The sequence below is a fragment of the Strix aluco genome, chromosome 2 (genome assembly GCF_031877795.1).
Source record: "Strix aluco isolate bStrAlu1 chromosome 2, bStrAlu1.hap1, whole genome shotgun sequence".
Classification (NCBI taxonomy): domain Eukaryota; kingdom Metazoa; phylum Chordata; class Aves; order Strigiformes; family Strigidae; genus Strix; species Strix aluco.
Genome location: NC_133932.1, coordinates 66,378,266 through 66,583,849, shown reverse-complemented (window position 1 = coordinate 66,583,849; position 205,584 = coordinate 66,378,266). Strand labels below are relative to the sequence as shown.

The window sequence follows — 205,584 nt, the reverse complement described above, 5'->3', positions numbered from 1 at the left end:
TGCAGCCATTTTCTTCTGGCCGAGGAACACCCCACCCCTGTTTCGTGTGACTACAGAGCGGTTACACGCCTGATTCCGTCTCCCCGTGAGATCATCCCATTGCTCTCTGGAAGAAGGGAAGCCTCCGCCCCAGACACCTTCCACTGTCGTCACCCCGAGCGGGAGCGAGGGCACGTTCCACACACTGTGAGGGGTTGCACGTTCTCTAGGAGGACCACCAAAACGAGAGATGCACCAAGGCCGTGCAGCCGTGGTAACCTTGCCTTGCCTCCGGAGTTGAAAGGGAAGGGTGGTGTTCCCCTGCTCTTGCTGTCGGCCTCTGCCCTGCCTACGGGGTGTCCTGGAGGGCAGCGTTTGTCCATTTCTTTGATCCAGTTCAGCTGAGAACTATTCGCGTTGCTGCTGGTGTTCTCGGCAAACCCCATCTGAAGGATGGTGAGCTGCAGTAGTGCATGGCTGGAAGTCAGGGATGGAAGAACATCCCTGTTAAGTGCGATGATCTGTTTCACCAGCTTTTCTTGTGGAAGGGCCTCTTGAGGGACAGCAGCTCACAGATGCATCAGGTATACCCTGAGGAAGTGCTGAGGGTGTGGCCTGGAGGAAGAGCTTTCTGTGGTATGCGCTGAGAGAAGAAGGGCTTGGAAAGCCCTGAGAGCAGACACTACTGCTGCTGTCTGATTCTTCTAGTATCAGTACTCCTCTCAAGTCACCCAGCCCAGGAGACGTTGGCTTTCTTGTTAGCCATACTGGTGTAAGAGATGGGATTCAGTTTCTAAAATAATATGAATTGAAAGCAAGTGTTCTGCACATAGACCAAGTAATAGATGTGTTCCTTAATTCACATTATTGATGGGAAAGAAACCAAGATCTGAGAGGTGTAAAGGCTTCATGTACATATACAGATGTTAAAAAATGATGACTTTGGGAAAAAAACAGGGACTGCAGCCATGAGTGAGGCGTGATCTGAAAGCCTTGATGATAGAACAACTACTCACCAGATGACTAGATCACAGAGAAAGGTCTTCTTGCAAAATACGCAGCTAGAATTGTAAAGCAGATGGAAGAGGATGCCAGTGGGCTTCCTGCCTTGACCAGCGTATTTGAGGAAACAAAGTAGTCCTTGGAAGTTCTGGCCAATTTAGAATTTTCTAACAACTGCAGCAAGGACTTTAATTGTAAGATTCAGGAAGAAGATCGAAGGATTGTAAATTGCTGAGTAAGTAATCTGTATAGGTGTGCAGTAGGGCTAGCTGGAAAACTTGGGAAAGCATGGGCATGAACAAGAGCTTTCCACACTTGTGATACATAGAAGTAGTTGAATATCTTCAGTCAAACAATGTGAAACCTCAGTAGTTTAGAGAGGAAGACTCTGTGGGAGAAGAAGGTGCCTCATAAGTCTTATGGATTTCTATATAAATAGGTAGAAACATGGATTTTGGCAGCTGACTCGAACACTCAGTCTATGAGAAGACAGTTTACAGAGGAGCTGAGGATATACAGAACAGGCCTGCTTTGTCTGCTCCTCTCTCTTGCTGACCTGTAGAGAAATTATAGTTCCCTGTTCCTGTCAGAGGAGGAGGTTTGGTTCTGTGATGTTGAACCTTTGCAATAGATTGGGAAGGTGAAACTATGTCAGTGGTCTGCAGAGTGGAAAAGGCCCAGGTGGCTGTTTCTGGGTCTCTCTTAAAACTGCTAGAGAGACTAGGAGATATGGTTTGATACACTGTACACAAAACCATAGGATGATGTTCATCTAGCTCGGTGTCTTGTCCATGACTCCTAGCAGAAGCATCCAGCAGGTAAAGCACAGAGTGATGCTTTCCCATGTGTACACTTGGCTCCTGGCCACCTGCTCTTTAGGTACTTCCTGAGTCGAAGGTTGAATGTTCATTACTATGATTCCCAGGCCCAAGGAAATATTTTTCTTTGAGCTCTTCTTAAGTGCTCTATGAACCCATTTTTATTTTTGGCATGCATAAAACCCTGTGGCAATGAGTTCTGCAGTTTAAGAACCATGCTGTGCAAACCAGCACTTCCTTCTCCACTCTGTTCATTTTTCATCGTTCTGTGCATCTCTTAGCATGTCTTACTGTGGTTTTTTCCTCTCTCAGAACATGTCCCCTTCTCTGGTATCCTTGTTCTGTCGTCCTTGCTGCCCTTCTCTGTCTTTGCTACTTCTGCCATATCCTTTTTGAGAAGGGGAGACCAAACTTACATCCAGTGTTCAAGCGGCAAGTGTCCCATAGATTTATACACTGTTACAGTATGAGTCCTGGTTATTTCTCTTCTCCCTTTTCTTGTTTGCTCTTTTGAGCCATGAACCTGACACTATAAAAGAACCATCCTCGATGACTTCCTTAGCAGTAATAGATAGGTAGCACCCACCACTACAAAAGGGGAGGATTCCTTCCCCTTCCACCCCACCCTCATTGCAGTATTTTACTTTGCATTTATCAAATATTTGATATCACTGCCATTTAATTCAGTCATGCAATATTATGAAAATCCTCTGCAGCACTTTCCTGCCAGTTTTAGTTTTTACATTCCTGAATGATTTTTTTCTCACCAGGAAACTTAGCATCATCCACCCCTTTACATACACACAGGGGGGTTACTCCTCAGTCTCACCTTTGTGCACACAAGTTATTGTCATTGCTGTAGTTTCATGCAATCTTCTCAGTACAGAAATTGGACTTGGTTTTATAGTTTGTTGGATTATCTCCACTGCTTTTTTAAAGATGGGTATCAGACTTGCCACCTTTATTTCTTTGGTACCGAGACCATTTTGATCAGCAGGTTGCACATTGCAGTTCATAGTTTAGCATCTTCATCCTTCAGCTGATACCAGTCTCTTGGTGAATCTCATCTGATCCTGGTGATGAATAGTGACTCATTTTATGCATTTAATTTCACATCTCTTACTAACACTTCACTGTGAGATAGTTATTTTCACTCGTACCCTATCAGTAAAGGTTCTTGTCTGGGAACATCTCTCAGATCCCATGCAGAGATGCAAAGAATTAATTTAGCTTTTTTCCTAATCCTTCATTGAGGACTTTTGTATGTTGCACTCGTCTGTTGTCCTCAGACTGACCAGCAGATTTTCTGTTTCTGGTGTGCTGGCAAAAGTTGTATTTGGTCATCTGTGAGATGAAGTTTATGGTTAGAAATTATCATGCCTAAAATTGTGCCTTAAATTGAGGGACAGTTTGCTGGGTGCTAATCCAGTCAAATAGACCTGTAATGCTTCGGTCCAGGTGATCGTTTTTGTACAGCCTGCTCCTAATAACAAACTCTGCTGAAGACAGCAGAGCAAAAAGAAGAAACATGTTTAGAAACAGAAAGCTGCCTCTTCTTTTCCTATAAATTTCAGAAATCTAAGCCACTCTTGGGTAACGTACTTACTGATATAATGGATGTAGAATTGCAGAAATGGACTTCAGAGCAATAAAAAATTTCCCCAATGACTGAGATAGCAAAAAAATTGTGTGCCTCATACATGGCTAATGCAGCCATCTGAAATTATTTTATCCACATTAAAAGGTTTCTGGTCAGAGCAGGAAAGCTAACAGTTTAGAAGATGGAATACTTTATAGGAAGTGGGATGGGCCCAAGCATCAGTTGACAAAGGGAATTTTGAAGTCACAATGATTTTAGAACAGTTTGCTGTTTCAGGGTAGTAAAAATCTTAATCTAAGAAAAAGATGGGGGTAAAATACTCTTGGGGCAGGAAGTGTAGTAAATGTGCTGCAAAAGAGTTTCTGTAACACACAGAGTGCTGTATTTTGTGGGCACGTGTGTTGGCTATTCTTGGGCTCAAAACTTGTGTAATGAAGAAGCAAGAGTATGTGATACTGGTGCAGATGCAAATAAAATGAGTTCTCAGCCAGATTTTATTCTGAAATGGAACACATTGCACTTGAGAAGGAAGGTTGGGGCCCCAGGTACCTCACTGGGCCTGGAGGGGGGTGGATTCCGCAGGAGATACATGACTGCAGCACGTTCTCGTGGTGTAAAGAGAAGAGTTTTTTCTGCCTTTGCAGAACAGCGCCTCTGGGAGCAGGCTGAGCATAATCCATTTCTTTTAGATGGTTTATAGAATAGCTATTAAATGGTCAATAAAAGCATAAAATATACCTGTCATTCTTTATGTTTGGGTTTGAGTAAGAACCTCAGTAAAAATCATGCTCTGAGTTCCTAAAGAGGGATAAAAGGATTGAGGCTATACTTAAATTACTGACTCTCAGTCTCCTTGTCTCTGTCCTGTTGGCTCATAAATGCTAATACAGATGCAGAGATTCCAGACTAAAAATGACACAGACAATCTAGTTTGACAGGTAACCCTTTGCAAATACAAATAAACCTTTACAAAGAATTTGACTGTTAGTATGCAATTGTTTTAGTATTTAAATGAACATCAGCCTTTGATAAATTGTAATTGTTGCTGGAAAATTATATCCATGACCAAAGAAGCACATTCAGTTTGTTTAGATTTGATTTCCTGAGCTAAGAGAAAGGCCATGTAATTTAACTGTAGAAGTTGTTTTTTCTTCTTTTCTTATTAAAATTGATTATGTAATTGTTTGCTATTGTATTTTAGATGCCAGCCAAGGAACACAAACTGCATTGTAGGCGCTAGGAAAAAAACTGCTAATGAAGGATCAATAGAAGAAGACAGCATTTGGGAGGAGAAAGAAAAAGTGGCAAAGAAGATGTATTAAATTGACTTGCTCTGCAGCAAGTATTTGAGTTTCTTCTAGCAAAAAGGCTGAATACTTAGGAAGCAACTCCCACCAGCATATCTTTTATCCCACATTTCATTTGGGAAGGACACAGTGGGAAGGAATTAAAACACACCTTAAAGTCAAAGGGTACATTAAAGCACTTCCAGATTGTTCTGTTTATTCTCATGAGAATTCTCTCTTGTACACAGATTCCTTTCCATAATAATTTAAGTGACCCATCCCATCTGCAGTCTATTTTAAATAACAACATATGAGAAAGAGGAAGGAGTAGGTGCGTTTTGTACGCATCCCTTCATGTGTATCTTTCTAGTGACCACTGCATGTTTTTCTTCCTAGTTCATCTTTCCAATTCAAAACACAGGATAGGACCACCAATGCAGAAACAGATTTCATTATTCCAGGAGTAATCAACAATATTGGCATGCTAACAGTGCCTAAAAGCCTTCCTGAGTAACTGTATGAGAATGCATCTTCATTTATTAGCCAGACCTCAAAGATGCCAAGGGTTCTTGGATACAGCTTGAAGAGCACTTAAGAAACACCAAAAATACCATCTCACAAATGGCTTCGTAAGTGCTGAACACTGGGTGGCTTAGAAATAAACACATTTGTTGCTGAATTCTTTAACTGCTGTGAATTTTAGTGATACTTGTGCATTTTAATCCAGTTTTCAAATGGCAGGTACTCACACACGTAAATTGTTAGTCCACTCACTTGGTTTCTTGAGTGTTAGACAATTCCAGAAGAGATGGTGCTTTGGCCCCAATTAAAACAGTGAAACTCCAGCAGGGTCATACTGACACGTAAAAGCAGCATACAGTATGGCTATTTGCATATATATCTTTGTGTAGACCCTTCTTCTGACTAGGAAACCCTTCTCTGATAACTCAGAAACATCTTTTCCTCAAAAAATGATTTGAAGCAAAATGGTATTTTCATTTGTCCTTTTTTCTTACTGTTTAATCAGACAGGGATTTTTTTTTAATCCATCTGTAATTCTAAAATAGCTGAGCATGTGTTTTGTGTGAAAACATTCAGTATATGCATTGCTTAGGAGCTGTTCACTGTGAACTTTAATTTGAGCACTCAGCATTTTTAATTTGAGCTATGCAATTGCCCATCTGACTCAAATGGGACTATTTCCGTTCCCTGGCTCGATGACTTGATTTATGCTTTATGTTTCTGTTTTCATCCAAAATCAATTTCAGTTGAATCTTTACCTATGCAGATAAAATTGCAGGAGGAAGGACTTTATGCTTAAGCTACAAATTTGAAATCCACCTTCTGAAAGAGTATTCAATAATTCAGAGCTGATTAGAGAGCTCTTGTCCAGGAAGTGGAGGATTCAGATTCTCTTTCTTCCTCTGCTCATAGAGCTTTAAACTCCAGCCCAAGGCTGTGGCTGTTAGGAGCAGAGGGGAGCGTTCATCTCCTCTGCCTGAAGTTACTTTGCTTTGTTTGCAGAGATTCAAGATGCACTGCAAGGGAAAGTGAGTGAAAGCAAGGTCTGATGGTTTTAGTGAGAGTGTGCTTGGTGAGATGCAGGATGGTGGTCTGTGTTGTAGTTCTGCTCTGGGAACAAGGCAAACATGCTCAATGGCAATTGGGTATAAAAGCATGAAAATACGTGTGTAGGGACTGGAAATCTCTTGTCCCTCTTGCCCGTTTAAAATCCCAGCCGTTGAGAGAGTCACGTCTTCCCATTCTTTCCCTTTAGAAAGAAAATTTCAGAAATTTAGTAAGGAAGCTCTCTTTCTCTCATATGTATATAATTGTATATCTACGTACTTACGTATAAACATACACACTCATATTGAAATATTAAACCAAAAGTTTCTCCCTAGAAATCTATTTCAGATAGGAAAGAAGTAGGTTAGAGTATGTGATGATGATGTGACACTTTTCCACATGACATTTGACCAGAACAATGCTTGGAAAAGCTCATTTATAAATGTGCTTTTAGGACCTAATACAATCCTGTTGTGCAAGAAGGCAAAATGTCAGTAGTATTTTTAGGGGCATCACTGAGCATTGTGGTACAGTGATATATATATAGACCAGGCGAAGAGAGAACCTCAGATTGCGAAGATCCATTTATAAAAGTATCATTAAAAATATTTGACGGTTTTGTTTTCCTCCAGGAGTGGTGCAGCTCCACTCATTTGTCTGTATCTTGAGCTCTGCATCGTTCGTTTTCTCATGTTCCCATATGTTTCCAACACCCAGTGAGCTCTTCGCAGGGCTTTCTTTCCAAGTGCCTCCAAAGTTGCTCTTGTGCCTGACTCTTTCTTACCTTCTAAGTATGCTGCACGCCCTCAAAGTGTCTTATTATTCATCCCATCTCCTGTTTTATGCTGAAAGCTTTTAAATACATTTTAATGATGCATAACAGCAATATAATGAGCCTAATAGCATGCTATTGATTTTCATTTGAAACACTGACATTTGAACATTTCGATAGCCTTTTAACAGTGTGTATATTTAATGTGATTCAAACACAAGGAAAATGCAACACAATATCTACCTACTAAAAAAAATCCACAATCTCTATCTACTGAATGTCTCCCCCCGCTCCTGCAATCTGTTTGTTGCAATCAGCCGCATTAGATGTGTATCACTTTCAGTCTCTTAAAACAAGCAAGCCATAATCCTTGGTACAAGGAAATGAAAGGGAAAAACACAAAATCGCCGTATCCAGACACAGCTTTGCTTATCTGCTCTGGTCATGATTAAGGTATTAATGATCCACATTCAGTCAGTGCTGTCAGAGAATGCAATGTGTTAGCTCCATAGCGAAGAAAACTGCCCAAGGATGCCCTCTAGATAGGAGATAGCTGAGTTATGGACCCCTAACTCAGGCTAAGGGGGTGGACTAAGAAACACAAAAAGAAAAATGACATCAGCAAACATACAGATCAACATAAGATAAGAGCAGTTCCCTTCTGATGAATAACTCAGTGGCTACACCCCAGGGAGAGTTTTGGTTTTCAGGAGAGCTTTCTGAGAAGTCAATGAGCAAGATATGAAGCAGCCATACAGTGCCCTGACTAGCGTGTGTATGTGGCTACGTGGACATAAAACTAACAGCAGCGTTGCCAGACTGCACCAGCCATATATTTTCCTTATGTTATAAGTAAAGAAAGACCTTCTTTTTCCAGTGTTGTGACACATTTTTTCAGGGATTGTTTATAGCAAACGAATACAAGTTTACATCACGTATTAACCTTACCCTTCTGGCTTTTCACAGCATCACTCATACTCTTTACACATCAGTTATCTGTACAGCAACATAAATGTGCATGACACTATCAAGATATTAGGAAATACAGTTTCTGCCCTATGGGTTGATTGAACATAAGGTATTACAGACAGAGAGAGAAAAGCAAAGGACCAGGGAAACAAGGAAGACTTACGCTTTTGTAAGGTCTTCAGTTCACTTGCTTTCCCAATGTGCAGCTGTTGGTTTGTAACCACATCAACCAAGAGGATCATCTGACAAGTCATGACTCAGACTTTATTGCAGTTGAGTATAATTAGACAGGGTTTTTGCTGTTGAGCTTAAAAAAAAAAATCAGCTGCTTTGATTACCATTTTGTTCAGATGTTTTTCCAATTTGTGCTTTTCTTTCAAGATCATGATGCAAGTGAGGTCAGGAGTGAAATTTCTAAGAATATGTAAGCGATTTTGAAGTCTAAGATGCTTTTTGCATTAGTAGTAGTTCTCAGTGTGCAAGTTAGGCTGAAATTAAGATACACGATTCTCAGAGATTACCCAAGAAATTGAAAACTATTTAACAAATCAGGTACCTAAGACAGGCATAGGCACACATTTTGTGATTAAAATGTAAGTTCTATTTCTGCCCATATCAGAGACACTGACTTCTAACTAGCGACAGAGATGATCAAGAAGACCATCTTAATTTGGTTGACAAATTTGGAAATGGGAAACTGCTGAAAGCAGTAGAGCGGAGCATTGGTTTTAAACCAGTCTGAGAAGAGATCTCAAATGCATATATTTGAAGACAGAAGAAATGGCTGTTATCTTTTTATTTAAGATAGGTTACATGGATTGTCTCCTGGAAGTACCTAATTCCTTTGGCTGATGGTGAAGGGATTGTAGAATGATGAGCTCAGATGTCTCATTTTTGACCTCTAAGTTAGAACAGATCAATCCCATCCCCTGGGGAAGCAAGATCAAGTTTGAAGCTGAGTTGAGGCTAACTCCTGGGTAGAGCCCCAGTTATACCTGCAGGCAAGATATGTATTCCTTTCCTTATCTCCCAGTGGTGTGTTGTATCCCTTCTTCCCAGACTGTGACGGTCTTTCATATTTTAAACATAAGTTCTTCAGGACAGGGACTGCCTCTAGTGACAGTCCTTAGTACAGCTTTTTCTGGGACTGCAAAGTATCCCTGTAATGGAAGTTCTAGCATGTCTCAGAAAGGAGGGGCTTCTGTGCATAGGCCATTGAAGCAAAAACTAAAAGGTAGTGCAAAAGCAAAGGAGATGGGCAAGACAACCGCTTCTGTGCTGCTGACCTGCCATGAGGGAAGTCCCCCTTGGCTCCTGCTGTACAAACCGTTCTCTTTTTTTGATGTTATGTCGGCACTCGTATCTCACAACAATCAGAAGTTTCTAGAGGATGTGGAACTACTTTGTTCCCTGTTTGTTGACTGTAAAAGACCAAGTCCACAATGTAGTTCAGTGTCGTTAAATGAAACCGAAAGGTAGTAAATTCACATCTTGTAAACAAAAAGCATTTTATATACAACGTGCATAAAAATAACTTACTGTCAGGGACTATCACCAAGGCCAAGGTTTTAAGGAGGCATACGACATTTTCAAAGATAAAGAATATCTAGAGTTAATGCAGGAAAGGAGAAATTTAGAAGGCATATAAGTGCTTCTTCAGCTTACACAATCTATTAATGATGGATGAGACCTTTTGGGGGAGTATTTCCTCTGAAGTAGCTAGTCTTGGTCACCATCAGACAGGAATCTCTAGACCATAAATCTGATCAAATACAGCAATTTCCGTGTCCCTCACTTACACCTGAGAGAGTCTGCTGACTTCAAAGTGCACGAAGGGTTTGGTCTAAAGCACATCATCCATCACTGGTGCAGAAATAGAGCATTAATTGTGTGGTGGTGTGAAAAATTGCCCAACAGGCAGCTGTTTTGCAGGCCAATGATGTATACACATGGGTAACGTGCCATTGGTGTACAAGACCCTGCATTCGTTGCTGTGCTGTCATTTGCCTAAAAGAATCCCAGGTTTTGAAATTCATGCACCTCCTGCTTTTTCTTTTAATTCTTTGCTCAAAATCCAGTGCAAACTTCCTCTCTCATCCTGACTATTTATAAGTATACATAGAAACAAATGTTTTGTAAAGATGTGAGAGACATTCTGCTTTATTCCCAGGGGCAAATAAAGCCTTTTATTTTTAGCCCAGTTTCCTAAGGAAATGAGACTGATGCAATCACATTGTCTATTTGTCTGTCTATCAAATCAGCCCCCTTCCCCCCTTCCCTTCCCCCACCAACTTCTCACCAATAATCTTTTCCAGCAAAACAGAAGGGCAAAATTCTTTCAGAAGTGTTAAATGCACATAAGTTTTATGAACTTGGCTGAGCCAGAGGAGAGATCTCATCAGTTCCCTCACTGGAGCAGCAAGTACTGGTTGAATTCAGCGGGTAGGCAGCAACACGCTGGCAAGTCACCTTGTGCATCACTGTAACACTGCCATGGTGCATGTTGTCTCCTAAAGGTGGAAGAACATGAGGCGCTGGGGTGGCAGGTCAGAGGTCCTTCTGGAGGGGCACTCCTGTGTACTTGGCAGGATTTCAGAGGTGGGAAGAGAGAGGTGGCACAGGGGAAGGGAAAGAGTGGGGTTGTTGATGTGTGGGAAGCAGGGGTCAGAGCATGCTTGGGGTTTTGCTTTATATTCCAAAGGGACTGAATGTTATGGGGAGCTTCTCAGTGGTGGCTCAAGGAACATGGTGGAAAAGAAATGCAAAGCCAGTGCTAGAGAAGTGGTCATCACTGTCTTTGCCGTTACCTGACAAGTGTTTCCCAGGTAATTCCTGTAAAGGAAAATAATATACAATGAAGAAATAGGAACAGGCTTACATCTAACCAGCCAGTTGATAACCCCATTGCAAGTGCATGTGCTGCCTCAAGTGAAGGGTGCATGTATTTGCCCATGTATTAAGTTGTGGGCAGTCTCTGAGTTTTTCCAGTGTTACTGTTGGGAGACTTTTGCCTACCGGACGTACCAAGTATATTCAGACCAAGGCAGAAGCCCAGACTGTCCCTGGCTGCCTGACTGCCTGCCTGATCCACTGTAAGGTATGGTCCTGAGCAGCATGTTTCTGTGTTGGAGGGAAGTATGTAGCATAATTATTTATTTACTCTATCTGTGTTTGCAGTGATGTCTGAAAAATAGTCCAGATGCCTGGGAAATAGTCTGAAGATAAAGCTAAGATTGTAAGCCTGGTGAACATGAGTTCATATTTCCATTGTGACATATATATTATTTTGTATTTCGGCATCACAGCATTGTCCCCAGTGACCTGTATTTTAAGTCTAAGTGGTAATGGAAGTGTGTAAACACCCTGGAGATATGTAGCATGATGCCACATTATGGGAGAAGGGCACACAGGTAAAAGGAAAAGCAGTTTTGGTTTTCAGACAGCTTCTCCAACATAGTCAGACATCTGCTAATGCCTTCCTAACATCCTTATTGTGATGTCTGAGAATTTTTTTTTAATGGAGAAATTGGTAAGATCATTTAAGAGACTAAACTTCCTTCCTGCACTAATATGCAGGTCAGCAGATAATGTTTAAACATCTTTTTAGCAAAGAGATAAGGTCTCTTTTCACAGCTCTGGGAAGCAGCATTACCTGTTAGGGAATTCCAAGTTAGTAACATAAAAATGTATTTAAACCACTGTTGGTGACATGCCTTTTCTTCAGTTGCCCTACATCCTCACTAAACCTGAGCTTCTTGTTTCCCAGATTCTTTCAAGCTTAAATCTGAAGTATCTGAGTGTCTGGAAACTACTGTCTTGCAAGGGATTCAGAACAGGCTAATGGGTAGAGATGAGATAAAACAGATACCACAAAAGCAGTGACCCTGTTGTGATGAACAATGTAAATAAGAAAATTCTCTTCTCCCCTCCCCATTAACAAAAAAAGAAGAATACAGTTTTCTTCTTAGATAAGATGACAAGGCAGGAATCTGTTGGGAGTGTGGGGGTAGAGGAAGAAAGGTTCCCTGTTGTCCTCCAAGTGCTTTGTGATTTTGGACACAGATCCAAATTTTTTTAAATGTAGCTGGCCTTGGAGTCCATGGGGAAGGAAGAAGAGTCAAGAAGTACCTACAGCATGAAAGTCCTCCTGTCACATACACAAAGTGTGATGCACACAAGCGCACAAGCACGCTACTTGCAGTACAGAGATATGAGACCCTGTGGCGTCCCTGAGTTCTGTTGCTGTCCCTGCTTATCACAGAAGACTGGCATCCTTAACTGACACCCTCACAGAAGCTGTGAAGATGTAGAGTGCTGTGTTAACACAAATGGCACGGAGCACACTGGCATCCAAACAAATTTGAAGGCTGAGCCATTTTGCCTTCAGCAACTGAAACCATTCTGCAACTATTTAATATATAATTAAACCTTCTTTTCCCATCAGGTGATCTGACCTCAGCATATAACTTTGCATGCCAGGACAGAAGATGGTGAGGTGAGTCAAATAATGTAATAATGGGCAGAAACATTCTATTTGTAAGTGTATTATTGGAAATAAATGGAGTCCCTTCTCCAAAGGGGAAACCTTAGCTTTCCTCAGGATTCTTGTTTCATGCACTATGCATCCTCTGCTTGTGTCCATAAATGTTTTCCCATGATCAGCCACCATCTGCAGATCTATGTCCCTGACTGCCAATCATTCCTGCTTTTCTTGCAGAGATCACACCAAGGACAGACACATGCAGTCAGCGTAGTTGGAAAAGTGCACTCTCCCTCAGCCAGCTACTATTTCATGTGTATTAGCCACTGGAGCCTGTGGTTTGGCATCAGCAACCACAGCACAAGCATCTTAATATTACAGCATTAGAAGTTGTCTAATCAACGTGAAAATGGTTACCTAAGCCTGGCACAGCCATCTCCCGGCTAGTAGTGATGACCCATTCATGCACTGGCCCCCCTCCCTGGTTTGTTATAGCACTGTGGGTCACAGCAAGCTCTTCAGAGGGCTCCCTGGAGGCGGCTTTCACTATCCAGTAATCCGTAGCTGCTGCTCATCACCCCTACTCTAGATCTTGATGTAATTTCACAACCCTGTGGCACCAGAGACCTCAGATGATGCGGGCTGAGGCAAACAACAGCTGACTCCATTCTGCTACATCAGCAGCACCATTTCTTTGCAAGAAACTATCACTGTCAAGTAAGGGTTAAAAAAAAACACTGCTGAAATGCCCTTCATGGCCAGAGCCTTCTGTATGCATCCTTCTGAAATAACATCACAGTCCAAAACAGAAACAGCTCATTCATTGGTGCAGGATCCATGCCTGGGCAGCAGCTGGAGAGGACGCAAGGGAGAAAATGCTGAATCAGAAGTATTTTATTTTTGGTAGTTTAATAATGGACTAGGAATGTCTGTGAGCAGGAGTTAAGGAAAGACAATCATGTCTTTCTGCAGCACGCGGTGAAAAGGTTCCTTAGGTTGTTCATACCAGTGATGCTTTGAAGCCCTAGCCACCTTCCCAAAACTCCTCGCGTGGACTTGCGTATAGAACTGTGAATCAAATGTGTGCTTTCGGGCAAGTTTGATTTGTCTGGGTATCCACACCCACATACGTGAGCCAGGGTAAATCCTACAGTGAGAAGTGGGCAGAGATGTAACTTGCCAGAGCTGCGACTGTGTGGCAGAACTGAAAGCATCAGGTTTTCTGAGTCCTAGGGCTGCTTCTCAGCCAAAAAAGGGCAAAGCAGTAACACAACTAGCTTGATTTCAGTTCCTCCATTAGCTCACTGCTTTCTCCATGTAGGTATACAAAGTGCCTGTAGGGCTGTACGTGTTCCTGTATTTTTGTAGATATGTTCTTTGTCTTCAGAAGATGGCATGCCCCAGCAAGCTTCTCCGTTTACAACATCCTTCCTCTGGCCAGAAGGAGTTATTGCAGCTTCCACAGGCCATGCCAGGGCAGAGTAAACTTTATGTCACATTGACACAAGGTAGATGGGCTGAGAGCTACTATAGGATAGTTTAATAGCATGAAAATGCTTCTGAAAATGATTTTTTTAAGGTCCTGAGTCTTGCTGCTGGAGAACATAAGCACCTCTGAGACAAGCCACTGTCTTTCAGAAGACTTAATCTGTATCATGAATGGATCAACTCACATACACCTACCACTGTGAGTACATCCTTGTGAAAAAGGAGCACAGAAAAATGTCAATACTGTACTTAGATAAATGGTTTCATCAGGAAAAAGTGAGTTTGCTCAGTGTGGTTTATTTACAATCTGGACATTCAGAGCATTTCAAACATCTACTTGATCAACAAAGGAAGAAACCACTTCTGTGTTTACACAGTCTTGTACCAACGTCCCCATTCCCAGTAACTCTTAAACCTCTGGCTAATTTCAACCAAAGGAGAGAGAGGGGCAGAAGCCTGGAAGAGATGGAGCTGTACAAGCTTAATCAGCTGGAAGCTTGGTGGAAGAGAAGGGCTCTACTGTGGAGTCTGCCCTCATTTTTGCTCTTTAATCTCTCAAGTCTAACCAATTTTCGTGCTCTCACTTCTTGGCCACTCCGCAGCTGTGTTGGACCAGCCGGCCTCAGCATGGAGGGAGACTTGGGAGGGGGTCCTCAGCCTTGGGAGGGAGTCCCGGATCATGGTGGAAGAAGGGGAGACAGGAGGTATTGTGGGAAGGGGGGATTGAAGATGTAAAGGGAACGTGGGGTTCTGGAGAGGGGGTAGAGGGAGACTATTACAGTAAGGGAAGGCAGAGAGGAGAGCGGAGGCTGTTACAGGTTTTGCTGGTTCTGCTACCCACAAAATCCTCTTCTTTGACATGTGAAAGGAATGTGAAGGTACAAGACAACAGGAATTAATAAATAATCAGTAATACTTAGTGCTTTTCAGTTTCAAGTGTTTTATAAACATTAATGAACCTTCATGAGCTGTTGGAGAGATATTTAAGCTGTATTCCATTTTCATAGATAAGGAGATGAAAGCTCTGGCTGAAGTCCAAAGTTTTCAAAAGCAGAAACTACTTTTAAGAGCTCTCCTTGACACTCAGCACCAGAACTCCAAAGGGATTGATTTCACAGTTGCCATCATTGTCAACTATATGCTGATTACTTCTGCAAAGCTAGGTCTAAACCTGCACACTCAAAAGCAGCAATAGCTTCTGAAAATTCAGGCTCTGTTGGATTGCTGAGTTTTTCCAAAGTGTATAAGGAGGAGGCTGGTTTATGAGAGAAATAGATACGTAAAAACATTTTAATTTATTACTATTGCACCATGACAGCAGTGGAAACAAAGACTTTGTGGGCTTAAGACACTTATAAAAAGGGCAAAGTAAAACAAAGATTAAAAGAAAATACTTCCAAGTAAACCCATTCATCTGTGCAAATGGGAAGGGAAGCAAAGCATGTTTTCAAATCTTTCTACATCTCCCGTAAAGACTAGGCAGATGGTTTGGGTGCATTTCTGTAAGTGTGTGATGAATATTTTATTCCTGAAATGATGTGTATATAGTCACCAGCTTCACTGAAGTGAGGGAGAAACAATGCAGGAGTTCATTAGAAACTATGTGAATTGGCAGCCAGAAAAGAAAAAAGTAATATTTTTTTATAGCAGTATAATAAAAAAAGGAAGAGACGTTTATAGTTATTTTCTTTGGAACGATCCATTCCCAATTTTAATTATTCTGTGGCCATGTTTGTTTCAAAGACTAACGCCTTGTTTGCCTACCTGCAAAAACATGGGTGGTGAAAAAGCCTCCAAATTCTGTTGAAATGGCAGGTGTCACATTTAAATTAGCCAGCAGCCAAACCAGGAGGAAATCACAGAGCTTTCGCACAGCATATAGCAGGCAGGTAGAAGCAGAAATGCAGTACAGATCAAAGAGAGTAGGTTCAAACCCAGTCCTCGGCACGTGCATCATGGTTCCTACCCGGCAATATCAGTGATGTGCCAAGTACAGTCTCTGCATAACCTTGAGTGTCATAGTAGATCAGTGGGAAGATGTAAGAATAACAACAGAAATGCTCCTTTGGGGATCCCCAGTGCACAAAAATGAGTAAAAAATTTCCAGAAAAATATTACTTTAAAGGGTACCTCAAAGGCATTCACACATTTTAAAACTTGTCTCAAAGCGCTGACGCTTCTGTGACAATCAGGTTTGTGCTGTGACACAGTTTTGCCACTCTTGCAGCTGCAGCTCCCCGCAGATTGTTCAAAATCCTCAGGAGGTGAACAGAAATGGTGGTTCCTCCCTATGCCTTCTGTTGCACTGCCATATCCAGTCCCGGCACCACCAGCAGCCCTGGCAGACCAACACGCTCCCCCGACACTGCTCGGGTGGTAACATGGTGTTGAGCCCTATGGTGGGAGACGCCGACTCTCCACGGCTGCCAAACAGTCAGGCAGGATTCGCAAAAATGGAAAGCAGTAGAGTTTTATGCAGCTTCAAGCTGGTCGTAGGGTCCATGTGTGCGCAGGGTTATGAGAAATCCCATGGAACATGAGTACAGCATCAGAACCTCTGCGCATAGGCAGGATGGAGACGATAACTTTAAGGGAGATAATATACTTTCATGTGTTTCTGTTCTGCAACTCTTGTGTGCCTTGAGTCATCTCTGACTGAGAAAAAGGCATGGTTATTTAATGATTCCAAAAAGGTCTTACTGTCTACATGGATGGTATTCCAGGGGATGGTTGTTCAAAGGAAAAACAGGGTAAGAACCTAAAGGAAATCTTTAAAACAACAAGAACCTCTGGCTCCAAGCGCAGCAAAGCAAAATGGAAATTCTGCCAGCTTTCTAGGCCATACTTTTAGCTAAGGTAGATGGTACCCAGATCCAGCAAAAGACAGCTATAGTAGAAATACCACTGCCCATCTTCATCTGGAAGCAAAATCAGGCACTATAAACAATGCTGGCATACCTTTAGAGGTGGTTTGGGTTTTGGTTTTTTTTTCCCCAAATCACCTAACTATTGCTGAACTCCTGAAGTCTTTTTGATCTTGGAAGATGAATTAGTATGAGGATTTTGGATCAGGAAACAGCCCTGGAGGAAGCTGCTGCTAACACTGACCACTCCACTTCAGGCTTCCTTTGAGACTGCCTAGCACGAGTGAATGCCAGCAACTATGCTTTCAGTAGTGTGTTAGTGCAGCAATACCTTTTTCCTATCAAGGTCATTTGCTGTCGCTGTTGAAACACCACTGCTCTACAGATAATTGCAATTAGAAAATAGTCAGGTCGCAACCTCCATTTACAAAGTTTTGTGCTCTCTGCTCTGGGCTTTTCACCTTGTCACAGGTTATGGAGCCTTTGCACCTGTACTTCTGATTCTGCCACATTTGTTCTTCTGTTGTTCAAGATCTTGTATCACCAAGTTTAATTCATTACATTCCAAAATGTATCAAAACCACTGGCTGCTTGCTTCATTCTCATTAAAGAGTGCTAATGCATTTTAGGAGGCCAGTTTTTCCATTCCCACTACATTATAGCGACTACGCCATGCCAAAGATAAATGGTATTCTTGGAATGCAGTTTCTTATATAGGGCTGGACATTCTTCTCCTTTTGTACCATAAACATTTTAGAGTCTTATTTCAATGTCTGGGTAATACATAAAAACTGGGTAATATATAAAAGCTCTGAGAGGATGGGGTCTATCCATCGCTATGTCTCTGAGACGAGGGGTCAGGCCTCCTGGGTGGTATATGAGAAGTACCTTCTTCCCATCATACCAGAAGTAATCAACAGCATCTCCTCCTACAGCTTTCCAGTGTCATTACCAATGGGGCTGGGCAAGCTGTGATGAAGAGAGGTCTTCTGCACCTACTGACGGTGGAGAGGAAAGCAAGCATGGCTCAGCTCTGGCAGGGTGCAGAAGCATTATTAGGCACTGGTGGGGGGGTGTCAAGTGATTGGCAGGGCAAGTCATGGTCACACTCCTCTGCTGTCCTTTGCAGAAACAGTGGCCATGAAGCCCCTGTCTGGGTTTCCCCTCTATCACCTGCATGCTCTGCAGGGATTTGCTGTATGTGAGTATAGGGCTAAGGGACTGTTTGTCCCTCCAATGTTTTGGAGAACTGGAAGTTGAGTGAGACAAGAAAAAAGCTGGAGAATTACTGCCTTAAGCCACATGTATTTTAATTACACATCCTGAGAGGGGCTGTCTTAGGAAATATTTGTCAAACACCTTGAAATGTGATGGCCCTTCCAGTGTCACAGTAACTGTGCTGTTTCCAGATGAGGTTTGGCAGTCCTGAATTGCAGAAGTAGGTTTTGCAACTGGAAGCCAGGGAGTGATGCTGGAAGTAAAACAAGAAGTGGAATCAGCAGCACAAACATTTTGAACATTGCTGTCCTAAATAGTTCATCAAAAGACCTAATACTTGAATGAGTTCAGCCAGCTGAAATATAAAAATGCACATTATAATGCTGTTGACAGGGAAAAAGCTGTGAAATATTATTGCATAAAACTTTGAGTCAAGACCTCTAATGTGTTTTTACACCATTGCCTGTAGCTTAATTGCACTTGCTCCTGATAGTGTATTGTATCTTCTTATATCTTCATTATTACACAGGCATTAATTTAATCAGAGATAATAAATGAAACCTCTGGAATTAATTACAGGTTATAACAGTTTTGTTACTTTACTAGAACAGGTGGGAAGACAAAAACATGTGGACCCATAAACAACTGGCTTTTGCAATCTAGTCATTACAGGAGAAAGACGACAAAGATTAAATTACTTGGAAATGCAGCCAAGAATGCTCAGGCATTTCCACAGCAGTTCTTGGTGTGGAAGACCTTGACTACCTTTGCCATCTCCTGGATCCTTTCAAACCCAAATGCATCTTGTGTTTGAATCTATTTAAAAGATCTAAACTTAAGAATTGCTTTTACAGATTCCCGGGATCTGATATATCTGGCATAGTGTGGTTTCAATGGAGGCATGCTGCCAGGAGTTGGGAGCTGTGTGTGAATTACCGTGATTTCCCTTTGGGCCCTCTTGTTTCTGCCAAATTTGAAGTGGACTTTCTGCAAGTGAGAAGCAAACATGGCCCCTTTCCAACAGGACAATGTCTGGGAGGGTGTCTGATGTGAAAAACCTTGCAGAGAAGCCTTTCAAAGCATCTTTAAAAAATCCCCTCTTGTAGGGGATTTCTTGCAGTGAAGAAAGTCATTAGCTGGGCATAGGAGTCAGAGGGCATCTTCATTGACTAATCTTTCTGATCACAGAGTTACATTAGAAAGTAACTCCATTTTATATAAAATGATCCATCTTCTACTATTTCTAAAATGCCTCTAATCCCTTGGTACACCATTCAGCAGAGTAAAAAACTTCTTGGTCAGCAGGATTTGCTTAGTATTTAATCTAAACTTTCCTTTTTGGAAAAAAAAAAAGGTCTTACTGCTTTTCCTGCTTTTAGTGAATTGCTTTTTAAATGCAATAAATACATCATCTTTTCTGTGTTTAACACACTGATACTCAAGGCAGCTATTTTGTGCTACACTTCAGTTCTCACATTCAGCCAAGGTACACATATATCAGACCCATCAATATGAGCACACAAGTCAGCTTTAAACCCTTAAAAATTTCTGTTGTTCTTTTCTTAAACTGTCTCTGCTAGATCTACATCTTTCAAGCACTGAAGTACTCTGAAATTAATATGATGTATCAAGAATAGTCCCTTTGTACTTCTGTAGAGGAGGCCTGTTATCTACCTTGTCTGTGATGGGGATTTGTCTCCACAATGCAGGAAATATAATCCTATGTTACACGGAAAGTCTGGCAATCTTAGCAGTGGGGGATTTGGATCTTGAGGGTCCTTTCAAGGATGACCCTGTGCCTGGAGCAGTGTGCTGAGGACTTAAGGCTGCTGCTGGGTTCTGACCAAGTGTGTCACCACATCTGCTCCTTAGTTCGGCGTGGGTGGGAGATAAGGTCTTTTAAAAATCCAGTCACATATCAGTATGGAGAATCTGAAGACTTGTGGGTTCAGTTCTTCAGACAAATCCCTTCTCCGATGTGGGAGTGCTCAATGGTTTTCAACCAGAGGGCTGCAGGCTGCAGACCTCCACACAGGGGAGTGTCTTCAAGGGTACATAGCACTAAGAAAAGCAAATGTATTGATCCCTGCTGACAACTGGTCTACAGGAGGCTGAAGCCATAGTGGAAAACTTTTGGGGCTGCAAAAAGTAAAGGGTTGAAAACAGCAGCTGTTGATTAATCTCTGTGAGGCTATTTTCTGTCCCCTAGAAGTATGTTTTAGTTATTTTTCCTTAGATGTATTAGCCATCAGTTTGAATTTCCAATGTTGTATTTGCTAATGTGTATTGTTACCCTAGCACCCTACACGTTATTTCTCTGCACTCACTGCTGCCTCTAGTACATTCAAACTTCAGATCATCTGAAAGTTTCATCAACTGTGTCTTGGGAATTGAATTAGCTCACTGATTAAGGCTTTTTCCAACACTGATAAAGACACAAGGTAAAAACTCAAAACTGGAAACATGGAAATGATTGCACTGTGCACCTGCAGAACGCTAGCCAATTCCACCTAATTTGTTGCTATAAATATAAATAAATTAAGCTCCATCTTTAGGCTCTCATTTCACGATAAATGCAAATGAATCTCCCTACAGTCTCCTGCCTGAAAAATCAGTCTGTTTCTTTCCCCCAGCCCAGGACATGCATTTTCACCCTAGTTTTCCTACAGTCACAACATGACTAAAGAACTATCCAAAACACTTAAATAAATAAAAGTTATGTTTTGACTACTTTAGTTAATGCAATTCACTATGGGAGGTCTTGAGGGGGAGAGGGGGGTGAGCATGGACAACCTGTTTTGGTGGCAGCCCATACATATATCAGCTTCAACTATGCAACTGGAAGCCTGGGATCCTATCCTGGAGCATTGCAAGCGCTTGCAAGGCTGTTCAAGCATTGCCAGCCCCCTGCCGACGTAGGCTCCGAGGGTTTGGTACCCTCTGCAGAGGGCCAGACAGGCAGGAGGGCCAGACCACGGTGGCTGCCTGTTTCCTGCCCATGAGGCATCATTCATTTTATGCACGTGAGGAATCTGCCTTCCCTGAGCATTGCAGGGACATCAAGAGTAAAACTTATACGTGTTTGATGGATGAAAAAGATGAAGCCAGGTGAAGTTAAAGGGCATGCCTAGGGCTGGGAAAGCAATCAGTGACAAAGGCAAGAAGGGAAAACAAAGTTTTCACTGTGACTGTCCCCTGCGCCCTGTGCAGTCTGTACTCTGTCTCACTGATGCTCAGGATCTCTGCAGTTTATTCTGGGTATGACTGAATGCTGTGCTCTAACACAGTCTGAATGGCAGACCCCCTGCCTTGTGCTATTTCATACTGAAATCTAGGAAAGATATATAGCATCATAAATAACCCAAACACAGTCATTTCAGAGTGCATGTTAAGGGTGGCATAAGGCCAGAAACTTCATTTTCTTTCAGTTCTTTCCTTTCAAATATATCTTCATTTTTTCTAAAGCTATTTTTCTCCTACCTACTAACCTTAAGTACCTTCAAGCAATTGAATAAGATAGTCCTATCTTTTCTAGACTGTATCAGAGAACATATAAAAAGGTGTATAACTTCTCACAGCACCCTGGTTTTTGTTTAATAATCTACTAGATGCCTGTCCTCCCTGGTGTTATTTACCTCCACAGACACCAGCATTATACAACTATTGCCTCATGGGAGATTTCAGAAGATCCTCATATCATCCAAACCCTGTTCAAATACTGGCTGTGGAATAGCCAGTACATCACTGCAGGACTTTCTCCATAAACCTTTAGTTAGCTGTTGCCAAAGACTATCTAGTTAGCAGGTAGAGGCTGTGCCATTTGGTGATGAGACATGTACATGTGGGGTGTTTTTTCCTTTTTTGGTTAAATAATATAATAAGCATGTTCAACTTCTTCCTGCAAGCCTTTTTGACCTGGAGGTTATCGAGCGCCTGCTTTGGTGCCGAAGTGGCTGTGTTACCACTTCCTCATGCTTGCGGCTGCCTGTCTGTCCGAGATTAGGAGCAGTGCAGAAGAGCCAGGGGAAGGACACACGTGAACGGCCCTTAGCCGTGCCGCAGCCAACGCCAGGGACCCATCGAAATACCCAGCCTGGCAGCATGAGGGACGTGGTGCACACCAAACAGCTTTGTGCTCAAAGTGGCTCTGGCAGGTTCACGTGTCCTGCTGACTTCTGTGGGAAAGCTGATCCTGAAGGGGTGGGAGTGAGGGTGGTGGTATCCTAAAACTTGCGGGCATTTTGGCAGTAGGCATCTCTCTGCAGCCTCCTCAGGATGTCAGGGAATGCCGCGCACAGTGCCACGCTGAGAAAGAAGTATGCTCCTCCTTTCAGCAGATGTGTATTACATAGATATATATTACAAAGTGCTTTGTTTTACTCTGTTGTCCTGGATCAGTTTTCCCTCATGTCATCCATCCCCTTTTTCCCCCTCTGAAACCATTTCTCAGAGGTTCTTTGTTAATTACCTTCCACTGGTTCCAAGTGTTGGAAAAGCTGCTTATTTAAAAAGCATGAATGATCCTGTTTTGATTGAATGATTGTTGGGCCAACTCGGATGTGGTTACAAAGCCCATGACGCTGAAGGAACAGTGTTGGTGGGGTTCAACCAGAAGCGTGTCTCAAGATGTAATGAACAGAGGCAGGTGTGCACGACACCAGATCCTGAAACCAACTGCTTTACTCTCTCGCTAACTCTCAAGCTCAAAAGCACCTCAAAGGTCAGCAATCTGCTTGGTCCTCTTCTCAATTATGTCTCAGATCAGCCTGCCCAAAACCTGAGGTTGAATGTAAAAAAACCTCAAAAAAAAAAAAGAACAGAAATTAATATTCAAATATCTGAAAAAGGAGGAAATATTTGCCATCTCACTTTGCTAAGCATTTAGACTTTCAAGACTTACATGTCTTCAGGATTATTTTGGGGCAGAGGAAACCTCTGAGCTATTCTTATCCCACAAGAGCGTTTTAAATAAGTCCTTCTTACACTCCCATTAATTTTTAAATACATTGTTATGTGGATGTCCATCATCTCCTCCTTTTAACAGCTTTTATTTTTATATCAGATAAGTAGCATGCTCACAATGCTTGCTTGCTATTCTATGTATGGAAATGAAATCATTGCTTTACACTGAAGTTGTAAAGAGCGCGGATCACACAGTGTTTACTAGATTGCAGCCGAGTACAGGATTTTGCCTGCTAAATGTTCCCACTGGCGGCTGGAAACCGGTCCACATGGGCACCTTCCAAATCCCAGTTAATAATTACCGCTGGCCGTGCTAAGTAACGCACTGCAGCATCAGTGCCTTTCAAAGAGTTGGAAAGTTCACAACTCGCGTAACAATAGGCCAGGCTTGGTACAGTGAAGCCCGGGTCTTTTTCCCTAATCAAAATTCTCTACATAGACGGATCTTTGCCCAAATTATGAGTACATGATTTAACCCACAGTGACTGGGGTCTTTGATCCAAATGAAGCCTGCGTGAAGTTTAGCAGCCTGCTACTGCAGTGGTTATAAAGAAGTTATTGAATATTTGCTGTTAATCGGAAGCGGAAAGTGACTGAAAGTACAGTGGTCATGTTTTAATGGCAATCTGGGTTAAAGAAAAACATAAAATACAGTGTCAGAGGACTACCAGTGTAGAGGTGCTGTGGCAGTAACCATCTGTGCAGCTTCACAAACGATCCTACCAACAGCTCAACCACAAGAAGTGCCTCATTACTTCTTAAATGAGAACCCCCCCCCCCGCCCCCAACCTGTAAAACTATGATTCTGACTTTTCACTTGAAGCACTGGGATTCAAACATCAAAGTAAGCAGCCGCGGGCTCACACTTTAAGATGGGATCCAGAAGAAAACAGGAAAGCAGAGCTCGCGCCCCCCGCCCGCCGCCGAAGCCAGGGCCCCCGTTCCTTCCCGCCACCCCCTGCCGGCTCCCCGCGGCGGGGGCCGGGGGACACAGACCCACGGGTGGGGGTGTGCACCCGTGGGGCTACGTGCCGAGTCTGCTTGCACAGGCTGGGGAGACCTGGGGTACCCGCGGCAAGAAGGCGGGTGCGCAGCGGGTCCGGCACCGGGCTATGGTACGCCGGGCTGCAACGCCGGTGACGGGGGATACGCCGGGACCCGGGGGTGCCGTGGAAACCCTAATGTGCTGGGGGGGGGGGGGGGGGCTCGGGCCGCCACGAGACCCCCGAGAGGGAGAACCGGGAGCACCACCACCCCCCACGCCGTAACTGCTCGGCGGCGCGGAGCTCCTCGGATGGCGGCGGCCCCGCCGCACAAAGCCCCCGGCTCCGCGGGAAGGGCGGCCCGCACTCGGGCTCCGCCTTCGGCCCCTCCCCGGCGGCCGGGCCCGCGCGGAGGGAGCCGGGGCCGGGGCCGAGGCTGTCGCCGCTCAGCGCAGCGCAGCCCGCTGGGGGCGATGTGACCCGGGCCGCCGGAGTGCGGAGCGGTGCGGAGCGGCGGGCGAGCCCGGGGGGCAGGAGGGGGGAAAGAGAGGAAGAGGGAGACACTCCGAGCCGGGGAAAGATGTGGCTGAAGCCCGAGGAGGTGCTGCTGAAAAACGCCCTCAAGCTGTGGGTCACGCAGAAGAGCAGCGGCTACTTCATCCTGCAGCGGCGTCGGGGCCACGGAGACGGCGGCGGCCGCTTCACCGGTACCTGGTGGCGCGGGGGGCTCGGCTGGGCGCCGAACCGGGGCGGGGCGGGCCGGGCCGGGCGGCGGGTACCCCCCCCCCGCCCCCCCACCCCATCGTGCTGCCTGCGCTCTGCCCCGCGGGAACTTGGCCGCGCCGGCGGGACCCGCCAGTGGGGTGGGCTGCGGGAGGCGGGAGCGGCCTCTTTGTTCGGCCCGCGGCGGAGCCCCTCGCCGAGCCGGCTCGGCTCGGCACGGCTTGGCTCGGGGATAGCGCGGAGCGGAGCGGGCGGAGGTGCGGGGCGGGCGGGGGGCGCCGCCGTCCCGGGGCATCGCGGCTCCCCGCCGCGGGCGGTGCGGAGGCTGCCGCCGGCCGGGCCGTGGGGGCGGCCGCGGCTCCCCCCGAGTTGCCTCGGGAGCAGCTTCGTGCTTCTGTAGCCTTGAGCGCCGCTAAAGCCACTTTTGTTTTTATTTCCCCTCTCTCCCCTCCCGCTGTCTTTCTTAAACGTGACGAAGGGCAAACTCGGGGACCGTCAGCCGCGGCGCGGAGGAGCCGCGCCGGTGCCCGCGGCCGGCGGAGTTGGATGGGGAAGGGGGTCGGGGGGGGCCCGCTCCGAGCAGGGCCGGCTGTAGCCCCGGCGGAGACCGGGCGGAGCTCCCCGAGCTCGGCGGGGGCTGCTGGTGGCACCCCCATTGGGCTGTGCCCCCCCAAGACCGGCCGCGACCTGCGCTGAGCCCCCCCCCCCCCCCTTCTATAGTGGGAGCTATATAAATACGGCTAGGATTTATGACTCTTGGCCGGTACGTACATTACGGGGAGGGGGTCGCTAATTCAGTCTTGTGGAAGAGTGGATTCTGACTTATTTTTGCATTAATTATACTACGGCTTATGTGGGTGTAGATAAGGCACGTTGTAGCCATGTGGCACTGTAGCTACGTGCGGTGAAGGGTATATATGAGGAAGGATCTACACTCGCAACAGTATAGATCTGTGTCTAACTCCAGTGAGAGCATCGCGTGAGGCTGCGTTGACGTTGTAGAGTAACCGAGTAAGGAATTTGAGCCAAACTTTTGGTTCAGAAGATACCAGCAGCTGTATTCAAACACACAATACTTTGGAGAAGTAACACAGTTTAACAGTGTAATTCTTACTTAAAAGCAGATGAGGCTGTTTTGTACCTTTTAAAAATCAGAATTTTTAATGGTGACTTCTACATTTGAAAGTATGCTCAGGTATTTTCAAAGTCAGTATTTTCTATGTGGTTTAAGAAGCTACATTGTCACGTTTGTTATTGATTTATTAAAACCTTTTGCTCCTGAACCATTGACCCTTGCCACTTGATAATACTGCTTTTTGCATTATCTTTTTTTTAAATTAGGGCTTGTCCTAGCTGTGGGGTCATAAAGAGCACAAAACTTAATTGTGGCTTGGTAGATCCCGTGTTATCGATGTATTACTAATGAAATGCTAGCCCTGGTAAGGTTAATGGAAGTTTTGCCAGCTAATTAAACAAAAGTTTACCCTCATATTTTCCCCCGCCCCCTGTGTGGAAGTCACAGGCCACTCTTTTGTGATTGTAAGGACGATGTCGATTAATTTTCGGAGTTAAAAATAGCTGTTTGCAGCTGCTTGATTTAGGTCCAGGACAATCATGAGGTTCAGATCCACAAATATTAACTCCTCGTGCCTGAGCTTTCCACGGCAGAAATTTGCAAGCTTAAACCGAACAAGCTGCTTTTCTCTCTGGTTAAGTTTCAGGTGAATCATTTTGCTGAATCTACAGTGCACGGGCTTGCATAAATCTCTTTTGGCTGGCAAAGGAAAGCCGCTCCTGTCTCGGGCAATGTTTTCCAAGGGAACTGTAAATTCTGACAGTCTCTTAAACCATTTGGAAATGCCTGTATTAAAAGTGCTTAGAAATTAGACTCCTATAACCAAAAAGCAAGTGTAGGGGAGCATTAAGCATAGCTGGAGTTAGACAGATAGCTTAATTTTTTTCACAGTTTCTACTTGGGACAAGTGAAATGGAGACCTGTTCTGAGAAATACTTGGGCTTTGCTGGTAACTGCTTTTGGTGCAAAGCTTACCTCCTGGTTCTTGCTTTACATGACTAGAGAGACACTTTATTAGTACCTGCCTCTTCCAAACTGACAGATACAAAGGACCGTTAAGCACTGCCATATTTCAGAGTATGGTCTACCAAGCTGTAAGTTAGAAGATTTTGTTTGTTTTACTGTAGAAGCAAAACTTAAGTGAGAATGATATCTATATGTTTTCTTTTCCCTCTAGTAACTTGAGCCCTGGCCAATTGCAATTAAGTTTGATGGAAAGGTAGAAGTTTCAAAGATGTGAAGATCCTGTATGTGAAAGCCATGGTAAAAAAGAATCTCATAGCTCCTCTGGTGAGGAGGCTGCGTATCCTCAGGCTGTGTTAGACCCATGTGGGATCGGCAGGGCAAAACCCCCAGGAGATAGATTTCATAAGTAAAGAGTGTAGATGGGGCAGTGGACCACCCATGACATCATTTGCTTTAAACAGGGTGGAGGGGTGCAATGCCTGAGCTGTCCTTGTGCATGTTAATACAACATGGTATTTGCGCTTGAACCTATGTGAGGACATCTGTTTTATGGCCTTATTCTCGTATTTGCATGTCCTTTTTCTTCTAGGACACTTCTCCCTCCTTATCAGGGCATTTTATCCATTATGTAAGAGTAAGTTAGCACAGCTGGAGGGTATATTTTATGTGGATTTAATTCCTGAAGCATGGACTAGAGAAGACCTCTCGCACAAAAGTGCTTTTCTTCTGTACCTACGTTTCTTTCTTTGAGTACTGTGTTTCAGTCAGACTCTGAGAAGATGTTTGTAAGAGAGAGACTGTATTTACTACTGTTATTTAATTTGCGTCCTAGGGCAGTTACCAAATGCACAATGGACTTGTGAGCAGTGCCAGTACGATGGAGGCCGTGTTTAACTCTTCGTTACCTGACCAGTGTCATTCTGGTTTCTGTCTTCCTGAAGGATATACTTTTCAAGTAAATGTTTAACTTGCTACATTACCTGGATCTCTACATGAGAAGTCTGTTGGATCAGAGACTTAGGAAGGAAATAGCTAATTTTTAACCTAATTTTAAGTTAAGATTGTGAAAATTATTTAGATCGGTAATTTCTGTTAGTTCTTTGCCCGATTGGAGACCTCTTTGTAGGTTCCTACAAAAAGGCTTGTGATACAGCCATGATTAACAGGTCAAAGTTGGTTGGATTTGGTACTTGCTGATATCTTTGATTCTGAGGTTACATATTAATGGTGAGATTGAGATGCCATCAGTAGTTAAAAATACTGTCAAATCCCTTATGGTAGAATAGTGCAAGATGGTTTAACCTGTAAGTGAATCACTACTTTCATTTCTAGTAGGGGATGTTGAAAGATTCATTCACCTTCCTGTTTGATTAGATTAGTTTTGTGCATTTTGACAGCAAAACTGCTTGTTCTGGGAGGTGTTGGGAATGATTTCATCACGAGCACTGGACTGAGAGTAGTTTTTCACTCTTCCCAAGCACCTAACTTTGCAGTTGCTTTATGCAGTACTTCACATTGCACACTCTTAGTATATAAAAACCCACTTAGGATTCTTTTAAATACTTGTGAATTCTTGCTGTTATAAATAAGGTTAAATAAAACTTTAAAATGAACTCTTGTTTCAAGCAGCTTTTTGTCTTTACTTTTTGGGGTACAATGCTTCTTTAACTTCTTGCTCGAAGTAGATCAATAAAAGATGATGTTTTGTTCCTGTTTTACCTGTGTTTTTGATTTAGTTATGATACTTCCCCCTACTATTCTTCCAGCCTCCATTTTCAGCTCAAGGCACTTTTCAAGCTGGATGTGGTCTTACATTGTTTGCAACTCGCAGAGGATGAACATTCTGAAAAGAAATTAATTTCTCCTTCAGCTCATATAAACCTTTAGAATGCACAACTTTAAATATAAGATAATACATTGGCAAAAAGAAGCATCTTCTGTATGTGAATCTGAACCTTATTATTCCTTCAATAAAAATAAATGTGGTTGGCATGATAAATACACTTCCTTGAGCTATATGTCAGCAATTGTAGTAAACTCCCATCTTAGGATTTTATTTTTTTCTTTTAAATAAAATTCTTGCAGGGCAATAGCTTTCAGACTGATCTGTAGAGCACCTCTTGGTTGTGAATGGAGATCTGACTAGTTACCTAAGAGCTCTCTTCCTTATTTTCCCCTTGCCTGGATTTTAATTTTTTAATGCATACAGAAAAATGGCTATTGATAAGCTCTATGTAATTTTTCTGGAAATTAAAAAAGCAGATCTGCTGCTGCTCTTTCATATTCTCTAGTCCAAACAGTACTGCAATCATAGTAAATACATCAGCTTTTAATATCCCTGTGCATCTCCCAAGGTCCAGGTAAATAATTTCATACTCTATTTCAGAGAAAGACCGTGAGGGGACACAGAGGTTGAGGGTTCCCATGACGAAGATGGGGAATCCATCTAGATTGCTTCTGTTCATTACATTGTAGCAGGAGGGGGTCAAAAATATATGGAAGACTTGGATTTTTAGCAGAGAATGCAAATGGATGTCCTTGTAAACTTTTTTACTTTTTGAAGGGGTGAAAGGCAAAATGAGTAGCATATTAAAAGATCTGTCCCAATAGAGCCTTCAAAACAGCTTGCCTTTTCATCTTAAAGTATGTCCAAGATACCAAAACAAGTTATTGACAGATAAAGGCTCAATCTGAGCTCTACTTAAAAAAAAAAGGCACTTTTAAATGCAGCAGGTTGAGGAGAGGAAGATGTAACAATAGTGATGTTAATAAAGGATATCAGTAGTGCTTACTCTCTGTATTCACGGTTTTGTTTTCTTAACGAAGAGCTCTCTCTGAAGCCTTGCACAAGGAGAGGGGAAAATCCAAATACTTTACTGAAAGCTTGGCCTCTCGTCAAAATGTTATCTAGCCTTGCCCACAACTGGAATTCAGATCGACAGGTTTTTTTCCCGTTTTATTTTTTTTTTACTCCTTATTTTACTTAACATTTTTTAAGGAGAATGCATGCTTACAAGCTCTTTCCTAAGACTGTGGCTTCTCCTGGAGGCATGATCTGGAAAGAGGGGTAGAAGTGGGAGGGCCAGGTTCCTTCCTGCAAAGCCAGGCACCCCAATACCGGAGCCTCCTGAACTGTGTGTGCTGCTCTGGCTCCTGCTGTTTGCCTTTCTGGGGTGGCTTTCCTGCTCCTAAGGCACAGCAAGGGTGTATGGGTAAGGCAAAACACAGGTTCTTGTGTTGAAATGCTAATGTTGTGTTAAATACTAATATTAAAGGTGAGAATGTACCTGTGTGTGGAGAGGCAGGAGCTGGGTTGTGTCTGCTTAGAGACTGACCAACAGCCTGTGCAACACTAATCCAGTGAACAGCTATGATGGCTTTTTATTTTCCTATTGTGGAGGCCAAATGGTGCAGAAAAAGGCAGGAAAATCAGAATGGTTTGGGTTGGAAGGGACCTTCCAAAGATCATCTAGTCCAATGCCCACTGTCATGGGAAGGGACATTTTCACTAGGTCGGGTTGCTCAAAGCCCCATCCAGCCTGACCTTGAACACTGACTGCCAGGGCGGGGGCATCCACAACCTCTCTGGGCAACCTGTTCCAGTGTCTCACCACCCTCATAGGAAAAAACATCTTCCTTATGAAATAATTGAGCATGTCTGTGGTGGCAGAGTTTAAGTAACGCTAGATCAGTCCCTTCAGTGTTATTTACAGAAGCCACCAAAAATGAGAGACCTTTTTATATTGCCCCAAGTAGCGTCCTGTGTCTGGGTAATTTACAGGACTGCAGCAGCAGCCTATGTTCCACCTTCTTGTCCGTTTTCAGGTGGAAAACAATTTCAGGTATTTGCACTTGTAACGTGAGAATCAAAGCATTTGGCTCTGTGGCCTTCTCGGGGCTATAAAAATAGGCTTGGCCTGACCTGGACTGATGGCAGAGGACTGAGATAAGCAGCTGTGAGAATCCTGCCGAGGCAGCATGCTCGCCTGGGGAAACGGTTCATGGGGAAGCAGGGGCAAGGAGAAATTACCAGTGCCTCAGGGCTGTAGTGCCATTTCCACCATCCTGGGAGAGCAGGTGCACTGTTCGGCTCACTTCTCTTTCCCCGGTGTGGTCTTTCCCTCCCCATGTGGTGGTCCGATGCCAGAGCAAGATCTCAGCATCACACCCAGGGGTATGGGAGTCACAAGGACCATGGGACACCCGCCTCTGCAGTGAAATGGCTAAACTCCCCTTGTTTCTCATGTGCAATCTCCTGGAGCACTGACACTGGGCAATAATGATTAAACAATTTATTTCAATTTGTTTCTGCATGTTAGATTGAAAAAAAAAAAAAACCAACAGAAACCAATTTACCCTAGTGGCAGTGTTTGATCTCCCAAAGCCCATGTTGGATGTAATGTAAGGACTTGAATGTTGATATTTCCCTGGGTGAATAAGTGCTTGGAGCATTAGGTCTTTATGCTGAAATCTAACATTGTCTGTGCTTATCTTCAGTGTGGTGTGCCCTTATCATTACAAAGGAAACACAGCCTTCCTAAAGCCCTTGTAGGAGTCCTCTTTCATCCTTTTTCTTACGTACTTGCCCAAATAAGTTCTGCTTTTTTTTTTTTTTTTAGTGGGGGAAGCCTAATAAGAAATATTCTCTCATGGGTGCTGTATTGTATCTGAATCTGCTTATATCATTTTGCAGAATTCAGCGAAGACAGTGTGGCTGGTGTAAAGCCGAGACGTTGAGCTACTGTTGTTAGTGGCCTTACATAACTGATGGTGTTCTTATCCAGCAAAAACATGGATTTTAGGGAGGCCTGAAACAAAGTAACAACCTGTTAAACATCTGAGTTTTGAACTTTTAGAGAAATTGAATCAAGATGGCATGAAAGACCTAGAGACATCCCCAAACATTTATGGTGGGGGCCAGCACTGGCCAGCACTGGCCAGCACTAGCTTCATGCCCACTGTCCTGGGCTGTATCCTACCTTGGTGCAGATCAAAAGCCTCCACCCTAGCCTATAATGCCCAGTGCCTGTGGGATGAGCAGCAGTCTCTGGCTGGGCTGCAAGAGGTGAGGATGAAGACAGCGGTGGCCCTCAATGCATCTCAGCTCTGTGTCTCACCTTGGGCCAGCCACGGGGCTGTGATCACCAGTTAGGGCTCCTGTGTGGTGGGGTGGTTGAGGCCAGGTGGGAGCCAGCTTCATAACCCACCCCCCCCATCCCTCCCTCAGCAAGGACAGTGCTCCTAGGGAGAGCTGCTGAGATGCCTTGCAGAGCCAGGCGAGCAACTCCTGCTATTTGGTGCCATCCCGGGAGCACCCTTTTGGCAGGCTAATCTTATTCTGGTTGGTGTGAAAACCACCTTTCTGCTCCAGCTGGAGCACAAGGATGGTGGGGGGCCAGGGCACGGGGACATTGACGTGTCTGTCCCTGTGTTCTGCTGCCTGGTGGTGGGCTGCTCATTCAGCCAGTTTGCTTGCCTCCTCTAGCGCGGCTAATTGCTGCCCACCATGGCTATTGTGAAACTGTAATTGTTTGCAAATCATTGCGAGATGCAGGAAACTATGTGAAGAAGTGTAATTAGGATTCAGGGTATGGAGTGCTTCTCAGCCTCAAAGAGTCAAGATTAATTCTGCTTTATTGAAGCTGTTAGTTCAATTTCACTGTCCTAAAAAAACCCCAACTTTGTTTTTATGATCATCTGGATTGTTTGATTTACTCTTTTCTCCCAATTTGCATGCTTGAACAGCTTAGATAGAGTGCCTCTTGCAGCTATTAACTCTCCTTGTGAAGCTGCATCCGCTGGGAAGCAACCTGTACTGTTAGCTCCTTCCACTTCCCAGGAAGAGCTTTCTCCTTTCGGGCAAAGTATTGGTTTTGTCAGACTGCTGCTTTTGCTTCCTGGACCTGTTTTTCTTTCAGTCTCCAGCTTTCTGATGGAGGAGCAGAGGTAGCAAGCAGCAGTGAAAAGCTGTAGTGAGCTCCCAAGGATGAATTCAGAGGCATGCTTTATGCTTTGTGGCTTTGTGCCACAAGGATGCTGGGCTATGGCTGTAATCACAAATCACAAATCCTGAATCAGTTTGGTTGTTTTGTCTTACAAAAATAACCTAGTCTGATTGAAAAAAGGGCATGAGTGTTTAAAACAGGGCTTTGGCATGATACGGGTGAGCATAGCCACCAACTGCTCTTCTGCACAGCCCTGCAGAGCAGCCACCGAGCAGTGACTGCAGTCCCTAGAGACCTCACAGTGCCACCACTTCCCTGACTTTGGGAATGCCAGGTGCCTGCGGCCAAGAGCAGCCTCAGCTTTGGAGGAGCTGAGCATCTTGGCAAACTGGTTTGGGTCCAGGTACTGTGGTGGTCCTCTGCCTGTTTTCTCAGAAGGGCTTGATTTGGCAGTTATTGTTTAGGCAGGGCTTGTTGCACATCTGTCCAGCTGTGCTGGTCTCAGGTGCCATGGAAACCTAAAGTCTTTTTTATTTTTCCGAGTGGGCCAAGGAGAAGCGCAAGGACAGTTTTCTCTCTGCATCAAGCTTCTACAGTGGTCAGTTTGCTTGTACAGTGGCTAAAGCTGTTCCCCAGGATGCTGGAGACACCGATTGGACTGTCTTCTGTGTGACCCCTTTGGTTTCGAGAGAGGGGGGGTAAGCGCTTGATTTGGGAGGTTCGGGGCTGTGGCACATGGATGGGGTGAGGTGCCCATCTTGTGCACATCTGGCCTGCTGCTCCCCAGGTTTTAAAAGTGCCATCAGAATTTCTTATCAACTAATTGCAGATACCGCATGTTATTGCCTCTTTGAACTACATTGACCTTCACTCCCTGCTTTGTAATGAATTTATGAGTTTCCGTTAAACAAAAGATCCTGGCTGTAATGACCAGATGTCTTATTTAAAAACAAAGTAAAACTGTAAGGGTAATGTTGCTTAGTATTGTGGTACTGCAGTCTTCCTTGTCACTTAGTCTTAGATTTAACTCTCCTTTTTTTTTTTTTTTTTCTTCAAAAAAAAGCAATAGCAGCTTTGGCCTTTTGCTTTTTTGTTCTATTTTTTGAGGATTTTATTAATTTATTGGTCCCAGACTCCTAAATGATCAGTCTGAGTCCCTCTGCCTCGCAGCACAGCTTAGCTGCTGAAGTGACCACCCCATTTATGGGAAGGCATTTGAGTAGTTCTGAAAAATTTCCCTTTAAGGCCTTTAAAATATGATGGAGGTAAGCAGAAATCATCTTGCTCTATGTAGAGGGTGCCTTAATTCATGTGCTCTTGAGCCAGCATAATTGTTAGTGCCTTGGACTGTCTCTTGAGTATCGCCTAAAAGATGGAAATAATAGATAGTTTTTCAGTTCCATTTTTTAGTTTGAGTTCAGCTTTAATCACTCTCTGCCCAGTGTCTCAGAAGTTTGAAAGAATATTTGAAATACCACGTGGATAATCAACACCAATCCGGGAAAGGAGCCTGCATTCTTTAGTTTGAAAGGTACAGTATGTTTAGTAGAAGTTGGTGTTAAATTAACTTTCTGTAAACATGTTCCTTTTTCTAGATTAGTTATGAACATGACACAGTATAACTTGTAATGGGATCTTTTATCTTTCTGTGGGGGTATAAGGAACCATGTCTTTAAAGATGAAGAGTGGTGCACTTGTGATAGTTCATTTGAGAACCTGATCATTATAGCATATCCCTGACTTACTTTTTTTTCTGTGAAGAAATGCTCAACAAGTTTATTGTACATGATGTCCTGTTTGCATCCTCTTTGGTTACAAATTGACCTCTAAAGGGGAGACACTCCCTACCTGTTGCAGAATTTGAAATGGTTCCTTGCTAATTTTTATACTTCAGTTTATTTGCAGTATTGTGTCTGTAATATGCACGTACATTTGATAAAAATGGATCTGCAATTAGAAGTACAACAGTCTTGTTTTACTTGGAGGTATTCCAATTTCCAGTATTGAAGCGGTAAAATATGCACAAAAGTAGATGTTTCAGTGAAATAAAAACTGCCAAGTAAAGTGTGGGATTTGTAGCAAGTTTTCCAGATTTGTTTTATAGACTTACTTCTAAAAAAATACAGATAGGTGTTCCGTCTACCTGAAATCCAGCTTACAGCTAAAGTGATCAGATTTATTGAGGAGAAGCATATAATTTCAGTAAAGTGTGTCTTTTTCCACTTCTGTCCTCTCCTCCATATTTGTCAGAAGTATACATCACACCTGAAACTTGCATATGAATTTTAGCCTGGGAATATTCTTTCTGCATGAAGAAACTTGTACCTTTTGAGGAACCTGTGATGTTCTGTCAGCAGTCTTTAGCAGAAGGCTTTGCAAACTTACGTCTGCAGCTTTTCTTAGGGCAGTTACTGTACAGTTAACTGCTTTCCTGAAATACTTCTGCATCTCAGGAGGTCAAAAAGCGGACCAGAAGTTGGTGGAATGGCTTGTTAAAGGGAACAAAGTACTCTGAACTTTAAGTTCCTCCCAAAAATCTTGTCCCATATAGAGTAAAAAGAAAAAAACGGTGGGAATTGTGGGAAGGAAACCAGTGCAGCAGTTCTCTCTTTTCCCCAACTGCTTCTGTTTTCTTTTAATTTTGGACTGTCCTGTAGTATAAATGGTTTCACTGCTGCCTGTGAAATGAAAGAGGTCTGTTGCATCCTAGCTGAAGGCATGCTAATGCATCAACATGTGAGCCAGAGACCCTTTGTATAATTTATATGTACCCGAGAGCCAGAGACCCTTTTATTTTATAAGCAGACCCTATTTTACAAGAGACCCTTCCATGGAACAAGCTGTTAGGACATATTATTAGAAAGGTTCTTGCTCACAAGCTAGGTATTTTTCAAAGCATGTTTCAAAATCAGTGTACTGTGTAAAGTTTCTTGTTTGTTCAGGAATGTTTAGGTTGTTTACTTTTCAGTGCTTCAGTGAGAAGCATAACACAAGTGTTATGATTTGAAAGTTACCCCAAATGAGTATGAGGCAACTCACACTGGAAAAATTTTGCCTCTAATTGTAGTAATTTTCATGCTACTACAGTTTCAACTAAATTATATTAGACCTGCGTGTATTTATTAGTGTTGAATCCTTTTCATGCTTCTGCAAATGCAATTGTATTAATTCCCTTTTTCCTCCTCTGCCTCTGTCAGTCTCTCCTTTATTTTTTAGCACTTAAGCATCAACTTCATGTGCAGCTGAACCACTGCAGAAGTACAGGCACTAAACCGCAGTCATGGGGTCCTGCCAGACAAGGTTACTGCTCCATGTTTGGCAGGAGAAAACTAAAGAGAGGAATGGAGGGACTGCTGCACAGCCTGCAGTGATGGTGAACAGCCTTGCAGGGGGGTAGGGTGAGACCCAAACATGGGCACGGAACCCACACTTGATGCTTGCTCGGCTTTAGCAGTACTTGCTTTTATTTTTCCCCTGCTGCCCTTATGTCCCTTCTGGAGCAACCCCACCACAAACCCTTCTGGCAAAGGTGGGACAGGATGGGACCCCCTGTCAGCCACAGCGCTGGCTTGGAGTGATTTAGGTGTGAGGTTGCTGCGCCCTTTTGAAGCCCTTGTATGGGGGCCAGCCCACTTGGACTTTGTTCTGGCAGGTATCCTGAAGACCATGCTCTTTTTTTTCTTCTCTTCGATTTTTAGTTCTGGCTCCTCCTTGTCATCCTTAGTTAATATTTTAGCTATGGGTAGTTTAGACAAGGGAGATTATTTTTTCTTTGCACAGTTGAAGGAGGAAACTTTTTAATAGTTGGTAAGCAAAATGGAAATTGTAAGCAGAAGTAAACAGTGAGAAGAGGAATTGTTTTTTTCTGGTCAGTTATTCAGGAACAGAAAAAGGAATTCATTTTACACAGGCTAAGAAGTAAAACCAAAATTTTGCAGCTACTTTTCTGTTTTCATGCATGTTTTCATTATTTTTGGAAAAATATTTCACAAATCAGATGTTCATTAAGCATTTCATTGGGATTTTGATAGCACTCACTGCTGATTTTTTTCCATGACTTTAGTGAAAGGAAAAAGAAATCTTTCTCCTAGGTCTATAATCAGGCGAAAACATGCACAGAACTTCATAAGTTTCGTCTTATTTTTCTTGCAGTGTCTCAAGTCTTTTGAAATTGGAAAGTTAAACCCTATTTTTGTTCTCTGCATCATTTGATGCTATCTTACTGGCTTTAATCCAGCTGTTTTGAAGACTGCACATTGAAGTTGGTGCTCTGTTTTCTGTGAGCGCAGATAATTTGCTACCTTTTATACTTGAATGAATTTTTGTGTCTTTTTCTTGCAGTTACAGGAGAGCATTTAGCATTTTCTGATATTAATCGTGTTATTGGTCTCTGAGTCTCCATTTTAAATAGATGGGTGTAGTATCTGGACATGTATTTAGCTGAGAAGCAAACTGGTGCTGAATAGTATCTCACCGTACAGTTTTAAAACATCTTGTGTCCAACTTTTGTGGGTTTGAAAGCATCATCAACAGTGTGTGTGAATGCAAGGAGGAAGTACTTGATGTAATTGTCTTCACTCTTGGAAGGTTTTTGATGCTATTCCATGTGAGCTTCTTACACCTCCTAGACAGAAAGTGGTTACACTGCTGCTTTGTTGTGCCATACTCAAATTAATTAGCTGTGGTTTGTTGTCCAAGTGAGAAGGCATTTCAGGTGAGGACTTTGTAGGTTTCGTTTTATTGTTTGCATTAATCACTTAGGTGATGGGCTGGAGAATGCAATCATAAAAACTGCACATGGTGCCAAGGGGAGGCAGAACTTTTGGAGGCTGAGAATAGTTCCTTTTGTGTTGGATAAATGGTGAAGGAACAAAAATACAACAGTAAATATAGCATTTAGGTCTGGGAAATTAGATGTGTAAAAGGAAAATGTAGTATTGCAGAAAACTTCCTAGATGTTCTTGTGGCTTAAGCAAATTGAATATAAGCTGCTTCTGAATGGCTGTTTGTAGGTGACATAAACCAATTCTGAGTTACTTTAATATGCCAGTTTGCAACTCATGGCATTTTAATAACTTTTTCATGCATAGTATGGTCCTGCCTGCTGGGGGGAGGTTAATGGGGAAGGCCAGCAACTCCAGCTGGCCTCCAGACTGAAAAGACTTTTGCGGGGGCAGCAGTTGCTCCAGCTCTCCAAATGAGTTTGCCTGTATTTATGCCAAGTGCCAGTTTACAGTGGGTTACTGCTGCAAGCTCTCTTGCATACATTGGTGTGTACACAATGTACAGGAGGTGATTTTCCATGTTTCTTACGGCTGAGACCTTACTGGTAGTGAGCATCATGTCCAGTTTGGAGTGTTACACTTAAAGATAAGCTGGTGAGATTCCAGTTTAAACTCAAGAACAATGAGCTGTTTGAAAAGTATGACCCATAGGGACAAGATGAGGCAACTGGGGTTTCTTTAGAAAATAGAGAAATCATTAAAGGGTGGGCAACTATGGTGGTATTTTTTCTGTATGTCAAACATTAACATCAGAAATGCCTGTGGCCGATTACTCTTCATTTTCTGGGAAGGAGGATTAATTTCCAGCAAGAAAGTTTAAGATTGTGGTGGTTGGCTTGTTTGTTTGGGTTTATTTTTGCTGTGAGAATACTTAATGAAAATAGTGGCAGAGGCTAGCAGGGGAAGTTGTTGCATCTTGGTTGTGGGAGGCTTTGAAGAACAGGTTAGACAAACACCACTTATGGCATAGGTGTATTTATCCAGCTTCAGAGCGGGGCTGGAACAGTAACTTCTTAAGGTGCCCTCAGGTCTTTCTACTTCAATTCTGTGGTTATATACATATATATGAGGCAAAACCAGAAATGCAAAGAACTTGATATGCTTTTGATCTTCTAATCTGGTTTGCCTTTCACATTTCGAACATCTGTAAATCACAGCATAAAATAGGGGAAGAATTGTTATCATTACGTTCTGTATTTTAATTTTACGCCTTTAGATGTGAAAAGACTTGCAGGCTACAGGGGTGAAAGTTGGCACTAATTCTCCTTTCCCCTGCTTTTTCTTTGCAGGTCGCTTGGTTGGTGCCCTGGATGCCGTGTTAGACTCTAATGCACGTGTTGCTCCGTTTCGAATTTTACTCCAAGTTCCAGGCTCACAGGTTTACTCTGCCATTGCATGTGGTGAGTTATTGAACGGATCAGAAGTTTACTGGGCCGTAGCTATTGGTGAGTCACAGACGAAAAACCCCAAACTGATTCTGAGCATGGTCAGTGTCTGCATGTCCAAGAAGCTCAAGGTAACCCCAGCTAGTAGTGTGTGTGTGGAAAGCTATTGCCTATATCTTAACAACCAAATTAACGTCTGGTTAAAAACCCAGATAGGAAATATGAAAAAGTGTTAACTAGGAACATTAAGTGTCTATAGAAAGCTTGTTTAGCTGAGGGTGTTTTGCATTGATTTTCTGTCTTGCAAAGTAGTGTGGTTGTGTTCATATGCATATCTTTTCCTACAGTAGTAATAGCTCCTTACAGCAAGAAGCTACTTAGTCTAGGCTTTCACCAGTCTGGTCTTTCGCTTGCTTACTGTGAAATGTCTTACCACGCTTGGTTTTAATGAAATATAACTGGAACATTTGGAAGATGGTACATGATTTAGGAGGTAAAGTTGTCAGGGGAGAATGTCTAAGTGCCTGCTCTGTTGTGCACAAATCCCTTTTGCAGTGTTTCTACAACCCCTGAAGGTTGAGCTGATCTTCAGGAAAGTGATTATCAATGTGAATTGCAGCAACCTTGTCATGGCATAGTAAAGGCCATCTGAATGGACTTGTTCCATTCATCCTGTTCCTTCTTGGCCAGTCTGCAGGGCTGTTCTCATCCCTTCTGCTCCAGTCTATAAAATCCTAGCACTGAAATTTACAGCAGGTTTTCCTTTGGGAGTGGTTCAAAGCTGTGCCGGGGGAGATTTAGACTGGACATAAATAGAAGCATTTCTTTACTGAGAGGGTGGTCAAACCCTGGAACAGGCTTCCTAGAGAAGTGGTCGATGCCCCAAGCCTGTCAGTGTTCAAGAGCCATTTGGACAATGCCCTTAACAACATGCTTTAACTTTTGGTCAGCTCTGAAGTGGTCAGGCAGTTGAACTAGATAATCCTTGTAGATTATTCTATTCTATTCTATTCTATTCTATTCTATTCTATTCTATTCTATTCTATTCTATTCTTTCTTATACAGATCAAGCTGTGAAATAGTTAGCTAATATAAGTGTTAACAAGTTGTTCAAGGTGTTTGACAGAGTAGTCCTTTAAATGGAAGCAGGAATCTATGTATTCGCCCTCTTTCTCTGTACAAGCTCATTCAGCATTTCTTCCTTGGTTCAATAGAGATCCCTCTGCGTGTTCCCCATTAATAGCGGGAATTTTTCCCTCTGTCAGATGTGTGTGAAGAAGCTTGCATAAAGTCTATTTGTGCTATTTTTGTTGTGGCTAGGTTTTCATTTTGCAATTGCTCTATGCTTTATATCACTACCCCCTTCCTTTTTATATATAAATAATGCCATCTCATGGAGAAATTTAAGAGCTTCATGCTGACAGTTCTCTGATGAAGCCAGGTAGCTTTCACTGGAAAAGTAAGCTCAGTGTGCTGCCATGGGCTTCTTGATCATTTGAATATGTAATATCCCTTTCTGGGGCTGATCCTTGCCCTATCCACACTCTTACTGCCCACAGGTTGTGGGGTTTTTTTGTACTAAAGGAACTACAAATCAAAACTTGCCTGGTTGGGATGGTTAAGGATTTTGCTGAGATAAACTTACTTTATTATTGTTTCCTAAAATTCTCTTTGGCTCTTCTGAATGGATGGTCAGCCCAGAGAAAATGAGATTTATAGTAACAGAGCGGAAAGCAGAGGGCTCTGTTTTGTATGCTGCGTGGGTAGGACATACATGCTTGCCAGAGCTGCACAGAAATGAAGAACCATGGTAGCAGAAATTGTTTCTGAATGATATCGCTGCTGTGAAACCCTGATGTGAGCGTCCAGGGGAGAGCTGGTGCTGGCAATAGGAGTCAGAGGAACAGCATCACCTGACCCTTTTCTTAGAAAGCTGGAGGACTTTCCCCACGCAGAAAGCTGTCGCTGCTCACCCAGCTCTGTCCTGTCTGAGCGAGGTGCTTCGCGCAAATGCAACATTAAGAGTTTTGTTACTGGATTTGGGAGGAGCAGTGAGTCATTAAGGTTCCTGCTGTATAGCAAGGACAAGGAGCAGCTCCAGGAGCTCCTTCCAGTCTCCTGGTGTAACTTCGTTAGGGATAGCCATCATGTCATTAGGCAGTTAATTAAAAAGTCATTTTTTAATTGTATGTTGGCAGTCCTCTGTTCCAAGAACTGTAAGATGAAATGATAATATATGCATAAGGGTCAGATCTGTATTACAGACTTCTGCAAATCTCCAAGGGCTGCTAGGAAGTCTGCCCAGCACGGCTGTTCTGGCAGAGATGTTTTAATCCAGATGGTTAATCATGTTATACCAGTACAGGGAAAAAAAAAGGCTAACCTCAGCCCTAGTGTAGAGCCACTTACGATTTTCCTTTCAGAAGGCTTGTGGACAAAATGGAAACCCAAGTCCCAGTCAAGTGAGGTAGCTTTTGGGAGAGGGAGAACAAAGGGATTGGTGAGAAGTGGGTTTAAAAAAGGGATTATGAGGAGTGAGCTGTGGTTAGACTAAATATACAGTTGGCACAGGCATGTGAAGAAGGTGGGTGAAAGTTGGAATAAAATGCTGTGCAGAGCATCAGCACAGGAAGAGGAATAAGGAAGAGATTGGCAATGCTTGGGTCAAATCACAGGATGACTTTAAGCCATGAAGTGGCAATTAGAAATAAAGAAGGGATCTGAAAAGCTGAGGAGTTAGCTTGACCAAATGAAAGGGGCAAAGAGAACTTTCAGTATTTGAGCAGAATCCCTGAAGATACCTAAAGGCTGGCAGGAGAGATTGCAGTAGCCCCTGTGGGAGATAGCCAGTGCCAGGGCCCAGGCTCGGAGCAGTCCAAGCAGTGTAGGTGCTGCTGTGAAAAGGCATCTTGCTCACAGCTTATTTCACAAGAGGCAGTCCACCAGCTCTCCCATACAGTTGGTATCTTTTGGGTAGCTCAGAAATAAAAGTTCAACTCAGTATTTTCTTTGCACAGCCATTTCATTATACAATGACCGCATTTCTGATGTTCTTAACCATTGATATAATTTGTTTTCTTTACCTAGAGGGCGTTTAAGTGTCTCTTCTTTCATGATTTTTTTTTTTAATTTAACCTTGATTAATGATATTTATGAAGTTCCATCACAAGAACTTCCTGTCAAGGAAGTTAAATCTTGGAAAGTTTCCCTGCCAGTTGGCATTCTGCATGGAAAACAGAGGAGAGGAAAGTGGAAAATCCTTAGCTAAATTTATCATTTTTTTGTTGTGAGGCAACATGATGCATCTCTAATGTACACACAAATCAAATCTTGAGATAATGGGTCTTCTATTTGAGATTCACTTTATTATTATATTCATCTGTGATTTGTATGTCTACATCCAACTACTTCTCTCCTTTTTTCCACTAGCAAGCCATTAGGAAAAACAATTTTTGCTGCCTTTACATTTTTACCTATAATGTTTGATCACTGACCAGTAAGATCTGGAGGGGCCAGATTTTCCCCTGATCCCCTGTATGTTGCCTGTCTTGCTCTGACTTTTCTGTCATCGTGTGATGCAGCGACAGTTCAGTTTCAAGCAGAAAGAGCCAAAGCAAATAGGTGGTGACTGAAATATTATTTCTAGAGTTAGTGTGAACACATTACATTTAAAACAATAGCAGAAAAACCCTCAAATAAATCCTTAGAGAAGGAAGCCTTAAAGATTTGAAAATCTGTATTTGTCAAAGATTTTCTGTTCACTGTGTTTCTTCCCCAAACTGCAGAAGTGTGCTCTTGTAGACCTTTTAGGTGTTGCTGAACCAAACTGTTTTTATTTTTAGGTAGTTTAATTATTTAATAGAGAGCTTTTCAAATAGGATGCAGATTATGACCATGTGTATTCCTCTCAAAGGGTGTGCATGTGTGTGGGGGTGGTGTGTGTATGCATGTGCGTACTGAGGGAGGGAGAAAGGAAGATGAGGGACTTTTGAGAACAGGATGTAAATCAAAGGTTTCCAGAGGGTGGTTAGGGAATGTCATGTCAAAATAAGCTTCAGTCTAGCAGCTCAGGATGAAGTTTTGCTGTTTTTTCTGCTTTGACTTTTAATGCAGCATTTGGTGGCTGAAAGCATTTGAGAAGATAAAACTAAAAGCACTAAAACTAATTCTCTAAAACAATGAGATTTTTGTTTTTCTCTAACTATACTGCTACGAATGAGACCTTTTTGACCTGTTTGCTACCAAGAATTTTGAGGTTGAAAGTTCAGTTTTTCATAACGAATTTATGAAATAGTGCATTTTAGTACTTTTTTTCTTCTTTTCAGTTTTATTTTTGTAGTATGAGTTTCAATACACTACTTTTTGCTTTTCTAGGTGCCACTGCAGAGGAGATAAACCAGCACTGGGAATGGCTGGAACAAAATTTGCTCCATACTTTGTCTGTGTTTGACAATAAAGAAGATATTGTTAGTTTTGTCAAAGGGAAAGTGAAGGTAAGGAAACTGTCTTACTTTTACCCTTCCCTGCCTCATTACATGTGGTTTATTAGAAATAATGTTACAAAGTTGTTGTCATTTGTATTTGGTTTTGTCTATCTAAACATTATTTATTGGTTTTCTGTGTGGTACTTGCACCTGATGTGGTCAGCATCTGTGCATCTTTACTCACATTTCCTTGGAAACATCTCAAAACCAAAGTATCTAATTTAAACTTTATCCCACCTGTCCCTTTCCAGCTTCAATGTTCTTCTCTTCCCTGTGATGTGCAGCTGAGCTTTCTTCAGCATCTGCTTTCAGTTCTCCATCTCCACAGAACATTATGTTAAATACCTTCCCTTCCTATAGCTCAGCTTTTCCTCCTTAGTACATTTCTCCTCCTATCTCCCATGTTTTTCCTAACTTTAACCCATCAGTTTCTCCTGCCCATTTCCATACTCCTGTCCTTCTTGACGGGGCTCAGAGGTATCATCAAGTGGCCACAGGGTTGAGGAAATGAGCATCCTTTTGGAAGACTAAAGAATTTTAAAAGTGAGGGAATTTGGTGACTAAAGACCAGATTTAAAATAATAACGGCACGTGTGGTAAAACTTAGAAAGCCTTAGAAAGTCCTGAGCTCTGCTTCTAGTAAAATACGTGCTTCAAGAGTAACGTTGTGATGGCTGGCGGGTCTGTGGGTCTGCTGGTGACTATCTCAGGTCCTGCTGCAAGCTTTTTCTTGCTAAGAGTTTTAGTGAGGTGCTCTTCCCCCCATACCCCTTTTTTTGGTCTGGAAAATTTGTAGGAACTTACTGGTTTTGGTGGATTTCAGCCCTGCTATTGTGATCTCAGTGGGATGTGAAGTTGGGGAAGAAGGGGACGGAGGGGAGAAAATCACTATGTAAATCTTAGTTTTATCCTGCTTTCTTAAAAAAACCCCACTTTATCTAAGTGCACTGAAAGGCTCGAATACAATTACTGCTTGGTAATTGCAAATTATACCAGGTGCTGTAACATACAGATTATTTGAATGGTGCAATACATACTTAACTCATTTGTTCTAATACTGCATTAATTAAAAATACTTAATTATATTTCCATAGATGTTCTTGAAACCACGTTTTTAATGGTTCCAAGCATGTTACAAGTTAACTGACACATCTCACTGCATTGCCTCTTCATAGGAAAATACTACTGGTCCGTATACACAATTGTTACTCTACCTTTGCTCTGTATACACCAAACAACAGCAATCATAAGCAGTAGTGAAATTGTAAATATATGGTTTTGCCAGACTCATTGAAAAAATAGTAATAAAAAAAGCCCCCAGAAGTTTTGATTTGGAAGCATTCAAAATGTATGGAAGATGCAAACACCATAGAAAGTTCTCCATTTGTGAAAATTGCAAATCAATTTTAATTTCTATGTAAGAAAGGGTTGCATTATTAAGATTTGAATGGGTAGCTTGTAGCAACTTCCTCGAGTGTGAATGCCATCGCTTCGCCTGATGTATTATCTCATTATGGACTCAGGCGCTGATTGCGGAGGAAACAAGCAGTAAGCTCGCCGAGCAGGAGGAAGACCCTGAGAAGTTCCGAGAAGCCCTGGTGAAGTTTGAATCCAGATTTAATTTTCCTGAAGCAGAGAAGTTGATCACCTATTATTCCTGTTGCTGTTGGAAAGGAAAAGTTCCTCGGCAAGGCTGGCTTTATTTGAGCATAAATCATCTCTGTTTTTACTCCTTCTTCCTGGGCAAAGAATGTAAGTGTAAATGCATAAGAAATCTAATGCTGGAGAGAGATATAACTATATTAAAAGCAAGAATAGCTAGAATTTTAATGAAAAGCCTAGTTCACCTCTGAAGTTTAGTTTCCGATTTTTTGTTCTTCAGTTGAAAAATCCTGTTTAATGTAGTTTTCACTTCAGCCTTTATGTTTCAGTATGAATCCAGTAATAAAAATAAGACTATAAGAGCATGCAGACACAGCTGCTATCTGATTCTTTTTCTTGCCATAGTGAAGCAGCCTTAAAATGTAACCGACATCCTACAGATTCTGAAACAGACACTTTTAGTGCCTAAAACAGTGAGTAAAGATGGGTCCCTCCCAGAGGTGGGGAAGCAGAGTTGACGCTGCTGGGTAGCAAGGGAAGGGCTGGTGAGGCCAAGGGATGCTGGAGTCCAGCTACCTGCCTGGAAATAGCCCAGGAAACATAACAGGGCTGTGCCCTGGAGAACCAGGTGAAAAATTGGAGGTTTTAAGTGAAAGCAACAGCAATTTAGGGATATCTTCGTGTTTCTGAATAGCAGTGCAGGAGGGTCATGAGAAGTACATCTCAGGGTTTTTAGACCTTCAGACAGTTCAGTGACTTGTAAGACTTTGGTCATGGTGTTCCTCTACAGAGGAAGGGTCATGTGATTATGAAAAGCCTGTCAGAATAGATATTGGAAGGTAAAAATGAATGTAATAGACATTAGATGGTGAAAATCGATGTAGCTATTTAAAGTCTGTAGCATTTCTCATTTTAGTAGGATTGTGCATGAACTGGCAACATTTTAAGTCCTGTTTAATCTGCTGGAACTTCAGCAGAGACAGTAATATAAACCTGTACTGCTGTAAATATAGCAATTGTCAGTTATAACAATTAGGAAAAATTTACCATTTACTGTCTGGATTTAATATTGGGATGGCTAGTCAAATAAAATTGTAGATTTAAAAATTAAGTACATCAATGTAAAGATAAGAAAGATAGTAATTGGTAATTTCGAAGACTTAAAGCATACAAAGACATGCTTAGAGTTAGAGGTTGTTTGTTTCCTTATATTATTTCAGGCTGATTATTTTATCATATCTGCAAAAGGTGGCAGAGTTAGATTTAAAATGCTGGTAAGCTTGTTATTTGTTATAAAAATAAAGTTGAGTTTTTCTGGGAAGACTAGAATGGAGTCTTTTGATACATACTAGATATCTGAGTTCTTGTTTAATCTCCTTGTTTTCTGTTTAGTATTAAATAATATCCTTTGTCAATCATTTCTTCTTGCTGTCATTGCAGGCTTTCTCTCATTAAATCTGAGATATCCAGTCTGCCAAAGCACACAAAGCAAAAATGATACTTATTAATGATAGATAATGGGGGAAGGAGGAGGGAGAAAGAAAAACCCTTTATATTGTTCCAAAAATGTTGTTTATGCAATACCACAGATCATTAAATGATACTGGAAGTACAACATCATGCTGTATTATTTAAGAAGAAATCAGTTCTCATCCCTTTTAAAATAGTTCATTATGAAAATACAAAAAACCCACAGACAACTACATGTTTGTAACTTTTCATTTTGACCATGGAAAATATGCTGTTCATTCACCGTTGCAGTCAGTTGCATTGCCTTTGTGTTCCCATGCATTTGCATGGAAATGTGAAATAAAAACCTGGATTTTCTTTTGGCTAAACAAACTTCCCTAGCTCAGTGGAAAGCATTATATGTTGAAATGCTTCCCGCTTCCTCGGTTCCGATAAAGATTACTTCTGTTTCAAAGCTAGTATTTTGTCACATTTATGAAATACTTGTATTACATTGAATAATCCAGATAGTTCTGGTTGTTACTATTTGAGAAACTGATGCTGTTCATATGTAGAACAAGCAATTCATTGTCTTTTTTTTTTTCCAGGTAGCAATCACAAATTAAATCTGGTTAAATCTGGTCTTGAAAATATTGCTAAGAAATCACATCTATTGCATTCTTCAATACAGCACAGTGAAAAAAAACAATATATGAGTTGCAATAAAAATAGTTCTTAAATACGTTTTAACTCTATAAAAATCCCCCCAAATTGTAGACTGAAATCTCTTTACAGGCAAAGTGTTAAGTCTTCTGCTTCTAGCAAGTCTGTCCCCTTCCCCTTGTTTTATTTTATGTTGAAATGACCTGGAATGCAATATTGGAACCTGTTTTCAGCTTCTCATAAAACGAACTTACGGCTTATGTGAACATAAACTCTATGGAACATTTTTTCCAGGACAAGTCCCCTTTTATCTAAGCCTCGAAGTATTTGCAGAATTTCAGAGGCTTAGAACGTCAGATTTCTTGAAAGGATGTGCCAGGATTTCTTCACGTTTTTTAATTAAACTTTTGTTTTCCTAAAACTTCGAAGACTTTGTACCTTTCATCAGTAGTTTGGGCCCCTTACAGTCTGCTGTGCTGTTTCTATAACCAACACTGTAGAGCCTATGTGATTCCGACCTTCATGAACAATAGTGCTATTGCTACGGTGCTATTTAATCTTTCTTCCCTTGGCTGTGCCTGTACAGATGATTTTATGACCATTCGCAACAGTTTGTGCATGTTGACGCAGCTGTGCTTTATTTAAGTAAGAAAAAATGTAATCTTGACATCTGTGGTTCATGTAGTACAGAAAACTTGCTGAGGGTAGCTCCTTAGGTAATTAATGATCATGGATAAGTGTCATATATATATATATGACAATGTTTGTTATTACTGCCTTTTTATTGCTTTATTGGCATCAGGAGACCAGCTAGGGATGTTAGCGGGTGTAGTCTTGATGTTATTGGCACCAAGAATCCTGGGAAGCTTCCAACAGTTGTTAAATAGAAATTTAATCTATTTTAAAGTCCTTTCCAACCTAATTTCTACCCAGAGATTCGTACGAAAGAGGCAAATAACATCCTGCAGTGGTTATCTAAAATAAGCTGATTCTGTTTGCCATTTGTATTTATATGAATCAGCAGTGTTTAAGTATAGAGAACAGTGTCCTATACGTCTTCTTTTCTATAAACAGGTCTGACTACAGTTAATGTTTAGGACAAGATTTGCCTGTGCACCTTTTCAGTAAAAAGTAACAAAAATGGGAAGATCCCAGTGCCTAGGCAGCTTTTTTATGAATGCCTGTTTGTAGTAGTAATTAAACTTTATAAAAATGTCCATGAGCAAAACCTTCCTTTTTTATGGGAGTTAGCTTTATTTTAAAAGTTAAAGTATTGTGCCTGTAAATGGGTTTCCACCTGCCTACAGTTTTATTTCTGGGAGTTTACAAAGCCTTTCCTATTATCTTTGTACTCTTGAAATGAACTGTTTCTTCTGGTACTAATGAAGCAGCCTGCAGAAATGGCTTGTAAACGAACTAGAAGCACAGCTTATTGCACATGTTCTGCAAAGGCAGAACTCCTCAGGTCCAGCACTTCTTGTGAAAACAGGTAAAATTTTGAGGGAGAGATTCTGAAAAATCCAGATTTTTGGAGTGGAGGAGAATGAATGTAGAGTAATAACAGGCGTTTCAGCTTTTGCTTGGTCTTTGTCTGCAAAAATAGGTCTCTCTCCTCTTCGGTTGTTTGCATTTAATTCTGAATGTGCTTATTTCACAAATCTGAAAAATGTAAGCAGAGTCTCCAACCCACTTTTGTTTTTTTCTCCAATGGCAGTGAAACTTATCATTCCTTGGGTTGAGGTCCAGAAGCTGGAAAGAACTTCCAATGTCTTCATGACCGACACGGTCCGTGTCACCACTCCAAATAAAGAGCGCGACTTCTCCACGTTCCTCAATATCGCTGAGGCTTTCAGGATCATGGAGCAACTGGCAGATGTGACACTCCGAAGGCTACTGGATAATGAGATCTTTGAACTGGATCCAGGCCTTCAGGATCCTACTCAGATTACCAAGAGGTAAAAAGCTAAATTGTTGTATGAGCAGTGGTTCTGTGGTGGGCTTCATGGTTTGCTGTGTTAGCTCGGTAAGGTTTCAAAGGTTTACTTGATTGGGCACAAAAGAGATTTTATAATGTATTATGGTGTATCCAATAGGTGCATTTTAACTTGTGTGCAAGATGACTTTTTTCCATTTTATATTCTTCCCTTAAACATCACTGTTGGTTTTTGTTCATTTGTTTTAAAAGTACAATTTCCTATAGAAGAGTAGATTGCAGCAAGGGGTATTTTCCATCTTCCCTGAAGAGCAACATTATTTTGTTTGTAATTTTGGCAACGTGTAGGCTTTCCTAGTGCCTTCAATTCTGTAGAATTATTGCTTTTGATCATATCTGAAACATGGAATTTCCCATTAGTATGATTGCCATAGCTGACTTAGCAAGCAGTTACAGGACTTATAAAACCCACAGGCAGTTGCAACAGATTAATATGCTATTGTCAGCTCTACCCCATCTGTCCCCGAAATGCATCTTTGCATTCCTCTCCCACTACAGAAATGCATTGAGCTCTCAGGGCGAAGATTGATAACTATTTCTGTGCTGGTAGCACAACACACCACTCCGTGTTTTATTTGCTGCTGCAGGAAGGGGGACGGGAAACTGCCCTGAGGAATTTTAGGTGGGCAGGATGGAATAGCCCAAATTGGAATTTGCCTGGGGCATCAGGGTTAACATGCTGGTTTAAAATACTTTTTTTTTTCTGAATGGGATGTGAGCAGAGCACTTATCCCCCCCTGAATCATACCCTTTCCTGCTCTTCCTTCCTCTCCCTCTGCCAGAGGTATGAAGGGAATGACCCAGGTGTTGCTTCCTGGCTAAAACATTAGGAATGCATGGTATCCTTTCCCAAAAAATACAGACATGTCCAGTAGCAGTTTTATTGTTTCTGAGGGGCATTTTTTGCAGTGGTGTTGGCTATACATCTCAGCTAAACACTTCTGCAAAGTTTCATAATGGAGTTTAAAACAATAAAATGCACTTTCTCTGCAATTTCATATGTACACATGATAAGAAAAATCACTGACACCAGGATTTCATCCATGATGTCATCAAGGAATTCATTTGAGGTCATATAGTGGTGAGCAGCCATGAACATCTTTGCAGGCTTTTTTTTTTTTTCATAGCCAGCGTTACTTTAAACACAAGAGCTCGGGTTGTTTTTACAATGTATGCGTAACTGGGTGTTGTTAACATTGTAGGCTTTTGGCCCAAGAAATGTAGGATATGTAATGTGAGCGATAGGTTGTAGCTAAGCCGCCTTCCATGCTTTACCATTCCACGCTCTTCCCACTTTTGGACTGAGAAGTTAGATGCACAAAGCAAGGAAAGTAAATCCAGAGGAGATGTAGCAAAAACCTGGGGGGAGATATTTTCAGCATCTATTGATTTTTAACTCATTGTCGTCACTTCCCAAAATAGTCTTTGAATCAGGGGTACTAACTGAATGGAAAACTACAAAAAAACTAAAATTACAGTTGCAAAGAAATTATAAGCTTAGTAGTATGGTATAATAAGGAGGCTCTCAGGGAATCAACCTCTAAGTACCTTGTGGCATTTTTGAAAAGTAGTATGTCTATTAGCAAACAAGCAACAGAAACCATCCCACACATTTATTCAAACAGGTTTTTTCCTCTCCTTCCTTGCAACTTAAAAAAAAATGTTGGGGCAGGCAGAGGAGAAGGAAGGATAAAAATATATTTACTGGAGAGTTACTGGGCAAGATGTTCTCTAACCTGTGCTGATGTGCTGTGACTTGTGATGGAAGAAAGGAAAACATGGAAACACGGAAGATGCCAAAATCCCATTTCCTCTACACGAATTAGGTAGTGATTGGATAAGTTGCTGTTTCTGGTGCCCTTTGTCACACTTCAGCAACTACTTTGATGTAACATGATTAAGCAAGTCTGTAGATTGAATAGTGGATAAACTGGTTTTTAACGCTAACACGTTTGGGGGGGGGTTGAACTTTTTTGGTGTATGAAGTTTTTGTTGCTGCTTTTTTTCCTGAAGCCATTGTAGTACTACAAGAACAACTATTTTCCTCTTGACATTTTCTCCCTAATAATTGTCTTTGTTAATTCTTGTGCGTGATTTGGAAGCAAATAGTAGTCTATCAAACTGCAAGCAATAATCCACATGTCATTAGAACTATTCCAGCTGTGTCAAATTAATGAAATTGCTGTAGATTGCCTTTGTTTGTTAGGCTTTCTTTTGCAAGAGGCTCATCTCAATATCTTTATTTTTTTAAAAATGCATTTTTAATGCCATCATGGTCTGTATATTAATTCTGAAAACCAGAAACCTTTGCTGCAGTTCCTGAGGCTCTTGGGGTCACCCTCAGCAGTGAAGGGATGGGACTCAGAGAGGCTGTGGGATTAGCCCCACGGTTTGTGAGACAAATTATATTATGGCCAGAGTCAAACAAGTTAATATACAAGTTTCCGTGCTGCTTAATGAGAGGATAAGGCTCAGAACAATGGATTATAAAGGGATTAATGGCAATTAAGTTAATTGCCATAAAAAGCAAAGTAAAGCTGAGGCATTTGATAACTACAAATGCCATTTCTTGCAGATATATTTATGTGCCATACAATTTTACTGGAACATACAGTAACTATTTTTTCTTTTTTAATAGGAAGGTTGCTAAAGTCTCTGGTATAGGTTTCTTGTACTTCTTATTTCCATCTCTTTCAGGATGCAAGAATATCCATTGCCTTCCTCAAATGTAGCGAGGAAATTGGCCAGAGCAGAACACGCGATTTAAAAGCTTTAGTGCTGGTGTCAGTAGGGTTTCAAAAGTGTGATAAGTTTCTCCAGGCTCTAACCACCTCGGTTTCTTTTCTTCATGTCTAACTGAATTGCCAATGAGGATGGCTTTGCCTCATACAAAGGCAAAGACGGTTTTTAACACTGATCTAAGCTGAACAGAAACTGTTTGAAGTAACTTGAATCGTAAATGTCACTTCAGGCCGCATTAATTCCTTCAGAGAGGGAATCCAAGAAAGCTGTAAACCTTGAGCAACAAGGAGGATGTGACTAGAAAGAATCTCCTTTTATTGCATCTGCCCAGCAAAAGGTGGGGTTAGAATTATCTCTGTGTATCTCTTGTGACAGACGATTTCCTAACCTCTGTTTAAGGATTTCCAGTAATAGAAATACCAGGATCCATACTGGTACTTCACTGTCCTATCATTGGAAAGTCTTTCTGAAGTCTAACTTGAAACTTCCATGTTGCTTTTTGAGTCTGCTACTTCTTGTCCTACCCAGTACTATTGAAGAGATCAGATGTTCTCTCTTTAGAGCAACCATTTTTGTATTTGGAGGTTGGCATGCATCTCCTTTCTCTTTTCTTCTTTAAACTGCACTGCCCTAGTTCAGCCAGGTTTTTCTTATTGGTCCTGATTTTGGCCTTTCTGGTTGCTCTTCTCTGGACATTCATCACTTATCCCATGTGGATGCAGGCATGAGATGGTGGGATACAGGATTGCCCCCAATGCCTTGCTAGTGCTGACCGGGGCAGGAGCAGGATGACTGTCTCTGCAGCAACTCTGGGACTGCTGTGCTGCATCTTGGTGGCCATGCCCTTCTGCAGCCCGGTGCGGTGCTCCTCTTCCTCCTGTGAGCATGAGGCTGTTGGCTCATGTTCAATTTGTGATCCCGTGTAACCCCTATGTCTTTTCTCTTTGCTGAATGGCTGCTGGTGGAGTTGGTGTCTATGCTGCATTTGTGCAGCTTATGATGTACAGCTGAAAATACTCGTAATGCTTTTTTTCCACACCATCCCTTAAGTTTGTAATTACCAATCTGAATTGTTCTGCTCATTCTACCAGCCTCACGTTGTGTGCAAGTTTAATAACAACAATCTACAATCTCTTGATCCATCATGTGGATTGATGATGAAGATGTTGAACAGAAGCTAGTTCAGGACAGACCCCCAAGGAGATCCTCTTGATACAGTCTTCCAATTTACGAGGGAGACTTTGTGGGCTGCTTTTTGGGGTACTCTTTTTTCAGCTGGCTTGGTGTAACAGTTTTTCACTTCGATCCAGTTTTATTAGTTACGTGTGAGAAAATATCAAGATTTTCATAAATTATGCCTAAAACAAGCATTGTATCTCCTCCATCTACAAGTCCAGTGTTCCTGCCACATAAGGGAATGATGTTCATTTTACATGTGTCTGACAAGTCCATGCTGGCTCTTCTCAGATAACTTCTCCTGGCTTGCTTACAAGAAGCCTTTCTTGCCACACAAATTTAGTAGTTCTTCCAATAAACAAGATGTGTATCATAGGATGTGTTATTTCTAAAATCTGTAACTTTCTGGAGTCTGAATAGCAAGAAAAGTCTAATAATTGTTCTCTAAAAGCAAGAGGTCAACCAGTCTGTTTAGATTTTAGATAGACAGCAAGTGACTCAGCAGAGCTAAAAACTTGCCAAGTTGACTTCTGTTAGAGTTAAAACAGAGAAAAACATTTGACAGTGAGGACGTAATTTTAAGTGTCCTGATACTTTTAGGCATTTTGTTAGTCTTGTGTGTTATTTCCTTTAATTTAAAACTCTTGGAAGGTAATGTAGGGGTCACACAGAGGGAGTTATTGCTGTTCAGACTTGCCATTCACTTTGAAGTGCTGGAGTTGGAGGCAGTCCAGGATCCCGTACCATACAAGTCGGGAACTGCACTTGGAAAGAATTGCTGAGTTTTCTGAAGGGAACAAGGCAATTGCATCTTCTCACCTTTTATTCTTCTGATGCACATGTAAACACTCGATAAACATTATTTTTACATAACATTAGCATTCCTTCTTTTTCTGAGGTACAACTCAGTACGCTGCATTTGCTTAAAAACCAAACCAACATGGAAATTGTTAAGTTAGAGGAGAAAATTTCAAACAGATTGGGACACAGATAGAAAGGTTGCCTTTCTGTTTGGCGTTGGAGGTATTGTGAAACTCAGAATGGAAGCTGTGGGACCTGGTGACATGGGCCAGTCGCTGCATCTTTGCCGTATCATGTTTAAACAATTGTCTGTTTTGTTTTAGGAACTGATTTTATTTGTGGGGTTTTTGAATTACAGGGTTTGGGCTTTTTTAACCAGCTTTAATTTTGTCTGGCTGTGTTTATGAAAGGAAGCAACTGCTTTAAGCCCTAGAATTTGCCTGCCTAACAGGAGATATTTTCACTGTGTGCCACTTTCTAATAAAACCTCTCATTTGAGCCCACAGCAGTAAGTGCTGACAGCATTTCATCCCCGTGCTACCATTTTTCTTTCTGGGATCCTTCCCACCAGCAGGCTGGCCCCTGTTTCAGCACTTGTCTCTGGGGCATCCCTGGATGTGGTGTGGTCTCTGCGGTGGCCATGTGACCTTGTGTTGTGAGTCATGGAGGGACAGTCAGTTCCAGGGATGTTGGGGTTGGCAGCCTTCTCCCAGTATGGGGTGAGGGGGTTGGAGGTGGTGCTTGGTGAATTCACTTAGTTTCAGATGCGGGAAATGTCATTCTTCAGCTTAAAAACCTGTGGCTTCTTGTCTGAACCGCCCCACGCCTGGAGCCTGCAGCCCCAAGAGATGCAGCAAAATCCTGAAGACTCAGAAACTGCAGATTTTGGAGCATTAGAAACAGTCACCTCTTAACACAGTCTCTGCGTCAACAGATGTCCTACTCTTCTGTATAATGCCTCTTTTCACAAAAAATATTCACATAGAAATTTTCACAACCGAGTAGATGCACGGAGGGTTTTACCTTCTCAGCACAATAGCAGGAGAGCACAGCTCTACCCAGACCTGACTGCAGATGCTATCAGCAGCATTCATCTGTGCTGTGCAAAAATGGAAAATATTTTAGTGGTGAGTTAACTAGGAGGCATATCCTGATCCAGCTTTGTCACAATAGCAGATCGCTGCGGGCACTTATCAGAGTTGCTCTCGCTGTGGAATTTTAACTTGGGAGCAACCTTTTTATCTTTCTTCACAAAGAGGGTTTTTCTTTGTTCTTTGTGAAAAACAGGAGACTATTTGTCTGTTTTCCTTGGATAATATTATTAAGGAAGATAATGCTTGAGAAGGAAACAGCAGCTGAATGCTGGTCAAACTCCTTCTGCCTTTTCTGTTGGTCGCAGAAACAGATCCTCCTTTCTCAGGTCTCAGTTTGTTCTGGATTGTCTTCCTCCCTGTTTCACATGGCTTTAGTTTTCTCTATGGATTAAACTGAAATGAAACAATTGATTTGCATGCTGAAGCAGAGGCTTCCATCAGTCTCAATTTATTTTTAAACAGCAGGGCTGGGGTAGGGGGAAGGTGGCTGCAGAAGAGCAGGGTGAAGGAAGGAGTGGAGAGGGGATTTACAGCACCAAGGTACCACTCCCTGTTATGCTTCAGCCCACGCTTTAAATTCTTTCAATGGAACAAAGTCAAGCTTTTTTTTTTTTTTTTTTTTTCCCCCTAAGGTGAATCATGTTTGGAAAAATTTACTTGTAGTAAAGAAAATGATAGAATTTAAGCCCTAATGTTTCTGGAGCTGCTGTTGGTGAGCTAATAGCTGTGGCCTGTTTATAATGTAATTGCATAGCTCTCTAAATTACTGCAGACTTCTTCATTAAAAAAGGAGGAGAAGAAAAAAAATCCCCAAAGCCAAGTCTGTATAACCATAGCTCAGTAATGAAAGCTTTATTTATTTAAACTTTGTTTCTCCACATAAATGTGGAAGGAAGCCAAGTCCAAACTGAATGTAGCTGGTGCTGTTACTCCCCAGCTGAGTCTGTAAGTGACCTGAAACTGTTTTGCATTTTGCAACTCTTCTCATGGCTCTCAGAGGCTGATACCTCTGCAAGTCAAGGATGCGATGATGTAAATGCCACCATCATTAACTCTTTTACTCCTGACCACTTCGGAAGTACTCATTGAGCAAATGCATTACTTTTGGGTACAGGTGCAAAATCCCTGGGGTGATGTTGGTAATGCTGCTGGGAAGGGAAACAAGGAACATAAAGCTAATCTCCATTGCTCAATTTTGTTCATCAGATGAAAGATTTAATTATCTCCTGGGCATTGAAATCTGTAACTCTCTGAGGCTGGAAAGTCATATAGCAGCCATAGAAAATGCATGGTTAAATAGTAATTTAAAGACACCCCAACAAACCAGATGATTTAAATTAGTGTCCTTTCCCTTCCTAGTCACTACAGTAGTTGCTTTTGACCTTATTGTTAAGCAAGCAAGTATTGATAATGATTCTTTCTTGTATTCCAAAGTTGGTCTTTTATCAATCTATTCACATAGGCAGTGAAGATTGCTGTGCACGGTGCTTTTATTCTGTATCCCTTGTTCTTTGGTGAGGCTAACAAGAAAAGTGAACCTTGTGCTGGATGTCCTGGCTTTCAGGGTCTTGTGATTCGCTCTTACTGCTTTTTCTTAAGGGATCTTGAAGCCAGAGCGCAGAATGAATTGTTTCGGGCCTTCTTCAGATTGCCAAGGAAGGAGAAGCTGCATGAAGTTGTAGACTGTTCTCTCTGGACACCGTTTAGTCGCTGTCACACAGCGGGAAGGATGTATACTTCAGACAGTTATATCTGTTTTGCCAGCAAAGAAAATGGCTGCTGCAATGTTATCATCCCACTTAGAGAGGTAGAGTTGTTTGTTTCATTTCGGGTCCTTACTTGCCTTTTTCTGCTTGAAACATCCACTGTCACTTGATTTACCCTCAAACTATCGTTTGATGAAAAAGAGTAGGATGCTTGGGTGTATGGTGCCTACAGGATTGTTGTAAAGTTTGTTCTGGGACTCACTAGGGCATGAGTTCCTGAAAATATGGGTGATTCAACATGATCTTCAAAGTGAAGTATGGACAGGTAATGCAGCAGAACAGAGCACTGCAAAAGCAGAGTCTGCTCGGTCCAAGACTCAGACAGGACTCCCCTCCCAGCTCCACAGCCGCATACGTCCAGCTTGACACTGATGGAGACTTCAGCTCGGACCCACGCTAGCAATATAAAAGCATCCTTACCTGGGGTCAACACTTAGAAGTGTTGAAGCTCTTCTTCCATAGATAAACTCTAGCAAACATGTGGATACTTTGCAAAGCTGTAGGGCGGAGAGAAAAAGGGGATCTTCTGGATACAGTGACGAGCTGCCAAATTTCCATAAAATCAGAGACTTATTTAAATGGAGGGAGAGCGCATGGGAAGGTGGTGGGAGTAAAAGAGAAGGAAGCTGTCATCCAACACCTGCCTGATATGCTGTGGATACAAGGCTGTTATGATCGCTTAATTAAAGCTTTCCTTTCGTCCTCAACTAATAACAGAATAACATCCAAAGGATACCCTAACTGTAGCAACCTACCTTCCACTGATACAGAAACAGAAAACAGTAAGAGAACAGTGTTATATACTTAATCAGAAACAACAAAACAACCGTTTTCCCTTATCTTCAAGTGTGAAAGTAAATCTCCTCCTGCATCCCCCAGACTTGATCAAATTGATCCTTTACTAAATCTTCTTTTAGTCGTACTTCCCTTTCTTCTCTTTCCCCTCAGTCAACTCTCCAGAAGTGGGCTGCGAAGTAATTTAAAAAAAAAAACCAAAAGGCAGCTGGGATACTTTTTAGTGTCTGCTTTGAGCTTCTAAAGAGGCCATGAACTTCAGGTGGTAGGATGTGTCTGATCAAGGAAAGGCAATATGAATAACCATGTTTAAAGCATGTGTGCATATGAATTTTGGTACATGTAGACTATTTTAGGATATTGTGGGGATGTGGTGCATAATGTATTTTCTATAATGTTTCTGGAAAAGGTAATCAGTATAGAGAAGATGGAGGACACAAGCCTTCTCCCTAATCCCATCATTGTTAGCATAAGGAGCAAGATGGCCTTTCAGTTCATTGAGCTGAAGGACCGGGATACTTTGGTGGAGAACCTGCTCCAGAGGCTAAAAGAGGTGAACTCCAGCAACCCAGTGCACTGTAACAACTTGCCAAATAAGAACGAGGTACTGAACTTCTGGGTTTTTTTTGGGATTATGAATTCAGTGTGTTTATCCATTGGTCCATTGTCCTGCCTTTCTCAGGGGGTTGATCTTGGGCCCAGTGCTTTCTGATGCCTTCTTTAAAGACCTGCCTGATAGGATGGAGCACAACTGCAGCATGGTTGTGATTGACACACTGAGAGGAGCAGTGAATATGGTGGGGGGTAGGGCTGCCCTTCACAGAGATCTCAGTGAGGGCTGATAGAGACCTCATGAAGTTCAACAAAAGCAGATGAGAAGCCTAGCAGAGTAACCCCATGCAACAGGAGGGGCGGGCTGGCTGGCTGGCTGGTGAGCAGCCATGTGGAAAAGGTGGAGGGGTCACGGTAGACACACGTTGAGCTTGTAAGTCACGCAGAGTGCTCTTACAGTGAAGAGGTAGAGGGCCAACAGCATATGGGGTTGTACTAGCAGGATTGTAACCAGCAGGTCAAGGGATGTTACTATTCCCTTTTATTCAGCACTTCTGAGGCTGATCAGGAGTACTGTGTCCAGTTTTGACTCTACCCCACCACACAAGAAAAGCATTGACAAATTGGAGTAAGTCTAGTGGAGGGCTACAAGATGATCAGGGACTGGAGCACATGCTTTATGAGGATAGACTGAGGGAGCAGCCTGTCTTCCACTACCTAATGGGGAGTTACAGAGAAGATGGAGCCAGACTCTTCTAGGAGGTGGTGAAGAACAAGCAGCATCAATCCCAAGATGCAGCAAGGGAAAATTCAAATAGATAAAAAGAGAAAGATTTTCCCTCAAGGGTGGGCAGAGCTGGATCAGGCTGCCCAGAGAGGCTGTGGACTCGCCTTCCTTGGAGCTACTCAACTTGACTGGATACAGCCCCCAGCAACAGTCTTGAGGGGCCCTGCTTTGAGCAGGGGATTGAAAAAGATGGCCCTCTCCAACCTAAATTGTTCTCTGATTCTGTTTTTCCAATCCTAACCAAAGAAGATTGTTTGGTAGCTTGTCATCAAGGACACTTAGAATTTACTAACAACTTCTGTTTTAAAGTAACAACCCTTTTCCTGACATAGAAATGAATTGTAAAGTAAAAAATGAAGTATAAAGTTTGAGTAAGGCCTTTCCTCCTGAAAGGTGTGAAAGGTTTTGATGCAAAAGGCAAAGGCTAACCCAGCTCTGTGTCTTGAAGACAGTTGAGGACGTAGTTCTTAGCCTCTTTTCAGTCATTACCTTTGATTCTGCGTTCCAGAGCAGCCCTGCCTTTGGATCCACGTGCGTGCTCAGGGACGGTGAGCCCGCATGTCTGGGAACAGAGGCTTCACAAGGCAAGGAGAGAAGCGAATCTGAAAAGGAGAGCAGTTATTTGCTCAATGCAGAAGCACTAAGGTCGGACTTTCATCAGTCAGGAATGGCAGGCCTTGATTTTGGAAAGGTATGTATCATTTGGGGGAAGTTGTAGGAGGTTTGGTTTGTTTTTTTTTTTTTAAAAAAGATGGGATCACGTTCAAACAGATACTCATTTTTAGTAAAATGAACTATGTAATGGCTGGAGAAATTAGATATGTGATAACGGCTTTTCTATTTGCTTGGAGTTTTTTCTTCTCCCTCCCCCCATTTCTTTCTAGGAAATGTTTATACTTTTTCTCCCTGTGTGGTGAATTGCATGTGTAAAATGGGGAAAGTTGTAGCCCTTAGAGCAGACTTCCTATTTCCATTGGTAATGGAAATACATTGCAGAATTTCTAATACGTAAAATGTTTCTGTTTACCAGTTCTCACATACACACTATTTGTTCTTTTAAAATATATCTTCTTGTTCCCAGTCTAGGGAGCAAATCAAAGAGAGCCTGTGGGATGACCATTTTGTAGAATATGGCAGAACTGTGTGCATGTTTCGCACAGAGAAGATCAGAAAACTTGTTGCTATGGGAATCCCTGAATCCTTAAGAGGCAAACTCTGGCTGCTCTTCTCAGGTGGGCACGCTTAGAAATGTTGGCTGTAAGCATCATCAGATTCTGAACATGGCAAAACATTTAGGCAAGAAATCTCCCAAGGGCAATTAAATGTTGTTTACATGGAGCTTATGATACTGCTTACAGAAGAGAGATGATCTGAACTGAATTCATAAGCACAAGGAAGTACCTAGGTAGATCTGTAAAAATTTTATCTCAGGATGACATAACATGATGTGCAGAAGAATTGAAATAACATCTTCTTCATCTGTGTAATTTAAAATTAACGTCATGTTTTCATAAAATAATCTTCATCTTCAAGCAACAATTAGATTGTAGAATAAATATTGATTTAAGCCTAGACAAATCAAATTATTGCAAAATAATGACATCTTAAAGTCAGCAGTCCTGGTTCTGCTTCTTGTTGAATGTTGGCAGGGGTAGTAGAAACTAGAGATGGAAAAAACAACTGGTTTCATCCACAGATCTGGCAGAGCCAGAATGTGCCTACAATATGATCTCAAGTTTGGTCCTTAATCCAGTATATGACATGTTCAAACATTTGTAAAAAGTATTCCTTCATGTGGAGTTTTTCCTCCTTGGAGGTTGTGAACAGCGCCAAGTACATTTCTCCCAGTAGTACTTTCTGCTGGGGAAGTTTTCCACTCAATGTCAGTATTAAGCTGTTTTGAATGATGTTGCGTCATATAAGCTTTGCTGATATTTATTTTGTTTTCAAGACACGTATTCTGCTAGGCCTTTATTTCTTTTAGGTCTGGAGATTCCGCTAAAGTCAGGTACCTTGGGGAAAACCATCTTGCTTACATCCTTTCAAGCAGAGATACCTACAACACTAAGTTTAGTGTCATCCTAATCCATTTGCGTCCTCTTCTTTCTCTCTTCCTGCTGCCTTCAGATGCTGTGACGGATCTCACCTCACATCCTGGTTACTATGTACATTTGGTGGAGGCGTCCATGGGCAAGTGCTGTATGGCGACAGAGGAGATCGAGCGTGACCTCCACCGCTCACTGCCAGAGCACCCCGCCTTCCAGAGCGAGACGGGTATAGCTGCCCTGAGAAGGGTGCTCACAGCGTATGCGCACAGGAACCCCAAAATAGGATACTGCCAGGTGAAAAACTCCCAGTGGGATAATGCTCGCTGCTTTTTTCCCTCATTCCACTCTGTCAGTTTTATCATTCTCTTGGGAGTATTTTTAGTGGTGGTTTTGATAAATAATGTCCTTCTAGTTACGAAAAGTACATAATTTCAGCTATTAAATGTCATTTACTCTGGAAAACAAGTGCACAGACTTAACAAAGGTATTTCCTCAGCATTTTGAAAACTGCATTTAAAGGAGGGGAAAAAAAGTGTTTCTGATATTTCTGTTTGTTCAAAAATGTGTTTCTTGCACAGTACTTGGAGACAGTGCAAAGTAAACGGGCCTGCACAGATGAGATTCATGTAGAGCACTAGAGATTTAATGAACTAAAGTTCTGCCCCTTTCTTCCAAAGCTGGCCCGCTAAAATAATAACTTTACCTTCTGTGCAGCTCTCTGAATTCTGATTAACATCAGACTGGTCCAGATGCCAGAAGGGGAGGAAAGCAGCCCCAAAACATCTTGCACTGTCAGTTAGCTGCTTTGTATCTGGGCAAATCCAGTACTGTGCTTTTCTCCACTGTTTCCTACTGCTCTTATGAAAAGCAGTGTACATAAGCTTGTAAAACCTGTTATGCCTTTGGGTTGCAATTATGTATTTGCTGTCTATTACATTTCTCTTGTTATTTGGGGTTTTTTTTAGTTGTTTACAGCATGTTAGGCTACTTTTATTTCTTTAAAAATAGCCACAATTTAGCTTTTGTCAGTAGGATTTGCTGTCACTAACAAATCCCATTTTCTTCTTTGCCCTTGTAAGTCTATGAATATTTTGACCTCTGTGTTGCTGTTGTATGCCAAAGAGGAAGAAGCCTTTTGGCTGCTGGTTGCTGTGTGTGAGCGAATGCTACCAGATTACTTCAACCACCGAGTGATAGGTGAGCTCGTGTCTCCCTTCTTGCTAGCTGGGAAGGGGCAGATGAATGGCATTGGGGTGAGTAAAATGCTCAGGGTCTTCTGAGGTCCAGACCCCATGGGTGAGGTGGTCCATGGACTTGGTGCAGTGTGCAGGGACAGCAGCGGTGGCTGTTCAGGTTCCAGCTGGGGTTGGTTTTGGTCTGAAGGGTTTGAACTGCAAGAACTATAAATACATGCTCAACTTTACAGTTTGTCTTTTTTTCCCTGTTGGTCAGAAAGCGGTGGTACTTTTGCCTGTTAGGTAAAAATAGAAAAGCTTGCATGTCTTGGTTAGGAATGTTCAGTATTAGAGACTCAAGCTGTTTAAGATGAACCTAAGAAAGATCTGCTAGGGTAGCTATTTCTGATCCGACCTGTCTGCATTGCCTGGCTGCTGGACTTAATATAGGCTTGCATCTCAACTGGCCCTTTGTAATGAGGGCTGATACAAAACCTTCTGAATGCGAGATGCTGCATTAAGAAATAAGCCCAGTCCCTCTGCAGTGCATGCCTTGTACTGCATGTGCTGTGTGTCCTGTTCTTTGCAATGCAACTATTTTTAAAACTGTTGTGCAAACGTCTGCCTAATGCACAGAAAGAGAGGGGCTGAGGAGCTTGACGCAGTAATTGCAGGTATGCATGCAGGGAAGAGTATTTGTTCTTTGCAGTCACTTCCTCCTCTTACAGAAATGTTTGAGAGCTTTTCCCTCTTTAATGCTAACCTTACGCTTTTAGCAAAGGGAGGGATCAGGGTCACTTGTGAGGAGGTGGGGATAGGAGTGCTTCTGGGAGCTAGAAATGGTGTGGGCACTCTTGTTCTGCCAGGGGAGCGGGAGGAGACATCTGAGAAGATTTCCAATCTTTTTCTTAGAGGATGGGATTGTCATACCTCCCTCCTGACACTGTGCCTCTGCACAGTTACTGTCTTGTCCCTGAACTGGCAGGTAAGGTAAGTTAAAGCAGAGTTATTCCAAAGTTAGCTGGATGCTTAGGATGTTTGGTTATTTATTCACAATTTTTGCTTTCAAAACTTAGGCAGTTCAGTCCTACTCAACCTTTTTGCTTTTATTACATGACCGTCTCCCTCCTTCAGCCTTGCCAGCTATGACCACTCTTGTCTTTTCACAAGCCTTTTCATCATTTCATTGCTTGCAAATGGGAAAACCCTGCAGGCAGGGCTGGCACCCGTTATCTCCTCCTTCAGGAATTCCCTCTGTCCTACCTTGAGCAATGCATAGAGGAAATTATAAGCAGATAGCTGCAAGGTAGAAACAAGTTGTACTTGGGTCAAGAGTGGTGGCAAGGATCATGCACATCCTATTCTCATGTTACCATGACTTTTCCATCCTCTGCATAAACCAGCAGGCCATCTTACCCCACTTTATCTGTTTGACTGTCATAATATTGATATTAAAATTCTTGAAACATTGAAAACTTCATTTAATTTCTCAGATTTGCCTTTTCAGTCTTGGAGATGTCATTTAGTTTGCATCTTGGGTCATCTTTTTTTAAATGGATACCCTAGTATTTTCCTACCTACATGTCATGGTTTCATGCTGTAATACATTAGAGTTTCAGTTGCTCACATTTCATGGTTTCTGGGAGCCTAAAGGAAAGGTGGGCATAAAAGTCACTTTGAATACACCTGCTTGACTTTTATCTATGGTGTCAACACTTAATTATAACAAGATCTGCGAAAGATCTGGGCAGCATTACACATTCCTTTTAAACCTCTGCTTTTGCCAGTGCTGCCTCTGAGTCTGGAATTATCTTTTTATATGTGATGCCTATCTGTCTCTGGCTTCCTACAAATACCCCTAAAACCAGCTCTATTTATTGGGTCTATGTTAACTATGGCTATTAAATTGTTTGTTTTAAGCTTGTTAAAAAAAACCAAACAAAAACTGCCCTCTGTTGAGTAACCCCAGTCCGTTTTCTCCTGTTTTCTTTACCGTTCTTATTTATGACCATCTGATGTGAGAAGGCTTTCTCTTCAAAGCAAAGCACCGTGCTTGATGTGTTTCTCAAAAGCTCTTTGCATGTCCCTGGGCACTTATTTTTGATTTGTGGTGCCGTAATGTTTGTTCAGCCACCAGCAGAAGCTCTTTGTGGCTTGATGTGAAAAGTTCTAAGACAGAGAAATGTCACAGCTGGGGTTTTTTTATGATTTGGATGCAAAGCCCAAAGATGCTGTCTCTCTGACACAAATTGTCCAGGTTGTATTCTGCTTTTGAACAACAGAAGTTTTGAGTGCTAAGGGTATATATGTCTCAGGAATTTCATAGCAATTAAAGTTGTCTCCTAATGCTAGCAGAATATGGACTATGAGAAAGAAATGAAATAACTTGAAAGGGAAGACAAAATAATTGAAAAGCTAACTGCATTTTGTATACAGGAACATTTTAAACTTCTAGTGTCTTTGGTTAATGCCCCTGATGTGGCGGATGTGGTCTGTAGACACAGGCCACTTCAGTGATATGAATCTATATTGATTCTACAATAGCTGCTGAAAAAGTAGCACTGAGCTAGTAGCTAAAACAGAGCAGAAATCTGCTCATTTTGGAAAGAATGGTTGGGACAGTTAGGAAGCTTATATCTGGGCATTGCAGAAATCTTTTGTTCTTTATATATAGATATATATGCGTGTAAGTATATATTTATATCTGCTTATATATTTATGTGTAAATATTTTTCTTTGTGCTTAGTGTGCGTAGCCATATTTGGATTTATTGTGTATCTTATATTTTCTCACTTAGAATTAAAGCTCTACTGCCTGCTTGCTTGAGCACATACCCTGGAGAGGAATGTATACTGTCTTATTTTCACTGCATAGATCCCAAGTTGAACAGTAAAATGCTTTAAGATTGCTTTCGCTAGCACTTAATTATTACGTGCTCTTTTAGCCAAAAACAACAGCTGCAGCTATTACTATTTCATTGCACCCTAAAGGCGCTTGGGAGAATCAACAAAAGTTTTTTTGCAGAAAGTTGTACAGTAAGGATTACGGACGTGAGGGTTGGGGCTGAGATCACAGCAGGAGGATAATGGGATTTTTCATTGTAGATGTGTATGTATCTTGTCAGCTTAAATCTTAAGAAAGTCTTGCAGTTGATAGTTGACAGCGATCATTAGCTTTAAAGAATGTTTTGTCCTGTGTCAGTCCTGGCTAATACTGTTTCTTTGTGACTTGCAGGTGCTCAGGTAGACCAGTCGGTGTTTGAAGAGCTTATAAAAGAGCAACTTCCAGAACTGGCTGAACATATGAAGGATCTGACAACCTTAGCTTCCATCTCTCTTTCATGGTTCCTTACCCTCTTCCTTAGCATCATGCCCCTGGAAAGTGCTGTGAATGTTGTGGACTGCTTCTTCTATGATGGGATCAAAGCCATTTTCCAGCTGGGCTTGGCCATACTGGAAGCCAATGCCGTGGATCTGTGTAACAGCAAGGACGATGGGCAGGCCCTGATGATCCTGAGCAGGTATGGCCACGCAGGAGTGCTCCTTCCATCGTGGAAGGAGCTGTAAAACAAAGGCATTTGGGTGCCAGTGTGATATCGACAGGGCGCTGTAGGCACCAGCGGGACCCTCCCTGTTACCTTGCTGCTGCTGCTTTTGCAGTGTCTGCCTTAAACAATGGGCTTTGTACATCAGACGAGTAGATGTCCTGTGAAATTTCCTGGCAGCACCGAGACATGCATTGATTGCGTCAGTGTGCAATATTTACTGCTGCTCTTCGTGCCTTCCCTAGAGTGATGGCCTTCCTGCTCCAGACTTCAAGGAGACAGAAGTTTTCTTCCTTGGGCAGCATTTAGTCATTTGGCTGGCTTGCTGTTCCTTGGATGAGTAATCATGAAGGCATTTTTGAAAAGCCTAGCAGCCCGAAAACCAATTTATTTCTAAATCTGAGCCATAGGACTTGTTTGCTTATTTATATTAAGAAGAGCACAGTGCAGAGTAATCTGTGTTGCTTATATTTCTTCCTTTCAGGTTTTTAGAGCATGTCAAAAATGAGGAAAGCCCTCTGCCACCTATTGGTAATCACCATGCATTCTTCAGCGACGACCAGGAAGCCTCCCCAGTGACTGAAATAGCTAACCTGATTCATGACTCCTATGAGGTAAAATACTGCTCTGTGTCTACTGGTCAGTTAAGTTAGAATTTTAAAAAATAAAAAGGTTAAATTCAATGTGGATATTTTGACAGTTAATACACATCTTTACAGATTCCTTGACTAAGTGATTAAATGCACAAGGCTAGGTGTAGTATAAATACCTACACTGACAGATCAATTAGATACTGGGTATGCTTCTTCGGGAACTCACGACACTTTAAAAGTTGTATTTTCAGTAAATGAGAAATACAAATATCATAAAATACTATAAAAATAATAAAATTCTGTCCCTCCCTTGTAGAAATTTGGAGACCACTCTGTGGCACAGATAGAGCACATGCGCTACAAACATCGAATCCGTGTCCTGCAGAGCCACGAAGACACAACCAAGCAAAATGTGGTGAGTAGGGTTTTGTTTCAGCTGAGGTAGCTTAACATCTTTCTGCAGGCAGAGAGCTTTCATTTTTTAAAAGGCACCCCCAGATCTTGAAAAAAGGAAGAATCATTACTGACTCTGGAAAAAGCTCTTTCCTGGGTTGCTGATGGGTTTGTTTTTTCTTTTGCGGCCACATGAATTATTTTCTAGGGTGGCTTTCACATTAAGAACAACTGCAGGACTGACCAGCCCAGCGCCTTGTCTCTGACCATGGCCCTAGGCAGATGCCTGGGGAAGAGTGTAAGAAGAGAGTGAGCGCGATGTGATGCTTCCCTGGCCTCCTGCGACCTGTAGCTTACGGACTTCCTGCCTTTGTTTCTAATAGCCCTTGAGAGATTTCTCTTTTCATGGGTCTGTCCAACTGGTGAACCTAAAGGGGGAAAAATTGCAGAGATTTTTCAATACTGCGGTTTTCAGCTGGACCACATAAATACAGTCCCTGTGGGGCTCATGGGCCTGCTCATGTCAGTGATGGTGGGAGAAAAGATAGTGACTAATGTTTTTTCTTTCTTTTTAAGCTCCGAGTTGTCATCCCTGATGTTTCGATTCTTCCAGAAGATTTAGAAGAATTGTATGATTTGTTCAAGGTTGGTCTCCCTGAAAAGTAGGGGATGTGCCTATTTGAGGCTTTGGGGTGTAACTTCCAGCTGTCACTTTGAAGTGCCACCTTGGACCTTGCGTCCTCTGCCTGGGCCGTACTATTCGGGTGGGATCTTGTAATTTTGTCCTTTCTGTGGTTGCCCAGTTGTTAAAGAGGAATAGTAAGGTACTGATCCTTCAAAGCAGAATTGCTTCAGTTTCCTTTCTAACTTACTGCTTGAAAATGGTCCATGGGAAATTAGGTTCTGATAACTTTCACATGCAGAATAAATTAAATAATACATAGCTCTGCTCACTGGGAGCTCTGCAGTACTTTTAAGTCCTGCTCTCTTAATGCTCTTTAAAGGCAGACCCTGTTTTCCATGGGGGAAAAAATCCCCACGAACTCGTGTCCTTGCTATTTGTTCCAAATTTTTTAACTTTTTTTTTTTTTTAAGAACTAAAAGCAGTTTCTACCTCAGTTCCTTTCTGTCAAGCTGATATTTGATAGAACTTTATAAAGTTATTTGATGACAGGGACATCTAAGCTTACACAACTATATTGATTTAGAAGTCCAAGCATGTAATTATCCCCCTTAATGGACATTTCTTTTGTGTATTGTTCATAGCTATAAATACTGAGAATATGACTGTGGTATGTTCTTAGTGTTGCATAGCTTTGTGGCTAAGAGCAGTTGTATCCTTCCTCCATTAGTGGTTGTAAGAGGATGCTGCTGGGGCTTGCTCTTCAGCACTTCCCTCTTGCTTCTTGCTGCTCTGTTTTTGAGCTTTGGCTGGCTTGCACTCCTCCCCTTTCCTCATTTAGTTTCTTGGTGGTGGTTCCTTTTTTGTTAGCTCCCTTTCTTCCCTGGGACAGCTCATTTTGTTAGGACTCTCTGTTTTGCATCAGCCTGTCCCTAAGGGAAGACTAATAGGTACGGTATCCAAATGGAGAGGTCTAAGAGAGAATAAATGAGCAGGCCAAGCCTGTGTAATGCTTACCCTGTGATTTTCTCTGACCCTCTGTACCTTTGGCTGGTTAGAGACATGCCGGGCCAGTTGTGGCTAATAGAGTTTCAGTAGCCTGCAGTGAATTTCTTCCAAGAATCTGCCCAGTCTCCCTTCAAAGTTATTAATTATCCATTGGAAATCATGAGAGCGCTTGGCTGCTCTAATTAAAGATTAATACTTTGCTTTTTCTCACAGGAATGGCCTTGGTATCATTACAACACCTCGTACAAAGATAATTTTGAGCATTTCCCGCATACTTTGATGTGAATGCCTTTTTCTGCTGGTTGTGCTCTCTCTAATACCGCACACCACAATCCCCCCTCTCCCACCTCTGATTTCTCTTAGAGGGAACATTTGATAAGATGCTACTGGGAAACGACGAGTCCAGTGGTGGAGCGACATGACCCCAGCAGACCGTACGCCGAGCAGTACCGCATCGACGCCCAGCAGTTCACTAACCTGTACAGGCTGGTCTCGCCCTGGACCTGCGGGGAGCACACCGACGTCCTCGCCCAAAGGACCTTCCGGCTCCTGGATGAGAACATGGACCAGCTGATTGAATTCAAGGGGCTCGCCAGCTGCTTAGGTATTGGCTCCCCTTCGGGGTGGAAGGTGGGCAGAGCCGGGGGTGGCGCAAGGGTTAGACACAGATGTTAAAATGCCATACAACTGGCAGGGGACAATGCGGGCAAATTATTTTTTTAGGCTTGTAATTAGCCTAACAAGGGACCTTTACTAAGTTCGTGTGTTTCAATCACCTGAAGTCAAATTAGATTTAAAAGACAGCCTAAGGACATGATTGAATATTGTATTAAAATATTTGATTTCTTGGACAATAGTAATTTTGTTGAAAATATTTTATGAATTAAAATTATACTTGGGTATGCATGGAATGCTAGGAAATCCTCTCTACCAGATTGTTGCTCTCAATATACCTCTGAAATCTCAGTATACCTCTTTGTAACTGCTTCTTGAAGACTTAATCTTACACAGCTGACTCCTGCTTGCCTTATATGTTGACAGTAAGCAGAACAAAAAAAACCTAGCCAGCAGGGACTGAGAGCTGTGCTGAGGTTGGTCTTGAGGCCACCAGCTGTTCTAATAAGGTGAGGCTGCCCATCCCAAAATCTGGCTGAAGAAAGTGCCACATCTCAACTGTTACCTGACCCCAAGTGAAAAAAAACTGAATCAACATTGAAAGCTTCAGTAAAAATCATATTCTTGCCACTTAAGCTTTTTAGAATTGTTTTATGTGAACAAAGGCATCCTGTGTTATATTGTTATTTGATTTTGATTCTTAGAGGGATACAAGTTTTTAAAAAGAAAAAGTTCTTCACAGTATTTCAGTGCATTTAAAAGTTCAGAATCTCATTTCTACTGGTCATTGAAAATATGAATTATATTACATGCGAAGTACTTATCTCCTTTGGGATTATTCTGTAGAACAGCAGTAGGGGCTGAAGGGGAGAAATACTAAGAATATGATGGTCTCAAAGGCAGTTTTCTGTCTCCCCCCTCTCACATTCCTGTTAATCTGTGGCAGCAAACAGCCTTTGCTAGATTCCCTGCCATCTTCCTTGGTATTTTTGAATGATGCTGAAGCTCCATAGTGTTATTTACTCCCAATCTATTTTCAAGAACAAAGACCAAACCAGATGGCTCTCACCTGCTGTTCCTCATTGACAGGCACAATTTAAAATATTTCAATGTAATATACTGGCCATATGTTTTCATGTATTGTCCATGCAAACAATTATCTTTTGTGCACAGAGAGATGCCTGATATATTTTAAACTGTGGGAGTAAATGCTCTGGTCCACTTCCTTCTTGTTCTTTTTTTTTTTTCCTTGCAGATGTTATGTATAATGGAGAAATGAATGAAAAGATAAAGTTACTATATAAGCTGCATATCCCACCGGGTAAGAAATCGGAAGGGGAATGAATACCTCTGTTTCTCCAAAAATCTCTTGCTTAAGGCTTCTGGGAAAAGGCTGCTTAATGAAGAACCCTATCGTGCATCCTTCAGCTGGGAGCATACAGGATGCGCATTTGTAATTATGCTCACTGCCTTTTAAAAATTACTCCAGTCAAAACCTTTTTGAATAAAATTTATAGATATACAATGTCAAGGCTCACATCTGCTGCATTCAGAGATCTTTCGTAGCCAATTATATGGCTACTCTAGACAAAATGTGAACTGAAATAACATTTTTGGATGGCTTGTACTCCCATGTATAGTAGAGGTCTCCTTATCACATCTTGATCCAGTTTTGATTAGGTGACAAAATTCTGTGGTAGTTTCTCTGTGCAAAGTTTTTAATTAAATGTGCCACTCTTGGCAAACTTCCGACTCTCTCACTGTAGCACTAGTGTTACTTACATTAACATAATTTTACAGTATGATTTAATGAAGTACCTTTTAAAAACATCTTTGCCCAATTATTTTGCTTTCTTCAAATATGTAAGTTTTAAAAGCATAAGTAACCAAGTATTCGAAGGATTAATCATTACTTTTGTCACTTTTTTTTGGATAGCTCTCACAGAAAATGAACGAGACAGCCAGTCACCATTAAGGAATCCTTTACTGTCAACTTCAAGACCACTAGTCATTGGAAAATCAAATGGTATGTCCAATATGGTTCTCTAATACGTGTGCATATTGAGATAACCAGCTTCCCATTTGTTAACCCTTCTCTATTATTTCTGCTCTCTGGGGTTTATTTTGAAATGTCAGTTTACTCCAGTGACTTGAAAACTAATTCTCCTTTTTGTGTCTGCTCCAAAAAAAGGTGATGCAGTAGATTACCAAAAGCAGTTGAAGCAGATGCTGAAGGATCTAGCCAAAGAAAAGGATTCTAAAACTGAAAAAGAATTGCCGAAAATGAGCCAGGTATGTACATTAGAGGCTGTAGTCCATTTTTAAAGAAGTAGAGAGTACTTGAAAATGAAATGACTGAATACAACAGTTCAGCTTTTTCTGAGAAAGTGTAACTTCAGCCTGAGCTTAAGATTCAGTCCTTCAGGTATCGAGGACTGGGCTCTTCTGCTCAAGGGAGCAGGTGTTTAAAAACACTGAGCTACCTTTCTAGCAGCTCCCTCTCCTCAGACTGGGTGGTGAATAGAAAGAATTTCAAACTCACCCTCACCTGTAGCATAACAGGCTGGAAAACAGGCTCATGCAGGCTGGGAAAAGCCCTCCTCCTAAGCCCAAAGAATTCCTGAGAATATATGTTGCTGTTCTGTCTTCCCTGACCTCCTCTTCACCAAACCAGTAACTTCTTTCTTACTCCATCACCAATTGGGACTTGCCCTGTCTTAGCCAAGCACTGACTAGTACTGCATGAAGTAAGACAGCCGAAGGTTCTCATCATCTTACCATCTCCTCCCTAATGCCAGTGGAGCTTTGTGTATGTTGCTGGCGTAAGGAAATCTACTGGAGGGAAAAGGGTCCTATATTAGTAAAACAAATGCACAGACATGCAAAGATGGGATTACACCCAGAATCCCTTCTGTGCAGGTGTTGTTAAAGAAAGTTTGAAGTGGGTGGCATGTACCTAACCTGTCAGCTCAGCAGGGCCACATAATCTCTCGTAAAGGCATCACTTGACTGGACTTCCTGCACTCCCGTTCACCCTGAATTAGCCATCCCATGACTGTATGAAACTCAAGAGCTCACAAATGTCATAATAGGATATGGAAACATCTCTAGCCTGATAATCATCTGTGATGGGTGAGCAAGTGAAGGAAGGAGAGAAAGGGGTTGGGCAGGGAAGATGTCTGAATTTTATTAGTAGAAGAAAAGAGCTGGGGAAAGATGAGAGAGAAACATTAGAAGGGAAGTTGCTTGCAGGCCTGTGGACGGCTACTTTGGTTGTAACTCATTCTGCGTAACAGCCATGAGTAACGATTGTATCCCTTGCCTTGTATCTCACTTGCTCTTTGGTAATCTGGGAGGTCCTGATCTCCTTCATCAAGGCAGCAAAATACTTTTCTGCTTCCTTCCCTTTGTGATTTGCAGCACCACGATTTCCTAGCATCAGTGAGGGTTAAAATCCCTTAGCTAGCATTTTTTTAGAAGCAGGCAGAAGCTATAAATGAGCATATAAACATAACCAGCATTCTGCCTTCCTTTGCAGTACGGTGCTCTTGCCTGACTCCTACACTTACCCCTAGCGTGGCTATTCAGTAGTTTGATTTGGGTTTTTCATCCTTTACAGAGGGAGTTCATTCAGTTCTGCAAAACTTTGTATAGCATGTTCCATGAAGATCCAGAGGAGAATGATTTGTACCAGGCCATCGCCACTGTGACCACGCTGTTGCTTCAGATTGGAGAAGTAGGACAAAGGAGCATCAGCCTGGGGAGCGGCTCAGACGAGTTCACTGATGACTTGCAGCCCGAAGCCTCTGCTTCAGACCAGGATGCTGTTTTTACTGACACTGTGAAGACCCCTCACAAAGACTCTCAACCTTCACCTGTAACTGAAGGGGACTGGACTGTCTCTTTTGAACATATTTTAGCATCCCTCTTGACTGAACAGTCATTAGTTAACTTCTTTGAAAAACCCTTAGAACTGAAGCCAAAACTTGAGAATGCAAAGCTACATCAATATAATCTCAAAACAAATGGAATGAGCTGCCAGCCACGGGGTGAACATACAAAACTAAACACACAGTAGTAGCAAACCTGTCAAAAATGAAATGCACTGAAATGATGCCAAAGCACGTACTGTAAAAGGCTTTCAATTAGCAGTGGACTTTCGAGAAACAATTTGTTGGTCTGTGGTTCTCAGTTTAAGAGCTTTAAAAGCTAAAGGGTGTGTAGGTTTGTTTTGTGCCATTGATTTATTAATTGTGTTCTTGTTTTGAATGTAAAAGGAAACATCTGTCTACAGTGTGAAGACACTGAAGCCCTCTTCCGCACTGGGAGGGAAAACACAGGCTGGCTCCAGTTGTCCTTTTTTTTTTTTTTTTTTTTCCAAAACAGGGGAAAACACTTCTCAGCTACTGTCCGCAGTTTGTTTGGGTTGCCTTTTTTGCACTAATACTGAAAACTGTTTCAATGCTGGTAGTTGAAACTATTTTAATATATTTGATTGTATTCCAATTTGTATGTCTTGCTGAAATGTTAAGTGTACATGGACTGTGCTTCTGATGTTGGTCTGTGAAAACATGCACTTTTCAATAAACCCTTTTTGTACCAGACTTGCATGGACAGTATTTATTGATTTGTGGAAGATAAGTGCCTTTAGTCCTACTTTCATTAAACAAATTCCCTGAGCTAGTGCACTCACAATTAATTCACTGGTCAGAACCCCACATTTCAGTGTAGCGCACAGACCTGCTTGGGAGAAGCTTTCTGGTTCTGCCCAGGAGACCAGCAGGGACCAAATGCAGGGAGTTTATTTATCCACAAGAGATTACGTACATGAAGCACTGATCTCACAGTTTTGGGGGCTGGGGTTTGTTGTTGTTGGTTTGTTTTGTCTTTTAAACAAAATTGGCCTTAAAATACTGTGTCGTGGCTCTTTATTCCCAGAGGAACAAAACACTAGGACTTTGCCACCCACATAGGAACATTCTCATCTCCTCCTTACTCCATTCACATTTAACAAAAGTCTACCAGTATCTGTAATTAAGAAAATTACAGAACTATGTACAAGGCCAAAGAAAGCAAGCTGCTTTAAGATGTTGTCACCTGTTCAACTCAATGCTTCACAGATGAGAGCTTGAAGAGACTGGACAATAAAAAAAACCCAACAACTTAGGAATAAACTTTCTTTTTATCCTTTTATTGTAATGAAAATTAGTTTAATTTTCATCCACATTCACTGTCTGTAGACCTGCAAAACAAGAAATTGTATCACCACCTATTACTAGGACAATTCCCTTTATGTCTATGCAAGTCTTCACAAGTGCACCTACAGTTTCAAAGCCAGTTTGCTGATCTACTTCTGGAAGATCAAACTATATAGGTAAGTATTTCACCAAATGTTAAAAACTTCACGTTAAATCAATTCTGCAAATAAGATACTTCTCAGATGACAAGCAGAAAGACTCCACCTCCTTCAGCATTTGACATCACAGGATGTACTTTATATGGGAAAACAAACCTTAAAACTACCCTAACGACTATGGCCAGTGTTTTTTATTCTCTCAAAATTTACACAATTATTTTGCTAAATTATGTATTTACTTTTTAATGCTGATCAGGCAAGCTAGCAGCCCTGTTCTCTACAGAAGAGCTAGTATAAGCCAGCAGTTTGACCCCTTCAGCATGCTTTTCATCTGAATTTTGCATTGCAGGAGGAGCTGTCCCACTTTGCTACTTGTTCAGAAAAACATGGCGTGGAGGAAGAGAGGCAGCATCCAACCTTACCTTTGAATGTTGTCACTGGTACATAGGTAACCAGTGTGTATAGCTTGTTTGGTGAATCTTCATCCTCATTGCGCTTTCTGGACAAACGCACACGGATACGGTAAGGAACATTCCTAAAACAAAGACAACAGAATAATTTTCAGTAAAATATGTACTGAAACCTGCTAATTCATAGAAAAGTTCCTTCCTCCATGGTTACTACCCCCTCTCAAATTCTTAAGCTTTGCCTATTTGTGCAAAGACATGATGAATCAATTGTCTTTCTATCTCAGCATCATAATAACAAGAGTGAAATCCTGTACCTTAGAGATTGTACTGTTTGCCTTAGAGAAGCTTTTTGTTTTGCTTTGTTTTTTAGTTTTGTTAAAGTGAGCAGGTAAGATTTAACTGAGCCTTGAGTAAGATGAATCCATAATCCAGTGGGAGCATAAAGTCAGAAGTGCATCACAAGTCCACTACTGATCCAGGAGATATACTTTGAAGATGAACATGAAGCACAGCATGAGTATGATCAGCCAGCAGCTGTTACTAACGAGCATTTCTTACTAGAACAGAAAACAGTGAGGAAAAAAACCCCAGGAGTCTATTCTGAAAGCCTGAGGCCCCTGTCAAGAGTCAGTACTGCCCAATCTGTGCCCAAACATGCCGGAAGTCATGTGGAAATTCTAGTGAGCATTAGACCCAAATCAAGATCTTTCTCATGGGTATACAACTGATCCAACATTCCTTCTTCACAAAGCCCATGGAACCATGACTAAACCACTTAAGATGATTTTGTCTGTTACAGGCAAGTCACATCTTAGCATCCTCTCCTACTACTGCCCAAAATATGCTGCCGAGGGAAGGCACAAAATTATTTGTTTACACCATTCTTTCAAATAACCTCCCACCTCAAAATGAACTCAGGATTTTGGGAAACTCCTGCTCAGAGTACTTTGCTCCACAGAATATGTGAAGGAACTTCCCCCTTGCTATATGTTCTCAAGAGTATACTTACTACATCAGATGGATGTGGTTATTAAGACACAGGAACCTGCTTCGATTTACTCCTTTCTTGAATCAAGTGAAAAAGCATTTTTCGCTACTTAGATCACTGACTATCATACTAGCTGACATGGTGATTTTAGCCTCTCCTGATCCTTTCAGATGAAGGTATTTTACTTCGCATACATTCTCTATTCTAACTAGTGAAAACTGCAGTTAAACTCAGCTGGAAAGACAGATGTGATGACTCCTTGCTCCACAGACCGCCCCTCCACCAGTTAATATAAAGAAGTCTTGGTTGGCAGCCTCGCTATTAAGCTCTGAAGTTATGCTGTCACCTGGCTAAACTGCTACTTCTTCATTGCACATGAACTGGAATAGTTCAACAGGAAGGACAGAGGAACCCCTGCCCAGAAAGATCTTAGTCCCGTCTTCCCACTCTGTTTTTGAAGAAGGGTTGGCCTAAGCACACAATTCCAGGTAAAGGATTGTAAATATGTCATAGGCTAGACTTAGGAATCTAATTCCCACAAGACAAAGGGTTCGTGTGTATCCAGTGTATCACTCACAGTATTAATTCCTACCAGTTAATCTTTTATTATGGTTTAAGAGGTCCCACTCCTCACAGGAGTTCTTTTGGACCATCTTCACACATGTCAAACGCCAAATCAGCTACCTCTGTAGCAGTGATTTAATAGTTGTAATTTTTTGCCCCCCAAACTACTTACCACTTATACTTTCAAGACAAGATTAATGGCCCTATTTAAAACACACCTCATTATTTCCTTGTGTAGCATTTATCAATTCAGCATTCTTCAAAACCTAATCCTGTTTGGATACATTACACAAATCCCAGGTACCTAGCCTGGGGCTGTAGGTATTGCTAAAAAGCCATGTTCCTAAAAACTGTCTGCTGCAATAGGGATTGGGGTACTACAGCATTACAATATCCCAATCCTTTCTCGCCCTCTGCCCCCAAACCCACATTCCTTCTTTCCTTTGCTTTATTCTTATTAGAGGTAGAAGGAAGTTCTTTCAATTCCAGAGTTCTCTAAAGCTTTGCTACAAATACACTGAGGAGGCTGACCAGAACATAAGAGGTGGCAGAAAGATTACCCTGGCACACCGTAAGGAAGCATTTGCAAAGAAAATACAAACACTGCAACAAGTACACAAATTTTTCTACCCCTCCAAGTCCTGCACCTCCACATACACAGCTACAAGCTCCTTTCCCCACCCAGAAAGGAAAGTTGGAGAAACCTACCTTATCCCTTTAGCCCAGACTGCTTTGTTCAATCTGGTGTCAATGCGAACATCAGGAGTACCCATTTCCTTCATCGCAAATTTACGGATTTCCTTGAGAGCACGCGGTGCTCGTTTCTTGAAGCCCCTAGGACAAACAAGAGCCATTTCTTCAACTTCAGGAAACTGTCACCATTGGACACTTGCTGCAGCATTCACCCACTGACATTCTCCAAACACAGAATCCAAAGAATTGTGTTCAACAGCTGTTCAAGAACTGCACCACAGCATGACTAGACCTTTACTCTGGTAGGCAGCTGCTAACCTTAATATCTATGCCTAATAGAAACCACATATACTTATGTGGAATAACTTCAGTGCAAGTTTGCAACTGGAAGATCTCCCAGATCTTAAGTCTTAGTCAAACATGTTGACATTAAAACTTATCATATTACTGAAGAGATCAGAGCTTTCACAGATACTATGAATAGAAGGCCTATGAGAAAAGCAGTGCAGCAATACTAATACAAACTTGACAGAACTGTATCAGTATTGAAATAAATGGCAGAAGAACAAAACCAACACTATTGTGAATAACAGCTTCTGCTAAACAGTATTTGATGGTTACTCTCTTCACGCTAACAGGACTGTGCCAATACCACCATCAGAACTGTTTTTTTTACGAGTATAGCTTGTCTCATGCCTATTATGGACAGATTCTGCATGATTGGGCATTTACACTGAAAGTTATAGCTGTGCTGTGTTTTGCCATATACATTATACCCGCGCACTGTGACACGCAACTAGTGTCAGTAGTGTCTGAGGTCCCACAGTGGGTTATATTTAGTATTATTTGCACACTGCTGTTAATATTTAGTACTAGAAATCAGGAATGGGTGAGCAATTACAAGCGACACAAGCATTAAACAAAAAGTGTTTCACCCCAAGTACTTCATGCCCAAGAAGAAAAAGAGGATAACCCAAAAAGTGGATAGCAGGACCATCAGCATTAAAAGTAGACTGAATTGCCATAAACAATCAACAGGCAAGGCCAGAACATCTTATTGCCGTTTAAAGGTACCACTGCCTCCCATCCTCACCCACGGTTTTGCAATAGTCTGCTGCCTAGCTTCTCTCCTAGTCTAAGTTAACTTCAGCAATTTCAGCAACTGTTTTGATTCAGATAGTTTTCTTCCACCTGACTGTAGCCATACACATACAAAGAGAATCAAAGGGAGACAGTTTCTCAACAAGTCCTCTCAAGCACTTTACTAGTGCACAGTTCTATGAGGTTCAACAGTTTGTCAGGTAAAAAGTTATGCTCCTCTACACACAACAAATGCTGTTTAACTCAAATCATACCTCAATTTACACCTCACACAATTTAGTGATAAGCATGGCGCCAATCATTTGAATACAGTATTTAATTTCTAAACTTAATACAGTGGGCTAAACTTTAAACTTCACTTGGAGAAGAATGACAAGCTGGGGACAGAGGTAAATACATCTAACCTCAAATTAAGTCCGTAAACACAAAAAAGGAAACATGCTTGTTCCCAAAAGCCATACGCCAAGTGTAGGTCTGCAGAGGTACAGAGCTGCTTCCTCGGGACACAACGGTAGCACAAGGGACTAAAACATCACGCGTTAGCATCGGTGCCGGTAAGGACTGTCGTTCTCTGCCGTTTAAACTACCGAACCCACTTCCAAACGCCACTTTACATAAGGCTGATTCCACTGATAAAAAGAACTTACACGCCATGGATCCGCTTGTGAATGTTGATGGTATATTCCCTGGTTACCACCTCGTTGATGGCAGAGCGCCCCTTCTTCTTCTCACCACCTTTCTTTGCAGGAGCCATCTGAGAAACGCTGAAAAGCATCCGTGCACGCATCAAACGCGGACCCAACTTCCCTCGGACTTTTCCCCTGTCCCCTTCCTCGCCATCAGCCCCAGCTCCTTACCAGCCACACAACCCCACATTCAGAAACTTAAAACTTAATTCATCCCCGGGGTCGCACCAGTTGCAGACTTTACACAGCAACTTCTCAGCACCACAAACGCTTTACTCTTATCTCCCTGACAGGAGCACGAACATCTGAGGCTCTCTGCCCACTTCCCATGAAGACGGGGCTCCTGGCTAGCCTCGAGCGCCCCTAAAACCTCCCCGTCCTGCTTCTGTATGTCCAAGCCCCTTCCTTCTTCAAGGCGACCCGGGAGGGCAGCTCAGCCCGTCCCGAAGGAAGATGACAGCACCGGAGAGGCTCCTTCCAAGGACTGACGGCGCCCTCGGCTCCCTCCTCCCTCACCAAGACCCAGCACAGGCCGTAACACCCCCACAAGCGCCCCGCAGGTCTCCCCGGGCCTGCGCCCTGCTCGGCTCAGCGCAGGCCTGGGCGGGGGGCAGGGAGATGGGCCCCAACCCCGTCGAACGCGGACCCGCCGACAGGTACCACCCGGTGCCTCCCGCGCCGGGCCAAGCCAAGGACCCTCCCCCCCCCGCCGCGGGGTCTCCAAGGCGGATGGCGGCGGATTCGGCCGACCGGCCCCGGAGCCGCCACTCACCCTGCCAGGAACAGGCCGGAAAAGGGCGCGCAAGGGCCTCTGGGAGCGAGGACCCCTTCCGGGATGCGGGGGGGGACCGACTGCGCCGGCGCCGGCGGAGGGCGGGGGGGAAGGCGGTGGCGCGCACGCGCGTGAGGCGCGGGCGGGGCCGGCGCAGGCTTGTCCGTCGGTGTGTTGTCGGTCTGTCGTCGGTCTGTCGGTACCGGCGAAGGGAGGGGTTTGTTGACGATAGCGGGAGCTGCTCCTACCGCAGCCTGGAGCTGAAGCCCTGAGGCGGGGCTCGCGCAGAGTGAAGGCCCGTCCGCCCGCCTCCTGTTTAAGAAGCTTGTCTTTAGGTGGTGCGTTATGCGGGGAGCCTCCACAACTCGGCCTAGGGGTGTTGTGCTTCTAGGAAGCAGGTTGCCCTGTTGAGAGGTGCAGCTGCCGTCCCCGAGGCAGGAGCTCGGCACGCCAGCGTGGGGCGGTAGTCTGCGGCGACCACCCCGCCTGGCCACCCGCCTAGCAAAGTGGCCAGAGCTGAGGGATGGTGGTGGGGAGAGACCGATCTCGGCTATAACGAACTGGAACAACAGCCCAGCTGTACGAAGAGTCCTGGCATTGCATTGGGTGTGCAACAGGGAACAAATGCAGTAATCCAAAACCAGAATGTGTGTGCAGGGAAGGAATGGGACAGAGCATTAAAAACTAGGTGTTGATGTAAATCTGTTCTTGCAAGTGCTTTGTATCCTTCCAAATAATATAATAAATGAGGTTATTAGAAGGCAACCCCACCCAATTTACAGCTTCTCCCTTTGCACAACTTGCAGTACTGCTGGTTTTAGAAAAATGAAGTGTTTGCTCCAGGGCTGAGCTTGGTTTGTCCCACTAACAATCAGGAGAGATGTGGGTGTATTATAACTATCTCTGAGAGTAAAACAAACTCTTAAAGGAATTTTCTCTTCCTGTGACTTCCATCATAGTAGCTGAGACCTCTCAAGTGCCCCTTCCACAGGTATTTCCTCTGAGGTGGTCATGTTCCTTCATTGCCTCTTCCCTGCATTAACTTTTTTGGCCTACAGATTTCTCCTCCCCTTTCCCAGAATAAGCCCTTACAGGAACAGGTGGAATTGATGAAGTTAGCCTCATTGAGCCAACTGGCCTTCGCTGAGGTTTATCTAGTTAATGGAAAGAGAGAGGTTCCTTCAGACATTAAGTGAAAGCACCTTAGGGTTTAGCTTTTTAATCTTCATCTGGTGGGGTCACTCTTGCTTCACTGAATGCAAGAATTCAAAGAGATGAACAGGCAAACTCAGACTGGTACCTAGGGTTAGCAGTAAAAGCACTTATAGACCAGATGTGGTCTCTAAATGCTTTTTAGAAACCAGATACTTGATTCCCTTGTCTTCCTTCAGTGAAGTAAAACAAAAGGGTTGTATGGACTGAAGTACACATGCACTGATCAGTGCTACCAGCCAGTTTTCTGTGGAAGCAGCAGGGTCATTTGGCCAGTGGGTTTTCTTCAGGAGATTTTTTAGCTTTTTAAGAACTTGGGGCAAGTGAACCTTTTTCATTTCTTGGAAAGTTTACCATTTCCAACTCTCAGCCCAATTATCTCCATTGTTCCTCTATGGCATAGAAGCCAGAGCTGAACACATGGGCCCTGGTGATGTGATCCTCGGTACTGAAAGGCGGGAAGGGCAGCACTCTCTTGAAGCTATGCTGGCTTGGGTGGCTGCAAGCTGCCCTGAGGACCATCCCCTCTCTATCTTGCTGTGGTGAATGAAACCATTGCTATGCTCAGTTATCCACCTCGTTCTGTGTTGGAGGTTGCTGCTCCTGCAGCAGAGTGAAAGCAGGCCTGTACCTTGGCTGCTCTATCCCAAAGTCAATTTGAATTTAACATGGAAAAGAGTCTGCACAAGGATGCCAATGTGGAAACTAGCCTGCCTGCAGTGTGGGCATGGTAGCACTTCCAGCAGAGATGATATATCACAAAACTCAGGACCGTGATGTCTTAAACACTGAAGCTGGACGTGGATCAAAGCCCTGGTATGTGCCAGGTCAAACCATTCTTCAAAATATCTTTTTTGTCCTATTCTAAAACTGTTTGGTTGGAAGTACAGAGCTGTCTGAGGTCTTCAAAGTGAATCACATAGTTGAACAGCCACAGGAAAATGTGTGCAAGTCCTGCAATAAAGCCTTTTGGCTATTTTATTTTATTCTACAAATCAAGACAACTGTCCATCATTAAATGGAAAAAATAATAGTTTGAGTTGTATATAGCATGAAACAGTAGTTCCCTTCACAAAAACATTTCTAATTCATTAGTTTATTACAAAATACCCACTCACAAAAAAGCACAAGCACAATCTTTATACTTGTGAAATGAGTTGATATTTCATATACAAAATAATTTCCACATAATTCCATATAATTTTATTTTATATAGAAATAGGTCATTATTACAACAGCTGTACAATACACTACTTTTTATTTAATAATTACATAAAATCTTTCTTAGAAACATATCAACAGAAAACATACAAAAAAAGCGAAAAGTGCATTTCTTTTTTTTTTCCCCCCCAAAGGAAAATTCAATCCTAAATGTTATAATGAAAGAGATATGTAATAGTCTGCAGCATCCCAAGTCAGTGGGCCAAAACACAGTGCATATTTCTCAGAGACTTGCGGTGGCTGAGTGTAGGTTGAAGAAGGATTCATGTTGTACTATTGGAGAGTTGCACGATTGTGCTTAGAATCTGAGTTCTCCTTTGCAATCACAATTCACATAGAAAACAGTCCAGTGTGGGTTGTGTTTTTGTTTTTGTTTTGTTTGATTTTTAGTAATAAAGAACAGTTAGGGTAAGCTGCATAATACTTTTCAGATTCTAAATCAAGGGTTATGAGCTATAGACCATCTTCACCAATGACTGGGGTTTCTCTTCCATTGGATGTGCTAATTTGGCCACAAGAATAAGGAAACAAACTTCTCTTTACAGAAAGTGCCTAGGTTTTGTCCTCTGTGCAGTTGTGCAAAATAATAACAATAATCATAATAAAAATAATCTCTTGTTCTCTCCTCAATAGACCTTTGACGCAGTGCTTTTCATACACAAAAGAAGAACTAAAACAGTGAAGGCCAAGTACCTCATGAATCTGTCGACAGTCTTTTGGAATTGCCAGATAGCTTTCAGAGTGACACACCAAGATTGAACGCTTCCTCCCGTGCACCCGTGGATGATGGAGGCTGCGCAGGATAGTGTTCCTTTTTATTTTGCTCTGTCAGTACATACTGTGCTCACCAGACAGCGCAAACTGAATCCAGCATGCCATAAATGCCCTGTCTGTGGCAGTCTGCACTCTGTGGCGTACTTCTGTCATAGAGCTTTGAACGAAACGCTTGTGCAAAAGCCAGAACAGTAAGTACAAAGTCATTCTCTTCTGCCCCATGTGCCCATTGGTTAAAGCTAATCGTGCATTGATTGTGCTGGTGGGACTCTATCGCAGTGGCTGTGGTAAATTTGATGATTCTGATAAGCTATTGCTTCTTCTTGATGTTAGTTGCTGCTGCTGCTGCTGCTGCTGTGTCTGATGATACCCCATATTTCCTTGCTGTGGCGAGTAAGATGGCAGGAGCAAAGAATCGGGTTGCTCATTGTGCAAAGAACTTGGTGTTTGCACCTACAGATAAAATAAAATTCATCGCGGTGTTCGATTCTTTCACACGTTAAAGCTCTTCGTCCTCAATGTACAGGGTGCTTAAAAATACTACTAGTTTGCTGGCTTTTATTTCTGGGGCTGTTTGGCATGGGATTAGCTTACCTAATGCTAAAAGGAATGAACATAAATTGCAGCAAAGAACATTACAATTAGGCACTGAGAATGGTTTTCTAGTAGGAATACACTGCCTAGGGTTTGCGGGTTATCCTGAAAAGCCTGTTTAGGAACAGGGTGGGCGAACGTGTCAGAAATGACACAGATGTGTGACAGAAATGAAACAGAAATGAAACAGGGGATCCTAGTGCACCTCATGCGGTCCCTTCTAGCGAGTTTACAGTAGGGTGTGACCTTGCAGTGGTGAAGTCGATGTGAATTTTGCAGATGCTTTTATTGGGAACAGTATATGCGATAGTTTTTTCATTAATTCTCAGCTATGATAAGCATTTCATTTCAGTAACAAGAGTTTAATCATTTGAGGATGATGATACTCTTTCAGTGATGCCACTGGGTATGTGATCAGGTTTTATAAACTCAGTTCAGCTCCTTTTGAGTTAATACAGAGAAACCTCATTTCCCCCCCCTTCCCGTTTACTTTAGTATGTGTTGAATTAGGTCAAAAAATAAGTATTTTTATATCTTCAAATCACCTGGTTTTTCCAGGCAATGTGCTCCAGTTTATCTTCTTTGCCTTGTGGAGTTGAGAAAATATGTTAGTTTACTGAAGGGATCCAGATATCTGATCCAGATCTCACTTTATGTCGATGCTGGTAATTAAAAATCATCTTTTGACTTGTAAACTAAGCAAATTTTATACTGAATAAAGAGAACAGAATAAATCCTAAGGCAGTAATTTTATCCGTCTAGAAATACACTTTAAATATATCCAGGATAATCTGATTATGTTTCCAATGTACAGGATTAGTAATTTCCTTTTAAATATTCTGACTGTTCTCACAGCTCCCCTGCTATACGGCACTGTATCAGTGTCTCGCACACTTCAGTATCTCTAAAATGGCCATTTCTGCCATGATCAGGCTCCCACTGAAACCTGGGGCCCCGTTTGCACAGCCCGTTCGCCTTACTACTCTGCATGTACATTTTATACATTGTCCTCTTTGTCCTACCCTACCTGCAGGTAGCGTTGTTGCTGATGCTGTTGGTGCTGGAGTTGCATAGGTGGCAGAGAGGATGGCTGGGAAGGAGGTGTACTGGTGAACCCTTGGTTTAACACTGCTTGTCCCATCAGTACGATTGGAGAGCTGCTGCTGGAAGTCTGCACTTCCAAACTTTGAAACATTTGTTGGGTTTGAGAATACCTGTGGAAGAAAGAAGCAAAACAATCAAGAACAAACTGTTGGAGGCAATGGTCTTCTCTTTGGATAGGAAGTCCCTAGTCTTCATATATAATTTCTAGTAAAGGATTCCAGTGCACAGGACCTGCCAATATGAATGACGGCACCGTTGGCAGCACTGTTTTCCCTTACTCTGTGATGAGCTGGACTTGGAGGGCAGAATAGATCTCACCTCAGAATCCAGACCACGTTTTAGATTCATTAAAGATTCTGTTTTATGCATATCTTTCTCTTCAGCCACAGCATTCACATCCCAGGCTCATTAAATCAAATGGCCTTTGATTCAGTATTAATATGCTGAGCTCTGAACTGCAGCGAGAGAGAAGTAAATACACCTCCCATTCTGCTGCCTGTGCTCCCCTGCGTGCCTGTGGGGTGGTAATCTCTTGCAGAAAGGTGGCTAAGGGTTGGTTACTTCTTAAGCTGCTCATACACACATCGCCAAGTATGGACAGCAGTTCCCATCGCTGTGAGCCACGCTGTAGGAACAGAAGAAGCCTCTAGAAGTCCTCTGGAGTGAGGGATGCAAGACAGAAACAAAATACTCAGCTCCTCTTGCCAGTCTGCTTTTGCATAGCAAAACTTAAATATGTGTTGTTTTGTGGAAGGCTGTGGGCAAAACCACAACAGAGCTATTGCCAACCCAGCCTAATTCTGTTTATTCTGTAATGGGTGATGAGATCATAGTGTGGCGTGTGTTCGCTCAACAGCTGTTCAACATTAGGGGTTAGTCAGAAATGCTACAGTTTGGGTACTCGTACTAGGACGTGAGCTCCTAAAAAAGGGTCCCATGAGTCAGGAAGTCTACATGAACTGGGAGATGTATCTTTGCAAATCAGGCCTCTTTTATTTAGATGCTTAAAAGCAGATCTAAAATGTTGTACATTTAAAAGTGACAAATTTAACTGAAGATAATTTTAAACAGCAATAGTGATGTTTAAAAAAAGTACTGAATACCTACATTCCTGAGGTAACAGACAGAATTACTTTTAAAGTACTGATGTGCAAACAGTTGCCTATTATTTTAGCAGTTCACAAGTAAGTACAGTCACAAAAAACAGTTAAGAAAAAAACCCCAGGCATATTCTGACTGATGTTTTCTGCTTCCTTCATCCAAGTTTTGAGGAAACAAACAACCGAGGTGGTTTGTTCAGCAGCGTTCCTGAGAGCACTGAGGTGCAGGGGCCTGTTGGTCCTTTCAGTGCTGCTGGTGCAGATCAGGCATAGCTCCACTGGTGTTACACCAGTGTCTCGCTGCCCGCAGAGCAGGGCCTTTCTTGGCGCTGCTCATTTCAACCGGGCCAGTGCTGACTTTCTCACATTTACCTTGGTGGGTCAGAAGTTCCAGTGCTGAAGCAAGCATCAAGTGAGGGAGAAAAATTCCCCCAGCCTTGGCTTGCTAAAACACCACTGGCACATCGTGTTTCTCTGTCATCCTTCCTGATGTGGCTGGGCAGGGTAAGGCTGACCCTGACACTGGAAGGTGGGCTCAGCACAGTAACACAGTCCTGATGCTATAACTAACTACTTTGTCATCTTACGAAAGAACGCTATTTCCCCTCAAAACGAACTTTGTTGTTTTATCGTGGACAAGTCACTTACTTAGGCTGGGATCCCGCCATGCTGAGGTCTGAAGGGTGTCGTGCATTGCAGGACCCAGGCATCATGGGCTGAATAGGCTGGCTGAGCAACAGTCTGGCGCACGGAAAAAAGAAAAAGTGACATTGCTGTAACACAAGGACCACGCAAATCCCACATTTTGGAAACAGAAACAGGACGCTTTTGCAGGCACGGCACAAGGCTGGGTGTTAGGAGACCTAAGCCCAGCTCCTGGCCGTGGCAGGCGCATCCTGGGCACTGCGAGGTGGGGCCTGGGGCCGCGCATGGCCTCTCTGATAAGGTGGGTGCCTGGCTCAGAGGCTGGGCGCTGGGAGTTCAGGGCTGTGACATGTCTTTTGCTCCCGCTGGTGGGAATGGCTCGTATTTGAGCTTTCTGAGTATCAGACCGTAAATCGTTTTGGTCTAGTTGGATGCCCGGGTGGATTCTCCACCCCCCACCCAGGGGGAGCCCGAGGCAGTGAAGGAAAAGCGGAGCCATCCCCCCGCCCCGGGGCTGGGAGGCCGGAGGAGGCGCGGCAGCCGCGACCGCGCACGCCGACTCCAAACCGAGTGCAGCTGGGGCTGAAGCCTGGCCCGGGCGGGCGAGCGGTCCAGGCTCTGGACTGGGCCGCCGGGCGGGCGGGCGGGCTCGGGCCGTACCTGAGCTGCTGGTCGTGGCTGCAGCCGGCGGCGGGCGGGCCGGCAGGGGGCGCCGCGGTGCCGCCGCCGGCGGGGGCTGCGGCGAACGGGGGGGGCGCGCCGCGGGGGGGGCGGCCGCCGCCCGGCGCCAGCTCCGCGCTCCGCGCCGCCTTCGGGCCCTGCAAGAGAGCGGGGAGAGAGCGAAACTCGAGCGCGGCCGCGACCGCTGCGTGGACAAAAGCCCAAAGACACGGCCGGCGGCATGCGGCCGGGGCGGGGGGGCACACCACCGGTAATCCCGGGCCACGCGTCCGCCGGCTGATCTAGAGCGTCCCTCCCGCCGGCCGCGGCCTTCGCACCCGCGGCTGCCCCGCGCTCCGGCCTGCGCGGCCGCGGGCACCGGGGCGCTGGGAAGGCCCCCGGCGTGCCGCCAAGCAGCTGAGGAGACCAACGGAGACCCCGTGAAGCCGCGAGCAAAGGGAGGTGTGATGTGCGCTGCCGCAAGAGCCCCAGGGTGGGAATAAACCTTCTTAAGGAAAAAAATGGTGGGGGTTTTCCATTTGTAATACGGATGCACTTTTTATTTTAATAGAGTCATTAGAATACAGGTATGTAGGAGGTTAAAAGCTACAGCTGAGGGGTCTGAAGATAACGACCCAGCTATGTTTGCCGCGCACTCAGGCAGCAGAAATAGGAGCCAAGTTTCGTCTGAAGGGAGGTGCAACAGGTGGGTGGAACAGCGAACACTGGAAATGCCGAGAAGCCAGCAATAAGAAAAAAAAATCCCATGCTAAACCTACTAGCTTTCACCGATCTCAGTTACTACTAACTGAGGCTGAACTTTATTTCCCCCTGCAGGCATCCGTTACGCTCACAACCTGGGGGTCTCGCACAAATCCCGACGTTTCCAGCTGTGTGCCACCACAGCAGACAGGTTTCATTGTGTTGGTGGCATCCGACTGGATTCAGGGAGCGAGCAGGGGTAAAGCTTATTTTGAGAGGCTGCGCTGCCAACACCACTATTGCTGGTTTCCAGTGTGGTCAGTCAGGTTTCTTTAAGGATCAACCAAAGATCCACACCTTTTGCACACCCCCCTGCTCAGCTTTCAAGCTGAAACAGCTGCTTAAGTAACCCTCCTGGCTGAGGTCTTAAACGGGGATTTAAGGTAAAGTAAATGCTGTAGGGAGACCCCTTATATAGGCTGCCTTTATATAGGAGAATAGGGAAGGAAAGGCACAGGCACGCTCACAGGACTGACATCATTTTACTTGCTTGCTTAATAACAGCTCAGTGTCTCCTTTCCATTTAAATGCTTCTCTATTCAAAGAAATGATTACCTGGCTCGATACCACGCTTGCTTCTCTCAGTGCTTGCTGGTTTGCTGTTTGCGAAGACGCAATTTGCCCTTGAAGTTGCGGACTGGGGACAAGCTGCTGCTGAGAAATGGCCCCTGATCTCTGCTGTAGCTGTTGTGGCTCTGGCTGCTGAGTATTGCTAAAGCTCAGGGACACCGTCGGCTGCTGTAGGAACATCTGGAAAAGAAGGGGGGGAGGGTTTATTTACATAGCCCAGCTGTCTTGGGTAATGAAGGTGACAGAATTAAATCCAAAGATATATTCTAAAATAAAGTTACCGCATTTCTAGATTCACTATGCATTTGCTGTTAGTTGGAAATAACCTATCTTTCCTACATTAAGAGTTCTGCTGTCTCTAGTTTCTTGATTTAATGTTCTGCAAGTGCACTCATTACTTGCAAAATGTGTCCTGAAGGTACAAGTCCTCTCTCTGTGAGGCAGGCACAGCCCTCATAAGAGCAGTTCCCTGTACATTCACTGTGTTCTGGGGCATCCTGACCAGAGAGAAGAGAGTAACTCCATGTCTTTTCAGTCCTTTCATTTCTCCTTTCAACAAAATCAGCCTGCCTTTCAGACAGGGCTGCTTTTGAATTTCTCTCTGGAAATTCAACACCTTACATACAGTTGGGTTGTCAAATGTTTTTAATGAGGCCACAGCCAGGCCAGAGCTCTCCGTGTTGAATGGCTGTGTCCTTATCATTGAGAAGATGTGTAAACAGACAGTCACTGTCATTTATCTGATTTCCCATCAGGTAACTGTCACCCGGTGTTCCTCCTAACTGTGCCATGCATTTGACTTGTGTAAAAGAGCTAGCAGCTCCTCTGTTAGTGTTTCTGTAAATTATATACTCTCCATTCTTGCATTGCAAGATGAAGCTTTCTTCTTTAAATGTGTAGGGCTTCAGAATTTTTGCTTTCCTAGGGGCTATTTCTTTTATTACAGCTGTACAGAGGAAAAAGACATCTTTTAAAACTATGAATTATTAATGCTACAAGCTATCTTTGCAATATTTCGAACCTAGGCTCTTGCCACCAAGGACTGTATGGAGGTACACATCCCACGTAGTTGAAGGCATTTTTGGATCTGATTCTGATTCCACACCACTGCTACACATGTGGAACTCCATTAATTTAAGTGCAGCTACTTAGGGTTTAAATGAAATCAGAATCACAATTATTGTCTTCATTATTCATCCATCAGTCTCATGCCTAGCAGTACGTCTGAGGTACGCCCAGTAATTAGTACACTTTCCTGCAGCTTATTGCTGTATTAACAATTCCCTAAACTATCATGTCCCCTCTAATTTTTCTTGGAAAAACCCCATACCTTTCTCCAAAGGACGGACACAATGCGTTGCTTTTCTTTGCATAAGTATGGGTTGAGCCATCATGTTTGTACTTATTTATGTAGCTTTTAAAACACAGTTTTTATTTAAATACGATGAATTTTTAATTAATTTCTGTGTGCCAAGATTTTACTCAAAAAGAAAGGTACAGACAAAGCTTATATTAATCAGCTGGGAGAGGGGGGCAATTAAAGAAAATGTTAATGGACCTAAAGCAACGGCTTGTTTCAGGTGCTGTAGGCTAACCACATCTCAAAGTTGTGTGATAGAAATAAATGGGTCAAGTAACAGAGTTGGGGCTGCTCGCAGCAGGTCTGAAACTAGCTCCGAGTGTTTTCTTTTAAAAACACTGCTCACTGAGTTTGGAGCCATTACATATCAGAAAGACAGATGGTCTTGCAACTTCTGCCAAGTAAATAGGTCTTATTATGAATAAATCAAAGACAGAAATGATGAAAATTCATTTTCATGTTTTTTTTCTGTATACAGAAGCTAAGCTTTGGACACGTTTAGCAAATGAACTCACTTGATTAACTCTAGCAATGAAACTGGTCACCACTAATATAAGATTTGATATAAAACATTTGATACAAAATTCAGAACAGGTAAAGCAAGTAGTGTGTTTCAAAAATGTGATGGGGAGTGTAAGCCCCCTGGTACTGGCCAGATCACTGCAAATTAAGACCTTTAGGAGGATTATCTTAAGTGTCTTCCCTGTATGTGGCGCACAGCACTGGAGAAACAGAGTTCATCCAATGCAAAGTCAGCATGTATCGATGCAAATGTCAGGCAGGGGGTGAACTTGCAGCGAACGACTTACTTTGCAGGGACCTGCCTGTGTGCATGCCTCGCTTCCAGATGAAAGCCAAGGAGCTTATCCTTCAACGAAAGCAGAGTAACCTACTTTGCAATTATTAGAGTGTGCCACTGGGTACGAACGTACATGGTTAATGGTTGGCAGCTAACACACTGTAAATTTACAACCAAGTTTATACCAGTAAACCAATTTTGTTTGTTCGTGGGTTCGTACCCTGAGAGGGCTCTGAGTGTTTCATACCTAGGGACCCTCTCTTGCATTATAATGGCCAAAGCAGCATTATTACTGTCTGAAAATAAATGTCCTGAAAAAACCAAGCTCAGGGCAGGAAGCGATGGTGCCATTTAACCCGTGTCTCTGCAGAACTGAAAGACTCAAGATGCCTCATCAAAACAAGAGTTAACCTGAGAGATGATCGAAACGTGGAATTTCTACCTGCTAGTTAAGCCTAAAAGCAAGAACACGCTTCATTTATACAAAACTTAATGGTCTTTTTCCATAATGTGCCTCTTTTGTGATAGTCCTGTCTGAATTCCCCTGAAACACTGAAATACAGCAGCTTTAAATAACAACAGAAATCCCCTAATAAAGAATGAAATCTTTCCCAGACTGAGCAAATCCAAGCAGATAAATTAGCAGCCCCCTAACCGCATCGCTGCTAATGACATATCTCGTGGCTGATTTTGCAGACTGCAAGGTCAGTGAAGCAGCTTACAAATATTTTTTAATTGGCCAGCTTGTTAACATACGCAGCAAAGCAGCGAGGGAGAGGAGGGACCCTCTGACACTGCTGCCCCCTCATTCCGAGATAGATGGTCCCTACAGCTAATGGATGAATCACGTTGGCAAGACATCATGAGGAAAATGGCTCTTTGACTCCACCTGTCCTTTGGATAATCAGGGGATTATAGCCTTCGGGCTCATCATTACAGACATCAAGACTCTATGTAAAATACGTAAAGATGAGAAGCGCAGCACTGGGAAGCTGAGATTCACTGACTTCGAAGGGAACCTGGTTTCCAAATGATGGGTGGCTGTGGATGGGCTCGTTTGTAGTTCTTGCAGGCTGGTCAGGCTCAGCCCTTCTGCCTTCCTCCCCGTCTGCAATTCATTAGCTAGACTGTTCAAATCTGGAGCAGACACAGCATCCTTCAGACTTCTGAGGTTACTCTTGCTGCTCTTGTCCTTCATACTTTCGTTTGTCGGGAAAAGCAGTAACAGGGATTTAATGGGGTTTTGAACACTTTTGTTCAGGGCCTACAACCCTGCTAGTTTCATCTTTCATCGCACAAGGCTCTTGGAATTAGTTTCTAACGCAGACTACCGTGCTCAACATCTGTCCGGTTGGGAAAGCGTTTCTTGGTGGACTGCCGTACTGCAGTTTTGAAGATCTCTGAAGGAAATGGAAATCGGGCTTAATTCTCCACAGAGCTACCTGTACACTTCTGTGTGGAAGGGAGTGAACCAGTGGGGAAGATATGCTAATAAATCAGCTAATGAGGGAAAACCGGAGAACATTTCCCCCTTTTCAGGCAGCCTACGGCACTCCCCCATGCTTATTGCTTTCTATGCAGAATATTAAAGAGACCAGAAATGTGCTTGATGATAGCAACGCTTGCCTGTTTGCTACTATGCTTTGCAGCTCTGATAATAGACATAGATCAGTGTCTGCAGACATCCAGCTCCCTGCATGATGAAATCTGTGTGGCAAAGCACATGGTTGGATTTCTGATTTAACAGTTTACTCCTCACTGCTTGTGAGTCACAAAAATGCTGCATGCAAAAGTGTGAGGCTTTCTTTTAAGTTGCCCCTAGACAAATAAGACAAAACTAATTCCTGGTCTCACTCTATCCCTGCAACAGCACAGTAATAATTTCTTTGTATTTTTTTTTGTTTTTTGACCTAGAGAAAGTGGGAGAAGGAAAAAGCCCTGGCCATGAGTCAGTGTGACCGCTCACATCTCATCAACTTGTTTGATTGCTCTGAGGAGACTGAAAGGCACTCGAACTACAGAGGATGATCCTCCCTGTCCAGCATTGCCCCCTCAGGCAGATATGCAGCCCCTGCATTTCCAAGCGGCCCCCCCGTCCCACTGCCTCTCAGTTCGGCATCTGCAGTAAGCTGGAAAATGGTCAGTACTGACACAGAAAACTTCTACTGGTCTGAAAATACTTGGTCCAACCTGGTACAGTCTTCATGGGGGAGAGAGGGTCACCCAAATGGTATAACTCAAAGCTACAAATTAGTATGGGGTAGGCAGTACAGAACTACACACTGGGCCTCCTCTTCTCTCTGCTTGAGCTCCCTGTGAGCATATCTGAGAACCTGTCCCACAGTCTTTGGGTTATTAAATGTGCCCTAGCGCATAGGGGAGACAGCTATGTAAAAATAAAATCAGTTTCCTGCACATAAGAATGTGCTCTGATCTTCTATTTTTGCCTGAGTTATGCCCCCCCGCCAAAAAATCGATGAGTGTATGTGACTACTGAAGACTTCACCAGGAGAGAGTAATGGTTTTCACCCAATTAAAAAGAGGAAGTGAGAATATCACGTCTCCTGATATTCATAATAACAATAATAGCTTTCAGCCATATGACACGATTCTGAACTGAAGGCTTGTTAATTGCAGAGAGACTTTTCCTTCCCATTAATCTAAGACAGCGCAGAACCAATAGAAGAAATGCACTGAAGTTAATCCTGGTCTACCTATGTGGCACCAGGAACAGAGAGTCCTGGTTTGGGGACCCACCATTGCTGTGCTGTCTTACAGCAGTGCACATGGAGCAACTTAGGTGGCAAAGTTTCTAATTTGGCTTCACTGATCCCTTAATTGCCTAAACATACAATCCCAATTTGTTTTAATACATGAAACGGTATTTCACAGATGCTGATAATGGGTGAGTCTATTTCTGTGGTAGTTGGGAGCAAAATTCCTGCTGACTTCAGCAGGTTCCAGGTTTTCATCCTGTACTTAAAATGTTCTTTGAGACATTTGTTTCTGTGACACAGCTTGTCTTCTAAAAAAATCTTGTCAGTGCAATAATCACAGTGGGTCCCCAATGCAACATTTCTAGCAAGGGTCATTTAACCTGGCATTTATAGTTAAATTATGAGGAACATAGCAGTAATCACCCCGCATTTAGAAACTTCCGTAAAACTGGATGATTTGTCCATTTGACGTTAAGTGAAACCTGCGAACTACTGAACTGCACTTGCTATTATTTCTGAGCTTTGGTAGACATAAGGGGTAGTACAAAGCAGATACTGTACTTGGTGAATTAAAAGCAGATACTGTACTTAGTGAATTCTAGCTCTGTGTAGGACATATCAAAGGCAGAAGAAGAGCAGGCTCAGTCAGCTTCACCCTAAAGGCTTAAGCTGGTCCAGTGAAGAACAAATTCAGACACCCCCCAGGTGTGAACAAATGAACATCAGCAGAGGTTTGGGGGGTTTTAACGTGACAAGAAAATTAATCTCTTTTGCTCTGTATCCGGGCTGGGGTAGGGTCAGGAAAACAGGGAGTGAATGAAAGAGATGAGGACTGCCTGAAGAAGGGCTGTTGGCTAAGGAAGAGCTGGACAGACAAGATACTGAGCACAGGTGATGCCAACATGAAGCAAGCAGTGACTGGATGGAAGCTAATGAACTGGAGAGACATAATCATTGGCAAGTCTGAACTTGAACATTTTTCTACTACAGCTGCTCAGTCTGAAGACTTGGTAGATAAAGTATTAAAATGCTACTGTAAATGACCCAAATTCTTCTCCTCCTCCTAAGGTTGAGATATTTCTTCCTTCTCTTCTTCCAGAGAGCTCTTAAATCTTTTTTGACATAGGCTACTCAAGAGGCTTTCAGAGGGCAACATCGTCATTCAGATGAGCCGGTTTCTACACGTCCGGATTTCCTGGACCCTGGAGCTAATTTTAAGTTGCGAATCCTATCAACAGTCACTCAAGAGAGAGTGCTTCACTCTGCCTCTCTCAGCAGTAACGCACCTGTACGCTGGAGTCCTGGACCAGGCAGAGCTGCTCCTGTATCTTCTGGAGCTCCTCCTGCTGCCACCGGATGTTGGCCTGCAGGATCCGGGTCCGCTGCTCTAGCTGGTCCTTGATGGTCTGGAACATGCTGAACTGTGCTGAAAACTGAAAAAACAATGGGGGAAAATCAGTCATTATAATGCAAACAGGCCTCAATAGAACATTGTTCTGTAAGAAGTTATTGGTTTCTTGATTGTAAAGAGCAGCCAAAGGAATAAAAGATGTGTTTGTAATATACTAACATCTAGACAGAGATAAATCTTTTCTATTTTCAATTTTACGCACATATATTAAATTGCCTCAGTTAGAGTGATCTGCTTACAACTGACCCTGTTCTGTTAGGGATTATCAGAAGGGCTGTTTTTGAGAGTATGCCACTTTAAAATATCAAGAGCATCTTAATTGGATGGCAAATGAGTGCATTATGTTTATTAGCCTGTAGTTTGGAGCCCCTAGCATGGCATAACTGTATATTCTGGATGTGTTTTACTAATGCTTTCCTTTTTCCACACAGAAACAGCAGTGCTGCAATGGCTTTTTATGCTGACAACTTACTATAGCGTCATGCAACAGCTGACCACGACAAACATTTTCTAGATTTCTGCAGCTGAGTAGTAGTCAAGCTACAAGAAATACTCATTATTTTTATACATGACATAGAATGAATAGCTCAGCTCAGTGGGAGAAAGGCTGTTCTAAATAGTAATATGAAATGGAGATCACTACTCAGGGTCAAGAAGAAAGTGCAACCTCCAGTAGCAGCAATACTTGTCACAAAGTGGAATCATTCAATAAGCATGGAGGGGACTAACACGACAATAAATTCCTAGTTTTATTTGGTGTTTTCGGGTATGAATCAAAGTCCACCAAAGTTAAGCATTCCTTTAATAGGCTTTGAAATAGTTGCTTTGCATGAGCTCATATTCCAAAAGTAAAAAACAGTCTTTGGAAAAAAAACACTTAAAAAAAATCTGTAAGCTTTTCTGCAATCAAGGCATCCAAGACCTCTCTGAAAATATGTGGTGCTGTGAGTGTCCAGGCAAAAGAAAAATATTAATTCTGCTGTGACTTGAAAACAGTGCCCTGTTCCTGTGGTTGTTGCAGTGGCTCTGTGCTAGTGGGTGAACTCTTGCACACTGCTGGAGCCTTCCTGCTCTCTGGAGGTGCACTTGCTTATACCGTTTCTGGCTTTTTAGTAGGAAAACAAAAATGGTAACAAAAAAGGAATTAAGGAGAGCCTTAAACAAGTTAAGTATGTGAAATACCTCCACATTTCCTTCAGCAAATCTGAAATCTCCATGTAAATGGCCTTTAGGTGAGAAAGGACAAGAACTTCAGAGGATTTATTTCTATTTACCAGGCGGAGGGCAGCTTTCCTGCACAATCCAGGAGGTCACCGCTCATAGTGTTTGCTCGTGTGGCAACATGGAGCGGAGTTTCGTGGCCAGCCCTGCTTAGGGGGAAGGAGGGTTGCTAAGGTGGCCCATGTGGTTACTGCTGGCAGAGGCCCCCACATTCCACTTTGATGGCGAGGGCATGTGTGAGTGCTCGCAGCTTGCAGTGTCTGCCCAAGGAGATAATGTGAGCACTTGGCCTCCGGTGCTGTGATCGATGTGCTTTTGCCTTCAAACAGCAGCGGTGTCATCTGTGACCTGGTCCTCCCCCAGAGCAGAAAAATGCTGTCAAAGCTCCGAAAGGGAAGTTTGTGTTACTCCTAATTAGTATTAAAGGAGAGAAGTCAAGGTGGGGTCTCTCTCTTTTTCTAGTCCACGTATAAATTATTAACCCAAGGAATGGACGAGTGCGAACTTCTGATGTTTGGGAACAAGGACAAGTGCCTCAAAGGGGCATTTGGTGCTGCTTGTGGTAGCCTGACTCCATGTTTCTGAAGAGTCCCAGGTACCCTGGTTTTAGGAGTGGAATGATGCCATGTAGCAATGGCTTGCTTAGATGAGGTGCCGCTAATTCCTGCTTTAACCTGGGTCTGTACAGAAGGGATTTTTAAAAAGACAAGTCTTGCAACCTAATTCTGTCTGTATGAGCTCTGTTAGTGAGAACTACTCTTAAGGCTTTAAAAGGGTCCTTATCAGAAAGGAATTAAAAGCAATTTTAGCCAAAAGCTTCATTTTAACTGCCTGGCTTGCTGATGGGAGACTTTTCATTAATGTGTGAACTCCTTGAAGACAGTGAGGGAAAGGAACCCGATTTTCTTCAATTAATAAATGTAAGGAATTTTGTAACAGAAAGTTTTATAATCATTTTATACTGCAATAAGAAACAAAATCCATTTCCAGGCCTTAGTTTTGAATTTGAATTTGCTTTGTAAAGTTGCATGCAAAAATATATTGCTGTAGATTTTAAATTATTACTCCTTAATTGTTTTTCAGCACCTTCTTATATTTAGCATATTCATCTAGTATTGTTTTTCTGTTCTCTTTTTCATGTGCTTTTTCTATTAGTATACTTAACAACAACATTTAGCTGGTATCCTAGAGTGAAAGACATTACAAAAGAAGACAAGGAACTTTCTCTTTTGCTTTTTTCCCTTTCCCACTCTAACCCCCAAATTTGTTGATAACTCTAGCCACAGCCCCTGTGATTACAGAGCTTCTATTGTTTTTGTACAGTGAGACACTAACAGCAATTGACCTGCACAAGAGAGTATTTATCTCAAGATCATTAACTGCTCTACTAATTAGGGGAGAAATCTGTAATTGTATAATAAATTAAAAGAGCTTAACTCAAAATGTTTCACAGAAAACACTGTACAGCTTTAACTCTGCCATTTGCATCAGATGAAGTTGCTCTTTGTCTCATGTATTTACAAACATCTGTAGGATCCTCAGAAAAGTGCATGTTTTACACAAAAAAGTGCCAGTTTCCAGGTATGATCAAACATGGAAGATAAACCGTGAGATACCTGTAATTGCACCAGTTTAATCAAGGTTTGTTAATGCAGATAAAAAAAACCCCTCTGCAGTAGTTTTAGTCTGGTTTCTTAAAAAGAATAATAGAGTGATGCTTTTGGGATCATGTCAGCAGATGTTCTGGTAGGGACGGGCTCGATGCACTAGCGCTGATGATCCAGACAGGCTGTACAGCCCAGGGAGAGGGACCAGCACTTCTGGGCTGTGACCCCTCTCCACCAGCATGGACATCTGAAAGAGGCCAGCTGGACTATGCGTTTCTCTCCACCAGGTGCCACCCCCAGGTGCCAGGGCTACTCCCTCTCTCTAGGTGCTGGGGGGCTGCAGCCAGGGGACCTCTGGCCCTGGTGTCTGTCAGGATGGTCCCCCATTTCAAATGTCACGAACAAAAAGATGGACACCTCAAAGACATTCTCTTCCTACAAGTTTCATGTCAATAGGTAGCTGGGTAAAGAAAAGACCCTATTTATTTTTTAGCTTGGTTTCCTTTGAACCTTTCATTTCTGCCTACCTTCCAACTTCCCATCCTTCTGGCCAGCGCTAGAGACACGCAACAGAGCTGTGAGAGTCTCAGAAATACCAGGTTGCTGTAATTTCAGGAAAGCTTTAGCTGAGCAAAGGAGAGAGGGATCCACTTGTCCCTTCCTCCCGCGGGAAAGGCTGGATCTGTGCACCAGCCTTGCAAGGTGCAGCCCCTGGGAAACTGGGTTTCATTAGTTTTGCAGCTCACCGAACAACTTGTTCGTTCTTTCTGTCTTCTGAATAACACCTGCGCAATCCCAAACGGATTATTAGTGCTAATTATTATTCAGTCATCAACATCCGCTGTGTTGTAGGGGATTTTAATTTATTACAATAAGGAAGGCAAACAAACAAATATTCTAATAGGGAGCACTTGGATTAAAGTAAACCATTTACATTCAGGCAACATCAAGTCTGTTCATTCAGACAAGCAAGGCAGAAGCTCAAACTGCATTTCAGCAGAGACGAAACCATCGCAGCCTTTGCTCAAAATAAAACTAATCAAAGTTCAAGCAGATGGCGCCTGAGGCAGGAGCTAGCTGCTCGCTGCAGATGTGATTGTGGCTGCTTAAAATGTCCTTCCCCCCACTGCCACCCCCTAGCTGAATGTTAGGCGCAAGGATGCCCGTCAGAGTGCCAGGGCCCTGCGTAGCTAGGCTCGGCACACTGCCCTTCAGCTCCTGCCATCGGTCACCTTCAGCTGAGGGCGAGCGGCAGAAAGGCAGCGGGGAGCAACTGGCACAGCTCCTCCTCGTGGGCTGGCAGCAGGGCGCCCAGCCATGCTATTTCTAAAAGCAATGAGGTTGTGTTCTGCCACTAAACGGCTGCAAAACGGTCAACTAGGAAACCAAGGAAATGTTTGTGGTGGGAAGTACGCATACCTGGGTTTTGTCACTCACTCACTTAGCGCTGCAGGCACCTTGTCTTTTAAATAATGGATTATCTTGCTGTAGGCTGACATGTTTATTATTTTAAGGTGGGAGGTGAGCAATTGAAGAAAGCAATTAATAGTTTATGAAAATCACCCATGCATGTGGAGAATTGCTACCTTTCCCAGCAGTATCACTATAGGGTGTGAGCCTCAGCAACCTGAGCTGCAGTGTCCTGGTGCTATTTCCCTGCTCCACATCAAGGGAAGCTCCATCTTGAGCTCCACCAGGAGCATTGCTCTGACTGCTGCCAGTTGAGAAGAGGTCTGCCTGTGTAGACAGGCTTGAGTCAGCCCTCTTCCTTTCACTGAGATTAAGCCGACTCAAAGAGACTTACACAGTAGCCACGCGACTGGACAGCACTCTGATTTGGTGGAAAAGAAATTAAGCTGGCATGCCACTAAGAGCGTTTTACTGGGAAGGGGCAAGGCAGCGAGGCTCTTGGTAAACGACTGGAAAGCATCTCTTCACAAGAGATTTGATGGAGAAGAAAGGGAGGTAGAAAAAAGTCAAAACAAAACATGCACGGGTTTATAATAAATAAACTAATTGATGTTTGGAAGTGCATTAATGAATAACGGAGAGAAATATCTGTAAAAGAAAATGAATGCTCAGAGCAGATAATTGATATGCTGTTTCTTCACTACATGCTGGTGTGGAGTCGTGAAAAGAATATTAAACATAGAAGATAAATGAGAATTTGTTATTTTAAAGCAGGGATCCTCAGGACTTTATGTTTTATATGCTACAGGAAGAAGCTCTGGGATCTTGTGAGGGAATACAGGGTACCAATGTTAGAAGCAGCCTAGGTCCAGAAATACTCTGTCGTTTCTAAAATCAGAGGATGATGGTGTGTATCACCACAGCATGACCACAGTGGAGAAACAATATGATGGGAACACGGTACTCAAATTTGCTCCTTCAAAATCCACTGCAAATGAAACACTGAGGTGGCTTTTTGGGCCATCACCTGCTTTTGAGATATGGGTTAATAGATTTCACTGGAGGAATTTGCCTCCGGTGGCATCCTCACTATTACTGGAATGCTCACAATATGGGTTTTGTTGAACTTGCTGGTTAGTTCTGCATCAGCACAGCCAAACAGGTGTTCTTAGGAGGACTGGGTGTCTTTGTTAGTTTTTGGTTCTAATTCTCATTGTGACTTTGATTTTGATAGGACCTGAATCTGTAGAAGCAAAGTTAAAAACTCTTTTTCCATCTATTTTTTGTCCTTCTGTGAAATAGATGTGTGTGTGCACCTGAACATACATGCATGTGGACTTCTGCTCTGAATGCCTGTATGCAGATACATGTTTAAACACACAAGTGTACGATTCAGATTACTTTCCCACAATAAAATTATTACAGTACTTGGCACTGGTGAGGCCGCACTTCGATTACTGTGTTCAGTTTTGGGCCCCTCACTACAAAAAGGACATTGAATTACTTGAGCGTGTCCAGAGAAGGGCAACGAAGCTGGTGAAGGGTCTGGAGCACAGGTCGTACGAGGAGCGGCTGAGGGAACTGGGGGTGTTTAGTCTGGAGAAGAGGAGGCTGAGGGGAGACCTCATCGCCCTCTACAACTACCTGAAAGGAGGTTGCAGAGAGCTGGGGATGAGTCTCTTTAACCAAGTAATAAGCGACAGGACAAAAGGTAATGGCCTCAAGTTGTGCCAGGGAAGGTTTAGACTAGATATTAGGAAGCATTTCTTTACAGAACGGGTTGTTAGGTGTTGGAATGGGCTGCCCAGGGAGGTGGTTGAGTCCCCATCCCTGGAGGTGTTTAAGAGTCAGGTTGACATAGCGCTGAGGGATATGGTGTAGCTGGGAACAGTCAGTGCTAGGTTAATGGTTTGACTGGATGATCTTCAAGGTCTTTTCCAACCTAGATGATTCTGTGATTCTGTAATATTTTAAGCATTTGAGAGCTGGCGGATTTGGGGATTTTTGCTACTAAAGAGGTAACCTAAAAGCCCCCAAAGGAGAAAATATCAGGAGATAAGTGAGTGACCTATTACACTTCCAAATACCCAACTAACCTGTGCCAGAGGTGCAGGCTGATTTTGCAGAGTTGCTTGAGGCAGCAACTGCTGTGGGAGAAGCTCACACGGAGGCTGAGAAGGCAAAGAAACCTAGGTTAAAAACAAAACAAAACAAAACTTTATTTATAAGTTTGGCTCCTTTAAATTTTAGATTTCTTCTAATGCCACAGCTTTTGTGTAAATCATTTGTAATTGCGAAGCTGTGTATGTGGCACATGCTTTATACTGTCTGCCTATTTTGATGACTCTTTGTGAAGTTACCTGAAGAGCAGTAGGTTGACTGAGTCTATGCACGGATAAATCTTGCTGCGCGCTCGGTGTTCTTGGCAAGGGAGTATTAGACTCTGCAAGCAGCTTTGTTGGTGTAGCTGCAAGAAAAGTACCGGTGAGTTCTCACGCACTGGAAATCAGGCCCATTTGAAGTGGGTATTAAAGCAAGACCTGGCTAGAAATTATTAACGGCCTGGCTGAACTCCAGCAGGAGTCAAGGCTGTTCTTGTTGACTTCAATGGCAGTAAAATTAAACTGATAAGGAGGGTCTGGGCAAAGATAAAAGTAAATGAGACAGATTATGATTCTGTGCTCCAATGAACACAGCAGAAGGACCCAAGATCCATTCTAAAACAGCTAGAACTGTAAATTTAGGTTAGTTCATCAGATTTGCTTCCAGACCAGGGAGCAGAAAGAGTGTATGAGGTGTGCCCAAATCAAGGCTGGAGCATCCTGAATCTTGGCCAGAAGAGAATCATGTAAGTCTAGTCATATTGCTCATACTGATGCCCTCAAATCTAATACAGAAGTTTTCATTTTTATAACAGATTGAAACAGCAGGTCTCACGGCTAGTCCTGCTACCCATTTTCCAGTGTATAGGTGGCTGCACTAGAACTTCCCTCTTGCAAGTTACCATTTCAGATCCATTGTCAGTGACAAATGCATATCATCGATATCTCATAAATAGCTGTTAAATTAGCAGCTGTAAATTGGCTAAATTAAAAATAGTGCAGTAACCCAGGAATGCCACTCACATGCTGGGTCCGACTTGGGTGTGTGAGAAGATTTTGGTGAGCTCCTGGATGATACTGAGGGTGTCCGACTAGCACTGAGGATTGAGGCACCAATATCAAGTGCATTAAAGTGCTGTTCAGGATCCAAGCTGGTGCCACTGTCCTAAAACAAACCAAGAAAAAAAAAAGGGGGAATAGCTATTATAGCTATTGCATCAATCAAGGTAAAAACATTTTGAAATGCATCTAGTAATGGTTGCACACCCAGTTCTTTGGCTGGCCTAAAATGACTTGAGCAGAACTAATCCCAGGTAGGTCAGCAGCAGACCTGGGCACAGTTGTCTATGTCTTCCAAATAGCATTTAATTAAAGCATTTTACAACGAGCTATCACCGAGTTGGAAATAAATAGCAAGCTACTGCCATAATCATTTTGTGCCTTCACATGTTTTTCTGAATCTTTCTTTTGCGTTCAGTTGGATGTGACAGCAACTGCAACCTCTGTGAGACACTCAGCCATGCACCGAGGAGGAGCTTTTCTTTCTTCCCTCAGCAGATCACTGAGATGTAGCCAAGAAGGCTGATTGCCAGAACATGTCCAAATGAATCTTTAAACTGTAATACCTTGTCAAGGAAAGGTGGAGATATCTCACATTGCTCCTGCCCATTTTCCACTCAATTTGTGGCTGTTACTGATCTCCAGGTGTATCCTTTCATTAGCTTAACCAATTTACTTTAAAATTATTCAAGTGAGCAATGAATTCTGAAGTTGAGGGAATCCACCCAGAAAGACAATGCTGGAGTCTTCAGTGATGTTAACATAGGAACAAGTTGTGATTACTACATATATTAATGAAAAAAACTCTACTCTCTGTACCTTTAGTGCCGAGGACACAACCTCTGAGGACACTTCTACCAAGCCCATCTCCTGTCTCCTCTCCACCCGAACATCTGCATAACTGAATGTAAAATATAATTGGATATATCAACACGGGGTTGTTATATTTCATAAAACGTGCTTTAAGCAAATAGAGGAACAAATTATTGTAACATTTTACAGGCTAAACGAATGGCTGAAAAATCACTTAAGTCAAATGCTACTGAACATTTGAGAGACTTTAAATTTTCAGGTTTTGCTCTGTTCTTGTCTTCTTGAAGTCAAGAGGTATATTATAGAAGTATAGATAAAGGACAAGTTCACAGCCTACAACCACTTTATAACTTCACTGGAAAACTTCCACACATCTTTTAAAAAAACAATGTGAGGATTAGAGTTTAGCTGACTATTAGAATAGTTAAGGGATCTGCCTATTTCCTGGTTTTGCACAAAATGGAAAAATGCAACAGTTAATCTGCCCCTGTACTCCTGATTGACAAATCAAGCTTAGGATAAAGTAAGGTTTAGTCTGATCATTTTTCTACAGTGAACATATATCCTTCAGAGAGGTCAGTCTTCTTTTTAGTTACACAAAAGACATAATTTTTCTAAGAGAAAATTTTGACAGTCGTGAGGATGCCCTTATCTTGCTGTCCTTTATGTCCCCGTCAGCTGATAAGGTTTTCCATACCTTACCACCATGTGTGTGCACACAATGAACTCTGGCTTGGAGTTCCACTGGTGGTAGGTGATGTAGTAATGGGTTTGGAGCCAGATCCATTGCTGTCCTTTGGTCAGAAACCGATAGCAGCACGACTTCCCCTTGCCAAACTGCATCACTGTCAGCGGAAAATACACACAGCTTATAGCACAATTTATGATGTGAAAATGACATGAAATGTGAAAAGTGTGACAAAATATCTATGGCCCTATTGATTCCCAAGGGAGAGAGGAGTCTAAGCACCTTTTGAGTGAGTGGTGCTGTCAGTCTTATGATAGAGCAGATATCATAAAGATCAGTAGGTATCTTTTTCTGACACTTCTAATGGTACATTCCTACATAGTACAATTAACCTTAACTTTGGACACTAATACATTAATGTCTGCTACAACTTAAACATAGATCTTACCCTGGTTTATGTGCTGATCACATACTGCTTAATTAGGCACCTGGGATTAATTTCTAAGAGTGATCAGCTTAAATTCTATAGCAGAAAAGTACAGGATAAAAATGCTTGAAAAGATGAGCATTGTGTGCAGATGGATTCAGAATGAAGTGAGTATAGGAGATAACATTGTGCAAAGACAAAAATAATTTGCAACTGAAAGAAAATTCCCAGGCTGACAAGAATTCAAAGTGCAGTAAACTGGGGTGCATTAAAGGTTTTAAAGATTCACTGGCAAAATTAATCTCTGCTTTTCTTCCCAGTGATTTCAAGGGGTTCCCAAACATGCACATATTTAGCCCTTCTATATTTTAATGTCAACGTATAAAAACTAATGTTGACAGGATATTTTCGGGCCACCCAGAGGTAGTAAGCTGAGATGTTCCAGCCAGTTCTGTAAGCAAATATTTCAAAAGCATTGCCTCATTTTCTTTATTTAGTGAAAGAGTTTTCCAATTAAATCTTAATAGGCTATATTTAAATAATCACAGGTAATACCAAATACACAGTGAACAACATTATGGTAAATAATCCACAAGAATTTTACAAAATAGGATCTCCTCTGAGATTTCTTGAACTATTCCTGCATATTCTTTACTAACAGAGCGGAGGTGTAGTATGGGGTATTTTATCCATTCATTGAGTCTTGTTGACTACTTTTGGGGATATGGAAAGTAAAACTGTATTTTTCAGAGCTTGATAAGTCTGGCCCAGATGCCAACCAGCTGCGGTTCCCCCAGTCTGCTACAGCTCTACTAAGACATACATGTGTGAGGCAAGGGTCAAACCTCCCCTTCCAAGTTTAAACAAATTTTAACTGAAACTATATTTCATTGAAAAGAGGTGTCCCAGTGACTCCAGAGGAACCTGGGCTATGCGATACTTACAGTGTTCATGGCACCTTGCTAGCAGCTCGAGGTCATCTATATGGTAATAGTCGTAGCCAGAAGTACCCAGCACTTCAAAAGGCAAGTATCCTATAATCGGCGGTGCTCTGTGGTTAGGCACAATATGAGTGAATTCATAAACCACAAAAGAAACAGCAGTTCTGCATGTTGACATGGATATATAAAAAGCCCAGATCTGCTCTCGCTCACTGGTGTACAGTTCATCCCCCCAGGAGACCAGATCATGACTTTCCCCCGCCTTGTGCTGGGGATGCCCAACTGGGCATGGCAGTGCTGGAGGGCACCGTCCTCCCAGGACAAGGCCACGACAACCCCATCTTTCCAGGGAAAATGTGGTTGTGGAAAGCAACTCAGCTTCTCAGGGCTGTTCACACAAGAACCTCCTGTGAGGGAGCCATTCCCTGGCTGTTCCTTGGTCAGTGGCTCTGCTGCGGGTCCCACAGTCCCTGCACAGGGGAAGATGTGTGTCGAGGTGATAGGAAGCCATTGTCTGCTGGGACCAGGGGGGTAGGAGGAGAGATCATCTGTGCCACTTCCCTCTGGGTGCCTGCAGAGTTCGGCCGTGGCATGCTGAGGCAGTTGCTTTGTACCTTTGCCAGCACAGTTGCCTCAGGCCAGCATAGACTTTCCCTCCATAACTTGGTGGGAATTGCACACACACAATCAATGGCTGTATTTGGAAAGAATGATTTCTGCAGCTGTATAATAATTAGATGATTTTTCTGTGCGACAGGCTTCGGTCCATTGATATTGTTAAGGGAAACAAGAACAAGCTAACTACAAATTCAGCCTGAGAAACAGAGTAGTTTTGTTTTAAAAGACTGATAAAAATAAATGCAGCGTAAAATAGTAAATATCATCTTTTGTAAGAATTTCAGTGGTTGCCCTCTTGTTCATGCGGTGTAGATGTGAAACGTAACACTATCTGGGAGAATTGCACTTACAAAAATAGCAGTAGACAAGCACTGAACACAAGCAGGAGTGCTTTTCTTGTCACCAACCTGTGATCCAGGAATAAAAATTTCCACTCCAGACTGTGTCTTGATGTGAATTCCTCTAGAGGTTCTTCCACGATGCACATCTCCTGTATGGTGAAGAAAACTGACTTACTGAGAGTTGCAGCTTCACCCCTCTGCTTCATCTAGCTTTTGTTAGCTATAAATACACAGTGCATAAGAGGAGAAAACAGAGGATTCACATGTTTTCTGGCAATTCCAGGGAGTGATATTTTGTATTTATCAATGCCAATATTTTTGCAGGAATTGGGGAGAAGAACTTGTGATGCACACAGACTTAAGAGCTGAGACTGTTCCTCGGGGTGTCAAAGTTTTTATGGCTTTGAAGCAGTGCCTGGGGTGTGATGGCTGTGCTGCCCATGGCCCCAAGGAGCAATGACCCTTCCCAGCATCCAGCCTGTACTTAGTCCCACCGGGGTTTGCCATGTTCTTCCTCACTCTCTTTGTGTTACTAAAGATATTATCCGCTCTTGCCTGGCCCTTTTGGATGTCTGCCCTCCGAGCCCTCTTTGAAAAAGGGGGACACTCTCCTTCCCACTCAATAGCTGTGGAGGAGTAAATGCCTTTTGAGGCAGGCAGCCTTCATGGGGCCTGACAGGTGGGTGAAAGGCATGAGTTTTGCCTTGCGCTTCACTCCCGCAGTGAAGAAGCTGGCCCTTAAGACTAACAGCAGCCTTTGGCGCTCGTGAGAATGATAATTAATAAGTGAATTACAGGAGGCAGGGCACAGGGCTGTCTGTGAGGCAGGAAATCCTTGCCCCAGAGGGATGAGGTCCAAGAGGCAGTCGGTGGTGATTAGTTGTTGGGTGGAGGTGGGAAGGGGAGGAAGGATGGCACCATGGTGCATGCCTGTGCATGGGCTGGGGCTGGCTGCGTGCCCCACGGCTGGCTCCCAGCCCACTCACAGCTCCCCTCTGCCGACCTCTCCTCTCCCACTGGTGGTTTCCAGGGGCAACTCCAGCTCCATGAGCTGCCTAGAGTCAGCCTGGAGACCCCTGACCTGGAACTTGCCAGCATCAGCGCTCAGCATTTGGTGACATCCAGGGTTACCGTGTGGCCCATGTCTCTCCTGCAGGAGGATCAACATGATCACTGATAAGGACAGCCTGCCCACTGGCCCCGGTGCTGTTGTCTGCCTGCTCCCTGGTGCCACAGGCTCAGCGACACCCTCCCATCATCTCCACTGCCACTTCTCTCTCTGCTGTTCCTCTTGGGGAGAGAAGTCTTTCAGATCATCAATGTTTTGAACCCTCTTGGGACCAGAGGACAAGCTGAGGCGTTCTGCCATCAAGTATTTCTTTGGTGCTCACAAAGTTGATTAAAGTTCCCGACTGTACAGAGGCAAAAGGCTTCATGCATACCTTAAATTCCTCTCTCCTCTCCTCTCCTCTCCTCTCCTCTCCTCTCCTCTCCTCTCCTCTCCTCTCCTCTCCTCTCCTCTCCTCTCCTCTCCTCTCCTCTCCTCTCCTCTCCTCTCCTCTCCTCTCCTCTCCTCTCCTCTCCTCTCCTCTCCTCTCCTCTCCTCTCCTCTCCTCTCCTCTCCTCTCCTCTCCTCTCCTCTCCTCTCCTCTCCAGTTTATGACAAAATCCATGCTGATCCCAAGAACATACCTTAAAATTTAAGGTGCAACATGCAAACATTGCTGTGGGCAACCAAAATGCCGATTCTGCCTTCCTTAGCCAGTCAGATAAATACTTTTGCCTTCATTTGAGAGGAGAAAGTTACGTGAGTCACCCAGGTGAACTGAAGAGATCAGTGTCCAGGATTTCATGGCAGCTAACACCTTCTTGGGGTTGTTCAGCATCTGCTTCCTCCCTAGCACTGGGCAGCTCTTTGCCACATGCAGCCCATTTCGTTTCCCTGTTTATTTTGAGTTGTTAGCTACCCAAAGACAAGGGAATTTGCTTTCAGTGTTCCCGGAGAACCTTAACTCCAATCCCTACTGCTAATATGATTACTGTGGTTAAGATTTATGGGAAGTGTCCTCCCTTACCCAGAAGGGACTCTACTTTGCCTGCCAGGGCCATGAATCAGTCAAGAATGCCCTGTAAGTTCCAGAGCAGTAATGGAGCCACGCCAAGGGAGTAGTGATTTCATACCAGCTAGGTCTTGATTAGATTAAAAATCTCTTAAACTCTGAGGATGGGGCACCTGATGCAGTAGCTCACATTTGTTAATTAGGGAAACACAGTGCCAGGCACAAGGTTGGGTGGTCTATCCTTATTTTCACAAGCAGCTATCTTACTACCAGGATTTGGAGGAGGGAAACTAGCAGCAGTAACCCAAAAACACTGAGGGGCACAAATGAAAGCACTGGTGGCCATCTGTAGGCTGTCCCATTGCAGGAACAGAAAGCAGCAACAAAGAACCCAATTTCAAAGAGACTTTGCAATTCCTAATGCAAGGAGGGTTTCCATTTCCCGTACAAGGGGGCAGAAGTGACACCACTTCCGCAGATCCTGGCTCACACTGATAATCCTCTTCACTGGATTTTTATGCATGAAATGTGATATCTGTAATCCATTCAATTAGCAAAACTAAGAACTTTGCATGTCACCCCATCTGAAAGTGTTTTGAGAAGTTCTGAAATGAATGACCCAGGGTATGCACTTACCTTTAAAAACTGAGGTGTTGCCAAACGAACAGTCGCAACGAAGCAGATCTGCTTTCCCGGGGATGTTCTGTAAGCCCTTGGGACAGCCTCATCAAAGCCATTGCAAGTGGAGTTAGGCACTAGGTAGGGAAAAATATGGGACCCGGAGTCATGCCTCATATGAGATTTGCTCTTCCTGAATATTTTTACACACTTGAAGCATACTAATACTAATTTTATTCAGAGAAGTGCTCTAAAAGCTTTTAAAGCTGATATGCATATATTTAAATCCAAGTCAGTCATGTTAGGCAGAAAGACATCAGAGCTTAACTTCAAGTATGAATCTTATAGGTTAATCCTGGTAAAAATAAGGCCAAACCTTATTACAGAGCATAAATCAGCTTTCTGGAAAGAAACCCCCACATCCAATTGCTCTTTTTCACCACTCACTGAGCATGCCTAGCGCCCTAACTTCCATGAGGCAGTGAAAAAAAGCGTTGGCAAGGAAGATAGATGAAGAGAGTTCATTAAGTCATCAGTGGCAAAACACTGGGGCCCACAGCCAGTGAGGTTTCATTGAGCTAGCAAGAGGCTGCTTGTGATTCTTAGCTGCTGAAGTGCACCTTCCCCTTCTGCATCTAAGGAGAACCGTCCCCAGCGTGCTCAAGTTCTCCTTGTTTTACAGAAGAGCGAAGAGGACCCTGTGTACGGCACTGGCTTCCAGAGCTGGGCATTTCTAGTGAGTCTGGAGATGGAGTGCTGTCTCCTGAAACATTGGGCAGAGGAAAAACCGGAAGCGATGTGGCTACAGATTTTGTGTATGGTTTTTTATCTGTCTTTCATGATTGCATGGCTCTTGTGTTGCTTTGAGAGCCCACTAACACCTCCTGCCACAGAGATACATTGCCAAAAGAATGTGTTGCCTTAAACTAAGCCCACATCGCATCCAGATTCGAGCTGTTTAGAGATGGTGATCCCGCTCCCACAGCAGTGAAAGAAAACTGTGGGCTAAGCTCCAGTGGGAACTGAGCTGGCCCCTTGGGCTCTTGCCCTGCCCAGCCAACTATCTCCCATTAAGCAGCCAGAGCTCACCAATTATGAGTTAATCTAACTCTAATAGGGATTAATGCTAATATGAAACTATCTCTCCATACTATTAGGCCCCTATATCCAATTTTATGAAGTTTTCTACAGTTTGTGTTTTCAGCACAGGACAAAGCAAGGATAAGCATGTCCATTCCTGTGAAAATTAAGAGTTTTGTATCTATCTGGGGAGGAGATAACTAGCAATTTTTATTCTGGGGTGCTTCTGCACTGGGCTTTAGTTCACCAGCGTAAATTGTAGAGATGGAAGAAGTCTCAACTTATCACGTGCTTTTGCAACCCATTTCAACCTATTAAAAGCCTTAGAATAATGATACATAGCTGATAACAGGGATGACAGTGCATGAGACAGAAGAATAACTACGTTGACGAGAATTCACACCTGTGATTAACTGGTTTAGGCCACTGTGTGCACAATATATATTGTGCCAAAAAGGGGAAGAAAGATTCTTCATGTGAGAAGGCAGCACAGATGTGAACATCCACAGAGATTACAGCCCTCTCTTGCAGTTGAGTCTGGAGGGCATGGCTGACTGGATATTGAGATAAAAAATATGGGCAAAATTCTCCTCCTTTCACCAGCAAAGCACACTTGCTCTGGGGACTTCCTAGGAATATGTATTCCCATTCTGCTCCTGGGGTTATGTGCATATATGAGGTCTTCTATGGGAGTAGTAATACAAGAGGTGGAAAAAAAGAAAAAAGAGTTAGGAGCTACAGGAAATAAGAGAAGCCTGAGTAAAGAGTTATTGATTCATCTCTGATATGATTATTTTGTGTAAGTCTGTTGATTTCTGTAGTCAGTCCTGTGTAAAAATGAATGGGATTGCTATAAACTCACATTAAGGGCATTGTAAAAAGTTACTTCCAAGCTTACTACATAATATGGTGTCACATTTGAAGTCAATGGGGCTGTTTCTCTCTGTAACAGCCTAGTTCAGTAGCAAATGTTTGCAGGCTGGGCTCTAAGATATGAAAATATGATAAACACATCCAGCCTCTGAAGTACAGGTATGATAAGTTAACCTAGTTAGTGAACCCATGAGCTTGCAAATGACACCAGTTGCAGAAGAAAGTGGAGACTGAGTAGCACCAAAGAGAATGGATGGCTTTTTTATGTCAGCTGTTTGATGTAAACAGCCATGAGCCTGAGATGTATTCCCCAGAAGAGAGCAGAATGCGTCCCTGAATGTGGCATTTACAAAATAGGATTATATTTACAAGAGCTAAATGCAATACTAAAAGGGCAATAATTATTGTATAGGATAGCTATGTAGTAAATTTGGGATTTCATCACATTTGGGAATGTTGAACTTAAGTGGCAGTGAATGAATAAGCTCAAGGAGATGAGACAGAGCTGGCCTGGCGGAAAGTCATCCTACCTTCAAGCAGCTACTGTGCTATCTCCATACTCAACTGCCTTTGACAAAGTCCAGGGCATTAAAAGCCTCAATGATGCAGGCAGGTAGCCAGCACCTTGCAATGTACATTTCCATCTGAAAATAGCAACTACAATAACTGAAAGGAACAAAAACCCCATGTTTGTTTCTGAATTAATTTGCTGCCTGACTTATTTTGTTGGTATCTGTTCTTTCCACAGCTCTATCTGCACATCCTGTTTTGCTCTGCTCTTGCAGCTGGTCAGCAGATTTCATCTTTTTTTGTTGATAAATTTTAGTGTAGTTAAAAAAAAGAGATCATTATCACATGAATTAAAAAAAAATCCTGTTATAATCTTTTAAGCATGCCTTCTGAAAAATCATCCTTTATAATTCTTCAAGTCTCTTTAAAAGAAATACACAGCATCTTGCAGTAGCAAAGTTCAGTAGTGAACTTTCTGAGAGCACCACAGAAAAGCAGTGGAATGAAAAATACAGGATGAAGTCTGAGGCTATGATATTAGCATTTATAAGTCAAATACAGGTCTTGGAGTGCTTTTGTCAGAAGGCACCTGATGAAAATGTTAAGCTGTCTATAAACAGGGGGGCTCGTGTAAATGAGGGCATATGTGTTTTACAATTAAATGATCTAGACCAAATATCTTGAGTAGGGAATTAGAAGGTCATGTGACTAAGCTAGATACATAATCAGAAAGGTGAAACAATTGTCTCGTACATATCAGTTAGCTGATGCTCCTTAGCATGAATTTTAATAGTTTTTGTGATTATCTATCAGACATGCTTCTCCCAGAGCTACCACAAAACTATTTTGTAGAAGTATTAAATTACCTGCAAATATCATATAAGAAGATAGAAAGAAACTGATGTGCCTATATACAGGGTTTTTTTTGTTGCTGTTGTTGTTTGGGTTTGTTTTTTTTAAAAAAAGACCAGGACATTAGGGACAAGATACTAAAAAATAAGTAATATATATAAGGAACCAAGCCCTTAACTACCATAGACAACAAGATTTCTATCCTTAGGGATACAAATCATGACACATGAAATGAATGAAAACTTGTTTAAAAAACCCCAGATGCCACATTCAGTGAATAATAGTACAGCAGTCAGTTGCTCAGTCATCTTATTTTAACTTAGGATGTTTAAAACATATTTTTCCTATAATAGCAAATTTCTCATTTATGCCATTTGAAAGAAGAAATCCCTCCTTCCTGTTCTGTTAGTAGATGTTAATGATTAAAGAGCCAGTCTCAGTGACTGTCAAACAAACTGAACGGTGATTTCAAAAAATACAAGCCAAACAGACCAGAATAAAATCAAGCTTGTTTCATATAAATAAATTCAGACTACAGATAAACAGAATATTCAGCAATTAATATAGATATAATGAAGAAATCTAAAGTGCTAGTGGCAAGCCAGATGCACTCAGTAGCTCTGGATGGGTAACAGTGACAGTGTCCATATATCACTTGTCTACGTTGATCTACTCTCTCCTCTTTCCTCCTCCTGTTTCGCTCCTCGCCATCCTGTGTTGATATGAACCCCAAGTAAATTCTTTAGGGCAGGAATAGTGCCTTTTTTCTTAAGTGCCCATAGAGAGTCCAGTGTAAGCACTGCACATTGCTAGCTGCAGCTTGTGCAATATTGTTAATAGCAAATAACAATATGCGGCTGTTAGTTCTGATCAAAACATTAATTAAATTTTGAGTTATTGTTATCAGATGTTTCTGCATATGCTTATGGAGGCTCAAGATCAATGTATCTTCTGTATAAATCTGTTTATTTCTTTTAAAAAGGAATTCAGATTGAATAATTGTTCTGGGAGTGAAAAGATTTTTTTTTTCTCCTCAGCATAATAATTTTCTTGATGGTTATTCTTATCTCAGAGCTAACAGTAGAGTATCTGCTATTATTAGCATCCGGTAACCAGATACTTCCTGAGTTTCCATGTAATTGGGAACAAAACCGCACAATTTTAAATTCCACTATAATATTTAATTATATTACTTGATCGGGAAATCTTTTCACATAATGGTTATCTCCTCCTTCAAGAGGAAAACTTCAGGCATTTTGAATGAAAGGACAGATCTGCCACTTTAAATATGCTGGTGGTCCTTTTTTATACTGGTGAACACTTTGAAAGGCAGGATCTGGCTTTGTCCTTTCAGGAGGTTTTAAGGAAGTTTGTCACCTCAGAAGTAGGATACCAAAGCCAATATTTGGTTATATAATTATGAGAGATCTTTTTCTGTTTACAAACGTACAAACAATTTTCACAGGAGGGATAAATCCAGCCTGCCTTATCTTTTCTTATCAGAGTGAGCTATTAAGCGGCTTTGTAAAATAATTTATTCTCACTTAATTTGACATTTTATATTGGGAGCTAAGCATTTCCTTGGATTTTTTGGAGGGTTATCTTTATTACTTGCCTTCCCCCTCAGCATTCAGGCGAAACTGGATGGGATCCACTGCATTATTCATTGGTGATGTTGACATGACTCTGCCCCTTATCAGGTACTACTGGTCAACAGGTACAGTGATGGCACTCGGCTCCCTCAGATGTTTGCATATATTCATCTCTCTTGTTAAAATATGGACTACAGGACCAGAACCTGAGATATATAAAAATATTGGAAAGAGTTCCTATTTGCAAATTAAAAAAACCCCTTATGCTCTGAGAGCAAGTAGGCATTTCTCACAGAAGCAAAAAGGGAACTCCACCTTCCTCTTCTGAGTGGCCCATGGGCCACCTCCCCTCCTCTCAAGAGACTACTGAGTCTTCACGTCAGGTTACAGTCCTGCTTTTCTCATTGAAGCTTAATTAATGATGATTATATAATCCTCCCAAATGGAAAATCAAATCTCTTGTATTTGATTTAGCACAGCCAGTGACTCATGCAGTCACTCTGCAGAGCTCACATTGCTGTTTCGCTGGTCAGCCGCTCTCACTTGTGCACAGCTAATTCGAGGAGGGTTCGCTCATGTGCAGGCGGCTCGTGTCATGTCCCTGGTGTAGATACGGCTGCAGAAATGTCCTTGAAGCAGGGGTTACAGAGTACAGCGTCCCACACACCATCACTGGGACCAGTCCAAGTGTGGAGCCTCCTGCTAACCCTGGCACTGGGCTGTGCAGCTCCTTTAGCCTCCAGCTATGGCTGAGCCCAGGAGCTCTAGGGACAGTGATCTTCTGAAAGACTGAACACATGCCGTGAGCTATGTGAACTTTCCCGGGCAATTTCTGTGGTCTGCACATGCATCTCCCTGCCCATTCTGGGATGGTGGAAGACACCAGTGATGGCTCCTCTGGGGGAGTAGCATGGGTTTGATGAAGGTTGTGAGTGATCTAGTTCCCTGACAGCAATCCCGGTGACAAGTCACCTTGGTAGATATCAGGTATTTGTTCTACTTGAGCAGAAAAAAAAAATTCTCTTTGGCATCTCAGTACAATGGACTTCAAAGCCCCAGAGTTCCCTATAAAGTTAGGAAGAGCAGCTAAGCCCCTAACTGGCTTTCTAAGCCTCAGTCCTTCAATTTAATCCATTCAAACCCATTCCTATATGATGTTCTTAGCCATAAGTCACAATGCGATTAACAGAGAAGGTACAAGGGAGGAGGGAGGGGGGCAAGGTGACTGGGACCCCAGCACACATGAGCCCCTTCCCCCAAGAACCACCATTATATGAGCAATGAACAATAATAAAATGAGCCTAAGAAGATGATAATCCAAGGGAGGTTACATAAAAGGTTATGTGGAAGTAGAATAAAGCTAGTGACATTTCTGTTAAAGAGGGCATAAAAGGACCTACCAGTTCTTCAAAACATTAGTGAAGGTTAAGTGAGAAGGAAAGGTGAAAGATTCATTAGTATTGTCACTGCCACGACCCTACATTAATAAGAATGGAATAATTAAGTATCCTAATGGGATACAGCCTGCTCAGGGATAAAAGAGCATCCTCGGCCCCAGAGGCTCTGGTGTCCCTGTGGCAGGAATGAGCAGGCAGAGCGAACTCAGAGTACGCTCAGCAAACCATTGGAAACAAAGGTAGGATTTGGCATCAGGTGGCTAAAAAGGAATGGCAGAGTTTTGTATTTAGAGAAGAACATCCTGTATGTATCAGTCTCCCATGTGTAAAAACATGCTCACACTTCCACTGCTGTGAAAAGCTACAGGGAAAAGCATTCTTGAATACATTCATAAGGAACGTCTCCTGCTAATTAAGCTTAATTTACAATTTCTATCTTTCTCCCCTAGATAACTCTTTTCTTATCTTTAACTCAGCCTCCTTCCTCCACAAACACCTCCAAAAAGCAGGATTTGGGGCCAGCTGTTCCTACACATGTAGGATGAGAGCTGCCCTGTGAGTGATACGTCTCTCCCCCACCACCCTTCCCACCACTGTCTTTCTTGCCTGCTTGGCCTCACACCTGGAAGGGAGTTGGCTGGCGAACGAGTATTTATTTAATGGAAGGAAGAAGGGAGCAATTACTGGCAGGTCTGGCAGGTAGCAACCCTGGAGTGTGTGGGCTGGGGGGACGGTGCCCAATAATGGGGCACCCTGGGGTGTGGAGGGCCAAGCAGAGGTGGGAACACAGCCCACTGCTGCGCCCATCAGATGCTCAAAGGTGTCCGTGCTGCAAGTCCCCATGCCAAAGCACAGCTGCTCGCCCCCAGCTCTGGGGCTGGAAAGCTGCCCAAAGGGCAGCTGCATTCATACAGTGCTTGCTTGAGCTGATGTCCCCCATGCCTTGCTCAGGGTGCAGCTGGCTGACGTAAGAAGCCCAGTGGAGGTAACGACAGCCACTTTGGAGGTTTGCACCCTCCTCCAGGTGCTCACCCTGTCCTTGGCCCAAGGTTATCAGCTCCCAAGCAGAGTTTGCTGCTGCTACATTGCAAGTCCAGTGCACTTGCTTCCACCTTTGCCAAGAGGTGGTTTTGTGGCTGGATTAGGAGCCGGGGGCGGGGGGCAGAGAGGACCATGGGGAGACCCCCAGCCAAGGGGGAGCAGTGCTGGGGATGCACTGTTGAAGCAAATATTTCTACCAGGGTCTGCACTGAACTGGGAAAAGTAAAGTCAGGATGGGCAAGCTGCCATTCTGCGATGGGGAGAGGGGAAGGGGGCCAGGAGGCACCATCTCACAGAGTGGGGGCAAGGGCCATCCCCTCTCTATTAACTGGAGGGTCAGACTGCAGCAGAGACAGGAAGAAAGCGGAAGAGACAAAATAAAGTGGAAGACTTAGAAAAAGGTGGCACAAATTAAAACAAAATAAAAATATTGAAGCAGAAAGCATGTCCTACTTGAAAGCTGTAAGCTGGGGTCTTTGGAAAATGATTTGCTGTCTTCTGAAATCAATATGTTCCCATTTAGTTTATATGCATTAAGCTAGGGAAGATATCTGTAATTCAAGTTTTATCTTTCTTCTGAGAAATAGCCACTGATACAAATGCTGGAATATGAAATCCTAACGGGTAAGAGGGCAATATTAAGGTCACGCCAGAATAAAAGGCTGAAAATCCTTGAAGAAAATGGATCAGAAATTCCCCTGGTAGAAATGTATCTGTATGAGTCAGCACCTGAAATCCGGTTTCTGCTCTAGAAAACAGAACAGCTTGGTGTGTGCGTCTGTCAGGCAGCCGCATTTCACTTCATTCAAACTAGAAAGCATACAGGCAGTTACATTTTTTATACAAATAAAGCCTCAAATCAGATGGCACCAAACAAGAAATACATATCTCCATCCTGCACGTAGGTTTCTATTCTAGTCATGTGGAGCAAGAGCAGAAAGTTAAACGGGGACAGGGACAATTTTTTTTGCAGTGTGGCGTGCGGTTTTTGGAAAGCACGGTGGGGAATTTTTTTGCTGAGGATGACCTATTTGGAACAATACCAGCAACTTTGGAAATGCCACTCTGGAGTTCAATCAGGCAAGTAACTAAAGCAAACTTGGGCAGGCAGGAGAAGGGAAAGTAATAAAAGAGTATTTCATTTCTGACACTAATGGCTGTGCCCGTGGGGAACGGGTGAGGTGGAAATCTGCTCTTCATCCCTTGAAAGATGGTTTCCCTAGACTGACTGTGGTGCATTAGTGACTATGCCGACTGTATTTCTTTCCTTTTTTTGGGGGGGATTACTGGGTTCTGCAGTGCTGGAGAGGAATATAAAATGGCAGCTGGAGAGGGAAGCTACTCTGATGGCAGTGGCAGGGGACCCCTCACTGCAGTGAGGGGCAGGGGGTGCAGGCACTCAATTACGTGATGCTGCTGCCTTTCCCCAAAATATTGCAGAGAAGAGTGAGAGGGCAGATTTGGCAGATTATCAGTTCAGGCACAGAATTTGTGTTTAGTGTAAGCCAGCAGATAAAGTAGCAAGCTTATTATTTAGCTAATAGGTAGAGTCTTAGCACACAGTATTAGTAAGCTCAAACAAACCCTCCTCTGAACCTGTCATTATTTGTAAACTTACCCAGAGTCCAGGATCACTGCTAACAAGTGAAGGGCAGTAACAAAAGCAACTAACACAATTTTACTCTTCATAGGTATTCATCCAGCTATTGCAGATCAGCAGTGAGATCCATGTGAAGCAAAATTTACCCCATAATGTTAAAAATAGTCCTTTCAGTTGAAAGCCTGTCTTGTTCAATGGAGCAATACTTAGATTTTATTTTACACAGCTAAAGTAACATTTATACAACAATTAAAGCTTACCATTGCTGTAAGACCGAAAATTTCCTACAAATTTTATGTATTCATATGTTGGAAATTCCTTTGGGTTCAAACTTCCTCTCAGAAGATGACAATAAAACTCTAATTCATTGTCAGCTGGATTGTTAAAAGAAGAAGAAGAAGAAATAAATATACTATTTAAGCTAAACACAACCAACGGTGTCTTCCAACCCCAATCTTGCAACTGGCAGCACAAGAGCAGCTTGTTACCACTCAGAGTCCTATACACCGATGTGCTATACCTTGCAGGATCAGAGCCTCTGCAAGGCATGGCCTTGCAGGGATGCAGGTTGTTCAGGGCTGTGCACAGGTCTGCCTGCAGCTCAGGGACAGCCTTAGAGACTAACTTACCCTTCTCTTACACCACCTTCATCACAGGAGTTACACTGCCATAGCATCAGCGTAGCGAAGGGGAGAATTGGATCCTTCATTTATAGCTTTTTTCTATCTAGGCTTTTCACAACTCACAGCTGTCCTACATCTTATGTTGGAAAACTATGCCTAATTACCTCAAAATATCTATTAAATTAACTTTGGCATACTAGCTATCAGCTGCAAGTTTTGTATATACAGTAGATTAAGCAGCTGTATGTCTTACATTATCGTGTGTTTTCTGGTTTCCTATGTCTTACCTCCTAGAGTCAATAAGGGTGAGGTGAGTAAAAGTGTTTTTAAGTAAAACAACATTCAATCTGAAAAAGAATGACAATGATTTTACAGATACTTTTCCACTATAATGCAAACCAAAGGTATGCAACATTAGCATATCTCTGAACAGCATCTTACTTGAACAGGCTGAAATATCAATTAAGATGTGATTTGTCTCAGGTGAACTCTCAGTTTCCATCAGCTAACCTATTTTCCTTAGCTGTCTCAAAAGATACGATATTTAATAATTAACATAACTGCAAGTAGTCTTAGCCTAGTAAAATAAAGGCAATGAGTTTCATTTAAAAATAGAACCAAAGGGCCATTCCAGGTGGCAAGATCTTTTTAAAAGGCTATGAACCTAAGTTTTATATTGCACATCCCATTAAAAAATCTTCCTGAGAGACAATTTTTATCCTGCCCATGCTTTTTCATTTACTGGGGAAGATAAATAAAACTTACTTTTTAGGTAGTCCGATGAGGCAGAATCTGTCATAAGCATACAAGAAGATAACATCTTATAAATTTCTGAATGTTCTTGTTCTGGGAGGAAATTTAACAAATTCTGATCCAAGACATCACACTGTAAATAAAAAGAACCTTTGAGAAAAATAGAAATATCACGACAAGCAACACTTGCAAAGATGCACAGCAATGTGGATGCAAAGCCTGTGGAAGTTGACAGGAGTTTTCCCACTGATTTCCAGGGACTCCTGACAAAGCCTAAAACAGAGACGAAACTGCTGGGCTTCACTGTGGGCTGGTTCTCAGCTTAATTCTCAGCACTCAGCGATGCTTCTCTAATGTTTCTCAGAGACCACCAAATGCATCTGGTCTGTCCATACGATTAAATGAAAAGCCCTGGGAGTGAGCTGAAAAATGGGTGCCTGGCTCCCCATACTGCTGACCAGCTCCATGCACAGGCCTGTTGTGGACCATTGGAGCTTGCTCTCTCTCTGGCAAACCCCGATTAGTGGGAGCAGTGGGGCTGGGAGTCACCCTGGGCCACCAGCCCCAAGAGCTTGGGTCAGTCCCAGATCCAGCCCCTCCCTGGGGGGGTCCCCTCAGCTCCTGGGAAGTGCCCTTGGGGCAGCAGCCGTTTCTTCCCCCTTCTTGCATCCTGGCTGGTGGGATCAGGGAGAAGGGGACTCCCCAGTCTGGACATCACTTTGCAGCAGTCCTCAGGAAGGGGGTCTTCACAGCACAAGCCCTTTAGCCAGACATGGGCTGAATGTCCAGGTGTCTCCAGCCCCATGGTCAGCTGGCACAAACCTGAAATTCATCCAAAATCTAGGTACTGAGATTTGAGAATGGAAAGAGGAGATAGATTTGGGCAAAAGGCCATGACTGCCCCAGTCTGGAGAAGACAAAGTCTGTCACAGGGTTGCCAACAGGAAGGTCTCACTGTTTCAGCATGGTGGCTAACCTAACACTAGAAGACTGTATCTGAAAGGAAGTCCTGAGATAAGTGACCCTCTAATGGCACTGACTTACATCTATCTCACTTGAGACTACCTCGGGCTGAGCTGGCACACTGACACAGCTTTGTGTGTCGTCAGAGCAGCTGCTATGAGACTGTACAGTTGTGTTGAAAATATGTTTGCCCTGTATGAGACTGCCAAGTTATTAATCATCATCATTTATTTATGTGTTTACGTAAGATTGCACTTTGGTTTCCCTCTGCTTCCTACCCATGCCTGCTGTTCTGTGTGGAATTCCTGTTTAGAATAGTGAAATGCATTGAGTATACTTTGAAAATCAGAGTGCTATGCTTTATACACTTATCTTGATGCAATAATATATCACTTTAGATTATTCAGTTATAAGTATTTATTACATGTGCTCGTTACTTGAATATTCCTTTTGTGAAGACTACTTGAAAACTGGTTTTGTGACTTTAGTGTATACCTTATTAATATGCATCCTACTGATACAGTATGTGATTAAGTTTATATATATGTATAAGTACATATATACATACACTATATTTATATCATGTATATATATTTATTTTCTATATATACACACATTATATTTATATTTACACAAAATATACTACATTGTTCATGTAATTTTGGGCATATGAAGAAAGAGTACCTGACGGGAAACCGCAGTGGTGAGTCCTGTTCAAGGCTTATGATAAAATCTCAGAAAAGTAATTTTTCCTTCTCATTCCCTTTCTACCTGTAAATGGTAGATAATGATACTTATCCACCAGTTTCACATAAGTCTCATGGAGGTTAATTAATCTCCCATGCACTCAGCAGTAACTGTAGAAGGACTAGATGTGAGCTGTTACTGCTCCTTAAACTTACAATTGCTTCTTCAGTGACCTGAGGATGTACCCCCTTTTGTCTCCATACTGTGACCAAGCTCTGATTCAAAACCTATTATCAGTTCTACAGTGTCATTTCTGTTTAAGGTGATAGCTGCAGAGGCCTGCGACTACACCTACAGTTGGAGTTGCAAGAGCCTTTTGTTCCGCACGCCCCTCAAAGCAACCTCCTGCCCTGAGCACCAGCTATTCATTGATTTGTAAGTCCTGGCATTTATATTTTTGCCACCATCATGTACCACATCCAGAATTTAATGTTTGGTTTGCATCTTTACTGTTAGGAAATATCAACTTTTAAATGAGTTTGAAAAAAATAATAAGGTATCTACTTCTTACTGTGTTTCACAACTCTTGCCTCCTGCAGAGCATAGGCACACCTGTAAAGCAGTGCACGGAACAGAATTTCTGGATCTTGTATGTATCAAGACTCCAACAATGTTCTTGAATCAATATGTCAATCAAGAATATATTGACAGGTCAAATAGAGAGAAGGAAGCAAATATTACATGGTCTCGCTGGAGCTGTAGGAAATGCCAGGCAGGCTATTCAGAGCTAATTCTGCACCAGACCCAAAGAGCAGGAATCTGGTGCCATGGCTAAAAGGTGACCAGAGATGGACAAAATTTGATCACCACAGACAAAAATGTATCAGTTGGAGGCGAATGGTTTGCAGCTTTGTCTAAATATTCTAATTATTCTGCAGCGGGCAGTTCTGCCCTGCTGGCAGACACAGCTACAAAACATTGCTGAATGAGACAGGCAAAGTAGATAAAAGATAAATTACAGTGACTGTGAGTAAAGTGGTTAGATGAACTACGTTAATGCATATTTATGCTGCTAAGCTTGGAATCTACTCTGCACCTTGGAATCTGTGGATCCTACTAACAGAAACATCTGAATATTTACCCCTGATAGCTATGGCAGGCAAAGAAACAACAGTTTTGCATACATGGATGCTAGTCCATTCTAAAAACAATACACACTAAATTTACCCTAAGTTCTGCAATCATTTGATATATAGCTTAAATATCTGTGCAGTTTCAACAAAACACCTGTACTCCAAAATAGAGCTCCTTCACCTTTTCATTGCTTTTTGGAGAGGCAAGGAGGAAATATGATGAATTATTCCTGCTGCAGGGAAAAAAAGCAGGGGAACCGAGCAACCTGGTCACTACAGGAATGGGAAGGTGAAAGGCTGCAAACAAGACAGGCATCTTTCCCATCAACCCAAAAGATCAACATAACTCTGCTCTCAAGTGCTGGGATTTGGCCCCTACATCAATCTGTATATCCTGCACAGGGTAGCCTATTGCTACCCTGTTAATGGCAACACAGTATGCAAAACGTTTGCACACTATAAGGTGCTATGTCCTGGATTTTTCCACCCTGACATTTAACTTAAGTGCCCAACACACCAGAGCAGCTGCCTGGGTAGCCCCTGGGGAGAAAGAGGCCCCACAGGAGAAGCTCATCCCTGCCAGGGACCTCCTGCCTTTGCACAGCCACCTCCTCTCCAACCCTAGAGGAGCCGCGCGTGGGCAGGCACCAAGTGTGGACCCCTCGGCTACGGGACTAAATCTGGGTGAGATGGACACCACTCTCCCAGTCCGTGACCAGGTACAGCACCTTCTGTCCAAGTCCATGGACAGGCAATGTCCATGAGAAAGCTGCATCTCCTCCTGTTGGTTGGAAATAGTCACTCTGCTGCCTGTGTTTAACTGTTTCACTCAACAAAGGAGCCAAGAAGGGGAAGGGAGGACCCTCCTCCAGAGACTGCATAGTCTTGGGGTCATAGTGTACCATCTGACTGGCAAATGGTATGAGTTGTGACCAGATTTCCAGGACTTCACTTCAACTATAGTCAATCTTACCATGTGAGCTAAACCTCTTTATAACAATCAACCCTAGGAGTAGCCTCCAGATGTTGTAATAACAAACTATTTAGAATTACAACAGAGGAAGTTTGTGTTTGAAAATGCTCCATAGAACTTAGGGAAGCTGTATTAAAGAGAATTGGATATATTTACTCTCAGCACCAGAGTCTTTCATGATTTTAATGAAAGAAAATACATCAGATTTCTTGATAGGGGCCCTCAGAGAGCCCTGCTCCGCATTCTGCCCAGTTTTGCTTTCCTTTCAGTGCTCAAAGCAGAAGATTTGCAGAGAATTTTTTTCCCTGCAGTCACAGAGAAGAAAGAATTGGTATTTTGTCCCTCAAACAGTGACTGACTTTAGCTTACAAATAGATCCTGAAGGTAAGCAAAATAAGCCACATAGATTTTCCAGATAGCACTCTGATCAGTTTTAAAACTTAAAAAGACATATGGAAAGGGCAGCATGGGACTAAAATGCCCAATATGCACCTAACTCAACTCTCAGTTGGGCCCCTGCCCACGGCTGTAGCGATTTGCCGACCTCAGGCAGGCAGAAGCCTTTATTGCTTGCTCAGCTGCAGTCTCTGGGATGCACATTTCAGATCTCACAGGATCTGAAATGTGTCTTCTTGAAGAGCAATACTTTCCTGCAGCAGATCTACTGTCTCCACTAAGAATCAGTATTTGGAAGGGATAGAAAAGAAACCCCTAAACCATGAAAGACAAGGAAATTCCATTGAAATCAGTAAGTGTATGAAGACCCAACAGGATGCATGCAGGACAGGGCTCTCGCTGAAATGAAGGCAAATGTCAGAAGATAGTCAACTACTGGTTTTCTCAACTGTTGAGGATTAAAGAAAAATCAAATAGGTAGATTCAGCTCGATCTGTTGTTGCATAGCAATATTCCTGCATTTACCAGGAGCCTTTCATCAGGTTCCTCTTGTCTCAGAAGGAAATAATTTTTGTTCATATTACAGCAAGGTAGTGTGTGTGAAATACATCTGTCTGGGTGGAAAATAGAACACGTATTTGGTGAAAAAGTAAATGAGAGAAAAAGAATTGTAATTTTCCTAAGAACATGGCAGGGGGTGTGGTACAATAATGATCTGGCAGCTATTTTTTTCTCCTGGGCATATATTTATTCGAGACCAAGCTACTAAAAATGAGTGTGACGATTAATCCTTAATTATTGTGCCATTTCTCCTAGAGCAGCCTTAGCAACAGGAGCAGGGTTCAGAGTGGTCCCTCTCCCCTGTTCCTCCAGCCCAAGTGAGCACACAGACGAGTGTCTCCCACAGCAAGACCCAGCAGCCCAGAGATAAAACAGGCCCTATGTGCTGAATCTGAGCACCGAACATCGGGTCCACCAGCACTTCCCAGGAGTGGGGTGTGCTCCTCTTGGGAAAGCACAGCTGAGCTGCAGGGACAGCTCGGCAGCAGCCCCCGGCTAATTCTGAATTCAATGGGGTTTTTGTCCTTTACCTCCCTGGGAGCAGAATAAGGCCCTTAACAAGTTCCTCGATGGGCTGCCAGTGGCACTGGTGCTATTCTCTGCTAGCTTAGAAATCAGAGATGGAAAAGATCAGCCAGGTCACCCTGTCCCTCCCCTGGCCAGAGTATTCCCGCAGAGCTTTTTCCATTCAAGCTGAAGTGCCTCATAGCAACAAAAACCTGAAGGGTATGAATCAGGTGGAGAGAGAACAGAGCTGATCAACAGCAGCTGCCAGCATAACGCAGGGACAAAACCCCTCACTGCATTTTCAGGAGAACACACACACCCTTCCCTCCCTGCCCCTGCTTTTTACACCTGTTTCTAAAAACGCAGGGCCTGATCCTGCAATGTGTAGTAGAAAAGCCAATGACAGAATTACTCACCGGTAAATGCCCTAGAAGAGGTGTGATGCTGTCAGACACATAAATGATGCTTCCACCTGTGGTTACTGCTATAATGAATCCATCTAATGCCTAAGGAAAACAGACAAGTGGAGAGCGCTTTAATAGGAACAAGTGGTGTGAACAGGACGTCTCATCGTCTGTTGATCAAAATAGTTTGACTTCAGCACCATATTGTTATTGAGTTGTAGGAACGTTATCTCAAGTTGCAGAACAGTAATTCTCTGATTTTACAGTCTGATTTAACTTTTACAACACTCTTTGTAGTCTAGTAAGACCTACTATTGAAGCAACAAAGGGCTCACAGGAACATTTCATGTCTCAGTTTTTAAATTAATCACACATTTTAATAATGCAAAATGACTAAGACTGGATCCCTTGGAAGTTATTAAAATGAACATTTGAGCTCTGTGTAAATATCAAAGGACGATGAAAGGATGCGGTCCTATCTCAAAATGGTACTTCTCTGCAAACCCCATAAATCTCAGTTTGTATTAATGTAACGTTGTATATTACTGGGCTTTCATGTAAGTAAAAGCAATGCAAATGATCAAATAATCCTTAGCCTGAGTTTTAATTGAGTGATTTACTTTAAAGGTCATGATATTAGATTACTCATTCCAAGAGAAATTCACCCTTCTGCAATTTCTTCCTTCAGTCCCACCTTGCGGTAAATTCCTTCACTCCTAGGACTGAAGGGGAATGTCAACCTTATTCCCATCCTCTGAACAGGAGCGATTTCACCTTCAAAATCAGTTTCTTCTTTAGTCTAAGATGCAAAGTTTTGAGCTAAATGTTGTTCAAATTTAAATCTAAGTAGATTTCTAGATCTAAAGCAACCTACTGTGAGTAGAACCCCTCCCAAAATTAAGACTCAAAAGTAAGTGTTCAGAGACTATATTAAAACCCTCCTATTGTAATTAAGGAGTCGCTGGTGAAGCTCCCAATGCCTTCAAGTGGAGCAGGTCTGGGTCCCTTCTGTCAGTTCACTGGTGATCTGGAGTCAGTGTTGCCTGCAGTATTTGAGCAGTATGGGCACTGCAAGCACGACTGAATCAGAGCAGAGTTCAACTGTACTCCAGAAGCAACACCTGTTCCGGAGACAGGTGTACTGCAAACAGCCTGATCAGGGTGCCACGGCATTGCAAAACTTTACTGCAAACCCAGGCATGCCTCCAAGCCAGACTAGCGGTTGGTCCTGTGAGTCGCAGTGCATCCTTTCCCCCCACCCCCGCTGACTTAAATACGGGAAAGAATTCTGAGAGCACTGGAAAATGCTAATTGTTTTTCAAAAAAAGAGGAAAACACAAAGCCTTGAATAAAGACACAAACATATGTTCCTTTTTCCAGAGAATGCAGAGCACCCACAACTATTTAAGTCAATGGGAATCTGCTGGTGCTACAATCCTTTGAAAAGCAGGTCAATAACTTATACCCCAGTAGAAAAGCGTGCATTTAGCATCTCTGAAAACCCTCCAGCTGCTGTAGTTAGTTTGATTTTGTTAATCTAAGTGCAGAGAATATGTTTTTCTTTAGTGTAGTACATTCAAGCTGTTTTCTAAAAAAGCATGATAGCTGTTAACCCATAGAAGAGAGCAGTGGTTTTAAAAGACAGCTGGATTGTGCATGTTACTATGGTGAAGGTTGTTGGGTTTTTTTTAAATCAAGTCTTTATTTCATATCCAATGCAAATTATACAAAGTGACTCACATCAGAATTCTGTGGTAAAATCAAGTTAATGTATGCATACATAATTCGATTTTTATTTACTTGCAACTGGTCCTTCCAACATTAAGAGGGCATAGCCCTCTTCAAAGATTTCACTACTGCAACAGTCCTAGATGAACAGAGCCTAATGCCTACTCTTATGTAATTTGATGACAGCCTTTTCAATGGGGTAAGAAAAGGCCATTTTCAGGAAAGCTGATGTATTACTGCAGTCAATTATGTTCTGATTCTTTTAAATCAGGGCTTGAAAAAACACTCCCCATCTTTTAACAACAGGACAGGAAAAACTTCAAGCAGTCTTGTCCAAATGTTAATAAAATAAGATTAGTAGAAAGGCAAAAAAGCAGAGAATGATGAACAGCTGGCTCAACAGGACATCCCAAATCTCAGTGTTATCTTGAAGGGCGTGGAAAATCACAGTAGCAAGAAGGTGATTTATAAGCTGGGAAACTAAAAGCAATTGTTTTAATCTAAAATTGTGTGGCATACAAGTAGAATCAACAAAGGCTCAGCCAGTCAAGACAACTGCCAATTTATTGCTATCTGAGGGAAATATTTCAGTGCAGACTGGAGTTATGTATGTTATGTTCCTGTGCACTGAGATGGGAATGGGTGGTTGTCAGCACAATGGGAGCAAAGCATCTCATAACACTGGACCAGGGGAGTCTCTTCACAACAAACTGCAATGGTCGAGGGACTGCCAGACCCTGGGGGCCAGCAACTTGCCCTGGCTTCGTGCCACCCCTTGCTGGGTCAAGCTGCTCCCCAGCATCCCTCCCTGCCCTCAGCCAGAGCCTGGATCGCACCCCACATTCACATCATTTGTGGGAGGAGGAGAAGCTTGTTCTCAAAGGACACTGCATGGCCATGCAACTTCCACATGCTTAGTATGGGAGAAGATCCTTAATAAAGAAGGTTCTAGCTGTTACTGAGAGAGGAAAATACATTTTAGCAGCTCATTTGCATTTCATCTCGAACGTACATAAATGCCATTGAGTCACCTCCCTTCAAATCCCAGCTAGCGTTAAAAGCACCTATGGTATAATTTAAAGGTAATTTAAAAACTATCATTGCAAAATAACCCTGCTCCCTGTTAGAATAAAAAGTGTTTGATAAGGGCCTTGAAAATCATTAGAGTGGAAGTATTAACTGTATCAAACCAAGAGAAGCTGTCAGGTTTTATCTGCTTGTACAGCACCTAGCACTAGAGGGACGTGACACTTGCTTTTTAGGTGCCAGTCTTGCATAAATATTAGGTAATAATAATGCCTTCCAAGAACTGGAGAAAAACTGCTGCGTGTCCTTTTCCTCACCTCTGTTTGTAAAAATAAAATGTAATCTGTGATTTGAATCTCTCCCCTGGATTGCATTTCTTAAGAGTCCCTGTGCAGCTTTGCAGGCTGCGGCAGCATGGTGCAATGGCACCATCGAGAGTGAAAAGCAACACATATGGGGACTCTAATCCCTCACCCCAGTGACAGCTCTGTTTGATGGTCAAAGACAGCAGTACCTGAAACCTCCTCTTTTGGAACTGCAGATGACATTTTATTCTAGATGCATGGGCATTTCCATGACTGCTAGACAAAATTAGGAAAGGTATATATGCATGTTCACCTCTAACATCAGCTGGGTGAATTCTTCGTTGCTGAGAAATGAAGGCTTCCAGTCCTGCTGAATTTCAGAAATCTCCGTCTGTGCTGAGACTTCTAGACAAATAAAACATTTCAATGTTTTAAATTCAAAGAAATTTGTATCTTGCAAGACTATATATGAGTTGCTATTAAAAGATAGAAATCATCTTTATATTCAAAGAATGCAGTTTTCAAGCATGGGTTTTGCATACAGAGACAGTAACAGCTATCTAAACTGGGCCTGATCCTGAAATGTTTTCCTCATTTTTAACTCAGCTCAATTTGAACTGACTTTAGTGGGAGCCTGTATTCACATAGCCATTGGCCTCAATCAGAATTACTTAGGTATTGATCAAAAGATAAAACCACTTTGCATGAAATTAAAATCAAGGAAAGGATTAGCATGTGTCAAATTGATATTTACAATTTACAGCTTCAAAATTGGAATGCCAGAGAGCTAGGGTTCAGCCTACAGCTTGTATGCCAAATTTGGAGCAGCAAAAAAACTCCTTCAGAGGAGCTCCAAAGGGCTGTGACCCCACACATCAGAGTTATTGCTCCGTTCTCCAAACTGCGAATGAAACATGAGCATTTGCTCCAGCCTCACACCGGAGTACTGGCATCTCGTCCCAAATCCTGCTCAGAGTGGAGGGTCTTCTGCACTGTCAGCCTGTGAGGACCACCCTGCTGTGTGAGACACCAGGGGGTTTTTGCACCACTGTTGGCCAAGCCTGGCCCTGCAGCAGCCTGAGGATGCTCATTCCCCAAGGGCTTTCCATGGACGGGTGCAGGGACACCGGGGTAACAAGTCACATCTTTGCACTGAAACTGGCGACCATACTGGGGGTATCTGGGTGTACCGTGGTGGGCCATTTCCTGCCAAAAACAGCCACTCACGTTAGCTCTACCTGAGTCAGACAGGGTTATGGGGGACAGATCTTATAATTTAGAGAGACTTGAGCTGGTTTTGTTCACTGCTCGCTCTGCTTGTCTGAGTGCTCCCTCATTCAGTTCTAGTAGTGAGGGGATGCTGAACGCAGCCTGTCTTCTCCTTTCAGTGCTGCCTCCTAATTAATCCTACTGATTAACACTTCCAGAGCATGTAATACCCAACACCTCCTATTTGGAGCACATAGGCAAACTGGCCAGAGAAATGCAAATGGCTAAATGATATTAAAGACAGTAAATTTATACCAGTGCCTGTGCATATCGTCGTCTAGAAAGAAATCAAAGCCTCCGTTCAGGCTTTATTAGTGGAGATGCAGCTGTCTGCTTCTACCAGCTCATTCGACTCGCTTTCTGCACTGCTGGGGGCTGTGACTGATAGCATGGCGGCTCTCCACAGCCCCCATGGTCTTACACGGAGGTTTAAAAACCAGACTAAGGAAAAAGATCAGTCTGATTTTTATTATGTAGTTTCAGAATATAGGAAACTTTCAGCAGATCCATAGCTTGGAAAAGCTGATATACACAAAACAGTGACTGTTAGAGGAATTACTTGAGATTTGGGAGATTTTGTGGATTATAAAGGAGGATGCTGTTTATGAAGATAAAAATCTGAAAATTGACCTCCTCCTCCATTATAATTAAATCTTTGTTTAGCCTACTAAATGAATACGATTGAATAAACCAGATCCAGCAAAGTATGCTGCTGATAATAAACATTTTTAAACGCTGATGCTTTGTATTATATTGTGTGACTACTAATCTAGTTTAAAAATAGATAACATTCGCTTTTTTTTAGCAAGTGCACAAAAACCAGTCACAGTTTGACCCAATTGCTGTGGAAGGATATGTGACTGTTAGCTTTCTTTTACCTAGTTGTTCTTCCAGAAATGAAGTGCCTTTTGGAGCAAATTTGGGCTATCAGCTACACTTATCTACACTTATTCAAATCTCATGTGATTGTTCTTTGCTTGGCTTTATAATTGAGCATATTCACATCCTCCTTTACTCTGCCTTGGGCAGCTAAAAAAAAAATGTTATTACTGTCGTTTTTTAATAGGTATATACAATTATTAAACTTTGAGATGTCCTAGTCATGCCCTCCTGTATGAAATCATCTTGTCTGTGGCAAAAATTCATCTAAGGAGAAACTGTGCTCTAACAACAGAACCACTATAATTATTTCCTCAATAAATTTGACATTTGTGACTCCGTTATGTTGGGAGTCATGATATAAGAGTTTTTATGATCTTTTCCATTTCACCCAGAGCTCTCCAGGGAGCATGGGTGGGAGGTGCTGGATGAGCACAGGCAACCCAGGTGAGGCGGTGCATCAGCTCACGAGAGCCCTTTCTGCTTTGTGGGACCAGGGACAGTCCCCCACGGTGACCCACTGAAGCCTCTTCCTCACAGAGGCAGAGCAAGAGAGCCCCATTTTAAACCAGTGCCCTGATTTATAAGGGAGAAGGGTTTCAGCTGCCCACTGCTGGTGGATGTCCATGCATCACGGAGCCTGCAGTGCACGCCCCTCTCATCGACTGGAAACTAGACCAACCAGAATAGATCAGCAGGGTCAGGAATCTCCTCTGCCCTCTGTGAGGGCACATGTCTAAGGGACTTAACTGTCACTACTGTGTGCATTTAAAAAAAATAAACTCCTGGCTTTCCGAGGCTGAACTTTACTATTGCAATTGCATGTTGTTCAAATGTGATGTAGCTTCTGCTTGTGCAAACTGGGTGAAGCATGACAGCTATCTGTGGATGCAATTTGCTGAAACTGACTTAAAAAATTGGGGCTTTTTCTGGTCTGAGTTTTCTGCTCACTGTGAAAAATGGAGCCCTACACAGTCCACGGAGGAGCAGGGGACTGAACAGATTGCTTCCCTTCATTTTTCTGCAGAGAAGCTGGGGCAAATGCTTTGTTCTTCTGCTCAGAATATTGCAGATTTCAAGGAAGGGAATCTTCCCTCTGGCCCAAATCTCTCTTGTTCAAAGCATCCCTCTTCTTCACAGGTGCTGCAGGGCACTGCTGTCTGCCTTCCCTCAGTTCCTGACATTTGCCCCCTTGTCTAGCAGGTTGAGAGTCATCCTCAACTAAAGAGCAGCCAAGGAGATGGATTTGGGCAGCACAGTGCCTGGAAATGATCTTTTTTGATGAGATAGGAAAAAACCCACCTTTATTTTATACCCCTTGAGCCATTCTGATAACCACTGAAGGAAACAGGATATTGTAGTAACCATCTGGCAATATGCATGAAGAGCTGCAATAAATCTTACCATTGTGTTTCTGCAGAAAGCCAATGACTTTTTCCAGCACAGTAGTTTTGTCCATTTTGCGGGTGTTGCCTGGAAGCATGGAGCTGAGCTCTTTGATGAGAACATTGAACTGATCGCGCCTCTTCTTCTCAGACTTGTTACGCGAAGCCCTGTAGACAGGGGAAAAAAAAGCATCAGCAGACCAAGAGGAAAAATCATCATGTACCTCCTCTTTGCAGTGAATACACATGGAAATTAGATGGCCGTGTGCTTCAGTATGTGAAAATTGACACTGGCCTCCAGCAAAGCTGCAGAGACAAGTAGGAGGCGACCGTTCCTATCGCCTGCTCTTGTCTTTGGGCCCCCTTTAGAGTCCAGTGGGGAGATGGAGGCTCTCCATGCCCATCTGTGATGCCTCTACGCATTCCAGTCAAGTCTATCAGGTCAGCATTAAGCCTGTAGGTTAAGGAGCTCTGTCCATCTCCTAGGCATGTACAGGATCCTGAAAGTTCATGCAGCCTCTGAGAAGGCACTCAGTGCAAGAAGAAATAGGAATACTGTGACAACAGTAAAATCGTTCATAAAGGAGAAGAGTGGGGACTGGTAAAACTATGGGTCATACCCATCTGTGCAGTCTTAACAGGAGAGAGGGACCCCAGTCCTGCAGCTCAGCCACTGGACCAGAGCTGGGTCCACCTAGAGGGACCTGCCTGCTTTGGTCATGGGTCCTCTGGCCACCTCCAAGCTCGCTTACAGAGAGGAATCTGACTTCCAGCCATTAAGATCGGGGACCTGAGTAGAGGTTGCTGCAGCTCCCATCTAGTTCATATGCCACCTAATTCAGTCTCCTTTCCAAGGTGACAAGGGCAAAAAGAAGGGAGGACAACAGCACGTCTCATCCCAGCATGGACCAGGTCTTAGACTGGGATGTGTTCCTGGACCTGGGGGCGCAGAAGTGCTATCAGGGGTCCGCTGCTTGCCCATAATCTCTGTGTGCCACTGGGCAAATCATTTAAGGTCACAGTGCCCCAACTCTTTAGGTGTAAAACAGGGACTCTGCAGTTTTCTTTGCCAGTCTTGTCTGTTTAGCTTGCAGACCCCTCAGTAAGAGACTGTTTCTGCCGCTGTGTTTGAAGAGCTCATAGGAAGAAAGGACCTGATTTTATTTGGGGTATTTTGGCACCATCATAATACTGTCATTAAGGCTGTTGATAATCTTTTCAGCACGTGCACTTCATTTTTAAAAAAATTATATGTCAACCTATACACAAGCAAGTGTTTTCCAAATTGTTCTCACAAATATGATAATCATTCTACTTGGAGGGTATCACCTAGACTTCTGTAGCCATGTGAAAATAGAAATAAATATAACCCGGAAGGTTTGTTTATTCTTCTGAAAGGTCCTCAAGCAGACAAGATTTGCCTTGTTAATTACGTAAAGATCTAAAAATCTGGTTACATGTAGACAGGAAAGAAAAGCCAAGAGGCCGGTTCTCACTTGGAGTTTCTCAGTCCCAGCTAACTCTGTTGTACCTCATAAGCAGCTCTGGATGCACACTGCTGAAAATCAAAGCAAAATTTAGCCCAGCATCTACATCCCCCCCTCCAAGGACCAGGATGGCAATAAACATTTTCAGCAGAGAAATCACTGCAGAGGCTTCTGGATGTTACTACTGACAGAGGGGTAATTTTTGTTTGTCTTGCTCTCAACCCTGAACACACTTGGAGATACACTGGATAGAAGCCAACACTTGATTCTTTTACAGCTTTGAACACAAGAGATTGGGTGGATACTGCCTGACTGATTTCAGCCTGTTCTTATTACAGTGCAAAAGGCTGTCAGAACAAGATGTGAAAAGCTCCAGCCTTATCCTATTTCTGTACAATTCAAGGGGACATTAAGAACATCAACATTTTACTTCCTCATAATTCCATCCTTGGTTCATTTTAAGCTCAAAGGGTCTTGATCGCCCTGAAATTAAAATAAAACACCAACTGTCTATAGGGAAAGTGTTGCTTTTTCCAAAAAAATTAAAGATGCCTTGATAGAAATATAAAGAATCTATTTTCAACACTTGACATTTTATTCACAAAGGAAATATAAAAACTCCTCTAGTGGAAATAACTCTACCAAGATCTGGATCGATGATCACAGTAAAATCTTAAAAAGGAAAAAAATGAGAAAAACCCCACAATTAGGTCGTCTAAACTATCCCTGCACAGTTGTAAATGCTTTGTTCAGTCCAGTTGTAAATGTTTTAAATAATGCAGCTTTCATCACTTCCTTTGGAAGATTATTCCCTAGCCTTGCTTACTTCACTGCTAGGGCATATCATTTACAGTAAGCCAAAACAGTCTCTGTCTTAATTCCAAATTATTCATCCCAGTTCTCCTCCCTCCTTGCTACTCCAAAAAATTACAGCATATCCACAGGGAAGAAGGAGACACAGTATGAATAAAATCTGGATTTTTAGTGAATACAGCTAAAGGCAATGCAGGACAGCTTGAATTCAGAATAATCAAAATCACCCATTTAAAATGTGTTCTAAAGAGCCATTTTCATTCTCTTACATATTTGATGCTTATTGTCTTAAAGAAAGACTGATATTTGCTGACTAGCAGCCATTACAACTTGCTGAATTATAATGAAATGTGGCTTTACACTAAATTTCATATTTCTTTTTGCTGTCCAGTGGAATACACTATATATGCATCAAAGCAAGTAACTGTACTGCATACCTTCATTCAGATTCTTAAATTTACTTTTTACTGGAGTGGAAAATGGCAGGTGATAGTCCTTATTTATTAAGCACTTATTTCTGGTTCACTTCAAGCTGGTTTTGTCTGCAATTTGGAATTCAATTGAATTGCAAAAAAATTATTTTATAATAATTTACTATTAAAGCAAGCTAAAAGAAAAGCAAAGAAAAAAGTGCACAAAGCATGCTTTTTGTTTAAAATTAATAAATCTATAAGACAAAGTAAGTCTCGTCTATCATCAAAGAACTGAAAATGAAATGGTGGTTTTTGATCTCCAGAAGATCAGAAGACCTCAAAAAGGTCTTCGATGCTCCCAAGTGTGGTGCCATCATATCCATATTTTAGTCCTCAGGTCTTTGGAGTGAAGTAGTGCCTTAGGCAGTCAGAGGATGCAGAATGGGGCTCAGAATAACCAGTGTCCTGAAGGAAGAGCTATACATCTTGGCCAAACACTAAACACTTGACACAGAGCTGGGAGTGCAGGTGCCTCTCCTTAGGAGAGGATGGATCCTGTTCTCATGTCTGTATAATACAACTTGTATGTGACTAATAAATTGCAGCAAATAGTAAATGGGGTGTGTGTGTGTGCTTCTAACCTGAGAAACCTAGCTCCTAGCTTGGGTCCATCCCCAAAGAGTTAGATCCAGAAATTTCCAGTCTCACCTACTTTTAACACAGCAAATGAAAAGAGAACAATTTTCTGGGGTTTTTTTATCCCCTCTCGCATTTCTCAGCACTGAGGGACCTGATCCTTACACTAAATAGAAAAAAACAAAGAAAGTGTTTCCTCTGCAGCACAGGACAGATGAAAGTCCTCAGTTTTCAAGACACAACAGCTCAATGTTCAGCCAACGGCTTCTCCCAAGTCTGACTCTCTTTAAAGCTTTGGAAGAAAATCTGTAGCTTTTAAATGAATCTGGATGGCTTTAGTATACTGTAGTAACTTCAGACTTCCATGAAGCCTCTCATGATTTCAAACTTAATTTCAAATTTAGATTTATTTCTAAAAAGCAATTTCCTTTTTTCATTTTCAGAGTTATTTTTTTTATCCACCTTGATAGAGGCCTGCCCCAGGGTATGACAAAAATTCCCTCCAGGAACAAACGGCATGAAAACCATACCAGATGGTGATTGCAATCGCTTGATAGCGAGGATACGTGTTACCCTATTTTTGTCCTATATGCATTCATTTAATGCATTTGGGTTTTTTTTAAACAATTAGCACACAAATATCTTGAAGATAATCAGGCTGTAAGGCGATGCACAGTGGGCTCGCTTCCCCTGTTCCCCCCTTCCCTGCTCCCGGGGCTCTGGGGAAGTGTGAGCTACCCCTCCCGCTGTGCTACACCCTCTCCGAAGAGCCACCTCTTTGCTGTGTGGTGTGGTGGTGGGAGGCATCCCTTCCCTGAATCCACCTCCTCTCCTGGCCCCAGGTGCCTGCCTGGTTGACAGATGGCTGGGCAGAGCTGCCCGCAGAGCCGTACCCCATGTCGGTCCTCTCCGGGGCACGTGAGGAGCGGCAGCAGGGCGGCTCCAGGGGCTGGCGGGCACCAGGCCTTGGTGGGCCACCCCTCACAGGCCTGAGGGGAGGCAGTTAGGTCAGCGCTTTGCTCCCGGTGGCGATGGCTGAGCCTTCTGCAGCCTGAGCATGCACACCTTCCGAGCAGGGAGCAAAGGGGAACAGTGGAGCTCGGTTGCAGCCTGTGCTGACCTATATTGGTGAGAAAAAGCTGCGGGGAGGAAAGAAGCGGAGAAGGAATCAAAAGAGATGAAACTGGATCAACTAGTTGTGCCTGGACTGGAAATACTCTCATTAGAGGGAACCAAGGGGAAAAATGTGGGCAACCCATGGCTCCCTCTAAAGCAATTAAACTGTGGGCTGCGGTATGGATAATACATCCAAAAAAACCACCCTCAAATGCTTCCAAACAGCTTTTCTGCAGATGCCAGTCAGATCTGACAGTTATTAAGAGTTTTATTGCCACGGGTCTTCTGCCTTGAAACACACCCTTTCCCTCCCCACAAAGTGTTCACAACAATTTCCCGCCAACTGGGGCCTGATGGTGGAGTGCAGAATGTATGTAAATAAAGGTTTGTGCCAGTTTAGGACTGACACAGCACTTTTTGTGGTCTTTCTCTGCTCTGACAGCAACTATTGGGTGTTTTCATTACTGTGAGACAGGCATTGCTGGATAAATGACCATAATAATAGGGAAAAACCCCACTTTTAAAGTTATCTTTCTTTTGCAAAATGTTTTTTTGTAAAAAGCCCCCATTTTTATACACTGGGGAAGCTCAGATGATGTGTTATAGTGGAAGGAGTAGGTTGTTGGTTCTTCAGTTCTCGTGTTCTGCAGTAATGTGAAGAAAATAATCAATGCCTTAGCTTTTCTGACATTTTCCACAGGAAACATTGCTGTGTTATTTTCTTCTTACAGAATAGCAAATAATAGGAATCTGTGAGATGTCAGTTTTTCAGGTTGTGCTTGGCTGTATTTTACTCTTGCTCTCTCTGATTAATTGATTATAGATAAAACAGCTTCTGCAGCAACAAACAGTATCAAGCTCATCACAAGTTAAACAGAAAGTTATAAAAGAAAAAGCTCTCACCTCTTTGCCCTGTCTTTCTCATCTTCATCCATTAGATTGTCTAAGCAGTTTTTTCTGTTGAAAGAATACAAGAATCATTATGAACTGTCATTTTGTTAGCTCTTCTTGCAGGTTAATCTGAGAGTCACTCTATTTCATTTTAATAACAGAGTGATGATATCCAGGTCAGGTAAATGTGTCAGCAGTGCTTTATGCCACAGTCCTTGATTTTAGGAAACATCCATTGTGGATAATGTTATTCCTGAGAGTCATGCTAGCCTTAAGGGTTCCAGCCAGGGATCAAGGCTCCCAGGCACAACATGGTGCATCAGCATAGTATAAAAACAGCCACTTCTTGGGTGATTGTTTTCATGTGGAGGTTACTCTCTGCAAACTTGCGGGCTGGATGAACCCTGGGGTCTACCCGAGTTGAAAAGGCATTTTCAGCACCCCCACATTCCCCCAAAAAACATCCCCAGTGCAAGAGCCAGCATCACCAATGCCTCTGACTTCTCAGGTGGAGCTTCCTACTGGGGGGGCTTTTTGTCCTCCTCTGTGGGCCCTGACCTGAAGCCAAAAGAGACAGTAATACCTTTACTGAATTAAACCACAAATTCAAAGTGTCCTCATAAATCCCACTACCTAAGCCGCACTGTGAAAAAACCCTCCTGTAGCGTAGACAGACAGCCTGCCTGGCAGTGCCGGCACCGAGTGTGGGGACTGCACCATCCCCATCACTCTTTTTGCTAATCTTCACCAAAATATTGTCACCTGCCATCAGGTTTATAGTCCAATTGCTCCAGCAGTTTGAGCTATAAGGAGAAAGTACTCTGAGCCCAAGATGTGTTCACAAAGCCACAGAGTAAAAGGGAGTAAACTGGGTAAATTAATTAAATTTGTATAGGGAAGGTGAAGGGAACAATACGAGAGCAGCCCAGCTGAAGGCTGAGATCCTCAGAAACACTTGTCGCCAGCTCACTGCCCACCCTCCTTTGCTCTGCGGCCTTATGAGAAAGCGATGTTTGAGACGTAACCGCTTCAGCCTGAGGAAGAAGCCCTGTGCTGCTGCAGCCTCTCATGGCACCTTGTGCCCATGTCAGGCACACAAGGCGCGTGCTGCTGCATCCCACACAAATATTTTCCGAAACAGCAGCACAATGCCGCTACAAACCCTGGATATTGTCAAAGCATCATTTTCAAAGCAGCGGTGTAATGACAGGCAATGATAACATTCGCTTTCAAAAATCAATGTTTCTAATTTAATGAGTTCTCAACATGTAAGACATGAATAAAATTGGAGGGGTGGAGGAGGGAAGTTAATTGCTAGGCATTATTTAAGCCCATGGTATTTTCCACATATGAGTCACACATAAATTTGCTTGTTTAAAGAACATTTTATGAAAAAACAGGAGTGAAAACTTATTGATAGTAAGAACAGTGGATAAATTCCCTCCTTCTGTTGCTAGTTCTCTTACAGCAATTTTCCACTGTCTCATTACTCAACAGTTACCTAAGGACATGAAACTACCCCATAATTTTTTATCAAATATAAGAGTATTGAGGAATTAAAGCCACAGGTCACTGATTGGAGGGTAAAGGTACTACTTCATGGCATTCAGCTTGTTGATGGAGGAGCATAAATAGGAAATACGAAGGCCGAGGGAGTGGCTTTTTTAGTAATAACTGGCAAATTTAAGTTGCTGAATTCTATTATACTGAACAAAATAACAAATAATACCATATAGTTTTTAGATGTTTTTTCAGATATTTATTTGGCCTTGCAAAGCAGCCAAGTCAGCCATGTCACAATCCATATTTTAGACAAGAAAGAAGTTAAATTTTATTTACCAGTGTTTTACAAATACTTTAGGTGGCTATTTGCCCAGTCCCAGAATCAGACTCCTAGCCCAACAAATGTGTTTTCACATAATTCAGGCTAAATTATAGTGACAAATTTCAGGGGGTTTTGTTGTTATTTGCTCACATATTGCAACCAAAACGGTCACCTATGTTATTCAAGAATAATGAAGGCATCAGTAATATGACAAGGGTTAGCATTTAGGATTTTGCTGTCTTTCTTTGCTAGACCTTTGCTCAAAATGCTCTGTTGCATGCACCCTTGTTGAATCTAGGGTATGACAAACAAAATGGGGCAGTACCAGCAGAAGAAGTAATTTTCTCTGAATCCCTGTAGGTCTTCCTCTGCTGCACCAAGGCCTCCTCTGGTTGCAACAGATTCCCAGTAGAAAGCAGCAATATGGGGATGAAAACTCTGTGTGCCTCTGAGGAAGGATGGGGGTGGATGGGGCAGTCAGTATCAGTGCTGCTCAGCCCCAGCTGTTTTGGAGAGGCACAATGTACCTAATGGAAAGGGACTTCCTACAGCTGTACCCTATAAACTGTCAAGGAATTACAAAACTGTCAAGGGAAGCCTCTACCCTTATGAGAGAGCAACAGGTCTAACTGGTCTGTTCTGCCAAGGATTTGGCTAGATCTGTAAAGCAATTCATGGCCAGCTTCCAGTAAACAAGGTTTCTCACTGACTGACATGAAATTCTGGACCTGCTGTGCTGTTGCTAATGTTAGACAATATCTAATTGTCATTTTGCTTCTGTTTGCTCACACAGCAAAGTCTCCAGAGCATAGTAAGCATTGCTAACAGTGTTTGCCAGTACATTTGTACCATATGAAATTAAAATTGTTCTCAATAAAATAGATATGGCAGAGTATACAACTACTGTGAACACTACTGCCATCCCTCTCCTGAGCCACACCAGATGCTGACTTACATCTGGAGCAGAAACCCATGGCATAGAGCTTAGGTATATGCTTAGTGCAACCTGCTTGCTTTACGTTTTCCTCCCAGCCCCTCAGCTGGGAGGGTCCCAAATAGCAAACTGGAAACCTACTCTCTCATCCCCATCAGTGCCTGGTTTAGGAGGCAATTCTGGCTTGTTGCAGTGACAGAGGCAGGCAGTAAATGCCATGGCTCTGTGCCACGGTTCCCCTGCAAAGAGGCGACATAAAAAAAACAAGTGGCACAAGGATTTCTCAACATTTGAATAATCCTTTCATGCTAACAAAGAGAATTTGGAAACCTATGGGTAACAACACCACATGATGTAACTCCTGCTGATAGAGTATTTAACAGTGACAGTTACATTTGGAGCTTCATTAATATCATCATTATCAACAAGGAGTGAAGATGCTATCACTCAAAAAGATGGGAACCACCTGGAATAAGGAGGAAAAAGCTCATGTACTCCCATCAGGGTGGTACTCAGACAGATACACAGAAAGATGCATACCCACAAGTGGGGAAGAGTGGCATTTTGGAAACAAAAGACTGGTTAAAACTGTTAACTGTGTACCCCTGGCTTAGTTATCAGATGGAGAATTACAGCACAAACATCCCCCCCACATTCATTCATACAATGGATAGTTGCGCAGGAAAGAAATAATTCAGGCAGAGTGCCAGCTCGCTCCAGGGACTCTCCAGAAGAAAGGTTGCACATGTTTATTTTGATACATTCTATTCCCAGTGGACACAGAGCTTGCACTGTAAAATTCATCTGGCACTGATCACCTTATCCTGCACTAGAAACATGTTTTTTAGCAAGTTAAACTACTACTCTTCTGTGTGGGTGAGTTTGGTTTCTCTCCTTCCTGCCCTACTGCTCATCAGGATATGCTGCAAAATGACTGACACTCAAATGTAAGTAATCAGCTGTTGATTTCCCACTAAATTGCCACGTGGCCAGCTAATCTCAGTTCCTACAAATCAGCTTGACATTTAACAAGAATTTTTAATCATATTTGTTTAACTCAGCTGAATTAAATCAGCGGCATAAATGTCTTTTAGAGGTCCTGGGATGTGCCTGGGGGAGTCTGGTGAGAAATCACAGTGCTCGTGATCTTCTGGCCCTATGTTGTGCAGCTGGAGGGAAAGACAGGGCTTTTCCTCCCCTTCCCTCTCTGGCATGGTTGGGTGTCTGTCTCCACCACCTGGAGACAGGTGTACACAGGCCTGTGTGGGGTATTCAGCCACTTGTCCTGTGTAGGGCATGCTCAACCCTGGGGACAGGAGTGCTGCCCACCATATCCCAGTGTTGCTTCCCACCTGCTATAGGTATACCTGAGGCCTCCCTTGGATCTCACCCTCAGACCACGTAGGATGCTGGTACAATACCACTATCCTAAGTAAAGAAGATGATATTGCACTTGGAGAACAATCCTCTCGCAGACAGGGGATGGGCAGGGGTTGTATGGAAAATTGGGACACTGGGAAGAAACATCTTGAACAACCTTCTGACTTCTGGGGAGATCCTCCCCAACAACTGTTATCTTTGTGAACAGGAAAGAAGAAGAGCAACAGGGTAGAGCTGCTCCCATGCCTTCCAGACACTTCACTCAGCCTCCAGTGCCCATCCCTGCTGAGCATTACTTCTGCAAGATACTGAGTGCTGCCTCAACAGAGAGCTACTCTCTGGCTCCCTCTTTGAAGGGGAGGAAAGAGGCTGTTAGCAAAGAGCTCAGTGTTATAAAAGAGGTGCATAGGTATGTTCGGTGGTTCAGGATTTAAAAGCCAGATCCACCCATGCACAGCATCCAATGCATAGTGAGCAGGATTCAATACCACAGGAAGAAGGCATCGTCGAAGGGGAGTACAGGCTCTGGGCATGAGCCAGGGGGGACAGTTTCTGGCCACCCACTAGCATAGGAGACAGTGTGACTGGGTCTCTGCACTGGCACTGCTGCCAGATCCCCTGCCTGGGGATGATGGACAAGGTCTGATGGACACTGTGGTTTGATAATGGCATTGTCCCATGGATGCTCCACAGCATGGGTTAGATGGGTACTTGCCCACACTGGGGAGCACTGCTGTGGCTTGGTGCTAGCAGCTGTACCCCGTTCTTCTCAGCTAAGGCAGAGCTCTGAAATGAAGTAAACTGCACTAACAAGAAAAGTATTTCCCTTCCAAGCCTTGCTGGGGGAAAAGAGAAAGATAGCAAATGGGAAGTGGCAGGAAAGGTCACAGGCTGACAGGCAAGAAGTGACCATCTGACCATTTTAGATGCATTGTTCCATGTTTCTCTGACATGGATGAAGCACTCGGATATCCCACCATGAGGGGTATGGCACAAACACACAGAGGAAGGATTTGTATAAACACAAATTAGAATAAATCAACAGATTCATAGACATAACAAACTGAACTACATCCCTCCATCCTCATTTTCAGATGTAAACCTATGAACTGTTACAAAAACATGCCGGAGTCCATAACTCAATACAGCACAATTCCATCTGTAGGAATCAAAATTGATTTATCAAAACGTAAACAGAGTGGCCTTAAGAAACCTTAAGAAAAGATAGTAAAAAAATCACTTTCCTGTTGATATACATTGTTATTTGAGATGGAACTGTGACTTTTCAGCAGGAGAATGGCAGTCTGCAGTTACCACGGGCCATGTAATGCCATGATTGTTATGGGAATTACTGTTTTTAACAGTAAAGGAAAAATCCAGTAGCATAGTAAGTGTCCAGCTTTAGAGTTACGACTATTTTTGCCTGACAGTGTGCAGCTTAGTCTTCCTGCATTCAGTAGATTACTACATATTGTTCACGCTAGAGAAGAGGCTGTTTAGATGTTTCCAAAAAAGAAAAGAAGAAGAAAACTCTTTTGAGAAAATCATGCACTTCACGAACCTCATGGGCTTCTCCATGTTTCATATATATGTGTACAATGAATATTTACATGGTAACAGGCTTAAAGCAAAACAGACATTAAAAAAAAAATTCAAATGTGGACAATGAAAATGATGGAATTTAACATAAATTAATGCTCCACTCTTCTGAACTGCAGATGGCAGGGAGATGCTGACAGGTAATACAGCTGAGTATTATAAGATTATGACGAAGAGAAGTAAAGGCTCAGAACATATTCTGAGTTTATTCTTTACACTATTCCCATTTAGTGGGAAGAGGTATTCTTTTCTGTAGGTCAGAAACATTGCTCCTATTGCTGTGTGCTGTTTGACAGCTTCCCCCCTCTACCCTGGTGCTGGTTGAATTTTGGGATGAGTCGCCTGCAAACCCTCTATGGATATGATATAATTCTCATCAGTTTAAGTCAGGAGTGAGACAGCTGACGTTAGCAGCGCCGTGCTGGAGTGTCGCCAGGGTAAGTGAGAGGCGTCCTTTATCTCTAGCTTGTGAGCAACGTGGAAAGTTTGTGTGGCGTTTGGCATCTCTGATGAAGATCAGTACATACATGCTCGTTATCTCCCTTATTATTATTACTGAATGACTAGAGCCATTCAGACTTCAGTGAACAGGCTAAGTGAATCCCCAGGTTCAACCGCTGCTCGGCTCCCCCCTCGCACGGCTGGAAACAGAAAGGCAAACAAATTAAACTAACATTAATCAGCAAAGACTGCCATCTGTATAACTCGGAGCACTTCTCTGCATGCCCGTACCCTTCCAGCAATGCTAAACAGGATTAGCCTTCTGTGGGCGGGCGGGGAAAGTAGGTCAGTTTGGTAACATCGCTCTGTGTGAGGAACGGAGGATGTGACTGCAGTGGTCTGCTGGCAGCCCTCTCGCCTTCTGTATGAGCCATGGAGATGAAGCGCCTGGACTTGTCATGAGGCACACGAGGTGGCTCAGATCCCTGCGTTCCTGCACGACGACACCTGCCATTTGTAGAAACGGCGGTTTTGCAAAGCCTGGATGGTGCATTGGAGTTAACGGATGCATTTCAACAAGGAAACTGAGGCAAGGGGCAGCTAAAGGCTTAGTTATTATTAGTTTGCACACAGCCAAGCATTTGTCAAACCTTATGCATGAACAAAGTGGCAAGGGACGGTAAATCATGTGATGGAGGTATTGTCTTTCTGTATTGACTTTATTGGGTGTGTAGGGATGGTGGCAGGAAAGCCAAAGCTCACTTAAAGTTGACACTTGCAGGGCACATCAAGGACAACAAGAACTTCTGCTGCTACATCAGTAGTAAAAGGTTGAACAAGGAAAGTGTGGGACTCCTGCAGTATTGGGAATGGGTGGGGAGGTGAATTAGTGACAACAAACACAGGTGAGGCTGAGGTACTGATGCCTTCTTTACTGCAGTCTTCACCAGCAAGGTCTCCCAGGCCTCTGTGTTGGAGGCAGGGTCAGGGAGGAGCAGAAGGACCAGCAACCAGTGAGGGTCAACTCAAGAAACTTGAGGGAGCTTGAGGGAAGTTGACCTGTACAAGTCGATGGGGCCTGACCACCTCCCTCCATGGGTGCTGGGAGAGTTGGCAATATCCTTGCTAGGCTGATCTCTCTCATCTTTGAGAGGTCATGGAGATGGGGTGGGTCCCTATTGGCTGGAGAAAGGTAAATTTTGGCCTTCAAAAAAAGGCCAAAAGGGTGATCCAGGGAGCAACAGGCCAGTCAGCCTCATTTTAGTCCCTGGGAAATCATGGAGCAAATTCTCTTGGACCACATCTCTGGGCACATGAAAGAGAAGGTGATCAGAAACAGCATGTATTTGCCAAGAGTAACCTGACTGTCTGCTATGATGAAATGACAGGATCTGTGGATGGGGAGAGAGCAGTGGATGTCATTCATGTTGGATTCATGCTCAAAGGCAGGGCTGTCATCATGGGGGAGACACAGTGAGGCTGGAGAAAAGGGCTGACTGAAACCTCATGAAAGTCAATGGGAACAACTGCCAAGTCCTGCACCTGGGAATGAAGAGCCTTGGGCTCTGATATAGGCTGGGGATGGACTGACCAGGGAGCAGCTCTGCAGGAAAGGCCCTGGGAGTCCTGGCAGGCAGCAGGCAGCACGCTGCACGTGAGCCAGTGGTGTGCCCTGGTGATGAGGACAGCCAACAGCACCCTGGGCTGCATGGACAGGAGCTCAGCCTGATCAAGGGAAGGGATTATGCCCCTTGACTCAGCACTTGTTAGACCACATCTAGGGTACTGTGTCTGGTTTTTGGGCCCGCCAGCACAGAAAAGATATAGATTAACTGGAGGGAGCTCAGCAGAGAGTGTGGTGGGGGCTGGAGCACTTGCCTTGTGAGGAGGGGCTGGGGTAGTTGGACTGGTTGGTCTGGACAACAGATGGCTTTGCAGACTCCTAACAGTCCCCCCATTGCCTACGAGGGGTCAATGAGGAGCCAGAGATCATCATGGTGATGCAGGATGGGAGAGTGAGAAATAATGGGCATAAGTTGAAAGAAGAGAGGAGAAACTTTTCTCCATGAGTACAACCACGCAGTGGAGCAGGCTGCCTGGAGAGGCTGTGCCATCCCCATCCTTGAAGGCTTTCAAGACCTGACTGGGCAAAGCCCTGAGCAGCCTGGTCTGACCTCAGAGCTGGCCCTGCTTTGAGCAGGAGGTTGGACTGGAAATCTCCTGAGGTCCCTTCCAACCTGAATTGTCCTGTGATTCTGGATCTACTGAGCTGGCTAGCAATGGGAACATCCTAAGCATATCAGCCCCCCTGAATTAGTTTCTATATTATATATGTTCCTGAAATCTATTTTATTATGCTCTTCTGTGCTACAAATAGCTTGTGCACTGTCTCCCCTACACTGACATCCCTCCTGCTTTATAAACCTGCCATCTAGGAGAAGAGTGTGAGATACACATCTTAACATTGTATGTCTGTATGTCAGGTGTCTGTCATGTCACTTTTAGAAGTTAATTTAAAAAAATATTCACTTTATGATAGAATTAGCAAAAAAAAAATAAGAAAAATGCCTCTCATGAGAATGGCCCTTGACTGCAAAACCTGTTATTCTTCCTCTCTACTTCTCATGTTCTTAATCTGTTTTAGGTACTTATAAAACTTTAATCCTCATAGTATCAGAAGTCCCAAATGTATAAAGACTTTAACATGTGCTTAACTCTATACTGCTATAAGTCATCCCTCATGTATGTTTATTGTTGCAAAATCCAGGCCTAAATGTGGGGTAGAGGAACACAGATTATTTTGTAATTATTAGCTCTGAAATCTTTCCTTGAAAATGGTCTCAGTTATAAGGTATTCTCAGTTGCAAGAATCTGTTAGTTTATTTGCTTCTGCAAATATTTAAATAAGTAGAATAATAGAACATCTGACCTATGATCTTCTGATGGTCAAATGCTCAGCCAGTACAGACAAACTGGCAGAATATGCAAGCAAAACACTAGAAAGATTTATCTGTCAAAAACTCAAGGATTGTTGTTTTGTTTGGCATGAACTACCTGGGAAACACCAACACAAGCAGAAAATCCGCCTTTTTCGATGGGACCATTGTCAAAGTCAGTCTTTTTTTCTGGCAGCAATAATCTTGACAGGATCCTTTTAAACCTTTCCATCTAATTAAACAGGCCACAGTGGCACTGGAGTATAAATCAAGATGTCTGGGAGCTGACATAGGTTAGTCTCATTCCCCCCAGTTTTTTGTTTGTTTGTTAATGATTTATGGATGGCTCTCAAAGAACCAAATTACTCTCCTTTTAAAAGCTCTGGCTGGGCATGGGAGTAATTTTGCTAACAGCAGAAAAATTTGCTCCAGAAAGGAATTCTGCATTTTTGACAGTGCTGTCAAATTAATTTCACGATTTACACCGGCTGCGATGGTGTCCCCTCCATACATCAGATGTTGAAATAAGAGGCCACACATTTCTGTGGAGATTTCAGCAAGAAAGCAGAAATTAAAATGAAGCCCAATTTCCTTTTAGTTTTAGGCATCTAACCCTATGTGGCAGCTCCCTCTCCATTGAGCAGGACCTGGGGTGAAGGATGTCCTCTCTCAGTGTCCTTGCCTTCTCCCCACCCCAGTGGCACCTTGCTTCCTTATTCAAGCAGATAGAACTGGTTGGCCCAGCTACAAGGAGTGCACTGGGACTTGAGCCAGGCAGTGAGTGCTCTCCTTGGCTTTCCCCATCCTCATAGGCATCCCAGCATGGAGACATGGGGACTCAGCTGCTCTGCCATTGATAGGGGCTGGAGGTGGGAGGTGTGGGGGAAACACAACTGACCCTGCAGAGAGCTTGCAAGAAGCAACAACTTCCCTGCCCTGTGCAAGAGGCAAAGCTGTGGCCTAAATCTGCTGCTGTACAGGCAGAAAAAAATCCCTATACAATATAAAGAAATAAATACAGATATCAACACCAATAATCCCATCACTTTTGTGTTAACAGCTTGATAACATATCTGCTTATAACTCACACACTGCACTAAATTTTCTGCTCTATAGTAACTATCATATCCCTGTCAGCAGAACTAAATATTTAATCATCTGGGGAGATGAAATCATGAAAAGCTGTTTTGGGGAGATATTTTTAAATGGACAATTTGTTGTCATTTAATTTTGAGAACTTGCTGTCTTTCTCTTTTCAGGAGGGACCCTGCAAGCCTGTGACCAAACAGACTATTGCTTTGTACAGCTTGCTGTCTCCTTTTGCAGGTGAACCATGTAACCGACAGGGTTTTAGGGTCATTTCTGACAAGATCAAGGCAGGAGGGTGCAGTCAGCTCAGGGTTTGGCTGGGCACCACTAAACCCAGAGACATAAGAAGGCCAGAGACACACAGCCTGACTGGTTGCATGGCACCTTGTAAATGAATGCTCTCCAGCTGCAGTCCCCCAATTTTGTGTCTGAGTCCACAAACTTGCCGAGAATTCAGACACAGCATGCGACCAAGGTTGCACCTGTATTTTGCACCATCTCAAACGTCTGTGCCCTTAAGTCCCTCCTATCTCATTCTGAGCCATGCTCCAGCTGTGGTGCCAGCACGTCCCCACCGATGTGCGAAGTGCCACTGTTCTCAGCCTCTTCATGTTACCAGTGGTTCCCATTTTTACAAGGATCAAGTTTCTCCAGTGTGATGTAAAATTCAAATCAGGTTTTACAAAATGAATCTCCAAGGAAAAAGGATAATTATTAAAGAGCTTCATTAGTGCTTTGCAATCTTAATTATGATAATTATATTTTTGTAGCTAATATAACTGAACTCCTGCTTTTAAATCCCATTAATGAGCATTTTTAATCCTTCTCCTACTGGGCCAACAAAACCATAATGTTGAACTTTATATTTACACAGGGCACTATTTTTAATAAAAATGATGCACTGTTTACTTAGGATTTCCATTCCCTTTTATCTGTACTTTGAAGGTGCACCTTCTCCCAAAACGCAAGAAATGAAGAAGAGCAAAGATGAATTCAGTAGCTTGGGCTTGATTTCCCTTCCTGGCAACAAGAGGGCACAGTCCCTGCACCAGGATGGCAGCTGCCTGTGGTTATTAGCTGCCATCAGGGAAGCCTGTGACACCACCTTGGAAGCACAGATTTAAATCCCTTTTCCTGAACAGCCCAAGTGCTGAGATTCACCCGCTCCGGGTCTCCACGTGGACTTCAATAAGATCGTGCGCACCATGTGAATAGGCAGAGGATGTGACCCACTGCATGAAACAGAGACTTGCCAGGCGGAGGAGATCAGGTAATTGCACCGGACGGCTCTGACATATCAGAGTGGTCCCATGGGTGAGTGGCAGACCGAGGGGTTGCAGGAGCCATACCATGGTGGCCAACAATAATTGATGTTCAGGGCCAGGGAAAAAGGTGGCAGCTGTGGGAAAAGGTCAAAAGAAATCTCAATAAAAAAGAAACACCTAAGTTCACAAACTATTAATCCAGTGTGTGAGCAGGAAAAAGCACCTCCCCAACCGGCTACTGGAAATCTTGAAAAGTGCCAGCAAGAGACACCAGTATAAACAGTCTTTTCTGAGTACAGTTTATAATGCCTAACAGTAGAATTTGCTGCTGTGTCCTACATTATAAACCACCCACCACCACCCAGATGCAATGGACTAGTGGAATTTTTTTATGAGTCTGTTTGCAGCCAAATATTTTACAGTTACTAACATGGAGAGAGAGTAAGAGATCAAGGAGGGAAGAGCATACAGATTCAGATGTCTCAATAAAGAAATTAAAACAATAAAGCATATATTGAATATTATCTGCCCATTAATCTCTGGAGTAAATTCAGAAAACTAATTAAAAGCTTCTACACAGATAAATGATAAGCTTCTTTATTCAATGAGCTCAACATATGAACAAACAGAGGTTTGTGTTGATATCATCGTTATTAGCAATTGCATTAACGCAAATGATTTTTGCTGTGCTACTGGGAATACAGTGATTTGAAAAACAAAATGTTAAGAGATGAAAAATTCAAAGCTTTACTGTACTGAGCATACCTCATTTCCTGTTCTTTTTTTATTTATTTCAGGTAATAATAACTCTTACGGGTCAGCACGACAAAAAAAAAAAAAAAAAGACATGAAGAAGAGAAAACAAACCCAAAGCCTGTACAGAAACAGGAAAAATCTCTGCATAATCATTCTCCAATGGAAGTCCAGCTTTAACAGGTGATATTGCCTTCCTGCATGGGAAATTCTCTAATTCATCAGTTCTTACTGCACCTTGTGTCTCTTTTTCTGCTATTGGCTTCAACATTCACAAGAGATTTGGTCTGAATTTTATAGGGAGGTTTTTGCCTCCTCAACCGTAATTGATAGATGTTCTATTTTTGTGGTGCAACACTGCTGTCTTGTGTGACGTGGTGTGGCAGTGCTGCATGAGGAGCTTGCAAGGAAAGCAGCCAGCTTTGCTCTCTTTTGGTGCTCCGGGAATAGCCCCTGTCCCAGGCATCCCTCTAGATGAGTGTGACTTGAAAAGGGGGATCCTGAAGAACACTTAAAATCACAAATTTTACAGCTTAAGCTGTGTGTTCAATAGAAATGCAGAGCCTGAAATAATTTCAATATATAGCTGGTCCTGAATCTGATTATTTAGGATCAATTAAAACCGATCTGTCTCCAGAATTCAGATATCCTCCTAGGGATCCTACACAAGGAAATAACTTGAAAAATTCAATTTTTCTTATTTGTAGTGCATTCCAGTGACCTGGGTCTGATTGGCATAAAAACAGCTTTAAACTGAAGAAATGGGGGAATGAGTGAGAACTATAACTGCTTTTGTTTATATTTTTTATTCACACCCCAGCATCTTCCTACTTCATATTGTACATTAAACTCTCCCTATTGACCAAAACGAAACAGAGATTTCAAAAAGTCTCAGGCTAATGTCCTCTTGAACATGGGCTAAATGCAGAATATAGTCCACAGAGTGTAAAGTGCACTTAAATGTAGCGTATTCACTCAACTGCAGCGTTTCAGAAACAGAGAAGTCATTAAAAGCCCCATAGCGAAATATCAAATTATGCCTCTGCCAGATATTAACTTTGAAAAGAAAGAATAGAGACACTCTGAAAACCACAGTGAAACACTGATGTGCTGATTCACCTCGCGCTTATGTACTGCGCGAGTTAGAACTGCAAAATAATATATCTCTTCTGTGTCAAATGATATTGGTAAGAAAGCATCTTTTGGCTATGATGGGTGCTGCTTTCCATTCTGATGCTTTCCATGCTGCTTTCCACTTGCAAGAAAATTCGCTGTCAGAATGAATGTCAAGCTGACTTGCTATTTTATTTGCCATCGGTGTCAAATATTCAGAGACACACCAACTATGTGTCTATGTCCCAAAAGGCCCGAGCTGTTGCACACTGTTACCTGTCTTTCATAATTACCAGGGTGAAAACTAGGAGGGGAAAAAAACCTGACATAATTTTAGATCTCTACTCCTGCTGAATCACATTTTATTTCAGAGTGCCATGGCCATTACTGGAGCACCACATATGGAAAAATAGGACTTGAACCCTCAATGCACTATGAATTTTGCAGGCAATCCAAAAAAACTCAGGATTAACTATCCTGCAGAAAGTAAGGTACTTTACATCCCATCTATTCTGTAGCCAGTACTGTGACTGCAGCTCTTGTAGGCACATCTGATCTGGCTTTAAACAAGTAGTGAAGCATCAACGCAGCTCATTGTAGGTCTGCTAGTTTACATATTTACCCAATGTCACCAAAAAATGGTTGTTTAGGGCAGCTTGATTTAGGGGAGGAAAAAAAGGGAAAAGAGAAAGAGGAGGAAAAAAAGAGAAGCAGTTGGCAGGGAGCTGAGGTTGGGGTCAGACCAGATCCACTGGCTCATAGGCTTGTGTTTAAATAGCTGGGAAGAGGTAAATTGCAGGGCTATAGGTGGAGATGGGGAGAAAATGGAAAGTCCCATGTCCTGTTTCTAAAATCCACACAAGAAGAGGGATCCTGAAGGCAGTTTTGGGGACCCCAGGAAAAAAGCTGTTGTCACAGGATGGATTGGGATGTTTGTCACAGAGGTGCTATTGATGCTCCTTGGCCGGTGGGTTTAAAACAGTCTCAAGGGTGGCTATAGAAACTGTAGCAACTTTAGTGTCTGCAGAAATTACATTAATTTATAGAAACTGTGCCAAAGGTAGCATAAAATTTGATATGACAGCATTCACTTTAAACGACTCCTACTTCATCCTACTGCCACACTATTTTGGGGGTATTTGGGTCTGGGGATTTTTGCTTTTAACCAGAAAAATATTTGGTTCCCTGTGGGTATTTTTTCTCCCCTCATCCTCCTTCCTTTAGATACTTCCAAAGGCAAGCTCCTGAGAAAACTCTTCTGCTGGTTCCTATTGTTTCCTACTTCAAGTGAAAAAAGTACATGATGTTAAATCTGAACACCAAGACTTTGTGAATGTGTAAACTTCAGAACTCTAAACCTTTCAGCCTGTGCCAATGTAAACCACCTAAAGTGCAGAGAATTAAGTACACTTTATCCTCTCTGACCATGATTGAACACGTTCCAGTCCTCCTAAAATCTGCGGCAGGGAGTCTCACAAATCCCCCAAAGCAGAGCAGGGCTTTTTCAAATGGGCATGAGAAAAAGAGGGAGATCCTCATGCAAATCTCAGTCCCGGCCCTTTAGCACTTTCCTTTGAAAATTCTCACCTTGCTGTTTCTAACCACCTCACTCTCAAGGACACTGGGCAGGAAAAAATAAAACCTGACTTTGCTAAGCAAAATGATCCATATTCCCTAAATTCCTGGGAAAATGGCACAGAAATTTTAATAAGCACTTTTGCAGTGCACACTGGGGTCTGTATGTCACCCAGCCTTTTCAATGTTGCTCCATTAATGTCTAATAACTGACCTGTTTTCTAGAAAAACAGGTACCTTGGTCCAACCCCTGGAAGCTGAAAGGCCTAAGATGTGACTTTTGGGAACCCAGTTATGGGTTTTCTGTCCATCAGGCCGCAACAGCCTCTCCCTGCCCTGCTTCCCCCGCCACCCACGGCACCCTCTCCTCTCGAAAGAAACCACCCTCGGTAGCCATGGAACCCCACTGCCTTCCTCCTGCGCAAGACACATCATCCCCACTCCCCTTTGTTGAACTGGATCCAGTGCCTGGGTCAGAGGCTCTGGATTGCCTTAAATAATGTCTTGTGTGTTGGAGCTGGATATCTGGGACCATGTGAGTGCTGCTATACCAGCCAAAGCCTGATGTATGCGTTGGCCCTGAGGAACTGGCATTTGGCTGCCACTGCTTGGGTGGCCAGAACGGTTTAAGTTGATGTTGGTCAAGGGAAGCTGGAACAGAAAGCCATTAACTGGCATTCTTTAGATTTGCACTTATCTCTTTATCACTCTGAAATATTTCACTGGAATGAACTGCAGCGCAGTTGCAGCTGTGCTTCAGTTGGTCCACTGTCTAGTTGTAGGCTATTTTAAACCTGACATTATCCTGAGAAATAACGAGGAGTCTTAAACTATACTATGAAGCACGCAGTAAATTTTTAGTCGGCTAACGAGCGAGGAGTGAAATGCAAGAGAATGTTTTTCCTGATATATTTTCTCCCTCTCTCTCTCTTCACGGAAATATTGATGTGAAGGATAGTAATACTGCTACTGAATTCTGACCCGCGTGGCTATAAAGATACATTACTTGCATCAGTCCAGGAGACGGTTCTCTCAATCTTGCTTCCTCTGCAAATGCAGTTATCTTGTTCTGGCACTTTGCAAAATCCTCTAAATTACTATTAAATTAAATACTTTTAATTTATGGAGGATTTCAGCTGAACTCATATTTCTGTGCCATTAATTATCAAGTATTTTACTGACTCTGGGAAAAACATTAATAAATCAATCTAAATGAACTCCCACCTTCCCCCCCTGAACTGGGGATGGTTGTCATCAGTCACACTCTAACCTGAGAAGATTATATTTCCCTTGGATTCATCATTAATCTCATCCCAAATCGTGTATTTCTGACTGTATTTCTGTGAGGGCAACATTTTCAAACATGGGGTTTTTAAGTTAGTGATGGCAGTACATTTAGCTGCCTACTATGTGGATAAATTTTTCAGAGGTCTTCCATGATTTGAAAGAAATCCCCTTTTGCAATGTTAAGGTTGGTTTGGGGTTGTTTGGTTCTTTTTCAGAACCAGCAATTGCACTGGTTATCTTTTAGATAAAATATAATTTTCAGTGTATCCTGAGACACAGTGGAGCTCTGGGGAAGTAGCAGTGGAAACACAGGTAGCTATAAATCACTGGAATTGAAGGACGTGGATGCTTGGAAGGGTAGTTAGTCAGATGGGTAAATATGGATTTAACTGCTGACCTCTTGACATCCGAAATTGAAAATATTGACCTTGATATGCATTATTGGTCTTTAGTGTGCCTTCACATCGCAAAAAAGATCTGCAGGGGTCCAATATGGGTAAATCATGTCCCAAAACACAGTCTAAGGAGGACTGTAGTTGCAGAGCAGGTAGGAGAGATATTTCAGATGCTGACAATGCTACCAGGGGCATTCTTATTATGACCTCAAAACAGTGTTATCCCAGAGTGAAAAAACAAGTGTGTTATTTCACAGACCAGTCAACAAAAGTAGATGTTCCCATTTCATCAGTGTTTCATCCTCTGTTTGCCAAACTCAACACACATCTTGGCAAAGGAAGGTATTTCATGAAGTTATGTGGACTGACTTAATGTATTAATCTTCACAGTGACACAGATTATTAGAAACTCAATGATATGGGGAATGTTTTATGATGTGCTTTCACACTGATAAATAGCTAATCACCATATATTTGTGACAACAGAGAGCAGTGATATGTGTTCTGAAAAACACCATCGGTCCTTTTACGCCCTCTGCATAATGCCCTATCATCTGCAGTGCTTAACTTTGCAGTCTTGCTTTCAAAAACACCAAAAAAAATCATTATGAGAATCCTAACATTTGTCAAAGCCTCCTTTCTGGTCTTTTGTGCTGTTGTCTTTTTCAGTAAAAGTGCATTACATGCCATTCAACAGCTGGTAATTGTATGTGTATTGAATTAAAGCATTGATTTTAATTTTCAAAGTCAACCTCACTCTCTTTTAGCTGAATGAATTACTTTTTTCATGAGAAAAAACATTGGTACTGGACTTCAGATACAGGATCAGAGCTTAGGCAGCCTGTCCTCAGGGATATTTTCTGCTGCTCTCTTTTTGAAATATCGAAAGGTTCTAACTTGCCCATTACCCAGAAAAAAAAAAAAAAAAAAAAAGATAATAAATCTCCAAACAGCTAGCACAGCTCCTGAATTCATAGCTAGCTTTCAGCTATTTTGTGTTGCATTCCAATTCCCTGGCTGCTAGGATGATTTTCAATCGTACAGATAAGCAATAACAGACTGGGCAAAGCTTGGATGAGAAACCTTGAAAGAAAATCCAGGTGCTGCTAGAAATTACACTGATTATGCCATGGATTGCAATCTGTCTTTGAGTCAATGGTGAGGTACATTAAGAAGGCTCCCTGGGAAACAGAGGCTCTCTGACCCTTTCCCCTGCATTATCCTTTTCACAGATGCAGGCACTTTTCCTTCTCTAGTCTACTCCTGAGGAACTAAACTGCAGACCGAAGCAGTCACTCTCATGTGGAAACCATAGGAAGAAAAAAAAAAAGAAAAAAGAAAAAAAGAAAGAAAGATCATAGGTTGTCATCCCAAAGAGATGTTCAAAAAAAGACTGAAGCTTTGTGCCAAGTTTCAGAAGACAAGCTTCTTCTCCTTCTCTCTCAAAATCTAATCACCGCAAGCCAAGTCTCTGACCTGTTGCTCTTATCGTGCATTCAAAGCCATCTGCTGTTTCCTTATTCTTAAACTATCAAACCAATTATCCTGGGCTCAGTCTGGATTTTGTCCCTCTCTGGAGTGCGTGAAGCCTGCCCTCCTGACCGCTTGCGTCCTTGGTGAGAACCTCCTCCTCCCGCAGCATTGCCCCATCCAGGTGTGGTACCAGGGAAATACCATTCGCCTACCGGCACCCTCCAGCACTTCAGCTGGGATGGAGAAATGAGGCCAGTCTCTGTTCTCAGTCACATCAGTGAGGAATGACAGTAAGTCCTTCAAAATCAGTGGAGCTAAAGCTCTATAAAACTGACCTGGAATTGCAAACTAGCACTGTACACTGAGCCTCTAAAGTGGAACTAGAAGGACCAAGTGCAGCAGCTGCTTCCCTTTTATAAAAAGGTTTCCTGCTAATGTGGCATCACGGTTCGTATGAGGAGCCACGCTGCATGCTGTAGGTGTGACAGAGTTGGAATTTGGCTGAATAATTTTTTTTGTCATACTGTATGTCATATTTGTTGCATAGTAGGCTGAACAAAGAAATTATCTGCAGAGTTTAAGAATTTATTTTAATATTGTCTTGATTCCTCTACATCTCAAGATTCTGTAGTCATGTCATAGCTTTTCCTTGTTTCTTTATCTAGCAATTCAGTCCTTCCAAACATACATCATTACAAAATCCAGCATTAGGACTTAATTCAATTCAAATTTACCACTGCAAAAAAAAAAAAAAATACACTGAGAAAGGTGTGGCTCATGCATTTTTGCAGTTCTGCCAGTTTACATGACAGAAAATGCTAGTCCACACTGGTTACCGTGTGTCTTTTTTGCTCTAAGACCTGTGGTTCTTTTTGCAGCTGTGCATTAAAATGGGTTTTCTCTGAGGCATAATAAAAATCTCACAGCAGAGACATACATCATCTTTTGGACGCCATGTTATGTGATGAAATTTTTCATGGTACACTTAGTTTGCATTTGTCCCAAGCAACTGAAAGTGAGAATGTGCACTGACCTGCTCCAAAGCAATCACATTAGCCACCAAAAATGCAGAAGATCACATGCATCAATTTGACTCTGTGCAGCACAGTGTTTATTATTTCTGCAATAAACTGTAGAAGAAAATAAAGTGTGAGGCCATTTCATTCATGTCTGGTCACCCTATTGCTTAACAGGAGAAGTAAATATAGGGATGTATGCACAGGGCTTTTCTCTGTCTGGCCGTGATGGCTATATTAGTGACCACTTTCCGGTTTTCTTATTTCAGTCAGTCTTTACAAGTAGAATATGTTGATTTCTTGCTACTTCTTCCAGGCTTAGTCTAGCTACTGTTACACTGCTTCCATTTCAGTGTGATAAAGTGAGATGCTGGTCCAGGAGCTTGATTCATATTTGAGGGGCATCTGCTTTTCTACAAAGGAAGGAAGCAATTGATGCAGTATCTTTGCTGTATAGTTTTGTTCATTAATAAATTTATTCCTGTAAAAAATGAGGGTGGATGGAGGAAAGGGGAACATGCACACATTTGTATATTTCTTGATACCAGAATTTGGGAACCTGATATTAATTAGAGCCATGGCTACAATCAGGTTTTTCCGAGAAGTGGACGCTGCTTGTAATGCAAAGGTGAACCTTACAGCAAAGCTTAGGATTGTCATTATACTAGAAATAATAGGGTGATGGCAGATCTTCATGTGGGGTTGAAAGAATCATGATAATTACTGGCCTCTACCCAAGGACAATCATGAAGAATTTGGGGAATTAGCACCCTCTTCAAGGAAAAAGTCACTGGCTGCCCTGGGATGATGTGGATTTTATATACGGTTCTTTTGTTACTAAGATTACACAAGCTTTCCAGCCTTGTCTCTGCAAAAATATTCAAAGATTTTAAATGGGATTTACCCTAGAGAAACAGAATCCAAAACGCTGTTACACAAATAAAGTGATGAATGGGATGCCTATATATCATTTATTTCCTCTTGGAATTGGTGACCTTCCATCAGTCAGTAGTTTCCTTCACACTCCCTCACTTGTGAATTATAAGTTAATCAAGAGTACAATGGAAACAATGCATCTATAGCCTGCTCGCTGCATTCATCTCTCTCCTCAGGGTGGATTATGGATGTTAAAGTTGTAATGAGCTTTCTTTTAGTCCAGTTTTGACCTCAATTCTGACTTTACCAGCAAAAATTTCTCATGTGAGTTTACGTAAGATGTATTTGGAAAATACACTGGGATCTGGAAACAGGACTTGTGAAGCAGAAGTAGTCTAAAAAAGTAAGAGTATCTCCTTGCTTTTAACTGCTTTATTTAGGAGAGTGGGGTACCTGGAAAATAATTTAGACTGAGAATCTTTAAATTTATTTTTTTTACTTGGCCTCAAAGGGATCAATGTCTAACTATTTCTGAAAGGTTAGTTATTTCTAGAGATTCTCAATCCCAGGATTTACAAACCTGATATGATGGCTATGTGCGGCTGATGTAACAAGAGGAGCAGTTATGGGAAAGAGAGGTCTCCTGCACTGTGCTGACTGGCTACCTCCTAAAGTCTGGTCCTGATTTTGCCACACTGAATGGCTTTGATGCTATTTCATACTTATCAGTGCAGAGGAACAGGTATTTTAGCATATCGCTCTGTTTTACAAAGCCTGAGCCTAGTCTGTGAGACTTCCCCTTGAAGGGGATGCAATGCATCCATTAGACATATTTATTTTCAAAACATACAGATGCACAATAGCAGTGAATGGAATACCAGGAAAAATTATTCTCTTACAGATGATAATACTAATAGTAACAATGAAGGAATTATTCTCATTATAAAGAAGAGTTGATCTGAAAGGTAAAGAGAGGTGGTAATTAATTTCCTTTAATAGTCACACTGGGATCTCCTGTAGTGTGCGGTCTGATGTTAATAATATATTTTCCCCCCTATAATTAATGTTCATGTTCTGTTCCTGGGGGACTCTTCTCCACTATCCTCAGCATTGTCATTACTTAAGCATGCACAAGCAACTTTAGCACCTTGGTCGCTGCAATAGCTAATCCAAACACTGCTTCCCTTGCCCATATCTTCTCTCCTGTCAGGTGAGTGGCAAACACCAGCACTGGAACATACAACCTCAGGGGAGCTGGCAAATTATGAGGCATTTTGTCCCATTTTGGAGGAATGCAAAGCTTTAAAGAAAACAGTAAGATAGCGCAGGGAGACAGTGAGTCCCCTTTGCCTGTCCTGCTTTCTGAGTTTTGTGTTTCAGGGATGGGGACCTTATGGAAGTGCTGAACCTACCTCCCAGCACAAGACTTGGATTTCTCCTTGGATTTCAGAGCAGTCTGCAGCTCTTGTGCCAGCCACCGAGGGCAGCATGGCCTGGGCTCCTTCTGGGTGTAAATCAAAGCCTGTTTGAAATAGCTGTCCTATGCACTAGAGACCAATCAACATCAGAATTACTCTAAAATCCTCTTGCTAAGGAGGTAGCTGTATGCTCCTTAGCTACAAACAAGATGTGACTCTTCTCGGAAAGAAACAAATCTGAGATGACTTGTTCCTTAACAGAAAGAGCAGAAGTGCAAAAAGCTCAGTTCCCCAGGAGTTTTACACTTTTTTTTAATTTAGGGTTCCTGCAGAACAAAGGTGCCACAGAAGCAATTCTTTTCCCTTTACCCTTAAATTTCCTTTAGCCTGCAATGCAATGCTGACGTGCATTAATCACACTTTAGAGGATTAGGGAGAACGACTCTCAACAGACAAGTCAGAAAAGAGGGAACATGACATAGAGCTCAAATACATACATTCTGTTTCTGTAGGATAGCAGAGATACAGCAGAAAAAACTAAAGAAACCCTGAGACTAGCTTTCTCTGTTTCCTCCCTCTGACCTTCCTTACCCTCATTTTTCTGGTGCTTGGCACAAGGAAGAATGAACAAATGAAAGACAGAAGCAACACTACATTCACAAACTTTCCTCCCTAATTCCACACTTACTTTACACCTGTGGTCCTGAGTCAAGATTATTTCACTATCTGACTTCTTTTTAAAAAGTGTAGCATAACCAGAGATTTACAGTTTCTGGAAATGTCTGAACGTATAAAATGTAACAGATTTTCCCTTTTTTTCCCTTTAGGGGAAAACTGAAATATCTGCAGCTTTCACATTAGAACTAATTTTTATTTACTTCTTTATGAATAAGAACTTTACCATGCCTAATTTTGTTAGTGCATATGCATTCTGCCAGACATATCTCTGAGAAAAAGGAAAAATTCCTGGCTTTTCAATACCATAAAAAATGCCTGATATTAAAGACAGATCGGTAATGCACACAAAGTACTTCTTGACATTCCCTGCTAGTTGACATACCTCTCAAGCAGTGAAATAGCTAAGTAAATAACTAGAAAGATGTAAATCGAGAGTACCACCATTACTGATTCATTAACAAGAGGGTTCCATAAGATTCAGAGATATGATGTAAGCAGACTTAGGGCTATAATGCACAAAGCCATACAGCACAAACACATATTACTAGAAGAAATGTTTGGAAATAAACATCCATATGCATGATACAGCTAACACAGCATAGTGACTTCATAGTAACCTAACTGGAAATAATTTATTGTATGGAAAATATTTTGAAGGGTGAAGTTTCAGCATTTATTTTAAACATTGCACATTTTTCTGCTTATTCTGACAAAAGGTATTTGTCAAATGCATGCAATTCAAGCTTTTCCCAAGTTTTCTGATCTTGTACTTCCTACTTTGCACTAAAAAAAAAAAAAAGAGGAGGAGGGAATGGAGAGTAGAGATAATTTTTTTTATTGAAGGTTTCAGTACCTTTTTCCAGATCCTGTGATCCAGTGTGAAATGTTATTTATGAAATATGAATTAAGGAGAGGACTGCCAAACAGGTGATAGCATTTTCTACCTGAAAAATGGTATATTTTGGTTAAAGAGACCTAACACCAGAGGCACTTTGTGTATCTTTCAAAGAGATCTTTGGGACGCTGTTTTTACGGAAAACTGGAATACATTTCTCTTTACTGGAATAATTCAGATTTTCTGACTTTTTCAGTAAAAAGTAATTACTGGGAAGATACATAAATATTCCAGAATTTCATATTAGAAGTGTCTCATTTGCATATAACTCATAAGCTACTTGCAGGGAGTGTCCACCAGTGTAGGTGTTTCCCAGAACAAAAACTCCTAAACAACTTGTTGCTTCTTCCCCTACAATGGGTAATTGTCACTTGAGACTCTCATCCAGGAGGTGATGTGGGCATGATGTGAACTTCCACAGCAGGTTTCCAGTTCTGGGAGACCAGCAAGGGATGGTGGTCCTCTAAGAGGTGGCTCATGCCTTTCAATCAGAAAGCTTTGGTGGACCTTCTTCCCCAAAGTGGTAGAAGATGCCAAGGTGCCAACTTGACCCATATTTTCCGGTAAGAGAACCATGGTAAAGCCATATAGTGGTGCTGCTTCACACCTGACCTCCCTGGCTTGACTGGAGACCTGCTAGTACCATGTCTGTGGGTGCCCGATCCCAGGCTTCAAGCAGGGAAATGCTCCTGCCAGGTCAGAGCAGCAAGGCAGCTCTGAATACTGCTCTTAAGCAAATTGAGGAAAACAGTATCTTTACATTTCCACTTACATTGAGAGTGCATATCTTTCTCTAAAAAAAAGTGATATCGTGGTGCTATTTAAAATACATAGTGGCAGCGCAGGGTGCAACTGCATAGCGACGTGATTGTCCCATCCACAGGGGAGCACGTGTCTTGAGATACCCACAGTCTGCTCTTATCGAAGGTTTGCTTCTAATTAGGGAGTAACTGAAGCCTTTTTAACACTGGTATTGTATGGATTTAATATGCTAATGTGTAAACCTGTCTCAAATATCTAATCCTAAAAAAGTTTTACTTTCTTTTTTTGTACTCTTAAGTAGTTAGTCCTTCTAATTTAACTCCATCAGGCTGAAAGGCATTAAATGAAATGTCTGGAAAGAATTCATTTAAATGCTTATCAAAACCTGGTAATATCAGCTTCCACTGGTAAGTAAAATGAATGTATGTGAACTGTAATCACATACATTGATTCAGCTCTATTGTGAAAACATAACTTGGAGATAAATAGTGCTACAATTATTTGGCCAGGAAAATGTGCACCATCTAAATGGACTGTTCTAATGACCTTGACTAAACTAACTGCACCTGCTTTTTCAAAAGCAGTGCCAAGATACCAACAACAGCATGACATATATGTCTGTTTTCTGAGGTGTCCATTTTACAACGAGGCATTGATAAAAACAATCTTTATCCACAAACATTTCTTGGGTTATATGTGCAGTTACCACTGTACTTCTCCATAAATAAAACCAGAAAATAACACAGACAATGTTCAGGGCCTGTTCTTGGGCTATAGTTAAAAGGCAAACTAAAATGCACCTTAACCATGCTCTACCGGCATTTTCAAAGGACAAACCTGATAACATAAACAAAGCTCATGTCTGCTGCTGAACTGCTTCCCAGAGCACTGTTCCGTGTTAGAAGTTCATAGCTCAAAGACAGCAGAGGCTGTCTAGCATGGCCACTAATACAAGTTTAGGAGTGGCATTGGCTGGTGTCTGGCTTCAGAAAAGCTAGAACTGAGTAGTTCTGGCTGGGTCCTCCAGACCGCAGGGCTGTGATTTGGTCTAGGCTGATACTTATTAATTCTAGAGACTTGAGTTGCTCAAGTCTGTTAATAGTACGTCTGGAGCTGAGGTTGGGGCTGAGGACTGATGGGGATGAAAAGCAAGTGTTACTGCTGAGAATAACAAAGTTTATAAAGAGTGTAAGTTCAGTAAAGCATGACCAGCTGTAGGGCTGGATGGGAATATTGTGCTTTAAATTATGTTAGTCTGGGGTTTAGTGGCTTGGGGCAGAACTAGACTTTGGACCCAAAGAGCCAAGTTAATTACTGGATTGCACAGGATTTAACCAATATTCCAGTTACAGACAATGGCAAAATCTTGCTGCAGGCCTCCCTATACAAACTGTAGGGCTGTGCCTTTGCCTGGGCCAACATGTAGGCTTCCTTATCATTCACCCTAGTGCAGCATAAACTCCTAAATTCGATTTTCAGCTGTGGGGAGTCTTTTTGCTGATACATAGGATTTTTCAAGGGCTATTATTAGCTTACTGAAATGAAACTGCTGTTGATATGAAAAGCTTTGATACAAAACCAGGACAAAGTGACCTGAAAACATGTACAGCTTCACAGTCGTGCCAAATATACACATTCTGTCAGGGCCTATCATGCATTGGCTGTGTGCATATAGAACTAACGAGGTTTTGCATGCAGATAGCTTAGGAACAATAAAATATAAATATAAAAATATAAAATATTAAAGACAGTAAGCCCACATTAAGAAAGAGGAACCATTTCTTGAGACTGTGTCTCTGCTGTTGAAGAGAACAGTGTCTGGTCAGTGACTTGTTCCCTTTGAGTGAATGAGTAAGTGGGAGCATCAGTCACTGATGTGAGGAGTCAAGCAGCTTACAGCTTTCTGTTTTGTTATATTTGCATGTGACACATGCTCATTAGCAAAGACTTTTAGGATTCTTTCCTGTCTTCTGCCATTGTCTCAATCCCACAAAACAACAGCTCTGGCTGGAACATCACAGGTGCTGGGACAAACCCTTTCTTGTCCTGGGTCCTGCACAAGTGTCCATGTTGCGGTGGGAGTGACAATGAGCAATGCTAGAAAGCCTTGTAGGCCCACTGAACTGGACTGGGCACAAATGCCAGCAGAGCAAATGGCTTGTGAATAAACCTGGATTAGGTACGGGCTGCTAGAGTATAGCAAGGATTAGGGTTAGCATTAGAGGTAGGGTTAAAGGATGGAGTAGTGGGCAGCAGTGGCTTCAGGAGCGTTAACTGGTAGACCCTACAAGTTCAGCAGGGCTGGATGACGGCAGTTGGTATTGGGGCTGAAGAGCGGGTAGTTATTTGTACCATGAGGAAGGGCATGTGAACTTCTTTTGACATGCAAGTTAGGTTTATAAATACGACTGAGTTAGGAATCTCATATCTGACTGGATCAGTAGGGCTGGGGCAAGGTCTGGGGAAAAATGAGCCAATGACTGAGGATTAATTGTGGCTGTAAATCTGGGGTGCTTCAGTTTCTGCAGTGCCCCCTAAACCCAAATGAAAACTAATCTGCTCTAAGTGCCTTGGGGGAACCTGCTATCATCCTTACATCCTTACACAATCCAAAAATTAATTAAACTCTTCAGATCCTCTTTCCCCTAACCCCAACCAAAACGAAGCCAGTAAAACTCAGCAAAACTACCTCTCAGCAATGTCCTCTAGTATTCACTGCAGCCCAACAGGGCCTGCTGGCTGTACCAGCAGACTGAGCACCTCAGTCCTGCCTGTTTTTAACCACAACCACCATCCTAAGCCTAACCTTATATTTAATTATCACCTGAAGAATCCTAACAGTTAAAAAAGCAAATGTAAACTCTTTGACTCTTGCCTCATCCCCTACAGATATTGTATGATCCAGCAGCAAACCGAACTGCCCATCCCTGTAGTTCTTACCACTCAGCCCCACTTCACCTGTATCCCCAGACTTCCTTACCTGTCCTGCAGCAACCCTCCTGGGGCCAAAATGCAGCTTAGAGCATTTGGTCTTGTCAACTCTCGCTTCATACCAGTCTTGTGCAATCCAGGAATATTTCTCCTTGTTCAGTATTTCCACGTCTAAAATTTAACTGTATCTCTTATCTCAAACACTGTGTAAAAGTTGCCCAGTATCTCCTTTCCCCCACAGCTGGCTGTCAGCCTCTGCACCCACAGCTCCAAGAGCTGGGCTTCAGCTGGCAATAAACCAAAGTTTTCCTCTCATCATCTAGTATTAAAGTATATCCCAGTGATCTCTTGTAGCAATAAACTGAATTCTCCTGCCCCTGTGATTGCTAGCAATAACCTGAATGTTAATCCTAGTTTTAATTTTCTCTACCCCAAGGCCAAGCAGCAGAAGTTGGTCTATGAGGAGTAAAGGACTGAAAGTAGCTTTGAGCATGGCATGCCTTATTGACTTGGTCTCATCTTACCATTAGCATTTGTGTCCAGAGGGTTATGTTCACTGACAGGTGCTGTAAGATGTGCATGGTGAGGGTATTACAGTCTCAGCTGGGTGGGGGCTATATAGCTATGGGTAGGCCTGTGGTCAGGATTAGGAAGAGCAGAGACTGAAGAGCTAAAGTCCTGCAAGCTATTCTCATCCAGGATGATATACTGTTGCCTGGTTATGGCTATGCTTAGAATATAGAAGAGATTTTCAACTTTTTTATACAGCCCCTTTCTCTTCCTTCTCTACAAAAATATCAAACAAAAGTCACTCAGTCTTTGACTCATTGGAGAATTCCTTTGAAAAAGCCCCAGTTCATACCCTTCATGGCGAGGTGGCTGCCTGGTGCTATAAAGCAGTACTGCTCTGCTTCAGAAGGCTCCAATGGAGGTTCACTGTCAGTCCTACACTGACATTCCCTGCTCCTCCCCAGCCTCCCTAAAGATAAAGTAGGTGTTATAACCAAAGTCCGGGGGCCTGAATAGCCACATTTGTATCTTGCTTGAGCCCTGTCTGCCACATTAACTACCTCCCTGGCAGTGGGCTGGGTACTTTTAAAAGTGTAGAGATGGGAAAACACAAAAGCAATCTTTCTGCTTCTGGGCTGTGCAGGAATTCCCCAGCCAGGACGTCCCACACAGAGAGCAGCCTGCGTGTGGGTCAGTGAAACACTGGCTGTTTTAACTGCTCTGTTGCACATTTGACTGAAACTTTTGGTTCTGAAGAAGCTGTATTTTACTGGCACGTTACTAGGAAAGTAGATTCTCAGTTTGCTGCCAGGTAGGAACGAAGAGTTGAGTTTTTAAAAGCACTGAGTGGCATATTAGCAAGTGTAAACGCTTCCAAAAAATGAAAGAGGACTGTATTTCTGCTTCTGATTCGCTGTTCTGTGCCAAATAACACTTTCTCAGTCACCTTTTCTTCCTCAAAGAGAACAGGTTGCGACAGATTGAAGTCTTCTCCCCTGCTATGTCAGGAGCCTTTATGTGGCAATTACAACATCATTTTTGTTTTACGATCAGCTGAAGTCAGTTCAAAACAGCACGTCACCTCACACATGAAATAGCATGGCTTTATGTGATGGGGACTGGAATTTGGCAGGAGCGTTTCCTCATTTGCAGTCTGCTTTTTTCTGTCTCAACGTTTTACACTCAATGCGGAGTAACTTGAGTTTTGAAGTCAGTCAGGCTTATCTGGAGGAGTGACTCATCTAGGCCAAGCGGAGTAGCCAGCTCCCGCTTGCTCTGAGGGGAACTGAAATGTTAAGCAGGGGAGGAGGAGAAAAATTACAAATCTGTGACGGAGAAGACCTCGGACCTTCCAGATAAAACGCATGATATTTACTGGCAGCTCTGTGAGCAGCAAGCTAGGGGCTCAGCGGGCAGTTTCTTTATCTCCTCACTTTCCACAGTGATTACCTTTCTCTCCTGTTGCACCCAGCTCACGTGCCACTGACAAGACTGGCCTCAGAATGTTCAAAGAGAAGCCAGCTGGCTGTGTGTGAGTCCCCACATCAGTGGATCCTACTGATGTAATCAACAGCACCACGTTTCTAGCTTTTTTTTTTTTTTTTTTACGTCTCTAGAACAGCAATTAGCCAAGAGCAGGTCTAAATGATGCAGTGTTCAGAGCGATTTTGGCTTTCCCTGAGTATTCATTTTTTCACATCGTCTATTAGGCCTATGAAAATAATACAGCATTTCCCATTAGTAATCCCTTCCACTTGTGATTCCTTTTTTGTGGCCAGAGGAGACAAAGTGTGCTGTCACCGCACAAAAACCTCTCCAGAGCAACCTTTACTATAATACTTCATCTGCCAAAACTGCTACCACCATGAATTCAAGAACCTGGCCCTAAGCCTTTCCTAATTTCCGAATGGTTCTTACTTCTTTTCTTTCCTGGTTGCTGACTTTTTCTTTTTAAAATGTTTATCTTTTAAAACCAAATGCACAAAACCATGGTGTTCCTAGGCATGAGAGGACCCAGGTCAAGGATATCTATAGGCAGTGGCTGGCTGTAAGCAAGCACTAGCAGCAATCAGCTTCACGTCATCTTACTCCTAAATCTTGCGCTAAGAGCAATACTACAGGTGTGGAACAACTCACTGCAGATGTGAGCTGCTTAATCCTCCACCGAATCCAGATCCAAAAAGAAGCATCTGCAGATAATAAATGAAGTTTTGTGAGCAGTGAAACTAATACCAGCTGATGTCCTACTGGTTTCTGTCAGAAAGCTGTTGTGTAGGTTCTCTAGTGTCTGCAAGGACAGGTATCTATTGTCACAAAAGCTGAAGAAATTCAGTAGTTTTGAGATGTTTACCTTTCTCTCAAACTTAAAAAATTGGCCAGCAGGTTCAAAAGATAGACAGATAGGTACGCACACAACCACACACACACAACATGACCAAATGATTCTTATTTCCCCAAGAAAACAATTGTTAACTCAATACCCAAACCAGGCAGGTTGCAAGGACTAGATCCCATAAGGATTAACACACCAGTAAGTTAGAGGTAACAAAGTCTAACTTTTAAACATCTGGTCTGTGATTCATCTCACCTAATTTCAGGTCTTTACAGTACAGATGCTAGCAGCAGTGGTAACTGGCAAAACTGCCTTTGTAGTCAATGGAGAGAAACAGGAAGTCTTAGGTCACAAGTAACCCAGTTTTAAGAAAGTTATCAAAGCTAGTCAAATACTTCTTGCTTGAGACACGCCAGCTGATAGTAAAGGAGCAGGCTCATGCTAACCCCCTTCTCCCTCTCTCTAGTTCCCCAGGATTTCAGGAAGATCCATTACTGCCTTTTCACATGCACCCTTCCACACCTTTCTAAACAAACCAAACTCTTTTTCTTCCCTCTTTCAGGCCTCAGTCTCTTCACCTAGGCTAGCAAGTCTTCTCTTCCCCTCCAAAAATGTACAAGGGCAATCATCTGAAGGAAAAGAAAGAAATATGTGTATTTTTAAAAAAACTTTGTTTATATGATGACCCTTTATTTTATTATTCCTTCAGACATGTAGACTGGCATTTAGCTTGCCCTCTGCTTGGATGGCCCTATCAGATAGAGAGGGAGAAATAATGTATTAAATGCTCAGGAGCAGAATTGCAAAAGCACAAGATGGGGATTGAGGAGTAAGAGGAGCCTCTAAAACCATTTCAAGTTCATTCTTAAAAAATTATCAGACTATCAGACTGAGCATGCCCCTTTGACTTCAGTATTTCTCAAGTTTTAAAAATCTAACCAAAGATCATTAACATTCTGCTGCTTATTTTTACAGGATAAATTACAAATGAGAACAGTGAGTGCATCTCAGAAGTGATGGTCTTTCCTTTGGATGTTTGATATTCTATACAGCTAAGTGCTGCCTTAAGACTGATGAAAACTTATGTATGTTTGATTTACAGTCTTTTCGGAGGTAAAAAAGTGCATTTAATACTTTCATTTCCTTGTTCTGTTTTAATTATTTTTTTTGCAAATCCAGGCTGCAGTCCAGGAAAAATGCAAGTTTTGCGGATACATTTATCGACCTTTGCATCGTGATTTAGTAATATATATCATCTGGTACTTACTTGTACATCCTAAAAACCTGTGCTGAGCACATGTGCTAAAATAAGTATATGCTTTAAACATGCTATTAAATTGTAGTCATTGTTTTTCTTCATTTTCTAGATGTTTCCATTTCCTTTCTTGGAGTTTTGATTCCTCTGGGGCATATCATAAAGTCCTTACTCAGACAAAACTACTTTTCTATTTACTTCCTTTAGGTTGAAAACTGCATGAGGCAGTAATATCCTCAAAACAAGTACTTTCTCATCATTTAGGTCTGCAAAGCTAAATTGTTTTTTGACAGAGTAACTATTGAATAAAATAATATTAAGGTCACCAGTCCTTTTCTGGCAAGGATTTTCTTAAAGATCCAGGGAGGGCTCCAGATTAGCAGTGACGGTGTTTATACAAGTCTTATGCATGATGGCTCACATGCACTCAATTTTTGTACTGCTTATGTTTAAAAAATACAGTGAAAGCAGTCTTAATCCTGCCCGGAGACCACCCTTGTGGTTTCCACACTCTCATGAATTCTGTTCAGACAATCAAGCACTTTGGAAGTGAAATTCTCCTTTATTACTTTACTTTTTGGTTTTGCACTTTTCCCTTTGAATTTTCTCTTGTGTTTGCCTTTTCCTCCATATTTATGCCTTTATCTCAGGCTGTTGGGCAATGGGCTATGGGCCTACTCCAGTGTCCAGGAAATAAGTTAGGAGAGTGTTCAGCATTTGATCATCACCATGTCATGTGACATTTCACATCTTTTCTTTAATTGTAATTTCAATGGTCCTGCCAATACTGATGAAATTTATAACATGCCAGGAGAGCTCTCTCAGATTAAGCTGTTTTCTTGTAAATTAAAGGGCTGTCATGGAACATTAACCATGAGACATCAACTAAATGGATTGAGACTTTAACACAAGGTTGATGACCTATAGCTGGAATTCAGTACCCTTTCTCCCACAAGAGCTACTTTATTACTCTGCAAGTAGCTTCAGTTCATTCATTGGGACCACTTCTAAGATGCAGTCACTGTGATTAAGGAGGTCAGAATCTGTCCCTGTTGACAAAAGATTATTTTAGCACTTAAGATTTTCTTTGTGCAGCTTTTGCTTTGACTAGTGAGCACTTCATCAGGTGAGTCATCCCCTTTCACTGGGACTAAAGCTTGCACAGTTTGATCCATCAAGATTTATGGGTATGCATGCATATACCCCATTAAGCTACACCACTGAAGTGAAGGACACAGCTTTGGAATAATGAGATATTCACTATGAGCACATAATATTAGACTGGGGCTAGAAACACATTGTGAGCATGCTGGCAAAGAAGAAGATTCCTCTGGAAAGGGATCTGAGCTGGGTAATATTCTGTGAAGCCAGGCCTAATGTTCAAGCAACTTTTACTGGAGTGGAAATCAGAAGCCTGAACCAGGTATCCCATGCAATATAAGGGAGGAAGCTGGCCACCTTGGGGTAGGGTTCATAACCCAGAGGGAAAGATTTGTTGCCTAAATGCAGAAGGGACTGGGGCTCTGTATTCTTATCTTACAGATGGCCCTAAGCACAGCCCTTAGTAAGGCTCTGAAGTAGCAGAGGAAGGTAGGGTCTCAAGCCACCCTTCCACACTGTTCCTTGGGGACATGCATTTCACCTGCTTGGTGAGCAAACAGTTCAGGCTCTGCATCTTGAATGCTCAAGGCCACAAACCGTGGGCCAGCCAAATGGTTCACAGCCACCAGAGGAGGTCTTTCTCCCCTCCTGCTTTTCCCATCCTGCTCATCCTTACTGTTGGTCCCTGCTCCTTCTGTGAGCTGGTTCAATTCTGTAATTTGACAAAAAAATAGCCATATTTGCTTTTTTTTCTTTTATTTTCTGATGTAGAGAGCTGAAGTGACTTCTGCAGAAGCCTCCCTAGGGTTGCATAGCAGAAAGCAACTGGCAGAAGTGCAGAGCTGGGACTGGGGACAGGGGCTGGCAAGCTGGCGTTTGCCAGACTAGGGGTGCCAATGGGACGGGCCCTCTACCATTTAAAGGCACTTGGTGGTAGAGTGGACTTCAATAAGCTGTAGTCTGTTGTGAAACCTCACCTTTAATCCCTCAGTAGATCTGCTTGTGAATCCTCCCAGTTGCTCACAGCGACCTTCCTGAACAGCCTTACAAGGGGCCGAATGGGGTCAATTTGGGTCAATCTTTCCCCAAAAAATTAGAAATTGATCTGGGGAAGAAAGCCACCTTTCCAAGGCAACAATGACAGCATTATTCTGACTACTAACAATATCAAAATAACTATACAAAATCACATAATTAAATTGAAATGGTTTCATTTTAAATTAAAATTCATAACATCTTTCTGGAAGGTTAAACTAAATGCTTATCAATTCTATTTTATTTCTTGTCAAGCCTTCCTTTCATCTCACACTATGAACCATAGAAATGCCGGAGTTTTTCCCTCAGACTTTGATCACTGCATTACCATGACAACAACATATTTACTGTAGCTATAATAGATGGACTTCAGATGTTAACTGTATCCCTTGAAAGTCCATGGGGGAGCTTTTGGTCTCCATATACCAGGATAAATGAAAGAATGACTGTCTCTCCTGAAGAGCTATCTAACAGGCAACTTATATTTGCTTTCAATTTCTGCCTGCTCTTTTAGCAGAGTCCACTGCCTTCTATCAGTTTTAAATCTACTGACTATTTTAATTATATGGAAAACCAGGTCAAACTTTTATTTACAGCTTGCTTTGCTTTTTGCTGACTGAAGCCCATAATCCAGCAAGTTAATGCATCAATCTGACAGGATGTGACGTATGGATACCACTAAGGTTTTTATTCTTACTGTTTACATTATTATACTTTTCAGATCTTTCCAGCCTTGCACAGCAGAAGAGAAATGCGTAAAGCTTTGCTCTTAAACGGCTCACAACTAAAGGATGATATTTTGCATATATATAGGCTTGGAGTGTAAAAATATATGATAGAAACAAGACCTATTACTCTCCTGAAGACATTGATGCATGAGAGTAATCAAGTCACTTCAACAAAAAAGTAACTTCAAACTTAAGCACAAGTTTTAATACCTTGTTGCATTACAGATATAATACAAAGCAGCACATTCAACTCCAGCTCAGCAAGCAAGAAGCAATGTCGATATAGCAGGATTCTTAGAGTCTGTATTTCCTTAGCTTAAGAAGGATATGAATAGACAATAAAATTCCTTTTGTACAAGGTTTTGCAGAGAGTAAATTATAAATATACATAAAAAGTTTCATTAGTGCCTGTCAATCTGCTTCTAAAAGATGTAATTAGAAGATCAGAAAACTAATTAGAAAGTCTGTTTGATCTCAAGAGTTTGGTTACATACTGACAATCTTGAAATAATTCATATCAAAAAGAAGAACTGTTGAAGCTTTATATAGTTCTGAACACGAACAACCGATATTTTCTAAGATATAAAAATAGTGCATAGTTCTTTAAAATGAGTGAAAATTATATCACTAAGGTAGTCATAAAAATTACTTTAGCTATTAGTAAGAAAATATCTTTATTAGTCTACTTAAACCAGTTAGAATTTTTAATTTAAAAACTCGAAAGGCTAATTTAACCATACCAAAACAGATATCATAGCAGCAGAAACACCTGAAAACAAACAAGAAAATAGCATTGCGGGCTCAATATTTATTCTTTCTCAATTATGTACATTTCAAAATACAATTACCAATTCTGTGTTAAATTTAATCCTTTAAACTAGCTTTTTAGCTGTATAACTTAGTAGAAACAAAGTTTCCAGGGAAATACTTTGCAATTAAACAAAAAGTGTTTTTTCCCCCCTTTGACCTACCTCAAGCTTACTGAACCACAAAGCCCCCTGTTTTAAAACGGATGAAGGGGACCAAAAAATAATGCATGTTGAGTCAAAGTAGTAGAAAGTGGTGAACAGAACAGGGCGCATCAGGAAACAGCATCTAACGGCCTCAGCGCAGCCCCAAACCTCTGTGTCACAAAGGCAAAACTTTGGTCACACTGAAGTTCAAAGGAGTCAGAATCTCATCCTAAATGTGCCTGTCACTGCTTGCTGGGTGCAAAGTAGATGTGAACCCAGTAGCTAGTCATTGGAAATGCCCTGGCTGGGAAAGCTCAGCCAGCCATCATGCGCCGTCTCTCCTGCCTGCTGAGGCACAGGGGATACAAGGGAACTGTCCATGACCCAGCAATATCACAGAATCGTATCACAGAATCATAGAACAGTTTGGGTTGGAAGGGACCTTAAAGATCATCTAGTTCCAACCCCCCTGCCATGGGCAGGGACACCTTCCACTAGACCAGGTTGCTCAAAGCCCCGTCCAACCTGGCCTTGAACACTTCCAGGGAGGGGGCAGCCACAACTTCTCTGGGCAACCTCTTCCAGTGTCTCGCCACCCTCACAACAAAGAATTCCTTCCTAATATCTAATCTAAATCTAACCTCTTTCAGTTTAAAACCATTACACCTTTCCTATCCCTATGCTTCCTGATGAGTCCCTCCCCATGTTTCCTGTAGGCTCCCTTTAAGTACTGGAAGGCTGCTATAAGGTCTCCCCAGAGCTTTCTCTTCTCCAGGCTGAACAACACCAACTCTCTCAGCCTGTCCTCATAGGGGAGGTGTTCCAGCCTTCTGATCATCTTCATGGCGTCCTCTGGACCCACTTGAGCAGGTCTATATTGGGGTCCCAAGAGCTGGACGCAGTTTTCCAGATGGGGTCTCAGAAGAGCAGAGTAGAGGGGGAGACTCACCTCCCTTGACCTGCTGGTCATGCTTCTTTTGATGTAGCCCTGGATACAGTTGGCTTCCTGGGCTGGGAGTGTACATTGCTAGCTCGTAGTCAGTTTTCCATCCATTACTACTCCCAAGTCCTTCTCTGCAGGGCTGCTCTCAATCCACTTATTGCCCAGTCTGTATTTGTGCATGGGATTGCCTCGACCTGTGTGCAGGATCTTGCACTTGGCCTTGTTGAAATTCATGAGGTTTGCACAGGCTCATCTCTCAAGCCTGTCAAGGTCCCTCTGGATGGCACTGCTTCTCTCCAATGTGTCGACTGCACCACACAGCTTGATGCCGTTGCTGAACTTGCTGCGGGTGCACTCAATCCCACTGTCCATGTCGCCAACAAAGATGTCAAATAGCACCGGTCCCGATACTGACCCCTGAGGAATGTCACTCGTCACTGCTTTCCACTTGGACATCGAGCCGTTGACTGTAACTCTTTGAGTACGACCATCCAGCAACTCCCTTATGCACCCAGTGGTCCATCCATCAAATCCATGTCTCTTCAATTTAAAGACAAGGATACCGTGCAGGACAGTGTCAAATGCTTTGCACAAGTCCAGGTAGATGATGTCAGTTGCTCTACCCTTATTCGCCAATGCTGTAACCCCATCATAGAAGGCCACCAAATTTGTCAGGCACGATTTGCCCTTAGTGAAGCCATGTTGGCTGTCACCAATCACCTCCTTATTTTCCATGTGCCCTAGCATAGTTTCCAGTAGGATCCACTCCACGACCTTGCCAGGCACAGAGGTGAGACAGACCAGCCTGTAGTTCCCTTGGTCTTTCTTTTTTCCACTTTTAAAAATGGGTTTTTTCCAGTCAGTGGGAACTTCACCAGACTGCCACAACTTCTCAAATAGGATGGATGACTTAGACACTTCATCCACCAGTTCCCTCAGGACCTGCAGATGCATCTCATCAGGTTCTATGGAATTATGCACCTTCAGATTCCTTAGATGGTCTCGAACCTGATTTTCTTCTACAGCAGGCAGTTCTTCCTTCTCCCAGTCCCTGCCTTTGCTTTCTGCATCTTGGGTGGTGCGGCTGGAGCACTTGTCGGTGAAGACTGAGGCAAAAAAATTGTTGAGTACCTCAGCCTTCTCCATATCCTGGGTAACCAGGTCTCCTGTTTCCTTATGAAGAGGGCCCACATTTTCCCTAGTCTTCCTTTTAACACCGACATACCTATAGAAGCTTTTCTTGTTGCCTTTGACATCCCTGGCCAGATTTAATTCTATCAGGGCTTTGACTTTTCTAACCTGATCCATGACTGCTCAGATAGTTTCTCTGTATTCCTCCCAGGCTACCAGTCCTTGCTTCCACCCTCTGGAGGCTTCCTTTTCATGTTTGAGCTTGTCCAGGAGCTCCTTGTTCATCCATACAGGTCTCCTAGTGTTCTTACTTGACTTCCTCTTTGTTGGGATGCATCACTCATGAGCCTGGAGGAGGTGATCCTTGAATAGTAACCAACTTTCCTGGGCCCCTCTTCCCTCCAGGGATTTATCCCATGCTACTCTGCCAAGCAGATCCCTGAAGAGGCCAAAGTCTGCTCTCCTGAAGTGCAGGGTCACGAGCTTGCTGTGTGCCCTCCTCGCTGCCCTAAGGATCTTGAACTCCACCATTTCATGGTCACTGCAGCCAAGGCTGCCCTTGAGCTTCACACTCCCCACCAGCCCCTCCTTGTTGGTGAGAACAGGGTCTAGCATAGCACCTCTCCTCGTTGGCTCCTCTATCACTTGAAGAAGGAAGTTACCATCAACGTGTTCCAGGAACCTCCTGGATTGCTTATGCCATGCTGTGTTGTCCCTTCAGCAGATATTGGGGTGGCTGAAGTCCCCCATGAGGACCAGGGCTTGTGAACATGAGGCTGCTCCTATCTGTCTATAGAGGGCCTCATCCACTTGGTCTTCCCGGTCGGGTGGCCTGTAGCAGATTCCCACTATAATGTCACCTGTTCCTGCCCTCCCTTTAATCCCGACCCATAAGCTCACAGCTGGCTCCTCATCCATCCCCAGGCAGAGCTCCAGGCACTCCAGCTGGTCACTGACATAGATGGTGACACCCCCTCCTCATCTCCCCTGCCTGTCCTTCCTAAAGACCCTGTATCCTTCCATGCCAACACTCCAGTCACAGGACCCATCCCACCACATCTCTGTGACGCCAGTAAGATGGTAGCCCTGCAGGTGTGCACACATCTCTAACTCCTCTTGTTTATTCCCCAGGCTATGTGCATTTGCATCTTTGTGTTATGCTCATCCTGTTCTTCCAAATTATCTTTGGGGACTGTTAACAGCTAAAATAATTGAACTAGGCAGTGCCGTTAGCAGTGGCAGCTATTGATCATGCCCACTCCCTACCTGCAGTAGGTACTCTGGCACTGTCCTTCACAATTCAGGTGTGTTGTGCATAAAATGCCACTTCTTAGCTCTGTTTCTGTACATGACCACTTGCAGCCAGTAGACCTACAAATGAGCTTCATTTTTCTATTTTTCCTCTGACCCAAAGTTAAAGAAACAATAATTTTAAGAGAAAATGGAGGAGCTCCTCTACGAAAAGCTTCGCTCAGTAAATGCACCTACAGCTTTGCAGAATGATCAAGGAGAAAGTCTGAAGTCTTCAGGGTTTTATTAAGACTCATGTATTTGGCTACAGAAAATATCAATTTTATTCAGGGCCTCACTGGACGTCCCTCAGTTCTTGCCTTTTCTAGGGAGCGGTCCAGGGACAGCACCTGCCAGGAAGTCTTGCCTGGTTCTTCCAGCTGTAAGAACCTTTCCTGGTTACACAGATCATTTCCATCATCAGACCACTTGGGTTGGACGTTCGCAGTCTGGTGTCTGCCTTGGAATTATAATTATTCCTGATTTCAGCCAAAAGAGTTAAGTAGAGGTGATATGTTCTTGAGAAAAGTTAATCCTTGCTTTTCAGGTGTGTGGGCTCTTCACAACAAGGGTACCTCCATTTAAAAATCTGCCTGGGTTTGCCAACATTTAATAAAACTGAAGTCATTATCATACTACATGGAGATTAATGTTGCAATTTCAGAATTGGTTTGGGCCAGGCTAAGATAGCATTGCTGCCACAAAAGCAGTCACATCCTTCCCCTGCCCCCCCAGCTCAGGCTAGTACTTCTGCAGTGACTCAGTGAACTGACTGGGAACTGCCAGTGAATTAACCTGACTTAAAATGGCCGGCAACAACAAAACAAAAATATTATTTGATCACAGTGTGATCATTAAATCATTAAGTACTGAATCATAATGAATATGCAGGAAGTGAATAAATTAAAATTACACAGGCAGACTTAATTACACTACTTCCTAATTTTTGAGTGCTCGACTTTGCATCCATAGCAGTTAGCACTTAATGCAGTTTCTGTGAGTGTGTGACTTTGGTAAGTGGAAAATCTCATTACTTGGCATTGTTGTGACATTTCCAAAATATGAGCAGCCTTCCAGTCACTTCAGTTAACAAGCTGTGGCAGCTGGAGTGGTCATAGGGTCCCTCTGTAGGTAGGGACAAGGGGGAGCAGTGAGAGGCAGAGATGAGATGCTCTCCCCCTGAGCTTTGAGGCAGCAGAGGAGCACTGAGTTTGCCAGCACCCCTCCCAGGTGCCCACATGAGCAAGCAGTCCCTGCCTGTCGTCCCAACCTCCAGCCTGAAGGATCCTTCCGTACCTCAGACTCCTCCAGCCCCACACTTTAGGATGATCATGTGCTCACCTTTATTTCTGGCTTTTCAAGTCCCAGGTACTTCCCAAGCAACTCTGACCATCACCCCTTGCTTTCCAACCCCACTTTTAGACTTTGCTCAGCCCAAAGACCTCCTTGACTTCTCCTTCAACCTCTTTCTCCCTACTGCACTGCACCCATGTTGCGACCCTGATGTCCCACTTCCAGGCTCAGCTCCATGCTCATTCCCTTCCTGACACAGCTCCATGCTCATTCCCTTCCTGACACTCTCTTTTTCCCGTTGTCTACAGCACCCCCTCCTTACCCAAGCTTGTACTAGTGGCTCTTTCTCCATCCCTTCTCTCTTCTTTCTCTCCGCTGCCATGGACTGCAGCTCAAATTTCCTTGTCTCCCTTGCCCCTCATCCACTGTCCATGTTCCTTCTCTTGCTGGTCATCATTTTCTACTCCATCCACTCTCCATGTTCCCTCTCCTGCTGGTCCATTTTTCTCCCCAGCTCACTATCTCCTTGCCCGACTGGTATAACTTCCTGCAGTCAGTCTCAGCCTTGCCTCCATTTCTTCATTTGCCAGGTCCGCTCAGGACAAATCTCAGCCCCACTTCTTTTCTCCTCCAGGACACTCACATGTCCTGGAAAATGTTCAGCAGACACTGCAAAGTGGCTTAAACCCACACTGGCTCCAAAGGAAATCCTGCTTTCCTCCTTTGAGCCCCCCCAGCACCATTTGTGTGGCTGCACAGGGAACTACTTTAGGAAAACACAACAGCTGAAAATTAACCCATCCACACAGAGAAAAGGTTAAATTTCAGCAAGATCAGCTTCCTGCTCTGGCCCACTGGTCCAGGACAAGGGAAATAACAGAAATGAGTGCCCAGAATTGGGAGTAAGGCAGGTTCATTGTTTGCAGTAGCAGCAAAGACTTATATGGATTAAAGCAGTCTTGCAACTACGGCTTTAGCAAAAATGGGTAAGATGTGATAGAGCAATGGAAAATCAGTCTTAAATGGAAGAATAGGCTATGGAGGCAGTGCTGCCTGAGTTCATGCCAGAAATGTCTCACTAATCCCCAGTTATTGACTTGTTCTTTAAGACAATTGTTTTGTGAGAGGTGTCACTCTAGCACAGTGAGAAGAGTTTCATCTCAAACAAACTTCTCCAAAAGAAACCTGTAGACTAGGTAGGAAACAAGACTAGGGAGAAACATGCAAAATGTTATTAACTCCAGATTAAAATGCACAAAAAAAAGCTGGCCTGAACTGAGCCACTTCCTACCTTATAATCCCTGAAAAACATGTGACCTCCACCGTAGCCACGCTCCTGGTTAAAGTGCAAGAAGAAATGCAACAATTGAGGCTATTAATCAGACGCGATTTTGGAACCCATTACCCATATTCTATTTACGTGAGGTCTGTATTTCAAATTTTGGGTGGCATTGTCAGTGACGAATGTGGAAAAACTTTCAATGAACCCTATGTTGGAAACATGTTTGTGACGATTCTTCTGTACTACCCCACTTCTGCAGGAATAGCTCATTCTGTTCAAGGAAACAGTTTACTTTTGCCAGTAAAGTAACTGCATACAATAGGTATCTGCTAGAGAAAGTTACCACTGTGCCCTTACATGTATCATTGTCAGCAAAGACCTTTAACAGCAGACAAGACCTGGCTTGCCAAAATGACCTTCCTGCAGAAGCATTTCTGAGCTCGCTCTGCAGTGCCTTTCTCTTTCCTCTTCTGTATTGCAAAACATTAATTTAGATTCATAATTCAGATCCTCAAAAGAAGCAAAAAAGGTTACATCAGTGCCTGAATCAATTTAAATTTTGCAGGCAAAACTGTGAACCAACATTTTTCATGAATAAAGTAGCTAGGAAGAGCCAAAAGGTTTGGGTATGTGTTCACTGCTGACAAATACTTAATAATTTTCAGAAACCTTCCATGGCTGATACTGTCTCAGTAATCCTCAGAAGACTTCACATACAGCACCACCTTTACATACAGATCACTCAAAGTATTCTGCAAAAGAACGCCATCTTCTTTTTGGGGTGCCAGATGGGTAAATCTTAAAACTGCCAAACATGAGGTTGCAGAACAATGAAATTAATTTTAATTATAAACCTACTTCAGATCATCCAAGACCTACGCAGAGTAATTCAAAATGAAGAGAAACAGGAGAACAAATGAGCAGATGAAAGTAAAAAGTCCAGGCCCACTCCTCTTCTTGGGGCCATATACAGATAAGAAGCTGCCTCCCAGAAGAACAAGGTCCCTTTGTAGCGCGCTGATTTTCAGACGGTACGTCCCACTTCTCAGCTGCCGCGCTACTGTGATGACTGCTCCCTTTCCATCCAACCCATCCTCACTGCGCTATATGTGAGTCAGACCGGGGACCTACTCAGCCCTTAAATATGTGCTTAAGTCTTTCCATATTCAGGAAACAAACTCAGATGAAATTCTGAGCAAATGTGTAACGAAAAGCATGTGCCAAAGTGTTTACCTGAATAAAGCTGCTTTGCTGAATCTGTGCTAAAATGTCAAGCGCATGTCAGGCAAGCTCAGGATCTTCCACAGCACTCTTGCTCTCAGAGCCTCTGCCATGAAAAATGCTGCGTCCCCAAGGGGGAAAAGTTTTTCCTGGAGAGCAGCCCAGAACGAAAGGAGCCATCAGATCAAAGATAAGTCTTACCTCCCCCACTACACCCCTCACTTCCCCAAACAGCAGATCAAGGCGGAGGAGGTCTAGAAAAAAGGAAAAAAAAAAAGGCATTTTTTTCTAACAGAGAAATGAGAGGTTCCCCCATCTCCCACTTGGTTTCTCCAAGCAACGCAGCTAGGAGCAGTCTGTTGCTTGCTTGGAAGCTCCTAGACCGCAAGATGGGAAGTCACGGAGTGCAGGAGTCAAGTTATTTATTGACATCTCCCGCCTCCGAGCTGCTTCACAGTTTGGCAGTGCGCAGGAGGGTTTTCAGACTGACCACAGCAGGCTGACCTTTCCTCCTCCACAGGCAGAATGGTCTCCAGCCCCCACAATTCAAGAAGCCATGGATACTTTTGTTCATTGGCCATTATTCATTAGATTTGAGAGATCGAGTTGTTTAAGCTGAAACTTCTTAGAGTGATGAAAAAAATGTTGCACATTTTACATTATCTCTTGCAAATACGAAAGCTTGCTGCAATCTTCAGATACAATATTTATGAATTGGTCTTTCAGCCAAATCCACTTTTGCATAAGGATACACAGCTGCCGGTACCCAAAAGTATGATAGTTCCCAAATATAACTTTGCCATTTTTAAAATCATTCTAGAGGCTTGAAAATAATATTTCTTTCATTGTAAGTGAAGTCTCTAGTTCTGATGTTTCAAAGACAGTCTGAAATTAGCCGGTTTTTGTTTGTGTTTGTTTGTTTGTGCACAAGAATAATTGATTAAATCAGCACAAGCGTAACTGATTATACACTCTAAGAAAAGTACTGAGGAGTTCAGCTGCAAAACTAGCAGCATTGTGAAAAGCCATACCCAATTTTTATGCTTACATCTCCTACATGGAATCCCCTTTTAATTATACAGTAGCAAATTTGAAATGTGTCATCACCTCCCACCACTGGATATCTAGATTTTGAATGAATGTAACCTGCATTTTTCAACACTTCTAAGGAATTTTTTTTAAGATGTCTCGTTAAACTTTTTTTTCATGAAAAGGCAAAATTTGCATAGAAGAATATTTAAATACTCACGATTTACAAAGAATGTCAGCCCTCTTTCATTAACCAGCACAATGACCCTCTAATAGTTTCACGCTGAGAAAAAATATGCAGAGAAATATGCCAAGTCTAATGCCAATTAGGATCTTGAAAATATATCTATTGTAGACTGGGCAAATGAAATGTGAAATTCAAAGTTAAACATTGAACGTATATCCTTCAGTCCTCTGAAAAATAATCTATTTTTAATGGAAATAGAAAAGCTACCTTTATCAAATTTCTCATTCAATCAACAATAAAACTATTGTTCATATGTGGTTTAAATTGTTCTTTGGAAGATGAGGGTTTTGAGAAAATCAAATACAAATTGCATTAAAGAAGAAGAAATGCCTTTTTATCTGGAATTGCTCTCTATAGATAGCCTGTAGTTTTTTATATATTTTAGGTTTGCCAATATAACAGGCAATTGGACACCATGAGAAAGTATTTGTAACAATTACAGTAAGAGAAAATGTGTTTGATTATTTAAGGGAGAATAAGCAAGTTTAGCGTTATGCCTTTTACTTTAAGAAAAGTATGTCTGCAGGGATCCAGATGCTAAGAAACAGTAAGCTGATGACATTAGTTTGAAATGCTATGCTATACATTAAGAAGCCATACACCTACTATTTATTTCACAAGCACGAATTAGGTCTTCTGGAAAAGAACTCAAATTTCAGTCAAACTTGCAAGAAAATAACCATACTTGGCACTTTCAAAATGCTTTCCATCTGCAAACTGCAAATAATTAAGAGGTAGCAGGGGGGAACCCAGGCATTGTGCAGATCACCAACGGAGCCAGGACACCCAGGGAACACTCCAACGCCATCAGGTGTTGCACAGCTGGAAGCAAAGTGCCTGTGGTGACAAGGTACTGTCTAATGTCTCCTAACCACCGAGATGGATCAACGCCCAAAAAAGACTTCCCTGTGGCTCCTCTGTCTGTCAATGGTTTATTTAGCACCCCAGAACCCCCTGCTTCGTGCACCCCTCAGATACCTGGCTATGAATGGCACCCAGAATTGATCATAGCCTACAAGGCTCTGTAAACTGCCTTAGTTTATGGATAAGAGAAGCAATGCACAAAAAGCATTATATATGTGGTCTAAGCTCGTAACATTGCACAGTAGAAGAATTATGAATAAAACCTGTTTCTTTGGAGATTTCCAGTTTTGTCACCCTCAACAAAACCCCTTTTACACAGACTTCAAAAGCCTTAAGTATTTTTTTTCTGACAGCAATACTATGCCAAATATTTATTTTATCAGTCCAAAACACAATTTACTGCTGAAACCCTTCATGAATACTTCAGAGGAACTTCTAAGATCCTATCCAGCAGAGGAGGAAAGATTACAGAGATGAATATTGTGCAAATAAATCTCTGTCTATATCACCAATCTTACAAACTGCTGCTTTGCCCTAAGGCAAGTACCTGAATATAGGCACCTGTACATAGAAGGGGTCTAAACAAGCTAAATGAAATTCCTGGAAACATGCATGATGTATATCAACTTTTGACAGTGCTGTAGTCAGTAAAGGTGAGGATAACAGAAGGATAACTGAAAGAGAGAGCAAGACAGTAAGAGGAGAGAAGAAAGGAGGAGAGGACAAGGTGGGAAGTAGAAGGTCCTAAGGCCTGACTGAAGTAAAAATAAAAAAGTTCCTAGTGAAGGAAGCTAAAGATTCAAAAATACAAATATAAAAAAAGGAGAGGGAACAGTTAAAATAGATGGTGAGATAAAAAAATAAAATAAAATTAAAAAAAAAAAAAACAACAAAAACCCTCAAAACCAAAAAGTGATAGAGAAAGTTTAGCCCTTTCAGAAGCTCCAGTCAGTAATTCTTTGTCAGCCAAACTCTCCTTGATTTCAGTGGGAGTTTTGCCTTAATGAGGACAGCAGGGTAGGCACCAAATGCAGCTTTATTTCTTATACTTGACTAACAGCAAGATATAGCAAGATATTCTGTTGTTGAAAAAGACGAGGCAATTTTGAAGAAATATGGATATTAGGGGCCAGGCAGTATAAATTTAATTGCTACAACCAGCTGAGTTATATCAGTGTGCATCAGCTGACAATAAGGTCTTTGTGCTGGAAAGAAAGAAAAAAAGATGAAAAAACTGACACGTGCCACCTTGCAAACAATCAAATTAAAGGTCCAGAATTATTCCAGCAAAGTTTTCATTGACTTCAATGACAGCCCAGAAAACAAGCAAGATTCTTCAGTCCTTCTTATAAAAAAAATATAAATACAAGAGTGATTATAAGTGACCTATTTATTTTTTATCAGTATTGCTTTTGCTGAAATTGTTGGAAATGCACCCATCTGATTCACAAAACTATTGTTTGATTAGGCTGTTTGTGTGAAAGTATCTTTTCCAAATACTTATTAATACATTGAAAAGGAAGCATAAGACAAGTAGATTGGAGAATAAAATATTCTTCTCAGCTTGGTAACTAAAAATAAAGCAAATTAAAAAAACTCAGTGCTCATCTGATGAACAGGATGAAGATTCTGCCTAAGTAGTGGCCTTAATGGTCCATGCAGAACTCATATAGCTGTTTTCCCCTTTATAAATCATAAATTAAAGGAACTCTCATTGAAAGTGTAACTGGAATGCGGGTATGTCTAATGCAAAGCCTCCAATTTAAAACCTTTTACTGTTTTAGATGTCAAACCCAGAAAAATCCGTCAAATTACCAACAAAAACACCAAGGCAGATATTTCATATGAGAACTAGGAATAGCAGAAAAATATCGCATCTCCAGCTGATCATGTTGCATGCAGTGATAATATTTATTAATGACAAGATTTTGCAAGCATACATTCTTGTCCATAGTATGGGAAATATAATTTCAATTCTCTATGATCTATTAATGAGAGGTGTCCTACCCAAACCAATAAGCCTAGGACATGCTCAAAGTTGGATTCATTCAGTCACTAACTCAATCAGATAACCAGTAACTCTCAGGTTTTGCAGTTACATCCACTTGTTGATTTAGAGATTACAGGTGGGAGCTGCCTTATTAAAATTGCTCTCCAGTTTAAAAATTTGACACACCTAACAGAGAGAATTGAGAGAAAAAGAATCTGATCTACTCATCAATGACAAAATGGTAATAAAGATTCAAACTCAATTATTATTGTTTGCAGGGATAAAATTATGCTTAAAAAAAATCATTGCCATCTGTAAGCCTGTTAAAGTTGATTATGATTTTCTCGTGATGGTTTTCTTCCCAATGATTGAACAGTATTGTCTATTTTTACAGGGAAAAAAGAATAAATCTGCTTGAATAATAAATTGTTTATCCCAAGATAGAACAAACCATAGCGATGAACTTTTAGAATGGTTACCAAATTAGAACCAAGAATGAAAAACAAGTATTTTCCTGTTCAAGGTTTTGGTTTTAATGTGTTTTTATTTTTAACTCAATTGAGTCCTGGTTACAGAAAATTCAAGGCTACCCTGACATCAGACTGCTCAATTGACTGAAAAGTTTGATGACGTCTCTAAAAAGTGAGGTCTGTGCATGAAATTAAATCAGTATCACTGCTCCGAGATAACTCGGGGGGGGGTGGGGGGGGGTGGGTAATAACACTTATTAAATAATGTTAAATGAGATCAAACAAGATGTGCAGGATTCAGGAAGGCTCTTAGAGCTCTGGTTGTTTCCCCAGGCTGCTTATGCAACCTCTCTTGCGCAGGCAGTGTTAAGGGCCTGCCATTTTATTACATAAGGTAGCCCGAAAATATACAGCTAGGCAGTTGTGAGCTCCATTAAGTGCTGCATTGGAGTTTCTGTATCAGTTAGCATCTAGAAAGTTTAAGAAATGATCGGAAGGACTTAGATGTTGCTGAGTTTGGGATTGTTGCTGTTGTTTTAATAGCAATAGATCTCATCTAAAAGCTAGCAAATACCATCAGCATGAGCTGCACTTGAATGCATTGTGCTTTGACCGTTGCTTAAGTGAACAGCAATACACAGTCTTTGGTTTAGCACAGCTGCAGTAAGTGCAATCCAGAGCTTTAAAATCTGCCTTTCAGATGATTAAGCAAATTGTCTGGTTTAGTAAACAGCAGTCAACACAACATTATTGTTTTAACCAGTGCTTAAGTGCAGTGGAGAGCTGAAGAAAATTGATTTCCAACACAACCTCACATTCCCAGTTCAGAATTTGAAAGCCTGGTCTCATATAGTCAGATAAAACTGTAACTACAGCAACAGCAGGTCAGGGAAGATGACCACCTTGCCCCAAATCTTCTCCCTGACACCGGGCAGCAGCAAAGGCTTGGGAAGCCTGCGTGAGCGGGGCATGCATGTAGCAATATTACAGTCTCCCAGCGGAGGTTTCTTCAGCCAGGCATTGTATCTGGGTATTCAGTGTCTCTTGGTGGGATTTCTTCCATGAATATAATTGCTTTGTGAACCTACTTGAACCCAAGAAGATAAGGCTGTCTATCCTTGCCATGCCTGCACAGCTCAATAATAGGACACCAGGGAGCAAGCTTGAGTGCTGTACCTTGCCTTCCGCAGCACTGCTGAAGTTCTAGCTCACGTCCTGGCTCTGCTTTGGACCACTTCAACTAGCTTCTTCCAACCAGCTCTTTCCATGGCAGATGTGTTATAACAGGGCCAGCCCTAAGCAGTGAAGGTGCAAGCCACCAGGAGCCCCTTGACCTTGGGAGCCTAGGGGGGCCAGACACCGGCCCACTTCATTTTGCAGAGCAGACACTGGGGGACCACCTGGCTAGGTACTCCCTCCCAGCTGTGGCCAGACATGGGTGCTGAGGGGCGAGTTCAAGAACAAGGCAAACCAACAGTGATATTTCCTCAGGATACTCACCAAGCTTCCAAGAATTTGCAGCTCAAAACTTCCTAAGCCAGAGGCAGTGGTTTTGTATTTAATAGCCCTTGATGGATTTCTCTTCCATGAACTCATCCAGTCACCTCATTAGCTGATGTAACCTCTCAGCATCCACATCCTGTGGTGAAGAGCTCGGCAGCCTGACCACACCACGTGAAGAGCCACCTCCTTTTGTTTCCATCCCCACAACTGCCTGCTTCACCTGATGCCCTCCGCTGCTGTTGCTGTGAACAGTCATTCCCAGTATGCCTTCTCCATGTTTTGCTTAATTTTACAGATTTCTGTTGCGTCGCTTTATCGGCATTGTCACTCCTCAGGCAGGAGCCGCTCTCTTCCTCTGATCACTTTTGCTGACTCCCTCTGAATCTCCTCCCTCACATTACACACCTTTGAGGTGGGGGGATCAACAACACACGATACTGAAGATGTGGGCACACCATAGCTTATACAGTGAAATAACAGGATTCTTTTTTGTTATTTTCCACCCTTTTTAAAATGATCCCTAATGTTCTATTTGCTTTTTAAAAAAAAAAACACCTCACATCTGAGCATTGAATTTATTTTTTTTCTGAGTTATCCATGGAAGATTTTATCTAGGCTTCTGCATCTTCAGTGACCTGTAGCAATGAATTTCTCTGATTATACATACACTTTCTTCTATTAACTTTCAACCTGACATGCACATTACATTCATCTGACATGAAAATATGCAAAGCGAAAGGGTGACTGAAATGTCCCAGTAGATGATGCTCTGTCATGCTAGCACTTCTTGTATGTTTTGAGATGATGAAGGGGTTTCATAGCTGAACTTCCAAACTTCCATTCTGATTTCAAACACACATACACATCCTTTAGATTTTTTTCCCATAGCATCATTTCACTTGGCTAGAAATCTTCTACTTTATGCACAGATCCCTAAGAACTGTGGTAAAACAGCTGAAAACACCTTCTGTCATCATCAGGCCAGCAAAGACCAGCTGTTTTACACAGACTTGCGCCCAAGCAGGAAAAGGTAAGATCATAACCTCCCTGTTCCCACCATTTACATGGTCATTTCTGGAGTATCTTGGAGCTCTGGGGATGCTACCCGCTGCACAGGCACAGGACAAAGAGATGGTGTTGCCTCAGAGAGTTTACAGACAAAGGAGAGGACAAGGAACAGCAGGCAGGTACTGACAGAGTACCAGGCAAAGTGTGTGGCAATACTATTTCCTAGTGACAAAGGTCCAAGCTCACCAGTGACCTAACTTTTGTGAGAGTTTTATTTTTCTGAAGCCACAGGTGAATCTGCAGATTGAAGCAGGATTAAAACTAGTGTTGGTGGTGCATAAGACTATTCCTCTCAAACGTGGCAGGTAGCATGCAAGAAACACTGATCTCTGCCATGGTCCTTGGATAAAGGAACAGAGATGTGTTTACCAAAGTGTAATTAAACACAACTTTCTGGCTGGATTGAGTTGTGCTTCATGGTTTGCCTTCAAGGGGAAGAGACACAGGAAGAGATGCATCAAAACCAGTACTTACCCCTCTATCCCCAAAATGTACATCTAATTTATGAGTACGAGGCCAAGAAAGCTGTGCCCCCAAATCCCTCAGTCTAATCTGTTGACATTCCTGAGCCACTGCCAGATAAATGCAAGGAGCAGAGAGTGAACCACATCTGCAGTTTCTCAGCTGCTTACTCAGAGCATGAACTACACAACCACATCCCTTCTCATCCCCCTGCCTCTCCTGCTCTGCAACTCCTGTATCTTTGAATTCAGCTGGCGATATCCTGGTATATATATCCTGTGGAGCCTGTAGCAGGTCACAACAAAGAGTAATGGCTTTAGTCTCTCCCAAAAACTGAAATACCAAAAGCACCACTACATAAACAAATCCACCACCACCTATGCATTCTGCTTAAATACTATTACATGGTGTTTCCTTTTCAAGTTCAGTAATCAGTCTCATAAAGAAAAAGTCAGTCTATCAGCTGATGCTGATTTCTGACTGAATTAAATTAGCTAAAATACAAATATTTGCATGGCCTCAGCCTAGTTTTTCAAGAACAAGTTTTAATAAGATCAAGGATCAACAGAAATCTAAGTCAAATCTAGGAAAATGACTTTTTTTATACAGATAATGAACCCTCTACAAAATCTGCAACTCAAGTGCATCTGCCCGAAGAGCCTGAAAGCAGAACTATAAACACAAATGGGAGTTACTCAATTCAGCTTAGAAAGAAAGAAAAGCCACTAAATAAATACATATTTGACTGTCATATTCAATGGTATATTTGCCAATCATCAGTTGTATAGTGATGCAAGTAATGTGATTGCTCAAAACTTACATTTGAACACAGGCAATGATTTTTTAAACCATTATGTGTGCTGTGCAAAACATCCTATCCTTAAAGGATGCCAGATCTTAATATTCTTACCTTAAACAAATGTATTACTACACAACATCAGTTACATGATTACATACTATTTTTTTTCCATGGGACTTCACTATTTTGATGTATTGTTAATATACTGAGCTAAAAATTGTTCCTTCAGTTTAAAAAGTGGAAAACCCACCCTAGCCTTCCGCAGCAGTCACCGACTGGGTTGAGTCTTTTAGGTCCACAGCTTAAAAATCTGGTGTGAGACTTAACCGGGGCATACAAAGTTACTATCCTGTCCATGGCAAACCTAGTGCTAGAAGAAGGTGGGCAGACACTGCAGTGGAGGCCCGAGACTGGTCCTGGTGCCATGTCCTGCTCCTTGGGGTGCTGCCTGATGGTAGGGTACAAGATAAGGAGGAGAACAAACCATGGGCTCAGCGCAATTCCAGAGCCTGGGCTCCACAATGGAGATAGCTCCTCTCCAGGTCCAAGGTCCATGAGTGGAGCAAAAACAGTTGCTCCTCATGGCAAGAAGATAGCAACAATTTCTGTGACGGGACCAGAGGAGGGATAAAGTGGAGGCAGGGTCTGAAGAACACACTAGGCAGTGTGAGGAGAAAGATGAAAAGGATGAAAAAGCAATAGTACCATGACCCAATCACTGAAAGACTGGAAATCACTGCTTTTGCAGGCTCAGGTCTCCTGTCCCTGTCCACCACAAGTCTCTCATCACCTTTTTCTGCCCACCATTCCTTCTCTTGGGTTTTCCACCTCTATCTACATTTCCCTGTACCTTGTTCCCAATCTTTGTCAACTATGACCCCATTAAGTCCTTTGACTTAATTTGAGGTTCTTGCTCTTCACTTTCCCCACGCCTCCGTCACCAATACTTCTCCTCCATTCTAGTCCCACCATTTCTTGTCACTGTGCCTGTGAATTAAGCAGGTTCCTCCTCCTCCACCCTGCCTCCGCATCAGCAGGCACACCTTGTCACTGAAGACACAGTCTTCAATGTTCCCTCCTTATGGTGCTCACTGTAGCAGTAACATCTGGGAAGAATAACTGTGAGGGAAGTCCACTTAGCCCTTGAGCCACCAACTGGAGTGCTCTCATTCTTCCCAGGAAGATGAGCAGTTGCTCAGCTCCTAACAACACTGGGGTGTTCAGCGTGCTCCACGCTGAGGGCATCTTCAGTGAGTGAGTGCAACGGTCAAGCCCTCAACATCCCTCCAGCAAGAGCGCGCAACCTGAGCGTTGTGACAAAATGATAACTGAGACAAATTCTGGAAGCTTTTCATAGGCTTAACATAAGGCACACCCCCATCAAAAGTCTGATCTCAAGCCAAGTATCTTTTTCCTGCTCCAAAACACAAAGCCACAAGAATTCAACAGTCTGAATGAAAGTGTTTCTCACCATAGCCAAAGAATGCGGATTCACAGAAAAAGAAAGATGAAGGTCTCCTAATGCAGGATGATGTATACCTAAACCATCTTCATCAGATTTGGGGCCAACGAATACATTTCCCTCTAACCATGTTCGCAGAAATAGCTGAACCATTTCATCTGAAATTTCCCAAAAAGAGTCTGTCTTCAGTAAACACTCAACCTGGAAAATGTCAGCCTAGGTTTAAGCTTAGCAAATACATAAGCACCTGAAAGCAGAGCATTGTACTGGAAAACACTAGATAATTTTAACTGCAGACAACATTGCTGCCTATGATAAAATAACAACTCCTTCAAGTGCTCTCGCATGCTCTATGCTAGAAAATGGGGCAATAATCATAACTCTGCAAAGCATAGTCTGTGGGTTTAATTCTGCGCACATGCAGGGCAGCACTTTTATTTGGGAGCGAAAGCACTTTTAGGCAAGCCTACTGTCTCCAGCCTTGGGAGCAGGGCACAGAAGTGCTGCTAGCCTGGGGTGTCGGATACCCAGTTCTGGATACCTCGTGTGGGATACCTGGTTCTGGACAGCCTTCGTTTGCACACTTTCAGTGAGACAGTGCACAGCTTGGCAGTTACATTCTCCAAATACTCCTGTTTCCAGGCCGTCCCTGCAGAGCAGCTCCGTGTCCATATTTATCTACAGACATGTATGCAGGATCGGGCCCTCCACCAACAGACGGCTCTCGGAATCAGACACAGATCAGCGGATGAGCTGGCTAGGACTAGAAACTGCGAACACTAATTACTTAGTATCGCCAAACAAACTAAAACCACGGTGGGACACAAATTAACATTTCACACCGGGGTAAGGAGAGATAATTTTCCACTTCAAGAGGCGGCCACTTGTTGAGCTGAATGCTCAGGTTAGTTGTGCCCGTCCGAGGGAACCCGACCCTTCTGGAGATTTCGCACTGTGAAAAGATTCAAGTTCCTCTGCTGGCTGTAATGCTTATAACCGCTAATTATTTCTGAGTCACCTGAGTGAAAGTAAACTGCCATCCTGCAGATAGTTAAGGAGTAGGGAGGAAAGTTTCTGGATGAGCGTGCTTGTTAATTGACAAATCAGGCTAGTGACCATAGAGGAAAACACCACTGCACAACTCCTCGTGAATGAAGTCCTGTGCTGCCGCTCAGCCCTGGATTTAATGTTTCCCTCGTCGTGCGAAACATCTTTCCAAAGGGAAAGAGGCGGGAGCCCGGCGCAGGGCTGCAGCAGCAGCGGGGCTCTCCCAGCACACGATGCAACCTCTGCTCCCACCAGGAGCCCTCGCCCCATGCAGAAATCCCACTGGGCTCACGGGAAGTTTTCCTTGACCAAACGCTGCCCGGTCACGTCGCAGACCCTGGTCCAGCCCAGCCTAAATGAACCCCCAAGGCCAGGGAACTGCCAACCACGTCAAAATGAGATGGGGAGGGGGACAAGGTTGGGGGGCAACTTATTTTTCCGAAGAGAGATGCCAGCCCGGCCGGGACAGACACGCCGCTCCCCACGGAAACTTTCCCGCGGCAGAGGCGATGCCGCCCTGCACCGCCGGGCACGTCCGCCGCCCCGCGGTGTGCGGGACGGAGGGGAGCGACCCCGACCGCCGCCGCGGGGGGGTGTGCGTGCGTGCGTGTGTGTGTGTGTGTGTGTGTGTGTGTGTCACGCGTGGGCGGGCATCCCGCGTGGCTGCCCCCCCCCCCCCCCGCTCGGGTGTCACGGGTGGGCGCCCCGCGGGCAGGAGGGAGGGCCGGGGCCGCAGGGCCGCGCGTTACCTGGGGTGCCGGTGCTGCGGGAGCGCGGCGGGGAAGCCCCAGCCGCCGCCGCTGCTGCTGTCCGCGGTGGCCACCTGGGCGCGGGAGCCGCCGCCGCCGGTGCCTGTGCCGCCGGTGCCGGTGCCGCCGGGCTGGATGCCGCCGCTTTTCCGGTGCCTGCCGGTGCCGCTGCGGCAGCGGCCGCCGCTGCTCCAGCCGCGCAGGAGGCCGGCCTCGGGAGCCGGCAAACTCTTCCTCGCCGACGAGGAGCCGGGGACGCTGCCCGCCTCCTGCCTGCCGCCGGTGCCGGTGCCGGTGCCGGTGCCGTGTCTCATGGTGCGCGGGGCCGCCGCATGCCGCGCTGCCGCCGCCCCGGGCGCCGCGGGACCCAGGCGCGCCGGGGCCAGGGGCTCCGCCGGCAGCGGGAGGCCGCCGGGAGCCCGGGCTGCTGCGGGGGGGGGGGGGGGGAGGAGGCCGGGGGCCGGGGGGGCTGCTGGCTGGGGCTCCCGCTGGGGCATTAAGTTGGACGCGCGGCCAGGAGGGGCAGGGCGGGCGCGGGGGCTGCGGGGCCGAGAGTTCTCCGCGAAGTTGGAGCCCGGCAGGCGAGGCGGGGGCATCCTCCTCTCCGCCGGCCCTTCATCGCCCGCCGCCCCTCGCCTGCCCCCTCCGCCGGGCCGCCGCCCCGCGCCCTCAGCCGCCGGCGCTGGGAGGGGGGCGCGCCCCACGCCCCGCGCCCGTGGGCAGCCGCGGCCCCGGCGGCTGCTGGCGGATCTCCCGCTCCGGCTTCCTCCGCCGCTCGCTCGCCTTCCCCGGCAGGGAGCGGGGAGGGGGGGGCCGGAGGCGGGGGGGGAAAGGAGGGGGAGCCCAAACCCGAGGCCGGTGCGCAAAATGGGTCAGGGAGGGGGAAAGGGAACCCGGCGCTCGCCTCCCCCCTCCCCGCGGTGGGCTCCGGGAGGGCCGGGCTGGGCCGGTGGGTAGCGAGAGGGCTGCGGAGGAGCTCTCCCGCCCCGGCTCCCTGTGCACAAGTGCAGGGAATGTTCCACTGACCTACATATTTTTCCAAACATACGTGACCTTTTTTTTTCTCTCTCTCTCTCTCTCTCTCTCGTTCTGTGGGAGGAGACAGGCGAGGATCCAAGAAAAGGAGAAGCTGGAAAGAGAACGAAAGGGGAAGCAGGGAAAAAAAAAATAAATAAAACCCTCAACCAAAAAGCCAGCCCCGCATCAAGGATGGTTTCACGACGCCTCGAGCAAACCCCAGCGTGCCCGCCTTTACATATGTCTGCAGCGACATCCCCGCGCTGCACCGGCGGCCGCCCCGTCAGCCTGACCCCGGCGCCCCCGCCGGGCAGGGCTGCCCCCGGGACACCGGCCGCCGGCTCCCGGGGCGCCCCGGCTCCGCTCGGCCCCCGGCCCGGGGGGACCCTGCCCCCTGCCCGTGCCCCGGCTCGCCGGCGGCGGTGGCGGGGGGGGCCGCGGGAGCTGAGCCGGAGCGGGGCACGGTACCGCGCTGCCCCGGGGCAGGTTCCCGGCCTCCCCGGGCACGGACAGGAGCTCCCGGTTTGGTTATGCAACGCCGCACCGGCAATTAGAGCAAAACCTTGACAGAGAGCGCTTTTTTTTTTTCCCTAGTTGCAAAGTAGGTCATTCTTTTTATTCCCCACTTTGCTTTTTTTTTTTTTTTTTTTTTTTTTTTTTTTGCCTAATACTCCTGCAAAGTGGCCAGTGAGAGATAAGGAAGGGTGCTGGAGCCTGGGAGAAGCTGTTGTTTCGGAGCCTTGAGGTCGCCTCGCCGGGCATTCCCACCGACTTTTGGCGGCGGCAGGCAGCGGGGTTTGGAGTTGCCCCTCTGACCCAGGGAGGGCAGCGATGGCCGGGGAGCGGGGGGCCCACCTTGGGCACAGCCCGCGGGTGTCCCCGCCGCCTCCCACGTCCCGTTCCCCCGCAGCCTCCTTGCCCGCCCCTCCTGGGCCCAAACCGCTGGCTCTTGCCCCCTGCCCGCTGTCGCCCTCGCACCGTCTCTGCACCCGAGGCTTGCTGGCACTGCTGTGGCCACCGGGCCAAATCCCCGCCCTCCCCATCGCTGCGCCAAAGAAACACCTGGAGTAGCACCTCTTCCACCCGCAGAAGGGGTCTCCCCCCTGGGATACAGTATTTGCTTTTTAGGAGAGTCGCATTTTTTTGCTCAGAGAAGGGGTTTGCTGGGGAGGGAAAAGCCCCTTTAGCCGCTGCAAGCTCTGTCCCACCACAAGGGCCTGGCTACACTGCCATACCTGTACCGGCAGAGTTTGTGTGGTGGGCTGGGGGCTGTTTCCCCATCTCCCCTGGTCCATTCTGCCTCTTTTTTAAAGACACGCTAATCCTTGCAAAATACCAGCCGGCAGAGACCTCTCTGCCCACGCGGGGTGTGTGTGTGTGGGCGCAGCGTGGGGGCTGAACGTTGCTGCAGTTACCTGGCCCCAGCGAGGAGCCGCGTCGCTTCCCCCACTGCCCCACCGCCCAGCTCACCCGGGTACCCCGCCGCGACGCCCCGCTCCCCCTGTACGCCACATCCAGCCAGCTATTTGATCCGATTCAATCCCAAATGCAAATGTTAATAATTACAAAGTATGGAAAAACGCTGCGCTCTTCTGCTGAGCACTTTTACACCGTACTTTATACAACAAGCATGACTAATGTTGAAAGGGTGAAGTTGTTTACTTTTAACCAAGATTAAATACAAAACTTTGAAAAGCTCCTCCCTTCCTTTGGATGAAACCCAGCATTTTTTCCCATTTGGAAATTGTCAAACAGTGGTTAAACAATCCTTTGGCAAACAAGTAGTGCCTGAGGGAATAAAGCATCAGATACATGGGGAGTGGAATAAAAGACATTTCTGTTCCTGAGGTATTTTTCTTGTGTTGCACAATGAAGTATAACATAAAATCTTCAAGCCTTGTAAGGTTAGAGAAAAGGAATTTCCCATGATTATATACACCACATGATTTGATATTCCAGTTCTTTTGAAAGCCTACCAAAACCCTGCCCCAAAAGCAACCCTATGCTTTCAAAAGCCAGGAAACCAAGTACCTTGAGGAAAATACCACGCTGAGAAGGCAATCGGTGAGACACCGGGGCATATGGACAAAATTATCTCTCTACTGTGTTTTAACTTTTTCCCCGTGAATTTCTAAGGACTCCATTGCACAAGTGAAGAAGGGAGACTGGTTAAGGTTTGTTTCTTAATTCATTCCCTAGGTTACCAGTGTAAACTTTAATTAGGGCAACAAACAGCGGATTGGCTGAGGGTGAGGCAGGCTTTTCCCAGCGCATACCTGAGTCCCGTTGTGAAATACCAGACATTCAAAACATGCAGCCTTTCTCTCGGTCTGGTGACACATAGAAAACAACCTAATACTGTCAATACTGCATTCGCTCTGGAAATTAACCAAAGGGTTACACTAGATGCCACATTCAAGAACTTTAGGGAAGGAGCCCAGCGTTCAGTTTTTTAAAAAATTAAGTCATTTTATAATCATGAAACATCAGTAAGCAACTTTTCAGACAGGAGGAGCCTGTGATCCAAAGCCGCAATCCCTTTTGTTTTGACTAGAATAGGCTGGCCAACCTTCGCGGCCCAGAAATGACGCAGCAGGGTTTTCAATGGGCCGCGAACCACAAGCTAGGTGCCTCCCAGGGTGGAGGGCCAAGGGGAAGAGCAGGAGAGGACAGCGTCTCCCCCAGGACCCCACTGCTCCATTGCGGCAAGCCTGCGCGACGTTGTGGGGTTGGGGGCGAGTTCAGCCCAGACATGCTGGGTTTAACTCTGCTGGCTTGCTTTCCTTCACTGTCAGGGATTAGGATTATGTGGTGCTGCTACCACCGTGGGACGTAACCCTCAGCAAAGGAGCTACCTTGGACATCACTTGGCTCCAGAGACAGATCCTGGCCACCAAAGCCTGGAAGCATAGGCATTACCCGTGCAATATCGATGCTTTTAACCTTTAACAGACAAGTACATGTTGCAGGAAAGTAAGATGCAATTTGCAGCCCTTAATTTAAATGCGAAACCTACATAATTTAAATGCAAAGCCTACATTTGGATCAGTGTTTGTGTAGAAGTGAAAAGGGGTCCCCCAAACAATCATCGTTTAATCAACGTAAATGGCAACAGTGGTGCAAAAGTCAGGGATGGCACTCTGGGGGAGAGGGGCCTGATGGGAAAGAATAAAGGACCCTCAAAGAGCTGACCAAATTGCACTGAATATGCAACTATTCTCTTAAGTTTTCAAGTAACTAAGGAAATAGAAAAGGATCAATTTAATTAATATTAATTAAGGGGCAGGACAGACCGTGGGCCACTTGTCTCCCTACCTTCCACGCTGAAAGAGAGGGCAACAGGGACAAATACATGAGAAATAAATCTAGTGGCTCCTGTTACTCAAAGTTCTTGCACTGGCCATGGCTGCTGGGAGCTCTGTGTTGCTTTCCAGCCAGCCTGGCTGGGGGAGGTGAGCACGAAAGCATGAGAACAGATGTGGAGATCTCCTGCTTTGGGTAACACACTTCTGTAACCAATTTTGGCAGAAATGTCTGCAGAGAGGAGTGGTCTTCAAAAGATCAGCATTATTTTTCATTCTGTGGCCTGCAGCTTCCCGAGGGTGGGAGACGTAGTGCATACTTATCAACCAGCAGCACAGCCTCCAAATCAGGGAAAGGCAGAGGGATGCCACAGTGATATGGACTTCAGATGCATCCTACTGGTGCTGCCCCAAGCACTGGAGTAGGATGTCTGATGGGTCCTCTGGACCTCTTCAGCTAGAAAACCAAAATTCCGTTTTTTCTGCATGGTTATTACAACAGAAGAGCTAATTTGCTGATTTGAATTTACCTTCGTCTGATGTATTTCAAAGCAAAAATTTATCCATTGCCAGAGTTTTCATGGAAGAACTTAGTCATGTATGCAACCTACCTGAGGGTTTGACTTTCCCAGCTTATTCAAAAAAGGGGTTGCAGGTTTTCTTTAAGCGGTTAATGCACAGAGTGGGGAGGAAGAAGGCGTGGGTTGAAGAATTAGAGACTAAACATTGAATAGACTTAATGTCTGAAAGGACTGAAATTGCTGCTGGGTGCTCAGAAAGCCCTAAAGCTTTCTGCCTGGCAATCTTGTGGCTGAGCATTTACAGCCTTCCTGTGAAGCAAAACAGTCCTGCAGCATGAGCTGTACATATGCACTCATTTGCCACAGAGCGTACTGCTTGTACGTGTGTCAGCCTGGTGAGCCAAAGCTCAAGGCTGTGGAAATAGTTCCTTCTCATATGGGAAAGAGATGATCCACTTACCCTCTGGTTGACAGTGGCCTTTGTGCCAGTGCACCTCTTGGCCCATACAGGACCTTCTGTTCCCTCGCAGCAGGATGGACGCTAATAGATTCATGGCAAAGTCTGGTTTCGGTGGGACAGTGCTGGTTAATGAGAATAAGGGATTATGGTGTGGCGGTAACTGGGAGAAAGGCTCTGTCTGATGGAGTTTGATGGAGTTTGTTCAGGTTTGAGAGCTGTTCAAGAAAATGAACTTCAAACTCAAACCCAGGAGTAAAGGATCTGCTATTTTTCTCTGGAAGTCCTGTTGAAGCAGACAATAATAAAGGGTTGTAGTGCCACAACTGAATTAAGAATGGCTGGGAGAAGTCTGAACGCAAACACAGCATCTTTGGCTTTACCTTGACCAAGAAAACCAACTGCATTAATGTTGGACTGTGGTAGTATTTTTCTGGCAAGACAAAATCCCTATGGATCTGTACAAATATTTCAATTCCTGACAGGTTTCACAGAGACCTCCTACCTCTTCCAGAAGCTCTTGATGAGCAGCAGGAAGGTGTAGCAACCCATCGCCTCTCTCCTTGCAACAGGCAGCCTGATCCCCTCTCGGCTGTCTTCAGCAGGAGCTGGCTTACGCCAGGAGTTCATCCTCACTTTCAGGATTCAACACACTTTTCCAAACTTTGCTACTTGTTTCCCCTTCTTTTTTCCTGAGTACTGTCCTTGCTCACAGCCTTGGAGTTACACTCCTTACCACCACACACTCGCTCTTTCAAGTTCTTCTCAGCTTGCTTTGATTCTGTACAGCACTCCACTCCTGCACCTACCTTAAGGTCATTATGTTATATTACTAATGACACATGTTAGTGAAAATATGGAAAATTTGAACGTGAAAGTTAAGTAAATAACAGAAGAAATATAAAAAATCTTCAAATTGGCGTATATGGACCTGCCCTCGCATAGACAGCTTTGTCATCTATGATTTTCAAAGCACTAAGCAACTATCAAGACAGTGTGTAAGTCTGAATATAGCAGCTTGACTTTAAAGAGCTCAGAAGATTTTTTTCTAGGATGTTTGTAGCATACATTCTCAGATCTTTCTCATTGTCTTCTCTTATACAACCCCTACATATGAGAAGAGACTATTAGGGCTATTGATTCTGACCTCCTGAACAAATCCAGGACACAGAATTTCCTCTTAGTGCATCTGTCCAGGTACCTTATTATTGTGTTTTAAAAAGATGTTAATCTTGACTTTAAAAAAATTCAAATGAGGCTCATCTCTTCATTGTCTCTTTCAATGTTTTGACTGGTGTTGCCTAAACTTCAGCAGTCAGTAGGCACTAGATGTCAACGAGGCACTAGGAGTGTTCTGCCATGTGCTCACCCCTGTCTGAACAGATGCTAAATTTCATTCCTGGTAACAATAAAAAAACCCTCCACTGAGTTAAATCATGCACTTAAAAACAATTTATGTTGCTGTTTTAAACTTAATTTGAGTATAGTCATACAGTTTAAAAAAAAAAAGTTCAGAAAATGTTTTTCCTTTGAGCTAGATTATTTCCTTTCTATGTTGTCAATGAAAATGGGCTGTTTCATGGACTGCTCTTCCTTTTTTGTGGCTGTCAGCTTCTCTCCCTGATATTAATGCAAACGCGGTTCTGATTTCATTATGAGCACCCCAGGGAGAGCGTTCAAATACAAACAAAACCCTTGAAAACAATTTTGCTAATGCAAAATCAGGTGAGATGTTCTGTTGCTTTTGCAAAGTCAGAGCTCTGGCCGTAAAAAATTGGAAGGTGTATTTGGCCTCTGTCATGAGGGCAGGTTGTGTGCAGACACAGCTGTTAGCAGAGGCTGTGCTATTCCACTTGCACAGAGCATTGCAGGAGGGAAGGAAGCAGAGGAAGAGAAAGTGTTAAAAAGGTAAATATTGACTCAAAGAAAGGAGACATAAAGGAGAATGTGGGAGAACTGTAAATGAGCCAGAGAAGATGGAGAAAAATTCTTCAGCAACTGTAATTAGGTTAGATTTCAGAAGTAATTGCAGTGTTCCAGCATCAGCAGATACTGTAGGCAATATTTGCCCTCAGCTGCGTTTGCAGAGAAGATGAGTTGTTTCAGCCTGCAGGGCCTGATCCTGATGTGATTGCACCGATTGCACAGAGACGTGAGCCCAGTGCAGCAGTCAATGTCCTCCCTCTTCACGCTGCTGGAAGCGGGAGCGACGTCCGGCCGGGAGGTTTGCAGGCAGTGGAAGCGGTGACAGAAACACAGTGGTGTGTGTGGATGCAAACACATGGCCTAACTGGAAGAATATGTATTTAATGGAGCTGCTGTTGCAAAATTGTGTTAACAATTTAATACTGAACAAAAGGCGCTTAAACTATCACCAGTGCCTCACCGATGCCTCCACCTTTGCAGAGGGCATGGGGCGGCTGGACTGGTGCCTACCTCCTTGCCACAGGTTGGAGCAGTAACTGGGATGTGGGAACTGCAGTCCCCTCTGGTTCCTTTAAGATGTACTACTCCTGTATAAAACCAGATTATATAGGCTTTCTGCAGGGAAAATAGATTTCACCTTTAAGTCTTCTGCAGAGGTTTTACATTAGCAGTTCATGCACCATCAGAAAATCAATTACCATTGGTATTACATGCAGATGAACAGCGCAGAGTAATGGAGAATTCATTTTACACAATGCTTTTAATAAAATGCTAAATACAGCAAAATATTTTCCAAAGGGCTATTTATAGGCTCTGTGTGGGAAGTATGTCTCCGAGGGGAAGTCTGCACCTTTGTGATTCGGATGAGGAGTAAGTCTCAACCTTCTTAATGCTAACATTGGTCAAGCACATATTTCTGCTAGGATGGATTAAAGATGACAGCAGTCCATCATCTGTATTGCAATGACTGAAACTTCACACGGAAAAACACTTTTTCTTTTAAAAATAAGAGTTTCACAGGCTGCATTGTTGCAGTGCCAGTTGTTGCAAGACTCTAAAATAACTGAATTACTCCCTTGTTCTTGACACTTATCATCTTTTCCTGTTCTTAATGCCAAGGCAGTTTGCTGATTAGATTTGCTGTGTGTATTTCAGTAAATCATTGACATCAACACCTCTTTACAAACAGACGTATCTGCAGTAACAGCCCTATTCCTACCTGAGTTTGGGGATGTAGCTGCGGCAAAGAAAGGGACTCAGATAGTTTTATCAGGAAGCAATTATGAAAATAAGAACAGCAATGCAGGACCAGAGCAAAGTACGCTGCCTCTAACTGTGGCCAGAAAGAGAGGTCTGAGGAAGTGAATAAGAATAGCACAAGCATGCACTTCCCTGGAGTGCTCTCTCAGTCGTCAATAGTTTATGCTCAGGAGCTCCCCGTATGCCCATGCAACCACCATGGGCAACATCTTCCTGCAGGGAACCCCACAGCTTAAGTATACACTTTATGAAGAGCCATCTGGTTTCGCTCATTTTGAACCTGCTAACGTTATTTGGCACCCTTTTATTCTTGTGTTGGAAGAGAAGGGCAATAATCAGTCCCTCTCCACCCTCTTTATGCTACTCATGGTTTTATAGACATGTGTCATATCCCCTCTCAGTCATCACTTTTCCAAGCTGAAGAGCTGAAGTATGAAAACTACTCCATGGTTTTGATCATCTCTCTGGCTCTTCTCTGAATGTTTTCCACTATATTTTCTTTAAGGTGAGAACCAGGACTGCACATAATATTCAACAGGCATCCAAGTGGGCACACACAAAATCTGTATAGGTGCATGATGGTGTTCTTGCTTTTCCTTCCATAATAACTGCTATCATGGTGCAATGGCTCTTGTGTCTTTAAGATCTTCTGAGATTCATAGTACATTTAGTTACATGAGCTCAAGAACAGTTTTTTCCATTTACCTTTATTTTTTTAATAGCTCTGCTAAACCCAACCCAAAATAATAGAAATTTGCCTTAATTTATCTACAGATTTAGCTCTATTGAAAGAAAAGAATGGCTAGAATATTGCTAAGGAGAAAATGTGTTCTTATTCATTGTAACTTCCAAGATTTCTGGAGGGGCTATATTTAAGTTATGTACATAAAAAATAACCATGCTGGAGGGGGAAGGGGGATCAACTGCATAGAACTTGAACAGCAAAAGGAAATGTTTCAAAATGTTCTAAACTGGTGAAAATAAATGTATGATAGGATAGAATAATATATAAAAAAAAAACCTTTGACAATTTCCCTGCAATAGAATGTACTCCCTCCTTTTAAATATTTTTGTTAGAGCTAAAACCCATGAAACCATGAAACCAACTAAAATAACAGATGAATCCTTCTGCCAGTTGCTGTTGCAATCTATTACTTGCAGGAAGGAAGCTTGTTTATTTAAAAATATCCTCCTTGCGCTTAAAGATGTAGTCATATGTTTGTATTACTTGAAAACTGTTGTAAATATCATAATTACCCAGTTCCTTTTTCATTTCACAATCCTTGGTAGGTGTATTATTTTACTTCTTACAAATTTAATCTAATCTGTGCTGGTACCATTAAGTAAGACTGATACGGCGCAATAGAAAACAAGCAGTGATGACCTAAACTTCAGTCTGATGTTTTCTCCTTCCAGGGTAACCAATACCTATTTCCCACTTGGCTCCACCAAGAAAACACCAAAGTCCCCAGCTGACATCTGCCCTCAGGTTTTCCACCGGTTCCTTCTGCAGCGGTGGCCCGTACTCCCTGCTGCCACCCTGGGATTAGTCTGACTACCTCAAGCTGAGTGCCACGTGGTACAAATACTGAACTTGTGCCTTAAAATGTCTCTCCAAAATTGTGCCTAAGTATTTCCAGCTGCTTTATGAGAGTGAGTGAAATGGTCTGAAAGCTTCATTTCAATTAAAATAATCTCTGCTCTAGCTCTACTTGCAACAATCAGCAGTGGCATTCAGCTTTCAAAAGCTGATGGTAACGGTGTATTGGCAGGAGTGTGTTGGCCTGTTCACTACTTCTGAGAAGAGCAAATAGCTCTGATCTGCAACACACAAACAGAACTTCATGTTTTGGAAACCTTTGATCTGCAAATTTCCTACCCCTACCACTCTATCTTGGGTTAGATATTTGGAAGCCTTCCATGGAGATGCAGACATTTCTGTGGGGCATGATGAGCTTTTGACTTTTGCCTTTCTTTGATTATTTTTAGAAAGATAGAAAGCACAGATCTTTTTGTGAGCACGCCTGCCCCAGGCAGCCACTATTCACAGTGGAAGCTGAGTAACAGTTTGCTATTCAAACAGAAATCTGAGTGTGGTGTACAACTGCAACAATACGAGACATGGAAAGATGGCATGGAGCTATTCCTTCCTGCCTGTTAAAGAAGGAAGCTTTTGGAGACGCAGGTAGAGAGAAGGGTATATCGACAATATATTGGCAAGGCATGAAGCAAGGGTGAAGAGGCCATCGGCAGATGTGTGGGGCATAGAGCGAAGGAGAGGACAAGAAGCCAGGATGAGATGCACAGAGAACTGGTGGGAGGCACGGACTAAGACTTGCAGGGATTTGGTGTGACTTAGTGATGTCAGCACTTTGCTGAGACCCTGGAGTCATTAGTGTAAGTCTGAAGTTTAGTGAGCTGCCTTATGGCCTCTGGCAAGTCACTTCAGCTCCCCATGTCTCAGATCTTCCCCTCATGTCTTCCTGCTCATCAAATCAGCATCAATAACAAATTGTCAAGAGATGGGAAAAGAAAGATAAATTGTGCTGGGACCTAAAGATGAGGACACGGAACCTGAGTCAAAAGGCGAGATGATTCTGTGCGGTTCAGGAGAAGGGATGAGACGATGTTAGTTGTCTTCGGCTAGATCTTGAGCAGAAGATCTGACATCATTATGTTCTCAGCTCTAAATGCGGAGAGAACGATGCTGGGGATGAGGTACAGAACGTGCAGCACGCAGCCAGCACGACAAAGTCGTTGCCAGGTAGAGATAAATGTAGGACAGCCAAATTACATAAAGCCCAACTTTCTTGGTCTTTGGCTGCTAAAGAAGGATGGGGTGTTCAGAAACCCTTCTTGTGTGATGGGGCAGAGCACAACAAGCTAAACTGCTCCTTTAATAGTACTCAGGGAGCAACACATGCTGGTGCTCCTTTGTGTTTATTTTTTGTTTTAATAGTCAAAATCAGCTAGTCTATGTCCTCGTGGATTTACTCAAGTTTGTTTTCAGTTCTCATGTATGTGATGATGCGCCTTGTCACATGCTGGTGGATTAGTTTGTTTATACACACTTGGCTTCAAAGGCTGAGCATCGTACAAACACAGCACAGTAAGGAAGCACTGCAGTCTGAGCCTTAGGTCCTGACTGTGTTCTCCATTCAAATGGCCCCACAAACTAGCACTCCATCCCTGTGTGCTGCACCCATTCCCCTCAGAGCCAGGTGTCAATGCCAGGACTCAAGTTTTAATCTGTTTTAGAGACTTTCAGGCAGTGACTCCAGTACATCTGGAAATTGCAAGCTGTTTATGTAGATATAGCCATAGTGTATCCCCTTTTAGAGAGGCAGTATCCACTATTTAAAAGATCTTCTAAAAAGTCAGAAGAAAAAGATTTACATGCAACCTCAGGAACTCACTTGGCTGTCAACTACTAGTCAGGCTTCCTGATGCCAAGGTACAGTCCCTCTCTGTACCAAAAAGGGTTAGTTTAACCTGAGCTCCTAGCTGACATTATGAAGGAAATGCAATGAACTATATGCATCTTAAAGCACTGATAAATCCTGAAGCAATCATTCCTTTCGTGGAAGGAAGGCCCATGGACTGGTGTGGAGGAGATCTGAGGCTCCTGAACATACCAAATCCATACAAAAGATTATTTATAACTCTATAGGGTTTAACTGAAATTATGAATGAGCCCAGCTCCCCATTCAGTTAATCCAAATTTAGGTGTCTACATGTCAGTTGGGTGTCTAACCTTCTGTAATAGTCACTGGAGATCTGAAGACTACAGTCAGTGGAGCCAGGGGTAATTCAGCTAAGCAAATGATGGAGTTTGCCCTAGAATGTTACAAATTATTCCTCTTAACTCCATTCCCTGTTGTGTAAATTTCCACTGACTCTAACGGAAGTTTAGACAGCTGGCTCACATACAGATATCTATATTGCATTCAACTAAATTTAGGCATCCATATCAGCAGCTAAATCCCTCTCTATAAGGCTTGTTAGGTCAGACTCATCTGGGCAGGTGTGTGGCCTTCTGTTCTCTGTGCTTTACTTCAGTGCAGAACTTCTCGTACTGACAGGACTGAACATTGAAGTGACAGGTCTCAAAACAGAATAAATTGCTTCAGAATATGCTTTATATAGATGAAATGTATTTGAACTTTCAAATTCCTGAGAACTAAAATTGTATGTCTGAAAGAATACCTGATGCACCATGCAAAGAATATGATCCTGAAATAATCGTCTTTAAATAGCAGGGCTGATTGCCACCAACACTTACCACAGAGGCTGAATTAGACCAGAATCAAGGTCCATCCAACCTCATACCTGGTTTTCAGTGAAGACAGTCAGGAGACAGTCTGAAAAGGTGTGATTCTTCCCCTTCTGTGCCATCGCAACTTCAGTAATCAACAACTGTTTAGGCACTTTGTATGCTGGAGAATGCGTCCAGGCAACTTTGTGTAGTGTCCCTATGGGCTCTCTCCCCCACGAAGTTATTCAAACCCTTTTGGAATCTGTTCATATCTTGGACCTCCTCTACATGCATTTCTTCAAGATGAGACCATCAGGACCTGCTGCTGTGGCAGTAGGCTCCACAATATAAATATGCAGTGCGTGAAATCAGCATTCCTTTGTTTTCTTCAGATGTGTTTCTCAGAGGTGTCTCCTTGCTGTAGCACCTGGTGAAATAGTGAACTGTCATTCCCTGCTCACCTTCTTCATCACTTTTCAGATTTTATAGATATCTATTGTAGTCTGTCTTTGCCAGAACAAATGTTGTTTATAATAGTTGTAAATGTTTGACGAGACATTAGTTTGTATGAGAATCAACTCCAGGAACCTGAGCAAGGGCTCAATGTAGAAAGACATCCTAATGAATATAAAATATCTAGGGGAAAAAAATTACCTTCAGAGACCTAATACTGGATTTTCCCCCAACAAAGTCCTTTGATTTGGTCAGGTATTTTTAGTACACGAGTTGTTGGTCCCTGTGAAACAAGACGAAGGATGACTAGAGTCTCTTTCTCCATTTGTTTTAGTTCTCACATGAGATCCAAGGTATGAAATCCTTACCCATCCACAAAACACCCTCAAAGTGAATCCATTACTAGTGGTATCTTCAGTTTTTATTTCCAAGGAATGAGAAAATGAGAAATATTTGTAAATGGGTATTGCAAACCACTAGTTCAGATAAAGGAAGGTCTACTTATTTTAGGTCATTTTTGTAGGTAAATGTGTTATTTAGTGATAAAACAAGGAGAAGATACACTATTTCTGTTGTTTTATTATTCACACATTACGCACACATTACGTACAACATGGGGAAATTAACTAGAAGAATTTCAGGTGAATTTTACAGTAAATACTTCTAATGTATTTAATAGATCTACTGAGCGGTACTTACAAGAGATAATTTCAACAGTCAACAGGAATAGGGACTGAAAAAGTGAATGCAGATTACTGAGAGGAAGATTGGAAACCGATAGATGAGCATAAGAAATTAGTTCCAATAAACACAGCATAAATTACGGGTGACTCAATTTCCTGTAGAACACAGATTCTTCATCATCTCTGAAGAAAAACTCAGGGTCTCAAATTCTGGGTGCTGGTGTAGAAGCCCTTTTTTTTTTCCCACATGACTCCTGGCTCTGTGCATATGTTCAACCTACCATTGAATCACGGCTTTTCACTGAACCCTTTCTTTTGGGACATGCTATATTATATGATAAATTTTGAGTGGGATGGGGAAATGAATCATTTTAAAGAAATTAGCTTACTGAAGCACTAGCCTTTCTTACAGTTTTTCGAAGCATGACCCAGTCTGGAAAAAGCTCCTGGTTCAACATCTCATATATACAATAAAACACTTAATTGTGCAGAGCATTAGTCAGTGCTGACCTCCTGAGGAAATAGGAACATTATGAATGATGCCTGCTTCCCAATGTGAGGAGTAAAATTACACTATTTAAAGAATATAAGTGTTAAACACCTAAGGCTGTTTAGAGAAATCTGAGATCCCATAATACACCATTATGGTATTGTGAAAAAGAGTTTTGTGAAGCAAGGTATTTAGTTTGGAAGCTAAGAAGAAGAAATTGTGAAGTAAAATTGGGGAAAACAATTTTTGCTTTACTGATAAGCAACTTGTTAATTAAGAAGAGGAAAGTGATAGTCTTGAGCTATACTGATGAAAAAAAAAATGGGAATAAGAGCCTACCTGTCTTTTGGAGGGAAAAAAATGAAACCACATTTGCAAGAGTACCATGTGCACCTCAAAAGCACATTGATGAATATCAGCCTGTGAACAACTTTAACTCATATGAATTAGACTACCAAGTAAGATACTGGGAATAAACCCACGGTTTGTGAGGCATGGAAATACAGGCTCTGATTGGGATGAGAGCACTTTGGGCTCAGGCAGATGATCTAAGCATGCACCTGTACACTGCACTATGGGCAAAAGGACTCTGCCTGCTCTCGGGACTGCAGCTGACAGGCAGCTCTAGTCAGAAAGGCATGGGGCCACTCTTGGACAGCCTTGAGCTGAGGCATAGGTCCCTCCCTCCTGTCCCCAGCGTCGGGGGCTCTGGTGTGCTTGGGGACAGAGGGACAGAGCAGCCCAAGTATTTCACCCAGACCTGGCTTGTCACAGCTCCAGCTGCTCCTAGGAGACAGCCTACGTCACAGGTACCTGCCTGGGAAATATCCTGCTTTTGAGCCACAACAGGACAAAGACAGAAAACAGTAAATGCAAGGGAGGTTTAGGAATCAGGCTAGTCTTTGGTTCTGCTCTAGCTTTAATTCATAGACCTGCCAGACTGCAGTCCTGATAGTGCCTATTGAATACATCAGGTCTGATTTGTTTCCTGGATCTGTCCTTGAGCAGAACACTGCTGACGGCAGCACCGCTGGCATTTGCAGTGACAGCGGTGCATGTGCCTGTCACAAAACCTTGGGACAGCCCAAACTTGGCTGTTTGGAAGTGTTGGTTGTTTTTTCCTGGTAGAAAGAGAGGAAGGGGTTTTCACTGGTTTGTTTTGAATGTGCAAGTGACACTACTGGGAATAAGGTGATGTCTCAAGAGAAAAGAAATCGCAAAAGACACATTTATAATCCCACTTCAAGCCTACTCAAAATACTGTCCAGGTAATGTCTGTATCAATAGCGATCAAGCAAGACAACTGTGCAAACACACTTGTGCGCCCTAATAATTCCCACTTTCACCTGCAAGTCAAGAAAAGTGAAAAAATACCAATAAAAAACCCTGCTGGTATACATAGTGTCCATAAATATTTTATTAGTTTATTTTGTTTTACTTGCGAAACATGATTAGAAGGAGCAAGGGCAGTAGAAGATGGAGGGAGGGAGAGGGGGAACGTACCTTCAGTTTTCAAAAGAAATATCAAGAACTTTTCCATAAGGCAGTTTTAAGCTGAAAGTGCCTTGGCAAATCTGTAACGTGATTTTCCAAATGGTGTGCAAAATGTCATCCAATTTTAAATCTGTAATACTGCTTTAATCTCCAAAAAGGAAATAGTAATGTTTGTCTTTACAAACATTGTTGATCCAGTCTTGCACTTCTTTCCAGACTAAGCTCCTACTGATTTTACTGATCTGGGCCCAATA

At 43.1% G+C, this 205,584-nt stretch overlaps 3 protein-coding genes and 2 long non-coding RNA genes across 11 annotated transcripts; 3 read left to right on the top strand and 2 right to left on the bottom strand.

The window, feature by feature from the left end:
- Positions 1-24,436: 24,436 nt before the first annotated feature.
- Positions 24,437-73,374, top strand: TBC1D8 (TBC1 domain family member 8). 3 transcript variants are annotated; one of them, XM_074815089.1, is made up of 20 exons: positions 24,437-24,697; positions 38,773-38,883; positions 43,243-43,361; positions 44,876-45,104; positions 48,781-49,021; positions 56,472-56,679; positions 57,843-58,037; positions 59,281-59,463; positions 59,854-60,004; positions 60,900-61,114; positions 61,900-62,017; positions 65,230-65,515; positions 66,024-66,153; positions 66,449-66,547; positions 67,102-67,170; positions 68,519-68,759; positions 70,026-70,091; positions 70,707-70,796; positions 70,962-71,062; positions 72,390-73,374. In XM_074815089.1, exons 1-20 carry the CDS (start codon positions 24,571-24,573, stop codon positions 72,846-72,848), a joined length of 3,438 nt encoding a protein of 1,145 aa, XP_074671190.1. In that variant the 5' UTR covers positions 24,437-24,570; the 3' UTR covers positions 72,849-73,374. The 3 variants fall into 3 exon arrangements, with proteins under 3 accessions (XP_074671190.1, XP_074671189.1, XP_074671191.1); XM_074815088.1 differs by having other exon boundaries at positions 38,773-38,928; XM_074815090.1 differs by lacking the exon at positions 57,843-58,037 and having other exon boundaries at positions 38,773-38,928.
- On the top strand, positions 26,600-28,470 carry LOC141920224 (uncharacterized). Its single transcript, XR_012622259.1, has 2 exons — positions 26,600-26,882; positions 27,587-28,470. It is a non-coding gene; the product is annotated as an uncharacterized LOC141920224 (long non-coding RNA).
- A 566-nt stretch (positions 73,375-73,940) lies between the features above and the next one.
- RPL31 (ribosomal protein L31) lies at positions 73,941-79,445 on the bottom strand. The gene is made up of 5 exons (XM_074815087.1): positions 79,341-79,445; positions 78,530-78,646; positions 76,797-76,922; positions 74,549-74,661; positions 73,941-74,012 (listed from the first exon to the last, which is right to left on the bottom strand). The coding sequence occupies exons 2-5, from the start codon at positions 78,634-78,636 to the stop codon at positions 73,981-73,983; spliced, it is 378 nt and encodes a 125-aa protein (XP_074671188.1). The 5' UTR covers positions 78,637-78,646; positions 79,341-79,445; the 3' UTR covers positions 73,941-73,980.
- A 2,049-nt stretch (positions 79,446-81,494) lies between these two features.
- On the bottom strand, positions 81,495-189,809 carry NPAS2 (neuronal PAS domain protein 2). 5 transcript variants are annotated; one of them, XM_074815097.1, is made up of 22 exons: positions 189,473-189,809; positions 136,080-136,133; positions 130,731-130,879; positions 127,492-127,583; positions 124,132-124,221; positions 118,508-118,628; positions 117,380-117,493; positions 108,193-108,311; positions 105,563-105,645; positions 104,541-104,647; positions 103,179-103,326; positions 102,488-102,569; positions 101,633-101,774; positions 100,868-100,974; positions 100,604-100,696; positions 94,145-94,291; positions 87,968-88,162; positions 86,651-86,808; positions 85,994-86,086; positions 84,169-84,355; positions 83,687-83,727; positions 81,495-83,000 (listed from the first exon to the last, which is right to left on the bottom strand). In XM_074815097.1, exons 1-22 carry the CDS (start codon positions 189,784-189,786, stop codon positions 82,877-82,879), a joined length of 2,760 nt encoding a protein of 919 aa, XP_074671198.1. In that variant the 5' UTR covers positions 189,787-189,809; the 3' UTR covers positions 81,495-82,876. The 5 variants fall into 5 exon arrangements, with proteins under 5 accessions (XP_074671198.1, XP_074671199.1, XP_074671197.1 ...); XM_074815098.1 differs by lacking the exons at positions 83,687-83,727; positions 189,473-189,809 and adding exons at positions 187,686-187,834; positions 188,232-188,707; XM_074815096.1 differs by lacking the exon at positions 83,687-83,727.
- LOC141919466 (uncharacterized) lies at positions 87,216-94,427 on the top strand. Its single transcript, XR_012621983.1, has 3 exons — positions 87,216-87,356; positions 92,056-92,280; positions 93,654-94,427. It is a non-coding gene; the product is annotated as an uncharacterized LOC141919466 (long non-coding RNA).
- Positions 189,810-205,584: the final 15,775 nt, after the last annotated feature.

Coding starts and splice junctions, on each gene's coding strand:
- TBC1D8 (XM_074815088.1), top strand. CDS start 24,571: ATGTGGCTGAAGCCCGAGGAGGTGCTGCTGAAAAACGCCCTCAAGCTG. Junction 65,516..66,023: donor GCCCTGATGATCCTGAGCAG/GTATGGCCACGC, acceptor TCTTCCTTTCAG/GTTTTTAGAGCATGTCAAAA. Junction 68,760..70,025: donor GGGGCTCGCCAGCTGCTTAG/GTATTGGCTCCC, acceptor TTTTCCTTGCAG/ATGTTATGTATAATGGAGAA.
- NPAS2 (XM_074815096.1), bottom strand. CDS start 189,786: ATGAGACACGGCACCGGCACCGGCACCGGCACCGGCGGCAGGCAGGAG. Junction 127,584..130,730: donor CTTTCTGCAGAAACACAATG/GTAAGATTTATT, acceptor TTATTTGTCTAG/AAGTCTCAGCACAGACGGAG. Junction 86,087..86,650: donor AGCCACGACCAGCAGCTCAG/GTACGGCCCGAG, acceptor TCCGTGCGCCAG/ACTGTTGCTCAGCCAGCCTA.
- RPL31 (XM_074815087.1), bottom strand. CDS start 78,636: ATGGCTCCTGCAAAGAAAGGTGGTGAGAAGAAGAAGGGGCGCTCTGCC. Junction 76,923..78,529: donor CACAAGCGGATCCATGGCGT/GTAAGTTCTTTT, acceptor TGTTTGTCCTAG/GGGCTTCAAGAAACGAGCAC. Junction 74,662..76,796: donor GTCTGGGCTAAAGGGATAAG/GTAGGTTTCTCC, acceptor TCTTTGTTTTAG/GAATGTTCCTTACCGTATCC.